Source organism: Heteronotia binoei, chromosome 13 (assembly GCF_032191835.1).
Source record: "Heteronotia binoei isolate CCM8104 ecotype False Entrance Well chromosome 13, APGP_CSIRO_Hbin_v1, whole genome shotgun sequence".
Taxonomy (NCBI): Eukaryota; Metazoa; Chordata; class Lepidosauria; order Squamata; family Gekkonidae; genus Heteronotia; species Heteronotia binoei.
The window spans coordinates 33,391,002-33,679,359 of record NC_083235.1 but is presented as its reverse complement, the minus strand read 5'-3'; the positions used below and the strand labels follow the sequence as shown (position 1 = coordinate 33,679,359).

Here is a 288,358-nt window from a genome sequence, read left to right as displayed (position 1 = left end):
CCCCTCCCCGCTACTCGTGGAGTGGATGCCAACCCGAGCCCGTGACCCAAAGACTTTTAAAGAACTCAAATCTGGGGTCTTGTTCAACAGTAACCTGTAAGGCACATTTTTCACAGTATTACACCAAACCCTATTTTGCAAAAAAACAGCTGCATGTATGGTTTCTGCCCAATAGGTCATTGGCAGTTGTGCATCCTCTAACATGCAATACATCACATTCTGCAATACAGCCCCATGCCCATTTTCTCGGGGCGTTGCCGGGTTCGTCAGACGGTGGGCAATGCCCTTGTTCTCCAGCCAACGTTTCACCTGGTTAGATAAGAATTCCCCCCCTCTGTCGGTTTGTACAGCCAGGAGATTAACCCCTAATTGTCTCTCCACTGCTTTGACCCACTTGGTGAATGTCTTATACACCTCAGACTTATGCACCATGGTGAAAACCCACGCGTACCTCGTGTGGTCGTCGGTGGCCACCAAGCAGTATCTCCTCCCCGACAGACTCTTTGGCAATGGGCCAATAACGTCTAAATGGACTAGTTCCAGGGCTCGTGTGCTTTCCCTTGAGCTTTCTTTAGCAACAGCACACGCCTTGCTTTTGGTCTTCTTGCAGACCTGGCAATCCAAGTAACATTTGCAAGGATTTACTTTCAAACTAGGCACAAGCTCCAGGGTTTTCTTTAACGCCCTAAATCCGCAGTGCCCAAGTCTCCTATGGAGCAAATGTATACAATTATTGTGCACAGGCTCATTCGACACCTGAGCCACCTGGGCACAATCACTCTGGACCACATACAGTTTACCTTCCCTCTTTCCTGTCACAAGCAACTTTCCCCCACCTCCCAGGATTTTGCAGCAGGTTTTCTCAAATCTCACCTGGTATCCCTGGTCAAACAGTGTGCTAACACTCAACAGGTTAGACTGCAGTGAGGGTACATACAACACATTTTGCAACATACATTTCAGTGCAGGAAATTCCACATTGCCTGAGCAAACAGAATTGGCAGTGGTCCCATCAGCCAATCTCACATACTTATGCTCAGGACTGTCAATGTTTTTCAACAACTCCTTCTCGCAGCAGAGATGGCTCGTTGCCCCGGAGTCTAAAATCCAAGCAGACCCTGTGCTCTCTACTGCAGACGTGACCAGCCGGGTTGCTTCCTCACACGGGCTGGCGGTCCTCCGCTCTCGCCGCACACGCCCCCGCCTCTTCTCCCTCTCAGGGCAAGCTCGGAGCAGGTGCTGCGACGACCCGCATCCATAGCAGCGACGGACTGCAAACGCAGTCGGCTCCACTTCCTCCACCTTCGGACGCCTGCCAGCAGCAGAAGCTGGCTCATTCTTGGCTGTCTTCCCGGACACACCGATAACAGCACGCTGCCCGGCCGACACCCCCGGACAGCTCACGGCCGCAATTCTCTCTTGGAAGTCAAGCAGGTGGGCACAGACGTATTCCATGGTCAGGGTCGCTACGTCCACCGTCTCCAGAGAAGTTATCAGGGGAGTGTACTCAGGTGGCAACGACGACAGCAAAATGTACACTCTGTCGTCTGGAGCTACAGTCTTGCCTCTTGCCTCCAGCTCAACGAAACAGTCCGTTAGCCGTTTGATGTGATCTTTCACACACCCTCCAGCCGGCATAACGGTGCGGAACATCCTCCTTGTCAAGGCCATGAGGGAACCAGCAGTGGTGCTAACATGCACCGCACTCAACGCGTCCCAGGCAGCCTTGGGAGTGTCCTTCCCTCGCACATAAACCAGCTGGTCATCTCCTATAGATAGCACTATGTTGGCCAGTGCCTTATCCGACAACACAGTCTCGGCAGGAGATAAGTCAGCAGGGGGGTTACTCACGAACAGCCATTGCCCTTCACGCTTGAGGTAGTGTTGCATTCTCAGGCTCCACACCGCGTAGTTGGCTGAGGTGAGCTTCTCAACGGCTACTCCAAGCTGTTGCTGAGCCATCGTGCCGACTCCTCCTCACAGCTGGCTGCCGACGTCCCTCTGGCTCTCAAACAGAGAACGGTGGTGCTTCTGTGTCCTTCACCGGCGTTCCTCGCCTCCGGCTCTTTCCAAACTCACAGTCAGCTCAACTCTCAACTCTCTCCTCCGCGCAGCGGAAGCGTGCTGGGCCCATAACCCTGTCGGAGCGGGAGTAGCAGAGTGAGGGAGATGACTTGCCCGACACAGGGCTTCAGGAAAGAAAATCAGGCAGACACGTGCAACTAGTGCCAAAAGGTGTATTAACATATATACACAACAAGTGCTCTCTTGTGCAGTCTATACAATATCACCTCCACGGACAAAGTGCTTCGCCTAACCACCATCTCACAGGGAGAGACCTGTGTGATGCACACACAGATCATATATAGTCCAAGCAGCCAATCCTGGCCGTGCTGACTCAGCAGATTGCATCACTTGGCTTCTGCCGGCTCAAGCCGGTCTGCTGATCAGGTCACTGTGACCTAGCCTGGCAGCTAGATCACCAGCTGTCATACTGTAGCTGTCAGACTGGGTTTATGTAGATTCTTGCTCCAACAAAAACATGCAGTCAAAGAAAGCAAGCTGTTATGATGCTGTGTACCTGATGCAAGTCAGGTAAAGGAGACATTTTTCAGGGCGAGCCAGTGAGGGAAAATGCTCAAATATGGGGGAAAGGGTACTCAATAGAGGTGAGACACATATACCCAGGGCTTTTTTTGTAGAAAAGGCCCAGCAGGAACTTATTTGCATATTAGGCCATACCCCTGCTTTCCTGTGCATTCCTGCTCAAAAAAAGCCCTGCATATACCAGGTATGACTCTCACGTGCGGTGTGGTGGGTCAGGTATGTATTCATAAAGGGATTTCTCAGCCCCCTTGAAGCTGCTGAAGTGCTGCAATGCTTCAGAGCATGTACAAAAAAAAAAGCAGAAAACTAATACATAACATGATTATGAACAGATGGAACACTGATGGGATAAAACAAAGAAAACCTGTGGTGTGCAATGATAGCACCAATAGCGTAATCATCGGAACCACCACGATGCTGACAAAAATCCAGAAGGAGCTGAAGTTTGGAAGAACTTTGGTATACATTAAAAGATCAGTTTCTGGGAACTCACTTCTGAGGTACCATGATGTCTACATTATGTATTTATGTGCAGTTTTCTTATATCTTGGCAGCTCTCTGATGACGTATCCCCGGGTGAGGCACTGGTGGTAGAAATAATCCTGACTTTCTTTGTGGTCATGTGCATCTTCTCCTCCACTGATAAACGCAGAACTGATAATCAGGACAATCCTGCTTTGGCTATTGGCCTAGCTGTCACCATGGCTCACCTTACTGGGGTGAGTGCTTGAACTGTTATTGTTGACTGTTTTCTGAACAAAAGGGTTCTTGGAGCAGGCCAAAAGAAGCAACTCCTAGATGAACTATCTTGAACATTGATAGTAGAAAAGTTTTCTTGCATTAAAAAATTACTGATATTGGGGAAATTAGTTAAAAAACCCAAATGCACTATTTACTAGATTTTCAGTGTTTCAGATGTGGTCAAAGTATTGCATAATTAGAAGATAACAACTTCTAATTGAAAGGGGGCAAAATAATTTTGATAAGATTAGTGCCTTGGGCACTGGGAAGAGAAAGGTGTTGTATACATACTGATATCATCACCAGATTCCTCCTGAAGTCAAATTTCAAGCACATTTAAAGGAAATGTTTTAACCTCCTACTTTTCCTTTCTCTCTCCCCAGGGGAAAAAAATAACCTGAGGGATTTCCAGAGAAACCAAAAGAATTCTGATAACTTCAGTGAAATTTCTCATAGGATTGCTTTGCATTTTTAAGCTAAAGCAAACATAGTTTATTACCTTTTGGCTCAAAAATCACAGATGAAATAGGCCTGCTCTAATTTGGCAACAATTCAGTGCAATATTCCAATAAAAGACTTGTTCTTTTGGGGAAAGCCAGTGAAAGAGAATTATTGGATCCAATATTGATTCTCTCTTTCCTGATGTTTTTATATTACTTTTCAGCATGTTCACATGTCTTTTGTCTCTATTCTGCTTTTAAAATATGAAGTACTTGGTTTTGCCCCTTTGCCTTCTTTTGTTCTTATACATAGTCTAATAATTGCCCCAAAAGGAGACATGAGTTCTCCTTACTTTTCCAGATGAAAGTTGAGACCAAATCCCAAATGAGGTACAAAATATAAAATGCATTTATCATATTTTGAATGTCAGATTTTGCAACTGGCTTGTTTTTTGATTTCTTGACATCTCTTGATTGCTTTGGGATTTTTTTTGGCAGATATCAAACATCAGATTTTATAAACTGTTAATTACTGCCTGATATTATGTCAGAAAATATTAAATACTGAATCCTGCTGCATACAAATTATCATTGCATACAACTATTGTATAAGCCATCAAACTGTTCAATATCAATTACTAAAATACGAGAATTTTAAAATTCAGATGTAGACATCTAGGGCACCAAAAATTATGCTGAAATATTTGGTAACTGCGTTTGGTGTCACCATTTACAGTAAACAATTGGCAGAAGCAAATTTTTTCATCTGTACTCCAGACCAATACTCCCTCAAAGCTGTGGACTCTTGTGAGCAAAAATTCTACTTTGTTAAAAAAAGGTAAAGGTAGTCCCCTATGCAAGCACCAGTTGTTTTCAACTCTGGGGTGACATTGCTTTCACAACATTTTCACGGCCGACTTTTTACAGGGTGACTTGCCATTGCCTTCCCCAGTCATCTACACTTTCCCCCCAACAAGCTGGGTACTCATTTTACCGACCTCGGAAGGATGACTTTGTTAGCTACTGTCAATAAAGTTTTGAGCTACTGCATAAATTAGTTTGCTCTTGGGCCTCTTTTCCAGGGTTAAGACAAAAATGTGTGAGCTGGAGGCTCACACTAACTCAGAGGGAACACTGCTCCAGACCATACCACTTCCACTGAGAGTGAGGCTGAAGCATTTTAGTGGGCTGGTGCTGGTCCTAGCTATGTGCTGCGTTTCCCAGCAGAGGATATTAAGGAATGATGCAGAAAATAGTGGGTTTTGAGGGGAATTCACATGTGCCATTGAGTGGAAGTAATTAGAAACAGATTAATTGGTTACTCTGAAGAACTGATTGTGATCCTGAGTACCAGATGGCAAGAATTCCTGAAGAAACTGAGACAGGAACATCGTAAATCTAAACCATTCTCCTTATGCCTTTTACAGATTAATTACACGGGATGCTCTATAAATCCAGCAAGATCATTTGGACCCGCCATTGTATTGGGGAAATTCAGCTGTAATCACTGGGTAAGGCTGTCTTTACTTTTTCTTCATGAGAGACTGTCTAAACTGGTTATGCCTAAGGATTTAGGTTTGTGGGATTTGGATCAAGGAGTAGATTTTGTGAGGGGCTGGTATAGAGTTGCCAACCTCCAAGTTAGGCCTGTAGACCTTCCAGAATTATATCTGCTTTCCAGCCTACAGTGGCCAGGTCCCCTGGAGAAAATGGTCCAAAGCTGTCATCTCCTCCAGGGAAAATGATCTCCATCATTTGCAGATCTGTTGTAACTCTGGAAGAACTCCAAGCCCCACCTTTAAGTTGATAATCCTACTGGGGAGACAGCCAAAAAAGAACTGACTGAGGAGGACACAAGTAATTTGTAGTGCAATTCTAAGCAGAGTTACACCCTGCTAAGTTCATTGGACTCAATGGCCTTAGAAGGGTGTACTTCTACTTAGAATTGCATCATTGAGGATTCAGATGTGGCACTACAGCAATAATGAAAAGATGCACATTCAGAATATGGAGTTTGAGGGAAATCCTCATTATTGACTGGACTGAGACAACTCCAAAGTCTGGCTCAGCTCGTAATAGATCTTGTCCCTACTGCCAGCCCACGCTGCCAGTGTCCTCCTTGTTTTCAGTGGTAATCAGTAATAATCAGAGAACACTACAAATCTCATGTTCCAAAAAGAAAGTTACATCTCAGAGCTTGCTCAAGAATGCCACATTCATTTATGGATCTCTACCTCTTCAATTCAAACTTTGACAATGCAAAGTCAGTAGAGGGGCTGTGGCTCAATGGTAGAGCATCTGTGGGGCATGCGGAAAGTCCCAAATTCAATCCCTAGTATCTCCAGTTAAAAGATCTGGCAGTAGGTGATGTGAAAGACCTCTGCCTGAGATCTTGGAGAGCAGCTGCCAGTCTGAGTATACAATGTTGACTTAGATGAACCAAGGGCCAGATTCAGTATAAGGCAGTTTCATGTGTTCAAACCAACTTACACCCTTCTAGGCTCATTGACTTTAATGGACTTAGAAGGGTGTAACTTTCTACTTAGTGTTCCACAGTTAATTTTTGAAAGAAAGAGGGAAAAAAAGCTTGGAGAAATCTTGTTCATGTGTGTTCACCCATCAGTTATTGAGCAAAATTCAAGATGTTGGCTATCATTTACAAAGCTGTTATTGGCCTTGAACTGTCATGCCTGCAAGACCACCTCTCCACCTATGACCCACCACTAGAGCTTTTTTTGTAGCAGGAACTCCTTTGCATATTAGGCCACACACCCCTGATGTAGCCAATCCTCCAAGATCTTACAGGGCCTACTGTAAGCTCCAGGAGGATTGGCTACATCAGGAGGGGGTAGCCTAATATGCAAAGGAGTTCCTGCTACAAAAAATAAGCCCTGCCCATCATGATAACTTTGCTCATCTGAGTAGGGCCTTCTGCAGGTGCCACACTGCAAATGGACATCAACCCGCAAATGGACAATATCAACCACTGCCCACTCCTTCTCTGTACTCTCCCCCACCCTTGGGAACAGCCTGTCTGAGGAGGTCAGGAAGGCTCCTGTGCTCCTGGCATTTTGCAAGCCATGTTAAAGGAAACAAGACTACATCATGACAGATTGGCCCAGGAAAATGCACTGTGCTTCTACTAATGTAATAACATGCTGTGCATCGTTTAACATGTCGTGCTTGATCTGTTCAGATGGCAGCTCTGTTTCAAATTTCTGCATTTCCTAGACCCATTACATTACTTTTTATACATTGGTTTGCCAGCCTACAGACCTTGAGATCAGGAATTATAACATCTCCAGGCTTCAGGGATTACTTTCTCTGGAAAAAATGGCTGCTTTGTAGGGTGGAATACATGGTTTACACCCAGCAAAGGTGCTCCTCTCCTTAAACCCTACCATCCCTAAGTTCCAGTCCCAAATCTCCAGGAATTTTCCAACCTGGAGTTGATAACCCAATGAATAGTCCACCTTGAGTCATAGTAAGAAAGGTGAACTATACATAAATACACACATACATATTAATTTAAGGCATTTAAAACCTCCTCAAAGGTAAAACTGGGGAAATTATAGGCAGTGATTTGCCATTACCAAAAAAAAAAGAGTTATGTAAACAGTCTAGCTGGCTTTGTTGGCAGAATGCCGGTGCATCAGTTAGGACACTGATTATGAGTAACAAAAGCTTTATTCATAGAACTAATAATCTGGATAGGAAAAAGAAGAGACAAACCTACCTGCCTTTCCAGCTAGAAGGCGGAGAGAGAGGCAGAGAGTTATAGACCCTTAAGACTAGCATTCTGCAGACAGCCAAGGAAAAGCCCCCTTTGGAAAGAAGGTACTTGGTCCTGTTTAAGTAGAATCTGCTGTCCCCTGCAGGATCTTCTTTCCTCTTCTTTGTACACAAGACATTGCTATATTCCAACATGATTATGGTCTTTCCCTAGGTCTTCTGGATGGGACCCATCACTGGTGCGACCTTGGCCTCTGTAATATATAACTACGTTCTTTACCCTCACAAGCTGACCATGGATGAGAGAATGGCTATTATTCAAGGTGTCTTCAATCCAGGACATGAACGAAGAACTTCATCAGAAGTTAGCATCAGCTCAGGGCCAGATCTACATTTCTGGGGCCCTGAAGCTTGAACTGTTATGGGGGCCCCTTTGCAACCAGCAACAATAGGGCAAGATCCAACAAGGTCCAAAGGGCCTTGTTGCCTTTGCAAGGACTTCAAGGCCCAAATGGCAGAGAATGGGGTGGTGGGTGGAACCCTTGAAAATGAGCCATACAGTGAGCCCCTTCACACCAGCAGTTAAGTCTCGGTAACCATTGTTATCTTCTTCAATGGGGTTGTTCCATAGCAGATCACCACAAATTAGGGTTGCCAATCCCCAGGTGGGGGCAGGGGATCCCCTGGTTTGGAGGCCCTCCCCCCACTTCAGGGTCATCAGAAAGCAAGGGGGGATGTCTGCTGGGCACTCCATTATTCCCTACGGAGACCAATTCCCATAGGGTATAATGGAGAATTGATCCATAGGTAACTGGGGCTCTGGAGGGGCAATTTATTGAGATAGAGACACCACATTTTCAGCATAGCATCCAGTGCCTTTCCTCAAAACACCCTCCAAGTTTCAAAAAGATTGGACCAGGGGGTCCGATTCTATGAGCCCCAAAAGAAGGTGACCCATCCTTCATTATTCCCAATGGAGGCAAGGCATTTAAAAAGTGTGTGGTCTCTTTAAATGTGATGGCCAGAACTCCTTTTGGAGTTCAGTTGTGCTTGTCACACCCTTGCTCCTGGCTCCAACCCCAAAGTCCCCAGATATTTCTTGAATTGGACTTGGCAATCCTACCACAAATCTTTTTAAAAATTTAACCACTACATCTCATATTTTGATTAAAATTGCTCTACTGCATTATCTCACATGTCAAAATCATTTGCGTGAATAAAAATTTCCTAGGTTATGCCTATGTTTCTGAGATACAGGGGATGAAAATTAGGGAAATGCTGTATACATGCATGATGCATCATAGAATGATTAAATAAAACACAGCAAAGACCACAGCTGATATAATCATTTATTTTTATAAGAATACATACTATATGAAGTACATTTTACAAAATACTCTTCTTTTTTTTCTAGCAATACATTTTTGTCATACAAGAGCTTCCTTACAATGTCACTTTCTACAGACAATATGCAGGTAGAATTTAAGCGCTCTTCAATCATGGTAGACAGAAATTTGTTCTTTATAAAGGAAAGCTTTGAGAAATTCCTTTCTGCTTCACAGTTTATGATAGGGATTGTCAAGTACAGCTTAAACGCAGTAGTAATATTAGGGAACACTTCAATCAGGCGTTGCTCACAAATAAGCTGAAGAACTTCTGCGCATTGCATTTTAGATGTTGTGTTTTCTTCTGGGATTTCCTAGGGTGTAAATATTCTTTGAACTGATAACACTTGTTTACTGATTTGTGGTCAATACCATCTTTGTAATGCAATATTAACCTCATCAGGGCTTTTTATGCAGAAAAAGTCCAGCAGGAACTCATTTACATATTAGGCCACACCTCTGATGTCACCATTGTTTCACACAGGAGCTCATTGGCATATTAGGCCACACCCATATTAAGCCAGCCGGAGCTGCATTCCTATGTGTTCCTGCTTAAAAAAAAAGCCCTGATCCTCATCAATTTCAGAATTGTTCACCAATTTTGAGAGGAACTTGAAACTTTTTGCAGTCGGCTCATATGGGTCAATCTTTTTGCCTAGTTGGATTACCAAGCAGTCATAGAGCTGATTTAGACCTTCTATCCTGAATTTGTCAGTTCCTTTCAAAGAAGCCCTACCACTTGTTCCATCTGAAAATTTCTTTGCAACAATGCATTTGGAAGCATCAGAATAACTTGAGGTGATATCTTCACACAAAGCTTTTGCTTCTGATTCATGGTGTACAATCCGGTTGGCTGAATTTTTTCAGAGCTCTTTAACAAACAAAAATAAAAATAATAGCAGAAAATAACCTTCACATACATCAAAACCAGGGGTTTGGAGTTTCTTGCTTGTTTTATTAAAACACTCAAGAACTTCTTCCCCAACAACTGCTAAAATAGCATATTGTAACTTTACCAACTTGTGGTATAAATTCTTTGCATCTCATTTACATTCAGGCTTCTCTTCTGAGTCTTCAAAAATCTGTGTTGAGAGTTTGAAAAATACCTGTATATCCATTTTTAATTGCCTGGACTGCCTAATATTGTGCAGACCATCAAGTTATGCTTAAGCTCATTAGTGAAAAATCTAGACTGCCCTGTGTGTTTAAACTTCCCCGTCTTCATGGAGATCCAGAAAAGAAAACATACAGCTCCCACAAAATGCCAAAACAGTCAACAGCTTCAGGCACAGTAGACACTACCTTTACTCCAACAAGGTTGAGTGAATGGGCTGCACATGGTACATAGTCCACATACCTGTTAATGTTTTTAAAGAGTGCTTGCAGCCCTTTCTCTGAGCCCTTCATGTTAGATGCATTATCATAGGACTGACCACGGATATTTTCAAGTGAAAGCTTATGTTCACTTGGGACTTCTTGTATTTTGTTGAACAAGGTTATGGATTAATGGTTTTCTATAGGTATAAATCTAAAAAACTCTCACAGGGTTTTCCATTATAGCAGTATCGAACCACAATTACCAGCTCATCAACATGTATCGGGTCAGGCATGGAGTCAACAATAATAGAGCAGTATCCGATGTCTAGGTTGTTGATTTGATTCACAATTTCATCTTGCGCAAGTTTCCCCATGACTTCTATCAGTTCTTCATACATGGTTTTGGTTAGGTAAGTCATTTTTCATTTTTACATTTATTGAGATGTTCATGTAAAAATGGGTTGAAATCTGCAATGTTCAATGACCCCCATGAAATTTCCATTATTTGATGAGCCCTAGTTCTCTCATGACCTCTAAATGCCAAACTTCTTTCATTTAAAAACTTTATAAGAGCTTCAACTCTTTTCAGTACTTCAAAATAGTACTTTATGTTTTTTCCCATCTGTTCCTCAAGTTGCAGGTCCACAGTGTTTTTATCTGACTTTCTTGTTATCCAACACAACATTCCCCTCTTATGTTCCATGCTATCTTCATGATTCTCCAGAGTTCTGAGTACATTCATCCAGTCAGAAAACCCAGCTGTTTTAAGTAATGTTTGGCATTTAGAAAAGAGCTTGCAAGCAGAACAGTATATCTAGCCTTTGCTCTTTGAATAAACTAACAGGATCTCATCACCATCTGACCATTTTCCAATCTTTATTTAAAGTATTTGTTTGAGAAACTTCTGTTTTCCTCTTTGTAAAACCTGTTGGATTTGGTATATACATCGTCTGTTTTTTTTTACTTTGAAAAAAAAAACCAATGTCTTGTATTAAACAATTCTGTATGAAATCATTATCCACTGTTATGGGCCAGTTTGCAAGGTCACTGTATTCTTTGAAATCACTGAGTTTGCTTCCTGTTTCCTGTTTCTGCTCTGTCTCTTCTTGTTCCACGGTACTTTCATGTTGACCACTATGATCATCATCTGTTTCAAAAGTGTCAACAGTAGATTGAGTATTGCTTGAAAGAGCTCCCACAGTTTGTGTACGATCACTGGCTTCATCGGCGCTTGTTTGGCTTTTTTCAGCTGTGGGTGTTGTCAAAGTTTGGCTTGACAAAAGCAAGGAGGTTTTCATAGGAATCCTCATCCACTCCAGTCCAGTTGCTATTACTTCAGAGTAAGGCTCTTTAGGGTATCAATGGCTACAAATATCTTCAGTATCCACAAAGATACACAGTACAAAAAGACTAAATACATAAGTGATACTAGGGTTGCCAATCCCCAGGTGGGGGCAGGGGATCCTCCAGTTTAGAGGCCCTCCCCCCACTTCGGGGTCATCAGAAAGCATTCCATTATTCCCTATGGAAACCGATTCCCATAAGGTTTAATGAAGAATTGATCTGTGGGTATCTGGAGGTCTGTGGGGCCTGTATTTTTTAGGTAGAGCCACCAAATTTGCAGCATAGCATCCAGTGCCTCTCCTCAAAACACCCTCCAAGTTTCAAAAAGATTGGACCAGGGGGTCAGCCCCAAATCAAGCTGAATAGGAGAATTATTCCACATCAGATTGGGTACAAACAGCACCCATGCATATTTGGTACACTTAGTGAAGAACACAATGAGATAATGTCCAGCCACCACAAGGAAACCACTTGTCTGGTCACGCCACTTCAGAATCAACTCACTTCACTTCAAAATTAACTCAGTATGCTGTGAAGGATGTGATCCCAGATCAAGCTGACAGAGAGCCAATGAACTGATAATAAAGCCGGATTGTCTGGCAAATAATCAATAGCTTCTATCAGTTTTACATGAGAACAGGTGAGGTGTGGTGTTTGTGCATGTCTATACTTCTAGCCAAAATTCAGGCTTGTCTGGCAGAGTAGCTTATAATTGCCACTCCAGGATAGTCAAGCTTGTTTAATGGCCCTAGGGCCCACCCATTGTCTGTCTCTGACTCACGGGGCTTCCTTCTGGTTACTGGGGAAGAAAGGGGGAAATGAGGTTATGAGACCTTTAAATGTACATCTCCTAACTCTGTGTGGGAGCAGTCTTGTAGTGATACTATACAAGTGCAATCTTGTAGTGATGTTCAGGGGTAAATGTGGGGGAGGAGATGAAGGCAACTTTTAAATTTGATCCTTTTGAGCATGGATAAACAGAAAGAGAAAACACCAAGAAAGGAAAGTCGATTGAGAGGCAATAGAAATGAGGACATACCATAATCAAGAGAATGACTGAGAAAGCATAGCCACAGATATGGGAGGGGACAGATTGACAGAATGGGTGAGAGAGGAGAGGATGAGAACTAAGGAGAAAGAGGCCCATACATTGCCTAATTAAAAGCTCAAGTAGTCAAGACTCCTTTGAAGGTCCAGTGGTGGAAGACAGTCAGGAAATGGGGGGTGGGGGCAGGGCTGCTAGCTCTGGCTTGCGAGACACCTGGAGATTTAGGTGGTGAAACCTGAGGAAGATGGGGTTAGGGGGAAGGGAGGGACTTTGGCAGGGTATTATTCTATAGAATCCTCCTTCCAAAGTGGCCATTTTCTCCTGGTGAACTGATCTCTGTCACCTGGAGATCAGTTGTAATAGTGGGTGATCTCTTGGAGGTTAAGCAAAACTACTGTATATAAAGAAATAAACAATTAATTAGTGAGTACCGTGTCCAAATTATTTATAAAGATACCACAAATATACAGGACGTTTCTTTGAGGGGATGGATTCCACAATTCAAAAAGGGCTTCCCCTGGAAAATTGAAACGCAGTCAGTTCCATAAACCGTGGTTGATCCAATCTCCCAAAACAAAGGCTCCAAAGGTACTGTGTTCCCTTTACGTGTTCGTCGACTTGGTATACCACATTTCGCAAATGAGCTTCATCCAAGAGCCATCCTGTAATCACACATCAATGATGTCAAACTAAGACATATTCAGTTTCCAAAAGGCACAAGCTTTCCAAGTTTCCAAAAGGCACAAGCTCATGGAAATTGAATATGTCTTAGTTTGACATCATTGATGTGTGATTACAAGATGGCTCTTGGATGAAGCTCATTTGCAAAACATGGTATATGAAGTCGACGAACACGTAATGGGAACACAGTACCTTTGAAGCCTTTGTTTTGGGAGATTGGATCAACCACGGTTTATGGAATTGACTGTGTTTGAATTTTCCAGGGGAAGCCCTTTTTGAATGGACTCTTTGCATTCTCCTTGGAACCTTTCTGAAAATCATTGTGGAATCCATCCCCTCATAGAAACTTCCTGTATATTTGTGGTATCTTTATAAATAATTTGGACACTGTACTCACTAATTGGTTAGATTTTACTGTGTAGCCACTTTGTTTTCTTTACTACCTGGAGGCTGGCAACCCTAGGTGGAGGGGGGAGTTAGCTGAGCCAGCTGAACCTGTCTTATAACATCTAGGTGTGGCTATGGGGGGGGAACAGTCATGTAGGTTTTATAGCATTTCAAAAATGTGTCAAACCCATTAGACCTAACAAAAACATGTTTGTACCACTTGAGGCGGGGGTGGGGGGAGACTTCCAATTTTTAAAATTTGGGACTACTCAGAATTTGGGACTTCTCAGGGAGTTTTTTTTTTAAAAAAAATACCAATTCCAGCTGCTTATGTACAACAACACAGCACTGGAAGCACAAGGTTTGAAAATTCTTTTTGCTGTACAATATCTGCACAAATGCATGTCAATAAAGTATAATCGCCTTTTAATTAGGGGGTATTGACTCTCAAAAACAGGCTATTAAAATTCCTTTAACTCTGCAATTATAAAATTAAGCATGAATGTACTTTACTACCCTACCAGAGGATCTTAACTACAAAACCTCTCATGCAGAATCCATTGACTCTAATTAACTTAAAAAGGTGCGATGCTTTTTAGGATTGCACTAGAAGTCTGTTGATTTTTATGGCTTATAGTGGTGTAGTTTTGTTGAGGATTGCAGTATGACTATTCAATAGTATGAACATCAGCTCATAACAATGGGGATGAAAAAGAGCATGCAATATCCTTCCCAGAAAAAAAATGGCACCAAAGCAGCAGTAGCAGGTAGGAGGAATGATGACTGTGAAGAAGTGTGGGGAAAAAATGTGAATCCAAAGTGGGGGAGAGAGGGATGGTGATCTTTTTGCACTCTTCAAAACAGATTTTTTTTTTTTTTGCATTTAAAGAAGTCAAACATAATGAACATTTAGTGCATTCCCTAAAAACAACAGTGGGAGCAGCAGTAATAAAGGAGTTCACCAGGGTCCCACTAAAACCTTTCCTCGTGCTTGTTGTGTGTTTTCAGAAAGCAGGTGGGGCCAGGTGGGACTTTTGCCCAGGAAGGTTTCTGACTGGCCACTCGAGATTTGATTGGCTGTGCAATTTTTTAAGGATGTTGCTTCAGCAGCATCTGCCACCACAATGTAAGGATCTTTACTGTGTGACTGAAATAGGGGTACCATCACCCAGGTCCTGGCAGAGGTTCCCCCAGTTTTGGGGGCTCCAACTTGCTGGCAGCCAGCTGGCCAGTAGGGGTGTAATGTACTGAGTGACGAGCCGTGTTGAAGGCAACATGCTTTATTAGCGAGTACAGCCTGCTAAGGCTGCCAGTACGTGGCTGACCACCAGAACGAGGTATGGGTTGTCCTGAATTGCCTTATTTATTGTGCACTTGTAATCACCACATATGCGCACATCTCCATTCGGCTTCACTGGAGTGACTATGGGTGTTTCCCATGCAGCATAGGATACTGGTTCTAGCACTCCCTGGGCTGTGAGGCGGTCCAGCTCTGCTTCTATTTTTGATTTAAGAGCGAACGGAACTCGCCTGGCCTTCAGCCTTATCGGTCTCATGTGGGGATCGAGGGGTAAGGTGATGGGAGGCCCCTTGTAGCACCCCAGGGACCCATCAAACACTTCTGGAAATTCCCAGCACACGTGCTCGAAATTTTGCGTTCGCACCCGCTGCACCCCCACTATTTGAATACCCAGCAGTAGAAACCAGGCCAGCCCCAGTAATGTGGTAGCTGGCGTTTGACCACGAGAATGTCCAGCTTGCCCTTAAAGTTCTTAAACTCTACCCTTACAGTGACCCAACCCAAAATCTGTACAGGGTTTTTTTGGAAGTCCCGCAGTATGAAGTCCGCCGGTCGCAGCCGGGGCCGGCCATGGGGACAAAGTTTTCTTAGAGACTCCTCCGAAATTACGGAGATGGAGGAGCCCAAGTCCAGCTCCATTAGGCATAGAGCACCCTCGATTAAGACCAACACCCTGACCTTATCCGGGGTGATGAGGGGCAAGTTCATTACCTGCAGGCTAGTCGATGCGGTCAAGTAGGCATCGGTCAAGTCGTGGTTGGTAGACTGGCATCTGCTGGTGGCCTTGGCCTGGCAAGCCCGCGCTATGTGGCCCACTCTTCCGCAGTTCCTGCAGTCCACATTGTGATAGGGGCAGTCCCGGAGCTCATGTGGAACCCCACAGCTGGCGCACCTGGTGTTGGCTGATCTTTCTGTTGCTCGTGGATGAGTGGGTGCTCTCGGCCCCATTCCTGGTTGGTGATGTATCTGGTTTGCCTCCTCCTCCTCTGGGTTGCCCAGTGCCATCTCCTCCTGGTGGACAGCTTCCGCTCGCGGGTTGTTGTAAGCTTTTGTTGCTCTCTCGAATGCGGTGGCTTCATTGAAGGCAAGTTGGAGGGTGAGCTCTTCCTTTGCGAAGAGCTTTTGCTGCAGTCTTTCATCTCGGAGTGATCCCTCCAGGCTTCAGCCAGACAAAGCAATCCCAGACAAAGTGATCCCTCAGGGCTTCATCCAGCTTGTCGAAGCTGCAGTCCCCCGCGATTTGGTGGAGGGCGGCCAGGTAGACGGCGGCTGTCTCTCCCGCCCCTTGATCCCTCTTGTGGAAGAGGAATCGGCAGGCGATGATGGAAGGCTGGGGCAAGAAGTGCCCGGTCAGGAGTCTGACTATCTCCTCATACGTTTTCTCCATGATCTTTGCGGGGGCCGAGAGATCCTTTGCGATCTTGAATGTGGCCTCCCTGCAGACACTCAGGAGCACGTCTTTCTTATGGCTGTCGTCTGTAATCATGTTCACTCGTAGGTAGCAATCGACCTGCTCTGTGTAGGTCTCCCACCTATCGGGGTTGGCGGGGTCGAACTCTGCAATGTGGCCCGTCGTCCCACTTGGGTTCACCATGGCAGCGGCGGGAGCTTCCGTCTCCCTTGAATGCGTGCCTTCCTCATCTCTGGCCAGGTCAGCGAAGTCCCACTTGGGGAGTTACCTGGCTAGGATCCCACCTTCGTCGCCACTGTAATGTACTGAGTGACGAGCCATGTTGAAGGCAACATGCTTTATTAGCGATTAAATCACAAGGCAAGGCAACGCGGGCCGGGTCCCAATTATATACATACCCTGGAACAACCCTCAGTCTGGCCAGGTCCAATCCTGGCCAGTTAAACTTCCCACCACAGATCTTGATTGGTGGAGCGTATTTGCGGAGCTACATTCAGGGACCAGTGGACTTCCACTGGTCACCTCCGTAGCGTCTGCTGTATTGTAATTTCAGGACTGAAATGCAAGACACAACAGGGTGTGTGTGGAAAGCCCTGTTCCCAAGCCCCACAGCTGGTGGCCGCCCGTCTCCTTCCCCTCCTGCAAGATTTAAAAGGACCTTCAGCTGATTGTCAGAGAGCACCTGGCCCCCAATTAGCTGGAAGGTCCTTTAGATCTTGAATGAGGGAGGGAGAGGGATGGGTTCCACCACCGCCCCCGTTTCTTCCTCAAAGCATTTAAAGGATTCTTCCTAAAGCCTTCTTTGCCTTGAGCCTGTATGAGCATAGTGCCTGTCTTTAACCTTTGGTAACATTGTTGTGCCTTTGTGGATGTATTAATGTTATTTGCAGTCATAATAAGCGGTGGAAATATCGATGTTAGTTGTTTGAAGTGGGAACTTTTTATATAATTATTATGAAATGATCACCTCATGCTTGAAGAACGATCGAAGCAGGATGTTTCAAGTCGACTCCCTGCACATTGGGACTCCAAATTGTTTATGATTTCATTGGGACTCTGTGCGATTTATGACTTTTGTACCTTAATATTATTTCTCTATTGGGTCACTATAACCTGCGTGGTCGTGTTTGTTCTAATCTCTAAGTGACTTCTCTCTTGTTTTTTACTTCCCACCTGGAGGCTGGCAACCCTGTCTAGTTCATCAGGTTATATCAAAATTAATACTGATATAATTATGGTGGGAGGGGCCCATGAAAGCCATGTGGCCCTGATTGTGTTGTGCAGCATTAATAAATTGGTTTTACCTTTGGGCAGTTGCTATCTGAATCAATTCTATTCTGTTCATAATGCTGGAGGATTGCTCGTTTAAATGGCTTGAAATGAGGAAATACTGTTTTGTACAGTGCATCCAAAGCAGGACAGACTTTTTGTTTTTTTAAACTTTTCCCAAAAGCCTTGGGAGCCGCCAGTCACAGAATGGCAGTTTATTGGGTGGAGGCAGTAAGGCGGCGTGTACAAAAACTACAGAGTAGGTCCGCAGTAGTCACATGAGGAAACCTTTCCTCTGTTTTTCCAAAACAAACCAGTACCTCAAAATGCAACTCCCCACCAAGGGGGAAAGATCCAGCTAAATCCAAGTATTCCCCCGGAAGAGGCAAATGGCAGCTTTGTGCATGTGTGTGTGTGCACACGCATGCTCATGTGTATGTGACATGCCTGGAAGTCATGGCTGACTTCTGGCAATCCCTAGTGGGTCTGGGAAACACGGACATTCAGAGTAGGGTGGCCAGACCGTCCCGGTCTCCCGGGACTTTCCCGGATCTGGCCCCCAATTCCCGGCTCCCGGGCTGGGTATACCGGGACCATTTTGAGGTCCCGGTTTAGCCAGCCAGAGAGCCGGGGGCCGCGCGCCCGGGCGGGGAAGGCGGCGAGTGAGGGAGGGAGCGACCCTGCGCGTGCGCAGATCGCCCTGCGCACGCGCAGGGACGCTCCCTCCCTCCCTCACTCGCCGCCTTCCCCGCCCGCGCACGGGGCCCGGCGGTGGCGGCGGAGGCCCGGGAGGGCGTCGGAAAGGCCCGCGGGGGTCGCTGGAGGGCCTCCAGCGACCCCCGCGGGCCTTTCCGACGCTTCCCGGGGCTCGCAACCCCCACCCCCCGTCCTCCTCCGCCCGGGAGGGCGTCGGAAAGGCCCGCGGGGGTCGCTGGAGGGCCTCCAGCGACCCCCGCGGGCCTTTCCGACGCTTCCCGGGGCTCGCAACCCCCACCCCCCGTCCTCCTCCCCCCGGGAGGGCGTCGGAAAGGCCCGCGGGGGTCGCTGGAGGGCCTCCAGCGACCCCCGCGGGCCTTTCCGACGCTTCCCGGGGCTCGCAACCCCCACCCCCCGTCCTCCTCCGCCCGGGAGGGCGTCGGAAAGGCCCGCGGGGGTCGCTGGAGGGCCTCCAGCGACCCCCGCGGGCCTTTCCGACGCTTCCCGGGGCTCGCAACCCCCACCCCCCGTCCTCCTCCCCCCGGGAGGGCGTCGGAAAGGCCCGCGGGGGTCGCTGGAGGGCCTCCAGCGACCCCCGCGGGCCTTTCCGACGCTTCCCGGGGCTCGCAACCCCCACCCCCGTCCTCCTCCGCCCGGGAGGGCGTCGGAAAGGCCCGCGGGGGTCGCTGGAGGGCCTCCAGCGACCCCCGCGGGCCTTTCCGACGCTTCCCGGGGCTCGCAACCCCCACCCCCCGTCCTCCTCCCCCCGGGAGGGCGTCGGAAAGGCCCGCGGGGGTCGCTGGAGGGCCTCCAGCGACCCCCGCGGGCTTTTCCGACGGTTCCCGGGGCTCGCAACCCCCACCCCCCCATCCTCCTCCGCCCGGGAGGGCGTCGGAAAGGCCCGCGGGGGTCGCTGGAGGGCCTCCAGCGACCCCCGCGGGCCTTTCCGACGCTTCCCGGGGCTCGCAACCCCCACCCCCCGTCCTCCTCCCCCCGGGAGGGCGTCGGAAAGGCCCGCGGGGGTCACTGGAGGCCCTCCAGCGACCACCGCGGGCCTTTCCGACGCTTCCCCGGCCTCTACCACCCCCCCCCCGTGCTGGCGGAGGCCCGGGAGGGCATCGGAAAGGCCTCTCCGCCGCCGCCGCCGGACTCGCCGCCGCTGCCGCCGCCGCTGGACTCGCCGCCGCCGTAGGTAAGGGGGCCGAAAGCGGGGGGGGGCTGGCGGTTGGGGGTGGCCTTCCTTTCTTCCCTCCCTCCTTCCTTCCTTCCTTCCTTCCTTCCTTTCTTCCTTCCTTCCTTCCCTCCTTCCTTCCTTCCTCCCTCCTTCCTTCCTTCCTTCCTTCCTTCCTTCCTTCCTTCCTTCCTTCCTTCCCTCCTTCCTTTCTTTCTTCCCTTCTTCCCTCCCTCCCTTTCTCCCTCCCTTTCTCCCTTTCTCCCTTTCTCCCTCCCTCCCTCCCTCCCTCCCTTCCTTCCTTCCTTCCTTCCTTCCTTCCTTCCTTCCTTCCTTCCTTCCTTCCTTCCTTCCTTATGTTCTTATGTGACACAGAGTGTTGGACTGGATGGGCCACTGGCCTGATCCAACAGGGCTTCTCTTATGTTCTTATGTGACGCAGAGTGTTGGACTGGATGGGCCACTGGCCTGATCCAACAGGGCTTCTCTTATGTTCTTAAGTGTGACACAGAGTGTTGGACTGGATGGGCCACTGGCCTGATCCAACAGGGCTTCTCCTATGTTCTTATGTGACGCAGAGTGTTGGACTGGATGGGCCACTGGCCTGATCCAACAGGGCTTCTCTTATGTTCTTATGTGACGCAGAGAGTTGGACTGGATGGGCCACTGGCCTGATCCAACAGGGCTTCTCTTATGTTCTTATGTGACGCAGAGTGTTGGACTGGATGGGCCACTGGCCTGATCCAACAGGGCTTCTCTTATGTTCTTAAGTGTGACACAGAGTGTTGGACTGGATGGGCCACTGGCCTGATCCAACAGGGCTTCTCCTATGTTCTTATGTGACGCAGAGTGTTGGACTGGATGGGCCACTGGCCTGATCCAACAGGGCTTCTCTTATGTTCTTATGTGACGCAGAGAGTTGGACTGGATGGGCCACTGGCCTGATCCAACAGGGCTTCTGTTATGTTCTTATGTGACGCAGAGTGTTGGACTGGATGGGCCACTGGCCTGATCCAACAGGGCTTCTCTTATGTTCTTAAGTGTGACGCAGAGTGTTGGACTGGATGGGCCACTGGCCTGATCCAACAGGGCTTCTCTTATGTTCTTAAGTGTGACACAGAGTGTTGGACTGGATGGGCCACTGGCCTGATCCAACAGGGCTTCTCTTATGTTCTTATGTGACGCAGAGTGTTGGACTGGATGGGCCACTGGCCTGATCCAACAGGGCTTCTCTTATGTTCTTAAGTGTGACGCAGAGTGTTGGACTGGATGGGCCACTGGCCTGATCCAACAGGGCTTCTCTTATGTTCTTAAGTGTGACACAGAGTGTTGGACTGGATGGGCCACTGGCCTGATCCAACAGGGCTTCTCTTATGTTCTTATGTGACGCAGAGTGTTGGACTGGATGGGCCACTGGCCTGATCCAACAGGGCTTCTCTTATGTTCTTATGTGACATAGAGTGTTGGACTGGATGGGCCACTGGCCTGATCCAACAGGGCTTCTCTTATGTTCTTATGTGACGCAGAGTGTTGGACTGGATGGGCCACTGGCCTGATCCAACAGGGCTTCTCTTATGTTCTTATGTGACATAGAGTGTTGGACTGGATGGGCCACTGGCCTGATCCAACAGGGCTTCTCTTATGTTCTTATGTGACGCAGAGTGTTGGACTGGATGGGCCACTGGCCTGATCCAACAGGGCTTCTCTTATGTTCTTAAGTGTGACACAGAGTGTTGGACTGGATGGGCCACTGGCCTGATCCAACAGGGCTTCTCCTATGTTCTTATGTGACGCAGAGTGTTGGACTGGATGGGCCACTGGCCTGATCCAACAGGGCTTCTCTTATGTTCTTATGTGACGCAGAGAGTTGGACTGGATGGGCCACTGGCCTGATCCAACAGGGCTTCTGTTATGTTCTTATGTGACGCAGAGTGTTGGACTGGATGGGCCACTGGCCTGATCCAACAGGGCTTCTCTTATGTTCTTAAGTGTGACGCAGAGTGTTGGACTGGATGGGCCACTGGCCTGATCCAACAGGGCTTCTCTTATGTTCTTAAGTGTGACACAGAGTGTTGGACTGGATGGGCCACTGGCCTGATCCAACAGGGCTTCTCTTATGTTCTTATGTGACGCAGAGTGTTGGACTGGATGGGCCACTGGCCTGATCCAACAGGGCTTCTCTTATGTTCTTAAGTGTGACGCAGAGTGTTGGACTGGATGGGCCACTGGCCTGATCCAACAGGGCTTCTCTTATGTTCTTAAGTGTGACACAGAGTGTTGGACTGGATGGGCCACTGGCCTGATCCAACAGGGCTTCTCTTATGTTCTTATGTGACGCAGAGTGTTGGACTGGATGGGCCACTGGCCTGATCCAACAGGGCTTCTCTTATGTTCTTATGTGACATAGAGTGTTGGACTGGATGGGCCACTGGCCTGATCCAACAGGGCTTCTCTTATGTTCTTATGTGACGCAGAGTGTTGGACTGGATGGGCCACTGGCCTGATCCAACAGGGCTTCTCTTATGTGACAATACTGACTTTGGTGGACCCAAGCACTGATTCAGTGTAAGGGAGCTTTGTGTTTGTGTCTTCTAGTGCAATTTTGTTCTCAGATCCTGTATTTACTTCATCAGTATATGGGATAAGGCACTTTCTCAACTGTGCTGCATAAATCAGCCTATTTATTTTGTCCTGTTGGCTCTGTTGGCTCTATCTGCGCCACCTTCATCACTTTCGGGGTGTGGATCCCCCAGTGGAGTGGTCTCCCGACTCCCTCCGCCGGCTGTTTCTGATAGCCCTGCGCCCCCTCTTTCATTTGATATGTGTCCCGTGCGGGTGCCACCCTCCCGCCGGGAGATGCCGCAAAATGAGCCCCCTTGAGGCTTATGGCGGCAGGGCTCGGGGGAAGCGAGCTAGACTGCTGTTCTTTTGAGGGGTTATAGAGTGTTTCGAGCCCGTCCCTGTGGCATCGGTCCCATCATTGTGGGGCCCAGGGGGCCGGCGCAGCGGCACGCTGAAGCAGCCTGTCGGTCACTTCCAGGTTCCTGTCCTGCATCTCGACCTGTGTTATTAGTGACAGGCTGCTTCGGCGTGCCGCTGCGCCGGCCCCCTGGGTCCCACAACGATGGGACCGATGCCACAGGGACGGGCTCGAAACACTCTATAACCCCTCAAAAGAACAGCAGTCTAGCTCGCTTCCCCCGAGCCCTGCCACCATAAGCCTCAAGGGGGCTCATTTTGCGGCATCTCCCGGCGGGAGGGTGGCACCCGCACGGGACACATATCAAATGAAAGAGGGGGCGCAGGGCTATCAGAAACAGCCGGCGGAGGGAGTCGGGAGACCACTCCACTGGGGGATCCACACCCCGAAAGTGATGAAGGTGGCGCAGATAGAGCCAACAGAGCCAACAGGACAAAATAAATAGGCTGATTTATGCAGCACAGTTGAGAAAGTGCCTTATCCCATATACTGATGAAGTATATACAGGATTTAAGAACAAAATTGTTTCCGGCGGTGATATTTGGGGGATTTTTGGGGACGTCACAGGAAGTGCTGTGAAGTCACTTCCTGTTTCCGGCAGTGGCATTTGGGGAAAATGATGTCATTTGGGGGAAATGATGTCACAGGAAGTGATGTCACTTCCCATTTCCGGCAGGTGACGCGGGGAAAATGATGTCACAGGAAGTGATGCCACTTCCTGTTTCCGGTGGTGGCATGACGTCACCGGAAGTGACGTCACTTCCTGTTTCCGGCGGCGCGCACGCACCCCTGCCTCCCCCCCCCCCCTTGTCCCTGGCTGGCCTTCAGACATTATGGTCACCCTAATTCAGAGAGGTGCCTTGCTGCCTGCCTCTCCATCCCAGCCCTGGTGTTCCTTGAAGGTTTCTCATCCAAGTACTTGGAAGCAAATGGCAGCTTTGATGCAAGGGAACAAGACAATAGCATGTTTCTTCCTAGTCTGGATCAATGATGCATATGCCTCCATCAGTTTGCCGCCTCCTCATTAAAGCGAGAGGACTGAATTTTCTGCAGTAGCTTTAAAGAGAAGGATAAGATTGCAGCAGCAATGGAGGAGGAGTGGAGAACTAATTTTAACTGACTTGAAGAATGACTGGGCATGCTCTGCATAGACTGTATACAAGCCCAGTCCTTTGCAGAATTCAGTGCATTCAGCCCTGTTGATTGCAATAGATAAGTGACACTACCTAACACAGTGTATAATTGAATTGCTGGCATTTGTTACTAAAAGGCTGCTAGCCTGGGTGTCTTTCATTTATTTACTGAATATATTTCTACCGCATTATATCATTAGGTCTGAAATGACACCCAATATAGAAATTATATCATGTTTAAGCACACTAAAAGTCTAGAAAACAAAGTGTCCAGTAATTTGAACAGCAGCAATAAAATGCCTAAAAGACCATAAGCAATTCAAAACCAGTCTAAAATCATGACCAGTAAGGGAGGGAAAAATGAAAAACACTACAGGGAATCTAAACAAGTACTTAAAACATCTCTGCCCTGCTTTTCCAGAGATAGCTGACAGTCATTAAACTCACAAAAAACTAATCTTACATGACTATGCTTTTTTGGAATGTTCATATACTATCAAATTCTAAATAGATAACCATATCAGAACCTAGCTTCCTGGACTCTCTGAGTCACCCTAGCTCTTCCTGGGTTTCCTTGGCCTTCTTGACCCAGAGAACTAAAGAGAAAGGGTTGAGCTCTGTTGTGTACATCACCATATGTCAAATGTTCGTCACCAGAGTTGATTGGCAGCAGTTACATTGGCTCCTATACGTGGAGAAAGGTACTTAAGGTGTGAATATATTATTGTTTGGGGTTGTTCTTGCCAGCAACCCATTTTCTCTGGGTCTTATTGAGAGCATGCGAGGATATCCTTTATAAAATTACTGTGCGCAATGTTTAAGCATTGAATTTTGATTAATGGTGTATGATTCTTATATGTTTTAATGAATTTATATTTGGGATTGAAGTTAAATAAATAAGAAGGGTTTTTTTAGAACAACAGTCTCTCTTTCTTGATGCAATTGGGAAAGCAGCTTTTCTCCCCAAATGAACGCAATGGAAATGGGACTGCATCACTCATTTCCTCAACAGCATGCATTGTGATCTTGTTAACAAACAGGGTTGCCAGCTTCTAGGTGGGACCTGGAGATCTCTTGGAATTACATTTGATTTCTAGACTACAGAAATCAGTTTCCCTGGATAAAATGGCTGCTTAGAGAATGGTTTCTATGGTATTCATGGCTAAGGTCCCTCCCATCCCCAAATCCCATCCTTGCCAGGCTCCACCCACAGATCTACAGGAATTTCCCTAACTGGAGTTGGCAACTCTATTAACAAGATCACTGAAGGGAACAGGAAGTTGGACCAAGAGGTAGGATTGCCAGTTCTGGTTTAGGACATTCCTGGGGATTTGGAGCTGAGCCTGGGGAGGGCAGTTTGGGGAAGGGAGCTCACTGTCAGGGTTGTGATATAGTCCACCCTGTGCAGCTGCTGTTTTCTGTAGGGGAATGGATCTCTGCAGCCTGGAGATCACTCTTGTAATTCCAGGAGGACTCCAGGCCCCACCAGGAGGTTGGCAACCCAAGCCAGAAGATGGAAGAAGGCTGCCAATGAAGAAACAGAGATGAGGATATACCATAATAAAAACTAACTAATGGAGCCCTGACATGGATAGCCCAGGCAAGCCTGATCTCATCAGATCTTAAAAACTAAGCAAGGTAGATTCTGGCAAGTACTTGGATGGGAGACCTCCTTGGAATACCAGCAGTTGGGAGGCGAGGGCAGGCTTTATTCAGCCACCTCCAATGTCCCCAAAAGAGGTCAATCACTAGAAGTTGCCATGACTTCCAGGTGCACAAACACACACACACATGCACATAAAAATACAAAAAAAATACCCCCACCAAAAAAAAAAGACTAACTGATGGTAAGGTTAAGCAACCATAAATTCAGGATAACTGACAATCAAGTGGAATGGCATGTTGGCCAAGCAGTTTAATTAATTGAGAGGTTATCCATTGATGCAGTTTTCCTAACTTGCAGGTGTGTGAGTCACTCACCAGCACAACTGGCTTTAATTCCATTTCTTCTCCCGCACTGTGGCCAGGATACAAAGCAATGGCTGGAGGAGAAAACTGTTTAAACTGCTTGACGTCTGCACACAAGCTGATGGCTTCCCTGTTTTTGATGTGCCCTCAAAGTCTCTGAATTCTAGTGCAAAACCAGCTGGCTGGCCACATTAGATTCTTTTAATGGTTGTGTAGAAGAGGAAATGTAGCATCGCTATAGTACTGGATGCCCTTTGTCTGTTCTGTGGGCCCACAAATGTTCATGGGTATGATTTCTTGCTTGTACTGTCAGTTCACTCATCTTAGAAGAATCTGAGAACAATGTGCCTGAGGTTTGCAGGCAGTGTCTCATCTAGGAACTGATTTGCAGATTAATCAATGCAACAACATAGGGTTGGATCCAGCCAGCTTTCTTCACTCAGTCTTCTTACAGACTTGGTGTCATGTGGTGTTTGCTTATATAGACCCCATGACCTCCAGCATAGCCTTTTGGGTGATCAAAGAGGGCCTCCTTCCTCTTTCACCTGTAGAAATCTGGTTGATCCAACCCATAATCTGCTGTCAGACTATTCTCTGGGTTCTGCACAGGGCTTTTTTTTTCTGGAAAATGAGATATAAGCCAAAATGCCCTCCAAAGAGGTTGGGGAATTGACAGGTAGGCAACTTTGGCTCAAAAGGATCTAGAATCTATGTATACAGGATTCGACTTCCAGAAATTCTTGCTAAATTTACAGGGGACACTAACAAGCTATCAGACTTATTTATATGTGACAATAGAGAGTCAAATTGATACCTAAGGTGACACATGATTTATACAATAACTATGGGTCTGAGTGAAGCTGTTCTTCCTCTTCTTTACTTCTCTGCTGGCACCAGCCTTTGTCTTGGGTTCCGTTGGATAAAAGCTTAGGCAGTCTGGCAGGATCCACGCCTAAGATAAGCTTGATTGCCTTATGCAGAAGTTGAAGCAGCTGTTGGATACGTGAGTCTCTTGCTTTGCTGTAATGGAGTCAGGAAAACAAGATGGATTCTGGTGGTGTTAGCCTTTGGTTCATGGAAACAGGCTGGAAACTGTTTGCCTGTACAGTTCATGGCGGCGTGACTTCTTCCACTGCAACGGTCGAGATTGTGCATGCAAGGAGCGGCTGGAGGCTCGTCTGTAGTTCTGGCTAACACCCATCCAGAGATGAAGAATGCTGCTGCAAAGCTGAGGCTTATAGTATCCACATAAGCCTTAGAAACCGTGGGCAAAGTCCACTTCTTAGAGCAGATGTGTGCGAGTCAAAACTCCAGGCACCCTGGCAACCATACTGGTGATCACAATGTCCATGTGTATGAAAAGTAGGGGGGGGGGGTTCTTACAGAAGTGACAGAACTCTCAAGAGGGAAATGAAGAAGAAACACACTGGTGCTCCTCATTAACTATTCAAAATTTTTGGAGAATTTTGTTTCCACAAAGAGGTTCTGGAACTCCATTCTGCTGCATTCCCCAGGGTGGAAAGCCCTGGTTCTGCAGAAAGAATATGACCATCACCTCGGAGAGGGGAGCGATCCCAGCGCTTGCTTTAAGCATCAGAGGTGGAGCCAGGCAGACAGACAAGGAGGAAGCACGCTGCCCTCTCCACAGCCGGCGCTCGCGAGGTGCTGGGTTTGCGGAGGGGGCGGGTGCTTCCTCCTTGCCTGAGTGCCTGGCTTCATCTGTGATGCTTAAAGCAAGCGCTGGGATCGGAGGGCGGAGGGAGCGATCCCAGCGCTTGCTTTAAGCATCAGAGGTGGAGCCAGGCACACAGGCAAGGAGGAAACACGCTGCCCCCTCCGCAGCCGGCGCTCGTGAAGCGCTGGGTTTGCGGTGGGGCCACGTGGAGCGATCCCAGCGCTTGCTGCAAGAAGATGGAGCCAGGCAGGGAGGCACGGGGGAAGCGCCGGATCGGAGGCAGAGGCAGCGGATCGCCCCCCCAGGAAGGTATGTACCTTCGCTCCATAAGACGCACACACTTCCCCCCCACTTTTTTGGGGGGGGGAAGTGCGTCTTATGGTCCAAAAAATACGGTACCTACATTTGGTGTTGTTCAGTCATCTGAGGGTTCATGTGACAAAGGTTATGAGTTACCCTGACCACCCAGACTAGTCCTTGTATATTGTTTCATAGCACAGTTTGGTTTTAAACCACCTACATGGTTGCAAGATACACTACTCTTGGACAGGCATCTCAGTCTCAGACCAAGGCAATCTACGCCAAAACACCCCCAGGAACCAGATATTAGGACATAGGGCAGTGTCTCCGTTGCCCCTTGCAGGGAGCTGGTCCTTCAAGCCCAACGCAAAGCTCCCAGCCTTTCCCTTTTGCCACTTAGACTTCACCCTCACCCCCTTCATTGGTTAAGACCAAAGAACTCCAAATCTATGGGCTCCCCCAGAGAGAAGGTCTCCAGAAGCAAGCCCCCTTCCTCTGGCCAGCTTGCCACCTCAGAAGAAGTCCCCGTCAGCCATGTGATGCCCCTCCGGAAGATCCATGCTTCCCAATTCCTGGGCCATGATGGGACAGAAGGAGGAAGGGAATAACATGCCATGACAGGCTACAATTCATTTCCTTGGAACTGACCTCAAGTGGGATGCCAACAGAGAGACTCCCATCTGCCTATTAAGCCAATATCGGCAGGCACTACCAGCAGGCATGAAGAAGGTGGCCACAAAACCCATTAATATGTGTGAGGTAGCAGAAGTCCTCCAGAAACCAGATGCCTTTTGGAGCGCCTATGTGAAGCCCACCGAATCTATTCACCCACCAACCACGAAGTCACAGGTGCTCAGCAGATGGTGGATGGTGCCTTTGCGGCTCAGTCAGCTCCAGGTATCAGGCGAAGGTGGCAGGAGGCTGAGTTGAGCCTGAAGGAGATTAGAGAGGTGCTGTTCAGCTAGTCAGCTGGAAGGCTATAGGCATCAAGCCAAGCAGCTGGCCCAAGAAATGGAAACTGTGGGCTGAAGTGCTTCCCTCAATAGCATTTTCCTGCCCCAGTTGCTGCAGGAGATAAGAGAGAATACCCTGGCAGAGGTGCAGAGGGTCATCGACCTGGAGGTCCCAATGTATGAGGTGTCTGAGCTCCTGGGCGTCAATGAAAAGGCCAAGCAGCCGGCAAAGGGAAAGGGAAAGCTGCCCAGCAGCAAGCAGAAGACCGAGCAGATCCTCAAAGGGAAACTGGCTGCCATCAATAAAGCCTCGTGCCTGAAGGCTGAAGCCGAAATTGCACCAGAGAGAGATGGCCAAGGAAACGGTAGAGGCACAGAAACAGCAGCTGGCCCAGTGCCAGAATGTGGTGTGCGCCAACAGGAGCCTCCCCGAGGAAAAGAAAGCTCCAATTGCCAAACCCTTGTGTGAAGTTACAAAGGGGGGGGTGAGCGAACACCCTTTAAAGTGAGACACTAAGTAACATCAGACCTTAAAGAGGTTAAAAGGCTGTTGTTAAAAGCTCCGGCCCTAGGGCTACCTGATGTCAGCAAGGCTGCCACCCTTCTCATTCCTGAAAGATATGGGACTACAGCTGGAGTCTGTACCCAGATGTTGGGTTTATGGCATCGGCCAGTACCATACTTGTCTGAACAGCTGGATGTAATAGCTAAGATGCCTCAGAGCCATTGCCCTCAAGTAGATTCAAGCTGCCCAGATTTGACCACTGTGCCCCTGCCTAACTTAGAAGCAGAATATTATACTGATGGCAGCAATTCTGTACCAGATGGAGTGCGCCAGGCAGAACATGCTGTGGTCACCCTGCGAAGGCAGAGCCAATTGCCCTGACCAGAACACTTGAATTAGCAGCTGGAGCCAGAGCAAGCATCTGCACCAATTTAACATATATATTTTGACCCTCTATGCCTATGAAGCCCTATCTAATGAGAAGGAATTAATTCACACAGCAGAAGAGATTACTGAACATAACCCCAGGATCCTGAGACTTTTGGAAGCTGTACTGTACAGCACATCAAAGCCATTTAGCAGCAGCAGAAAACTTGTCTGCCCAGTGTTTCAAGTCAAGCTATCTGAGTGGTTTCACCATTATACCCTGGAGGAGGAAGAAAGGAAATCCAGGGAGCATCTACCGATCATGATCAATAACAGCTATCTGATAACACTCTTATTTGTCCCCGAAGCTATAGCTTGGCCGTAGTGCAGCAAACTTATGAGAGAATGCATTATAGAAGACTCTGCCATAGCAAGGCTACTAGGTAGACAGGTGCTGTGGACTGCAACCGGATGTGTGTCCTGTGCCAAAAATAATCCAAGACAGGGCCTAAATTAGCCCCAGGGGTGCAGCATGTAGAAACTACCCCATTTAAATTTATGATAGTCAATTTCACTGAGCTGCCCAGATCACTAAATACTCACTAGTCTTTGTGTGCTTACTCCAATTGGAATAAGGCCTTTCCCATCAAAACCAAGAAGGCCTTTAAGATATCGGCCCCAGAGGAAGGTGAGAGAACACACCGGTCCATTGGAAGAATTAAGTAGCTGAAATGTGTCAGAGGACTAGCTTTAAGTAACCTGACACATTGCCCATTGCCTTGTTCAAACTGAGATGCTTACGCAGAAAGGGCTGGAAATTAAGTTCTTTAAGAGATTATTCATGGAAGGCCCCTCCTAGTGCAACAGGGAGTAAGGAAGACCCGGCCCAAATAGGGACTCTTGTGTGGTTTCAAAAGATTCAGTCGTTAGGAAGAGCTATGAATGATGTGTCTGAATATGTGTTAGAAACTCTCCCTCTCCAGGTGCACCATCCCATGCATGAATTCCAACCTGAACTCATCTTAAACGAGCTTCCCCAGATACAGTCTGTTCCTGGGCCTAAAACTTACCTGACCACCGATCTCTGGGCCCCACTTACTGGCAACGATGGGGTTCACAGGCAACTAGATGACCCCTAGCTGCTGTCACGCTAGCTGATGTGCTCCACGCTCAGGAGGAAAAAGCCATCAAAGGAGCAACTAGCTGATCAAGCTGAAGACCTATAATAAGCCCTAGTCAATGTTTTGTGGGCTTTTTATTCTTTACTTGTGTTTAGGCAGATACTGGAGCTGGATTCTGCGATTTGGCCACACTTAAGTAAAAGCTAAGAGTTTTGGGAAAACAGAGGATTTTCCTGTAAATATTGCTGTCCCAAATTCGAATTGTTGGGATTGTGGTTAGAGGTTAAGGAAAAGTATTTTAGCTATCAGGATTTGGAAAGCCCATTGACTGAGTTAGACCCCCGTGAACTGGAGTGAATGGGAAATGTCATTGTCTTACTAACATTTCATAAAGATTATGGGGAATGGGATCATGAAACCCGATTCAATCCTCTAAGTAGGCCTTGGCTAAATACACTTAGGGCCTTGCCAAACACAGGAACAACTTTGTCCCCATTATTGTGCGCAGGTTTGGGGTTATAAAGCACCTGCCATAGCTGTGCTTCTGTTATATAGCCAAAAGTATCCACGATAAAGGTACAAGAAGCAAGTGGAAACTCTAAGGCAAAGGGAAGGTTGCCCTGCCCAGACGTGGATAATGTGTGGAAGGCCCCCTCAATGGAATAACTTGTGCTGGAGGTGTAGAATTAACAAATAAATGTCTGCTGTAGGTATTGTTGTGTATGTGGCTGGCTGGAGGAGCAATCGGTTGTTTGATATTTGCTATACTACTATGTGTGGGAGACTGTATAAGAGAGAGAGAAGAAGAATCAAGGTTATAAAAAGTTCTCAGAGTTTATTAGCCAATCCCCTTATATTCCTGAAATATATAAGTGCATAGCTCACAGGATGGCACAAGGAGTTTCAAAGGCAGCAAGAGAAACCATAGATTAAAAATGTTGAGAAGGTGGGTGTCAAGCATGCTATTTTTAAATACTGATTTTATATGTACCTAGTAAACAGGCCAGAGTTAAATCAAAGTATCACCTTTGTCTTTTCCCCTTTCTTCTTCTCCCCCCTTCTTTCTCCCTCCCCCCTTGGATGCATAATAAATTCATCTGGACCCAGGATGTTTAGAGTAACCTTGTATTAACGGTGTAGAATGCCTCTCCCCCCAGATTCACACAGCCGTGCCTTATCAGCTCGCAGAGAATGTGTGAGAAATGGAGATGTTGCCATTAGCTAACATTCCTTGGCCATAAAAGAGATAATAGTGAGTAGCCTTTGAACCCTCAACTCAATTTGCATCTTTATGTTATTCTTTTGACGTTATCTGTAACTCTGCCTTTTGAAGTTTGCCTATAAGGTACTATTCAATACTATGTATGCCATTACTTCTAAGGAATCTGTCCTTGGAGCAAGCTATGGAGTTTTACAATAAAGCAAGTTTTGATTAAAGAACAAACACTTGATTATTGCGAAATATCGATGCTTGACAGGGAGCTGAGATGTTGCTGCATTCATGGAACATCTTGGATCCCTCAGGACCTTAAAGGAAGAACCGGTGGCCCAAGACCCTGTGTATGAGGTGATGCTAGCCGACCGGCAAAGGTATATGAAAAGCCAAGCTGCGCAGTAAGTACTTATGCGAGCTTGGAAGGGAGGATTGAAGCAGGGCTGAAATAAAAAGATATTAAAGTAAATTGAAAGTCATTAATTAGGCACAAGGGCAAGAAAACAAAAGGTCAAAGAGATTTTGAAAGTGCTTGCTAGACGCTAGTGAAATAATCTGAAGGAAAGGGCAACGGTCTGGCAAACCAACCTTGTTTCGATTTTATCTATAGACTTAGAAGGCAGGCTTAAGCCTTCCTGTACTTTGCCCTATGCAAGAATGCTGAGGGCCTCGGAATATTCTGCCCTTCCACCTCCTTCCTGGAATACACATTTGGGGTAGACAGCTAAGGTAAACATCTGATTATGTAGAGCAGAATGTATAAAATAAAATGACCACCACCATAAAAGGAGAAGGCAGCAGAGACAGACTGGTGTGAGAACATCAACCCTGAGTCGTGTGACATTCCTACAATAATCCTTCTAGATTGCGAAAGTAAGGAAAGAGGAAGTTAATCCTTCACCCATTGGCTTGGCCGCAACTGCCAAAAAGGGGAGCTAGAAACTGGTTGGAATAAGTATTGAGCAAATATACTTTGGAAAATGTCTTGGGAGCAGGTCAAAGGTGCAAATGTGTTTTTTATGAAGGATATTGCTGCAAGAGTGTTAGGAACATTAATGCCATGCATGGAAAGACCCTCCCTGTCTCCTCCTTGTTCCTTTAGTAATATGACACGTAATGATGTATGGGATATGGGGTGGTCCTTTCCTGTAATTGTGCGATTGTTTACTGGAAATGATTGTCTGTGACTATAAAACTGTAGACCTTCCAGATTCATTTAGACATAAGTCTGATCTGGGGTCCATGTACACGTTAAATAAACGGCTGTTTCTTCCTGATTTCCAGAAATATAAAGGAAGGAGACAGAGACAAAATGAAGCTCGGCCACCTTCCAGACTACTTCCCATCCCAATGGTGGCAGGTAGTGGGACCAAGAGGAATTGCTCGCATCTGTCATTGGTGTTATGCAACGCCAGGTCCATAAATAATAAAACCGCGACCCTCAGGGAGTTCCTGCTTCAGCAGGACATGGACCTGGCTTGCGTGACCGAGACCTGGGTGAGGGACGGGGAGACAGTAGCTCTCTCCCAGATGTCCCCCCCGGGATACTCGGTCTTCCACCAATCACGGATTAGCGGGCGGGGGGAGGGGTGGCATTACTCATACGGGAGGGTTACTCCTTTCGGGCTCTCCCGGACCCAAAGATTGATGGTGTCGAATGCTCTGGCCTGGCGTGGGATGTTGGAGATGGGTTGGCAGTCTGGCTGGTGTACCATCCGTCTAACGCACCAGCCAACGCCTTACCATCACTATTGGAGGCAGTGGCGGGCTGGGCGTTGGAGTTCCCGAGACTTATGGTCCTGGGCGACTTCAACGTCCATGTTGACGACACGGCCTCCACTCAGGCGATGGACCTAGTGTCTTCCATGGAGACACTGGGGCTCTCTCAATTTGTCACGACTCCCACGCATCAGGCCGGGCACACGTTAGACCTGATCTTTGCGTCTGGGATTCTGGTGAACGATATCGCTACTGAGGCGATTCCATGGTCGGATCACCTAGCCCTTAAGGCCCGTGTGGGGATGCTGCCCCAACCCTGTATGAGCGGAGAGCCTATTTTGGCTCGCCCTCGGAGCCTGATGGACCCGGAACGGTTCCAAATGGCCCTGAGGGATCCCTGGCCCACTAGCAATTCCCTCGATGGCCTGGTGGAGACCTGGCATGGCCGGCTATCCAGGGCCATCGGCGAAATTGCACCCCGGCGTCCTCTGCGCCCCCGGAAGAGACTGGCCCCATGGTACACCTCGGAGCTGTGCCAGCTGAAACAGGGGCTCAGATGACTAGAGAGGCAGTGGAGACATACTCGGGACGAAGCAACGAGAGCATCCTACAGAACGTTTATGAAGTCGTATGAGATGGCAGTCAAGGCTGCAAAGAGGAATTACTTTGCAACCAAGATTGCATCTGCAAGTTCGCGCCCAGCACAATTGTTTAGAATAATTGGAGATCTTATAACATTGCCACAAGGCAAACCAAACGTTAGAGAATTGGAGATTGGCTGTGAGGCATTTGCGAAATATTTTGCAGATAAAATCTCGTTGCTCCGCCAAGACCTGCCTACCACTTTGGAAGCAGTGAGTGAAACTGAGGCTCCGTGCCTGTCTTTGGGCTTAGGGCTAGATCACTGACCCACTCACCCTAGAGGAGGTCGATGGAATCCTCTCAGCTGCTTGCCCAACAACATGCGATTTGGACCCTTGCCCCTCTTGGCTGATTAAATCTTGCCAGAGGGAGCTCAGATGTCCTTTACGGGACATCATAAATAGATCCCTCGCAGAGGGGCATTTTCTAACACCTCTCAAAGAGGCATTGGTCCGCCCTCTCTTGAAAAAATGTACAGCAGACCCGGCCGAATTGGCGAATTACCGTCCGGTGTCTAATTTACCGTTTTTAGGTAAAATTATTGAGAGGGCAGTGGCGTTGCAGCTACAGAGGTTTCTAGATGACGCCTCCGTACTTGACCCGTGCCAGTCTGGGTTTCGTCCTGGCCATGGGACGGAGACGGTGCTGGTCGCCCTGGTGGATGACCCCCGGCAGCAACTGGACCGAGGCGGCGTTGCGGTACTGATGTTATTAGACCTGTCGGCGGCATTTGATACAGTCGACCATCAGCTGCTGACGCGCCTTCTCGCCGACATCGAGGTTGGAGGGTTGGCCTTGCGTTGGCTTTCCTCCTTCCTCTCAGGTCGGGGACAAAGGGTGGCTATTGGGGGTGAGCAGTCCCGGAGGCACACACTAGACTGTGGGGTGCCTCAGGGAGCAGTTCTTTCCCCAATGTTGTTCAACGTTTATATGCGCCCCCTTGCTCAGATTGCCCGGAGTTTTTGGCTGGGTTGCCATCAATATGCAGATGACACCCAGCTCTATCTACTAATGGACGGCCGGCCCGACTCCGCCCCAGGGAGATTGGACCAGGCTTTACAGGCTGTTGCAACATGGCTCAGGCTGAGTGGGCTGAAGTTGAACCTAGCGAAGACAGAGGTCCTTTGTGTGGGTCGTGGCGCTCTGGTGAGGGAAATAGCTCTCCCGGCCTTCGATGGCGCGTCATTGAAATCAGCGCGCCAAGTAAAGAGCCTGGGTGTTTTACCGGAGCCTTCATTATCAATGGAGGCCCAAAAAGCTACAGCAGACCCGGCCGAATTGGCGAATTACCGTCCGGTGTCTAATTTACCGTTTCTAGGTAAAATTATTGAGAGGGCCGTGGCGTTGCAGCTACAGGGGTTTCTGGATGACGCTTCTGTCCTAGACCCATGTCAGTCTGGCTTCCGGCCGGGCCATGGGACAGAGACGGTGTTGGTCGCCTTGGTGGATGACCTCCAACGGCAACTGGATCGAGGCGGCATTGCGGTGCTGATGCTGTTAGATCTGTCGGTTGCATTTGATACAGTCGACCATCGGCTACTGACGCGCCGCCTCGCCAACATTGGGGTTGAGGGGTCGGCCTTGCAATGGCTTTCCTCCTTTCTCCTAGGTCGGGGACAGAGGGTGGCTATTGGGAGTGAACGGTCCCGAAGGCGCACACTGGATTGTGGGGTGCCTTGGGGAGCAGTGCTCTCCTCGATGTTGTTTAACATCTATATGCGCCCCCTTGCCCAGATTGCCCGGCGGTTTGGGCTGGGTTGCCATCAATATGCAAATGACACCCAGCTCTATCTACTAATGGATGGATGGCCCGACCTCGCTCCAGGGAACCTCGACCGGGCCTTACAGGCTGTTGCGACATGGCTCAGGCTGAGCGGGCTGAAGTTGAACCCAGCAAAGACAGAGGTCCTGTGTGTGGGTCGCGGCGCTCCAGGAAGGGAAATAGCTCTCCCGGCCTTCGATGGTGCACCATTGAAAGCCGCGCACCGGGTAAAGAGCCTGGGTGTTTTACTGGAGCCTTCATTATCAATGGAGGCCCAGATAGCAGCCACTGCCAAGTCAGCATTCTTCCATCTGAAGCAGGCAAGGCAGTTGGCCCCTTTCCTTGAGCGCCGGGACCTCGCAACAGTGATCCATGCAACGGTCACCTCAAGACTAGATTACTGTAATGCCCTCTACTTGGGGCTACCTCTGTGCCGGACCCAGAGACTGCAGCTAGTGCAGAACGCGGCGGCCAGGCTGTTGTTAGGACTCCCAAAACGGGAACATATACGGCCGGGGCTACGTGAACTGCACTGGCTGCCGATTATATACCAGGTCCAGTACAAAGTGTTGGTCATTACCTTTAAAGCCTTATATGGCCGAGGACCTGCCTACCTGAGGGACCGTCTTTCCCCATATGAACCCCAGAGAGCACTGAGGTCAACTGGGAAAAACCTAATGACTATCCCTGGGCCGAAGGAGATTAAATATCAGAACACTAGAGCACGGGCCTTTTTGATCGCGGCCCCTACCCTATGGAACCGACTCCCCGAGGAGGTGCGGGCCCTGCGGAACCTCGATCAGTTCCGCAGGGCCTGCAAGACCACCCTTTTTAAACTTGCACACTCGGACTGCTAAGAAGATTGGCAATTAAGGATCCGCCAATGCGGTCTAAAGATCTATACCGCTGTATAACTGCATTTATTGGACTGGTTTTAATTTTAAGTTTAATGTTTTAATGTTTTATATTGTAAATCTAAAGGTTTTATTTACTACTGTATGTTTTATAGAATGTTGTTAGCCGCCCTGAGCCTGCCAAGGTGGGGGAGGGCAGGATATAAATGAAATAAACAAATAAATAAATAAATAAATAGCGGCCACTGCCAAGTCAGCTTTCTTCAATCTGAGGCGGGCAAGGCAGTTGGCCCCTCTCCTAGAGCGTCGCGACCTCGCAACAGTGATCCATGCAACAGTCACCTTAAGATTGGACTACTGCAATGCCCTCTACTTGGGGCTACCTATGTGCCGGACCCGCAGGTTGCAGCTGGTGCAGAACGCAGCAGCCAGGTTGCTGTTGAGGCTCCCGAGATGGGAGCACATACGGCCGGGGCTGCGCGAACTGCACTGGCTGCCAATTACCTACCGGATCCGGTACAAAGCGTTGGTTATTACCTTTAAAGCCCTATATGGCCGAGGACCGGCCTACCTGAGGGACCGTCTCTCCCCATATGAACCCCAGAGAGCACTAAGGACAGTTGGTAAAAATAAAATGACTATCCCCGGGCCAAAAGAGATCAGGCTTCAGAGCACCCGAGTACGGGCCTTTTCAACAGCGGCCCCCGCCCTATGGAATCAGCTTCCTGAGGAGGTGCGGGCCCTGAGGAACCTTGACCAGTTCCTCAGGGCCTGCAAGACTGCCCTCTTTAAACAAGTATACATCGACTGCTGCTGTTAATTAAGGATCCGCCAATATGGTCCTGTCCAAGGACCTATGTTAACATTGAACTAATCACACTGGCAGAAATTAGCGTCAGAATGTCACCATCGCTGCCAGATCAAATTAAACTATGAATTTTAAAATGCATTAACGGGTTTTTATTATGTTAGTTTAAGTTTTATTGTTAAATTCAAAGTTTTTATATTTATTACTGTACATGTATAAGATGTTGTTAGCCGCCCTGAGCCCGCTTAGGCGGGGAGGGCGGGATACAAATAAAATTTTAACTTACCTTACCATTTCACCTGTGGCCTCATTTCTACCTGACCTTCAGCAGCTAAGGTTGCTGCTACAATATCACACCACTGTAGAAATCACTGGAAATCCTATGATAAAAAACTTAGTGTTTCTACAACTCCTAGATAGGCATGACATCACTTCCAGGTTTCACCCCCCCATGTGATATAAGGGTGTGTGTGTGGCAAGCAGGAACGTAGTTCCAGCTGCCTTGGCATTAGGGGGGGTGGCCCAATATGCAAATGAATTCCTGCTGAGGTTTTTTTTTTTTTAGAAAAAAGCCCTATGTTTAACAATGGTGATATCAGGGGGTGTGACCTAATATGCAAATGAGTTCCTGCTGGGCTTTTTCTACCCAAAAAACCTTGGATATAATGCCATCCCAACAACGGTAACAGGCAGCAGGGGTTGCAGGTGGGAGGTCCTCCAACTTGTAGAAACCTCTCATGCTCTAAAGGAGTACGGTCCATTCTGTCATTTTAGTATTCTACCACTAGGCCTTCCTGTGGAGCCAGGACAACAAAGCAAAGCACACACACCTGCTTCAAATTTAACTTCTAGACACCTATGGAGAAGGAGGCTGAAACCTGAGTAACGTGCACAGTTGCCAATTCTCATGCTATGACGGAACACCTCCTGGAGACAACTTTTCCCACCACCGCTCCATTGGGTGGCAGGGGAAAAAATCAGGAGCATCATGCCCAGAGTAGTGTCTTTTTTCAAAGAAAGACTAGACTAGATTTCCTGCATTGTTCAGGGAGTTGGACTAGATTACCCTTGAGGTCCCTTCCAACTCTATGATTCTGTGATGTCTCCTCACTTAGGAATCATTTGAAACTCTATGGTCTAGTATGGACAAAGAACCAGGTGTGAATTGATGATCGTATCCTGGGGAAACAATAGGTTTAAGATAGGGATTATTGCTGACTTGACCCTTTCATGCCTTAAGGGTGTATTATTATTGCTAAACATTGTTTTCATTTTTGAGTGGGGAAAAGACTACAGGTAGACATATTCAGACTGCTTCCATTTTGTTATGGTAGAAAGTGCTTTTAGGCTAAATGAAATTTTAGTGGAGCCCCATCTTTACTGAAATAGGAATGTTTATATGTGAATGTCGACTCTATAAACTCTGGTATCAAGAGAATCCCAGGAACAGCTGGGGGAATTGGAAGTCTGATGTTGGAGTGGGGAGTGGGCAAAAATTGCCTCCTCCCCACAGAAATCCTCCATGGGTTCCAACCCCAAACCTGGTAAAAGCCTGAGGTTCTCACACACACATTCACATAACTTTGCTAATCAACACTCTTTTTACCTTTTCCTGGCATTCCATGGATAGTTCATCTGAAGAGGAACATGTAATTGTTCCTAATATAATTCCACAGGTAGAAATTTCAGTAGCAACTCTATTATTTCCATGTTGGAGATAATTGTGTCTCCAAAAGGCAGCATAGAGACAGTGTCATCATTCACAAAAAGAAGTGTTTTGTCCTGCCATGAAGCATTACTGCACAGTATAGCTAGCATGCACGTGCAAGGCAATTTATCCAGTGTACAAAACACTTAATCCAATTATGCCTGTGATGCATTATACCATGGAAAGAGACATCTGTTTTTGAACAGGGAATGTGATGCTTGATTAAGCTGCTTGCAGATAATGAAATGCATGAGAAAAATCACAACAATGACCAGGGCTGCCTCCACACTGAGAGTTCTCCGTTCACATTGGCAACAGAGCAGGCACATGGGAGCTTTCCTCCAACAGCTATCCTTTCCTCCACATTTCTCCACCACCACAATTACCAACTCAGGGCTTTTTAAAAATGGCAATTGCTATTATGTTATAGCACCTGATGCTGGAACAATCTATTGTCACAATACTTGTTCTTCTGAACTCCCAGCTTTCATTTTAGAAATAAGCAGATCTCTAGCCCTTTTCATTCAATGGACTAGAGTAGGGGTGGCCAACGGTAGCTCTCCAGATGTTTTTGCCTACAACTCCCATCAGCCCCAGCCAGCATGGCCAATGGCTGGAGTTGATGGGAATTGTAGGCAAAAAACATCTGGAGAGTTACCATTGGCCACCCCTGGACTAGAGACATAGGGATTTTCTGGTTTTGTCAGAAAACTTTTCCAGTTTTGTCACTGCTTCAAGTTGCTTATCCCCCCCACCCCATATGTGGGTTGCTACCTATAGGGTTCATTCCAATTTTTCACTGCTTTTCCTCCAGTTTTTTGGGAGCACTTTTGTGCAGATTTTTTCCCCAAGACAATTCTAAGTTGGCTTCACTCCATGTATGTAATGCTCCATGTGGACTTTTTTTTTGAGGGGGGGTGCAGACCACTGACTCCCATCTGCACCCACACCCAACCTCCCATCCAACCTCTATACCCCTTCCTTTCCCACCTTCCCCCTCTCCTCCACCTGCACTGACTCTTTAAAAAAAAGTTAATATAACTAGCAATAGAATGCTAACAGGAATGCAATCAGCCTCACCCCTTTTTTTCTAAAGTTTAAAAAGTCGCTTCAGAAGCCAGACCACTCTTTCTTCCCCCAAGAAGTTAAGCGCTCAAGTATTCATGCGCTCAAGCGCTCCCGCCAGTTTTTAATTGGAAAAAGGGCAGAAGCAGCTTGGGGTGGCTTGGTGCTTTCACACAGTCGCCTCTCATCTGCCCTGCCATTTCCAGACTGCAAGGAGGTGACTGGCAATCAGCTCAAAGATTTGCTACCACTTTAAAAGTGGTAACTTTTTGAACTGCTCTGAGGAGCCTGGAGGACCAGGTGAACATGGGATGGGCAGCAAATGTTGCCATCTGGAGGGATTTTTTGGGTCAATTTCAGAGGCGTCTCTGAGTTGGCCCAAAGTGCCGGTCTGTAATCACCCCTCTTCTCTCTCTTGCCTGGGTTTGTTGAAATTAATCTGTTCACAATAAATTAAATATACCTATGTGAATATGCCATGTAAGATGTGCTTCCATTTTTTGTTCACTAAATATTTCTTTCTCTTGTTACCAGTGGAGTCAGATCATCTTTGTAATTTATTTGAATAGCATTTTCCGTTAACCAGGAAACATGGAGGATTGAAAGTACTATGTAAAGCTTCAGTGACGTCAAGGCAATTTAAGAAGAAGAAGAAGATAATGGATTTATATCCCACCCTCCACTCCGCAGAGTCTCAGAGCGGCTCACAATCTCCTTTATCTTCCTCCCCCACAACAGACACCCTGTGAGGTGGGTGGGGCTGGAGAGGGCTCTCACAGCAGCTGCCCTTTCAAGGACAACCTCTGCCAGAGCTATGGCTGACCCAAGGCCATGCCAGCAGTTGCAAGTGGAGGAGTGGGGAATCAAACCCAGTTCTCCCAGATAAGAGTCCGCACACTTAACCACTACACCAAACTGTTTTTTTACATTCAATCCAATACCTCTCCTTCCCATACTACCTCTTTCTTTTTTTAATTGTTGAATTAATAAGACTTGCTAATAGGAACCCCATCAGCAGTACTCCAATTTCTCAAAAGTTTAAAAGAATGCTGCTGCTCAGTGTAGATAGATCCAAGAGGGCAGCCATGTTGGTCTGAAGCAGTTGAACAAAGCAAGAGTCAAGTGCAACTTTAAGACCAACCAAGTTTTATTGAGAACATAAGCTTTCATATGCTCTCTAAGTACACTTAATCAGACAAGGGGATCAGGTAATATTAAATGCCAACAATGCCCTTCAGTTCTCTACATAGGGCAAACAGGACAAACCCTGCGCCAAAGGATAAATGGACACAAATCTGACAGAATTACAGAACTGAGAAATCTGTGGGAGAACACTTTAACCTTCCAAAGCATTCAAGGGGTGACCTCAAGGTAGCTGCTTTACTGCAAAGGAACTTCAAGAACAAAATGGAGAAATTGCTGAATTACAAGTTATTATGAAACTTGGAACAAACACCTCCCCAGGACTGAACAGGGATATTGGTTTTTTTCTCATTACATGTGCTAAACCCACTCAAAGGGTGTTTTCGCACTCACGTTTTCTGGCGCCACGACCCTCCTGACGCCGGCGAATCTGCCTGGATTTCGCAACAGAAGCGCCGGCGCTCCCAGAAGCGCCGGCGCTTTCCGTCGCTAAGCCAGCGCAAACGTTTTCCTGCATCTTTGCGATTTCCGTTTGCGCTGGCTTAGCGACGGAAGTAGCCGGCGCTTCTGGGAGCGCCGGAGCTTCTGATGCGAAATCCAGGCAGATTCGCCGGCGTCAGGATGGTCGTGGCGCCAGTAAAACGTGAGTGCGAAAACGGCCTCAGTGAGTATAGCTATACATCCACAGTATTCCAATGTATTTCTCTTTTATAATAGTGTATCAGAATAATGTTTTATATTGACATACTCAAATAAGGAATATTGGCTATTCATCTCATTACATATACCTGACCCATTTTCATTTTATGCATTCTTGTTTTCTAATGGCAGACTAGAATGATGTTCATAATGTACAGACTGATGCTGATAAGTAAATCAGGTAGCCTACAACTAGGAAATACATGTCCTTCTGTGATTTGCCAAAGCACCAATTGGCAGGGAACTTTATTACCTTTTATGGCTATCCAGACCAAATGGCCAAGCCACAGTTTTATCATGTGACCACAGCCAGTTTGCACTCCTAAACAACAAGCTGCATGTATTTCAGCCCTGATCCCATCATCTGATGAAGTGTGTTTAGAGAGCACATGAAAGCTTACGTTCTCAATAAAGCTTGGATGGTCTTAAAGGTAGACTTGACTCCTGCTTTGTTCAGCTGCTCAGTGTGGTTTTATTACTGGTCTATTCACATACATAAACTGAGATGGTTTTTTTGAAGGAGGTCTGAAGGATAGCCAGTTTCATGCTCCCCCCGCCCCCTTCTGTTGGATTATCGCATTCCACATAATACTGTGTGTCAGGGGTCATTTCATAGACAAAGAAGTGCCAGAGCTCATTAGTACAACTCATTTGCATAACTCATTTACATATGCCACATACCCCTGGCATCACCAGAATGTGAGCCGCCCTGAGCCTGCCTTCGATGGGTAGGGTGGGATATAAATTAAATTTAAAAAAATTTAAAAAATAAATTATATCAGCTCAGCATCTACCTTAAAATGCTTCTTGAATTATAATTGTCATAATAAAACCTTACACTCATCATACTTTTTAAATTTCTCCTATGGGGCCACAGTGGCATGATGATGATTTCCATTTGTCTGCTTTATATGTTTTAATTATTTTTCCCAATCTTTGTGGGGGGAAAATATTGGAAAGTTTGTCAAATCGTAGAGTTCAGCAAAATTCTTACAGAGGGTTTGAACAATGGAGCCCAGAAGTAAGTAAATTCTTAGCACCAAATTATTTTAAACTGTTTAATGCTGTTAATGTAAATGTTTCTGTGGTAAGTTATATGTTGTGAGCTGCCCTGAGCCTGCTTCGGTGGGGAGGGCAGGATATAAATCCAATAAAACAAAATAAATAAAATAAAGTATGGGGTGGGGGGTAAGAAAGAAAAAGCACAATAAAATTTAGAGGTTCCGGAGCTCCGCTCCTGTGAGCTCCTGCTCAAAATGAGGCCTGCTGTGTGTATACTGAGCACCTTTCTGCCATGGGCTGCTTCTGCTTATTGCTGCTACTAATTTAAATGGCTTTCCTTCACATGTCATTTAAAATGGCACTGGTTGATGCATGTTTGGAGCCATTTTGTTTATATTCTGTTCTCTCATGAAGCATTACTGCACAGTATATAGCTAGGGTGCATGTAAACAAATAGATTTTAAAAGTGGGTTGGTGCTGTGATGCCGCTGGTTGCATCATTGGTGATGTCCAGCACCCTCACTTGATATTCCTGATTATTTAGAAGAAATAAGCTGCCTCCACAGCAGAAATAATACAGAAAAAAGGCAGACATGCAGAATGACCATACTCCAGCTGATTCCAGTGCCTGCAGATCAACTGCCAAGAAAACCAGGAGTGAGGTGAGCATGCGGAAGGGTTCTGATTCTCCCCCTGCCACCCACATTACCTTCATGTTCCATATTGCACCTGTTTCAACTCATTGTTCTCTTGATTCGAGTGCTTCCATTTTGCTGCCTATCAGAATCTTGGCTCTCTTCATGTGCCCTCATTCTTCTGGTTTCCTGCTGTTCACCAAAGCACGATCTCTTTTTCTGTCTTCAGTCTGCTTATTGCTGATACATTCTATTTAAGGCTGGAATATGATGACAAAGGCAGATTGTTTCTGAAAATTGCAAACCCACATTAAGCCCCTCCTCCCACAATATGGTATCCCTGTAATGTGGCATTATGGAAATACATAAGAAGACATCAATGTCAACATGTTGTGTATTTTTCCCAGCACATTCTACGTTATTGGTTGCCTCAGGGGAGGGCAAGGAAATAAAGTTCATATCAAACCTTTCCAAAGCTAATACACACTCCTGGCAATATAATCCCAGCTGAGTAGCCAGCATTGCAGTTTCGGTAATACGTCTTATACTGCCTCTCTGTGCTATGTTTGCTTTTCAGGTGATCCAGACATCCTCGTATTAAATGGCTTGATTGTGTTAAACTAGGGGAAGTACTTTTGCTGGTTAATCTCAGGGCTGTAATAAAAATTGTGAAATCGCTGCTTTGTTTTTTGTTATTTTGACTGCTCAGATCCGTCTGTTTTTTTAGGCCTGACCAGTGAACAAACACCTGCTTACGTTTGCGGTCCTGCCATGAAATCTGTACTGAATAGGAGCAGGCAACCCAGAGGTGGAAAAGGTAGGTGGAGTCTGAAGACTGAAATGGTCCTAATGCCATCAGAATGATTAATGGGCATTACCTGAGTAACATTACCCTTGGACACAGAGGTACACCCTGCTAATTCCACTGAACCCAACGGACCTTAGAAGGGCGTAACTCAGCTAAGGCATGCATTGTGAGAAAGAATCCCTAACAAGGCCTATTATGCATGAACATCTTACTGCAGATTTTCAGAGCAGTAAACCTTTAATCTTGAATTTGGTTTCTGTGCCCACCTTACATGGCAACATGTGTGCATGTGAAGCATGCATGCACCTCTGCAAAGTCAGCTGCAACTCCACTATGCTTTGCAAAGGGCTGCAGTTTGTAGTGGGGGAGGAGTTCTCTGGGAGAAGCTCTGAAGAACTTTTTTAGTCTTGTTCCACTTAAACTGGAAAAGGGGGGGTATTTTTGCTGATGTCTTAGCACAGCTGCATAGTGATGCTAATTTCCTGCCTTTCCTTGCAAATTCATGTGGTTTTCTCTTTGTGATTCTCTAATTTGATCTACACACTGGTCTTGATCTTGGCAGTTTTTAAAAGCCCGTACTGTTGGATTGCACTCTTCCTCGAAATGGATCACTTCCAAGAGATTCTTAAGTTCGGTGGTTACCAGAAGGTCCATGTGCCTCAGTTGCCATTTTACTGTTAGGCTTGCAGAGACCACCAAAATGCCCCCCCCCCCAAAAAAAAATGTTCATTAAAGCATTAAAGGGGAAAATATTTTCAAAGCTTTAGACTTCCACACTGAAAATCCTCCCCTTTATTTTGTTTGCATGCAGCATTTAAATCCTTTCTCTCCCTCTCCCACACTGGGGATGCTACCATTTGCCTCCCCTCCAATCTTCCTTTCAAGACAATGCCAGCAGGCAGCTAAACGTCATGCAGCTCCTTTTAAACTCTCCCCCATTGTTTTTATATTTTTATTCAGTGATCTGAGACTAGCGACAGTCTTACATTGCTAGACTCATGCCACATGGATGGAGTCCAAACTGGCAGGGGTAGAATTCTAGTAGGAGCTCCTTTGCATATTAGGCCACACACCCCTGATGTAGCCAATCCTCCAAGAGCTGACAAAAAAGAGCCTTGTAAGCTCTTGGGGGATTGGCTACATCAGGGAGTGTGACCTAATATGCAAAGGAACTCCTGCTAGAATCCCACCCCTGCAAACTGGTTATGACTGACCAGGAGAAAGATCTTGGAGCTGTGGAAGATAACTCACTGAAAATGTCAACCCTTGTACAATGGCAATAAAAAAGGCAAATGTTATGCTGGGGATTATTAGGAAAGGAATTGAAAACAAATTAGCCACTATCATAATGTCCCTGAGTAAATTGATGGTGTGGCCTCGTTTGGAATACTGTGTGCAGTTCTGGTCACCACGCCTCAAAAAAAAATAAAGTGCAGAAAAGGGCAACTAAAATTATTAAGGAGATGGGACACTTTCCCTATGAAGAAAGGTTAAAGTGGTTAAACTTTCTAGCTTAGAGAAATGATGACTGAGGGGTGACATGATATTTTCAAAATTATGCATATGACAGAGAAGGCAGAGAAAGAAATACTTTTCTTCCATTCTCACAAAACAAGAACTCATGAGCACTCAATGAAATTAAGGACCAGTAGGTTTAGAACAGATAAAAGGAAGTACTTCTTCATCCAAAGAGTAATTAATACATGGAATTCACTGCCACAGGAAATAGTGATGGCTACAAGAATAGACAGTTTCAAGAGGAGATTAGATAAATATATGGAACAAAGGTCCATCAGTGGCTATTAATCATAAGGTACAGATGGAACACTATGTCAAGCATTAGATCTCAAAGTAACCAGTCCTTGAATTTTGAAACAAAGTTCGGTTTATTGATGATCCATGTGGCTCAGCCGAGCTAGGTATTGGAACTGATACAGTGTAACAGTAAAATGCATACTTAAAGATGGCACATCAAAGGTTCTATAAACAACTCCACATTCTCTAAACAATTCTACACTCATGTGTGAAACTTCTCACTGTAACTTCCTTATCTCTACTGCGGTCGGCTCATCCTGGGTTCCAGCCTTGCTGGCATGGGAATTATCCCAGGAAGTTTTATCTTCAAAGAGTACATTCCTGCATTTGTTAGTAAAAGCAAAAGGAACAAAAGGGGGGTTCTCTACTTTGATGTGCATAGGCTCAATTCATAGTTAGTAACATTTCTATACTTTGGTGACTATAATAATAAGGAAATAAACAATGCTTGACAGAACACTATATCTGGAGCAGTGATGCTCTGTATTCTTGGTATTTGGGGGGTAACAGTGGGAGGGCTTCTGGAGCCTGGACCCACTAGTGGACCTCCTGATGACACCTGGTTTCTGGCCACTGTGTTACACCGAGTGTTGGACTGGATGGGCCATTGGCCTGGTCTAACATGGCTTCTCTTATGTTCTTAATCCCAAATTTGCTTCACTTTAGCTGAAATCTCCTTAGTGAGCCTAGCACTGATATTTTGATTTTAACATTTGGCCATTTGACTTGTATGAGTCTAGTTTGAAAGACAGATGTCATGTTCTGATATCTCATTGCAAAACATCAAGTGTAAAATTTTGAAGCCTGTCATTCCTTAATATCTAATTTCATAAAGATTTTGGCGCTATTTGGTTAGATCTGTTTGACTGAGATGACTTATATTGACCTCTAACGTGTATAGCGTACGCAGCCTGCAATTCTAAGAGCACTTCCCTGGAAGTAAACTCTGTGGAATAAAACAGGACTTCTGAGTATCTCTGCTTAGGCTTGCTCTCATAACTCTTGATTGATGACGCTGATTGTTTTTATTACTGGCAGTTTTGAGCATGAATCCTGAATTGCTGTTTTATTGGGCATTGGGTTAAATTAAATTGAGTGGTGCTTTAACACTTCAAGACTTGGTGATACAGCAGTTGCTCAGTGGTGCTACTGCAAAACAAATAAACAGTCCTTTGTAACAAATACTCCACTGTCTAATACTTTTGTGACACAGCAAAGGGAGATGCCTAAAACAAAGACACTTAGAGGAGCTTTAAACTGTTAGGACACATGATTCCTGATGCTGTTCTATACAAAGAGCAGCATTCTACTTGGAAGATTTCCATCCTGCCTTAATGAACTGAGACAATGGGCTTGATTCTGGGTTCAGATCACAGCTCAGTCATTAAATTCAATGGGTAACTTTGGCAGGGTCACTACAAGGACCAGGGCTTTTTTTGAGCATGAATGGAGTCCCGGCTGGTTTGGCATCGTGGGTGTGGCCTAATATTTATTTATTTATTTGGTTGATTTATATTCTGCCCTTTCCCACACGGGCTCAGGGTGGATCACAGACACAACAAAACAGTTAAAATACAGCAATGACTCAATGATATACAAATAAAACAAAGCTCAAAAATATACACAGGTGGGCAGGCACATATTTCAGATAAAAAACAAATATTTCGGCTCATTGTAGTTTTATAGCCCATTGTGGGGGAGGGCAAAAGATGGTATAAACAGTAGAATGAAAGGATGTCCGCCTGCCTCAACCAAAGGCCTGAAAATGAGTTCCTTTGCAAATGAGTTCCTGCTGGACTTTTTCTACAAAAAAAGCCCTGAGAAGGACTTTGGGTGCCTTTGGTGGCACGGTTTCACCACACCGCCCTTTGACCCCAAAGAAGTAACCACTCACCCTACCCTCATCACCCTAAAGCAGGGGTTGCCAAGGGTAGCTCTCCAGATGTTTTTTGCTTACAACTCCCATCAGCCCCAGCCAGCATGGCCAACGGCTGGGGCTGATGGGAGTTGTAAGCAAAAAACATCTGGAGAGCTACCCTTGGCAACCCCTGCCCTAAAGCATGACAAGCCACTGCCCATCCCCTTGCCCCTTGTACTATACCAGGAAGCCATGCTCACCCTCCCGATCTGTCCACACTGTGGCAAGGTAAAAAGCCACTGTCTCACCCCACCCCCTGTACCAAGGCAGGAAGTTGTTGCCACCTTCCTTGCGCCCCACAGTGAGGCGAGGCAAGGTGTGACACAGGGAAGTCATTGATTACCTCCTTGCCCCCAACACTGAAGTGAGGAGGAGGAGGAAAGTTGGTTTTATGCCCCATCCTCCATTACCCAAAGGAGTAATGTTTTTATGCCCCACCCTTCCCTCCCTCTCCCCACAATTGACACCCTATGAGACAGGTGGGGCTGAGAGAGCAGTGACTGACTGAAGGTTACCCAGCTGGCTTTATGTGGAGGAGAGGGGGATCAAACCCGGTTCTCCAGATTACAGTCCATGCTCTTAACCACTACACCAAGCAGGCTCTCAGACGTGAGTGGAGGCAGGAAGCCACCACCTGTCCTCTTCATTGTGAGGTGACAAGGTGGAGGGAAAGAGGAAGAGGGCCATGCTGGGCTGTTCCCATCCCACCACCCTGACAGAGGCCAGGAGAAAGCAGGCTCCTCCCACTCCCAGGGCTGTTCTTTGCCATGGCAGACCCTGGAGGGGAGAGGGCAGGAGGGGACGCAACATGGCTGGTTGGCAACGCTCTACCTCTAGTGCCCAGGTCATCAACTAGAGCTGCTGAGTGGATGGGCCTTGGTTCAATCACAGCCTCTTACTCCATCTTTAAATTGGAAATGATTTATACTGCAGTTACAGGAAGAAGTAAGATGTGGGCTGGTATCTGCTATATGCTCTAAAAGGGACACATAAATGTATTCATGTCATAAACGACAGATCAGCATGGTAATCATTAATGTACGAGTATGGCACCTTGACAAAGTCATCTTGTATATTGTGTTCATGTGTTCCCAGAGAAAGTGTAGGAAAAGTAGATTTGAGTTCTCCAACCTTTTTGAGCCTGTGGGATCTTTTGCAATTCTGACACAGAGGGTTGAGTACAACAATAACATGGCTGCTGCAGGAGGCAGGGCCAGTCACAAAATGGATGCCACAGAAGATGAAGTCACACACACACACGGGAAGCTCAAATGCAGGGGGGAGGAGAGGTAATTTTTTAAAAAAATACAAAGAGGAAGAATAACAGAATAAAACCATCTCTGTGGGGGCAGGTGCTGCTGAAACAATGTTATTTTAATCTGCTTTGAAAATCAAATATCCAGCGACCAGTTAGAAGCTCTTCTGGGTAAAAGCCCCACAAAGCCTCACCTACTTTGTAAAAACATTTGGCAGGTGCCAGGAAAGGTGTTGATGGTCACCATGGTGCCTTGTTGGAAACCCTTGAGCTGGAGGATAAGCCCAGCTTCTTCTTAGTCTTTTTGAACCAAAGGCTACTCTGATCTCATAGGTGTAGCCTCAGAAGTACACAGTAGTGCCCTTGCATGACCACGTTCATTGCACACATCATCAATTGGCGCTGGCTCAACCCACCAGATGTGCACATTTTGTGGGGAGGAGAGATGTTTTGGTTAGTCCTACACAGTAGGCACATCAGGCAGACAGATGAATTTCCAGCATCAAACTGCAAACCAAGGGGCATGTATTACTCTAGTGTTTCTATCTCCATGTTCATTCTCACACTCTCTATCCAGGCATCTCTCACTGGTGGTCAGTATTGTTGGTAGACAAGTCACTGGCATCTTCTCCTAAGGAAATATACGTTACATTTTGGGTTTTTTTGTAGCAAGAAACTGGCACCACCAACTTAAGCAGTCCTCTGAACCCATGGTCAGAGCATAAATTTGTCTCCAGCAAACAGCTTTTTCTAAGCTATTCCTTGTTTATTGGTTTACTTTGGTAATTGGTTTGCTTTGGTTTATTGGTTTACTTTGAGTTTCTTTAGTAATTAGGTGCTGTACATAAATCAAAATAGACAGAGTAGGAAAGTAAGGCTATGGTTTTGCCCTTTGGCAGTCACTTCCATACTTCCCTTGTGAAACGTTTTTAGGAAGGGCTCCTAGGCTATTTTATTTGCTAAAAAAATTAATTGGCTTTGAGTTGCAGGCATCTTTATGGGAAACATATGTTTCTTGGAGGGGGGTATTGTATTAGGGTATTGTATTGTGGTATTGTATTGTGGTATTGTATTGTGGTATTGTATTGTGGTATTGTAAGTTACCTTAGCCCCAGTGATGGTTTTAACCTAGAACTATAAGCTACCTTGAGCCATGAAGAAAGGCAGGGTATGAATATTGTAATTAATAAACAAGCATTTCCCTCTGCATTGTTCTTTCCCAGTAAACTGCCAGGCAGACTATGACGTTGCTCCCTTGGCCCTTCTTAAACATACACTGAAAGAGGGAACAGAGACTCCTCTTGACCTCTAATGTTGGGAATCATGGGGACTGTGACAAACAAAAATCAGGCAGAATGGGGGCTGCAGTGAGAAAGGAAATCAGAGGAGAGCAAGGGAGAAAACTGATAGGATCCAACCTGCAATGTCCATAGGGTTGCCAGGCTGCAACTCTATGGAATTTATGGGACATGGACCAGTATGAAAAGTAGAAATGACATCATGGGACATTCTAGGATTTACCACAGCTCTGTGGTAAAACCACTGCAAACCCTGTGACAACACTTCCTTTTCCACCAGAAGTGAAATTAGTGTGCTGTCATGAAGCCAATGCATACTCCCACCCCCACCATTTCCTCCCACTGTTGCTTCAGGTGCCAACTGACTACAAAGAAGCCAGGTTGCCAGGAGGTCTCCCACTATACCAGAAGACCTGGCAATCCTTCCATTGCAAGGGTTGCCAACCTCCAGGGAGCACCTGGAGATCTCTCACTATGACATGATCTCCAGACAACCAAGATCAGTTTCGCTGGAAAAAATGGCTGCTCTGGAGGGTTGACTCTGTGGAATTATACCCTGATGAGGTCTCTCTTCTCCCAAAGTCCCATCCTGCCCAGGCTCCACCCCCAAAATCTTCAGGTATTTCCCAACCTAAAGCTGGCAACTTTATCCATTGTCCTTCACTTTCCTGGAATGAAGACATCTGAAAACAATGACACTCCAGTGGGCAAACTATGAAGACTTCCTGCAGTCTAAGGAGCTTTCCTGCAGGGGAAGAGCCACTTAAATTGAAGGAATACTCCTCAGTCTTAAGATGGTTCCCTTAGGGTGGAGAACTTCCTACAACCTAAGAAACATCCTCCAGCCTAAGACTAGAACACGCCAGTTAATGGGTTGCCTTTGGAGACCACAAGATTATTATCTTGACATGTTCAATCAAACTCTCAGTGACTCGATAATATTTCCTACCAAGATGAAAACTGAGATGCTGCCATTCATCACCCCACCTCCAAGCACCAGACCAGTGGCAGATCCTTTTTATTCTTCACTGCCCACACATCCCACAAGGCCTTGTCAGTATCATCAACTCCACCATTGGTAAGCCTCACGGTCAATACAACCATCAAGAGCCAGGCGGGAGAGCTGAAGAAGAGCTGTTGGGGATGGAGATTTTCTAGCTGGCCACTTGATGAAAGTGGAGTGCACCAACCTCAGACTGTCTCCTCAAAATGGGTTCATAAATCTAGTCACTCAGTGAAGGTTTAAAATAGAATGCAGCTATCACAGTCTGCAAGAGTTCACAGAGGAAATCTTGGGCAGACTTGTAACTGTCAGAAACTGTTAGGGATTCTCTTAAAGAGTTGTACAAAGGGAAACAAAATTAAAGCAGCCAGCCACACATGTATTAGCTTAAAAGTAATTTTTACTCATCTTGTGAGGAAAAGGTTAACTGAGAAGTCTACAAATACAAGAAAGGATTGATATCCTATCTGACTTCAAGAAACTACATGTTGTCTCTCTAAAGGCTAAATGTCATGTGAGGAGAACTAGAGATTCAGAAAACAAAGAGCAATAAAGTTGAAATCCAGTCCTTCTCCCTAGTCCACCTCCAATGTATTGGTTACCCAATTAGAGCATGCCAATACCAGCTAATTAGCATATTGACACCTAGCTCTGGCGGCAAATACATGCAGGCTATTCCACAAGTCTCTAACTGGTGAAGGCATTAGCATGCATAAACAGCCAGTTAATTATCTCATGACTTCAGGGAGGGAAATTGCCAAAACCCAACAGAAACAGGAAATGTCTGGTGTACAAAGAAGAAGAGAAGACCCTGAAGAGGGCAACAAGAAGACAATTAGGATAGTGAGTTCAACACCTTTCCTGTTATGTGTCATTCCTTGTCTGTTTAGGGCAATATCCTTCTTCTTCTCCAAGTTCTGCACACAATTACTGCCTCTCTGCCTGTCAGTTAAGTTAGGACACTGTCTTTGGGTGTGATCAGACAGGTGTTTTGGCCCGCCATAGCCACCCCCCAGATTTAATGTGAGCAATCATATGCACACATCTGCCCCACATGGCCACCCCATCCTTACCTCATCATAGGATGGGCTGGGAACAGAATAAATAGCCACCAGGAACTTCCCAGTAGGAAATGCCTTGTCGCTCCTCCATGGTGCATTTCAGGCCGTCTGAATGGCCAGGGTGCACCATGCACCCACCGTGTATGTGGAAGAGTGGTGTAAACACTCTTCTTAACACATGCATGACCCATGCCTGTGTCAGGTACAGTCTGATTGTAGCAGCACACCTCAAACTGCACCGGCTTCTTTAAAGCTGGGAGACGGCTGCAGCAGCTTCCTAATGTGATCCCACCTTTTGTCCCTCCTCTTTGTTATCAAGTATATTAGTTCCTGAATCAGCTTTTATCTACACTTTAATTAGGTTGTGCACTTTTACAGTGTTAATTACTCTGCCAACAGTAACTCCCCATTTTCACACCAAAGATTAATGTCTGCGTCTCTCGCTTTAATATTTATGGGTCTGCAGAAAAAGGCCACCAGACTGAGGAGTGACGCAAAACAACTTTAACATGAACAACAAATAACATAGGCCGTTTTCGCACTCACGTTTTACTGGTGCCACGAACCTCCTGACGCCGGCGAATCTGCATGGATTTCGCACCAGAAGCGCCGGCGCTCCCAGAAGCGCCGGCTACTTCCGTCGCTAAGCCAGCGCAAACGGAAATCGCAAAGATGCAGGAAAACGTTTGCGCTGGCTTAGCGACGGAAGTAGCCGGCGCTTCTGGGAGCGCCGGCGCTTCTGGTGCGAAATCCATGCAGATTCGCCGGCGTCAGGATGGTCGTGGCGCCAGTAAAACGTGAGTGCGAAAACACCCATAGTTTGTGCAGCAGTCTCTAAGCCTTGTTCTAGAACAATACAAAGCCATGTAGTCTGAGGCAAGTTCATAAATTAACACTTCCTTCACATGGTAAAATATAAGGGAACATCTTTAAATTCTAAAACCCCATCACTATGTTCAGTATTACACAATGTTGTATTATACAATGCATCGCCTGCTGTATTAGTTGGCTCTGCTTGCTCCACAATTGCATTTGGGGCTTTTTTTGGTAGAAAAAGCCCAGCAGAAACTCATTTGCATATTAGGCCATGCCCTCTGACATCACCGGAAGTGACATCACCCTTTCAATAGGTTATTTTCTGCATATTAATGGAGAACAGTACAGTGCCATCAGCTGCATTTCATGGATGTGTGTTCTCACAGCCCAATGAGAGCCCAATTGTTTCACTCCCCTCAAAAAATATGGCTGGAGAGAGAGAGCCATGCGCAGTGGAGCAGGCAGTGGCAGACCCAGCTTCTCCCAGGAGGGGGCGCTCAAGGGTGGCTCTGCATCTCGTGCTTTCCTCGCAAGCCTGCACTTAATAACTCTGGAGGCGGCAGAGAGGACAGAGCGCGCAGTCTAGGAGTGCATGGCTACCTAGTGCCTTCCCTCTGCCAGAGACCTTTTTTGAGCTGCAGCCCTGGCCATGCCAGATGGAACTGTGTCCTTGTGCATTCAAGAAAAATCCTATTGCATTTATCCTATCTTAGGTTGGAGGAACTTCCTTCTACAAGAAGCCTTTCTTTAATTCAAGTGGCTCTTCTGTTGGAGGAAAAGCCATTAAAGGGAAAGGAAGGCTCCTTTGGTTGGAATGAGGCTTCAGACTTTGACACATGGAGTGATAAGATACTTGTCAGTAGTTTCTCCATTGGTTAAAGATATATTACAATAGCATATTGTCTAACGCTATGCTATCACAGTTCAAAACAGACTTAAGCATCTGTAGCACGGGAAATGCTAAGCTGTGTACTGCATGCCATCTTAGTGTACAAACACAGGTACACTGCACCTTAGACAATGACATTACTAAGTTACAATAAGAAAAAATAAACAAGGTGTCCCCAAGAGGGAAAAACAGGCAAAAAATAGTGACAGTGGATTGGATCCAGCAAAAAAAATTTGCTAGCTGAGGGGAAAGTGATTTTATCCCAACCCCCAACCCCTAGTGCAGCTTCCCTCATGCTGTTCCTGGCAATCTCTCGCCCCCCTAGAGTAGCATTTCAGGAAGCATTTGTGGCTGCAGTGGGAAGTAGGGGCATCAAGCTTATACTGCACTCCCGAGGAGTTGTTTGGAATGGGAAAGTGTCGTTGACCCTTTGGCGTCACTTCTGGGCAAAGGCCCAGATGTGACGCTGCAACCACGTTCTGTGATGTTCTAGGAATCTCCAAAACTCTGTGGTGTCATTAATGGGTGACATTAAATTGGAAAGCACCATAAAATTAATATTGGAATTTCACAAATACTAAGGCATCAAAAATAGATATAAATAATTGTATTAATTATCTGTATAGAATATGATGCATGTATTAATTTAATATTTTAATTAATTACAGTAAAAATATTCAGGATTAATTTCCATGAACATTGAGGTCCAGAATAATTCATTTAAAGTCAGCCTGTTGGCCTTAATAAAATTAAAGGCTTTCATTTTTGAAAATTTTGTTAATAAATATATCTTTGTTATACATTGTAGCTCATTCCACCGTTGAAGATGTTGTAAAATTGAAACAGAGATAATAAATCCTGGGGCTTCGTCTGGAACGGACCTTGAGCTGAACCACTGCGTGGCATCTTTATTCATAATTGCCTAGTGTCAGGTTGCTGTTTGAATTTATTAAATTGTCTTCCCAGGGCTTTTTTTTGTAGAAAAAGCCCAGCAGGAATTAGGCCACACCCCCTGACATCACCATTGTTCCACACAGGGCTCTTTTGTAGAAAAAGCCAAGCAGGAACTCATTTGCATATCGGGCCACACCCCTGATGCCAAGACAGCCAGAACTGTTCCTGTGTATTCCTGCTCAAAAAAAGCCCTGGTTCTCCCATTGTTCACTGGCACAAGGACAGGCAACAGAAGGCAGGGAAGGGCACCTGGCAACCCTAGGCCATTCATCTGATCAAAACTCCCCTTGTCAGGAGAGATTATCCAAGCCAGTGATTTACCTGTGGCAGCTAGCCAACAAAAAAAACGTTCTCCCTGGTAAATAGAGTTGGAAAGCGTATTATCTCCATAGTGTTCTGCTTCTTGTGCTATTTTCAGCTTTGTGTTATTCTCCTCCTTGAATTTTGCAAGGCATTGCACTGTTCTCAGTGAAGGAAAATGGCAAAGCTCCCAAGATCTCTTTTCTGCGTGGTGACAGATTAATAACTCCAGAAGGCCCTTGTTCTCTACCGATCTGGGCTTGCTTAAGACGAAGTATGCATTTACCTTTTAAAATCGCCTCTCTCCACCTGTGCTGTGGAGCAATGCATTGCTGCAAAAACATCTCAGACAAGCCTCTGTTTACTTTTCATGCTTGTCTAGTTAATTGGTTTTTATTGCTCAGGAAATGGAGCTGGGATTCTCACCTGTGGGGAATGAAGATCTGACATATAAAAGAAACATCACCTGGATGTTAATTTCTGACATCAATGGTGGTGACATGCAGGGTCAAGCTAAGGCCACTTGTATGGCAGCTTAGCAAGTTTAGCCTACCTGGGTGTTAGGGCTAGGCCACAGGCACCCAAGCACATTGAGCCCAGATGTTTGTTCTAGCAGGATAGGGACTAAGGCTGGAATGAATGAACTAGCAAGCCTACCGAGCAGGATTTTACAAGGCCAGCAATCTAACAACACCAAACTTGGCTGTTCCAAATGTAATATTTCTGCATCCACAGATAAAAATTTAACAGAATGAAGAACAGCTTAAAACAACACCTATATGAACAGCATCTAAATTCTCGTACAACAGACTCTAAGCCCAGTTCCTGAACAAACTAAGGTCATTGGCTGTTGTAGGTTTTCTGGGCTGTGTGGCTGTGGTCTTGTCATTGTGAGACCTGAGGTTTCGCCAGCAACTGTGACTGGCATCCTCAGAGATGTAACCCAGAAAGCTGGAGTTCTCTCTGGGTCAAATTCACTCCAGTTTTCTGGGTTACACCTCTGAGGATGCCAGTCACAGTTGCTGGTGAAACCTCAGGTCTCACAATGCCAAGACCACAGCCACACAGCCCAGAAAACCTACAACAGCCAATGACCTTAGTTTGTTCAGGAACTGGGCTTAGAGTCTGTTGTACAAGATTTTAGATGCTGTTCATATAGGTGTTATTTTAAGCTGTTCTTCATTCTGTTAAATTTTTATCTGTGGATGCAGAAATATTACATTTGGAACAGCCAAGTTTGGTGTTGTTAGATTGCTGGCTTTGTAAAATCCTGCTCGGTAGGCTTGCTAGTTTTTCACTGATGGTGGGTAAACTCCCACCTCTGCTTTGTCCCTTCCGCGTTGAAGTGGTAGGGGGAAATGGGGGGGGGGGGCAATGGCATTGTGTGACACAGTGACATCAGTTCTGGGTGAAGACCTGAAAGTGATGTCACTACACTGAGCCATCCTCTAGGAATTCCCCAAATCTCTGTGGTGAAGACCATAAAGATTGAGGCAATTCCTATAGATGTGGTGATGTCCTTTCCGGGCCTTGAACCATCAGCCTTGGCCTTATTTTGTATTCCTCCCAGATCTTTACCTGGACATGACATCACTGTTGCATTTTACTTTCCACATGCCTGCCTTGCCTCCAAAGTTCCTGGTGTCACCAGTCACAAGTCTGGTAACTCTGCTACTTAGCCATGGAACACACTCTGTAACCTAGCCAGTCACTCTTCCCATTAGCTTCATTGGATGCCCTGTTCACAGCCATTTTCAAAGTCAGTGCCATGGGAAATGGCTACCATATATGAAGTTTTTGATGAAATTCAAGAGCCATCTATGAATACATAACTAAATGTTCTTTTAATATACAAGCATATAGTTAACTCTTTTGCCTTGTTTTCATCATGGAACACCCATTGTTATTATGAAGTCACCATCATTACCCTGAATAGCTTGAGACATATTTGAGATTGAAATGAATGGATTGGTGTGGAAAAAACATATGCGATTCTGTTTCTCCTATCCAATAATTTACTATCACCATCACTGAATCTAAACATATGACCTTTTCTGGCAGCTGGCTAAAACCTCTGCACTGTGCCCACCCTAAAGTTCAGGGCGTTTCTGCCCTTAGGCCTTGCTTGTTGTATGATTCCTTTGTTTAACTTCCACGTAAATGCTTTGGAAATAATATCTGGCTGGAACAAAACAGGTCTTTAATAAGGAGGTGTAGAGTGTGAGCCAGTGATGAGGAAAACTTCCTGGACATCACAGAAAAACTGGCATGGTTTCCACAACAAATTTGAGTCCATATGGTATCATGTGATTTCCTGTCTCATGTAGGCTTGCCACTCCCCAGGTCCCAGCAGGGGTTCTTCCGCTTTCCCAGGCTTCTTCCCGCCCCCAGTCAGCTGGCCAGTGCAGGGAAGCCCCACCCCCAAAGCCACCATGTGACTTTCCCCCTCCAGAAGCTCCAGTCTCTGATTGGAAAGGCTTCCTCTTGGGATGGGATGTCTGTGTTACTTGGAAGAAGTTGGCTGCAACTTGTGAGTAGAGAGGCCAGTCCCTCACTTCAGAGTCGCCAGGACGGGGGCAGGAACGTCTGCTGAGCACTTCATTATTCCCTATGTGGAGATCGATTCTCATAGGGTATAATGGGAAATTGATTTGGAGGTTTTGGGGGCTCTGGGGGAGCTGTTTTTTGAGATAGATGCACCAAATTTTCAGTATAGTATCTATACTCCCCAAAGTACCCCCCAAGTTTCAAAACGATTGGACCAGGAGGTCCAATTCTATGAGCCCCAAAAGAAGGTGCCCCCATTCTTCATTATTTCCTATGGAAGGAAGACATTTAAAAAGGTGTGCCGTCCCTTTAAATGTGATGGCCAGAACTCCCTTTGGAATTCAATTATGCTTGTCACAGCCTTGATCTTGGCTCCACCCCCAAAGTCCCCAGATATTTCTTGAATTGGACTTGGCAACCCTAGCACAGGTCATGCATCAAATCAGATGCTGTGGTGCATGTGTACATTCACATAGCCTTCTTTTTAAAGAAAGTTGAAACATTGAACAACATTTATTCAAGATATTGAGAGCTGGCTCCTTTGGTCAGCCCAATGATTAATTGTATAGCCACACATCCCCATGCTCGGGACACTGTCCCCTTCAAGAAGACATGCAGTGCTGCCCAGTCCAAACATTGCTTCCAGCGCCACAAGCTTCCAATTGGGTGCCACCTATTAGCCTGTATTTCAAAGGAGATTTGAATAAGGAACTATTTTGATTGCTTGTCCTCTGCACCCCAAAATGCACTTTGGACCACCACATGCCATACACCTCCACATTCAGGGAACTCTGCCCTTCGAGAAGACATGTGCTGCTTCATGGTCCAATGAGCGGTTCTCATGTCAGCTGCTCCAGAGCAAGGTGCCCCCAGGACACTCAAAGAGGCAGACACTGGGGCCAGGCTGCACCCCAAAAAATGTTTGGACCACCCCAAGTGCATTTGGTTTGGCCGAACCGAATACACTCATGAAAAACAGCTGACTCAGCTGTATTAAAGCAGTATAGAGCCGAATCAGATTCACCGATCTGATTCGCAGCCGTATACTGCAACTGCGAATTACTGCCAAAATTCGGCAGCCATTCAGCCCCATTATACCCTAAGAGCCATTGAAATCAATGGCAAAATAGGGTATAATGAAGTGCAGCTGGGGGGAAGAGAGTTTGAGGTAAAAGCTTCATATTCTCAGGGAAGCTTCAGTAGATGCTCTCCTACAGAACCCCAAAGTTTCAAATAGATTGGACCAAAGGGTCCAATTCTGTGGGCACCCAAAGAGGTGCCCCTATCTCTTCATTATTTCCTATGGGCCACTGAAACCAATAGCAAAATAGGATATAATAAAGTGCGCCTGGAGGGGAGGGGGTTTGAGGTAGAGGCCCCAAATTTGCAGGGCAGCTGCAAGGGCATTTTCCCTACATAACCCCCAAGTTTCAAAAGGATTTGACAAGAGGTTCACATTCTAGAGGAACATACAAAGGCTCATTTCTCCCAATGGTGGGGAAAGAGCAATCAGTCAGTTTTCACACTGTAATAACTGTAAAAAATGATTGTTGTTTTATGAATGGAAGACTCCCTCAAAAAGCAGGATCAAACCTGATCACTGAGCAACCCCTCCCCCACTTTTTGCAAAAGAAAACCACCCCTCAGAAGGAGGAGGAGAAGTGTGAGGAGAGGAGAGATCCATTCTCATTGGAACTTCAGAGGGTCCAACCGGTTCCACTCGGATGTCCTCAATTCTAGTCTGAGCGGATTTTGAAGCCAAAGGCCAGTGTTTCAAAGGAACTAATTGCTAAAGAACTCAGGAATCCCAAAAGTATCTTTGGAATTGAACCCCAAATTTAGCCCAGTCAGAGAAGGGCACAAGGACACAGGATGGCATCTGATCAGAAGGAAATAGCCAAAGAAGAGACTCCTGGAGGCTGGCAACCCTAAATACAACATAAATTTTAGTTTACAGTAAAAATACTGGAACTTCTATTATATTTCCAAGCTACTAAAAGGACATTAAGATTTTTAACTTATAGCCTAATGTTCAAAGGGACCCACTTCATCAGGGGCCCACAGGCTGCTTTGGAGGGTAGACACTAAGGCATTGTACCCCACTGTGCTCCATCTCCTCCCCAAACTCTGCCCTCCCCAAACTCCAGCCCTAAAATCTCCAGGTATTTCCCAACCCAAAGCTGGCAACCCTAGTTATGGGTACTAGTATCTATTGGCTAGCATCCATGCCAACATTGACAAATTAAAAAACCAAAACCCACCATGCAAAGCAAAACAAAGCATTATATGGTTGTGTGATGATTTTTTAGATTTTTATAATTTTGTATATAATAACTGTACTATAGAAAAATATCTTTCCTACAAATATAGCCCAAGAGTATAGAAATGGCCTTTTTCAAAACCACACTGCTATTATATACAACCATGACTCCAAACAAATCCAAAAGCACATACTGTTCTAGTCCTGGTACGCAATGTTCATATATTGCTCATATATTGATCTTAGTCACCTAGGATTGCCAGGTCGGTGTTGGAAAATACCTGGAGACTTTGGGGTGGATCTGGGAAATGGTGGGGTTTGGGGAGGGGAGGGTCCTCAGCATGGTACAGTGCTACTGAGTCCACCCTTCAAAGCAGCCATTTTCTCCAGGGGAGCTGATCTCTGCCAGATGGAGATCAGTTGTCAAAGCCCCCACCTGAAGGCTGGCAACCCTAATTTTCTCACTTCTTCATGGCTTCTGTTCCTAGTCTGTCTCCTTCTGATTTCTGGGTTGCAGTCTCCCCTTTGGTTGATGATTGAACCAGAAAGAAATAATCTCAAACAATTTCATTTTCTTCATTATCAACCTTAAGGTTGTATGATTCCTCAGCAGTGTCCCCTCTAAACTGAGTTAGTGTGAGCTAGCTCACAATTTTTTAGCCTGCATCTCACACATTTTTGTCTTAGCTCAGGAATCATGGCCCCAGAACAAACTAATTTATGCAGTAGCCAAACTCTTTGTTCACAACTTTAATGCCGTTAGTTCACAAAGTAGAATTTTTGCTCTCAAGACTCCGCAGCTTAGAGGGAGCATTGTTTCCCTAGTAGTTATTACTTTTGTCTTCTTGATGTTCTAGTTCCTACTTTGGCATTTTCTCCTTTAGTCTTCATCAGTAGTCATTTCAAGTCTTCACTATTTTATGTCAGGAATGTGATGTCATCTGCATATCTCATATTGTCAGGCTTCGTTTTGGCCAGGAGCTCACAGGAGTGGAGCTCCAGAACCTCTAAAGTTTATTGTGCTCTTTCTTTCTTTCCTGTGGCACAGAGTGGTAAAGCAGCAGTACTGCAGTACTGTGCTCTGAACTCTCTGCTCATGACCTGAGTTCGATTCCAGCGGAAGCTGGATTCAGGTAGCCGGCCCAAGGTTGACTCAGCCTTCCATCCTTCCGAAGTTGGTAAAATGAATATCCAGCTTGCTGGGGGGGGGGGGAGTGTAAAAGGCTGGTGTAAGGAAAGCCCCCTACTTTTCATACATATGGACATCGTGATCACCAGTATGGTTGCCAGGCTGCCTGGAGTTTTGACTCTCACACATCTGCTCTAAGAAGTGGACTTTGCTTACAGTTTCTAAGGCTTAGGTGGATACTATAAGCCTCAGCTTTGCAGCAGCATTCTACAAATGAGCTGCCAGCTACTCCTTGTGTGCCCAGTCTTGGCCACTGCAGTGGCAGAAGCCACACCACCATGAACTGTACAGGCAAGCAGTTTCTAGCCTGTTTTCCATGAACCAAGGGCTAACACCACTCGTAGCCATCTTCCTGCCAGACTGGACTTCATTCCTTCATAGTGGAAGGCTCACATACACACCCTGTGTCACCCTTGGCTCGCAAGCAACCCATCTGCCCCATGAATGGATTAACAGCTCAACTAATGTTCCTGATTGCCGGGCAATACCCTAAACAATAACTCCTGCCCAGAAGATGATGAGAAAAGAGGAAGAACATCTCCTCCATCAACCAAGTCTTTTGTCTTACCCGGGTGATATCTAGGTCAATATTTGATTCCCTATTGTCACCTTCCCAGATAAGCCCACTTAACCTTAAGTATCCAGCCATTCCCATTCTTACCCCAGTCTACCCATTCTTACCCCTTGGAGCCGCCTTAGGCCATATTGCAACTTGGAAATTTCCAGGTTCACAGGACTAAGGTGAAGTTCATTGGTTAAAGCTGACACCCAATTGGATGTCACCAAAGGACTCACCATTGGCTCTGCTAATGTCCAGCCTTCATGGTCATCACAGAGCCTCCCATCTCTCCTCCCCGTCACCTCCCATCCCCTAAGGGGCCTAAGGGAGCCTATTTAACCTCTGACCCAACTCCACTCATGTGTGCATCTAACAGTATCCCAGTTCCGCTGTCTAGATCCATCCCCAATTCTGGCCACAGTTTTGGGTCCATTTCCCCTGTCCTCTTATGTTGCCATTGGAACCTTCCTCGAAGACTACGATGGTAAATATTACCCTGTCTGTTTACCCTTATATGTTCCCCTATCAATCTATCTGTGTTTCTTAGACCTGTGTGAATGTGTGATAGTTTTGTATTTTTATCTTGTGTGCAAGAACTATTATTCTAAATAAATTACAATTGGTTTTCATTAAATTAGAGTCCTTTTATTGAGCATTACCCTTTGGATGGTTGAGCCTGGTATATATTGGTAAAAAAGATTCCTAGTGAGCCAGGTGCCCACCTAATTCCCCAACTTCGATTTGAGGGCATTTTGGCTAACACTGGGGAAGGCAATGGGAAACCACCCCGTAAAAAAAAAAGTCTGCCATGAAGATGTCGTGAAAGCAACGTCACCCCAGAGTCGGAAACGACTGGTGCTTGCACAGGGGACATTTCCTTTTCCTCTTTCTTAACCCGCCCCCCCCCCAAAAAAAAACAACCCTGCTTCTGGGCTCCATTGTTCAAACCCCCTGAGAGAATTTTGCTAAACTCTAAAATGTGACAAACTTTCTAATATTTTCCCCCACAAATAAAATGGGAAACTAACCAACACATATAGAGCAGACAGATGGAAATCTTCATCATGCCACTGGGGCCACATAGGAGAAAGTAATTTAAAAAGTATGATGGGAGTCAGGTTTAATTAGGACAATTATAATTCAAGAAGCACTTTAGATGCTGAGCTGATTGAATTTAGTCCACCTTCCAGTGATTTCAGGGATGTGTGGCATATGTAAATGAATTGTGCTAATGAGCTCCAACAGCTCTTTTTCTACAAAATGACCCCTGCATATTGTTAATATCCCCTATACCAATTTTCACTCCATTTTCATCTAAATCTAATCCAGCTTTCCTTAATGATATGTTCTGAACATAGATTGAACCAATAGGGAGATTAAATATTTCCTTGTCGGACACCTTAGCCAATTGAAAAGCTGTTTCTCCATATTCTGTCTTAACATAACTTTTCCGGAGCACAGGTTAGGGTTGCCAATCCCCAGGTGGGGGCAGGGGATTCCCCGTTTTGGAGACCCTCCCCCCCCTGCTTCAGGGTCATCAGAAAGCGGGGGGAGGGGAGGGAAATGTCTGCTGGGAACTCTGTTATTCCCTATGGGGGTTTTTCCCATAGAAAATCATGAAGAATTGATCCGCGGGGCTCTGGGGGGGCTGTTTTCTGGGGTAGAGACACCAAATTTTCAGTATAGCATCTAGTGCCTCTCCCCAAAATACTCCCCAAGTTTCAAAAAGATTGGACCAGGAGGTCCAATTCTATGAGCCCCAAAAGAAAGTGCCCCTATCCGTCATTATTTCCTATGGAAGGAAGGCATTGAAAAGGTGTGCCGTCCCTTTAAATGTGATGGCCAGAACTCCCTTTGGAGTTCAATTATGCTTGTCACAGCCTTGATCTTGGCTCCACCCCTAATGTCAAGTGGCTCCACCCCCAAAGTCTCCTGGCTCCACCCCTCAAGTCCCCAGATATTTCTTGAATTGGACTTAGCAACCCTAGCACAGGTCATGCATCAAATCAGATGCTGTGGTGCATGTGTACATTCACATACCCTTCTTTTTAGAGAAAGTTGAAAAACTGAACAACATTTATTCAAGATATTGAGAGCTGGCTCCTTTGGTCAGCCCAATGATTAATCCTGTAGCATGTTGCCACCAGTTCCAAACCAGGCTTGTTGGTTTGCTTATACTACTTATTGTCTGCCTTTCTTGCTGAGACTCAAAGGAAATTACACATTTTGCACCAATACATAACAACAAGCGACCATCAGTGACTAAAGCAGGGTTACAGATTAGAGAGCCATGCACTAAAAGCTATATAGTATGCATCAGGGGTGACCAAATTGCAGCTTGGGAGCCACATGGGGCTTTCATACATATTGTGTGACTCTTGAAGCACCCCCACCAGGTTGGTTGGCTTGGAAAAGGCACATCTCTCTTTAAATCGCTTTTTCAATCCTTCCACTTCTCTCTCCCTCTTCTCCCCTAGAAATACAGGCTTCTAGGTGGCACCCCAATTGGAAGCTTTGGAGCGAATGTTTGGACCAGGCACCTCTGCATGTCTTCTTGAAGAGGACAGTGCCCCGAGTGTGGGGATGTGTCACTAGGGATGGTCCAAACATTTTTTTTTTTGGGGGGGGGGGTACAGCCTGTCCCCAATGTCTGTCTGTTTGTGTGTCCTGGGAGCACCTTGTTTTGGAGCAGCTGGCATGAGAACTGCTCATTGGACCATTAAGCAGCACATGTCTTCTCAAAGGGCAGAGTCCCCTGAATAAGGGGGTGTATGATATGTGGGAGTCCAGGCCTTATTTTGGGGTTCAAGCTTTCAAACTCTGTTCAGTGTTTTTGGTTGAATTCACAAATAAGGAATGAATAAGAATCTGCGAATAAGGAACCAACTTCAGCCTCCTCAACTTCTCTCAGGTTGCTTCTGGAAAAAAGAGCTGACTGCTGCTTGTAAATGCTGCAGTGGTATAGTTTCTAAGCTAATTATCTCTTTCTTGCCTAGTGCCTGCATGGGCGTACATGGATATTTGGAGGATAATTTAAATTATAACTGGTTTCAGGAGGACTGCCAGTCTTCAGTTGCTCCAGAGAGAATTTGTCAGGGTCAGGTCAAAATACTTTGACTCACTCCTTTCTAAACAGTAGTAGATCTCAGCTTTATGAGAAAGTATCTTAAGAAAACAGTCCTCCCACCCACCCACCCCTCACCACACATTATAACAAATATGGCTATCTTCAGACATGGATAGTTCAGGTTTTAAAAGACCTTTTATTTACTGACCATAACAAGGAAAAACACTGAGACATTAGGGGCAGATTGAACAGTTTCAGAAAATTCCAGTATGATCATTAGAAAATCTTTTAATAATGTCTGTGGCTGCAAATATAATTTGTTGAGGTGACTGAAGCAAAGCTATGAGCTGGATTTTTTTTTAAATAGTATATTTCCAAACATGAATCAGGGTTGCCAATCCCCAGTTGGGGGCAGGGGACCCCCCCCCCCCATTTGAAGGCTCTCCCCCTGCTTCAGGGTCATCAGAAAGCAGAAAGGGGGAGGGAAATGTCTGCTGGGCACTCCATTATAACCTATGGAGACCAGTTCCCATAGCGTATAATGGAGAATCAATCCATGGGTATCGGCAGTTCTGGGAGGCTGTTTTTTGAGGTAGAGGCATGACATTTTCAGCACAACATCTGGTGCCTCCTCAAAACAACTCCCAAGTTTTAAAAGGATTGGACCAGGAGGTCCAATTCTATGAGGCCCCAAAGAAGGTGCCCCTATCCTTCATTATTTCCAAATGAAGGGAAGACATTTAAAAGGAACACAGTCTCTTTAAATGTGATGGCTAGAACTCCCTTCAGAGTTCAATCATGCTTGTTACAACCTATAGCAGTAATGCAAACATCATACCAAGATTCAGCTGGGTACATGTTTTGGTGCTGCCAAAACTCATATCCAGTGAGTGATGGTATCGAGCACACAATTATCACACCTTAAAGGAAGCAATGTAGAAGATCAGTTGTAAAAGCAGGTGATCTCCAGGCCCCACCTGGAGGCTGACAACCCTAGCACAATACAGTCATTTTATATAAATTCAGGCCTCATTTTAGGCAGGAGCTTACAGGAATGGAGGTCTGAAACCTCTAAATTTTATTGTGCTTTTTTTCTTACCTTCCTGCCCATTAATTGCTTCTGGGCTCCATTGTTCAAACTCCCTGTGGGAATTTTGCTGAGCTTTAAGATTTGACAAACTTTCTAATGTTTTTCCCCACAAAAAAATGGGGAAATAACTAAAACATATAAAACAGACAGATGGAAATCATCATGCCACTGTGGCCACAGAGGAGAAAGCAGTTTTAAAAGTATGTTGAAAGTCAGGTTTTATGATGACAATTCTAATCCAAGAAGCATTTGAAGGCAGATGCTAAACTTATATCATTTAGCAACACCTTCCCATGATGTCAGGGGTGTATGGCATAGGCAAATGAGTTACTCAAATGAGTTGGGCCAATGAGCTCCGGCACCTCTTTTCCTATAAATTACCCCTGTAATTTAATCTGACCCTCCGCTACAACTTTGCTTACTTCTTTCATTCGGGCAGCACCATTGTCGTTGATGAGATCTGGCTATACCTTGCTGCTTTCCTCACCAATACAAGAATGTTTCACCAATGCAATAATAACAATAATAACAACAACCCATAGATGGACAGATTCCCCTCCCCCCCAATTTGGAAAGTACATACAGGACCAGTGTTTCTCCCAGGGTCAATTCATAAAAACTGCCTAGTGGCAGACTATGTGTGTAGTGCTGGTTTATTCGTGTCCACCAGTCACATTGTATGGGGCCAGAGCAGCTAATGGGTGTCATACACATACACAGTCCATCAAATAACAAGGTGCTTTAATTGCCTTTTAAACAATTGTTTGCAGCTGCCACACTACACTACATTTAAAGATATGCTTGACATTCCATATCATAAATAACATGAAAAATCAATGTTTGTATTCAGGGGTCGTTTTGTAGAAAAATAGGTGGTGGAGCTCATCCAGGGATTGTTATGCAGCTGCACATACTATTCAATGGACAAGGGGGTGGAACTCTCAGAAAGGTTCAGGAGCTGTGTTCCTGTGAGCTCCCACTGAATCTGAGGCCTGTTTGTATTCAGACCCTTGGGGGACAAAGAATCCAACTTGAACGTCCAGAAGGATTCCTCTCTGAATAGAATCCAATGAACATCTCCATTTTTCATGTTATTTATGATATGGAATGTCAAGCATATCTTTAAATGTAGTGTAGTGTGGCAGCTGCAAACAATTAAGTTTCCTGGAAGGTCAGATGCTGAAGCTGAAGCTCAAATACTTTGACCACCAAATGAGAAGGGAGAACTCACTGGAGAAGACCCTGATGCTGGGAAAGTCAGAAGGCAAAAGAAGAAGGAGATGGCAAAAGATGAGATGGCTGGACAGCATTACTGATGTAACTAACACGAATTTGAGCAGACTTCAGAGGATGGTGGAAGACAGAAGGGCCTGGCGTGACTTTGTCCATGGAGTCTCAAAGAATTGGACTCGACTGTGCGACTGAACAACAACAAAATTGTTATGCCATTACAGCCCTTGTATGTGTAAATGGGATTTGAAGTTCTGTATTTGTGTTCATATTCAAGAGACAGCACATAAGAATTATACATCTTTATTTTGCACTATTCAGTTTTCTTAACAATCTGATCGTGAGTTTGTCTTATCTTGTTCCATGTCACTTGTACAAGTTGTAAGGACAGAACAAAACCAGGGATGTCTGTGGATCTTTAACGTCACAATGAATTTCTGATAGCCACTCTGGATTATTGCTGTGCTGTACTGACACCCTGTGGAGAAAGAACAAAGCACACCCATTGTCACACAAACATCTGTACTACACTTGCTCTCGGACATTCTCAGTCCGTTTGCTAACTAATTTGGAGAAAAATATCATATCCCTTCAGCAGAGTCCTAACCTGTGGAAATGGGAAATTGAAAGTTGTCATGATACAGAGTTAAATAGCATCACCTGGTAAACAACATCCTGCTAAGCTTCTATTAAAGTGACATGACATCCCCCCCCCCCCCCCGGCCGGGCCAGTTGGCAGCCCTAATGCCTACACACTGGAACACCCTCTTACATCATCATTAATAACTTGCTGGAGGGCAGCAAGCAAGCAGCAATGAAGATTACTGAAATGATTGCATAAGTTCATATGGGAACAGGGGTTCCTTAAAGTATGCTGATCTCAAAAATCAGTACCAGCACTTTGAGATGGGCCTGGAAGAAATTTGCAAGCCAATACAAATGGAACAAGCCTGGAATGATATAGTCCATTACTAAGAATGTGTGATCAGATGTATCCAATCTGAATATATTTATGTACCTGGAGCAGTATTCGGGATTCTTAGAAATACCAGTCTCTGATCCTATATATTTCCAGAAGTATTCAGAAATATTTGGGGCCAATGTTTTATAGTTTCCAGGTCTGTTTTCCCTCCTTTAAAAGGATGCAGGAGCAACAAGATGGCAGGGCTGGGGGGGGGGGGGGGGGGACCTCTCCTTGCCTAAGAATGGAGGCTTCTGGATGCTGTGAGTTTTGCCTGACCTGGGGAAGGTTGATTCCAGCTGAAGCCTAGCAGATCTGTAAATCTGATAGGCTCATTTTCCCTCTCTCTTTTGTGCAGGCTTGGCCTTTTCCAGGGCTATCTTTCATCTCATTCCACACTTCTGCAAGTAAAGTGTTGACTTGTTCACAGGCCAAGGGGGCCAATTCTCTTGAAACCCAAAGGTCTGTTTGACTGCCACCAGGACAAGGGCCTTTCCCACTTTGGCCCCATCCTGATGGAATGCCTTGCCAGATGAGGATAAAGCCCTGCAGGTAGGGCTGCCAAGCCCCCGGTCTGGGTGGGGGTTCCCCCACCTGGGAGGTTCCCAACCCGCCGGCCCACATTGGCGAGGGGAACATCCCCCTGCGTTGCCAGCACAATGATGTCATCCCTCTAGGTGCTTCTGGGAAAACTCTATGGTTTTCCCGGGTGCTCTAGCCATTTGGGAGGGAAAACTCTATTGTACAATAGAATGCAGGGGACTTGGCAACCCTTCTTGCAGGACTATTTGAGCTTCAGCAGGGCTTGCAAGTCAGTCTTCTTCAGGGAGGCCTTCTTCTGATCTTGTTGGCCCTCCTGAAACTCATCCAGCCACTCACTTCTCTACATTTTATTTAAATAATAAAAATGTATTATTATTATAATTATAAATTATTATAATTATAAAATTATTATTATTATTTAAATAATAAAATGTCTGATTTTATTATCTTATATATTCTGCATTTTTACATGCAGTTGTTTTATTATTGTATTGTTGAGCCTTCAGGAAATGGTGGAATAGAAATACAATTAATACAGTTTAAAAATAAAAAAAAACTTGGGCATAGAATTTAGTGTTCAGGCAGCACTTGTCCCCTGCAATTTTGTGCCATCATTAGGCTGAAAACCAGCCACTTCCAAATCTCCATACCTCCTCCAAAGTCCCTCACAGGGAGTAGTGTGTGTGTGTGTGTGTGTGTGTGCGTGCCATCAAGTTGCAGCTGACCTCTGGTGATCCCATAGGGCTTTGAAGGCAGGAGACTGACAGAAGTGGTTTGCCAGTGCCTTTGTCTACATAGGAACTTTGGAATTCCTTGGCGGTCTCTCATCCAAAAACTAACTCCCATCCAAATACTGACCCTGCTTAGTTGACAAGATGGGCTAGCCTGGACCATCCAGGACAGGACATAGGGAATAATGGAACCCAGAGCTTTTTTTGTAGCAGGAACTCCTTTGCATATTAGGCCACACACCCCTGATGTAGCCAATCCTCCAAGAGCTTACAGAACTCTTCTTACAGGGCCTACTGTAAGCTCATGGAGGATTGGCTATATCAGGGGTGTGTTGCCTAATATGCAAAGGAGTTCCTGCTAAAAAAAAATAAGCCCTGATATAATCCAAATAATTCCAGAATCCTGGAAAAACTCAACTCCTTAAACAGCATTAGGGGACCATCTGAACACCATCCAATATTAATATTGCCCTCCCCAAAATCTGAATCCAAAAAAATACTCTGTGTGTGTGCCTGTGTGTGTTTTCAGGTGCACATCCCCAGTCCTTACAACCCACTCCAGTCAGCATTCTGTACTAACTGCAGTTTCTGGACACTCTTTGGGACAGCGCCACAGAGAGTGCACTGTAGTCATCTAATCTAGATGTTACCAGCGCTTGTGCTCCAGTGGCAAGATTTATTCACTCAGCAAAAGTCTTAACCGAATCACCAGCTAAAGCTCGTGAGAGGCACTCCTATCCACTGCTGCCACCTTTTTTTTCCAGCTGGTGTCCAGCAGCACCCCAAACTACGAACCTCTGCCTTCAGAGGGAGTGTAACCCATTCAGAACAGGAAACACAACAATGCCCAGTTCATTCTCTCCACCAGTAACATCTCCATCTTGTTGGCATGAAGCTTCAGTTTACTGAACCTCATGCATCCCAAAACTGCATCCAGCCACCAGTTCATGATCAGTCCCCCTGGGATGTGCTGGAAGCATGAAATAGAGAGGGGGGGCAAACTGTGGCTCTTTCATGCATATTGTGTGGCTCTCAAAGCCCCCACCACCCCGTTGGCCAACTTGGAGAAGGCATTTGTCTCTTTAAATCACTTCTCCAAGCCAAGGCAACTGGCAGCTTGGAGAATTCATTTAAATTTGCTTTCTTTCCACCTTTCCTCCCCCATCTATTTTCCTTCCTTCCTTCCTTCCTTCCTTCCTTCCTTCCTTCCTTCCTTCCTTCCTTCCTTCCTTCCTTCCTTCCTTCCTCCCTCCCTTCCTCCCTTCCTCCCTCCCTCCCTCCCTTCCTCCCTTCCTTCCTTCCTTCCTTCCTTCCTTCCTTCCTTCCTTCCTCCCTTCCTTCCTTCCTTCCTTCCTTCCTCCCTCCCTTCCTTCCTTCCTTCCTTCCTCCCTTCCTTCCTTCCTTCCTTCCTCCCTCCCTCCCTCCCTTCCTTCCTTCCTCCCTTCCTTCCTCCCTCCCTTCCTCCCTTCCTCCCTCCCTCCCTTCCTTCCTTCCTTCCTTCCTCCCTCCCTCCCTTCCTTCCTTCCTTCCTTCCTCCCTCCCTTCCTTCCTTCCTCCCTCCCTTCCTTCCTTCCTTCCTTCCTTCCTCCCTCCCTTCCTTCCTTCCTTCCTTCCTTCCTCCCTCCCTCCCTTCCTTCCTTCCTTCCTTCCTCCCTCCCTCCCTCCCTTCCTTCCTTCCTTCCTTCCTCCCTCCCTTCCTTCCTTCCTTCCTTCCTTCCTCCCTCCCTTCCTTCCTTCCTCCCTCCCTTCCTTCCTTCCTTCCTTCCTCCCTCCCTCCCTCCCTCCCTTCCTTCCTTCCTTCCTTCCTTCCTCCCTCCCTCCCTTCCTTCCTTCCTTCCTTCCTTCCTTCCTTCCTTCCTCCCTCCCTCCCTCCCTTCCTTCCTTCCTTCCTCCCTCCCTTCCTCCCTCCCTTCCTTCCTTCCTTCCTTCCTTCCTCCCTCCCTTCCTTCCTTCCTTCCTTCCTTCCTGTCTTGCAGCTCAAACATCTGAGGTTCATGTTTCAGATCTCAGAAGCTCAGCAGGGTCACTACTCAGATGGCGGACCACCAAAGAAGACTCTGCAGAGGAAGACAATGGCATGGCCAGCCACCTCTGCTTCTCAGTTGCCTTGAAAGCCCCTTTCTGGGGTCACTATAAGTCAGTTGTGACTTGACAGAACATACGTACATAATCAGTACAGCATTCCCAACAAGTTCCATTATGCCTCATCCCTACAATGACTCAGGATTAACGTCCCAGATTAAAACAAGGTAAATGTAACATAATTTGGCAGTATAAACAGAGAAATTGAATGATGCACTAAAAGATCAAATGGGAGACCCAGTTCACCAAAGGTGGTGCTAATGAACCTATTACGCAAGCACTGTGATGGCCTGTTCGCTTGCACCACAGAGGGACACCTAATTAGCAAAACGTTTCTTCTGCTCCACCTCTACAGTGATATTTTGAAAATGGTGGTTGAAAGAAGTCTAATTGCTTCGTTAGAAAGCGAGTGTGTCCAGAATGAAAAGTGCACACAGTGAGTGTCAGAGAAGTTCAAAATCGGAGCAGCTGCCTCTGCACTCGGACCAAGACTGTCAGAATGCAAGAGGGAGTATCTAGCCAAAATGGAGAAGGAACCAAATCACAACTTACACTTGGTTTTAATTAGCAGCATCATGAGGATTGGTAATGAGCAGTCATCCAAAAGGTCCCTGGTTCAAATCTCTGTTCTGTCCCTGACAAGTTAAGAAAGCCAGCAATATGGAAACTGTAATAATACTGACCCACCTTACAGGGCTGTTCTGACAATCTTTCCCATCTGTCTTCTTTATTGCAACCACCTAAAACATTTTTGTTCCTGAGTGCTGGGGGACTCTCAGCTATAGAAAGGGCAGGCTACACCCCTCTGTTGTGTGAACAGCACTTGATCATCATTGGAGGCAGGGCTTTTTGCAGCAGGTACTCCTTTGCATATCAGGCCACACCCCCTGATGTAGCCAATCCTCCAAGAACTTACAGGGCTCTTAGTATAGGGCCTACTATAAGCTCCAGGAGGATTGGCTACATGAGGAGTGTATGGCCTAATATGCAAAGGAGTTCCTGCTACAAAAAAAACCCTGATCAGAGGCCTTGTTTCAGGTGATCCCACCATTTACAGCTAGGCATGTGGCAACCTGAGAAAGGGCCTTCTTGGTCCTGGAACTGAAACTTTGGGACACCCTTCCCAAGAAGATTCACTGGTCTCTCTCAAGCATTGGGTTCCACCAGCGGGTGAAGACTGTTTTGTTTAGCGTACCCCCAATAAACTTTTATTGGCCATACTCCCTGGTTGTGATGTATGTGTTATTTGTACAGAACATAATTTGTTTATGTATTAAAAACATATTTGTTGTAACTGGTAGATGATCTCTTTCCAGAAAGTATAACAGACACTATCAATGAAAACATTAAAGTGAAACGAATGTAAATGTAAATATAAAAACACACTTGACAGTTTAAACACTAGCAAATGAATTTTGGCACTTCTATAGATCAGAGCCCACTTCATCAGATGTATGACTTGATACTGTTGTCAGGTCCCTGTATAGAGGTGTACAGGGAGAAAAGAAAGTTTGTGAAGGCCATAATGTCATGAAATTCAAGGGACAGCTGTAGGTCAGTCATATTTCTATAAAGAGCCTACATATATACAGGATAAAAACAGTGATCCATTCCCACCAGCAACAATGCTATTTGTCTTGCTAGCTATCCTAATTTAACACACAAAGAGGGGCAATTTCTCTCTTTAATATCAAGACCGAATCCCAATTCATTGAAATCGCTAAAGATTTCTAGCTTGGCAGCTTCATCCTAGACTAGAGCATCCTTTTGGAAGTCTTTTTTTGTTGAAGTGTGGTTGAGTTAAAGGTTTGAAGAGAAATTTCCAGGTTGCTACTGTTTTGTGAGTCTCTCCTCTGTTTCAAAAGGTATTTGAAACAGCAGTCTGGAAGGTAATGAAAAAAATGAAAGAGAGTGTGTAAGAGAGATTCCGCCGGCAAGAAAGAATCCCAGAGTTGACTTGATCCATTTGAGCACCAAGGAGAAAATGTTGCTGGAGGCAATACTGAAGAGTCTTGCCATGGCTACATTCTCTCTCTGGACCCACTTTTTCTGAAAAAACAGAAAGATCCGGAAATGATTCATAAATGACCCATCCCACTAAAAACAGGAACACCAGTGACCTACCTGTCATCTTCGACCATTTCACTAACAAGCTTAAAAGCACTGGAAAGGAATAGCGTGAAAGCCACAAAAGAGCCCAAACGAAGAAAAAAGGACATAAGATTTAAAGAGAAACTTGCATCCTTGGGAAGGTAAGTAATATTTTCCTCAGCATCTACCCCTTCCATAATAATCAGTCATAATGTCACTGAGGAAGATAGTCTATCTGACATCTGCAGTTCATGGAGAAAACTTCATTTTTCAGGATTTCCCTCACCTGAGAATTTGTGATTTTTTTTCAATTTAGAAGTCAGATATTGTCCTTGAAAGAAACAGCAATTCTGTTGAAGGCAAGATCAAGAACAAATGAGACATTTTTGTGATGTTCTTTTGGCATTTGGAGCTAGGAATCTTTAGCAAAAACTACTCACTAGCAAAAGCTACTCTCTAAAAAAGTATATTTAAGAATAAGAATCTTGTTCTGTGAAACTGCCTGGAAAGACAGGCGGTAACTTTTAAGAGACTTAAAGACTGTATAAGAGATGAATGGCTTGTTTCGGACAATGTACATCTTAACTTCAGACCATGTACATCTTAATTAATATGTATTTATATTTGCTGGGCACCTTTCAGAAGAAACTGAGGAAGCAGGCTGAGAAAATAGACGACTGCACAATAAAATAATCATATTAATCAGCAATAAGGGAGGAATTTCTTTCTTTCTCTCTCTCTTCCCCCCCCCCCCAAAATCAAGATAGTTTTGCAGGTTTTGATGCATTATTAAAACCTTTGTGGACAGAGATGAGTTTCGGATGAATATGCACAGCAATATTGCCTTTATATCATTGTCCTCTCAGTTCTGAATTTTTTCAAGCCATAGAGCCACTGAAATGAATTTAGGACAATGGTGTCTAATTGAACTGAAAGGAATAAAATCAGCTTCAAAGCAGTTATTCTGACCAGTTTATTTCGGCTGGTGTGGGCTATGGGGAATAAGGATCCACAGTATTCAAAACTGGAATTATCGAGTTTGATCGCACCGGTTTATTGGTGGAAAAGGAAGGATGGGTCCCCTTTGATGGTCCAAAAAGAGGTTATTGTGGGGATCAGGGGATCTGCATGGACAAAATCCGCATTGGTTGGGACTACAGTATGGAGGGGAAACAGGTGAGACTGGGTGAAAAATCTGGCTGGATTAAACTCATTACCTAGGTGACTCCAGATACTGGAATTTGATCCTTGCTTTTGCAAAGAACGGAACTCCAAGAAATGTAGCATCATGTCTTGTTCTAAATTGGTGATAAAATCTCACTCGGAAGGTTACTCTTCAGATCTATATTTTGTGCAGATGAAGAACACATGGTGGCTTTGTGTTTGTGGACTGCTGACTGCAATTTTACTTCCCATTAGTTGGCAAATGGTCCTGAAAGATTCCACTAATGAGTCAAGGTAAGGAGCAATTGTGAATGATAAATGCCATTGAGTTCTGCTGGACAAGGGTGGGTGAATCACGAGGGCTGAGACTTGCAATCATTGGCCACAGAAATTTGTAAGAAGGTAGATAGATAGATAGATAGATAGATAGATAGATAGATAGATAGATAGATAGATAGATAGATAGATAGATAGATAGATAGATAGATAGATAGATAGATAGATAGATAGATATAGCACAGTTTGCCCATTCATAGAGGCATGATTCTGAGTGCAGTAAATAAATCTCCCAAGAAGTATATTGCAAAAAAGGTAAACAAGCATTTATTCAAGTAGATTCAGTTCACATTCAGCTTGCAGTCAAAGCAGGAGAAAGAAGCCTAATCTAAAGAGTACTTTCCCCATAATGGCCAGTTAATCTGGTATCACGTTTATGGGAGTATGAGGGCATTATATCTATAGCAGACCTGCAGAGACAAGTTTCTCCATGGAAGGTCATGCACACATGGTGAGAGGGCAAAGGAGGGGGTGGAGTTCAGAGGGCAGCTCCCGGGTTAAGACAAAGAGAGGCATCCCATTCAAGGGGATAACACACTTAGAGGGATGTAGCACCCTGCAATGTCCAGGCATGCTGAATTGCTCACTCCAACAATATTTTCAAATCTGGCTCTCTAAAATCTGAAAACTTGCCCTGTGTTAGAAGCAACTAGTTGAAGAAAATGTTGGGAGATGCCTAGTATACTACTTGCCCAAATAAAGCAAGACAAATTATCTACACAAATTGAAATATGTATTATTGAAGCAAGAAGCAAACTGGAGATTCACACTGATTACAGGAGATTCATAAAGGGCTTAGGTAAAACTGGGTTGGAGTCCTTGTACGTTGCTGCAAGAATCAGAGCTGTGGAGTAGGGAAATGGGATTCCTTTCCATGCTTTAAATTCAAGGAGGAAAAGACTTCTAAGCACCCAGATTGTACCTCTCTTCCCACCCCCCACCCCCCTCCTGGGACTTAAAGTAACCTGAATTAAATTTTGCTGGAAGATGTCCTCTTCCTTCTGTAGGCATCTATAGGCTTCTGTGCATCTCAAAATAGTGCTTCTGTTAGTCAAAGCACCTCCAGAAACAGTGCAGATGGCAATATGTCACATGAATCATTGGGGTACTCACCTGCCAAAGTACCTCTTGCTCCATCTTCTCTCTTCCCTCCTGTACCATTTGCCCCTACAGGAAACAACTTTGAGGGAGGGGCAGCTAGCCTACTTCTCTGGCTCCATGTGTCACGTAGGCAAACAAGCCCCCTGTGGCTGTTTCCGCTTGAGAAAATGGTGCAAGAGAGAAGCCTGAAACCCCTCTTCCTCTCTTCCAGTGCTCTTGAAGATAACCCCCTTCTAGTAAGTACCTGCCCTCTCGATGGTCACCCTAGTTATGAAGCTAGCTTCTAGCTGAAAAATAAATAAACAAATGATCTTGTTCCCTTAATTATGGTTTCTGACACATTGCTGTGGAAATATTCAATACTGACCACACAAATAGAGGCACAGCTTCAGTTTAATTTAGAACATCATGGGTTATAAAGATATCCTCACGATGCTTTGGCTGATCTCTCTGACTTCTCTCAAACAGGTGGAAGTCTTATGCAACAGAAAGTGCCCATAGCTTTTCCTCCAACGTCAAGCGACATTCTGAAGGTACTTTTACCAGTGACTTTACTCAGTATCTGGACAAGATGAAAGCCAAAGATTTTGTTCACTGGCTCATAAATACCAAACGCTACAGGTATACAGCATTCACTTTTCCTTTAAACTTAATGGCAACACATTAGGATTGCTAAGACGGATTCAAGAAATATCTAGGGACTTTGGGGGTGGAGCCAGGAGACTTCGGGGATGGGGTTAGGAGAGATTGGGGGTGGAGCTAGGAGCAAGGGTGTGACAAGCATAATTGAACTCCAAAGGGATTCTGGCCATCACATTTAAAGGGACAGCATATCTTTTAAATGCCTTCCCTCCATTGGAAAGAATGAAGGATAAGGGCACCTTCTTTTGGGGCTCATAGGATTGAACCCCCTAGTCCAATCTTTTTGAAACTTGGAGAGTGCTTTGAAGACAGGTGCCAGATGGTATACTGAAAAATTTAGTGCCTCTATCTCAAAAAACAACCCCCCCAGCCCCAGATCAATTCTCCATTATACCCTATGGGGATCATTCTCCATAGGGAATAATGAAGTGCCTAGCAGACACCCCCCACACACACTTTCTGATGACCCTGAAGTGGGGGAGGGCCTCCAAACCAGGGGATTCCCTGCCCCCACTTGGGGATTAGTAAAACCAGAAAAATACTGTGTAACTATATGTTGTAAATAAATGCCAAACACATTTCTTACATGCAATTCTCATCTGTTATTCATATCAGTTTTATAAAGCAATGTCTATTGTCCAGAAATCCAACATAAATAAAGGACCAACATCAGATACTATGAAAAGTACCACAATCTGCTGTCTTTTACATCCCTCCTGGTGGCAGACGCAGACAGTACCAATTGATGTGATTCTGATGTGATTCTTCCTAGGGTAGCAGTCCTCAATCCTACAGGTGTGGCGACATGAGTCCTAGGTTCAAGTTGTGTTTCATTTGCCACTTCCATTGGCCACGTTTCTTAAAATCTGGAACCCATGCTAAGGCAACAGCTCACATAGGCTTTGTTACATCTCAGTAGTTTGCACGAATGGTTCAAACAATAAATTATTATTGTTATGGTTATTCCATTGATTAATTGTTTGGGTTGATTAATCAGCTACCTCCGAAATTCAAAATACCAATATGGTTTCTGTTAGAGATAATAAAAAGGCATAAGAACTTATATTTTAATACACAAAAGCGTCATTATCTTTTCATGCCCATTGATCATAATAACAAACCAGAATCAGATCATTTTCATCTTCTGTATTTAAAATTTCCCATTAATGACTAGGCCCCAGTAAAGTAAGATTTAATGGAGCTATTATTACAACCATGATGCCCTCCCCAACAAATAAAAACAGCCCAGGTGATAATCAAAAACTCCCTCTAAGCTGTGGAGTTTTGTGATCAAAAATTCTACTTTGTGAGTTGCCTACTGGTATTAAAATTGTGAGCTACTGTATAAATTAGCTTGTTCTGGGGCCATTTTTCCTGGGCTAAGACAGAAGTGTGTAAGTCAGAGGCTAAAAAACTGTGAGCTAGCTCACACTAACTCAGCTTAGAGGGGACACTGGTGATAACATATATTCACAATTCAGGGAGATGTCTAATATGGTTTAGATCTGGTGGATGAGGGCTGCTTTTGCACTTTTACTAGTGAGGTATTTCATTTCTATCCTGCCCTTCTTTTACAGAGTTCAAGATAGTGTACATGATTCTCACCACCAGAACCACAACTCTGTGAGAAAGGTTAGGCTGATGCAAGAGAGGGACTGGTCCGAGATCACTCATGGAGCTGTACGGCAGAGTAGAGGATTTGAACCAAAGCCTGCCTGGTCCTAGCCTGACATCTTCTGAACCACATCAGCTTTCACATTTAGCATTTTAATTTTTGTTAACAACCACTGTTTTCCTTCTTATCCACAGCTCTACAAAAAGATTCATTAAAGAAAAACCCAACATCATACGTTTCCTGCCTAGCTTCTTTTGGTAAGCACAGCTGCATGTGAAAATACAACATTTGTCCTTCCCATACGTTGTCATAGCTGTTTCAATCCAGTTTGGTGAGAGCCAGTTTGGTGTAGTGCAGGGGTGTTGAACTAATTTGTTATGAGGGCCAGATTTGACATAAATGAGGCCTTGTTGGGCTACGCCATGCCGGGTTTGGCTGAGGTATGTGTACCTATTTAAGATTAGGTAGCAGAGATATAAATTTTATAAAGAACACAAACAAACACAAATATATTTTTTAAAAAACTTAAAACATGCTTAAAACCAGACCTTAAATTCATTGGGAGCTCACAGAAGCACAGCTCCTGAACCTTTCTGAGACTTCCGCCTCCTTCTTCTGAGAGTTCCTTGTACATTGAATAGTATGTGCAGCTGCATAACAATCCCTGGATGAGCTCCACCACCTATTTTTATACAAAATAACCTCTGCTTAAAACGTTAGCACTCATTGGTCTTAAAGATGTTTTCTTTGTATTTCTCCCAGGGGATCCAGGTAGGCTTCCCAAATCCCCCACCTTGCCTGGTGACCCCCAATTTGGAGCCTTCTTCCCCCGCTAGCCAAAAATCTGGAAAGCGGGGGGGAATGGTGGCCCTTCCCACCCAGCCCCGATCTCAGCAGCTTTTCCTTGCCCTGTCCTTCCCACCCAGCCCCGATCACAGCAGCCTTTCTTCAGTTTTCCCAGGCTGCTTCCGGTCCCAATCTGCTGGCTGGCGGGGGAGGGGGGGAGAGAGGGAGCCCCGCCCGCAAAGGACCATGTGCCTTTGCACCTCCAGAGGCTTGACTTGAAAGGCTTCCATTTAGGATGGTGTGTCTGTGTGTTTTTCTGTGAAGAAGCTGGCAGCAAATGGTGAGTAGAGAGGCTGATCCGCTGCTTCAGACTGGCCAGAAAGAGGGGGGGGGGGGGGAGAGGGAAACGTCTTCATTATTTCCTATGTGATTGATTCTCATAGGGTATAATGGGGAATTGTTCTGGAGGTTTGGGGGGCTCTGGGGGAGCTGTTTTTTGAGGTAGAGGCACCAAATTTTCAATATAGTATCTAGTGCCTCTTCCCAAAGTACCCACCAAGTTTCAAAACGATTGGACCAGGGGGTCCAATTCTATGAGCCCCAAAAGAAGGTGCCCCAATCCTTCATTATTTCCTAAGGAAGGAAGACATTTAAAATGGTGTGCTGTCCCTTTAAATGTGATGGCCAGAACTCTCTTGGAGTTCAATTATGCTTGTCACACCCTTGTTCCTGGCTCCGCCCCCAGTGTCTCCTGGCTCCATCCCCAAAGTCCCAAGATATTTCTTGAATTGGACTTGGCAACCCTATATCCAGGGAACTGGGCAAAAGAAGCTCTGGCTCTTTTCTTCTTTCCCCAGGGGATGGGGGGGAGCCTCAGCCAATAGAGAAGAGAGAGGCTTGGCTCAGTAGCTCTGCTGTGCAATTATGAGACCCTGGAAAAATAAGCTCTGCCCTCCCCACTTCTTACCCAAGGGAGAAGGCTCAGCCAATGGAGAAACAGGTTTTGGTCTGTATCTCCTGTGTGATTGAGCAAGCTGTTATGCAGAAGGAAGCAAGAAAGAGGGAGAAGGAAGCAAATGACAGCCAGTTGCTTGACGGCCTGATGGGAGCCCTCCAGGGCCTGATTCGACTCCCAAACTGCATGTTTGACACCCCCTGAACGGTTAAGTGTGCAGACTCTTATCTGGGAGACCTGGGTTTGATTCCCCACTCCTCCACTTACAGCTGCTGGAATGGCCTTGGGTTAGCCACAGCTATTGCAGGAGTTGTCCTTGAAAGGGCAGCTGCTGTGGGAGCCCTCTCAGCCCCACCCACCTCACAGGGTGTCTGTTGTCAGGGGAGAAGATATAGGAGATTGTAAGCTGCTTTGAGTCTCTGATTCAGAGAGAAGGGCAGGGTATAAATCTGCAGTCTCCTTGGAGAAGGGCAGGCTAAAAATATATTGAATAAACCACAAACCTACAAGCTAGTGAAATTTAATAGCATAATTGCTCATCTCTTTGCCACTCCCACTTTAGAAGGTCCACATTTGCAACTCGGATTGTTCTAGGGTTCATGATAACGAAAGCCAAAGTACTCCCTAAGATGGCCTGCCTCCTTCTGGGTAGAAATTCAGACTCTTCCCAAATCCTTCCCCCTAATGTTTGATACTGGTTTTATTGAGCCTGTAAGAACAGTACCAACCTGCCCCATATTGCTGCCCCCAACCAACTCATTACAATTATTATATAGTCCAGGCTATAAGACTGCCTACTTGAGACACAAATTCATGCCTCTGCTGATCCTTTGATAGTCCTCATAGTAGTAGGTAACAAGAGGACTATGGAGACTACACACAGAAGAATGCATAACTCTTGTACAGTGATTCTTTCTTTTTTTGTGATTTTCCCCCCCACAAATACACTAATCACTTGATCCAAAATTAATATGTATCACAATATATGATCCTGAAAGTAATACAGCAGTAATAACTAAACAAAAGAAATAAATATCTGCATAAAAGTAGCCCTTTCCCATAAAATCTTACATCAGTAGTCTGTTTTATATTCAGACCCACAAATAAAAGCCCTAGTTTATTCTCTCTCTTTTTAATGTGTGTGTGAAGGGGTATGTGCTTGCATGCCTGGAAGCCATGGTGATTTCTGGTGACCCTTAATAGGGCTAGGGTGTTTTTCAGAGAGGTGGCTTATATTGCCTGCCTCTGTGTCCAGGCCTGGTATTCCTTGGAGGTCTACCTTCCAAGTACTTGCCAGGGTCAGCTCTGCTTAGCTTCCAAGATCTAATGAGATCGGGCTTGCCTGGGCTACCCAGGTTAAGGTAATATTCTTAACTTCAAACATCTAACAACATATATTGCTATCTTTTAACTTAAAGAACTTCTTTTTATATGGGAATTATTTAAACATCTGGTTTACATAGGTTATTACTTATGTTATTAGTGTTTATCCAACTGATTGGTTTATCCAACATATTTTTATACAACTGCTTTTTAAATCAAAGGTGTCTTGCATGCAGCAATGCTTCTCAGACGTTGTGCTGTTGATTCAGCATAGTGCAGCAGCAATGGGACTTCCATGGTGGGTTGCCCCCCAATTCCCCTCCCCAGTTCCCTATGCTGGCCATTTCTGCCCACACAACCAAGGGGCCTTTTAAGGGTTTTTTAAAAAAAAATTAACAAATTGCTAAAACATTATAACACTACAGTCATTTGTCAGTTACTTATTCTTAAAAGACTGGGGGGGGGGGGTGTGGCATAAGGTAGAAATGCCAGAAAAGAGAAAGGGAAGAGGTTCTTGTGGCGAGGAAAAAAGAGACACTAATTCAGGACCTCCAACAAGCAATATTTAAGGAGAGTGTATATGAATTATACAAGTATTCACATGTCCAACATAGGATAATCCTTGTGCCCCCACCTGCACACATATTAGTACACAAAGAACACTTGCCACTATAATTCAGAAGGTAAACATGTATTGCATATAGCAGAAATCATACAATCTATCCAAAAGCACAAGTGCTCTTTCACAGGAGAAGAAAAAATAACAGCAATGCATGTTGCATTTGGCAATAATCTATCCAGGATTGTACAATCTCATACAAAAGGTATCAATGCCAAAAAAATTAGAAGGTAAGATGAGCTCCAACTCGTTTCAATATGAGTTAAGGTATCTTCTTTATTATACATGACCAAATATCAAGCTTTTAAAATGCTGGAAACAATGAAAACAGCCCATATGTTGTCACATGAATAGTTGTGCCTTATAGTAAGCCTGAGATTCAGGGTCCATTATTACCATGCAGTTTATCCTATTTGGGGGGTGGGGGGGAATGAGTACCAGTATGGGTGGTATCAGGAACAATCTGGATTTTCCCATCCACATCACTCTTCCCTTGCTTTGTTGCTATCTACTTAAAAAACATAGTGTAGTAAAGCAGGCCTAGGAAAGCTGGCACGAAACCCCACCCTTGACAAAATCCAAAAGATGCACAAAATCACCGTGATGCTATGTAGAAGCATGCACTTAAAATAATTCATTTTAACTTCAGTTTGGGTGCTTATTTTTAATTCATAATATTCATTATGCTTTTTTCCAGATTTCCCCCCTCCCCAGAGAATCCAGAAATAGGAATCACCATATTTTGATGCCTGGCCTCATCTTACATGGGAATCTTTACTTTTAAAATGGTCCACCGTCACTTTTTCACCCATCATTGTTGCCAGATGGCTGAGCTACGGATGCTTCTTTAACTTGTTATTAATAATGTCTATGATATACAATGTCATATTAAAACAAATTGCTTTTTAGCCTTCACCTCTCTTATTTTTCCAATATTTCTTGCAAGGTTTCTAAAATCTAAAGGAAAAGGTTAAAGGGGCAAAAAGAATGTTCAGGAGGTTCTAATTTTAGTAGGATACAGATGCCAAACAGTACAGCAGCAAATGCTTTTAGCAGCATCTCTTTCTTTTAAATTTCAGATCAAGGAAATATTTAAATGAACAAATCTACACATGATAACTCAAAAACATTAAAAAAAAAAGTACAGGTAGCCTGTTTCATACATGTGGTCTGGAGGAAGTTAATTTTCTAGGATGCACATTTGTGATTTAGGTTGCAGAGCTAAGTAGAAGCCAGGCTTCTATCATGATGAAGTGACCTGGTGTCATTTTATACCCTATCTGTCTTCATCCTCTGGGGAAACCCTAGTATATAGGCACATGGGTCAGCTGGATTTCTTTGGAACTCTATAAACAAGTCTTTTCCAGCTCTGCCTGGCTTTTTTTGGAAGAGCAGGCACCTCCTTTCAGCATTGTCTTGACTAAAGGGCTTCATGAAAAAACAAGCTTGAGCTGGATCAGGGCATGTAAGAGATACCATGACTGCAAATGAAAAGCAAGAAGTAACCTCAGCCTGAAAGGGAAGGGGGTGTTGATGATGGAAATGGATGTTGATGGGTCAGCCTGGCCTGTAGCAGCTCTTTAATATCTTTGCCTCAGACTGTTCTCTGTTATACACAGTATCTGGCCTATGGTGGTTCTTGACAAGTCTCTGACTCCTGAAGCTAATTTCTAGGGTTCTGACCATTATCACCAATAGCAAAGACCTCGGTTTTCTGTTCATTTCATATTGGCTCACAACAGAATTCATGGGCTATATATACATGCAACTCACAAAAATACATGCACATAATCACCCCTTTCTTCTCTGTTATAATTAACATAGTGGAACCAGCTTGCACTTACTCATGGATGACCATATCCCAAAGACTTTTCCCATTCCACCATATTTCTGAAACACCCGCTATATCTAAATTGTTATTTAGCACCTAGCACTATTCCTCCCACATCTTTGCATGCAAGTTTCTAGCACTGGCATAGAGACATTTATAACATGTTTCCCCTGCCAGCAACCTTCGCTTCCCTCAGCCCTTCTGTCTCCACACATGGCCCTCCTTTGGCATCCTACTCACACTAAGTCCCAAGTTCTACTGTGCTCCTGTCAATAACACACTGTCACCCATTTGAATCAAGTTGTCTTGAATCAGAGGTTTCTCAACTTTTGTCAGCTTCACCCTTGAATTAGTTGAAAAGCTGCTCTGCCACCTTTTTGATATGAAGGGCCAGCAGTTTGGTTCCCCTTTGGTTCAAGTGAAGCCCATTTCTTTTGTGCAGGTCTATCTTGTCCGAGAAACTTCCCCCACACCTAACAAATCTAAACCATTCCTCCTGGCACCACATTCCATGCATTAAGACTCTTCATCTGTGCCTGTCTAGCTGAAACTGCACATGGAACCTGTAACAATTCTGACAATGCTACCTATTTATTATCTATTTATTTATGGAATTTATATCACCCCCCAATCCCACCAAGGCAGACTCAGGGCAAGTAACAACATAAAACATATACATCAATCAAAATCCTAACAGCATTATACCAATAAGTTACAATACACAGCAAGATGGCCACAGTATGTAGAACTGACAATAGTTGATATAACAGATGTCCTACACAATAAACGGTAAAAGGCAGATCTGGCCAATATACAGCCAGTATACAGCAGGAGGGGCAGATCAAGACAGATGTCTGGAGCTCACCGGAAAGCCTGACAAAAGAGCTCCGTTTTACAGGCCCTGTGGAACTTTTGAGGTCTCAGCATTTACCTCTCTTCCTAATCACCTACAGGAATGCAGAGCTACATTTCCCCATGTCATTGGTGGCAATACACACCGCACCTATCAGTTCCTCCCTAGCACTCTCTATCAACCCGTCTATAAAGCATGTGATGTCTGAAGGCCTTCACACAGATCAGGCAAGTCACCATGATCTCAAAATGCCCATGACAGACCCTGCTTTCTATATTCGTAACAACTGAATCTCCCATTACTAATATCTCATCTCCCCCCAACCTCAGAGAAATATCCTCAGTACAAGAGAATACTGGTTCATCATCCAAGGATAGGGCCCCTTTTAGGGGATGCTGTCGTTCATCCACAGCCTGACACCATCCAACGTTGAGACCATCTGATTTCCCACTGGTTTGGCTACTAAATTTTTCCTTTCTCTTGAAGAAACATGCGAAAATGCTCCAGAGGGGACACCCCCAGAGCTGGCCCAGGTGCCCCCTGAACTGTGGGCTCAGCATTCAAAAGATGTGGAGCAAACCAGGTACAAATTGCCAGCAAAGGAACAAGCCCTTCCAAATATCCCCTTTCCAGGGTTATATGGGGCACCTTTGAGAATTAATCTCCTCGAAGCTCTTCCTCTCCCATCTCACGAGTTCAAAGCAGGCTCCGGAAAGAACTTTCAGAGCGAAGACATGAGGCACGCCGATGCTTCAGATTTCTCAGCCCTGAGTTTTAGCAGAGTCGCTGCCACCCAGGCAGCAGGCTGATTGAGGCTCCCATATAACTCCCACCAAGGACCTGATAACCTTGTGGAAGAAACAAGTCTATTCTCTGGCTTGCATCCATGCTCCTTACTGATCTGCTTGGTACCCTGACCTTTTGGCTTTTGGACACTGACTTCTGATTTGCAATTTTGCTTTGGTGATTTGGTTCCTGCTTGACTTCCTGGACTTTGACCTTTGACTGGCTTTGGACTCCCACCTGCCTGCGCCCTGAGAATGTGACACATCACCCCTGTCACCGCCTTCCTCTTGGATCAAGGAGCAACAGAAAAGTGTGCCAGTCCTTGATGCACAAGAGAACCAGGTTTTCAATTATACCCAGTCCTGCCACAATATTCGCCTCCATTCCCCCAGAATCTTTTCAGTGTGGTAGATGTCTGCCATTCATTCTTCCCTATCCTGGTTAATGAAGATTCCAGATTTTTTTTTGCCTTCACCTACCTTTGCCTGCCAGTGAGGTGCATGGAAAGCTCTTCTGTTTTCTATCAAGTATTAAAAGCTGATCTTCACATTTTTGTGTCACTCTCCGCAAGAGTTCTGCAAGAGTTCAATATTTTGATAACGTTGCTCCTCCAAATGAGGATGCCTGATGTTCTGATTCTCTTGCTCTCCTGTCTCATTTAGCTCAGCAGAGACACAAGGTTTCATCGTCAGAACTCCAGTGGATTCTCCCTCCTGTCGAATATTTGGGTCCTATGCTTTCTTGCAATCACAATAAACTCATTCAAAGGACTCTGTCTGTCTCCTTGCTGTCAGCCTCCCAGCAGATGAGCCCCATCAGCTATAGGCCAGTTCCTGGACAGCCCCATCCTTGACTTTTACCAGGGACTCCAGAATCAATAACCCACTCATATCTGGCAGGGCCGTTGCCTGCCAATGTTGGTCCTCTCATTAGACATTTTTGGAGGGTAATTTTTCAGCTTATCAGGATAACTGGTATAACATTACCTGAAACCTGGGAACAGCGTTACTCTCATTTAGGACTATTCATATAGGTGATAAAATCAAAATACGACTAATAGCAATATTTAATTACAGTAGCTAGTGTAGCAGGAGACCCCACAATTGGTGGTTGGTCAGCAGACAGTGGACAGAATTCTCAGTAAAAAAATGCCAAGACTCTTCAACTCCTACTTTGAATATCTGGCATACCAAAGTATGGGGATTTATTGTATTTAATAAAATTACCAGCTGTGCTATTTTCCCTAATACAGAGTCCTACCAGGAAAACTTTCAAAGGCTTTGATATCCTGTAACATTACCTAGCTAAATGCGAAACTCTTCCAAGCAACCCAGTGTATTGCTAATTATTATACTTTTAATTTGTATGGCATTGAAGGCTACCTTTTTCTTACCCTTCCATCTATATGATACCAGACTGATATAACATGTTGCCTTTATCGCTGTTAAGATTATGTCTTTTAATGTACCTGTATTTTCACAATAATAAATTGTTTTTGGAGGAAAAAAAACAACTGGACTGCTTAAATACTCCACCTCACTAGTTTTCTAACAGGGTTAGCTGGCAAGCCAGTTGGGATATAAATCTTTTAATAATGGGGACATGACAGACCATTAATCATTCTGAGTCATGATGTCTGTGGGCTGAACTCTTCTATCTACCTATCTGGTGCGTTTTTATCCACCCTTCCTCCTAGTCTGACACACTGACCAGTACACCACACTGACTTTCCTTCCTATCAGAAGAAAAAAATGTTTTTCCAGATTCCAAGACAAGTGTGACACAATGCACATTTCTTCAGAAGACCTACCTGAAGGATGATAAGAGCACATTGCTAAATTCATCATGGCTTGGGGAACAGTTTGTGGTATTTCCAAGACTAGAGGTGTAGCAATGATTTTAGCACAACATCTGTCATTGGCGAAACATGTTCGGAGTGACAAGGAAGGAGGATAAGTTACAATAAAGGACCTTCTACATTATTTAATTGACATTCTGTTCAGTGGATTCACTAGACACCAGAAAAGAACTCCTTTTTTAAAAACAACAGCTCTTCAGAGTCATAGGAGAGTTCCTAAGGGATAGTTGGTCACTGGCATGGAATTTTAAAACAACTCAACAAGATAAGCCAGGAAAAAAATTCCAGAAGTTTCTCTACAAGTTGGAGCACTGAAGAGTCTGGGGCTTTTCAATTTAGAGAGACAACTAAAGGGGGAGTATGATAGAGGTTATAAAAGTATGCATGGGGTGGAGGAAATTGACAAAGAGACATTTTTCTCCCTCACCCAAAATACTAGAACTCTAGGGCAGGGTTGGCCAACGGTAGCTCTCCATATGTTTTTTGCCTACAACTCCCATCAGTCCCAGCCAGCATGGCCAATGGCTGGGGCTGATGGGAGTTGTAGGCAAAAAACATCTGGAGAGCTACCGTTGGCCAACCCTGCTCTAGGGCATCCAATGAAACTGGAGGGCTGTAGGCTCAGGACAAACAAAGGATATACTACTTTACACAGAGAGTGATTACAATGTGGAATTTGCTACCAGATGTAGTGATGGCCACAGGAATAAACAGCTTCAGAAGGGGATTAGATAGAACCATGGAAGATAAGTCTGTCAATCACTACTAGCCATGGTGACTGAGGGGAACCTTCGCATTCAGAGGCACTAAACCTTTGAATTCCAGAGCCAGGAGGCAACATCAGGGGAAGCCCTTGGCCTCTATGACCTGTTGTTGGCCATCCATAGGAACTGGTTGGCCACTGTGTGAGACAAGATGCTGGGCTAGATGGACCACTGGTCTGATCCAGCATGGCTCTTCTTATGTTCTTAAGAGCACATACACCAATTAGATCTGCTTGACATGTGAAATTAATGTCCAAACGAGACACTAATTCTTCTTTTTTACCATTTTTAACTTAATCAGATGAGTAGTTCGGCCTTCCATAGCCACCCCTCTTCTCCGGATTAAAAGAGTGTGATCACATGCACATATCTGCCCCCCATGTCCCACTCATCCTTACTTACAGGTTTAATAGCCACCAGTAAATTTGGGTGGCTTCCCCAGCGAAGTGTTTTCATGACAGGTTTCCAACTGTGTGATCGCCATAGTATGTCATGGAAATACATGAGCTTTGTGATCATTCCACTCCATTTTTAGCACATAATTTCCCCCCCACCCCGCTCCAAGGTGCACTTCAGCACCCCCATTGAACCGGCCAGGAGTTCATGGGCTCTTGTCTGCTTCTGTGCACACACAGCAGAAATTTGGGAAGGGAAACATCCTAGTCGTGAGTCTGTGGTTGTGGTGTGTTAGTGATGTGAATGGCCACCCATGGGCCCATGCCACTTTGATGCCAGCTTAGTGGCTATCATCTGATCAACCCAAAGTGGCGTAAAATCAAGCTGCTTTTTAAAAGCTGAGATACTGCCATGGCAACCTCCCCATCTGATCACACTCCAGGTTAGATGTGGTTTTGGTTTCCTGTCTTTAATCTACAATGGAAGAACATCAGGTCTTAGTCAGACAGTTTGGTCAGATCATGCCTGAGTCAAAGGGATGCTAAGTATTTATTATTCAAATTTATATTTCACCCTCCCCACAAGGGCAGATAAGGAAGAAGGGTTGGTTCTTGTTCCCCACTTTTCTTTACCGATAGGAGTATCAAAGCACATTACAATCACCTTCCTCTCCTCTCCCCACAACAAGCACCCTGTGAGGTAGGTGGGGCTGAGGGAATGTGACTGATCCGAGATCACCCAGCAGATTTCATGGGTGGGAGCGGGGAATCAAACCTGGTTCCATCAGATCAGAGTCCACTGCTCTTAACCACTATGCCATGCTGGCTCTCCATATAGTATAAAAAATAAGACAGAGACTGAAGTGGTTCTACCTTGCTCCTTGACCTTTCCGGGCACACCCGACTGGTTAATAAGAAGCAGGGTACCTCTGAACTTTGTGTATGCTCATGGGAAAATGCTAATCTCAGTAAACATGATTAGCTGGTCTCTGCTCCCAGGCACATACCTTGCTCTGATCAAAGAGTTTTGTATAACTCAGCTATTTCACTTCAGACAAGTCTTGTGACTATCTTGTATGACTCAATAAAAGGCTGGACAAGACTCCAGTAAGGCAGCTCATGCCGCGACCTGAAGACTCACTGCTTGACTCGTTCTCTGCTTCAAGAGACGTTAGACCATAATATTTATAATTTTATATACTTTATTTATAGTCAGCCTTTCTCACAGAATGGATTACAGAGTGTAAGTCAAAGCAAAAAATATTAGACCTGATATGTTACACAATTCACCTCAGTATAAATCAATGCAGTGAGAGAAAGATAGTGCAGAAAGCAAGCAGATAATATATAATATATGCAGTGATATATTTCACACTGTTTCCCTTTATAAAAGTGCCTTCCTGAACCATTTTGTTATAATATAGCCTTCGTACTATTATAAAAAAATGCCCTCCTGAACAATTCTATTTTACATAGATTATGAAATGCCAGGAGCATGGGAGCCTTCCTGATCTCTTCAGTCAGGCCATTCCACAAGGTGGGGCCACCACAGAGAAGGCACATATAGACAGTTGTTGATCTTACCCATTTACAGAGTAGCACCTGCCAGAAGTCCTGCTCAGATGAGGAAAGCTATGGAACATAGCAGCAGAGGCAGTCCTGCACATAAGAGGGTCCAAGGCCATGCAAGGCTTTGTATATGATAGTCAGTACATTACAGAATGGCTGTAATTTGCATGTCCCTCCACCTAGTTCCTGATAATAACAGAGCTGAAGCATTCTGTACGAACCAGAGTCTCCAAGTTGACTTCAATGGCAGACCCATGTAGAGTTCATTATAATAGTCTAGTTCTGATGTTACTGTGGCATGGATCCCGGTAGCAAGATCAGCCAAGTCAAGGTAAGGTGCCATATTCCAGACTAAATGAAGTTGAGAGGAAGTGTTTTTGCAGCTGCATGAACTTACTTCTCCAACTGTAATGCCGAATCCAATATAACCCTGAGATCCGTGACTGATTCAGCAAGAATCTGCTAAACTGCTTCAAAGGTGGGAAGCACAATGTCCTTCATGACCTAGCCTTTCCAATCAGCACTCCTACCTATCTCCATCTTGTCAGGGTTCAAATTATTTCCTCTTTACCGTTTAAGCACAGTAGTCAGGCTGTGGCTCAGAACCTCTACTGCATCACTAGGAGATTTGAACAGAGAGAAAGAGAGCTGGGTGTCTTCAGTATATTGATGATAAAGGTAAAGGTAGCCCCCTGTGCAAGCACCAAGTCATTACCAACCCATGGGGTGACATCACATCATAACGTTTTCTTAACGTGGTTTGCCATTGCCTTCCCCAGATACCCAACTGTAAAATGACATCTAATTGACAGCTAATTGACAGATGTCAGGGGTGTTGAACCCATTTGCTATGCGGACCAGATCTTACATAAATGAGACCCTGTCAGGACGGACCATGTGTGTCATACAATGCAATGCCAGGTAGCTGAGATATAAGCTTTATTAAAGACACAGACAAACACAATTAAAGATTTAAAAAAAACCACTTAAAATAAACATGCTGAAAAGATTAGCATTCTTGCAATATTTTGTTTATTTTACAGTCTCTAATTACTCTTGCTCTGAATTATTGCAACAGCATCTGGAGACAATGTCTGTGCTGTAGCAATCTTGAGTATGCTGTTCAGGTATGTATCTGTAAGTTGCAAACCTACTTTTGATTTATTGTTGGAAATTGTGAGCTTTTGTACATAAATGGCTTCATATGTTGGTCAGCCAATGGAGAAAATAGAGGCTTTGCTCTGTAGCTCCTGTGCATTTAAGCAAGCCTGGAAAAAGCAACCTGTGATGCAGAAGGAAGCAAAAGAGAAGGAAGCAGATGTGAGTTGCTCGCAGGCCTGATAGGAGTCCTCCAGGGGCCTGATGCAGCCTTTGGGCCACACATTTGACACTCCTGGCTTAGATTGTATGGCTGTTCAGCTGACAAATTGAGACAGTCTCACCTGATTTACATCATTGTTGTAGGACTCAACCTGTGTGGCCTTCAGAGCTTGACCCCTCCCCCCAAAGATTCCCAAGAGGTTCAATACCTCCCCAGGCTGCTAAGCATCACACCCACTTTCTCTTGGCTTGGTCTACTTTAGAGCAAACTGTATGGGATCAGAACAGAGATATCAGTATCCTTGGCTTCTTTAAGAGGTGAGAAGGTAAAAGTGGATGTGTAAACCACTCCTGGTAGTTGGTTTTTGAAGCCCCATGGTGCAGAGTGGTAAAGCTGCAGTACTGCAGTCTGAGCTCTCTGCTCACAACCTGAGTTCAATCCCAGTGGAAGCTGGGTTCAGGTAGCCGGTTCAGCCTTCCATCCTTCTGAGGTTGGTAAAATGAGAACCCAGCTTGTAGATGACTGGGGAAGGCAATGGCAAACCACCCCATAAAAAGTCTGCGTAAAAGCAACATCACCCCAGAGTCAGAAACGACTGGTGCTTACACAGGGGACTACCTTTACCTTTTTTTAAAGGGAAGAAGAAAAAACCTGCTTTGCATCACCACCTTTTCCCTAGTATTTATGGCAAGTGAGGAGGAAGAAAAGGGGGGAGACACCAACTCCACTTTCCTTTTTCCTCATACTGCTCCCCCCCTCCCCGCCCCACAGTCACCCCAATCAGTGCCTCAGCCAGTCTCTCTACATTTCAACACTAACTGCAATTCCATTTAAATAAAATTCAACTACCTAAGTAGCCAAGGATGAGAATATCTCTAGAAGAATCGACTTGTTGACAGTCAGAGTAGACAAAAAAAAAAAAGGTAAAGGTAGTCCCCTGTGCAGGCACCAGTCATTTCCAACTCTGGGGTGACATTGCTTTCACAATGTTTTCATGGCAGACTTTTTACAGGGTGGTTTGCCATTGCCTTCCCCAGTCATCTACACTTCCCCCCCCCCCCCCCCCAGCAAGCTGGGTACTCATTTTACTAACCTCGGAAGGATGGAAGGCTGAGTCAACCTTGGGCCGGCTACCTGAATCCAGCTTCCGCCGGAATCAAACTCAGGTCGTGAGCAGAGAGTTCAGACCAGGGGACACCAGAGCTCACTTTCTCACTCGGTCACGCTGCTCACTCAGTTGCCTTCAGCTTCAGCTTCTCTTCCAAATGTATCCCAAACTTTGAAAGTGGCATTTAGGCTCCACCACACTATCTGATATCTAGGACTGGCTGAGCTGGATAGGCTGCTATGTGGCATTGCACTGTGCCAAGGTGTTAATTTCCACCTTGTACCTGTGCATGCAGAAAACCTGCCCCCTGCCCCAGTGCAACAATAGACAAGGAATGCCTGTACAGCCACACAGATGCAGCTCATTGTGCAACTATACAAATCCAACAACAATGATTGAAATCTCCCTTTTCCTGGCATTTCTAGCATTATCATCATTTCCATAAAATGTGGATGTATGGAGATGTAAATAACATTGTGCCATGATTTTATTTTATTTATCAAGCCTATATCCTGCACCCTCTCCTTTGAATGGGACTCAAGATGGCTAACAATACATAAAATATATCCGATTAAAACAGTAGTAAAAATACAATAAATAAACATTTAAAATATAAAATGATTAAAAAGCCATCCCAGTTAAAATCTATTCGCTATCAAGCAAGGTAGGATGAAGACACAGATGCAGCATAATTTACCAGTTACCTGCTGGATCACAGTCACCCACAGGCTACCTGAAAATGTCCTGTGGAACCTAGGGAGGTACTGCAAGGCATGTACCTCTTCAGTCCACTGCCAAGAAAGCCCTAGTCCTTGTTGACACAAGGCAGACTATTCAGCGACCTTCAGTAAATTCCAAGATTAAAATTGGAGAAGATAGGGAGGATCGTGGCAGGAGAAACAGTCATTTTGTATGGTTTTTTTCTTGTATGTTAAGTATGTATTTTCTTCCTTGTCCCACTCTAGTTATTATTTGAAAATCACTTACAATACAATCCTAAACAGAGCTACAACCCCTGAAGTCCATTGTAGCTTCTGGTCTTCTTTGTAAGTGTAAAGTGCTGTCAAGTCAGAGCTGATTTATGACAGCTGCAGCAGGGAGATTTTGAGCCAAGTGAGAAGTAGAGTTGCTTTGCCATGCTGGGTTCCTTTTCATTAGCCCTTCTAATGGACTTTTTTTTTTAAGGTAAAGGTAGTCCCCTGTGCAAGCACCAGTCATTTTCAACTTTGGGGTGACGTTGCTTTCACAATGTTTTCACAGCAGATTTTTTACGGGGTGATTTGCCATTGCCTTCCCCAGTCATCTACACTTTCCCCCCAGCAAGCTGAGTACTCATTTTACCGACCTCAGAAGGATGGAAGGCTGAGTCAGCCTGGAGCCAGCTACCTGAACCAGCTTCTGCTGGGATTGAACTCAGGTTGTGAGCAAAGAGCTCCAACTGCAGTACTGCAGCTTTACCACTCTGCGCCACAAGGCTCTTTTTTCTAATGGACTTAGAAGCAGGTAATTCTGCTTAGGATTGCACTATTATGCTGTTTTCCAAACATAACCTGGATCATTTCTCTAATTATAATTTTAAAAAATTGATGTAACTAATCAGTTAATTATTTGCCTTCTTCCTTATTATGTCCTCAAACTCAGTTGTTTTCATCATCACCCTATCTCATTAATTTAATTTCTCTCATCAAAACTGTATAGCTTTGAAAATGTTCAAATAAGGATGACTATATTTCCCATATTACTTCTGAACACTGAGCATTTGTGTCACCACTGTTATAATCCAGCCAATATAGTAGTGTAATTCTGCAGCCTTTCCGCACTTTAAAATATCCAATATACCCACATTCAGGGAGTAATCTTAAACATTTCTGCTCAAGATCCTACTCAGGTCTATTCAGTGGGGCTCACACCCAGGGAAGGAGTGCTCTGCCTATGAAATATGTGGCAAAAGTAACTGAAGAGGTGAGGGATCTTTCTGGCATAAATTTGTCTCCAACATTCATAGGCATGGAAGAAAGTCTGAGTCCAGTGGAACCTTTAAGACGGACAAAGTTTTATTCTGGGCATAAGCTTTCTTGTGTACCCACAGTTCTTCAGAAGACAGATTGGTGCTGGTGGAAAGTGGCATTAAGTCACAGCTGACTTTGGGTGACTCCCAAAGACTCTATGGGTGACTCCCCATAGAGTTTTCAAATTAAGGGACTTTCAGAGGTGGTTTGCCATTGCCACAACCCTGGTATTCCTTGGAGGTCTCCCATCCAAATGCTAGCAAGGTCTGACCCTGCTTAACTTCCAAGATCTGACAAGATCAGACAAACATGGGCTATCCAGGTCAAGAGCTCTAACATTAGTTTTTTTGAGCAGGAATGCACATGAACGCAGTTCCAGCTGCCTTGGTGTCAGGGGTGTGGCCTAATATGCAAATGAGTTCCTGCTGGGCTTTTTCTACCAAAAAAGCCCTGTTCAACACTGTTCCACTCTAACATTTAGGAATCATTCCTAATCTTTGGTGGTCGTGGTAAATTTCAATTGGAAAAAACCAGGCATGATGGAAGAGTTATCAAACCTCTTTCTTTCCCCCACACGACAACATAACCTTGATCCAAATCACAGCCTCACACAGCATAATTTCAGTTTAACAGGCTTGTTCAAGTGAAACTGAAGATGTTCTTAATGCACAGTCATACTGTTTCAATAACCAGTTTTATTTTTAAAAAATTGCCTGAGGCCCAGACTGGAGGTTACCACTGATATGAATGGGGTTTTCCCATGACTCACTGTGTTCCTTTTGCTGTCAGACACAATGTCAGGGAACTAATGTTCCCAAGGGCATAAGGGCCCTCTCTCCCACTCCATTTTCCCAAGTTGAAATGACCATGGGGGCAATGCTATCATAGAGGAATATACATAGGAGGAATGCCAAACTTCCTATGTATAATCCACTCTAGCTTCTTGTTGTTTCCCAGCATAGACATGTTTACTGTTGGTTGTGAGACTCTGATTTCTGTGCAATGCTGGTTATAACTTGGAAACAAAAGTTAATTTGGGATAAACCATTAATTTTAATTAACACATCTCTTCCAACAAAATGAAGAAAAAAATCAGACTATGATTTCTTATGTCATTGTATGTATGCCTGTGTGGGGAGGATGTTTGTGGTGTTTGTCTTATGGAACTGTGGACTGATATTAGCCTTAACATAAGAACATAAGAGAAGCCATGTTAGATCAGGCCAATGGCCCATCCAGTCCAACATTCTGTGTCACACAGCGGCCAAATATATATATATATATATATATATATATATATATATATATATATATATATATATATATATATATACACACACACACACACTGTGGCTAATAGCCACTGATGGACCTCTGCTCCATATTTTTATCTAACCCCTTCTTGAAGGTGGCTATGCTTGTGGACGCCACCACCTCCTGTAGCAGTGAATTCCACATGTTAATCACCCTTTGGGTGAAGAAGTACTTCCTTTTATCCGTTTTAACCTGTCTGCTCAGCAATTTCATCGAATGCCCACGAGTTCTTGTATTGTGAGAAAGGGAGAAAAGTACTTCTTTCTCTACTTTCTCCATCCCATGCATTATCTTGTAAACTTCTATCATGTCACCCCTCAGTCGACGTTTCTCCAAGCTAAAGAGCCCTAAGCGTTTCAACCTTTCTTCATAGGGAAGGTGTTCCAGCCCTTTAATCATTTTAGTTGCCCTTTTCTGAACTTTCTCCAATGCTATAATATCCTTTTTGAGGTGCGGCGAGTTTGTAATGTAACTAGAAGGTGCTAAAAACTCCAAATTCCAGACTCCCAGGGTCATCCCTGTCAGTAGGCAAACTAGGTGACCTTCTGGGGGCACCAAATTTGGGGGGCATGTGACTCAGTGACATTATCAGTGGGGGGGGGGGGCAGAAGTTAGCCTTACCTAAGGTACCAGGCTGTCTAGAGCCAGCCTGATTATGCCACTGCTCCATGGTGGGGGGACAAGAAACAGTGTGCCAGGCAAGGTGGAAACTGTTGCTGTCCTTAACCAAAAGCCTGGTGAAAAATAGAAAAAGCAATTCTGACCACAGGCTTTTTAACATTATGCCCCCCCCCCTCAACTTACAGCTATCAAGACAATCACCAATCAGTTGTGTGGTTCAAAAGGAATTCCCCCCACTCTTTGTTACTTATTCCTAGGCATAAATGATTTCAGGTACAATGCTTATGTGTTGATGGTTTGAAATTGCCTTGAACTGTGTCAGGCCACTGCTCCCTCTAGTCCACTTCTGTCTTCTCTATTGGTCAGTTATTCTCTTCTGCTATCAGGAAATGCTAAGGAGTGGGCCATAAGCAAACCACAGCACAACAGCCTCCTTCCCCCCCCCCTTTGGTCGGAAGAAATTGGCCACAATTCCAATGCAGAATTTAAGGGCACTTGAATCCTACTTGAAATCAGCAAGCTGCAGCATGTATGATCCTGCTGCTCTGAAGACTAACATTTGGCACAGAGCTGGGCTCAGTCAGATTTCTGAGTGCCAAGTGTACATATTGGCAATCATTCAAATCTTTCTACAAAAGACAGGCTCATGCCAGTGTTCCAGGACAATACTGTGGTGAGATTGCAATCTCATCAATGTGAATGGGTGATTGGTACGTGTGCTAGGATCTGGAATTGCTCCTTAATGACTATGAATACTTTCTCAGTAAATGCTACTGTATTTACTCAAAAGGAAGTCTAGGTTCCACACACACACACTCAAGCAGTGAGGGAGTTAGCTTACACTTACACAGGGCTTTTTCTGAGCAGGAATGCACAGGAACACAGTTCTGGCTGGCATGGTGTCAGGGGGTGTGGCCTAATATGCAAATGAGTTCCTTCTGAGCTTTTTCTACAAAAAAGGTCCTGGACTTACATACAAGGTACAAGTATGTACAGTCATTTAAGAAAAAACCTTTCTGGGTGTAACATTTGGGGGATGGTGTCATGGAGGAGGCAATCAGTCTCCCCTAAAAGGAAAGGGGCAGATGAAAGTGGGAAAGAAGCAGTTCAGAAGAAACATAGATAGAAACAGACAGACTGTTGGGATTTGGAAAGTGCACAGAGAAAGGGCTGTACTTGCTTGTGTTACTGTTCATTCAACCAATACCATCAACAGGAAACACAACTAAAATACTAGCAGAATTTAGAGGTCAGATGACCTATCACTACTCTTAATTACTTTGTGACCTGCAAAGCCATTTTTTTATTCTTTGTCACTGAGCAACTGCAAAATGTTGGCCACTACAGAAACAAAATGTTTTCCAGTCAGCAGAAATATCAGCTCATTTCTAGCTTCTGAAAACCAAGGGCCATCAAGAAGAATATGATCATGGTATCAGTTGTCTCTAATCCATGGGCGCATTATCTACCAAAGTATTATATACCAAAGTACCTTCCTGTCACAACTCCTGAAGGAAAGGAGTTCAGAAGGAGCCAGCATAAGAGCCCTTCTGTATCTCAGTACAATCCCAAAAATACTTTGGGAAGGGGATCTTCAGTCGGGGACCAGGTGCTGCTAAGGAGCTTCTGCATCCCCCAGAACAACCAATAAAAGATTTTTTAAAATATGCTCTAGTCTTTTTTAAAAAGAGTTTTTACTTCATAGGATTTTTCTTTGGGTAGTTCAGTTGATAGCTTCATTTCTGGAGCTCTTTCTAGTCTGTGATCTGTTTCCACAACAGAAAAAACATTGCTTGGAGGGGAGGGGGGAGCAGCTCAAGCTATTTTTCATTATGCAGAACTAGTTCTCATTAAACAAAAGGTTGGCAACCCCTACTAATTTAAAGTATTTCCTACCTTGTTCAGCCTTTCTGCCTCCCCACCCTTTCCTGCCACAACAAGAGCTGATAAGAAATGCGCAGAAACCAAAGTGAGACAAGAACTGATAGCGTTTGCATGATTTGACTTTATTGAATGTGCTCAGTTGTAGCCTACTAACTTGGAAACATGGTAGAGTGAGAGGAACTGCTGGAATCTTTTGTTAGAAAGTGTCCTCCAATGTCAGATAGGGCTTGTTCCACAGGACATCAGCTTTCATTTTGTCTATTGCTGCAAAAACAACAGACCAAGAAACAAGACATTGAGATGAGATGGAGTAGTTCCCTGACTCAATAAGGAAGTTCATGTTGAATGGGGCCACATACATAGAATATTTTAATAGAATTTTTTAAAAAGCTGGACACTGCAGGCACTGGGGCTATAAGATAGTATACCAGTACTGTCAGTGCGCCCAGAATAAGTAAGCTTTCCCTCACTGAAAATAAAAGTAGCTTTTAAGGCAAGGGCTACGGGTCCTTCTTCAACCACCCTACTGGTTTTCCCCAGACAGTTACACTGCTGAGCTTGAGGAAATGATCCATGCACTTACAAAGATAAGTCAGACTCAGAATTCGTCAGATTACCCATCAGACACAATTTGGCATAGAAGCCAAGTCCCTGAACTGTCCAAGGGAGCGGAGCCCCTGTTTTGATGGTGCTGTCTTATCTAATCCAATTTTCCAGTCATCTCTAAAGAGCTCCAGTTAATCACAGAGTGTTGCTATTGTTGGACAACCAGTGGGGATATTCTGGCTTTTTCTTCAAGGCTAACAGCACCCTTCCTCCTCCAGTTGGATGCAAACAACATCTAAAGTTGATCAAATGCTCCCAATAATCAGCAGGAACTCCTTTGCATATTAGGTTACACCCCCTTGATGTAGCCAGTCCTCCAAGAGTTTACAGGACTCTTCTTACAGGGAGGGCCTACTGTAAGCTCTTGGAAGATTGGCTACATCGGGGGGAGTGGTGTAGCCTAATATGCAAAGGAGTTCCGGCTACAGAAAAAGCCCTGCTGCGGAGGGTCAAGGATGTCTATCAGTAAGATCTAATTTGGATGGCCCACAGAAACTGTTTTGGCTGGGTTAATCTCCGACTGCTGTTCTGAGCTGCAATCAAGGAGAGGAGGAGGAAAGATGTGCCCAGTCATGTCACTGAGCAGCCTGGCAGTCAGCACGATTCCACCTTTTGCCTCCCCCACCAAAAGCTAATTTTTGGGTTGTGAGAGGAGTATGTGGGTGGAAGTGGTTCATCAGAGATATACAAGGATGCTTGGCAGGCCACCCTGGAAGCATCTCTTATTGTTTTGGTTTCTCCCAGAAATGCTCTTTCCTTTCCTTGGGAAAGATCTGAATCGTTTTGCTTTTCTCTCACTTTCCCCCCCCTCTCCTAGCTCAGAGAGATGCAACATTGACATATGGATGCTAGATATTTACTCCACACATACACACACACCAGCTACAAGAATCTTACTAGGTGCCAACAATCTCTCATCCTCAAAATTACTTTCTGGTTACACTGTTCTGATTTCCTTTTGGACTACTCTCTTTGCTGTGCCAAGATGTATATCCACTGTGTATCCGTAAGGAATAAAGGAAGATCATAGCTTTATACCTCAATTTTCCATTCATAGCATCCTGCAAAAACTCCATTGCTAAATCTTGATCCAGAGCTTTTGAAAGGTCACTGGTATATGTGCCATCGCTATGTCGCTTAATCCTGGAATTCAAGTCATGGACATTTTTGTAGACATCAGCCTCCAGCCTGAAATTAGAGATGAACAAAATAAAGATCTTCATAGGCTGGGTTTCATGACCTAAGACTACACTACATTAGTTCAGGCTAGTGTCACATTTCTGAGCACCATTAGGAGAGTATTCTGATTCACCAGAAGGAGAGTACTGGAAGCTTTCTGTACCCCGTTCCCTTCCCTTCCCTTCCCAAAGTAGTGTACTGGGTTAAAACTCACCAGCTAATAGTTTGTCCTAACCTATGGATTGGCGAATGAAGTTGTCAAAGGCAGAATCTGGCCTCTGGAAAGCAGGTTCCCACATATATCCAGGAAGGAACTGCATGTGACACTCCTGTTTCCCCGCCACTTTAAGATAAAGTGGGAATGGCCATAGAGGAATAGTTTTCCATCTTTGTTCATGCTGCCTGGGGTAGTAAGGGTTAAGATAAAGACAGAGGTCAACTGCTTGAGTAGGGTGACTGATGGGCAAACCAGACCAGGAGATGTTTCCAGGGTGGTCTGCCAAGCACCCATGTGTGATTCTTCCTATATCCTCATCTCTCATCTTTCTAGCTTATTTCTTATCAAAACAATTTGCTTGACTGCCATTGTGAAGTTACATGGTGGCCACCAGGGCTTTTTTTGTAGCAGGAACTCCTTTGCATATTAGGCCACACACCCCTGATGTAGCCAATTTTCCAAGAGCTTACAGTGCTCTTAGTACAGGGCCTACTGTAAGCTCCAGGAGGATTGGCTACATCAGGGATGCATGTCCTAATATGCAAAGGAGTTCCTGCTACAGAAAAAGCCCTGGTGGCCACCATGCCTTAATGTAAAGTTTGCAGGCAAGAAAGAACATTACCTCCGACTTCCTAACGTGGGTAGACATTATGGCTAGGCTGGAATGAAAGGAGACGAAATACTGTATGGAGGAAGTGTTCTGTTGCAGCACTGGTTGGCTTAGGGTTGGCCCGCTGTCCAGAAGCATTGCTGATCCATGTCCTAGCCTTTCTACAATATATCCCATTCCCTGACTGGGAAAACAAGCCATGTTGTTTCACTAGAGCAGGAAAGACTCCTGTATCACTGAGGCTCTGCCTATTTCTGGCAGAGCTGGCTTTGAGGTTGGGTGTTTGCCAGAGCCCTATGACTGGCAGAGAGCCCTCCACTCCAAAAGCATCAACATTGTCAGTTTGCACGGAACACCCAAACAAGTCAGTGCTTCTCTCTTCCCTCTGGGAATCCCATCGTCTGACTCTGCAGTTAGTAGTTCTCGCTCAGATTCAATCTATTCAAATTCCTGGACTTCCTTATCCGTGCTGCTGCTGCTGCCACACGCCATTCAAGAGATTTCCCACAAGGGCAGGCAGCTACGTCTTCACACACACACCAAAGCATTCCAACAACATCAGAATTCTACTGTGTGCTTCAGCGTCAGTTACTAATCCAAACTTTTGCACTATGATATTTCACTGTTTACCCAGTACATTTTTATCCCCAACCTTCCCAAGGAGCTCAGAGCAATGTAGCTGGTTTTCTCTCCATTAGGCCAGGAGAGAGTGACTGGCCCATGGCTGCTCAGTGAACTTCTATGGCAGAGTGGAGATTCCAGTCTAGTCTCTCCGGTCTTAGTCCAGCACTCTAATCTCTATTCTACACAGGCTTGACATTTTGCATCCACGACCTCTGTCACACTTGTCTATGACAAGCAGGGCAAATAATTAAATGTAGCATCAGCAACATTTTGGACGGAATGGATTTGGCTTAAATCCAGTTTTGCCGAATTGTAGATTGTACTCCTCACTGAACAGGTGTCCTAATAAGATAAGGAACAGCCCTACTGCAGCAGTGCAAAGATGAACCAACTGTGGTCACATGGATACACACATACACAAAGTTGCCTTTACCCTTTATCACAATCATTACAGTCTATTCTGAGTGTCAACAGCTGACCAGGATCTCATATAGAGATCTTTTACATCACCTGAACTGTTTTAACTTGAGATGCCAGGAATGCTGGGGGCTGGGACTTTCTGCATACAAAGAAAGTGCTCTACCACTGAACCATGGTCCATCCTCAAAGCCGGCTGTGGTACATGAAATAGTCCCCTCTATTATTTCTCCCCACGGCTGGAATATTAGACCTATGTGTTTACTAAGAGGTAAGCAACTTGGCATGAATTCCTATACTGTTTTAGACTACTGAAATTATCATAGTATATTACCTCACTGGAAAGCTATTGCAAAATCTTAAAGGACAGACCCACACAGTGCTGACTCTATCACACATCTTGATTCATTCCCAGCTATTCTATATATCAACTGCAAATTCTCCTTACCCAGCTTCATCAGCCGTTTGCTGGCTAACAGGAAGCAAAGTTGCAATGACCAATCCCAAAATGCAAAGCCATGTTATCTTGTTCATTTCCGCTTCTAGACAGACGCACAACTGGCAAATCCAATCCAAACAGCTACGTCTTGAGAGGCAAGCTACACACTTGTCTAGAAAGGTAACTCGCAAAACAGCATTGGCAGAAGCCCTGAAATAGGGAGACGGCTGACAGCTCCGCCCCTGCTCCGCCCCCTTACATGCACCAGCCCCTCCCACTTACCCTACCCTGAGGGAGGTTAGATTTAGAGCGACTGGCTGTCATACTGGGGGATCTATATGTGCACCAAAAGAGCCAATCCAAAAACCTGTTTTCTAGCGTTTAATAAGAGACTTGGTAGTGTTATAGATCAGAGAATTGGTCAATTACAGATTTCATTTGCTGCAGTCTTCTTCTAACTATGGACATAAAGAGAGAGATTCTAATGCTGTAATATTAAAGCCTATGTGTCTAGTACCACCAGCCTTCATTTCTCTGTGAGCTAAGTAGGATGGTTGTTGTGGAAGGCAGAAGAAGATAGCCTATGCATTCTTACCAATAGATATCGTCACAGAAACAAGATTCTCCTTAAATTTGAGGTCTGTTTCTTTTGTACATATTCATAGTGGCTTCACACTGTTGTGTGATCTTGCTTTTAAGTTTTCTAACAGAATACCAAAAAGTCGCTGAAATGCAAGGCAGGTTTGTTAGATTTCAGAGTTGTTTATAGGATTCCATTCTCACCAGGTCCCTGAGAGGATACAGCTGTTCTTGTGTCCTTTAGCAATATTTTCTTCATGTATCTGAGGAAGTGTGAGTGCATGCAAAAGTTTATACCCAGAATAAAACTTGGTTGGTCTTAAAGGTGCCACTGGACTCAAACTTTGCTGTACTGTTTCAGACCAACATGGCTGCACAACTGGATCTTTTCCCATGGCTGTTATAGAAATAAGCCCTTTTGTTCCACCCCACCCCCAGCAACCCCAAATTGAGGGGGAGGAATTATTTGAACACATCCACAGAGCTATTGCATTCCAAAGTAACCATACTGGGTTGTTCTGAGAATAAAGTGGGGTGAGGAAAGAACTGTGGATACCATCTGAATATGTTTATTCTTGCAAAGCTACCTTTTTGTCTAATAATATGTTTGTGCTTTTTAGGGCATCACAAGCTACAATCAATGTATCATATTCAAATGGTTTTCCAGTGGAGAACTGCCAGTACATGAATACATCTTAAGTCTTGGGTGAAGCAAAACCACTAATTTCAGATGTAGTACAGTTCAAAGGAGGTTGTATTAGGAGGAAAGAAAGAAGTAGTTGGTATATTGTCCTATCAGTCAATTGTGAAGCCGAAATATGTGAACATATTCTGTTACTGTTATACTGAGAGCCAGCATGATGTAGTGGACGTGTTCGAGTGTCAGATTAGGATCTGGAAGAGCCAGGTTCGAATCCCCACTCTGTCATCGGAGTTTGCTAGGTGACCTTGGGCCAGTCACATACTCTCAGCCTACCCTACCTCACAAGGTTGTTATATGGAGGAGAGGGAAATGATGCAAGCTGATTTGGGTCTCTATTGGGGAGAAAAGCCGGGTATAATGAAATAAATGTATCAATGATAATAGTGAGACAGCTCACTAGTTCATCTAGCACAGTATTATCTTCTCAGACAGGTAGAAAATGGGGTTTTTTTCCCTAACAGCTGCTTTAGGAGGAGAGGCCAGGGACTGGACCTGCAAAGTAAGTGCTCTACCACTGAACCACAGAGCCTCTCCCTTGTACACATATCTCCCAAGTGCCACTCATCAGAAAAAATCACAGATTGTGACTAGGGCTTAATTTGAGGAAGGGATCGTCAGATTTCGGAACCCGTTTCTGAGCCTGTCTTGCTAGATGAAGGCAGGCCTTGGCAAACCACCTGACTGTCATTGCCTTGAAAACCATACAGGGTTGCCATGGGTCGTTTGAGACTCGTTGGCATTTTACAACATGTTCAGATAGACGCCTATGGGTGCTGCTTTGTCTTCAGTGTGGTGCAGTGGTTAAGAGTGGCAGACTCCAATCTGGAGAACCGGGTTTGATTTCCTACTCCTGCTGGGCAATTTTGGGTCAGTCACAGTTCTCTCAGCCCCATCTGCCTCACAAGGTGCCTGTTGTAGAGAGAGGACAGAAATTGTAAACCACTTTGAGACTCCTCAAGGTATAGGAAAGCAGGGTATAAAGACCAACTCCTACTCCCTCCTCTTTGGCCTCTTACATCATCTCTTGAATGTATATTACCAGGGCTTTTTTTGTAGAAAAAGTATAGCAGGAACTTATTTGCATATTGGGCCACACCCCCTGATGCCAAGTCAGCCGGAACTGCATTCTTGTGCATTCTGCTCAAAAAAAAAAAAGCCCTGTATATTGCAGTTTCTTTGATCACTTTAAATATTTGGCTCTTACCATTGATTTCTGATGTTGTATTCTACTGAATGCTTCATATTCTTTTGACCAGCTGAGTTTGTTCATTCTCCAGAACAGCTTTTTGTATTATTCCCCTTGATAAATTCTATTTCTGATTTCACTTTATCCAGTTTTTAAATATTCATTCCAAACATGCAGAGGCACCTCACTTTTTCAAAGCTCCCTTATAGCTGTTTATATGAGTCACTGCACAGATTAGGGGCATTTCCTTCAGTCAGGTGTCAAATCTAAGCCAGCAGCTCCTTTAGCGTAGGCGTGAGAGACAACAGAAGGAGGGTTTTCTTCCTTATGCTCAAGTTATTATAATGTGGATTTGGGCCCAACTGGAAAGTGAGTCACATTCCCACTGAAACAAGTCTAATATGCATGTGTCTCCCTGACCACACATGGTTAAAACAGATATGCTGATAGATGAGATAATTTCCACTGATGGAAGGGATTTCCAACAACACAGAGGATTTTCTTTTTCTTCCCCTTCCTGGGAGCCAGTTTGGTGTAGTCTCTGACTTGGAAAACTGAGTTTGAGTCTCCACTCCACATAAAGCCAGCTGAGTAACCTTGGGCCAGTCACAGTTCTCTCAGAGCTCTCTCAGAGTCCACCTATCTCACAGGGTGTCTGTTGTGGAGAGAGGAAGGGAAGGTGATTGCAAGCTGCTCTGAGACTCCTTCAGGTAGTGAAGGGTGGGGTATAAAACCAACTCTTCTTCAGTCCAAAATTATCCCTCTGACTGATTGAAACATTGATGAATTTTCATACAATTCATCTCAGCAACATGCCAAGCACTTTTATGCTTCCATACTAACCACTTGTGCTACAGGATCAGAGAAGCACTAATTTCCTTAGTCACATTCATGTCATTTAAGTGACTTGTCAGATGTGCTCACTGCTGAAGATGGATAGATTCTTTAAATGACTGGTATTGAATACACTGTATTGCCTGCTTTTTGCACCTGCAGTCAAGCAGCATCTATTTTTGAACTGAATCAAGAAGAGACCAAAACTTCATGGTCAGATACCAAGGGCACGCAGAGAAATCATAGTAAGTCTCAACTCAAAAACCTCAAATGATTCCCGCACCCCCTTTTAACGATGTATTTTTAAATAATTGGAAGAGACAACAGATGGGGGAAGATGCAACAAAACAGTCTAATCAGTTTTATTATACAAATAGATACAACCAAATTTGTTTTAATATATGTAAACAGCTCGTGGGGGGGGGATGACTCATGTTCAGCAAGCAGGACACTAGTTGAACAAACATGTACTCAAGTTTAATGAACATGTGCATAAAAGTAGAATCCATCTTCCCATTCAGTAATTTTTTAAAAAAAAATCTACTTCTGGTTTTGCATTATGTGATTTTCTGTTGCTGATTATAATTCTTTGACTACTGGAATTGTGCCTGTTGCTTCTAAGGTCCTTAATGCTCTGTTTTGTTGGGCACAGACTCTATGCTTGTCTCCATTCTTCAGCTTCTCGCCAACTATATTCAGGGTCTGGTTCATTCGCAAATTAATCAGAGGTGAGTTGGCAGAAGAATAGGTAGGAATGGAAGACATAAGAAGCAAAACAGTCAGCTTCTATGGTGTACCACAAACTCAGAGAGAAGATCCCTGGAACAGTGGATATCCCAAGAGGAAACTCACTTGGACATGTGGTGAAGGTTCAAGGTATTCAATTAACAATCTCCTAGGCATAATACTCTGTTGTCTTGCTGCATTCTTTTTCTAACAAAAGAGATCCCATTGATATCAATCTGTAATGTATCTGCTCCATATAACAGCTGCCTTGGCTTCCTCAAAAATGTGCTCAGTAATTGGATGTTGAGGTTTCCTGCTGTGCTGAATACTCTTAAATCCAATTTCTCTCCCTGTACTCAGCCATCATGTGTCTCCTTCCACACGCTCCTCTTTGGACACTTGCCAAAATCTTTCACTTTGGATTTTACAGGAACTCTGACTTGGGTCTCCATGTGGTTCCTGGATGGCTGCTGTGTTTTTGTTGTTTTCTGGAGGGGGCTCCTTAATTCTAAGAATCCCAGTCTATTGAAATAGAGTCAGCTTGTCTTTTGGGATATTTCTCTCAGTCCCCTCATAAATCCCTAATCTACTATTTCCCTAAAATAACACAGGGTACTTGCTCTATTTCTGCCTCTTTATTGGCCCTAGAGCCCTATGTACCTCTACTATAAATATATGAGAGGGGTGGGTTCCCTTACTGGGCAAAGCCCAACTATTCTTCTGGTAGTTTCCCCTCTTTTCCTGTTGCTTTCCCAAACCCAGTCTGAGGCAATGAGAAACTTTCCCTCCACTTTACTCTCCACCCACTTTACTCTCTGCCCTCAGAGGTTCCACAGCCTCTCATTGGCTGATGCCATTTGGGTCTGCCTACTCCTCTGTAGGCAGTGATTTGTTGGCATACCTGGAGGGTGGAACAAGAAGCTGTCTGTCACAACATCTAAGCATTGAGCAGCAAAATTTTGTGACCTTCCAGTTGGACAATGGGTGTTTATAGCCCAGTAGGCATGGCAGCCAATGGAATATTTTGCCTAACTGTACAAGCTCAGCCCCATTCCTGCCCCTCCAGTCTGGTGCAAGCAGCATCTAAAACCAGTGGAAAGCTCCCACAGATAAGAAATACTGGGTGCGGTCACATGTACCATTAGTGACAACACAGCTCCGTCTGGCTGACGGATTAAATGTGTTCATTCAGACATCCACATCTGGCAATCGAGCGTCATATGGGGTCATCCAGGCTTGCTACGCCTGAATGGTGCATTAATTTGACAACACAGAAAGTCCGGTCCTTTTTCAAAACAGCGGCACAAGATTGGCTTTTTGTTGTTTGGACAGCTCACGTACGATACTGCCTCCCACCTTTAAAAAAAAAAAGCCCCAGCAGACATGCGCATTGCCAGATCATCCGGGAATCTGAGGTGACGCTTCTGCTTCTCCAATCAACACAGGATCGGAAGGGGGGGGGGACGTTATCCCACTATTTAGAACAGGAAAAAAAATCTCTTTTTTTCAATGTGGAGGATTTCTGGAAACTCCCCCCCCCCCCTGAAGTAACATTTGATTTCAATGGACCCCCCCCCCTCCAGAAATCACCACCTGATCACGCATGCTCCAAGAAAAGAGCGTGATAGTATTGGATGTCTGAACGCTCAACAACAGAATGAGTCGCATTCTTGGTTGCTCGTCTGAATGGCCCTGCCTCGAATCAATATTCATCTGTTCAAATTTGAGCGCTACACACACGCTTTTAATATGACGTGTGACCGCTAAAAGTGAAAGATAAGCTGGAATCAGGGATGGAAGGTCTGCTCTGTCAGGTTACTGTGCAGCATGGCAGACAACGCTGCTCCACCCTAGTGAGGCCTACAGGCTCCTGGAAAGCCTATGTTAGAGTGCTTACAGGGCCTACATTTCCCAGGATTCCTTCTGTCCCTCTAACTGGATAGGCAGAAGTTCTGGAGGGAAAACTTAAGGCTCTTGGGGCAGGATCTGTAAGGAAGGAAATAAAAGCCCAGCTAGAGAGGGAGAGTTATCTCTGGAAAGGCTGAGCTGGAGAAAGGACTTCAGCTGTGAAAGAGATCCCTCATTCAAAGTGAGTGATCTGGAATTAGAGGATGTATAATAAGTTGCATCAGGACTTTTATTTTCTTTCCACCACTTTTTTCTGTTTTTCCATTTTCATTGTTGCATTAATAATTAAAACACTTGGTTGTTTTTGAACACTACACAATGAACTTATCCTTGTTATACTGCCTGGGTCCTCACGTCTCTTTGGTCACGGATAGAAGGTGTTTTGTTAAGAAGGAAGACGGATCTAATGAGTTCTCTGGGCCTCCCAGACAGGCCCTGGCTAGAGTGGTGGCAGCCGGTAGAAAACTCTCTCGTCCTCTGCTTGTGACACACCCTCAGTTTCCCCAACCAAACGTTAATTTGGGAATCGTGAGAGGAGTATGTGGAAAGAAGTTGCACATCAGATATACTTACCTTTTCCCTGGAAATTGTGATATGGATGGGGGCAAACCATTTGTAATCTAATACATTTGAACACCAACTCACATGCATAATTAGCAGCTATTCTAAGAGCTCAGTTCTCTCATCCAACTTCCAAGCTCTCCTTTTAGTAGAACAGATCACACCACAGTCCTAAAACTTCAGCTTATGGCAATTACCTGTACCACCCGTGTACAAACTTAGGTCTCTGATCATCATTCTTACCTTTTCTGGCTTATTCTTACCCTGGCCTTTTCCGCACTGGTCTGTTTGCTTCTCATGTACCACGGGTTTATTTTCCCCCAGTTCAAATTTTGTTTCCGCACTACTGCCTCAACTTTGGTGTGTTATCCAGAGCAAATGGTTCCACATTGACTAATCCTTCTCAAATTTTGTTCCTTTCCCCTTTTTCCAGGCAGCGGCAGCCGGTAGAAAACTCTCCTTTTCTTTTTTTGCTTCCATGCGTGGTTACGTTATAGCGTAACCAATAGGCACTTCGATCTCTGTCTGCATTCTGATTAGTCATCAGTATTTAGCCGCCACTGCTTGATTTTTTTTTGGGGGGGGGAGGGATTTTTGAAGAAACCAAGCTCAGGGAACGCCGTATTTTATTTAACTTTTATCTCAAGCATGCTCACAAACAGATGTCAGAAGGTGCTTGGAGCAGAAGGCACACTTTTTGGAATAACGGCAATTACGTACTTGCGTCAGCCATCCGCTAAGAGTTGTAAAAACAAAGGAGAGAAAAGATGGCGTGATTGCTAATGAACTGGCGGGGGCAGAATGCAGAGAAACATTAACAAAGCACGACACACCAAAATGTTTAGAGCCCAATAAAAAGGAGGAATTTTGAGGGTGAAGCAAGAAGCTGGACAGCAACGTATGTGCTCCATGCACAGCAGAATGAGTCAAAACATAAAAATAAGCAAGATTTAAATTTTTAAAAAACATTCCCAGGGCGATGCAGAGGCTCAGCAGCAAAGAGCAGGAACCGATTTCAAAATTGCATATATCAGAATGATACTACAGAAATGGTAGGCGATGACCCGAAATTACGTTGCAATGCAAAAGGTTTGTAATCTTTTTAAAAAGTAGTGAAGCGCCATTGTGGCTCAGCAGCAATGAGCAGCAAGCAATTTCTCAATAACATGGCATTTGATCGGAATGATACTTCAGAAATGGCCCGAAATTACGTTGTAATGCAAATGGTATGCAGGTTTTTTTTAAAAAGACGCCCAAGGCGCCATTGCAGGCAGTAGCAAGAAAAGCATTCGCAGCGTCACCATATGTGTCATTGGAAGGGAGAATGGTGGGCGTGAATATCTGCCAAGGGGCGGGCAATCTTTCCCTGAATGTGTGATTTCCGCACACACAGCCACAGTTTTAAAGAAGGAGCAAAAAGGTGACACTGCAAAAATTGGAAGTCCAGAAAACCCGTATTAAGAGGCAGAAAAGAAGGAGCAAAAATTTGATCAGGAGCAAAATGCGGAACTCTTCACTAAATCCGGCACACAATCCTGACCTGATACAGAGTAGGAGACTGTGCGGAAAAGGCCCCTTTCTAGCTTATTCTGTCTTCTTATTCTTTTCTTTAGCTCCTTCTGCTCCTAAAACTGTTGGAATAGCCTCTAGTCATTAGGGTCTCTGTTCTGATTGGTCAGTCCTAAATTAGATTAGGAGCCCCGTGGTGCAGAGTGATAAGCTGCAGTACTGCAGTCCAAGCTCTGCTCACGACCTGAGTTCAATCCCAGCAAAGCCAGGTTCAGGTAGCTGACTCAAGGTTGACTTAGCCTTCCATCCTTCAGAGGTCAGTAAAATACGTACCCAGCTTACTGTGGGTAAAGTGACTGGGGAAGGCAATGGCAAACCACCCTGTAACAAAAAGTCTGCCAGGAAAATGTTGCGATGTGATGTCACCCCATGGGTCAGTAATGACTCAGTGCTTGCACAGGGGACTGCCTTTAAATTGGGCTACTCCTGACGAGGCATCACCTAAGCATTTTGTCTTCTGATAAGGCTACTGTCTTCCACAGATAAGGCTCTGATTCAAAAGGCATCTTGTATATTACAAACAAAGGAGAAGGGGGAAACAAATACTACCCAGAATAAACTGAGAATGCTTCAAGGATCAAGCTATAACAAATAAAATTATTATTTATTTGGCATCTAGCTCACAAGTAGGCTTAGGGCAGGTTGCAACAATATATAAACAACATGATACATTAAAAGAAAGATATTTATTTTATGGTGTATGTACACAATAAAATAATTTTAAAAAACAGGGCCTGATTATCAGGCTATATTAAGAGTCATCTATACAATGTTGATGAAAATATCAAATGACCAACACAGGACCATGTGCATTTCAGCCTTGACATTTTATATCAGATTATAATATCAATGGATGAATTATGTGAGAGTACAGTTACCATGTGAAATGATCCATGGTCAGCTTTATAAACTAACATCCAACCACACAATCACACATCAAACCTGATTTCTTTTTTTGAGAAAGTAACTACCTTGCTGAATCTCAGGAATGCTGTAGACATAGTTTATCTTGATTTCAATAAGGCTTTTGATAAGGTTCCACATACTATCCTTGTTGACAAGTTGGTAAAATGTAGTTTTAATCCTGTTACCATTAGGTGGATCTGTAACTGGTTGACAGATCGCACCCAAAGAGTGCTTGTGAATGGTTCCTCATTCTCTTGGAGAGGAGTGACAAGTGGAGTGCCTCAAGGATCTGTCCTGGGACCTGTTTTGTTCAACATCTTTATAAATGATTTGGATGAAGGAATAGAGGGAATGCTTATTAAGTCTGCAGATGATACTAAATTGGGAGGGGTTGCAAATACAGTAGAAGACAGAAAAAAGATACAGGATGATCTTGACAGGCTGGCAAACTGGGCTAAAATAAAATTAATTTTAACAGGGATAAATGTAAAGTTCTGCATTTAGGTGGGAAAAATCCAATGCACGGTTATAGGAGACTTGTCTTAGCAGTAGTATGTGCGAAAAGGATCTAGGAGTCAAAGGGGACCATACGCTGAACATGAGTCAACAGTGCGATGCGGTGGCTAAAAAGGCAAATGGAAAATCAGACCCTATGTTTTAAGTATTTTATTGTGTACACTTTATATTTCTTTTCAGACAAAATTTATTTGCTATAGCTTACCTCTTAAAGCATTCCCATCTTGTATACCAGGGGTGGCCAATGGTAGCTCTCCAGATGTTTTTTTGCCTACAACTCCCATCAGCCCCAGCCATTGGCCATGCTGGCTGGGGCTGATGGGAGTTGTAGGCAAAAAACATCTGGAGAGCTACCGTTGGTCACCCCTGTTGTATACTATGTCATAATAGCCTTAGCTAACCACAGTCTTTCAATAGGAGAAAAGGGTTGATAAGAACAGGAGGGGGTGTCTTTTGTGAAGGCTAATAACATGTTTGAGCTTCTTAAGTGGAAGGTATGCCACTGCCGCCAGAATGTTTGTCATGTGCTTTATTTAAAGGGGCAAGCACAAAGGGAATTCAGTCTTTTTTTAAAAAAATCGCGAGGCACCATTGCAGCCCAGCAGCAATGAGCATCAAGTAATTTCTCAATAACATGGCATTTAATCGGATGCTTCAGAGATGGCCTGCAATTGCGTTGTAATGCAAATAGTATGCATGTTTTTTAAAAAAGAGTCCCAAGGCACCATTGCCGGCGGTAGCGAGAAAAGCGTTCACAGCGTCACCATATGCATCATTACAAGGGAGAATGGTGGGCATAAATATCTGCCAAGGGGCGGGCAATCTTCCCCCGAATCTGTGATTTCCGCACACACAGCTGTGGTTTTAAAGAAGGAGCAAACAAGTTGACGCAGCAAAAATCAGGTAACCGAAAAATCCACGGTAGAGGCAGAAAAGAAGGAGCAAATATTTGATCAGGGGCAAAATGTGCGGAACTCTTCACTAAATCCGGCCACAATTCTGACCTGATATGGAGGAGTCTGTGCGGAAAAGGCCAAAGAGAAAACCACACAAATTTGCAAGGAGGGACAGGAAATTAGCATTACAATGCAGCTGCTCTAGGGCATTCACAAAAATAGCCCCATTTTTTCAATTTAGTGGCAGACTAAAAAGCTCTCCAGAGCTTCTGCCACAGGACTCCTCCCCCATAAAAATTGCAGCCCTGTGCAAAGCATGGTGAAGTTGCAGCTGACTTTTTGCAGGCACACACATGCATGTGCACATGCACACACATTGTCAATGATCACAGGTTGCAATACAGTGTCAGTGGGGTCTACCATGCATTCTGTACACTAATGTTCCTCTGTATTATGAGATCATGTGACTCTCCCATTTTTCACACTAGAGAATCCCCAGGTGCTTGGCAATACGGAAAAGGGTTTCACAGCTGCTTGTCAGAAAAAGTCTGGCCAGTTTTAACAGTAGGTTTTCCTCCTCTGCCCAAGTTTCTTTCTGTTCCCTTTAGTTCAAGGAACTAATGCTAAAATGCATGTGCAAAACCTGAACCACAATGTTTTAAATGGAAGGTGCTTCCTGGATCCTACTGTGCAGCTGCAATAGGGCAATTGAGTAATTTTTTTAAAACTTTGGATGCCACCATCCCCCCACAAATCACAAGTTACATTCCACCCCAATTTAGAAAAGTGCATTTTATTTTATTGTAGCTGCAAAATGAATACATTGGAGAAAAAAGAATGGTGTGTAAGGTGAGCACAGAATCCCAAATCAAGATTATAGGCTTACTGCTCTGAAAATCTGTAGTAAAATGTGCATGCGTAATGGGCCTAAATTTCACCCACAGGACAATCTTAAAGCTTCAGTGGATTTACAAGGGTGTCATTCTGTTTATGATTACACTGCAACTTGCACGATTGTGCAAGCAGACACTCAAGTAACGTGATTCCAAATTATTTTCTTAAACTCCACTAAGAGACTTCCATATACATTGATGCAACAATCTGTTGACTGAGATCTTGGGCTGAAGCGCAGATCAGGGCAGTCTCTACATCACCCTGTTGCTTGCTTAATCCGTTTACAATCTGTTTATGATCTTTTGCCTGTACTTGTTCTCCCACCGATAGGATCTTAGCTATTACCTTTTGACCAGAGGCCAAGTGTGCAAGAGAGAATTTAATAGGAGTGCCCAATCATTGCCTTGTGGGCACTGACATAACTTAATGTCTTGGCCAAGACTTCAGTATCAATGCAGTTGAATATATCCTTCCCAGGTTCTCTTTTTTAAAAAATTATTTATTTAATTTATACCCTGCACTATCACACAAGTGGGCTCAGGGCAGCTTACCACAGAAACCCATCAAAACAGTAAAACAATGAATGGCACAATAAAACAGTAACATAGGGCCCCTGTGTAATATATCCAGTGACTATGACTTTCCGAGGATGTTTAACTCACCATAACTCATCATAGCCAGGGTGGCTAATCTGCTCAAACTGGAAAGAGCTTGTGATAAACTGAGCTCCCTGCTCTCAAATCAAGACTGTTATTTCAGAAGTCTAAGGGGCGAGGTCAGCATTACTTTTGTTCACTTTGATTTTATTATGTGCCTTCCCACAAATAAGCCATCTGGGGCTTGTGTATACTAAAACACAAGTGATTCTTGGGCTGCTGAAGAAAATAAAATCTGCAGAGAGAAGTTTGTGCTTGGGGAATCTCCCCTATCAACTACTTGCCTTTATGGAGGCAATTTTGTTCTTCATTCATGGCTGGCATGGCTCCTTAGAACACCAAGAATTTTTCTCCCTGAGGCTATTTCCTCCCCCCACCCCCGGCTATTCCCAAGGTAACCCAGAGACTGTATTGTCTTGGGCAAATTATTTAAAACCAATGCTTCTTTTGGTGTGCATGATCAGACAGCTGTCACTTTTGCTCCTAGAACCTGGGAAAAGACATAAGAGTGCCTGAGAGTAGTCTGTCATTCCTTGCCTGAGCCCCATTATCTGGGAACATTAAAACTGCTGCCGCCAAGGTGAAAGATTTGATTTTTAAAATGTAAAATATTTATTAGCTGTCATTCTAGCTTCTAGAACCCAAGGTAGCTTACAATAAATAATAAAATGAAAAGCATACAGCAAAATACATTAAAACCTCTGAATTAAAATCACAGTTTACAATTAAAAAACTAAACTAATCAAATGCCATCCTGAATAAAATTGTCTTCAGCTGCCTCCTAAAGACTGAAAGTGAGGAGACGCACCTCGCTGAGGAAGTTATTCCATTATCAAGGGGCCACCACAAAAAAGAATAGTTTATGCACAGTATTGGAAGAAGAATATCATTCCTAATATAGCAGAGTGGATAATTAAATATAAAGATATTTATATGGTTATTAGCTTGACTTCTGGGGGCGGGGAGCGATGCCCCAATTGGATAGAACTAGGCAATGTTTTTTTTCAAAAATTTATAGCCATGTTTAGGAACTTTTATGTATGCATTAGTGTTTTCATTTGATAGTTACAATATGTTTATTGTAATTAATTGTGTAGTTGCAATGTATGAGTTAAAATGTTAATTTAGAATAATTAATAAAAGAGAAACCCAGGGGAAATTGTTTCATACTGGAACAAAGAAAATGGAAAAAATCCAGGGACTTATGACCAAGCCTCTTAGATCTCATATTATGAATGGTGCTACAATCTAGTGGTGTTAAACTTTTGTTAGGGAATTTTTGGAGTATAGAGACTTTTCTAGGACTCCCATTCCCACCAGGTTCAGTAAGGGTGTTGGGGTGACTGGCAAGAACCCCACAAATTGAGAGAGAGAGAAAGTAACCTGTTCCAAAATTAAAACCATTTATTGAAATTAAAACCATGTTGCAGTTATTGTTAATCGTATAGCATTCTAGTACATAAGAAGTCATGTTGGATCAAGCCAATGGCCCATCCAGTCCAACACTCTGTGTAGTATACAGCATACAAAATTTACTACATTAAGCAAATACTCAATTAAAGTGCACTATTATTTCTTAAACAATGCATCCTGATTACTCTGCCCAAAGACTTATTACATAGGAGCTATGTAATTGTCAGCTGGGTCTGTGATGAACATCTGACGTATCTGATAAAGCCCAACCCCTATCATACAGTAAGGCATGAACTTTGACTTAGTCAAAACAATATTGTGAGAGTCAAACTATTCTGGCATTTCAAGTATATTATCTATACTGGTGGATTAAGAAGCTCTTAGACAAATACTACATCCTAATGTAATGTTTAGGCTTTGAAGCTAACACCATTGATACTGAAAATATAAATTATACTCTAGGACATGAGTCACTTGCAAAGAGACAGTACAGCTGTGCTCTAGAGAATAATGGGAGAGAACCAGAGTTTCTAACAGTGAACAAATGTGAACAAAATGAATGTATACATGGTTTTTTAGTCTCACTAAAATTCTGCCACAACATTTGAGGGGAAAATGGGTTGGGAATGAGAAGTGACTGCATTCCCTTGTCGAAGTACAATTCCAAATAGGTAGCTATGCTTGCCTGTAGCAGCAGAACACAACAGGAGTCCAGTGGCAACTTAATGACTAATAGCAGTTCTTTTACAATGAGCTTTTGTGAGTCAGAGCTCATTTAAACAGTCTAGCTTGACATCAGCTTTGAGGCCAGAAACCACCATCACTAATCCATCCTGTAATATATTCTACCACACAGTAACAGGGGCATGATGGGCATGTAAACATTCTCCTACATGGGAGCCTGTGACAGAGTCCACTGGGCAGTCTGTTATATGTTATGGAGACCAGTCCCTATAGGGTATAATGGAGAATTGATCCGTGGGTATCTGGGGCTCGGGGGTGGGGCTGTTTTTTGAGGTAGAGGCACCAAGTTTTCAGCATAGCATCCAGTGCCTCTCCTCAAAAAACCCTCCAAGTTTCAAAAAAGATTGTACCTTCTGTGAGCCCCCAAAGAAGGTGCTCCTATCCTTTATTATTTCCTATGGAAGGAAGGAATTGAAAAGGTGTGCTGTCCCTTTAAATGTGATGGCCAGAACTCCCTTTGGAGTTCAGTCGTGCTTGTCAGAGCCTTGTCCTGGCCCCACCTCCAAAGTCTCCAAATATTTCCTGAGTCGGACCTGGCAACCCTACCCAATTTATTGGGAAGGCAGACTTGCCGTAAGTAACAGAAAAACACGAAAGGCTGGGGAAAAAGGGATGGCGACTTAATCACCCAGACTTTCTCAGATATTGATCCTTCCACCTTTGAACTCAAAAGTGCACACCACACCTAAATTTAGAGTGGTGACAACATAGACCTTAAGTGCAACCTAGTGGCCAATAGGCAAGATAATCTGGCCATCATTTAAAATCCTTTTTGGTGGGTTTCAGCCTTCTTCCACTGAAATATGTAAGCTTATTCAGACCCATGTCAAACTGTAAATGATGCTGGGGACTACAAAGCACCCTTTCCTTCTCAGTTGTTCGAACAGGGTCCTTGCCAAAAACACATTGATGTTGAGGAGATAAAATGGCAGAGCACAGAATGATGCTATGGGCCCCCATTGGGGTGAATAGTGCAGTATAAATATAAATAAATAAACAAACCATACCGTATCTTCTGCAAGGAAATGGTTTATTAAGTGCTTGGAAGTTGGACAAAAATGAAATGAATTTACACATTTTTCTTCAATCTCATATAACATTGCTGTCATTTATTGAGCTAAGGATTATGTATTATAACGATATAACACCGGAAATGTCTATAGTTTTATACAGAATAGAATAGGTCAATGCTTCCACTGTTCTTGAGCAGGGCTGGCCCTAGACCAGGGGTCCCCATCCCCAACCCCTGCGCCACGGGCCGGTCCTGGTCCTTGGCCTGTTAGCGTCTGGGCCGCAGAGTAAGGCAGAGATACCGCACTGCCCCTTTCACCTACCCGAGTCCCAGGTGGATGAAAGAGGCAGTGCAGCTGCACTCTGAAGCTCTACCTCTTTCATTCACCCAGATCCCAGGCAGGTGGAAGGGGCAGCACAGCAGTGACCTTTGCCTGCCCCTAATTTAAAGACCCCTTTGGGGATGCAGGAACAGAGTGTGGGGGCAGCCTGGGACAGCAAAAACCCCAGCACCCTCACCACCACCAGTCCATGGAAAAATTGTCTTACACAAAACCAGTCCCTGGTGCCAAAAAGGTTGGGGGCCACTGTCCTAGACTGTCTGGCAAGGCTACCTTCTGATATCCTCCTCTGCACTGATAACATCACCAAGTCCTGTCAGGGCCCCCCAGTTTGGTGTCCCCAGAAGGCCAGTGCCCTAGACAATTGCCTCGTTTGCCTAGCGGTAGGGCCAGCCCTATTCTTGAAGTATTGTTGAGGCTTGGCCTCTGTTGAACAGAACCCTTTCCCCAGCCTGACAAGCCAGGTTTTCACCATGACATTGTTTCCCCCAGGTATGTGAGAACTATATGTGAGGAAAGGAGTAGACTCCAGGGCTGAAGAAAGGACTTGCTCTCTGTGTCTGGGCTTAGCTTCTGTTCAATTTTTCATAGTGATCACATTAATCAAAACTGTGCCTAATTAACTATTACCCTGCCTGAGAAGCACTCTTTTGTGCTATGTGGGGGGTTTTTTGTTTACAAAATCTATATTCCACATTTCTGCTTGTACAAAGGTCCCCAACCCCTGTTTTTGGTGCCAAGTTCCCAGTAAGATATTTTAAGCATATCAGAAGGGCCTGAAAATCCACTCAGCATATTTCCAAACACTTTTCAAGGGCAGCCCCATATTGATATTTCAGAATTCCAAATTCCACGAGCCAGATAAAAAAAGCCAGTTTATACAGTCCCAAATTACTTAAGAGCATAAGAGAAGCCATGTTGGATGAGGCCAATGGCCCATCCAGTCCAACAATCTGTGTCACACAGTGGCCAAATACACACACACACACACATATGAACATATGAAGCTGCCTTATACTGAATCAGACCCTCAAAGTCGGTCCATCAAAGTCAGTATTGTCGTCTCAGACTGGCAGAGGCTCTCCAGGGTCTCAAGCTGAGGTTTTTCACGCCTATTTGCCTGGACCCTTTTTAGGAGATGCCAGGGATTGAACCTGGGACCTTCTGCTTGCCAAACAGATGCTCTACCACTGAGCCACCGTCCCTCCCCACACACACACACACACACACACTGTGGCTAATAGCCACTGATGGACCTCTGCTCCATATTTTTATCCAATCCCCTCTTGAAGCTGTCCCGGATTCGCGGATCGCCATGCTCCTGGCCTGCCTCGCCCTCCCCTTCTCTGGTTCTGCCTGCGCTGCTCTTGGCTGCTCCTCCAAGATGGGCTCAGCCTGGGCCCATCTCGGAGGAGCAGCTGCGGTGGGCGGGGAGGGGGCAGCAGCGGCGCGGCGGCCTCGCCCACTCCAGGATCGGGCGGCTCGCCGTGCTCCCTGGCGCCGTTTCCCACCCTCCCCCCGCTTCCATTTTTTTGGGGAGCGGGGGAAGAGGGTGGAAATCCTGGGGTCCCCCGCCAGGGCGGGAGGGCTGGGAAGCCTACACCACCACCTCCTGTGGCAGTGAATTCCACATGTTAATCACCCTTTGGATGAAGAAGTACTTCCTTTTATCCATTTTAACCTGACTGCTCAGCAATTTCATTGAATGCCCACGAGTTCTTGTATTGTGAGAAAGGGAGAAAAATACTTCTTTCTCTACTTTCTCCATCCCATGCATTATCTTGTAAACCTCTATCATGTCACCCCACAGTCAACGTTTCTCCAAGCTAAAGAGCCCCAAGCATTTTAACCTTTCTTCATAGGGAAAGTGTTCCAAACCTTTAATCATTCTAGTTGCCCTTTTCTGGGCTTTTTCCAGTGCTATAATATACTTTTTGAGGTGCGGTGACCAGAATTGTACACAGTATTCCAAATGAGACTGCACTATCGATTTATACAGGGGCATTATGATACTGGCTGATTTGTTTTCAATTCCCTTCCTAATAATTCCCAACATGGTGTTGGCCTTTTTTAAGGAATCGCACACTGTCTTGACATTTTCAGTGAGTTATCTACCACAACCCCAAGATCTCTCTCTTGGTCAGTCTCTGCCAGTTCACAATCCATCAACTTGTATTTGTAGCTGGGATTCTTGGCCTCAATGTCCATTACTTTGCACTTGGCCACATTGAACCTCATCTGCAACGTTGACGCCTAACCCTTGAATCTCAGTGAGAAAGGCGGACTATAAATAATGGAAGGAAGGAAGGAAGGAAGGAAGGAAGGAAGGAAGGAAGGAAGGAAGGAAGGAAGGAAGGAAGGAAGGAAGGAAGGAAGGAAGGAAGGAAGGAAGGAAGGAAGGAAACAGAGTGGTGGGCAGTGGTGCAGTTTGCAGTATTCAGGTGTAAACAGCAGTATGTTGAAATCTCAGAGAATGAAGTTAGACTCATGGACAGAACCAAGCATCTGGGTTAACTGGGAGGGGAAATGCAGACAGTCAGCCAGGGTCAAAAAAGGCACACCTGACATGGTAGGAGAACACAGGTCAGCTCTATTCACACTGCAAAATATTCATTTCCCACATACACTGACCATTATGTTGTGCGCCTACTAGATAGGGGTATGCCTGACTCTCTCCATGGAAATAAGCATTCCAATGTGTGTCCAGTGGGACTTTTAACAGACAACAGAAAGTATCATATGCAAAAAACATGGTACATGTTTCATCATACAACAATTTTACAAGAACAGGGGCCTGAAGGTCTCGTGGTTCCTCACATTGAGAAATTAGACTACTTTTGTGAGTCACAGAATACTTTTCTGGTTCCATTATATCTGCGTACCAAGTACACTGCATCACCCGCATAGGTTCTTCTATGCTAGTTCTTATCTGGTAAGGTTTTCTTCCTTCTGTATCCTCCCTCTTGTTGATCAGATCTTTTCCATCTGTTTTGTCCATGCTAACATGACTCTCAACAGCATGGCTGTGGTGGCCAAAAATTCCATAATACAGCAGCAGTGTCTTCCACATTGGCAAGAAGTCCCCACTATGAAAACCATGCACAAAAAAGGGGAAAGGAGAGAGAGAGAAAATGCAACAGTAATCTTCTTTGTGTTTTTTTCCCATCTACATCCTTCATCTTTTTTCATTACTCATTCAAACCCATACCATAACAGGCAATGATTCTATCTCAGGGTCTGAACCATTAGCATTTGGTGGTTTTCACATTTCTGGTCCACCACAGTGTGAGCCTTGTATTAGCAGTCAGACCTGTCCTCTCTCTGAGGGGCAGTTTATAGAAAGAAAACCCATACATGCACAAGAACACCCCCCTACACACACACAGCTGACCCACTGATGACCTCCTCCCCACTCTAAAGAGAAGTATAGTTCAGGACAATAAGTCTCCCAAGATAGATCTCCTCACCTGGGATTAACCTCATCCATACCAGCTTCCCTTCCCCTCACCTATCTACCTTAATTCTGCAACACTTAACACTATTCACCAAACTTGGTAGCTTTTCCCATTCGGTACTTAGAGGGTTATCAAGCACAATTAACACCTATAGTTCACCTCAGGTAAACCCATCAAATTTCTCCCAAATCATTGTTCATCTCTAAAAAACTCATCAAGCCATTGTTTTTTTTTTGTCAGACTGCCCCAAGGAGCATTTTCCCCAATAATTGTGGCATGCTGCATCATAAGCCTTCTCTTCTTCCTTCTATGAAATGTTGGTCCTTTCACTGCTGCCTCCAGACCTTGCTCTTTGAAACTGGCAACTATGACCTTCTCCAAAATCACTTTCTCTCACCAACTTCCTGATTTCCTTTTAAGTAGTTTGTGCATTTTATGTGTGTTTCTATATGTGTGTGTTGCCTTTTTAGTCCTATTTCAATAAAACCCCTTTCAGCTGAATATCTGAGTGGTTTATTTCTAGAGTTCTCTAAGGGAAAGAGCCCCGTATACATAGGTGGAGAATCCCAGATAGGTGGGATTCCCCATATATATATAGATGGAGAGGGAGAATCCCTTTCACTTTGTCCCCTTTAAAGCTAATATCCCCCAACTAATTAGGAGACTGTATTTTGGGTAACATCTGCTACAATATACCAGCTTCTGCTGCCCAGTAATTGTATTGACTGCATGCAAAAAGAGATGTTGAGGTGTGAGTTACTAAAATCATCAAGACAAACAAGACAAACTAAAATCATCAAGATACCTGCTCATGTCAGCACCATTTTCTTTGTCCTAGTTACCCAAAGCCACCATTTCTCCCCTGTGCTACTGGTGGTCTTTCAGTGATATAGGTGGAAAGAAATGGTCACTACAGGAAGTTTGGGCAGGGAAAGTGGGGAAACCCACCATGGGGAGATTCCATAGCCACAGCAAAAATGAGAGACCTTTTGCCATGTGAAGGAAGACTGTGTCTATCACTAGTCTGGCAAACTCCTTCCTTGGAGTCTCCTTTCTTGGACGTTTTTAAACAGAGGCTAGATGGCCATCTGACAGCAATGAAGATCCTGTGAATGTAGGGGGAGGTATTTGTGAGTTTCCTGCATTGTGCAGCGGGTTGGGCTAGATGACCCTGGAGGTCCTTCCAACACTATGATTCTATGAAACTGTATCAAAATCTTCAGGGCCAGATTAATATGGTATGCAGCATCCAGTTCCTCTATTCCAGTATCAATTCTCTAGAATTTACAGTCTCTTTTCTCATACATGTCAATGATAAATGCTCCTTACCCAAATACATCAACCATGATCTGCTGGCTAACAGGGACTAAAGTTGCAACAAGCAGTCCCAGAACAGAAAGCCATGTGATGGGTTTCATCTCTTCTTCCGTAGCTACACGCACAACTCAAACAGTAGCTCTTCAAGACACAGCTTTCCCACTGGTTTCAGCTGCTGCCCTAAAATAGTGAAGCTGCTGACGGCTCCACCTTGGTTTTGCCCCCCTTTCCTGCATTAGCCCCTCCCTCTTTCCCCACCCCAGTTCTGCCCACCACAGCCTCATGCCAATGCATTCTTGCAAGGAGAAGGTTTCTTGCTGCAAACAGCACACTATAAAATGTTCATTATTGTTCCCTTATTCCAAGGAACTTAGAGCAGCACACATGGGCTTGGTTCTACAAGAGAGTTTCCATGGATGGGAGGATTTAAACTCACTTTCCCCTCTAGCTGCAGCCCCAAATGGTTATAAAAGGCTGTTCCTGGGGGACAGAAGGCTAGGGATGCCAGGGTCCCCTGTATCATCAGGAGACCTCCCACTCCTCTCTCCCCACTAGCCATTTCCATCACTGCTTACCTGGGTAGTGGGAGAAAAATGGGGAGGGGCTGACCACTGTTGCTGGCTACTCACTTCTGGTCATGCTAGCAGTGACATCATCATGTCGCTAGCAGCATCACTGTGTTGCCAGCAAGGCCCTGTGAATCTCCCACTGGTTGTCACCCTTGTGCTGGCAATGTTATAGCAGGTCCAAAAGAACAGCATATCACGGAGCACTGAGACTGCTGTGTTCCACAGGCAGAAATCCTGCCATTCACAAAAACATTCTGGTGGATCCCCTATTTGTCCTTATGCATGTCTAGATCCTACAGCAGCTCCATCTCCCAGGTAAAAATAAGAACACTTTCATGCATTAGATAGGGTACCTATAACCAGTATACATGATCTGAAGAATTCATGGCTTCCATGGGGGTCCAGTAGCTGATTGCCTACAAACACCTGACCATACATTGGGAGCATAACTACTACATGATTTAGCTATTCCAAACAGAGTTACTACAGCCAGGCTGGAAAATTCCTGGAGATTTGAGTGTGCAACATAGGGTTGCCAGGTCTGACTCTGGAAATATTTGGGGACTTTGGGGCTGGAGACAGGAGACTTTGGAGGTGGAGCCAGGAGCAAGGTTGGGAAAAGCTTGGGACAAGGTTGGGACAAGGGAGTTCTGGCCATCACATCCTTTTAAATGGCTTCCCTTCACTGGAAATAATGGAAGATGGGGGCACCTTCTTTGGGGGCTTGTAGAATTGGACCCTCTGGTCCAACCTTTTTGAAACTTGGGGAGTTTTTTGAGGAGGGGCTCCAGATGCTATCCTGAAAATTTCATGCCTCCACCTCAAAAAACATCCCCCCTCAGAGCCCCAGATACCCACAGATCAATTCTCCATTATAGGGTATAATAGAGTGCCCAGCAGATATTCAAATCCTCCCCCTTCACACACACTTTCTGATAGCCCTGAAGCAGGGGGAGGGCCTCCAAACCAGGGGATCCCCTGCCGCCAACTGGGGATTAGCAGCCCTAGTACAACCTGGTGATGGCAGGTTTCAGAAGGGGTATAATGCCATAGAGGCCACCCTCCAAAACAGCCTCCAGTGAAATTGATCTCTGTAATCTTTTTTTCCTTTCCTTTCCTTCCCTTCCCTTCCCTACCCTACCCTTAGAAGCTTGTTGATTCACAAATACTGAGCAGCAAAAGACACTTGTTTCTTTTCTTTTCTTTTCTTTTCTTTTCTTTTCTTTTCTTTTCTTTTCTTTTCTTTTCTTTTCTTTTCTTTTCTTTTCTTTTCTTTTCTTCTCTTCTCTTCTCTTCTCTTCTCTTCTCTTCTCTTCTCTTTTGATGCAAGGGCTAAAGTGACTGAGACAAATGTTGCAATTGCTAGAGTGATCTTAGGATCCTTGTCACTGAGCAAAAGAGCCAGAGTTTTCAGGGTATTGGCGGGAGGGGGGGGGGCCGGGGGCACGGATTTCTGTCAGATCAGTTATAATTCTGGGAGATCTCCAGGTTCCACCTGGAGGCTGGCAGCCCTGTCAGTTATTAATAACTTGTATAACTTGTCAATTTCTATATGATATTTGATCTTCAAGCAAAACTCATAAGGAAATAGAAGCTCAGCTGATCCAAAAAGGATATGCACTGCTCATTAAGAATATTAAGAAAATCAGGTATACATCATTAAGTAGGACAAAGACTGCAAGAGCAGGAACTCTGAGCAGGGACTGTATCTATTAAATTGGTACAATTAGGGAGGTTATAATAGCAGGAAATATTGCCTTTCCACAGGGCATGTAAAGCAGAGATGTTCCGCCAGGCATTTGGTTGAGGGCAGTGACAGAAGAGCACATGATGTGGCACTCTCACCCTCCCCATCCCCCCCGTAGCCCGCCCCCCATGGCTCCTGGATACAATTTTCCCGCCATCTTAGAATATGCATTGTTTTATTCTTGTATATTACCATTATTAGAATTTCTGGTTTTAACTTGTATTTATTTTGTTGTTAGCGGCCATGAGCTCTGCCTGCAGGGAAGGACGACCTGTGAAGTCTAACTTATAAACAAATATAAAAAAATAAAATCAACTGGTTAAAATGGCAATGCTAATCCCAAATGCCACGCATTCGTATGTCAAAACCAGGCTCTTATCTGCTACAGAGGAATGAATTAAAGGGAACATGAAAAATGGCAATATTTTAGATAGTTTGCAAATGCATGACTAGTACATGAAGCTCTGGATGAATCCAAGCCACTAATCTCTTAACCAGTGGAGGAACTTTAGGTTGTAACCAAGCCAGGGACATAGCCAGAAATTTTTCATTTGTGGAGCAGATGAATTCAGTCAACCCATCATTATTTATTTCCTTTGTTATTTATATTTTATTATTTATTTACTAGTTTTCTACTCCAAATTCAAGGTAGATTAGAGGGCATAAAACAATGTGATTGAATAGCATCACAGACTTAAAAAAACAATTGTAAAAGGACTAGGACTACAAAAATTAGAAAAGTGAAGAAAGTAACATACATGCTATGTCAAATAATACAGAAAATTGAATTCCAGAAAAAAAAATGAAAACGATGGTGTAAGAAGTTCTGAGTCTGCCACAATGCCACTTTTACCCTTTCATTCCCCTCTCTCTCTCTCTCTCTCTGCTTTAAACCAATGTGATGTTATTCTCCCCCATCCATACACCCCTCACAGGCTGCTAATTCTGTTCTAGCCAATTACATAGAGAATTCACTGTTGGAAAATTTATGACAGGATTCACATCTTTTTAGTTCAGCTCCTCCCCCTTTTTTTCCCCTAGAGAATTTACACTTGAAAGATTTGTGACCTATTTCACACCAACCAAATGGAGATAGTTTGCTGTTGCCTGCCTCTGCATAGAAACCCTGGACTTCCATCCAAGTACTAACCAGGGGCCCAGCCAGCCCTGCTTAGCATCAGGCATTTCACAAGTCCAGGATAGCCTAGCCCATTCAGGTCACGAAATTATTAGGAGTTTGCGTCTAGATTTACCTGAATGGAAATTATGTTGGAAATTAAACGTTTGGGGTGGGCTCAGAATACTCTTTAATTTCCAGATGTAATGAAAATTTACCTCCTGGAATTTGGGGAGGGTTTGAGGGTGAGGGGGTTAGGGAGGCACAGGCGTGGGGAGAGGAAGGCAACCTGAGAAACAGAAACCTGGGAAGGCAGACACTAACAGTAGATGGTCAGATAGCCATTGTGACCCTTTACATTTCAAAAATGGAAAGAAACAAAGTGCCCTCAGACTTGGTGATGTCCTTGCTGGAAACTTCTTCCTGCCACAGGCATTGGAGGCACCAGATCCCATCCCCTCAGCTGGGAAATGGTAGGAAAGTGGGTAGGGTCTTGGACTCCCAGATGTATTTGTTACAGCGGCCATTTTCTCCCCATGCACTGGGGAGGATCAATTTTTTTAAAAAAAACTATTACATTTGTAATTTTGATAATTGGATGAAATGCAGATTAGTCTTTTCCCCATAGCAAGCTATGACTGTGAAAGTTGGACCATGAAGAAGCAAGACAGGAAGGAAATCAACTCATTTGAGCTGCAGTGCTGGAGGAGGCTCCTGTGCATTCTGTGGACAGCAAAGATGACAAACAAGCAAGTATTGGGGTGCATAAAACTAAACGTGCCATTGGAAGGGAAAATCACAACCCTGTGATTGACTTATTTCAGCCATGTCATATGGAAGAATTCACTAGAAAAAGCAGTTATGCTTGAATTTGTTAGCGCAAAAAGAAACCAGGCTGCCAAAGAACACAGTGGCTAGGACTTCCAGGATCTGTCATCTTGGCTTCAGAGTTGCCTGCAGATTTTCTCCCTGCGGCAACTCTGAGTCTGGTCATTAGAGGGGTGTCACAGAAGTGATGCCCCCATAGGGAAGGCCTGGAGGGCTTTCTCTTCGACATGGGAACTTCACAGGGAGTGGGGAGGGGGTCAGCAGCAACTGCCCTCTGTGCTCGTCGTGTGTCCTGAAGCTCCGCGGCTATGAAAGCTGCCATATCAGCAGAAAAAGAACTCCCAATCGCTTTTATGCTTTCACTTTCTCCAGTACATCTTTAAAGCAACATTTCTCCACTTCTAAAGCGACGACTCTACTTAACAAGTAGGTGTTTTTTCTAACTTTACCCCCCCCCCCCGATGGATCACTCTGCATATCAACAAAAGATTAGCTCAAGGATTACTTAAAAGGCCTCGAAACGTCATGAGCAGTCTTAACTATTTAAACTGGATTGAATATAATTATTAAAATTGACCCGGACTTTAATTGGATATATATTACAGAGATTACCAATAATTTGTAATATGATCTGAACACAAAGAAGATATACAGAAAAGAGCTCTGTCTCTATTACCTGACTGTAACTGAAAGAATGCCTCTTAAAACTTCAGTTGAAGCTGTTGTAGAACGGGGACTAACAGGAGAGAAGTGAAAATACAATCTGATCTAAGAGACTGAGTTTTGAATGCACAATCTGAGTCTTAATAAGGCACCCTTTAATGAAATGGCACATGGAAAAGATATTTGTGCAAATCTTTGAAGGAAGATTTTATCTCATTTACACAGCTTCTTAAGAGATTATTTTATGCTCACAGCTAATGATTTGAGCAAAGAAGATGCGACAGCTAATTAAATGGTAAATCTACAGGGGTCCAGCATTAAAGAAAGTGAATCAGTGGCAGTGAAAGCAGAAGGGGAAACTGTAACTATGCAAAACAAACAAAGGAAAAATAAGATGGTCTGTTCTGACGCACTTTCAAAACTACACCGAAAGTTAAGCTGTAACAAAATCAAGTGGAGAAGGGAAAATGGCGGTGAATTCTGTGATTGAGAAGGCAGGCCATGTTGAGAAGAGAAAAACTGCACTTCAATCAACAAATTTGGATTTGGAAGGCTATTCGAAAAAAGGATTTTGGATTTTTTGTTTCTGCTTTGGTGAATGGCTAAACAAGGAACTCTGACCAAGATGTGTAAAGTGACACCAAAAGATAAACTGCAGACAAATGGGCTGCCTCGGATACAATTTGGATGCAGAAACTAAAGGAACTTAAAAGTCTTTAATCTTTGGGAAGAATGACTCTGGAATCTGGGTTTTTTTCCCCTCTTTTCTTTTCTTCTTCTCCTGGTGAATAAGTAAACATGTAACTATTAATAATGAACAGATGTTAAACTTTAAAAGAATAAGAGAGATCTTGAAGAAGTGATGTTAATGAGTCTATTTAACATAACTCTCTATATACTGATACTAAATTTCACCCACCAAAGCTGGCTCTTCGCCATCTTTCAGTACTGCTATATGCAGACGATGTGGTACTGTTATCTAGAACACCTATTGGGTTGCGGAGAGCATTAGACAGCTTTGTTAAGTACTGCGAAAATGAACGGTTGGTAATAAACTTTGAAAAAACAAAAGTGATGGCATTTGGCAAAAAAGCCAAGAAGAGGTATTGGACTATGAAAGGGAAGAAAATAGAACAAGTAACAAAATTTACTTATTTGGGAATGGTAATTCAGAATACAGGTGCCTATACTGAACATTGTAATATGAGGGTGGAGAAAGCTGAGAAAACAATGTACGCTATCCTGAGATTTTTTCGCTCTAAGGGGGCCTTCTATGTTCCGGCAGCACTGAAACTGTTCCAATACAAAGTGTTAACACAATTGCTCTATGGTATTAACCTGGGCATTTCGGCTAAAAAACTGAAGGCTCTCGAGAAAGTGCAATCTAAATTTCTTCGTAACGTTTTGCAGCTTCCGCCAGGTGTGTCAAATGCCCTTTTGCGTTTAGAAACTGGGCAAATGAGAATTGAGGCCAGAATTATGTTATCTTCGGCTAAGGATCCATAAAAACAAAAAAGGCCTCTTCCCTTTAATAACTCAGGACCCCTATAGGCCAAGGTGGCTGCAATTGGTCAGAAGCAACTTAGAAAGTATAGGATTCTCACTTGAAAACCTCTTGGCGCAGAGCTATGCCAAAGCAAAAAGTATTATCAAACAAAGAATCTGCGATATAGAGAGACAAAGGGATCTAGAACAGGCCCCCTCTTTTTTAGCAGCTACTGAGACCAAATATGTTATGAGGACGGCCAAGTACTTTTTTTATTTGGAGGTACCAGCCCACAGAAGAGCCTTTACGTTGGCTCGATGCGCAGCCATGCCCTCAAAGGTGCTAGAAGGGAAATATAGAAAAGTCCCGTATGAAGACCGACGCTGTCCTTGTGCTATGGGAGAGGTGGAGTCGATGACTCATATGTTTTTTCGATGCCCTTTCCACCAAGTACAGAGGGATAGGTTAGTTTCCCCGTTTGTAGTTAAACCAATGGCAGACGCGGACGAGGCATGTTTGGAGAAACTTTTGGTGGATGCAAGTCCAACTATCTCTAGACAGATAGCCAAATTTTGCCATTATCTTGTGAAGTTCCATACTAAGAAACAAGAAACTGCATGTCTTGTATGATCTCTTGGAATTTTAGTTTATAAATGTTTTTATATACTCTGATTTAAAGGATTTAAATAAATTGGAACTGACTTGAATTTTAAAATTGGTTAAATTATATTTTCGTTATCTTGGATTGTATAGGTGGGGAAATGTTTATGTATTTTATTATATTTTATGTTTTTTTAGGAGGGTATTTTATACTATCTTAGGTATTTTAGGAGGGTTTTATATGATGTGTTATAGTTTTTATATTGGTCTATGACTGTAATAAAGTTCATTCATTCACAAGGTCTAGCTTATGTCACGAAATCATGGGTGCAATTAACTATTCTAGTGGGAATAATGGGGCCGTTTTCCCAGGCTGTCAGTGTACCAGCAATGACCACCACTGTGGATAGCCTGGCTAGTGAGAGCAGGCTGTATCCCAGGGATTCATCCCTTTAAGACCCAGGCTTTTTTCTATCACCAGGAGCCTTCTGTGAAAGTGGCTGTACTTGTCTGGAGCGAGCAGCACCTGCCGCCAGGTAGTAACAAACTCTGCCAGAAATTTGTTTGAAGAGAGTGTTGCCTATGTCAGCTAATTTTATTACCACTTTGATGGATGTACAAGTTTTATATTGTTACGTTATATTTCAACTAACTCTCTATATAGTAGATGCACCGACAGTTTGCCTTTTTAGTGAGACTGCTTCTAATGATGTGAAAATAGGATCAAGGCTGAAAAGGCAGATAGCATAACTGCTGCAGAATTTGATAGACTTGGTAACTTGGCAGACTTGCTTTTAATACATTAGCAGGAGAAATGGTTTAGACGGAGATAGACAAAGTACTCAGTTGTATTTGATGTATCTTATGTAATTTGCTATGAACAAAGGATTTTCATGTGCTTCTTTCAATAAGGATTTTGCTAAATCAACAACTTAATTTGTGCTTGCTATAGGCATAAATTAAATTAGAAAAATTTGATGTTGAGACAGTTTTGTAAGATAATTTTTTTTTACTATCTGGCTATATTCAATTTATGTTTAAGAAGAACTGCTTAGTTGTATATTGCTTTACTAGTTTATTAAAAGAATTATTCTTTTTTATCCTGGTAAAGAAGAAAGGAAGGTAACATTTAAGATTTTTATACTTGTAGGTAGGAAGATTTGAGTATTATATTGGGAGGTGGAATTATAACTGATATATTCGACAGAGCCACATGCATACAGAGAGGAAGTCGAAGTGCAGGGGAGTAGAGAGGTAATTGAAAAAGTCTACCAGGAAAGAGGAGTGAAAAAGAGAATAAAACAAACACTGTGGTGGCAGCTGCCCCCAAAGCAACATAATTTAAATGTGCACAGCCAATCAGCTCTCCACCAGCCAATCAAGGGGATGTAGGGCAAGGGGGGGCCGGGCTCCACCCATTTTCTGAAAACACTTGGTAGGTGTCAGTGGGTGCCATGGTGCCTCTCTGCACCATAAGCTCGATGACCCCTGATTTACCAGATTAAAAAGAATTGTTTCCATCTATCCTCAGCATTATTTTGGTTTTTTGAAAAAATGCTACCAATTTTTCTGAAAGGAAGACTGGGACCTCTTTTAAAATCACATATAAGTTATATAGTTTCGTACTGGTTTCTTTCTAATCTGGTAAAGTGAAGTCAATTGCAAAATGGCTGCTTCGGGAGACAGAGCCACATGCATACAGAGAGGAAGTCGAAGTGCAGGGGAGTAGAGAGGTAATTGAAAAAGTCTACCAGGAAAGAGGAGTGAGAAAGAGAATAAAACAAACACTGTGGTGGCAGCCATTTTGTGGTTGTGCTAACCACCCTGCGTGTCAGAATTCCCAAGATGCCCACAGGCTCAAAAAAATTGGGGATCTTTTTTTCCCCCCTCCATTTTTAAGATGGACCAGATTTTATTTTCATACACACAATTTTTTATTTTCAATTTAAAGATGATATTATAGCTCTACATTAACATTATAACATTACTCGTAATAAGGCCCATTGCGGGGAGAAATACAATTAGTGCTAGAAATTTGCTGTGGATGGGTGTCATGGCCTTGGTGAGAGGGCTGGGGAGGGAAGGGAAAAATAGATGGAGGCAAAGGAGCTGTTGGGAAGGGAGAAAGTGGGGAAATGTGTTAGTTAAATCATTTCAGTCAGGTGCCATCAAGTCACTCAGAGGGTTCTACCACGCCAAGGAATGCCGTTTTTTTTTTTTGTCTATGTCTCACTGGCTGTTTAGTTCCTCAGAGGAAGAGAAGGAGGAGCCCTCAGCCAACTGAGGAAAGCTTTCTGTGGCTGTTTCCCTCCTCCACCCTCCCTCAGCCACCTCTACAAAGCAGTGCCAATTGAGGAAAGGCTTTGTATGGCATTTTCCACCTCCCTCCATCAGTCAATTGAGGGGAGGCTTTCTTTCCTCTGTGAAGCAGTGTTTCAATCCTCAGCCAGTAGAATGCAACAGACCTTGAGTGGTGTTTGATGGGCCAATGGTTGATGGAGTACACCCCTAAGCCAATTGGAGACCTGGATTTGGCCTCACCATAAAGTTTTTATTATATAAAGGATATTACACAAAATAAAAGTTTATATTAGCATTATGTGTCTTCATATGATAAATCAATGCTTATGCATTGTATGAAATTTAACTAATTATTGACACAGTCTAGGAAGACTTAAATGAAAATTATGATAAATTATAATTCTATTCACAATTTCTACATATCATAAAGTTACTAATTATAACAAAAGTCAATCAAATTGGGAGAAATCTGGAAGAAAATTATCATATTGTGTCATAGACGCCAAAATCGCAAACCATCAAGTTACAGAATAAGATTATCTGTTTTTCTGGTTGTATCTCCTTATCTATCAGTTTTTCCATCCAATAGCAATCCTATAGTTTGGCAAACCAGAAATTAATCGTAGGACCACTTTTGTCTTTCAATTTTGACACTATTGCCAGTTTAACAACTGTTAACATTGTATTAATCAAATCTTTGCAAGATACTGATGAATCTTCCCAAAGGTCAAGTAAAGCAGAGTCTGGGCTTAATGGGGTTAAATGCTCTGTGATCTGATTTATGTAAGCAATGACTTCTTGCCAGAATTTAAATACAAGTTTACAGCTCCACCAACAGTGTATATTATCACTAGTCTCTCCACATTGTTTCTAGCCTGTCAGAATTCGCTGAGTTGTTTCGATGTCATTTTAAGGGGGTAAAATACCAACTTGCTATCATTTTCGAATTAGTAAGTGGAGATCCTGCTTGTAGAGAATTAAATACTCAAAACATTTTTTTTACTTTTTTATTTAGAAAAAATCAAAATATAATGCTACAGAGATCTTTCAGTTACATACAATAAATAACATAAATACAATACCCATGTGAATATAAGACATTTTATCTGCTGCTTACACATCTATCATCTCTCTTTCTGTATAGTACAACATCATCTACCAGCTAACTTCCCATGATTTAACCATTTTACATTGTTTCAATTCAGTTAATTTCACCATTCTAATTACATCCCACACTCTTTTTTAACCAGCCTTATTTACTAGTAATATATTTAGAGTTTCAATATCATGCTAGCATTATTATGTAATTATGTCAATTGTTAAATTTAAAATCACTCTCCGAAGGGGGGGGGGGATGTAATTGAAAAGGTTAGTTAATTCCTAATATTAAAAATACCACACCAGTTGCCATTTCCCACAGATTTCAAGAACCTGGGAAATCTTAAATAGAGATGGACAAACACAATGTGGTGTCCGATTTGCTGTGGGCACATGTTGAGGATGCGCTGATGAAGAAGCATCATTTTCAAACATATCCTTGCTATCATTCTTAGACAGGGAAGTCAGGCACAAATATGGTCCTAAGTAGCTGTGTCAAAGGGTATCATAAAACCACACAAAGTATGTCAAGGCCACACTAGATATGAGGAGGCAAGAGAAAACTGTATCCTCTGTTAACACTGCATAAGATTCTGTTCCCAAATACATTCATCCTTCTGTTTCTCTTGCATGCCTATTAGAAAGGGATACACATGACTTCTCCCATACAAAAAAGCATGCCAATACTTCCCTTTTGGAACTTCTAAAGAACAAGACATAGTCTGGTATTCCAAAAACATAGTACATGACCCATCATAAGACAATTTTATATGAATGGGGTGGCCAAGGTCTTCTCCTGGCTCATCACACTCATAATGAATTCTCACAACTGCAGAGAAAAGTTGTGGTTGCATTACATCTGTGTTCCAAGTACATTCCAATTCCTGTGGAAGGTCTTCTATTTTAGCTTTTATCTTGTGGCTCTTTTCCCCTGCAAACCTTCTGTCCCTACCCACTCTCATGTTGATTAGAAATTTTCCATCCATGTTAACTGCACGATGACAGTGTAAAAATGTTGTTTCCCACCGACACCCTGCAGGGTCAATATCTAAAACTCCAAGGAAACGTGGGCCTCCTCCCACAAATGCATACATGGTTTCCCCTTCAGGGAAACTAACATGACACAGGGCATCCTTTGCTTTCCAAACAACTGAACATGTGCTGGTAGATATAAAAAAGAGTTCCATCTGCTGAGGAAGATAATTCCACGGTACTTTACCATGTTTTCCACAGTCAAAAGGGTCAGTCAACTGAAGAGAACTATGTTCCTCATAGCCCTCTTCGGTCCATTGGCAGATCCATGGGTCTGATACGCATTGTTGTGGGAGAAATAAAACTTGTTCCTTTTCTTCATTCTGTTCCTCTAGCGGGCAGTATTTCAGATTACCTAGGACAATGCCTGGAAGGTTTGCAATGCTTATTTTATCTTGTAAGGAAAGATGACCCCCAGCAAGATGACGGTGGTCTAAAAGTCCGAAATATAGCAGCAGTATTTTCCACATTGGCAATACGTTCTCACTGTGAAAGCCAGGCACAAAAGTGAGGGAGTACAATAATAACCATCTGTAATTTTCATCTAAATCCTACATCTTTTCCCCCATTACTCACATTATTGCCTGACAATATAGCAGGCAATCCTCTGGTTCTGAAGCACTAACCTCTGGCGGTCTTCACATATCTGGTCCAAAGTAAGCCCTGCTACTATACATTGGTTCTGCCCATCCGTTAATTTTTCTTCATCTATCTCAGTACCCAGCCTTTCCTCTGTGGCTGGCTGCTACTACAAGCAGAATTCAATTCCTGTACAGACTGTGGAGCATTAGGTGGCCTCATTCCCATTCTAATGGCTTGTAGGTTTAGCAGGAACCTAAGACTCTGAACATTCCTCCAAGTGGTTCATAATATCCTCTGCCTCACACAAACAAAAAAAATTGCTAGGGATTCAGCTCTCTTGGCTGTTCTTGAACATAGTCCCAACTATGACAGTTTGTGTGGGATTAGGTTATCATTATGGGTGGTAAGTAGTATTTCAGGCTGACTTGAACTTAAATCTCAGGGGCCTAGAAAACTCTTCTCCCAGCATAATATCGTTCCCAGAGAATCCTAATTATATTGACTGGTCCAATTTGCCTGTTCATTCCTTCAGCATCTGTTCTTTCCTTAAGACACTGGCCAAAGCACTAATATCTATTAGCAGCTGAAGACATTTCCCCCTTTTCCTGAGATCTGCCTTGATGATGGGTCACCCCCAGAGTCATAATACAAAGTAGGGGCTTTTCTGTGGAATCCCTGGGGAACTAACCATGACAGCACCTATGGCTACAGAAACAAGAGGCCTTTTGCCATGTGGAAGAAGTCTATATCTATTACTGGTCTGGAAAACTGTATTGAAATCTTCAAGGCTAGATCAATAATATTTGCAACGATCAGTTCCTCTATTAGAAAACCAAATCCTCTAGGATTTTTAGCCTTTTTGTTTGTTAAATGATCGATGATAAATGCTCCTTGCCCGAATTCCTCAACAATTTGCCAGCTAACAGAGACTAAAATTGCAACAAGGAGACCCAAAACAGAAAGCTGTGTTATATATTGCACACAACTTACAGCACCAGTCCAAATGGTAGTTTTTCAAGATGCAGAACTGCCACCAGTGTCAGCTGTTCTTCCAAAATAGTGAAACTACTGATGGTTCCACCTTGGCTTGGCCCCCTCTCCTGCACTAGCCCTTCCCCTCCTTCCCCACCACTATTCTCTTTGTAAGGAGAACGTTTCCTTCTGCACCCAGCGAACCATAAAATGTTCAGTATTGCTCCTTCATTCCAAGGAACTTAGAGTAGCACACATGGGCTTGGATCCAATACAGTTTCCATAGATAAGAGGATTTTAGTGCACCACCCTGACTGCCACCCCAGAGAACATTTAGAGCATAACTATTGTGTATAGTTAATCTACAAATTTCTATTATTTGATGTATCACATACAAAGAATATCAATGTCTGTCTATTTGATATCCAAGCAAAACCAACAAGGAAGCAGGAGCTGAAACCCATCCCAAAGGAGGATATGCGCTCATTATAGGTACAGATGAGGCATAAATGCATCTTCAAGCAGCACAAAAACTGCAAGAACATGAGATGTACCTATTAAATGGGTACAGTTCAAAAGCATTCAGTGGCATGAGTACACACCAGTTTCTGCATAAAAACTTTGACCTTTATCTGTCACAGGAGAATTTAGTAACAGGAATAGGGGGGGAATGGAATGGACAATTTGCAAGTTTGGGGGGGGGGATACATGAAGGCTTGGATGAGGCAAAACCTCAAATCTAGTTGAGAAACTTTGTCATAATCAGGCCCTTTATCAGGAGGAAACGAGAAAGGAAATGGTGGGCTATGACCAGGAGACCCAAACTGCTGAAGCAGACATATACCTCTCTGTGTTATGAGGAATATCTGTGGGTGATAGGCTTGCCAACCCCCCCGCCCTGGCGGGGGACTCCAGAATTTATAGCCTCCTCCCCCGGTCTCCAAAAGTCCAGAAGCGGGGGGGGGGGAGGGGGGGAGGGGGGGAACTTCATGTCACTCTCCGGAGAGAGCCTGCCTGATTCCCTGCACCCACCGAAGGCTCAGCACTGGAGTCCAGTCCTCACCCAGGCATGCTAAGCAAGAGCCGAAAAAGAAGGGAAGGGAGGGTGTGTGTGTGTGTGTCCTGTCCTGTTAGTAAAGAAGATTTGTAGAGGTGGTTGGTGTGTAAATAAACATTCCTTCCAGGCACAGAGAGAGGGAGATCTAGCAAACATTTTCTCGTCACACAAACCTGCTCTGTGCCTTCACTGCAGAACAGAAAGGCATGAGGTGCTCTTGATGAGATTTTGAATGATGCATGAACTGATAAACTGCCTTGCCCTCAACCTGTCAGCAGCAACTTCTGCAGAACTTTGCATTAGAATACTTATTGAGAACTTTTGGGGTTGTTTTGCCTTTAAGAAGAAAAGCCTCTCTTCCAGAACAGGAAGTGCAGGCAAGGAGTAGTCTTCTGATGCTGTTTTGCTCTGCGACTAAGGTGCTTTCTAAAGCTTGATTTTAAATGATTTAAGGTATCCGTTTAGAGTGCTTAAGTTTTCGTTTTATGTGCTTCTCAGCCGGGCTGGGCTAAGCGCAGTCCCAGCCTTGTGTTCTTGTGGAGACTGTTTATTTTTTCATTGTCTTATCTGATTTATTGCCTCCTCTGCTTTTATTGCCTTTGGCTACCCCATGTTCAGCTTAACTTTGGTATATGCTGGCCCGGGTGTCTGGAACATTCTGAAGAAATTTGTCTTAATTTTTAAAACCTTGCTAAAACTTTGAACCAAGTGGCACCTTTAAGACCAACAAAGTTTAATTCAAGGTATATTTTTTCATATGCAAGCATATTTATTCAACTGATTTGCAGTTTACAGAAGTCATTTTCACTTGAGAAAATGGGTGTTAAAACTAACCTATTTTTATTTGCTAGCATTGTTTTGCTGAGTTAATTATCCTGCTCTCCTTCCCCCCCCTTAAGATATAGCAGGTTTTTTATCACAACAAACACACCAAACAAACCAATCCTATAACGACTGGGGGGAGGGATTTTCCAGGTAAAGATCAGATAGTTTGACAGGAATTGTATTTTTTGTGAAAAGGAAGCAATATAGTTTATTGCATTATGAATATGTTGGTTCTAGATGACTTTTAAACATATTTTTGAGCAATGTTTCCTCTAAGCTGAGTTAGTGTGAGCTAGTTCAGTTTTTAGTCTCCAGCTCACACATTTTGGTCTTAGCTCAGGAAAAATGGCCCCACATGAAACTAATTTATGCAGGAGCTCATGACTTCAATGCCAATAGCTCACAAAGTAGATTTTTTGCTCACATGACCCCACAGTTTAGAGGGAACATTGCTTCTGAGTCTCAGGTGTTCTAAATGCAGTACTGCAGATATTGTTTTGATATTGTGTTCTTTTCTAATCCCACTAAATGAAAAGATGAATAACTGATACTTGAAAGTATTTCCTGGAATTATGGCATATCTCCAGATTACAAAGTCAATTTCTGCTGGAGAAAATGGATGCTTTGGAGGGTGGACTTTGGGAGCATTGTAATCCACTGAGTTCCGTGTCCTCCCCAGGCTCCACCTCCAAGTCTCCAGGAATACCCCAACCTGGAGCTGGCAACCCTACTCCTGCCTCTGGTCAGTGACAGGTCCTGGCAACCCTAGAGCTATTCTATTACATGATGGTAACCAGAGCTGCTTATTAGGATTTTTGGTAGGGGTGATATATGCAAACCTCCACTCCCAATTGCTAGACATAGAGGAGGACATAATATGCTCTAGTGTGCATATAAGAATTTTCTCTGGTGTGAATTATCTTAAGCTTCCAAATTGCCAAGCATAAAGAGCTACAAATTCTTTTTTGTGGCAAAGAGAATGCAACTGAGAAATACCTGACCACAGAATTACCAGAGGTATGATAGAGCTACTTAGGCTTGTAATTGTGTTTGACCTGAGAAGACAGCAGTAACTAAGTCTTACTAGGTTGGGAATGGCCTCCACTGTTTAAGAGGGAAGCCCATATCTGTTTTGAATTAAGTGACATTATTTAGCAAGCTTTCATCCAAATTTGTCAATTAGAATCTTATCATTTGAATTGAGTCTAGCACTAAAGTCTCTCCCCCCCCCCCTTTAGAATCAGGTGTGCTGGAGTATCTAATAAAAGTTCTTCAATAAAAAATTCAGATTAATTACAGCACCTTGCTATATCTGATCATTTTTGCTGGGGAGGGATATATACATTTAGTATTAGAAGAGACCCCATTTTGAAGTGTAGGAGGATAGCCATTGCCCATGGGTTTGAATTTTTTAGATGGACACATTCAATTTAAGTGATGTAGAAATTAGGATTCCTAAACCCCCATGAAGGGTTTTAGAGGTGGGGTTTGATGCAGTGTGCTGGAAGTGATATAGAGGAGTGAAGTTCAGGAAGTGACATCACTTGACCTTTGACTTGGAAGTGATGTCACTTCCTTGCTCCTGGCTCCACCCCCAAAGTCTCCTGGCTCCACCCCCAAAGTCCCCAGATATTTCTTAAATTGGACTTGGCAACCCTAGTGGGTGAGAAGAGGGTGTGTCACTAGGTTTTTGAGTCAGAATCTGAGCATGTTTTCAGTGGTAGAATTTAGATGAGGAATGTATAAAGAGGAGGACCTCTGAGCATGGAATACTGAGGGACTACAACTCATCCTCATATAACTGGAAATAAGTGCTGTATTGTAATTGTAACGCTACAATGGATTGTAATGCTACAATGTCTTCGCTAATAGTCATTGGCCAATAGTAATTGCTAGCAAAGGTAAAATTGAATGGTATTATCAAGAGCAAAGCTGAACTGACAAATAGACTTTGACTGTTGAAGATTGTGTTTATTTTGTGCAACTCCATTTCAAGTCCTCAAAAAGCCCACTTGTGGTGCAACATGGGAAAAGCCAACTGCAAAAGGATGACAGGAGGAAAATGGTGCAACTCCATTTCATCCTCATAACTTCCAACATTGGCTTAACTGGGGAAAGAAAGTGTGCACACAGAACACAAAGGCAAAGGGTGGATTTTGGAGGACCACAGCAGGCTGCAGCAGAGGGCAGGAAAATCCATGTCCATGAGTCATATCCTGTTTGCAGTAGAGAGGACCCACCCTGCGGCATTTTTCCATGCCATCCTGCCTTTTTTACTTAATGTGGCTGCAAAAACTGATGAGATCCTAGAAAACAGAAGTCTGACAAAGACTGCCACTTTTGACATTTATTGCAGGCACAACTAAATGCATGTTCAAAAAGGGTTCGCAAGAAGTGTGAAACACTGCTGGAATCCTTTTTCTCAAATGGGCAATCGGCATCAGACAGGGGCTTGTTCTGAAGCAGGGAGAAATTGAAGTTGGGGCAGTTCTGTATCACCTTCAAAACAAAAGCAGATCCAGAAACAAACAAGTGAATTAAACAGGGGTCATTTTGTATAAAAATAGGTGGTGGAGGAGCTCATCCAGGGATTGTTATGCAGCTGCACATACTATTCAATGGACAAGGAGGTGGCACTCTCAGAAGGAGGAGGTAGAACTCTCAGAAAGGTTCAGGAGCTGCACTCCTGTGAGCTCCCACTGAATCTGAGGCCTGGAATATCAGTTGGATAGGAGTTCAAGATTATCCTGCTTCCATGGTAGAATGAGGATTCAGGGCTTTTTTGTAGCAGGAACTCCTTTGCACACCTCCCTGATGTAGCCAATCCTTCAAGAGCTTACTGTAGGCTCTGTAATAAGAGCCCTGTAAGCTCTTAGAGGATTGGCTACATTGGGAAAATGTGGCCTAATATGCAGAGGAGTTCCTGCTACAAAAAAAGCCCTGGGTCTCACTGATCATAGGCTGATGCTAATTGTTATGCCTTGCTGCCTATTTTATGTGGACCAAACTTTGCCAGTTCTCAGTAAGACAACAGACAGAGGAGAGGGAGGGCGAGAAAGGGAAGGAAGGCACAGAAGCCCCCCAGGGGAATCTGTTTCAATGTATTTGGGCTTACATTTGGGGGAAGGTGGCTTTTAGATTTTTCTAGTCCTCCCTCCCGTGTATATTTTTCATATGAAGTTTTGATTCAATGAAACATTCAGGAAGACAAACAGAAAATTCCTTTTGAAGGGTGCCAATAAGACTTTCAGGTAATAATGTAATTGACTTACCTTCACAATAATGGCTTTAGGCACCTTTCATATGACTACACAGTACCCATGTTTCTCCGTTACAGCTGGGGTTTCCACTGAAGCATAGTGGCAATGGAGCTTTCATACAGCATCCATTATTCCATAGTTTTCCTCATTTGTGAAGAGTTCGATTCTTTACACACAACATCACATTTTCCAGTGAGGCAAGAAGAGAGACTGCTACTGAAGATGGTGAGAAAATGTGGGTAGCCCCTTTCAAAGTGCAGCATATCTTTCACACAAAGGTGAAAGCAATTCTGCAGTCTACCAGGAGGAAACACTGGGTCAAAGGTGGTTTTAGAGACCACAGAGAAAGCAAAAGAAAACCGCAAAAGGAAAGTAAGCAGACTACAAAGGTCAGTGAATGCTAAATAATCCACTGTGGTTCTGATCCTAATGTGGAACAAAAAGACTGTGTAAAAAGCCTCTCAGCTCTCATCTGCAGGTCTTGGATCAGATAGAGCAGGGGTGTCAAACGTGCAGTCCAGGGACCAAATCAGCCCCTGGAGGGCTCACATCAGACCCCCGAGCAGCTGGCTGCCATCGGCTTCCTTCTCCCTCTCTCTTGCTTCCTTCTGAATCACAGCTTGCTTTGACGAGCTTTCTCAACAACACAGAAGCTACAGAGCAAAACCTCTATTTTCTCCATTGGCTGAGGCTCCTCCCTTGGGGAGAAAGGGAGGGGAGATATAGCTTGCTTTGCCAGGCTGTCTCAATCACAAAGCATAAGAACATAAGAGAAGCCATGTTGGATCAGGCCAATGGCCCATCCAGTCCAACACTCTGTGTCACACAGTGGCCAAGAAAACCAAGTGCCCTCAGAAGGCCCACCAGTGGGGCTAGAAGCCCTCCCACTGTGCCCCCCACAAGCATCAAGAATACAGAGCATCACTGCCCCAGACAGAGAGTTCCAACAATACGCTGTGGCTAATAGCTACTGATGGACCTCTGCTACATATGCTTATCCAATACCCTCTTAAAGCTGTCTATGCTTGTAGCCGCCACCACCTCCTGTGGCAGTGAATTCCACATGTTAATCACCCTTTGGGTGAAGAAGCACTTCTTTTTATCAGTTCTAACCCGACTGCTCAGCAATTTCATTGAATGCCCACGAGTTCTCATATTGTGGGAAAGGGAGAAAAGTACTTCTTTCTCCACCTTCTCTATAAGAACATAAGAACATAAGAGAAGCCATGTTGGATCAGGCCAACGGCCCATCCAGTCCAACACTCTGTGTCACACAGTGGCAAAAAAATTTATATATACATACACACTGTGGCTAATAGCCACTGATGGACCTCTGCTCCATATTTTTATCTAAACCCCTCTTGAAGGTGGCTATACTTGTGGCCACCACCACCTCCTGTGGCAGTGAATTCCACATGTTAATCACCCTTTGGGTGAAGAAGTATTTCTTTTTATCTGTTTTAACCTGTCTGCTCAACAATTTCATCGAATGCCCACGAGTTCTTGTATTGTGAGAAAGGGAGAAAAGTACCTCTTTCTCTACTTTCTCCATCCCATGCATTATCTTGTAAACCTCTATCATGTCACCCCGCAGTCGACGTTTCTCCAAGCTAAAGAGTCCTAAGCGTTTCAAGCTTTCTTCATAGGGAAAGTGCTCCAGCCCTTTAATCATTCTAGTTGCCCTTCTCTGGACTTTCTCCAATGCTATAATATCCTTTTTGAGGTGCGGCAACCAGAACTGCACACAGTACTCCAAATGAGACCGCACCATCAATTTATACAGGGGCATTATGATACTGGCTGATTTGTTTTCAATTCCCTTCCTAATAATTCCTAGCATGGCGTTGGCCTTTTTTACTGCAAACGCACACTGTCTTGACATTTTCAGTGAGTTATCTACCACGACCCCAAGATCTCTCTCTTGGTCAGTCTCTGCCAGTTCACACCCCATCAACTTGTATTTGTAGCTGGGATTCTAGGCCCCAATGTGCATTGCTTTGCACTTGGCCACATTGAACCGCATCTGCCACGTTGATGCCCACTCACCCAGCCTCAACAGATCCCTTTGGAGTTCCTCACAATCCTCTCTGGTTCTCACCACCCTGAACAATTTAGTGTCATCCGCAAACTTGGCCACTTCACTGCTCACTCCCAACTCTAAATCATTTATGAACAAGTTAAAGAGCATGGGACCCAGTACCGAGCCCTGCAGCACCCCACTGCTTACCGTCCTCCACTGCGAAGACTGCCCATTTATACTCACTCTCTGCTTCCTATTACTCAGCCAGTTTTTGATCCACAAGAGGACCTGTCCTTTTACTCCATGACTCTCAAGCTTTCGAAGGAGCCTTTGATGAGGAACTTTATCAAAAGCTTTCTGGAAGTTAAGGTAAACAACATCTATCGGGTCTCCTTTGTCCACATGTTTGTTCACCCCCTCAAAGAAATGTAACAGGTTAGTGAGGCAAAATCTTCCCTTGCAGAACCCATGCTGAGTCTTCCTCAATAACCCGTGTTCATCAATGTGCCTACTCATTCTGTCCTTGATAATGCTTTCTACCAACTTTCCCGGTATTGAAGTCAGACTGACTGGCCTGTAATTTCCCGGATCTCCTCTGGAACCCTTTTTAAAGATGGGGGTGACATTTGCTAACTTCCAGTCCTCAGGAACGGAGGCAGATTTCAATGAAAGATTACAGATTTTTGTTAGAAGATCCACAAGTTCAACTTTGAGTTCTTTCAGAACTCTCGGATGTATGCCATCCAGACCCGGTGACTTATTAGTTTTTAATTTGTCTATCAGTTGTAGGACCTCCTCTTTTGTCACCTCAATCTGACTCAGGTCTTTCAACCCCCCTTCCAAAATTTGTGGTTCTGGGGCGGGCAAAAAGTTCTCGTCTTCCACAGTGAAGACAGAGGCAAAAAATTCATTTAGCTTCTCAGCCATTTCCCTATCCTCCTTCAGTAATCCTTTTACCCCATGGTCATCCAAGGGCCTCACTGCCTCCCTGGCTGGTTTCCTACTTCTAATATATTCCTACTTCTAATATATCTAATATAATATATTATCCCATGCATAATCTTGTAGAGCAGAGCTACTGAGCCAAACCTCTTTTTCTTCTATTGGCGGAGGCTCCTCCCCTTCCTATTTCCCTGGGGAAGAAAGAAAAGAGCCAGAGTTTTCTTTGCCCAGTTCCCTGGATCACATGGCAGAGATACAAAGAAAGCACCTTTAAGACCAACAGTGCTAATGTTTTAAGCATGTTTTAAGCTTTTTCTTCACAAAAAATTTTACTTGCATCTGTGTCTTTTATAAAGTTTATATCTCGCTAACTAATCTTAAATAGGTACACATATGGCCCAGCCTGACATTGCCTGGCCCAACAAGTTCTCATTTATGTCAGATCTGTCCCTCATAACAAATGAGTTTGATACCCCTGAGATAGAGGGTTCTGATAGGGGGATACAGTTGAAAGGCCATAAACCTGTGTACAGTCAGGGCTGCTACCAAGGAGTAGGTGAAGTAGGGTGCTGCCTAGAGTGGCCTCTGGCCACAAGGGCAGGCTCCCGCCTCCTGCAGCACTCCTTGGACTGGGAACAGGGAAGCCAAAGTGTCACTCCAGACTGATGCTGCCACAGTCCACTCTGCCCCTCCTCCTGATATGGCACTCCATTCGTCTCTCACCAACTCCCCCACCCCAGGCTGGGTTGAGCGCTCAGATTACCACCCCCATCCCCAGCACTCATGTGTACCAGACACCTCTTCCCCACTTCCTCTCAGCCAACCGACAGGAAGACCACTTGTGTGGGGAGTGTGTATGCAAGGGAGGACAGAGCACCTTCAAGTGCACACACCTCCATACCGCCCTCGCTCAGTCTATGCTTCTGCCGGGAGAACAGACTCAGGAAGGCTAAGCGGGGGCATTGAGGCGGCATGTGTGCTCGGAGCCTTCCCTCCCTTTCCGTGCAGCCCTGCTGCTGCTGCACTTGCCGCCACCAACCACTCTGCCACCCAGCCTGGCTAGGAGTACTATGGCAGTGGTGGGGAAGGGGCAGAGGGGGGGCAGCAGGGCAGGTGGGGAGGGTTAGGGCACCAAAAACCCTGGCACCGGCCCTGTGTACAGTGGATTTTATTTAAAGTGTGCAAGAAAGGTATTATTCCAGATGTGGTGGTACTAGAAGGGTGGGGTTGGTTTCCTTGGATGAGACTGTGTGTAAAGTGCTGTCATCACATCACTCAGGGTTATTGTGAGGACAAAACAGAGCTCCTTGCAGAACAGATGGGATACACATCAAATAGATAGTAAGTGGATATGGAACAGCCAATTTCCAATTCCACAACCCTGTACCAAAGTTTTCTAAGTGGTCTCCCACTGTACAGCTCTATCTGTGGTATTTCTCTACAGTATTATATCCCATTTCTGGCGTGATCCCATTGTCCTCTAATCTGGGAGACATGTTCCTTATTTCCCAGGTACATGGGGATGAGCTGTAGTCTCTCAGTAGCATGGGTTCACCGGCCCTCTGCTGTAAATATTGTACATATAAACCCTACTCATATCCTGGCTATGAAATCTGATGATCCTGTCATCAAATTTAACCCTAGTTGCCCTCACAAGTGTTCCTGGCAATGCAGGACATCTGGCAGAGGCCTCATAGTCTAGCCATTTTATCCACCACCTCTTTCCTCTGTAGGGGTGCTTGGACATTGCACTTGAAAGAAGCCATTTCATCTTCATCCAACAGTTGATGTACTCTCGTGCCATTGCAAATCCTCTGTACCATTTAATAGGTTCAGTTCTGTACATCAATTGGTGATATGAGCCTAACATGAACCTTTTATTCGAGCATAGCCTCTATATTTGATTGACTGAATACTTATTTCTTTGTTTTGCTTCAGTATCAAATTTGGCATATCTGCCAAGAAGCTATTTGCTTATGATAAACTGGGCAGGGGGGTAGCTCATTACATAAATATTTGTTCCAAATATATGGATAGATTGCGGGGGGGGGGGGTCAGCTACTGCATTCCATGGAAATAACTACAGTTGTGTGATCACCCATCTGTTTAAATTCCATATATAGTCCATTGATGCACTGATTGATTTAGCAAGTTATCAGACATCAAATACATTTATACGCATTACATTTCAGGGAGAATTCTCCAGATATAAAATCCATTCAGAGTAAACAGAATCAAAATAAAACAAACTCTGCTGTGTAAAGACAACTTCAGTGTAACCTTAAATGGAGCAGGCAATATAGTACATATTTAGGTATGCCTATCACAAAAAAAGTTGTGATCTGAACACACATAGTTTTGAATGGTAAAGTGAATGGTCTGCACTGAAATGTCTCAGGAAGATTGTTACATAGGTACATATGTATCATCAAGTCACAATTGACTTATGGCAAACCCAGCAAGGGGTTTTCAAGGCAAGTAAGAAGCAGACGTGGTTGGCCATTTGCCTTCCTCTGCAGAGCTTTCCTTGGTAGTCTCCTGTCCAAATACTGACCCTGTCTAGCTTCCAAGATCTGAAAAGATCAGGTTTCATGCCATCTTCCCTCTGGTAGATAATCTATTTTTCCCAGTTACATTATTTGTTTAGTAATATTCCCATACTTATGGGAAGACTGAATACTGCAGTCAACATGTAATATATAAAAGGCATCTCAACATATGTATGACATTTTCTACCAAAGGAAAATGACAAGGAATGGCTATTCAATCAGTCAAAATGCTCCAATGATGTGTACAACTTAGGCACATGTCACAAACTAGTATAGGCACTGTGCTGGTTAAACAGGAACATATGGGACATTTTATACATGAGTATACTCAAAGTCCTGTATGAAGCAGAACCATTGATTTCAAATGTACTGTAGTGCATAGGATGGAAGGTATTGGGAAGGGGAAGCTGAAACACCAACAGGTAGAGGAAAAGAGTTTATTCCTGTAGTCGCAGAACTTATGAGTAATGGACTAACATAAATTTCCTAGAGAGAGACCAGCCATTTCTATCAGTTAGGTTTTCAGATGCTGCTAATTTCACATCAGATATGTTTAATAGTCAAACAATTTATGTCTGGTTAGGTTAAATGTTTAATCCTGCACAGGTTCGCCAGAATTTATGAATATCCTGTAGTCAGATCCAGTCTGCCTTTGCCTTTTAGGTAAGATCAATAAATCTTTCCAGAGACCCAGTTTGGTGTAGTGGTTAAGTGCATGGACTCTTATCTGGGAGAACCGGGTTTGATTCCCCACTCCTCCACTTGCACCTGTTGGAATGGCCTTGGTTAGCCATAGCTCTGGCAGAGGTTGTCCTTGAAAGGGTAGCTGCTATGAGAGCCCTCTCAGCCCCACCCACCTCACAGGGTGTCTGTTGTGGGGGGGAGAAGATATAGGAGATTGTAAGCTGCTCTGAATCTCTGAAGGGCGGGGTATAAATCTGCAATTCTTCTTCTTTATATTGTTCTCAGGCATCCACTTTATGAGGATCCCAGAGTTCTTTTTGTTGCCTCTTTTTTAGCCTGTCATTCTGAATGTTCAATTCTGGCCACTTTACATTTTTGCTTTGTAATAAACCCCCCAAATTCCTTTCCCCTCCACCCCAGTACTTTCATCCTTTAAGTTATTACTATTTCTGCTGCTCAAGAGCATTGTCTCACAGAACTTTGATAGGAGAAAGGAACGAATGTCAACCACCTCTGTGTGTCTGAGTGCTTTGTCTTCTTTAAAGAAAGATTATAGTGTCATGTTTAAGAAGAGAACACACCGTAGTGTCTGAGTTAGGGCAAATGATCTGTTTCTCACCAAGATTCTGTCTACCAAAAATATACACTTGTAGAGCATATAATATGCTATTTATTTTGTTGGAAAGTCCTTGGAAAAGCCAATACTGCATTGTTTGTAATTCCCTCTATCCAACATGCAGAATAACCACCTGAAAAGACACAACAGAGAGCACCCTTAGATAAATATGGGCTGCTTTTATTTTGGTGAACAACATGATGCAGATAGATCCACGAGAGACACAATTCAGATTGTCAGATTATCATAATCACCAACAGACATTTCACAGACGCAAACAATGAGGCAGGGCTGACAATGTCCGTTACTATGAAATGAAGTAAAACCATACATATCTTTGACAGCCCATTGCTGTTAAGTTAAGCGATGTTACTTGAATTTGTACATGACGAGTAGGTAAGAGTCCTTCCCATTGTTATATCTATTTACAACATTGAGTGTTTTTCGAAATTACATCTCTTTACGACAAAATAAATATTTTCTTCTGTTATTTCTAAAAAGAAAATAATCTATTTCTACATGTAGCAGTTGTTGGAGGAAGAAAATACACTAGAAAAAATGTGCCAGCACCTTTTCTTTATTTTATTCCCTTCTTCCTCCATTACAGTTATGAAGCTCCATTTGGATCAAGAGTTTCAGAAAAGACTGAAATGCTTTAAACATTTACACAGGTTCTATTATGTAAAGCTTCTCAGAAACTGGGCCCCTAAAAAAAACATTCTGGCCCCTTAAGTTGACTTTACAGCACTCCCCCACAAACACACAATAGTGGTCCCTCGACCATGGCTAGATAATTGTGGTGTGGTCCTTATGTCTTTTCTACCAAATAGTCCTAATGAACCCATTAACTCCTCAAATCATTCCAGCTTTATTCTCAGCTGCTGTGAGCTTGGACTGTCTTCAGCTCACCAGCACTCTTTGAATTGAAAAATGGAAGGCCCTAAATATGTATTCTAGCAACTTCCCAGAACTTTGGAGGGGAAAAGGGTGAGGAGGGGAAGCATTGCTGATGCAGTGGTATCACTTCCGGCCAATCATCTGGAAGTGAAGTAACTGCATCAGCGACAATGCTCTAGGAACTCCTCCAATCTGTACAGTGAAAACCACAGAAACTGGGGAAATTTCTAGAGTGTTAGGGAGACAGGAAGTTATGTTGCCACATCTACAATATTAGCCTCCCTTTTCCTGCTGCTCAGTTGTCCTAAAGCAGGTGAGTTGGAAGGTTGCCTCTCAGAAACCATTCCTAAAGAGACATTCTGGGCCCTGGAATCAACTTTACATCCATTTTTTCCCTCTAACAATACTGGTCCCTCAACCACAAAATAATTACCGTGTGTGCCCATTTATTCTCCTGTCAAATAGCCCTGATCAGCCCATTAACTATGGTCATGAGACAAGATCATCTGCTGATCCAGTACTGCATTTGAAGTGAGAGACTATGCAAGTCCACTTAGGCAAAATGTTCTGCTCCTCCTAGACCCCTGAGCTGGACTTCCTGTTTGCCCCACAGATTCATTGTGCAACACCTTAATATGGCTAGATAAGGGGAAAAAGAGATTTGACTACCTCCTTCTTCTTTCACTATCTTCACTCCATTATTCACTCCAGGAAGATTTGCGCAATGTATGTCCCTCCATATGTTAATCATCAGTGTTCCTAGACCAACAAATATACTCACTCCCAGGCCTCTTGCTGGTCACCAGGTGCAGCCTGACAGCTGTACCCCCAGGTCCTCTTCTTTTTAATAACAAAAAAAGGAAATCCTATAGCCAATGTTTTCACACAGGAATTTATCTGAAGCAACCAATATGACCCCTTTTGCTTTGGACTGTGTGCAAATGTATGACGTCAGGCAGGGCTTTTTTTGTAGTAGGAACTCCTTTGTGGATTAGGCTACCCCCCACCCCACACACACACCCCATGCAGCCTGTTCTCCTGGAGCTTACAGTAGGCCCTGTAAGGAGAACCCTGTAAGCTCCAGGAGGGTTGGCTACATCAGGGGGCTGTGGCCTAACATGCAAAGGAGTTCCTCCTACAAAAAAAGCCCTGACGTCAGGTAAATTATTTGGGCCTAGTCTAACAAAACTCACTTCAGGTTACGGTGCCCTAAAGCAGTGGTATCTGAGCTTAAGCTTCCTCCCACCAGTAACCACCTCTGCTTTTCTTCAAAAGATCCTAGTGCTGTGCCCTTAACAGCTATGGGGTTCTCCCCTCCCACATTCTTTTCCTGCTTCCTCTTATTACTCCTTTCCCCCTCCTCAGTAAGAGTAGTGAAGAGATATTGGGAAGAGAAATTCAATGGCTAAACTTCGCTATTTACTTAAGAATGGCTTCACGTGACCCCTACCAGTGGTCACAAATGTGTTTCCTTTTTAGCTGGCAAGGACTACTCACATATGGTGAAAAAGCTCCATATGCGGTAACTAACAGAATGTGATAAAAATCGAGGTTTGTGTGTGTCATATTTCAGGCTTTGCAAATGTTTCTTATCCATTTTGCTGCACTGGAGGGAAGGAAGAGGTAAAAAGAACATTTGGTTTTCATATTCAACCAGAATTATACCACCAGCTTCTTGTGTTGTTTATAATCTTGCTGGTCTTGAAAACTGCCAAACTGCATCTGTGCAGGAACACCATTACCCATTTCTTAGCGAGACTCTGGTTATGAACCTACAAATACAGCCTTTGACTTATTTTTGCTTTGCATTGCAGTTTTTGGTGCTTCTTGGATACCTTATCTCCATTAAATGTTTATATAGAATCCAGTATTCTAACAGCACTTGTCCTTCCTTGTGAGGCAGGAGTATGTGTGAATCACAGGCCCTCTGGTTCCCTCATGCTAGGATGCAGCATAGGATCACATGAACAATATTGTAATAATGTGAAAGTGTAAAGAAATCTCTGTTCCTAGGAAACTTTTCCTTTTCTCTGTCCTGACAGGCAGACAAAAAAGCATAGCTTAATAGATCTTACTCCCCCTTATTTTATTGTATTTTAGATAGCACAATAATGCAACCCATTCTGAGCCCCCGGGGATTGTGGTGCTTGGCCCAATGATGAGATGCCCCTTTGAGCTCCTTCCAGTCTCAAAGCTGACTGATGGGTATGAAGGAAGAATGGACCTCCACTGTTTGACATCTCATCCTATATGTGGCCCGGTATAGGCTTTGTATGTATTTCAAAGTAGTCCCCTGAACTGTATCCCAGTGGCCTCAAATTGATTTGAAATGTGCTGAGAGGCATCTGAGGCTGCTTGAATCACAGTCCAAAATAGCTGGTTTCTTAGACTAAATGTGGTGATATTAGGTAACTTCAACAGATAGTGCAAAAGCAGTCCCTCTGTTCCACGGGAGAAATAGGTTCACAAATCTCCTATCTTCAGATTTTTCTACTTAGCAGGCCATTTTAGGTAAAGCATGTTTCAGGTTTCGAGTCAGCAAGTGCATGATTCAGTTCCCCCTTCCTGTGTCTGTGTGCCTATCTATATCTATCTGTATATCTATATGAGGCATGCAGTTCCATTTCACATCAGTTTCGGAGGAGGGATTCATCTTTGAGGGTTGCCCTTTTAATTCACGTAATTGAGGGCTAAGGTATATGGTGTCTGATATGAATCTCTGCTCCAAGCTTAAATGCATACTGCCTGTATTAATGGGAACTCTCAGACAAGTGATTATTTCAACATTATGTGGATTTGAATTTCATGTACGGCAATTTGACCACAACCAGTGAACTCTGCAGTGAAGATAATCTCTTTCCAGGTTTAAAAAACTTGGAATCCCTTATAATTGTGCTACTGTTTCCAGAAAGACAGATCAACCTTTAGGGAGGACAGAGAAATATCAGCTGTTTACCACCACCTGGCACTTGCATTCCCTCAAGCCTCTCAACTGTCTTAATGAACTACCTTCTTGCTGACATTCATTCAGATCCAGATGCAACTCCTACTGTTCTAATAGTGATGTGGGGTTTTTTTGCAGTAGAGTAACATCTTATGCATTGAGCCAAGGTATGGATGGAAGGAATGCAAGGCAGACATATTACTAAGCAAGGTTGGCTCTGGTCAAGGACCAGAGCGCCTATTTTACCACTACTTCTTTCAGGAGTTACAAGTCCATATCTCTGTCTTGAGACATAGAAGCAACCACTATCTTGACCATTAGAGGATTTGTAAGATTCTCTCTTTTATCCAGGACCAAAAGACTTTTCACCTGTTTGCTAGACAACATGCATGTTTAATGGGGGAGATGGGGGAGGGAGATAATCACTTGAAAACTGCCAAACTGCATCTGTGCAGGAACACCATTACCCATTTCTTAGCGAGACTGGTTATGAACCTACAAATACAGCCTTTGACTTATTTTTGCTTTGCATTGATCCAAGGTCAAGTTCTCAAAAGAGCATTACATTTCTGGTAAAACTGCATATAATGTGTATTTAAGCCATTCTTTTTAGAAATAGTACCTGTTTTCCCCACAAGGTAAAATTAGTTTGGCAGAGGTAGTTTTTGGTGGGAAACCATCCTTCATGAGAAAGAATGAACAAGCCTTTCTCTCTCCACAGTTTTAAAAAAAAAAACACTAAAAGGAAAATGGTGCCAAAAAAAAAGAATCACATGTATGAACAGTACCACCTTTAACACTGCTGATTCAAGAAGAAAAAAGAAAAGAGACTGTAAACAAACAAATCCTCTCTATTCCAAATCAAGAAAATTAAGAACAACATATAGTGCAGAAATGAACTTCAGCTGCATTCTTGCACCTGATCAGGTTTATGTGCCAAATAATTGAGGGGAAGTTTTTTAGAAATGAAAGATGAATTAATGGATAAGAATGAAGCAATCATATCTTTCAATGAATTTCAATTCTAATTGCCTTGAGGCAAAGACTCACAAAAAAACCCAAGTCTTTTCACTTAGCTAACATTATTTGTTTCATTAATGATACAATAGAGATCAGAATAACCTTACTGAGCAAGGTTCTGACAGGTTTTCAGTTGTGGACCCTTCCACCCCCACTTCTTCCTCCTCTTCCCCCCTCATGCCAATTCATCCTTTCCTATCAGCCATGGCACAAACATGGTAGCATTTTCTTATTCAATACTCCTATTGAGCAAAAAGACAAATAATGTCTCACCCTATGGATGAGGCAGACCTTGGTCTTTCATAAGTAACAAACACTAGATCAATGCTGAAGGAGGAGGAGGAGAAGCAACTGTTTTTAAAGGATAAAAGAGAATTCCAAAGAAACCACTTGCTTGTTCACTTTATGAACCATTGGTAGAAGAAGAATTACAGAAAGAATTGATGTGGCTTGACCTGACCTGGAGAATGTCTGACAGATAATACTGCAACTTTAGTCCAGTCTAAATGCAAAGTTAGTCCAGTCTAAACCCAGTGAAATCAACTTATACTGGAATAAGTCTGCAAAGGATTGTGCTGTCAGATATGTGCCGGGAGAAAACAGAATGGATGAGCAAATGAAAACGGAGACTTGATGAGTTCAAACGTTTTTTGTGGTTGTTGTTGGATAATGGGCACAGTTTTTAATGCAAAAGAAAAGGGTAAGCAAAAACATATGACAAGTAGGACATGTGAGGACTCAAGGGACAGAGGAAACCCCATCCTTCTCTTGCTGGTCCCAGCATCCTCTTCTCTTGCTCTGTACTTCCCCTGAACACACTCCAGCCCTCCTGATCATGTGCTCCCCCAGCCATAAACCTTTTCTGCACAGGGTCTTTAAAAATATATATATATGCATTATTGGGGGGGGGGGGATTAACTCACGATATTGTCAAATATTTCTGAATCTGTCCTGTCCTTAGATGACCCTATTGTGCTGATTTTTTTAAAAAACAGGCAGTCTTCAGAATTAGGTATATGATTGTGTGTAAGAACAGGTCTTCGGAGCTGAGGTGGTTTCCTGAGTACAGATGTGAAATAATAGGCCACCTTATGAGTAAGACTTTAAAAAAAGAGTAGTGGAGTCTATTCCTATGCTCATTCCCAGAAAAGTTCCTATGTAAACCATTCTGACATCTTTTTTCTACAAAGTGTTTTTAAAAAAAACAAAAAACAATTCCCTAGGCATCAAACTTTACATCACATTGCCAAGCCTAGACTGTCTACTGCTGCCCCCAGTATGACATTGGTTGTAGGCATACCCATTTTAGGATGATGCCAAGTGTGACATCAGACAGCCATTGGACCAATCCCCCTCCTCTCTCCTACTAGCTGCTCATTTCCATGGCCAGTGTTTTGATTTTGTTGGATTCAACTTGTCGCTGAACATATACTGACAATGCAATGCACAGATGTTTGATCCAGTCTATACTGTGATAGAAATAATTTTACATGTTTTGGTTTATTAAAGTCTTGTCTTCAGAACAGTTGCAAAACCATAAATAAAATTAAGGCGCTGAACAGAATTTAAACAACGTTTTTGTTTAAAAAATAGATTAAAACGAGACATTCAGAGAGGACCACCGTCCAAGAGGAGCTTGTTCCCAGCCCTGCTTGAAAACATTTACATTTTGTTATTCGTTAAGAATTCATTTGCTCCTCTGATACCCAGCCAAAATCCTTCACTGAACCCATAGCAAATCAGTACGGAGATTACAAAAAACAAATCCTAAAATATTTCTTGTTATTACTGTTGTTATACATTCAAAGGTTATATTGGAAAGAAACTGTTAACTTTAAAAATAAAGTACGCAGCAGTAGCAGTCCCTCTACAACTAAGAAACTGCAACACAGCAAATGCATACACACACATACGGAGGCTTTTAACACTGAACTTTCAACAACTGCGTGTGCGTCTTGATTTGCTGGTCTGAAGATATTTAGAATGCCCACTGAAGCACACAATAAAAAAAACTTCTAAATGGCTTTTAATATGAACCCCAGTTACTTGTATGAAGAAAGCACCCGGGGCAGTTTGTTAGCTTGTGCCTTTCTCCATTCTGAAAGTTATTTTTCCACCTTTGTCCACACATTTTGCTCTTCCCTGAGTCATCTCTTCATGTGCTGCTGCTCCTCCTTCTTGCCCAAAGCCGAGAGGCCTGAATAAGCAAAACTGTGGATCAAGAAAATAGTGATGTAATTTTAGTTCTGAATATTAGCCCAAAATTCATTGCCTCACCATTACTGATATCCCACTGTTCCTCAGAATGTTGTTAAGGGTGTGGGTGCGAAGCATTCTCTCATTTTTAAGGGTGTGTGTGTGAAGCATTGCACTGAGCAGGTTTAAGATCCAGGCTCCCACAAATGGTGGGAATTCATGAAATAAATGGATCTGGGCCTACCTCCCCCCTTTTGCCAACCCTCCTCCACATGCCTTCCAGTAAGGTGGCTGCTGATGATCTAGCAACCTTCCTGAACAGTACACGACCAGAACAAAAAATGGGACCCTGATAAAACGGTTCCACATCACTCTCAGATGGGTGGGAAAAGCTCTGTGAGCAAAGCAAAACTTGCACCAGGATTAAAGTGGGTGGGGATTCCAGGTGACTCTAGAATGTCCCCTTCTGCAATATTTCATTAGAGAGTTCAAACAGAATCTAAGTATCTCATTAAAAACTTTCCTCACAGCTGCAAGAATAATTTTAGCGCAGCGGTGGAAATAAGCTCTGTTACCTAACAGAGAGTTTTGGATACCCAGAGGGTAGTTTTATTATGCTTACAGACAGAATTGCTGTATACATAGCTATGTAGGGAAATAAACTATTTAAAGAAGATTTCTTTAGAATTAGCAACCTTTCATTTTGCACTTGGTTAAGATCAAACTGGATGAAAATTTAAGGGACAAAATCTTGCAGTTTTATAGAACCGACATAGCATAATGGTCTGATTTAGGTACTACTGAAATTATACATATTTTTATTTTGTGTGTATATAACAAGTTTTGGGTATATATATATTCAGTTTTGCAGGACTTGCATATACATATATATATGTATATGCAAAACTGAATTGTTTAGATTTGCCTTTGGAGGTTAACCACTGTTTAACAGAGGTAATGTGAGAGTTTTTTAATCTTTCAATAATGTTTTATATTGTTATTTGTTTTTATCTTATTGGTTTTAAAGTTGCAAGTTGCCATGAGACCCTTTAGGTGAGCAGCAACTTTTAAAAGTCTCATAAATAAATGGCTTTTCGAGGAGGCAGGACACTGCTAGCCACAGGCAAAGCAGGAAAGATCCATGTGAATGAACTTCCACAATTTGTGGAAGTTTAGTTCCATTCCCACGTTTGTATGTCAGAGGTTGCCAAACAGTTATGTAGTAAATGTATCAGCTGAGAAATAATATATAACTATATATTATTTATATAGTTATATAACTAAATATAATATATGAAGGACTGATTTAAGGAATAGTAGCATAGTGTATATCGATGTGAGTTTTATGTATTTTTAGGCTTTTATGTATTTTATTGTATAATTTTAATTGTATTTAAATCGACCTTTGTTAGCTTTTATTGTTGTAAGCCGCCCTGAGCCCACCTCGGTGGGGTAGGGCGGGATATAAATCGAATAAAGTAAAGTAAAGTAAAGTAACTAGACCATAATCATGCAGAAGAAAACTTTTGTGTTTTGGAAAGAAACAATTAAAAATGGCTTCACCGTGAAAGCACGGCTGATGGGAATAAACCAAGATCTTCAAGTGATCACAACGAGACTGGTCGTTTTTTCTGGCCCTGTCTGCCACCACAAAGCATACATATGGGATTTAAAAATGGTAGCCACGGGTGCATCCACCTCATGTCAGTAGAGCACTCTTAAAAATCATCTGTAGCTTTGTGCCTGCTTCCACTTTCATGAGCATCTAAAATAATCAAATCTAAAGGGTTGATGGGGGGATTCAGGTGCATATGGAAACGCAAATCTGGGGCTCTCCCATTAAGAATTGCCATACCTCTTCTCTTTGGATTTAGAGTTTTTCTGTATTCATGGTGATAGTCTTCCACACAGTTGTTTTGGACATTTCATCTGAGATGTTAATGTCTGCCGGGTCTGTCCTGAAATAAACATTTTAGTTCAAAAACCAGTACAGTGAAAGCTTCAAAAGGACAGTAATGTGCTATGCAGTGAGATCCCCCACCTCAAGATATCTTTTAAAAATATTTCTGATAATTACATTTAAAGGATTTTCTGGAATTTTAACTAAACACCACTAATGAAATTATGATGAAGTATCAGTTAATCTCAAAGGATGCCATGCTGAGTGGATACATGGAATAATTCCATGTAGACAGCTCTGAGCTCCCCTCAGAGAAGGCTAAGGATACAGTTGTGGAAGACAGTTTCACAGGGTAGCCATGTTGGTCTGCAGTACACCAGCTAGATTTAAATCCAATAGCACCTTAAGAGACCAGGAAGATTTGGGGTGCAATTGCTTTGGAGAGTCAGATCCCTCTGGGATTTGATGAAGGGAGCTTTGACTCTCAAAAGCTTAAGAACATAAGAGAAGCCATGTTGGATCAGGCCAATGGCCCATCCAGTCCAACACTCTGTGTCACACAGTGCCAAAAAAAATTATATATATATATATATATATATATATATATATATATATATATACACACACACACACACTGTGGGTAATAGCCACTGATGGACCTCTGCTCCATATTTTTATCTAAACCCCTCTTGAAGGTAGCCATGCTTGTGGCCGCCACCACCTCCTGTGGCAGTGAATTCCACATGTTAATCACCCTTTGGGTGAAGAAGTACTTCCTTTTATCCATTTTAACCTGTCTGCTCAGCAATTTCATCGAATGCCCATGAGTTCTTGTATTGTGAGAAAGGGAGAAAAGTACCTCTTTCTCTACTTTCTCCATCCCATGCATTATCTTGTAAACCTCTATCATGTCACCCCGCAGTCGACGTTTCTCCAAGCTAAAGAGTCCCAAGCGTTTCAACCTTTCTTCATAGGGAAAGTGTTCCAGCCCTTTAATCATTCTAGTTGCCCTTTTCTAGACTTTCTCCAATGCTATAATATCCTTTTTGAGGTGCGGCGACCAGAACTGCACACAGTACTCCAAAGAGACCGCACTATCGATTTATACAAGGGCATTATGATACTGGCTGATTTGTTTTCAATTCCCTTCCTAATAATTCCCAGCATGGCGTTGGCCTTTTTTATTGCAAACGCACAATGTCTTGACATTTTTAGTGAGTTATCTACCACGACCCCAAGATCTCTCTCTTGGTCAGTCTCTGCCAGTTCACACCCCATCAACTTGTATTTGTAGCTGGGATTCTTGGCCCCAATGTGCATTACTTTCCACTTGGCCACATTGAACCGCATCTGCCACGTTGACGCCCACTCACCCAGCCTCAACAGATCCCTTTGGAGTTCCTCACAATCCTCTCTGGTTCTCACCACCCTGAACAATTTAGTGTCATCCGCAAACTTGGCCACTTCACTGCTCACTCCCAACTCTAAATCATTTATGAACAAGTTAAAGAGCATGGGACCCAGTACCGAGCCCTGCGGCACCCCACTGCTTACCGTCCTCCACTGCGAAGACTGCCCATTTATACTCACTCTCTGCTTCCTATTACTCAGCCAGTTTTTGATCCACAAGAGGACCTGTCCTTTTACTCCATGACTCTCAAGCTTTCTAAGGAGCCTTTGATGAGGAACTTTATCAAAAGCTTTCTGGAAGTCAAGGTAAACAACATCTATCGGGTCTCCTTTGTCCACATGTTTGTTCACCCCCTCAAAGAAATGTAACAGGTTAGTGAGGCAAGATCTTCCCTTGCAGAACCCATGCTGAGTCTTCCTCAATAACCCATGTCCATCAATGTGCCTACTCATTCTGTCCTTGATAATGCTTTCTACCAACTTTCCCGGTATTGAAGTCAGACTGACTGGCCTATAATTTCCCGGATCGCCTCTGGAACCCTTTTTAAAGATGGGGGTGACATTTGCTACCTTCCAGTCCTCGGGAACAGAGGCAGATTTCAATGAAAGATTACAGATTTTTGTTAGAAGATCCACAAGTTCAACTTTGAGTTCTTTCAGAACTCTCGGATGTATGCCATCCGGACCCGGTGACATTAGTTTTTAATTTGTCTATCAGTTGTAGGACCTCCTCTTTTGTCACCTCAATCTGACTCAGGTCTTTCAACCCCCCTTCCAAAATTAGTGGTTCTGGGGCGGGCAAAAAGTTCTCATCTTCCACAGTGAAGACGGAGGCAAAAAATGTATTCAGCTTCTCAGCCATTTCCCTATCCTCCTTCAGTAATCCTTTTACCCCATTGTCATTCAAGGGCCCCACTGCCTCCCTGGCTGGTTTCCTACTTCTAATATATTTGAAGAAATTTTTATTGTTGGTCTTTATGTTTTTTGCAATATTCTCCTCATATTGCACCCCAAATACTCAGCTTACACCCCCAAAATCTTTTTGGTCTCTAAGGCACTGCTGGATTCCAGTTGTGAAAGAGGAGAATAACATTTCCAAGCTCAGCATTTTTGCTACTGTAGACAGAGAGCTCTTCAAAAGCACAGTGCCAGGAGGAGGTTGGTTGGGCAGAAGGGGATCACACTGCCACACCCAGGGTGTATGCTGGGAGGGCACAAATGGAATCAAGGCAAAAGAAACAGAAACCGAATTTTCAGAAATGCCTGAATTTTCAGCCTGGTCATAAAGTTTTCACAGTGGTCTTCCTCACAACAGATCAGGAATTCTATAACAGCACTGGCCAAATCTCACTAATGTGAGCCATGAGTGTCTACACCAGCATAAAGGGAAGCAGTGGACTGGAAATGCAAAACCATGGCTTATTTTAACTAAGGTCAGTTTGTGAAATCAGGATTCAGCTTGCGAATGATCACTCAGAACCTGGTTCAGAGAACCCAAATTCATTCCGGGAAGAAACTTATTGTGTATTTTGGCGCTCAGTTGTAATGATACTTCTGCATAATGTGTGAATACAGACATCCTGGCTTAAAGCTGGCTTGTTTCCCAGCACCACCTTCTCCAGAGACAGAGGGAAGGTGTTGAAACTAGCATTTGTTGAGGTAAACTAGCTTTCAGTCAGAATGTCTGCATTCACACGTTATGTGAAACTACAGCTAAGACTAAAGACTGAAATGTTCACTAGAATACTCAGCTTCCCGGATGCAGTTCAAGCCAAAATACATTCTCTCTGATCTTTAAAATGACTTCCCTGCAGCTAACATGTGACGGAAGAGAAAACACATTAGATTAGGAAACCCAGATCTTCTAGTGAACAAACATGTATTTTGATCAAAACTATGGACAATAAACTACAAATTATGGTTTCCAGTTCTGGTTTTATATCCCCCAATTAACCACAGTTAATGCCACAGCCTCAAACAACCATAGTTTGAATTACAGCAAGTTTCTCATGTCTGAACTTGGACATGAAGTTTACAGCCCTATCACCCACCAAAAATTTACACCAGTCCTTGATCAGCAGCATGTCTAAATTGTGAAGGCTGAAGGGTTCTTTGGAAGCACTACTGTTGTTTTTTACCTGTTGTTATTTCTTGATGAAATATTGCGTGTCATTGCTTCAGTCCCTGGCACCGCCAGATAATTTGTATTCACTACCGGTATTTCAATCACAGTTTGACCGTTTTCCATCATCTTTTCAGATTCCTATTTGACATTTAACAAGCAATTCTTACTGACTCTTGTTGAAATAAGCTGAAAGTTGTATACCATACTCCTATTCTCCGCACAAATTCAGCAAAAGATAGTCCCATTCAACCCCCTTGACATCAGTGAAACGTGACACAGTTGGACACATTTTCTCACAAAGTTCATTGAGGCTTGGTAATGGCTAACCATTGCAAGATTGTACTCATTATATTTACTAAAAGTTACAGTCTTCAGCAGGTTTCCTGCTTATGAAGAAAGGGGTAAATAAACACATCCTGAACTTTATGAGCTATCTAACTGTCATTCAGACACCAGAAATTCTATTATTACTGCAATTATTTCATCTTATTATTTAGCATCAACTTGGTCCCATCCAAACGAGGTCAGTCTATATAATAGAAAGCCAGTATGGTGTAGTAGTTAGAATGTCTGACTAACGATCTGGGAGATTCAGGTTTGAATCCCCACTCTTCAAGGGAAGCTTGTTGGGTAACCTTGAGCCAGTCACTCTCTCTCAACCTAGGTCACAGTCATATGAGCACTTTGATCCATTGTCGTTGCTTCTCCCTATGGATTTAAAGTGCTCATCCAGACAGCCACTTCTGTCTTCTGTTCCCCACTCACTGGCTCCTTATCTTCACCCCCAACTTTCATGACACTGGATAAAGTCCAGTGTTTTTCAATTGAGCCAGTCTCACTGCACACTTCCGATGTCTGATCTCTCTGTAGCACACTTAAGCCATTTGGGAGGTCTGAGACTTCTGCTCCCTGGCTGCTTCCCCCCCCACACACACACACTGTTAACAACATGCACAAAACTGTATATTCGCCCAATGGCAAATAAGTGGTTATGCGCATACGCAAAGCAGACATTTTTAAAAAACAAAAATGCCAGCCCACCACTCTATGGTGACCATGCAGTGGTAGTCTGATCACTTGAGGCGGGATTAGGGTAGCATGTATGATCAAATTTCTCTGAAACAAATAGTTATGGAGAAATCAGAGGAGTGACCAAGTCTGTCATCTGACTGCAACCCTAATCTGTATCACACAGTTGTTGTGAAGATAGCAGAATAATGTAAGCGGCTTTCGGTCCCTCAGTGAGGAACAAGGCTAAGTATAAATGAAGTAAATAAATAAATAATAGGTAAGGCGGGATGGGCCCTGACCTGGATGGCCCAGGCTAGCCCAGTCTTGACAGATCTTGGAAGCTAAGCAAAGTCATTTCCGGCTAGCATCAGGATGGGAGCCCTCCAAGGAATACCAGGGACATGACATGGAGGCAGGCAATGGCAAACCGTCTCTTGCCTTGAAAAATCTACTAGGTTGCCATAAGTCTGCTATGACTTGATAGCTCTTTCCACCGCCAAGACAGAGTGGGGGAAAATCAGGGACTGGTAAATTAGTAAAAGGCAGTCCTTCTTTGTAGCAGGAACTCCTTTGCATATTAGGCCACACCTCCTGATGTAGCCAATTCTCCAAGAGCTTACAGGGCCTACTGTAAGGTCCAGGAGGATTGGCTACATTAGGGGTGTGTGGCTTAATATGCAAAGGAGTTCCTGCTACAAAAAAAGCCCTGGTAAAAGGGAGATGCAGAGAGATTCACTTAGCAGTGTCACGACAAGGAAGTCACCCCTTTGACAGTCTACCTGAAGTAGATGGGCCATTATAGTACAAGGCAACCACCTTATAAAGAAAAAAAATCCCTTCTTTGCAGAAAGATGGAACAGCACAGCAGAAGCTAATTTCCTGAGACTACTATGAAATTGGACTAGGACACAACATCAGGAAATGGCTCTAGTGTGTTACAGGAAGCCATAATACATACAGTCTCTCATAATATGCCCATAGCATCCTTTCCAGAAGCTACCCTAGATTAGGAAATTCCTTTGCAACTTGATTATACAAATTCCTTTGTTAGCCGCTGCCCTGAGAGGAAAATCCATGGTGGGTTGGTAGCCCTCCTCCTAAACACATCACATGTGTAAATGTTACATTAGCAAGATTTTGTGTTCATCCATATGATATTGGCAAAGATGCCTCAGAGGCCATGAACATCTGCAGGCTGGTTCTCATGGCTGTCTCCTATTGCCTTCGCTGGTGTATAACAAGCGATACCTAGAAGTTTCCATCAGCAGGTCTCACTGCTGATACCTTTATGAACTATTCTCTCAACAGGCCTAGATCTTAGCTTAACAACCTGCTGCTGTGCACTTAATTGCTCCTCTCCTTCTCACACATGATCTGGGGAATTCAAAGCAAAGATGTGAATGAGGAGAAGCGAGTCTTGGGTTGATAAATACAACACAAAAGGATTTGAGGGATTGCTCTTAAGTCTACTGAAGCATGGATCTTTGTATACTTGTAAGATATTTTGACACGAGCTGTTTGTTTTGTATACAAACTATTACAATTTTTGTTTTGGTGTGATATATGCGTCAATATTTTTTGTTCTGTTCTGCTCTTTATTGGTAACTTGTAGTATAATCAATGAAATGTTTAAAATTTAAGAAGTCTACTGAAGCATCTTCAAGTTCTTACAAATATGTAAGTGTGCATATATACATTTACCTCTTCAGCGTTTGCTTTGTTTTTGGCATCCTCCAGATTTTTCTTCTTGCTCTCTGGCATGAGGTCATCGAGCCAGCTTAGTTCCCTCTTTGAAAAACAGAAATCCATAACCTTCCGGACGAAGACCAATGCCAAAACCTGGTATGTGTTTGGGGGAGGAGAGAATAAGGGGAGGGGGAAGAAAAGCTCACATTATCATGAGAGCACTCACCAGCAGAGACTGTCACAGCCGGGTTTGAGTATTTCTCTTTCATGGAGCTATAAAACCAGAATCAATACTGCAACAATGAGTCTATTGATTACACTAAAAGCCTTCTGAAATCTCTAGGGAAAGAAGAAGTAGAAAGCTTAGCAGCAGCACTGGAGGTAAGAAAAAGATGAATTCAGACCACCTGGAACCCCCAGCAAAGTGGTTTAAAACCTTTATCAAATGGTCTAATTCTGAACTGCTTGGGGAATGATTTCAACATAACAGAGCAGAAAGTTTCCTACTTTTCCTTAAAAGTCAGACATTCTTTAACAGGGAGTAGGAAAGTCTGGGTACCCTCAATGCTGCTTTCTACTTTTACCTCCCGCATGATAGACTATTCTGGGGACTGCTGAAGAAAGGATATAAGGAGGCAAAACAAGATCTGGTAGGCTTTTAAAATTCTCTTCTTCTTGTTCTTTGTGAAACACAGCCACCTTTATCCAGCTAGGCAATTCACCTGTTTGGAAGTAGGCACGTGTTCACCTACTGGGTATGATTACTAAGAGCCAGCATGGGTTTCTCAAGAACAAGTCATGTCAGACTAACTTGATCTCTTTTTTTGAGAAAGTGCTGCATCAGGGGGAATGCTCTAGACATCGTTTATCTTGATTTCAGTAAGGCTTTTGATAAGGTTCCAGATACTATCCTTGTTGACAAGTTGGTAAAATGTGGTTTGGATCCTGTTACCATTAGGTGGATCTGTAACTGGTTGACAGATCGCACCCAAAGTGTACTTGTGAATGGTTCCTCATCCTCTTGGAGAGGAGTAACAAGTGGAGTGCCTCAAGGATCTGTCCTGGGACCTGTTTTGTTCAACATCTTTATCAATGATTTGGATGAAGGAATAGAGGGAAAGCTTATTAAATTTGCAGATGATACTCAATTGGGAGGGGTTGCAAACACAGAAGAAGACAGAAACAGGATACAGGATGACCCTGACAGGCTGGAAAACTGGACTAAAATCAATTTTAAATTAATTTTAACAGGGATAAATGTAAAGTTCTGCATTTAGGTAGAAAAAATCCAATACATGGTTATAGGATGGGGGAGATTTATCTTAGTAGTATGTGCAAAAAGGATCTAGGGGTCTTAGTGGATCATACGCTGAATATGAATCAACAGTGTGACATGTTGGCTAAAAAGGCAAATGCAATTTTGGGCTGTATCAACAGAAGTATAGTGTCCAAATCACGGGATGTGATGGTATCGCTTTACTCTGCTCTGGTAAGACCTCACCTGGAGTATTGTGTACAGTTTTGGGCACCACATTTTAAGAAGGATACAGACAAGCTGGAATGGGTCCAGAAGAGGGCAATGAAGATGGTGAGGGGTCTGGAGACCAAGTCCTATGAGGAAAGGTTGAAGGAGCTGGGCATGTTCAGCCTGGAGAGGAGGCGGCTGAGAGGTGATATGATCACCATCTTCAAGTACTTGAAGGACTGTCATATAGAGGATGGTGTGGAATTATTTTCTGTGGCCCCAGAAGATAGGACCAGAACAAATGGGCTGAAATTAAATCAAAAGAGTTTCCGGCTCAACATTAGGAAGAACTTCCTGACCATTAGAGCGATTCCTCAGTGGAACAGGCTTCCTTGGGAGGTGGTGGGCTCTCCTTCCTTGGAGGTTTTAAATAGAGGCTAGATAGCCATCTGACAGCAATGAAAATCCTGTGAATTTTGGGGGAGGTGTTTGTGAGTTTCCTGCATTGTGCAGGGGGTTGGACTAGATGACTCTAGAGGTCCCTTCCAACTCTATGATTCTATGATTCTACTCTGGGATGGATAAAGAACTGCATCTGTACACAGATTAATAAATACAACAAAAGATAACCCAGGTATGCTATATGCTATACGCATAGCTCTGTTTTGCAGACTGGTAACAGTGTCAATCAGCTGATCAGCAGGGAGAGTGAGAATGTATATTCTCTACCCACCCCTGCACCATCTTCTCGCCACACAGCTGACTGGTGTCATTGCCTATTATCTGACCTATGCTACCATCACGCTAGAGCAGGGTCCATGCTTATATTTCTGCTGAGGTTGCTGCTGTAGTTGTTCTGCTGTTATTTAGCCCCTTTCCCACATCCCCCAATAAATAACAAACTTTTGGAGAACAACTCTGGTATGATTATACAACTGCTCCTGATATAAAGGGTTTGACCTGTTTAGTGTTGTTTCTTTTTTTCATTTTTTTTTTACCATCATAGGAAAGATGATAGCTGCAGGAGTTGCTTTGATAATCCAGAGCAGGACGAGGCAGGTCAGCTGGATCGCAGTGAAGAGATGTACTTTTCGCAAGGGGACGTGCCGCAGATAGATGAAGTCCGGTTGATGTTTAGGAGGCATGCCAAACAGTTTCAGGCGATCAAAGAACTGGGAATGGTATTTGACACGAGAGAGCATGCATTTGAAATAAGGCACTAATTATGGAGGACAACTTCATAAATAAATAGCCCCTACAAATCCCTATAATTTAGCTGCAGAGCATTTCAATATGAATATATCATACAAAGGTAACTGGCAGAGGACTGGGGGGGGGGGGTTGTGTGTGCGTGTGGTTTTTTTTGCATTTCCTGTACTTGTAACTCGATCTCGATGTTTATGTTGGCTAGAATGTGATTTTTTTTAAATGGGTCTCTTCCACTTCCTGTCCAACATTAACAACAATCAAAACCTTTCCATACATTGCAATAGGGAGTTGCAGCCAATCCTGGCTCTCTGATGTGTGCTTGTACAATATGCATTTCTAAACATGGGTTTGGCATGCAGTTCATTTCCAGGCAAACACTTAAAACACAGGTGTACACCTGCAAAACACTGGGCTGGATTCAGCCCAGCATTTCCATGATCCCATGGATTATTCCCATGGCTCTCCTCTCCCACAGCACCCCCCCCATGCCCTTGAAGTCCTGCTCCTGGGGGAGAGGGAACCCTGAGGAACAGGATTTTAGGGGGCGTTTCAGGCTACCATAATAGTGGGGAAGCTGAGAAAGCTGTACTCCCTGTGCAGAAGTCATTGCAAGTGCAGAAATGCTGTGCAGACCCCGTTATATGCTTTCAAGGTGTTATGTGTGCTATTAATACCATGCATGCAAGTAAAAGCATTTGGTATGTAAATACTGTTTTTCTAAAATGCTCTCATACATTCCCTCATACAATCAAAGAACTCCCGTCATGATGGTACTTTTCTAAGGAACTGCATCCTACAGCTGGACATTCTTTGATCTAAGTTTCTCTGACCTAAGTTTACACTCCCTGCCCCAAAGCCTATATGAATGCATACCTGAATTCCTCTCAGGGAAGAAACACCCATGTACAGGAAGACTCCATAAAGGACAGGCATGGGTATAAACTGAAACGAAACAGAACATATTGCAAGAGATGTAAAGCTTATAATTTATACGCAGCAACAATACCTATAATTAATATTGTTTTAAAATGTTGTCCTTCTTTTTGCCAGGTTTGTGTGCTACACATTTGCATTGGCCTTATTTTCCCTGATGGTCTGTGCTGTAGGACAAAGATTAATTTTTTCCCATTTGTAAGAACTGGCCAGCATCCTGTGCATTATAATCAAACTTGAACAAAGGCCTTGAGAAAGTATGATAGCACAAAGGATGTGTGGGCTACTCAATAGAAGTCATGGGTGCATGAATCACACAAAGACTGTTGCACATTGCTTGCTCCAGTATTATCAGCACACAAAAACCTGCAGACAGGTATTCAGGAAAGGGCTTGGGATGTTGTCTTCATTCTAGGGAGGAGGCCAGGGTATGGTTTGAAGGTACATGATTCAGCAATACTGCTGAAGCTAAACAGGGATTGACTAATGATGCTGTGAATTCTATGTCAAATATGTTTGACAATCAGACTTCCCTTGCTCAGCTGTGATAAACAGACATAAGTCAATCACCAAGTCTGTTCAGTTACAGTACCGACTGACCTCAAAGCCTGAACAAGTTTATGCCAGGGTTTTTTCAAAACTGCACATCTGCAAAAACGATGCTCATCCAAGTAGTTTGGCAGCCATTAAGTTGACTTAGGCTACTCAAATGAACTCTGAACTGTAGGATTATTCCATTTTATTTAGGGCTTCCAATTCCCAGTTGGGAATATGGACAAACACTGTGATATGCTGGCTAACACTTTTAGTAAAACTTTTTAAAGAGTCATATAAATCTTTTGTACACATTATAAAGAAGTACAACTTCACAATATTACAAAGAAAAGTACATCCAATGAGCACACAGATACAGGCTCACTTAGTCAAAAGTCTCCCGCAGGAGTATGCCTATTTTCTTCAAAGTTATCCACCTCTTGTTACAATCGATGTTGATACTGGGAGTAAGCCAAACCTTAACGTCTTCTCTAAACAGACGCAAAAGCCTTCTGGATTTGGCTGGCAAAATGCTCTCTGCAAAATTCAGAAGACTGGTTAGAGAAGAGGTTGGTTTGCTCCTAGATTAAACACCTAAGTGATATTGAGAGCTTTTTGCCATCAAAATTCAGAAGGGTTTTGCATCTTGTTAGAGAAGAGGTTCAGGAATGGCTTGCTCCTAATATAAATACTTAAGTGGTATTGAGAGGGTGGTAAATTTTGAAGAAAATAAAGAGGTTGCAGAGAGCATTTTGCTCTGAATCTGAATCTGCACTCACAATGAATTGACCTGAAGAAGGTCACATAAATCCAGAAAAGAAGCTGAGGACTGTAACTGGCTGTGAGAGCATGCCTAAACAGCACAATGGCTAAGGCTGAACTATGAATCAAGAATACTTTTTATTTATGATCTCACTAAATTACCTTTGGGAAACCACCATCTCTCTCACCCACCTGTAATAAAAGGATCATAATAACACTGATCTGGGCATGTGCATCTCCAAAGTTAAGCAAACAATTCGTCTCCTGAATTCCTTAACCTGGAAATACCAGGAAGTGAAGCTGGGACCCTCTGCATGCAAAACATGTGTTCCTGCCCCTGAGCTATGGCCAATCTCTGAAAAATGTCAACATCATGTTGGAAAACATGCACTGTTCTATGCCTACTCGAAGAGGAGACTCTGTGAAGCACTGGACCCTCTCCCTGTCTCTGCCAATACCTGGGTAATGCTATAAACTCATGGAAGGAAAGACGTGCTAGGATTTACTGATGCAGACTATCATTCCAAAAGCAAGGACACATTACTGAACCCAGAATGACAAAGGGGAATAGCAAAGGTAATAAAAATTATTCTATAACTGTAAAGTGGATGGCCTGCCTGATAATCTTGGAACTGATCAAGAAAATAGATGTTTATCATTTGAACATAAGACAATTCATTACTTCTGCTGAATACAAGAAGACTTATAACCCAGAGTGGGGGAAAGCTGTGCTCCAGGTATCAAAAATTAGGAAACACTATTATAAAGGTCTGGGGGGAAATGCCTCTCTTATTTAAAAAGCCCCATTACTTTTCCTCCACCATTACATGAGAGCATATTTTGCAAATATAACCTTGTAAGGGCACTTTTGCAACAGAGTCTTCTTGTTAATTTCTGTAACCAAGTCTAGTCCCTACTAACACCACTCTACCTAGTGACAAACTTGTCCCAATTACAAAGCAGTTACGGTCCTCATGTATCCCTAAATGCTCATTAATCCAACCAAACTAGTTCAGTAGGACAGTCTTGGGAGCTTATCAGTATTCTGCTTGGTCACAGTGGCTTTTATTCATTCCAGTTGTTGCTGACAAAGAATGTGGACAAGTGGCTTGGAGGAGGCCAACGCCAACGCCCAGGAGTGTCTGACCCATGCACTTTGTGACCAGTGACAAGGAGCAAAAGAGGATTACCCAACTGGATCCACAGGGAGTAGCAAATGCTTTATGGAAGGAGGAGGAGTGATGACTGCACTGAAGAAGATGATCATAAAAACCCTTTTGAAGAGGCCTTTATCAATGTGTGTAGTAGTCAAAGTAGGGTCTGGGAGACCCAGGTTCAAATCCTTATTCTACTATGCTGGTTGACTTGGGGCCAATCACACACTATAAGTTTAACCTACCACCTGAGGTTGTGAGGATAAAATGGAGGACAGAATGGGTTAAGCCACTTTGGGTTCCATTTGAGGGGAAGAAAGAGTAAATGAAGTAAAATAAATAAATAAATAAATACCCTCTTTTGGTGTTGTCGCCAGGCAACTCCAAACTTTATTGGATGAGACAGAAAATCTGGAACTATCTCAATCCAGTTTTTGGATTGGGTTTTAGAACTGAAATTGCCTGGTTACTATAATATTTCGGGGTTCATAAGTGAAGACTACCAGAGCAATGAATGGCTTGAAAAATAAACTATAATACAAAGAGCAACTTTAAAAATCTTGTTCAGCAGTCCTTAAGCCTTGTTGTAGATGTTGTTTGTATGATTTTTTGGGCAGGTCCACAAATTAACAATTCCTTAACACTGTTTAAATACACCAGATATCTCTAAATTAGAAATTCCATCACTATAGTTGCCTTGATGGACAACCTTTGCTAGGAGAGGGAGGGAGGGAGGGAGGGAGAGAGAGAGATGAAGGGAATGTGACCTTGCTGATTCCCCTGGATGTGTCAGCAGCTTTTGATACCATGTACTATGATATTCTCCTGACCCAGTTGGCTGAGATGAGTATCGAGGGTACTGTACTCCAGCCGTTCCAGTCCTATCCATCTGAACACTATCAAAACATGTTGCTTGGAAACAATCATTCTGCCCTGTAGCACTTGTGCTATGGAGTCCCACAGAGTTCCATCCTATCTCCCACACCGTGTATTAACACCTACATGAAACTACTGGGAGAGGGTGTTTGGAAGTTTAGAACAAAGTGTGATCAGTGTGTTGGTGATATCCAACTCTATTTCCACTTTTCATCTCAATCAGATGAGACAGAGGATGTCCTCAATAAATATCTGGAGGAGGAAATGGGCTGGATGAAGGCCAGCGACCTGAAGTTCAATCCACATAAGATGGGAGTGCTGTTAGTCAATAACAAAGCTAACCAGAAACTGAGGAGATGGCCTGATGTGGCACTCCGTACTGTTGGCTCTCTCATTATTTACTGCTGTTACTGTCCTACTTGTTTAATAGCAATATTATTTTAATGTTTTATTACTGTGTTGCTCAACTGATTGCTGCAATTCTTGATTTAGTGTAAACACTGCAGATCACCTCAGGAGCAAATCTGTCCGAAAACACAGAATACACACATTTCAAATGAATATAAAATACATGGCCCCATCCCCCATGCATTTACCTGTAATACGCCGGTCATAAAAACAGAGAGACCCATCAGCACAAAGATCATGAGGCCTGTGACTCTTTGCTCCCGTATGCCCAGGAATTTAGGTTGTTCTCCAGGTGCTGCTGATGTGGATTCCAGCTTGAGGCTATTCACATGACTGATAGAAAGGACAGTGGCAGCAACAAACCAAGGCAGTCCCATAACTGAGCACACCCCAAGCATGGCGCCCACCATGAGAAGATCCAAGTGGTAACCGCATCCTTTCTGTAGAAACACAACTGATTAGCAGAGATAAGCCATGGATGGAAAATTGTACCTCCCAAAAGCCATGAAACACTATCAAATTCTGGAGAGGATACTGTTGGCATGCTTCAAGAAGCATCTTTCATCTTCCTCCCAGGCACACTGATTTCTCTTCAGAGTACATTTGCACCAGGTTTTGTTGTGTTTGCTTTTTCTTTCACTTATTCCTGCACTGTCAGCCTTGTGCTGATTCTTCTGCACTGATCTTTACACATTTGTGGTAGATGCCTTGAACATGAACATATGAAAATATATGAACATATGAAGCTGCCTTCTACTGAATCAGACCCTCAGTCCATCAAAGTCAGTACTGTCTACTTAGACTGGCAGTGGATCTCCAGGGTCTCAAGCTGAGGTTTTTCATGCCTATTTGCCGGGACCCTTTTTAGTTGGAGATGCCAGGGATTGAACCTGGGACCTTCTGCTTACCAAACAGATGCTCAACCTCTGATCCACCGTCCCTGCCTTTAAAGAGCAGCAGAAAAGCAAAGCATAATGAAAGAGACTAACAGCTGTAAACCAAAGTATGAGCTGGAGCATCACCTAGCTACCACTCTGGCATGCTTACACCCATGAATATTTCCTCAATGATGAGCACTTCGGCTTCGTGCTTGAATTGAAAAGCTGGTGATGGCTGTTGGTAAATAAATTCATTCATGGATTGATGGATATAAGTCTTTGCTTGAAATTGAAAGCAGAAGAACAAAGTTTTTAGTCCAGCAGCACTGGAGAGCCTGTTTGGTGTAGTGGTTAAGTGTGTGGACTCTTATCTGGGAGAACCAGGTTTGATTCCCCACTTCTCCACTTGCACATACTGGAATGGCCTTGGGTCAGCCATAGCTCTGGCAGAGGTTGTCCTTGAAAGGGCAGCTGCTATGAGAGCCACCCACCTCACAGGGTGTCTGTTGTGGGGGAGGAAGATAAAGGAGATTGTGAGCTGCTCTGAGACTCAGATTCAGAGTGGAGGGCGAGATATAAATCCAATATCTTCATCTTCTTCTTCAAGACCAACAAAGTTTTATTCAGGGTATAAGTTTTTGTGTGCATGCACGCTTCTTCAGATACCCATAAAGTGAGTCCAGTGGCACCTTAAGACCAACAAAAGTTTTATTCTGCACATAAAAGCTTATACCCAGATCAAAACTTGTTCTGTTGCTTCAGACCAACAGGGCTACCCACTTGAATGGAAAGCAAAAGTTACAGGACTGATGGGATTAAGTTTGTTCTGAAATCCCGAGAACAATGGCAGGAAAATAACTCAGAATGGAATGTTAAGTTCCACAGGATGAAACTCCAGAATTGTAGCCCTAATTTTTGGACACCTCCAAGGAGTAGGTGCCCACTGCATTAGATGTTCCCATAATTCCAGGTGATGCCTTGGAACACATTTGCGTGGGGGAGCGACCTGCTGCAGGCAATTTTTACTAATAGTTTCTATTAAGCTTCCAGTGGATTTATATTTTAGTATGTTTTCTGATGTCCAACATTAGTCCTATGATATAACAGTGCCCTGCTGGATCAGACTAGTGGTCCATCTAGTCCAGAATCCTATTTCAGACAGTGGTCAATCAGTTGCCCTAGAGGATCAGCAAACAGGATACAGAGGCCAAGACCTTTTGCTAACGTTGCCTCCTAGTGTGGTATTCAGAGGTTTATTGCTTTTGTAACTTCATTCAGTCACCACATCTAGTAACCAATGATGGACCTGTCCTCCATGAATCTCCCTTTTAAAACCCTCTATGTTAGTAGACATCACCATTTCAATTGGCAGTGAATTCCACAATTACACACTGAGTAAAGAACTATTTCCTTTCATCTGTTACAAATCGTCGTCCATCAACTTCATCAGGTGCCCCCAAATTCTAGTATTTGGGGAGAAGGAGGGGGGGGAACTTGTCCTAAAAACAGAAATAGGATAGCAAGACTAGGTTCTGGCTTATGTGTTTCAACTCTGTTTCAAATCATTTGCTTCAATTTTCTGCTTTAAGGACTTTAATAGAGGATTAATTTGTGAACATGAACATATGAAGCTGCCTTGTACTGAATCAGACCCCCCTCGGTCCATCAAAGTCAGTATTGTCTTCTCAGACTGGCAGTGGCTCTCCAGGGTCTCAAGCTGAGGTTTTTCACACCTATTTGCCTGGACCCTTTTTTGGAGATGCCAGGGATTGAACCTGGGACCTTCTGCTTCCCAAGCAGATGCTCTACCACCGTATTGTATTTAATACTATTATCCACCTTGGGTCCTCACACTGTTGAAAGAAAAAGGGATATGCAAACACTCTTAAGTTAATTAATTAATATCTGTTTAAAGACTCAGCAATATATAAATCTCAGCCTATGTTTATCTATTAAAAACATAAATACACCTGCAAAGACTATCAGACTATTGTAATCCAGGCAAGTGACAGCTGCTGCCATTCCAGGTAATGGCATAACTTCATTGTACTTCTCATGTCATAATCATGGAAATAATAACACAAAAAAACCCACATGTCTCAGCATGCGTTACCTTCAGCTTATGTTCCTTTCTGTTCACAATAACTGCAGTGATTTGTTGATCCATAAATACCAGTATGGTACAGAGCAAAGCAGGGATGATAGCTGCTAACACTGTCCACCAGGGGTTGGGACCTACTGGGCTAATGAGCCATCCTCGGTCATCTCTTGTTGGCTGCAGACAAATACACAGACAGTATCAAATTTTAACTTTGCCTTTAACTTCCCCTCATCCCGAATGTAAATATATCCCTCTGTACTAGGCATCTAACATTTCTTGCATGACCTTAATAATTCACTGTGCTGAAGCACTAATATCAGGCATGCAGGTCTCAGAATTTACAAGACAGTTCAAACCCAAAGCTCATTTTCTCTGTGGAATACAGCAAACAAGCTTCAGTGAAGGATGAAGTCCTGGGCACAGAGAAGGCAACAACAATGCCCTGATGCTGTAACCCATGGACCAGTAACCCAGGAACTATCCAGTTGTAAGGTTACTTTAGGACTGCATTCAAACATTATTCTTTGCAGCCTGGGATTTCTCAGAATCTTACCAGAGGTTCTTCAAAGGATGTTAATGGTGGGCAAGCTGCCTAAAAGGCTGCTAAGTTTACTATTATTGATCTTTCCTTGCGATGCCTAGCTGAAAGTGAGTTTTGGCAGCCCACAAAAATGGAAAGGTTTACTCTGAAATATGGAGTAGCAGCCATCACCAGCTAAGTCTCAAAAGCACCATTTTACCGTATCTTGAACAGAGGAGGGGTTTTTTGGCCAAGTACTGAAGGTCACTTGCCCAAGTATAGAAGGGAGCTTTGGTCCTCAAAAGGCAAATAGCTATGTACAATGAAAAAAATCATTCTCTCAAATCCATTCATGGGGGGAGATATTATCACACGCAAGCAGCTTTCAACCATTCAACTTACCACATGATAACTGTTATCACTGCAAGGAAGTGATTTGCTAATTTTAGGGTGTTCCTTTTGCGCAACCAGCCACCACCTACAGTTGCCGTTAAAGCTTCCTTTATTTCCAGGATGAGTGCTGTTTTCCTTTGTTTCCCAACACCCCGATACCTGCTTTCAGCCTTTCTTTTCCGTACTCTTCTAGCTGCCTCCAGCCACAAATTCCTATCACCTCCCATACTCTGCTTTGCTCATCCTTTGTCTCCTATACTCATTACTGACCGCAGATAAGGAAACTAGCTCCTCTTTCATTTACGCATACTTGACCATTAAACATTACACTAACCCTCATATTAGGAAAATAACCTTTCTTCTGCAGGAACAGAGTTGTATGTTGCGTTGTTGGGTGTGAGGAAAAGAAGGAAGAAATCAGCAGAAACCCAGCGCACACGTATCTCTTGTACAAGCGTATTCTCCATTTTGCAAAAGACTTTTTGGAAGAGGGGATGACAGGTCTTCCAATTCCCTCTCAAGTGACAGCCCCCTGCACTGCTTTCCATTTTGCTCCCAATACCAACTTCAAGGTATCGTGCTGCCCCAAGCAGGGTAGGAGGTGATACAGCCTCCTAGCAGATGGGAGGAGACAAGCTGCCAGTGCCTCTGGAACTCACCTCACACCCATGTGGTGGCAAGAAGACAGATCCCAGCAGGCCTCAGATTCAGCAGGAGCTCACAGGAGCACAGCTCCTGAACTTTTCTGAGGGTTCCCCCTCTTCCTCTCCACCTACCATGTTCATTGAATAGTAGGTGCAGCTGCATAACAATCCCTGGATGAGGAGAGCGGGCAGCCAGCCAACCACCAGGAGCTTTGCTACACCCCCAGCAGCCCTCATTAATCCCTGGAGAAGCCCACACCACCCATTCTCCACTTCTTATGTGATTTTGGGTGGTGGGTGGTTTGCTGGCCTTTTGATTGGGGCAGGGGCCCAGGAGATCCCCAGGATCTCTAGCCAGCCCAAACAGGCCTCGCTTGCCCGGGGCTCTCCTTTCTTGCATCGGGTTGCTTTTGGCTGGGGAGGAGTGGCATATGCTAGTGAGCTCCACCACCTATGGATCCCAGCAGTGCTACCAGTGCTTCTGGCATTTACTTTGCACCTGAGCAGTGACGAGGCAGACCTGGGAGGTAATGCGCCTTCCAAACTGTCCCACCACTGGATGGGAAAAAACAAACCCAGCAACACTCTGGAGTGGTAGAAAATGCTGTCATGCTGACTTATGGTGACCCCATAAGGTTTTTCAAGGTAAGAAACAGAGGTGGTTTGCCATTGCCTGGCTCCATAAAGTGATCCTGGACTTCCTTGATGGTCTCCTATCCAAGTACTAACCAAGGCCCACCCAGCTCAGTTTCTGAGATCTGCTGAGATCAAGATAGCCTGAGCCATCTAGGCAGTGGTGCTCTAAACAAAATATGGGGTCCCAAGTGGCCACTGGGGTTACTTGAGCACAGGGCTTTTTTTGTAGCAGGAGCTCCTTTACATATTAGGCCACACACCCGATGTAGCCAATCCTCCAAGAGATTACAGAGCTCTTCTTACAGGGCCTACTGTAAGCTCTTGGAGGACTGCATACATCAAAGGTGTGTGGCCTAATAAGCAAAGGGGTTCCTGCTACAAAAAAAGCTCTGCTTGAGCATTTCACTGGCTCTGACAGACCCTCTGGAGGAGCTGGGAGGGGGCTACTGCAAGCACGAAAGTGGAAAGATCCATTCGCTGAACTCCATCCATTCAGGATTTCCATGCCCCCATGCTAGCTGGTGGTATTAATTCATATTAAATACAATTTTTAAAAAAGAAAAAGATGAACCTACCCTGAAGACACCGGGGACTTTCAACTTTGGTGATGGGACTCCAATTAAATAGTCGATCGATGCCATAATTAAGATGGTAATGAATACCGCAAAATCGCTTATCATGGCTCGTACCTAGAGCAAAAGACCAAGAGGGGCTCAGCAGGGTGGGTATCAGTTACCAGAACACACAGAGAGGTCCTTGATAGTTGTCAGAGTGGCAGATAATGTTAATGGATGGACAAGGATCCAGAATGGAAAGGAGCTACAAAGCCATCGGTCTTTACCCACCCACTTCAAATGCAGGCTTTTTATTTTATTTGCAAATGAACAAATTAACCTCCATCAAGTGGGCAACTACATGGTATTAACCAAGGACAGCTATACAACAGGGGCACTGTACATTTGGTGCATTGGGAGCAAGCTGAATTGGGCCAAGTCACACAGCTGGGAATGGAAAGGAAAGCAGAAATCTAGTAATCAAGAAAAGTAATATTTAAGGGTGGGAAGGAGAGGGAACCCAGCCAGGCAGTCATTATTGAGATGGGCACAAACAAGGAAAATGCCATTTGGTTTCTGGCTGAACTTTACCCCTTCCATTTAAACAGAGTCCCAAACTGGGAGGCTCGTTTACAAACTGAACGGGTTTGTGCAGCTCATGGCCCTGCAAAACCCACTGAAAGGGCTCTAAAGGGACTGCAAAACAGCACTAAGAACTGTGCATCAGCGAAGCGCTCCCTGCTGTGCAACTGTTTTGGACTTCAGAAGACAGTCCAAAAAACAGTGGCCAGAAGAAATGGTTGGGGGGAGGGAGAGAGATCTCCTGGGAAGGGACTTCCCTGCAACCTTCTGCTGACTGCAGTGCCTCCTGGCCAGCACACTAGTGGTAAGGTCCCCTGAAAAGGGACTTCCCTCTCTCCTTCCTGGTGGCTGCAGCAAATCATGGTCAACAGAAAGGTGGGGGTGAAGTACCACTGGAAAGGTACTCTACCCCTTCCATTTAAACCCTCCTTTCTGTTCCCCACAGCTTTTTGCAGGAAGTAGAGAGCAGAGCTATTTAAATGTCCCTGCTTTCTGCTCCCCATGAAAAACTGCAGGGAGCAGAAAGCAGCAGTGGTTTAATTGCTATAGCCATTTTCTGATCCCCCTGAAATGCTGCAGGGAACAGAAAGTGGTGGTTTAAATGACTCCAATCCATTTAAACTCTATTTTCTGCTCCTGCAAAAAACTGTAGGGAGCTGAAAGCAGAGTTTTTAAGGCTCTGAGACATTTAAACCAAACAGCTGAGCAGTAGGGAGCTCCCAGCCACTCAGCTGTTTCTTGAGAAGAACAGACCTGCTTCCTGCTCTTCACGAACCATCAGAAGCCACCATGAATTATGCCAAAATCTGTGGTAGTTGATCCCAGTTCTTCAGTTCACAAACCAAACAGGCCAAAATTTGGGACAAACTTTAGTTTGTCAGCCAGTGTGTGCCCATCCGTAGTTATTATTATGCAAATTACACAATGCACTCTAGTTAAGCATTAAAACTTGCTGCATAGACTTGCTGACATTTTACGTACACTTTTTGCGAAGTAGCGACTGGTTTTGAATTGCTTCAGTGTGCTTGACATGATAAAGGTGGTGAAAAACAAGATGCAGCACCAGAAAAGAACATCAGGAGTAAAAGGGCCATCGTATCCACATTCAGGTCCTGTAAATTCTCCATGCATCATCTTACATTTCTGATCAAAACAAATATAAATCAAAATACACTGAAAGGTCTACAGTAGCAACATGAAAGGTTGTATCAAGCCTGATTAAATGCAGTGACAACAACTAACCTCAGTAAGTATTTGAATATGTTTACTGCAAATGACTTCTGGTACACAAGGATGGACAAAAACAAACAAACTTACACTGCCAGAGTGTTTCACCCAGAGCACACCTAGAACGGCTCTCTATCTGATAAATGCTGCCTGTCGATCCAGCTCTAGAGAATTATTCTTCTCAGCATCAAAAAGAAGCATTTGGGTTGGACTACGGCTGCCATCTGGCTTGAAGAACATCCTGGACCCTTTCACAAAGGCTCAATACAGCTGAACCTTGCCATGGCATGGAGGTAAGATCACACCACCTGGTAAATAAGCCTTTAGTAAAAGGGTGAGACATGTTTTCTCTCCAGGGACTTGGCAACCCTAGCTTGGATCCAACCAGCTTTTACACTCATCTGATTTCTCTCCTTACTACAGCTCCCAGGCAGTATTCCCTCTAAGTTGAATTAGTGTGAGCTAGCTCACAATTTTTTAGCCTCCAGCTCACACAGTTTTGTCTCAGCTCCAGAGCAGACTAGTTTATGCAGTAGCTCACAACTTTAATGCCAGTAGATCACAAAATAGAATTTTTGCTCACAAGACTCCACAGCTTAAAGGGAACATTGATCCCAGCCCATGTGACTTTGTTCATGTATGTCCCATGAGCCCAGAACAGCCTTTTTGGTAATCAAAGGGGACCACCTCTTCCTTTTATCACCAGCAGAAAAGCTGCTTGGATCCAACTTGCCGGTCTGGGCTCCCCCAACTGTTCCAAGATTGTATTTTGGAACCAGTATGCTGTAGTGGTTAAGTGTGCGGACTCTTATCTGGGAGAACCGGGTTTGATTCCCCACTCCTCCACTTGCATCTGCTAGCATGGCCTTGGGACAGCCATAGCTCTGGCAGAGGTTGTCCTTGAAAGGGCAGCTGCTGTGAGTGCCCTCTCCAGCCCCACCCACCTCACAAGGTGTCTGTTGTGGGGGAGGAAGATAAAGGAGATTGTGAGCCGCTCTGAGACTCTTCGGAATGGAGGGCGGGATATAAATCCAATATCTTCTTCTTCTTCTTCTTCTTCTTCTTCTTTTATGGAGAATAGCAATCATTTTCCCAACCCTTGAATAGATTGAAGTTCCCAACTCTTTAGTAACCTTACTCCTGTGTCTTTACTTCAGTGTCTAGAACAAGGTCCCTGCATCACAGCAGGACAGTGAATGTGTGAAGGCCTTGTCTTGAAGTTATAGAGAAGGCAGCTGGGCCTGCTGTGTTTCTCTTTAATCCCAAGCTCTTTAAAGAATCAAGAGGTCTGTGAGGTGGCAGTCCACAAACCCAAAAGAAGAGCAACTGCCATAGTGGTTCTCAGATAAACTAATTCTGGTGGCCAATGAGAACATAGAACGAGCCCTGCTGGATCAGACCATTGGTCCATCTAGTCCAGTGGCCAACCAGTTACTCTGGAAGAACAACAACAGAGCAGACAGACTGAGACTTTCCCCCGATGTTGCCTCTTGGAACCAGTATTCAGAGGTTTACTGCCTAATAGCCACTAAGAGACCTTCCCTCCATGAATCTAATCCCCTTTTAAAGCAGTCTGTCCTTATAGCCCTCATTACATCCTCTGGCAGTGAGAATTCCACATTTTAATCACTCATTGTGTAAAGAAGAGAACATTGCTGTTAACAGACGGGCATTTGGGGGTGGATGGGAGGCATCCCGAAGCCTCCACACGTTCCAGTGCATGGTGACCCCATCCCGTCCGAAAGGTGGCTTGGCGCTATCAGGGGGCGCCTCAGAGGCCAGACTGCTCTTTTTCTCCCCCAAGGAGTCAAGCGCTCATGTGCTCATGCACTCAAACAGTCTGCGTAATTTTTACCCCCAAAAAAGCCGGATGCAGCTTGGGGCGGCTTGGAAATTTCACACCAGCAAGGTGCCTTGCTTGCACCCTTCCACTTCCAGATGACAAGGAGGTGACTGGCGTGCGGCTCAAAACTTTGAGCCACCCTCTGACAGCTGGAGGACAAGGTAAGTACAGGATGGGGAAAGGAGGCAGATGTTGCCATTTGGAAGGATTTTTCTAGTCGATTTCTGAGGAGTCTCTGAGTCGGCCCAAAGTGCCAGTCTGTAATCACCCAAAGTGTTTCTATTTGGTTTCTTTTGTTTGGGCTGGCAGGAAGCTGATTGAAGAAAACAACAAGGCAATGCAAGATGTCTACCTTTTTATCAGCCCTTTCCTCACAGGAGAACAGGACAACAAACATGGTTCTCACTTCACCCTTCCCTGCCCACCCCCTGCCTTAATAACAAAAACATAAGGCAGCTGAAGCTGGCAGGGCCAAGATCACCACACAAGATTCATGGCTCAGGGCCAAAACACTTGATATATATGATGCAAGTTTGATGCCCGACTCAACTTGTAGTCACACGTATGTTTGGGAGAACAACACCTTCAAAGCATTCTGTAGATCCATTTTGCCTACGGCACACTGCAAGAGGGAAGGAAAGACTTCAAGATTCCCTCTCACACCATTTTCAAGCCTGAGGAAGGTGTAAACAGGTTCCCACCACTGGCCATTTCTGCTGTCAATAATGAGGCAGGAGGGAAGCCTGCAGTCCATCCTCCCCCCTCACTGTGCCCACACGCCAAACAGAGCAACAGAATGTTTTGAAGATGAGTTTTGCCTGGTCATACATGTAACCAGGGCTTTTTTTGTAGCAGGAACTAATTTGCATATTAGGCCACACGCACCGATGTAGCCAATCCTCCTGGAGCTTACAGGGCTCTTAGTACAGGGCCTACAGTAAGCTCTTGTAGGATTGGCTACATCAGGGGTGTGTGGCCTAATATGCAAAGGGGTTCCTGCTACAAAAAAAGCCCTGCATGTAACTACAGTTAGATTGGGCACCTGTGACCCAACTTATGTCAAATATATCATGTGTTTTGGGCCTCATTGAGAATTTGAACCAGGTTCTCCCGTCTTACTCTGACAGATCGATCATTGTACCACACTGGCTTATTTTTGTCAACACAGAGCATTCTGGATAACCCAGTTCAAAGTGAGTTTAAAAAGCAGCATTTGGAACACCAGGGGAGAGTTCTGCAGGAGGAAATTGAATCCCTTCTTAGTGGCCATTTGAAGTGGCAGCTGTGAAGAGAGGTTACTAAGTGCTAAAAACCATGTTCAAAATGGTTACCCATTTAATGGAAAATGCTGGACCCCAGACCTCATCTCCTACAAGATGGGGGCAGGGGTGGGGAGACAGCAGGGCAAACACTTACAGAGACTGTGAGATTAGCCCATGGGACTGCAGAAGGAATGATGTTGTTGGTATTCCAGTAGATCAGAGTGGAATTGCTGGGATTCTCAGGGGCTGCGCATTTGCAGCTAATAAGTACAGGGGAAAAAACAATTAATAACCAGTCTGAAACCTCAAAAAACGCAAATTTGTTTGCACAATGAAAAAAACAACTTTACACTTATGTATTGTATTGTTGTGGGTTGGGGGAAATTGTATCATGTCTGTAATAACATCCCTTATGGCAAACACATTGACTTCGGAATGTACACATGTGAGGTAGCTGAATTGTTATACAGATATATACATCCACTGTAGTAATACTTTTGTGTGCTACCACAGAAATCACTGAATGAATCCAAATACAATTAAATAAATCAACAGATGTGGGCACTTTTTAAGAGGAAAGGAAAAAAACAGTAACTCACTAATACAAGCTCAGCTGGTCCAAGTCACTGTTCATATTAAATGGGTAGATGTGCCCCAGACTGATCAATTTTTCTAAAGACTCAAAGATGAAAATGATACAGATCAAGGAGGCAAAAGCTTCTTCCGTAAAGCGAGTGATGTAGCAGACCAAAGAGCTGGCATCCGTTGCCACAAGAAGGATGCACATGAAAGTACTCCACAAGCCAATGCAGCTTCGTAGGGAAAGATAAGAAAGCCCGTAGTCTCTGCAAAGAAGGCCATGGTTAAAAATAAATAAATAGAACACATAAAAAGAGGGAAATAAGTTCTTGAATGCAGAGTAACAAAATCATAGATTTAAAAAGCCATCTAGTCCCAACTCCTGCATATTTGATTCTCCAGCACCTTCATTCTGCAAAGTATTGTGCAGACACAGGAAACATTTAAAATGGATTCCTGACATCTGGGTTCTCTAAGAAAGACAGTTGACCACAAGGGGCCTTTATACTTTTGATGGGCATTACTCTTGGGAGATGATGTTACTACTTTTAAGAGCAAGATTCCTTCAGGGCGCTTTGACTCTTGAAAACTTATACCCTGGAAATCTTCTTTGTCTTTAAGACACTACCGGACCTGAAGCTTGCTCCTCTGCCGCAGATCAACACAGCTACCCACCTGATGCTATTTTAAGAGCAAGTCAGCACGAACAGGACATTTTATACAGATATCATTGTCATGGAATCACTGCAAGAATAATACAGTTGGAATTCAGCCATCCTCCCACCATTGCTAGTGCCAAGGCCTTTTTTGTAGCAGGAACTTCTTTGCATATTAGGCTAAACACCCCTGATGCAGCCAATCCTCCAAGAGCTTACTGTAAGCACTGTACTAAGAGCCCTGTAAGCTCTTGGAGGATTGGCTACATCAGGGGTGTGTGGCCTAATATGCAAAGAAGTTCCTGCTACAAAAAAAGCCTATGTAGGGCTATGTAACCCCATGAGGGAGTAGCAGCTATGTCCCTCCCCTGATGCAAGAACTGTTTTGCAAAGCTCTGTTGTGTCCCTATGTACACACGCAGTCACCATAAAACATTTGTGGCTTGCGTTGGAAATCTACATACAGCCAAAAGATCTCTTCCTCATTTAAAGCTAAGCACACATATTTGAACAAAGAAAAAAATCCTGAATATGTATCTTGAAGAAAAATAACACCACCCATATAGCAATATGCAGAAAAGTGACAACAAAAACAAACAAAAAATTTAAAATAGAATCCAGTTGGAGACAGTTGAGACTACTGAAATCAAATGGGCTTATATGTTCTTAATTCCATGTTGGATTCTAGTTACAATAAGAAACAGGGTTGATTTTTTTTCATCTGCCATTTTTATTTTGCCAAATCACCATTATATTTTTAGGCCCTTAGAAAGTGCACCACCTTACTTGCAGAATGTGAACAAAATTTTCTCAAAGACCAATACTGGCCCAGTACTCCCCAAGATAGTGAGCGGCTGGCCAGCAAAGAGGGAATACACCACACCCGTCATAGAAGCACCAAATAAGGATTCCATGGCACTCTGCAGATATAAACACAGACATGAGAATAAAAGAAGCAGTGTATTAGATCAGCCAAATGGTCAATGAAGCTCATTATCCTAACCATAGCTAATCCCACATTGTACAACAGCAATTAAGTTTAGACATATCTCAGGAGGGGCTGTTTCATCTGGAATAGCCCCCATGTGAAAGGCTACTTTAAATTCTGTAATTCATATGGCAATTCAGACACATGGGATCAACAGGTTTTCTTAATGAAACTACCTTTTAAATTTGGGATTTGGGAAGAAAAAAAATACCTTTCATTTTAAGTTTCTAAAATGGCAACTTCCTCAAACAGCATTTTTATTGTGCATTCCAGATTTTTATCACCCCTAAGTTCCATATTCACAATTACTTCCATCTAATTTTGTTATGGGAAGTGGAATTTTTTTCCCAAAATTTATTCTATTTTATTTATTTTTATCTTATCATATTTTATCCTGCCCTCCCATCCCCCAAATTAACTTTTTACTAATTCTCTTTTTTTCATTTCTCATTGAAGAAAAATCAATGCACCCTTTTGTAACTTCAACCATTACAAAATGTTTGATTTCACAGGTTAGTGCTCCAACAGAAGGACAAAGAGGTTTGGGAAGACATGAAACCAAGCTGTCATGAAATGCAAATGGAAAATGCTATTCACCATTAATCGCTAATATTGTTGTTTTGGGGGGTTATTTTTCTGCCCAACAACAGTGGCCTCCATAAGAGAAAGTACCTGAAGGCCTGTATTCCTTGGGAAATGTGAAATTACAAAGCTGCAAAAACTGGGATGTTGGCCGCGCAAGCAGAGCTAAAGATAAAAGATCCATTCGTCTCAAGTAGCACACATACCTCAATGTAAAAAAGTGACAGCAAAGTCAGAAACCCATTGGTCTCTGTAATACCATTCTATTCTTCTGAAGTCTCACTTCACAATAACTCACAATTCACAAAAGGAGGGAGATATCCTTACTATTTGCCCCTCTGTTGCTTCTCCAAGCAACCCCCCAAAGGTGATCACAGGAGACATGCAGGCACAGTACAGGAAGAGGAAGGAAGCTAAACACTGCAAATTTATAGCATCTTTGTAGTCACTCCAGTACCAAGGAGCTTTCCGTTTCACATCCATGATCAAACCACCAAACAGCCTGGAAAAAAAAATCAGGGGGATGAGATTGCTAGAAGATAGTCTAATTGTTCAATTCCTACAAAGGAGTTACCAGAAAAGGCATGAAGGCACACAATAAAATCTAGTGGGGTTTTTTTCCTTTTTAGAGAGAAGAAAGCGGTATCACTGCTGGTTGTCATCTCTGTTCACTGTTTTTGGCAGGTTTTGTACTGTTCCAAAAGCTTGCAAAACATGGATCACCTAGCAATGGTGATCCATGCTACGGTCACCTCGAGACTGGACTACTGCAACGCCCTCTACATGGGGCTGCCCTTGTGCCGAACTTGGCGGCTGCAGCTGGTGCAGAATGCGGCGGCTAGGCTGTTGTTGGGGCTCCCAAGGTGGGAGCACATACAGCCAGGGCTGCGTGGGCTGCACTGGCTGCCAGTGGCATACCGAGTTCGCTACAAAGTGCTGGTTATTACCTTTAAAGCCCTATATGGCCGAGGACTACCTACCTGAGGGACCGTCTCTCCCCATATGAGCCCCAGAGGGCACTGAGGTCATCTGGGAAAAACCAGTTGAATGTCCCTGGGCCAAGGGAGGCCAGACTGAAGGCCACCCGGGATCGGGCCTTCTCTGTCACCGCTCCACTACTGTGGAATCAACTCCCTGAGGAGGTGAGGGCCCTAAAATGTTTAGATCGATTTCGTAGGGCCTGTAAGACCCACCTTTTCAAGATGGCCTTCGACTAGTGATAAAACTAGTGATAAAGCTAGGTATGCTGCTGGAAATGCTCTTATGCTCTGAATTTTACTAAAAATCTAATGTTTATAACGCCATATTGTCATGTTAATTTTAATAATTTATAACTGTTTTAACTATGTTTTTATAAGTATAATGGATGTAACGTGTATTTTATGTTGTGAGCCGCCCTGAGCCTGCTTCGGCGGGGAGGGCGGGATAGAAATAAAAATTATTATTATTATTATTATTATTATTATTATTATTATTATTATTATTATTATTATTATTATTATGTTGGCAAGAAATGGATGAGTCTGGGTCCTACAGGAACTGATGGCTCCACCTTAACCACTTCACTTGCAAATTATGTCTCCAGTCAACACATCTGTATTTGCCATTCCAGTCCTCTATAACGGGTTCAGAAATGGCCAGTTTACACTACCCTGGCAAGCAGGATCACTATGATCAGAAGGCACAATACCAGTGGTCAGTCTGATTCAGTCCCACTGAGAAAGTTCACTGCTGTTATGCAAGTTTGCTCCTGAATTTTTGCAGTGAGCTGAACTTTTGATGAAAGCAAGTAAAAATAATAATTCAATCTGAAACTGAATGCCATTATATATTTCTTTAAAAACTCACTGCCTGAATCACGAAAGCTTCTTTAACCCTAACATAGAGCCACTATATATGCAACCTGCAAGAGATCTAGTGGAGAGAACTAGTGTGTTCAAATCTCCACTCAACCATGCAATGCACTGGGTGACCTTGAACTAGTAATATAACTTGCAGTCTGGTCTACCTCACAGGGTTGTCATGAGGATAAACAGAAGAATGTACACTGCTCTGAGGTTGTCAGAAAAAGAGTGGGATAAAAATGTGACAGAGAAGCTGCTGCCAGGAGCTCTCTCTGCTTCCCAACAGTCATCTACATGAGCATGGTCACATATTTCTCTCCACACCATCCATGTAAAATACTACCGGGAAGCATTCCTATATTACACTTCCCTCATTTAACTTAGACCGTACACCAGAGAGGGGCTGCGGCTCAGTGGCAGAGCATCTGCTTGGCATGCAAAAGGTCCTAGGTACAGTCCCTGAGCATCTTCAGTTTAAAATGTGATTGTGTGACCCTTAATTTGTGAACAACCCTGAGCCTGCCTTCGGCGGGAAGGGTGGGATATAAATAAAATAAATAAATATAAACAAACAAACAAAGAAAAGAAAACTAGCAGGAATTACACAACTTTAAGGTTGACAATGAAGAAACTGATATTGTTACAGAATTTCTATTCCTTGGCTCAGTGATCAACAAAAATAGAGATTGTAGCCAAGATACCAGGAGAAGCCACAAAGGAATTAGAAAAGAAAAACCATAAAGACACCAAGATCAAAATGATTCATACAATAATATTCCCCATTGCTATGTATGGGTGTGAAAGTTGGACACTGAAGAAAGGAAGGAAGTTGATTCCTTTGAAATGTGGTATGGGAAGAGAGTTTTATGGATACTATGGACTGCCAAAAAGACAAATAAGTGGATTCTAGATCAAATCAAGCCTAAACTCTTCTTAGAAGCTAAAATGCCCAAACTGAGGCTATAGTACTTTGGTTACATTACAAGAAGATAGCAGTCAGTGGAAAATACAATAATGCCAGGAAAAGAAGAAGACCCGAGATGGATTGACTCAATCAAGAAAGCCATGGCCTTTGTTTTGCAAGGCTGAAGCAAGGCTGTTAATGATAGAATGTTTTTGAGGTTATTAATTCACAAGGTCACCATAAGTCAGTTGTGACTTAATGAACCTTTACACAGGCACAGACACAGTAGACAGTACTGACTTTTGATAGATCAATGGTCTCATTCAATGTATGTATTCATCTGCTCTAATTTTTTGCATGGCAGCCAGACTCAGGATTCACATGGACTTCACTGCTAGTTGAAAAAGCAGTGCTATTAGAAAACATTTTGCCTTTTAGAGAAAGCATTTTGAGGCACACAGAACTTACCTTCCTGTTCTCTCAAGTTCTGGCCCACTATGATCTTCTGGTTCAACATGGCAAGCAGTTCCATTGGGGACTCCTGGCGTTCCAGGCATCTTTCTCTTTTCCTAATAATACAGAAATATTATGTAGGAAGAATCTAATTGATTCTGATTGCTTCTAAGCCAGGAATCAAGAAACTGTTAGATCAATGGGCACAAATAAATGAGATAAAATCCATACATGGGACAGAAGCAAAAATGGGCAAAGAAAGGGAGGAAGAGGATAAGGAAAGAATGATATCATGCTCATTCAGACACTGCTAAGTTACCATACAGTGGTAAAATAAGTATGTGCTGTGGCTCTACTTACAAGGGCATGTGAAATTCATGTGGAGCTTACATCTGGCCAATGCACAGAGGCAAAGAACTATTCAACTGTAACTACTATATTTTTAGCCCAACTCTCCTCTGAAGATCTTCAACTGGCACCCATGGCTCTCCAGTTTGAGAGCTAGTCAAATCAAGCTGAAAAAAATACCTGAAAAATATCTTATCAGTATTTTTCTAGTAGTATTTAAGCCAGATTCACATCAGAAAATCTGATCAGCTACCAGTATAGCTGAGTCTGAATAAAAGCTGAATTTTTCAGCTTTTATTCATGTAAATTCATCTATACTCAATGGCTTGTGGGCTCCTCTTGCAGCTTGGTTTAAACTGAGCTGCAAGAGGAGCCTGCTCAGGATTAACTGGGGTGGCAGGAACAGAGAGCCCCATGCCACCTCATCTGGAGCTGGTTCCTCCTGTAGCTTGGTTTAAACTGAACTGCAAGAGGAGTCAGCCCCAGCCAAGGCAGAGCTCACAGATCCTGGGTCCAGCTTCTTCTGAAGCACGATGTAAACTGCACCACAGGAAAAGTCCTCCTGTGTGTAGCAGAGAGAGACCCCTGTTGCACACAGATCTTGGGGCCAGCTTCTCCTGGCGCATGGTTTAAGCCCTCTGGTATTTTTCTTCTTGGGTCTATTGGACCTGAAAGAATTTGAGATTTCCAAAAAAATCCTGAATCCAAATACCATACCGGTATTGGAATCTGGACTTTTTTGAAATACTGAAATATATAGTAGAGTCTAATGGATTCTAACGGAAAAGTGCTTTTTTTCACACCTCTAAAACAGATTTCAGTTTTCAGCACAAATATATGTGCACAGTTTGAGAGCCAGTTTGGTGTAGTGGTTAAGTGTGCAGACTCTTATCTGGGAGAACTGGATTTGATTCCCAACTCCTGCACTTGTAACTGCTGGAATGGCCTTGGGTCAGCCATAGCTATTGCAGTTGTTGTCCTTGAAAGAGCAGCTGCTGTAAGAGCTCTCTCAGCCCCACCTACCTCACAGGGTGTCTGTTGTGGGGCGTGGTGGGGGGAGGTAAAAGGAGATTGGTACCGCTCTCAGATTCAGAATATAGGACAAGATATAAATCCAATATCATTATCATCAAATCCAATATCATTATCACGGCAACATGGCAAAACCCAAAATCTGTGCTTGGTATTGTAAGTGTGTATAGATAGCTGTAGCATCTCATTTTTTTCTTCATGGTGGTCATATTTATTCATTGTTAGTGTAATGTTTTAATGTTGTAAGCTGCCCTGAGCCTGCTTTGCAGAATAGGACGGGGTATAAATCGCAAATTAAATTAAGTTTGTGGAGCCTTAGGCTGAGATGAGGAGTTACAGATTTTAATGAGTACTGTCCTTGGGAATTCACATTCCCTGCATTCACATGAGCTATGAGGAACTGACTTTTAAAGACCCACAGGGACCTGATTCTACTTAGGACCATGGACTAGGGGTCAGTGGGGCTCTTGCTATTTTTCCAATCTAGCTTGAGCTGCTGTCACAGGCAAAGAGCTTTAAAATGTAGTATTATCTTGATTATGCTATAATACTGCCCATAATTTACACATCTACTTCTTCTGTGTGCATTTTACTGTTCTGACATTGCAGCCATTCTGTTTTGTCATGCTAGAGAAAAAATCCATGATTTACCTGGGAAGGGAGATTTTTAGGTGGTTCAATTCTAATTGATGGATCCCATTCTCCAGGTGGAAGCACTGTTACCTGGTCTAGAAACTCATCAATCCCAGCTAAAATGTCAGTTCGGTCCTTTGCTTTGTAAGCAACATCATGAAAAATCTATAGATGGAAGAGAAAGAAAAAACTCAGTTGTTACTTTAATCTCGAAATGACAAGAGTTAACAAAAAGTAATTTCAAATCTGCACTTATGAAATTGGTTCAGTGATGTTTTCCACCAGGTACACTGTAATTTCCTAGGAAGTATAACTATTCCATATATTACAACCAAGGCTTTTTTGGCAGAAAAAGCCCAGCAGGAACTAATTTGAATACTAGGACACACCCCCTGACATCACCATTATTTCATATAGGGCTTTTGGGTAGGAAAAGCCCAGCAGGAACTCATATACATATTAAGCCATACCCCCTGACAACAAGCCAGCTGGATCTGTGTTCCTGTGCATTCCTGCTCAAAAAAAGCCCTGATCATAACAAGCACATTATTGAATGTGCATTGGCTCAAAGAATCAAAATAAAACAAAAGTCTACACAAAGACAAACATTTATTTCAATAGAAACTTTCTTAAGAAGGTGTTCACATCATTAGATATGCATGGGAAATCAAACTGAGAATCCTTAAGGGGCAGGTTATAAGGGGGAAAGAGGAGTTAAGGCAGACAGTAAATGTAGGAATCAGGCTATTCAATGGCTTGAACCCTGCTGAAAATATCCACTGATGGAAGGATTTTTGTCTGTGGAGTGTGACTTTCTCACTCTCCTTCCCTTCTGAAGCCCAAATGTCATCTAAACTATTTTTCTTGGGGGGCAAAAGCTCCCAGGAATAGCATGAAGAGTAAACAGGAGGTCTGTCACAGGAGCTGGGAAAGCAATGCTCTATCTGTGGAATTCCAGGGGATCCAACCTAATGCTTTTATCCTGGATATGTCTGCATCAATTTTCTCATCATTTCTTCTACGGTGTATTTGTAGTAGCATTCATGTTTCACTCTTAGGAAGAAGCTGTTGCTATTTTGCTTGCTTTTTAAAATAAGAAAATGAAACATAATCTCTCTTATTTCTAGCAATATTTTTTTCAGATCCGTCACCTCTCTCACTACAATACATCTCTTCCTCAATCTTTATTGCATTTTTGTGTCTTTCTTTTTGCCCCATCATATCTCCCATAAACACCTAAATGAATTTGCACAAGTCTCATAATATAGCACATAGAACTCTTTTCATAGCTCCCCAGGAAACAATAAAACCTCAACTCTAATCACATGTGGGCTCAATCACACAAGATAATTTCATCACAAGGACATAACTAGGAAAATTCACCAAATGGTGGCCACTTTCCTATTAAAAGTGATCATGCACTTCCCCTTGGAATGACTTACAGTGCAACACTAGGCAGAGTTACACCATTCTAAAACCACAGGCTGTTAGGGAGGGACTAAGATGTAGGGCTGGAAAATGGCAGGTCTGTGGCAAGTTTTCCCTACCATCTTCTTGCAGCATCCTGGTATAGTTAACCTGTGTTGTGACATCACCCCACGATGCATTTCCTGGTCGCTGATGTGAAGTAGGGTAGGAGAAATAAATGAAATGGTTATCAGCAGCTGCTCCATGTTGAGCATAGCTTCTAGTTCAGGTCCCAGTTTAAGGAAGCTTCCATGCCACACTTTGAAAATCTGTGGTCAGAAATGAAGCAGGGAATGGAATAGATTGCCCTTTCTTACAAGAGTTAGGGGAAGGTGTCACATAGTTTTTCTAGGACTATATCCACTGTTGTATGAACACTGCTTAGACACATGGGACCATAAATGATCCTAACATTACTAAAAATCTTCCTGGTTTATAAATCTCCCTGGTTTATTATCTAAAGAACACACTGGGTCACAAAGCTGCATTTATTTATTTGAAACCATTTAAATTCTGCCTTCTCTGCACCACCACTACCACTCAAAAAAATCAAAGAAATGTTTCTGGTTTTACTATACCTCATCCGTCATGAGGGTCGCCATTGATCTTCCAATCTCGTGGTACTGTTGGGCTTTTCCTACTGGGCCCAGCAAAAAAAACAGAAACCTAGTCCAAAAAAGGGAGGAGAAAGAGACAAGGGAGGAGGAACACAAAACCTTTATTGTATAACAGGCTAGGCAGTTTTAAAGAGTTTGTAAACTTAGTTTTAAACATACTCAGTCCCACAAAATATATCTGTTCCACATCAATATTGCCTCAGAATATATGGATGTGTACTTGGCATGTTTAAATATCTGTTGACAAATTTCTGGGGACCATGGCCCAATCAGGGCTCCTGGATATGCATATACAGGGCTTTTTTTGAGCAGGAATGCACAGGAACGCAGTTCCGGCTGGCTTGATGACAAAAGGTGTGGCCTAATATGCAAATAAGTTCTTGCTGGGTTTTCTCTACAAAAAGCCCTATGTGAAACAATGGTGATGTCAGGTGGTGTGGCCTAATATGCAAATGAGTTCCTGCTGGGCTTTTTCTACAACTAAAGACCTGCACATATACACATATTTAAAAATACATGTGTATGTGTATATGGCCTCCACGATTATAATTCTGCCACCGGAAACAGTGCCAACTTAAGCCATGGAACCACCCCAGAATCTTGGCCAGCATGTGGAAATGCCTGACAGAAATGGTGTGACATTGTCTAGGTTATTGGATGTTACCAGTACATTCAATGCAAAGATAGTGGTTTGAATCCACTGGAGATTTCTATCTGGGGAGTGGCACTTCTCCACCTCTCACTGCAGCCCCAAATGCCCCCCCCCCCAGAAACCAGGGAGATTTATGCAGGATGGAAGCTACCCAGGAGCAGAACACATATGAACATATGAAGCTTCCTTATACTGAATCAGACCCTCGGTCCATCAAAGTCAGTATTGTCTACTCAGACTGGAAGCGTCTCAAGCTGAGGTTTTTCAAGCCTACTTGCCTTGGACCCTTTTTAGTTGGAGATGCTGGGGATTGAACCTGGGATCTTCTGCTTACCAAGCAGATGCTCTACTACTGAGCCACCTTCCCTCCCAACAGAGTGTGGGGGCAGTGGGGGAGTCAGCAATAATTGCCTCCCACTTCCATTCTCAGACATTCATTTGCTGCAACCAAAACAACTAGCAATTCCTGCTAAAAAATAAAGAGCAGCTTGGGCAACTTGATCTCTTGGTCAGGAGAATGAGATTTTTCTCCAACCCATATAAGCTAATGGTCCTCATCTGAGTCTGCCTGCCATCCTACAGTTCTCCTTAATTCCCCACCAAACTTTCTTTCCCAAATAACAGAATTACTAGACACAACATCTCAAGGTCTGCAAAAGCCACAACAAAATCCTAAACTACAAATAAAAAATCTCATTACAACAGAGGTGTGTTTTCCCATTGTTATATAATTCCCACTTCCCACCTTCTGCAGTCCTCATCACCATAACCTCTTACCTGGTAGGGAGTGGAACCTCTGTCATTCCTGACAACAGAACTGCTGGTGTTAAGCGCACAAAGGCAACAATGGGCCGCGTAAGACAATCCAGCTCTCCCACAAGAACGTTGGAGGCTTCCGCTCCGATAGGAATCTTCTTCATGAAATGAAGCTCTGCCTAATTAAAAAAAAAAGGGCTTCATTTCTAGGACTGAGTTGAAAATGTACATGTGTGTGTGTGCGTGCGTGCATGAGTATATGTGCCAATTTCCTTAACATTTCTTTCCCAGCTGCATTTACCCTTTCTTTTTAAAAGATCTTGGGGGGAGGGGAGGATTCTGTGGCAATTTTGGCAGGGAGGAACCAATGCACAGTATAAAAGTAAAGTAAGCCATCAAGTTGTAACCAACATGGCAACCCCATAGGTGGTTTTAATGGCAAGAAATGAGCAGAGGTGGTTTGCCATTGTCTAACTCTTCATTGTGACCCTTGAATTCCTTTGTGGTCTCCTGTCCAAATACTAACCACAGCCAACCCTGCTTAGCCTCTGAGCTCTTATGAAATCAGGCTAATGTGGGCTATTTAGGGCGCTAATGCACAATGTACCCCCCCAAAAAAACGCTTTATGCAAATCACCCTTGCTTTTTACCTGGCATTTAGACAATGGGCCTTCACACTTCTGGATCTCATCTTTTTTTGAAAACAGAGACATTTTGAGGATATTGCTTGTTACAGTTTACCTGAAGCCTAATTTAGTGACCTCAAGCTGCTTGAAACCAAGTTAGAGGTACCTCTGGCTTCTTATTTCTGTGGTTGCTTTATGTCTGAACTTAATTCTATTGCAATTTCTATGTATACTGTTAACCAACTTCAGTGCACTGAAGGATAAAAAGTGGCATATAAAAATGAATGAATGGACGAGGTACCACCTTGCTAAGGTCTGTTGGAGTAGTATCGTGGCTTGGTCCATTTCTCACTTCTAGGTTAGTGGAAGGAGGCTGGAGAGTCAGTGTGTTCATTCCTACCAAAGAAACAAGGAAGAATTTTAGATGAAAAGGACACATTCATGGCGACTTACCTTCAGTTTAGGGATTCTTCTACACCAAATGCAGATTTGTGTGTGTGAACTTACGCTTGCTTCTTTGGGTCTTTTCACCTAGAAATTCTCCCAGTTTAGGTACTGACCTGCAGTGGCTCCCCACCCACCCACAAGCGTTCTCACATCCTCAGTTTCCATTTGCTGACTTTCCATGGTTTGTTCATCACTGACAAATTATGGGGGAACAACAAACAAAATATGGAAAACATGGAAAAAGAACAAATGGAAATCAAAGATGTGATGAAACCCCCAAACCACAGGAAAGCCTCTGTATGAAAAAGACTCATTTCTTAGCACAAAAATACATGGCATTCCAACATTAGTCCACATCTGGATAAATGGCTTTGGCACATGAAAACAAGATATGGATGAGGAGTGGGGGCAAGAAAGGGACATGACAAACTCAGAGGCCACCATCACACAGAACTACTTCATATCAATAAGCGCTTAATTTGTACTATCCTCCCTTTGGAATAAAAAAAGAAGCAGAAGCTCCTTACACATGACATTGTAGGTATAGGACAATGTTTGCTCCCAGTGAGGGAACACTGGTCCAGATCTATGCTTTGCCCATTGGATCATGCCATCTTTGAGTGTACTAAGAGCTCCATAATTATTTATTTCCCCCAGATGTCTGATTCATATACCAGCAAAGGGAAGTCTCAGCAACTTCTATTCCGCAATCAGAAGAAGCCAAGTGCTGCTGACATTGAGAAGGCTGGAAGAGTGCTTTGGGTGAGTGCTTGTGATTTCAGCTGCTACAGGCATGCAGAGACCTCTGAATACAAAGTAGATGGTTTGTAAGCTACCATGTGATCTCAACTAGAATGTCCAGAGCCCAAGAATCCTCACCTGTCTTGTCCATTGAGTGAGGATCTGACTTTTTCTGGCCAGCCTCCGCAAAAGAGCGAACAATTGGGAGCAGGTTGTTTTTCTTCTTCTCGTTCTGATGATGATGCTTTTTCAAAAGAGCTTCCCAGACCTTCTTACGAGTGACTTCGTCCAGATCACTGGAAGGTTCATGCTGATCCAGTACCATGTCTGAAAATGGAGAAATCTTTAGTCGCACAAATTAAACATCATCCCTGGCTGCAGCTTTAAATGCTGAAATGGCCATGGCCTACTAACTTCCTCCTCCCGCCCCCTTTCTAGGTAATGAACAGGTCTTTGGATACAGGACTTGATTAACCACTGTGCTACATAAACTAAAGAGCAGGACAGTCAAATTAGTAACCATTCTGTAGTGAAGCACTCCAGCAGCCATTCTGTAGTGAAGCACTCCGGCAACCATTCTGTAGTGAAGTACTCCGGGTTTCTGATTTTCTGAAGAACGCTATTATTCATAGTAGGCTTCTTTTTAAGCCCCTTCTCCAGTTATCTGTTTGATTTGTGCTAGCTTTTGATAATCAAATTTATATAAAACCAAGCACTGCCCAGTAATGTAGAGACTATAGCTGACACCTGATTAGAGAAACAGTACTGAATTAATCATAGGTATTTTCATGAATTAACTGTTAGTTAGAAGATTGTAAGCCACTCTGAGATTCAGTGTGAAGGGTGGGGTATAAATCCAATGTTGTCTTCTTCTTCTTTTTATCCTTAGAAAAACTCTCTGAGGTAGGTTTAGCTGAGAGAGTATGGCTGGCCCAAGATCACCGAACAAACTTCCATGACAGAGCTGGGAACCTGGATCTCCCTGACTGACACTCTGACCCACTATACCACACTTTTGTAACCTTCTTAATGAAGCTGCTTAAATGTTCCTAACCCAGCTTCCAAGAAACACCTCCCAAGAAACACCTCAATTGTAAATGAATGCTTGCCAAAAAATGGGACTTCATAGCCTCCTTGATAACTGGAGTGGCTGTCCCAGAATATTCTGGTCTCTATACATATACTGGGGCATCCTCTTAACTTCTAAGGCTAAAAAGAAAAAGAACCACCTTGCATTCATCTAACCACATCTTCATATATCCAGTACTTATCAGCCCGTGCCAGCAGTAGCTCTCCATGGTCCTAGACAGAGATCTTAATTCTGTTTGAGAATGTCTGCGGGACAAATAACATGGGATTGTTTTTCTCTTTAATTCTTCCCATGATGCATACTTCTAAATTGAGAGTACCCTTCTCCCAAGTGCTTTAAGCCTTACTAGACAAAAGACATGAGTACTTCTGTATTGCCAGGCTTTCTAAAAAAACCTACTATGGTCATTTTATCATGGTCCTGGAACAGACACAAATTTAAAACTGCCCCTTCTCCAGAGACATAGCCCTGGTCCTTATTTCTCTTCCCCTGTGGCTGATTTTTTTAGAGCCATATAACTCATCTGGCAATCCAGTCATGAAACACCTATGGAGATAACAGTCAGGGCAACTTTTAAAAATTCCTGCCGCTTAGCTGCCGAACCTCTTAAGAACTAGTTATGTGAGAGTTCCAACTGAGTGGAGAAACTCCCATCTTTACCCACCCAGTCATACAGCAAGTTTAATATTACTGTGCCCTTGCCTGAATTTCCAGGAGTGTGGTAACATACTGGTTTAGCTCATGGCCAGATTCTACAGAGGAATATACGTCTACTCCACAACTGCTTAAGCAGGGACTGTCTGATTATCCATTTTCACCATCTAAGGGTAGCAAACAAGCAGCCCACTCTCCTCTACCCTACAAAATGCTATAGGGAGAAAATACCCATACCAACAAACCCAGAGAATCAGTTACTGACTCATGGTTTGTCCCACGTTAGCCTAAACATAAGGCACTGCATTTGATTCAGCAACTGTGGCATGGCAAAAGCAACAGTGGCATGGCAGCAGCCATGAAAACCAACACTGAGCAAGTCTGTATTGCAAAAGACCATAATGTAAACAATCCCTCTGTTCCAGCAAAGCAGACGCTGGCCTCACTGAAATGATTAAACAACGTGTCTGCAACCTCATTCCAGATAATGCAGTTTGCTTCCACGACCTTGAGTCAGTTTTATTTCTATGCACATCTAATCAAATTTATAAGCAATCTGCAGCACAATATCTCACTGAAAAGTCTTGGGTAATTGACTGTCACTGGCAACCCTTGCAGGAAAGAAATGTGCTAAGAATGGGACTGACATTATCAGATATCCAAAGGCTGGAATAGAATCTTGCCAATCAAGAACCCTTTTCTATGAGCTGCTTTCCTGCAAAGGGTGGTGGGGGGAGCAAGCTCCATTATCTCTGATACAGAAATGCATTAGTTTGGTTATCAGGAAAAAGAAATTACCTGCCCCTGAAAAGTAGCAGCATAAAAATAGCCCATTCCAATTAGACTTCATGCTTGCTCAATTAGCTTTTAATCAAGGCAACTGGCAGTTTCTGCTGATCAAACGATGGAGATTTAACACCTCAGGACCTGATTTTCCATTATGTTTGGCTTATAAACATCTCTGGCCAATGCTGTAATGGACTAAGGTGGTGGTTCCCAAAGAGAGGGGTTGGGTCCACTGATACCTTGTTGAACCCATTCATGGGTGGGACTCACAAGGCTGACAATTGCCAGAGGCCAGTTTTTATGTTACTAAAAAAAAGCAAGTTCTTACATAAAAGTAATGTTATGACTTTGCAAATCTCTTAGCTATATTTATGAAAAAACATAAGCCAGGCAAGCCCCTCCCATATGACTGCTGGGGGGGAGCATATCACTTGTTGCATCCATGATAAAAAAAAAGAAAGATAAATCACAATAAGCAGTATGGAAGAAGATGATGATGATATTGGATTTATATCCCGCCCTCCACTCTGAATCTCATCAGAGCAACTCACAATCTCCTTTATCTTCCTCCCCCACAACAGACACCCTGTGAGGTGGGTGGGGCTGGAGAGGGCTCTCACAGCAGCTGCCCTTCCAAGAACAACCTCTGCCAGAGCTATGGCTGACTCAAGGCCATTCCAGCAGCTGCAAGTAGAGGAGTGAGGAATCAAACCCGGTTCTCCCAGATAAGAGTCCGCACACATAACCACTACACCAAACTGGAAGAAGAGGGAGCAATTTTAAAGTAGCATCTTGGCACTGCTCATTAAATATTACATCAGTGATAATCCAGCAATTGATATATCTTTTCTATAAAAATGTTTCAAATGCAAGTTGGGAAACTTAATTTTAAATTGGTATTTAATTTTTAATCAATCAGTTACAAGGCAGGAGAGTAAACCTCACACATGAGCATATATGCTTCACTTTGCAATATTTAGTCAAAACTACTGTGCTGTTCATTCCCAGGACTGGCCGTACTGTTAGACCATGTGAAGTAGCCCGCTTCAGCCAGCAGATTCCATGGCAGAAATAAAGGACAACAAACTATTAATTATTTAATTCATGACTGCACTTTCATACAACACTGCTGAATAAGGATGCCAGCTCTGGGTTGGGAAATACTGGAGATTTGAGGAGCGGAACCTGAGGAAAGCAAAGTTTTGGGAGGGGAAGGACCTCAGCAGGGTACAATGCCATAGATTCCATCTTCCAAACCAGCCATTTCCTCCAGAGAAACTGATCCTAGTCATCTGGAAATCAACTGTAATAGCAGGACATCTTCAGGTGCCATTTGAAGGTTGGCAATACCATTGATAAACAAGGACCATTCAGATTTTCTACATTGCACCAAAATATCTGATCTCTACCATTCCCTTTCTTCCCCCTTTTTCTTTTTAGATTATCCCACGCCAGCACCTGCAATTTCTTCTATGCTGTTTGCACACATATCCAGAAGAACAATCCCGTTGATTATGCAACTCCTCAGTTCAAAGAGACTGTGTAACGAGAGAGTAGCCACATACGGTTTGCTCCAACGCTCCCCTCCATCTTCTACATCTTCTTCAAACTTCAGCCACCTGCAGGGGATGGAGGGCAACATAAAAACAAATCAGCAGGAGTAGAACACTGCAGGACGACCATGATTCATACTTTTCCTGAATGCTTTCAGTGGTCTTACTACACTGCAAGCGTTTCACTTATTTATAACTAGAAAAATTGAGTGACATTTTATGTGAAACATTAACAAGCTGTAGTTGCTATTTAGATAGGGCAAAGAAAAACCAAACACCATATCTGATTACTTTTCATGAGCTTCAATATCTCTGGTTCACTCACTGGTTCTGTATACTGAGTGACAATAAAATGATCCCATGAATTAGCTCTGCATACAAAACCTGTCAACCATTTTGCCTAAAAAAGGGGAAACTGACCTTATTATAACATATCATAACACAGCCAGCATGGCGTAGTGTTTAGGGTGTCAGACTAGGATCTCAGAGAGCAAAGTTCAATTCCCCACTCTGCCATGGTGGTTTGCTGGGTGACTTTGGGTTAGTCACATGCTCTGAGCCTAATGTTCCTCACCAGGTTGTTGTGAGGATAAAATGGAGAAAGGGAGAACATTTCAGTTGACTTTGGGTCTCCATTAGGGAGAAAAAAGGGTTATAAATGAACAAATACTATAGATATTAAGGTATTTTTTTAAAAAAAAAGTCACGGCAAATGCTCCTAAAATGCGCTCATTTGTTTGTTTGCAAAACTAAAATGACAGCTCTAATAAGCAAAACAAAATTTATTGCAACTAATCAAACAATCCTTGCTCTGGCTCAATGCTTGTGTACAGCCTCTGTTACCTGACAAGTGTTTGAATGCTGAGGTGTAAATGGCTACTGCTGAACTGAAAGCAACAAGGCATGTGACAAGCAGCCCTTAAGGGATGCTTTTTGCAGATGAATACAGCACTACCGGGTCCCCTGCTTCAGTCTCTATTCCTTTACATTCTCCCCAGTCATTGAGTAAGGACAAGTTCCTGTTTGTCAGTGGCAAGATGAGAGCACAGGCCAAGAGATACTGCCGCAGGGGACTCTTGCACTCAAGCTTCCTATTCATTGCTCTATGCCAAAACAATTTGCCATGAGCTGCTAAGCTAGAGTTAAATGCTCATGAGCAAGGCTGAAAGAGAAGCCAGGCATAAAACCGAGGAAGGAGATCAGGCAAGCCAGGCTGCTTCAGCAAGACTTTCGTATTGATTGGGAATCTAAATATAAGCAAGGAGAACCAGTCCCAGATCTTACAGTGGAGCTGAACGAAGGTCTGATACCAGGGAGGGAAGCATTCTATAGTTGTCCCTGGAGGGCCACCGTAGCCCCAAGGGATGTACACCTATTGTTTTATCAGGTATGAATGTAAAGTCCTATGCCTCTCGTGGAGGACACTTATGGAAGCTTATGCCAAAACAAATTGTGTTTGTCTTTAAGGTGCCACTAGACTCCTGTTCCATTTGTTACAATAGACTAACACAACCACTTCTGTAGAACATCTATTTCAAAAGCAGCAGGTGTCTCAGTTCAACGCCCCCACCAGGCTTCACACTAAGGGCTTAACTGGAGTCCATGATCATCTGACAGTTCCATTTCATTTAAAAGCAGCCAGTGTCTGGGGGGGGGGGGGGCAGGGATCCAATTCTAATTGGCTTTCAGCTGAGGCAACTGGATGTCCAAATCTCCATCTCTGGCCTCCCCTGCTTTCAGTTCAGCTGACATCCCACAACACCAACCAGAAAGCTTCTACTGGTATGTCATCATAGAGGTAACTTCATTTGTTTTCTATAGAACTTTTCTGTAGAACTTTGTTTTCTGTAGAACTCTGTGAATTTTAAACCTGACTACTGCTTTATCCATTATTTGTGTCCATCATGATATTAAGTGACTTGTAAGCTGCCCTGAGCCCACTTTAAGGGTAGTATATAAATTAAAGTGAGTAAATAAATAATCTGGATGGCCACTAATATATACTGCTGAGACAGACAGGGTTAACCCTTTTCTAGCATGCCTTTTCCTGAACAGAAATATATATACACACACACACCCATAAAAGTAGTTACTAGTTCTAGTACAGAGGAAAAGGTAGGTTGCTGGTCTTTTTTCTGTACTAGGGCTAATGGTTGACAGAAGGCATTTCTATCCAAGAAATGAAGCAGGAGGAAAAGATTAACACAGACACACCCTGCTTGCTGACCCAGTGCTACAATTCTACCATGTCACAGAGGCAACCATCAGCTTTTCATGAGATGATTCTTTAAGATCTCTTGTATTTATTTTACTTATTTAGATACTTACATCCTGCTTTTCTCAACAATGGGGACATCATTCTCTCATCTTGTGTTTTATCCTCACAACCACCACACTGTGCAGGAGGGCTGGGCTGAGAAAGAGAGGGACTGGCCCAAGGTCACTCAAGGAGTTTTCATGGCATGGTCAGGTTTTGAATCTAGGTCTGCAGGTTCCTAGTCCAGGACTAACAGCTACACCACAGTAGTTGTTTGGACAATGCACTGCCAGTCTTAATTTACGCTACTTCCATGAGATAAAGCAACCTGTCCTTTTCTTTTTAGAAGTTCTGTGAAACCCAAGTTTCACAAAATCCTATTCTAAGCGAATAATTAGACAGCCCCACCAGTGTCACAAGCAAAAGGTGATAGAAAGAAATGCCCATGCCTTTACTTGTGCTCTGCAAAAGCCACCACTAATGTGGCAGGTGGCTACCAATGCTGCATTCAGCATTAGTGACCATCAACAACATCTTGCCAGTAGATGGCATCCTTCTACAACAAGGAGAAGCAACAGCAGCAATAAACTAAGCAACTGTGATACTAGCAACTATAAATATGCTCTGGTTTCTGTGCGTAAAGCACTGTCAAGTCACAGCTGTTTGTGGCGATACCAAGGTGGGTTGCCATTGCCTCCCTCTGCAGTCTTCCTTGGAGGTCTCTTATCAGTACTGACCCTGCTTAGCTTCCAAGATCTGACAAGATCATACCACCTTCCCTCCCATACTCTGGTTTGACAGGTGACATTTTCCACTTAGGATACATCTACTCAAATATTGTGAATGCACTTCTAAATTGGAGATGTCATTAACCTCTGCTCCAAGTATGATGAGCACTTCTGCAGACAGCAAACAAATCAGTCTTGGACCTGGAATCCAGAACATTCTACTGCAGGTCTGGAAGCCATCCCTCAGGGTCACAGGCCGGGCTTCAAGTAAGTGTCGAAATGATATAAAGACACTGTTGTATCATGCTGACATGAGAAGCTTATGTACATGCCATGTGGCCTACGACTTGGCTTCTTTTTTTAACCAAAATGTTCTTTTATTACAACCATAAAACACACAAATCTCACTGTCAAGTTATCGACAAATAATTAAAGAATATACAAGCAGAAACAGGAACAAAAATAAGCACAGATCAAGGATTTGAGTACAAAATTCATAAGAAACAAACTGAGTCCTCAGTTCAAAAGCATATATGATTCAATAAAAAAAATAAAGTCTTTATACTTTACAGGCACTTTGCAGTTAGCTATTTTAGAACGTTCAATGTAATCAAAGAAATAAAACCATCTTTCAACAAAATCATTGTTAAATAAGGGAACTTCTTGTTGTGTGATTTGGGAAGCCAGCTTATCTACCACAAAAACATCCCAGATTTTCAAAAACCACTGAGATATAATGATTGTTGTTGAGGTCTTCCAATATGAAGCTATTAAAAGCTTGGCCGCTAAGATGAGCATGCATGCAAATTCCTTTGTAAATTGGCAGAGCAAGAGCCCCATGGCGCAGCGTGGTAAAAGCTGCAGTCCTAAGCTCTACTCACAACCTGAGTTCGATCCTGGCAGAATCTGGGTTCAAGTAGCCGGCTTGAGGTTGACTCAGCCTTCTATCCTTCCGAGGTTGGTAAAATGAGTACCCAGCTTGCTGGTGGGAAAGTGTAGATGACTGGGGAAGGCAATGGCAAACCACCCCGTAAAAAGTCTGCCATGAAAACATTGTGAAAGCAACATCACCTCACCTTTAGGGCAGGGAAAGAGGGAGTGGTTCAATGACGACAACAGTCCAGCCATCCAAGAAAGGGGCTGGAGCTGGGCAGGAGCAGGTGGGACAAAGAAAACAGACGAAACATTATATACAAGGGGGGAAATGACAAAAAAAAAAACCCAGCCTCCAGAAAAAGTGTGATGTAAAAAGTGCTTTCGAAAGGACCAGGGGTGAAATGGGGGGAGGGGACTAAAGCAGGGGTGTCAAACATGTGGCCCAGGGGCTGAATCAGGCCCCTGGAGGGCTCCTATCAGGCCTCTGAGCAACTGGCTGTCATCTGCTTCCTTCTCCCTCTCTCTTGCTTCCTTCTGCGTTACATATAAACTAGAGGATAGACAGTAAGAATGTAGTACAAGTCAAAACCACTGTGTAACACAGTAACAAATCGTTTGTATTAGAGGTATCGGAACAATTTATCAGCGACCGTTAAAGGCACAGTACAGATCAACCAGACAAAGATTCACTGATAACAAAAGTTACTACTCAAGTCCTTGAACATAAGTCTCTAAATTTCCACACGTAATTTTGCAAGGTAGTCCTCACAAAGCGTTAGTCACCAGAGAGAAGTCTCAGATGGAACGGAGACCGGTTTCGGCTGCGCGCCTTTATCAATCATGGATCTCTTAGCAATTCAATGCTTCACGCCTCCTCCTAACGCAACACAAGATCAACGGTGGCTGATAAATTGTTCTGATACCTCTAATACAAACTATTTGTTACTGTCCTTCTGCATTACAGCTTGCTTTGCAAGGCTTGCTCAATCGCACAGGAGCTACAGAGCAAAACTTCTATTTTCTCCATTGGCTGAGGTTCCTCCCTTGGGAAGGAAGTGGGGGAGGGAGGCAGAGCTTGCTTTGCCAGGCTCTCTCAATCGCACAGCAGAGCAACTAAAGTCTCTCTTCCTTCTACTGGCTGAGGCTCCTCTCCCTCCTGGTCCCCTGGGGAAGGAAGGAAAGAGCCAGAGATTCTTTTGCCCAGTTCCCTGGATCCCATGGGAGAAATACAAAGACAGCACCTTTAAGACCAAGTGCTAAAGTTTTAAGCAAGTTTTAAGTTTAAAAAGAAAAAAAACTTTGTGTTTGTATCCTTTATATCTCTACTACCTAATCTTAAATAGGTACACACAAGGCCCGGTCCAATATGACCCAGCCCAAAAAGGTTTCATTTATGTCAGATTTGGCCCTCATAACAAATGAGTTCAACACCCCTGGACTAAAGACACAAACATATGTGGAAATCCAGGGATAAGTCAAAGCAATATGGAACCAGAACCAATGGAAAAACCATGCTGGAAAGCCCTATGTATGCTTATTATGTTTCCAATTTAGTGCTATTGTCTGTCCCCACATGTTCCCCAGAGGATACTAAGATCGGGAACTCAACATCTCTTAGTGATCCCCGGGCCGAGAGAGGTGAGATTGACGACTACTAGGGATCGCGCCTTCTCAGTAGCAGCCCCCTACTGGCGGAATCAGCTGCCGGAAGAGGTTAGGGCCTTGTGGGACCTCACAGTTCCACAAGGCCTGTAAGACCATACTCTTCTGGCTTGCTTTCAGCTGATCTTTAGAGACCTATAACAGCAAGAAGAATCCAGGAAATACTGACGCCAGCGTAACTGAAAAGCACCAAAATGTTATTAGCACCAACTGCTTTAAATTGTTTTATTAATTAACTGATTTTATTATTATGAGGTACCAATGTGTTAGTCTTTTATTGTTATTATGACCAATGTTGTAAGCCACCCTGAGCCTGCCTCAGTGAGGAGGGTGGAGTATAAATTTAATAAACTAAACTAAACTACAGAGGCTAATGGACAAGAAGCATATGTACATCGTTGCTACCTTGCTGCTTTTACCTGGCAGTTTCCTTCCATTCTGCATCCTCACCCTCTTTCATACAGATTTCATCCATTTCTGTGAACAAATCATGGGGAACATGCTCCTCATCCTCCTCCATCCCAAGGATAAATTGAACTCGCTGAGATGGGGTATCTAGCAAAAGCAGAAGAAAGCATTCTAAAAGACAGGAAATCCTGACAACACATACAAAAAATCACTTTAAAAAATGCCCTGCCAAAGCAGTGATGTTTTTAGTCCTGTGATGTTTTTAGACACAGAACAAACTTAAAGGAGCAGCCTTTCACCATAGAAACCCAAGAACAATATGTGACCACAGATAAAGAAGGTGCACCAAGACAGCAACTTTCCTGTAGGCTTGTGCTATTTAACTGGTACGAGGGAGGGGGAGAAACAAAAGTGCTAAGAGAGAAAACCCAGAGTGGCAATAACAACAAAAATTGCAAATGTTGACACTACTTTGCACAATCTATTCTGTGGATTGAACCACGTATGCAATTCATTAAGGTCAAAACAGATCAGACACTGGAATAGCCCTGACTGGATTTTCCCAGTTAAATTTCAGCTGCGTAGGGACCGTGTTTAAGTCTTGGTTAGCCAGGGAAGCCTTCTAGCCACCCCCTCCCTCCAAATGCATGCACACTGTAATAGTCTGGAAGAAAAAAAAGCAGGCAGAATTCAGATTCCTATCTTTTTCTCCATCAAAGGCTAACAGCAGCACTGATGGTGATTTAGAATTTTGAACGGTGAACCCGTTTGGAAGGCTTAAGCCTCCCTTCCCTACATCACTGGGCTGGATTCACACAGGGATCTACACAAATATTAAGTTTTAAAAGATGCTGATAAGATCCAGTCATGAATCTTCCACAGCCACATCTGCTTTGATCGTAATTGCATATTAGGCTGTTTGCCCAAGCAGGCCATGGTCTCTGCACGGCTCTGCATGCCTCAGGGTCAAAACTGCACATCAGTTGGGAGAACTACAACTGGATTCTTGATAAGCAGGGCAGGGCCACAGTGCAGAACCTGGGGAGAAAAGAATAATAGAATCACAGAGTTGGAAGGGACTATACAGGCTATCTATTCCAATTTCCTGCTCTAAGCAGGATCATCCTAGAGCAGGGTGGCCAAACTGCAGCTTGGAAGCCACATGTGACTCTTTCATATATATTGTGTGGCTCTTGAAGCCCCTACTGTCCCATTGGTCAGCTTGAAGAAGGCATTTGTTTCTTTAAATCACTTCTCCAAGCCAAGCCAGCTGATAGCTTGGAGAATGCATTTATAGTTAAAATTGCTTTCTTTCCACCTCTTCTTCCCTCCCCCATCTATTTGCTTTCTTCCCACCTTTCCTTCTTTCCTTGTGGCTCTCAAAATCTGACATTCATGTCTTGTGGCTCTCAAACACCTGACATTTTTTCTATGTGGCTCTTCCGTTAAGCAAGTTTGGCACCCCTGTTCTAAAGCATCCCCGATAAGTGTATAGAATGACAGAATCATCCTTTCAATGCACTGTTTCCCCATCTCCTTGTCCTAAAACTACTCTTAGCACCCAGTAAGGGGGGAAAGGACCAGTAAAATAAAGATGCCAGTACTTTCCTCCCCACTAATGCAACCAGTAGCTCCAGTGTCAGTGATATCGACTGAGAGCCTGGGGTCAGTCTGGAGAAGAAGAGGTTGTTCTCTAAGTGTTTGAAGGGCTGTCAGAGGAGGACAGAGAGCTGTTCTTATTGGCAGCCAAGGAGAGGACTCACAATAATGGGTTTAAATTAAGGGCGACTCACCCGCTGAGTATTAGGAAAAACTTTCTTAGTTGTTCAACAGTGGAATCAGCTACCAAGGGAGGTGGTCTAAGCAGCAGCTCCACTTTAAGCAGCAGCTGGAAAAACAGTTTTCAGGGATGCTCTAGGCCAGGGGTGTCAAACAAGTGGCCCGGGGCCAAATCAGGCCCCCAGAAGGTTCCTATAAGGCCTCCGAGCAATTGGCTGTCATCTGCTTCCTTCTCCCTCTCTCTTGCTTCCTTCTGCATCACAGTTTGCTTTGCCAGGTTTGTTCAATCGTCCAGGAGCTACAGAGCAAAGCCTCTATTTTTTCTATTGGCTGAGGCTCTTTCCTTGGGGGAGGAAGGGGGGAGGGATAGTTTGTTTTGCCAGGCTCTTTCAATCGCACAGCAGAGCTACTGAGCCAGGCCTCTCTTCCTTCTATTGGCTGAGGCGCCTCTCCCTCCTAGTCCCTTGAGGAAGGAAGGAAAGAGCCAGAGCTTCCTTTGCCCAGTTTCCTGGATCCCATGGGAGAGATACAAAGAAAGCACCTTTAAGACCAATTAGTGCTAATGTTTTAAGCATGTTTTAATTGTGTTTGTCCATGTCCTTTATAAAGTATATATCTCTGCTACCTGGCATTACATTTTATGACACACAAGGCTCGGCCTGACAATGTCAGATTCGGTCCTCATAACAAATGAGTTCGACACCCCTGCTCCAGGCTGATCCTGCATTGAGCAAGGGACTGGACAAGATGGCCTGTATGGCCCCTTCCAATTCTATGATTCTACGTGGTTACTGTTGAGATGGTATAAGGCCAGCTGTACAGACCACACTCCCATCAGAGCACCGTGTATTGCATACGCACCATGAGACTCGGTGTCTTCTTGGATGGTCTCCTTCGCCCGTTCTCGTACCCTGTGTTTCCTGCCATGAGTTCTGTGATGTCTGTGGCCCTGCCTCACCAATGGCATCCGCACCCCAACATACAATGTTCTGTGCCCTGGAAAAAAGCAGACATATTTTGTTTTCCTGGCACCATAGCAGAGAATGTCATCATTCAACAACACTTCCCTTGATACATAATCCCTGTTCAACCCTGTTCAACCACAATGCACCCTCCCCCAACCAAAACTGGCCACAGCTGAGTCTTCAGCACCAGATTACCCTTCATCCTAATAGGCTAAAAATATGAAAGGTAAAATGCTTATGCTCCCAGACATGCAATAGACTTTGTTATCCTTGTGTGTATATGTTTTTAAGAGATCTGTGTTTGTGTTTTTAGGAGATCTGTCTCTCTCTATATGAGCCCCATAGGACTTTATGATCTGTTAACCAACATCTCCTTGTGCCCCCCAACCCAAGGGACATCTGACTTGCCTTGACTAGGGTCAGGACTTTTTCGGCTATGCCTCCCGTCTGGTGGAATGAGCTTCCGTTAGAGATCAGGGCCCTGCAGGACCTACTACAGTTTCATAGGGCCTGCAAAACAGAGCTCTTCCACCAGGCCTTTAGTTGAAGCGGTGGGTTCCTCCTTTCTTTCAGGCCTCCCCTCCAGTGACCTCAGACCCAAATGACCATCTGGGTCCCAATGGGTTGTATCTGTTGAGGCACTGATTAGCTGTTCTGAACATTTTAGATGTATATTAATCTGTAAATGTGATTTTAATGTTGTACTCTGTGATGGAACTCACCCTAAAAGCCTGCTTGAAGGAAAGGCAGGATACAAACCCAAATAAATACATAAATATGCTGCTATACTTCTTTGGTTATAAATAATTTATGGGGGTTTTAAGAGAGCCTAAGGCACTGTTGATGCTTTCTGATTTAAAGACTCACCGTTGCTCATTTAATCTGCTCTATTTGTGCCAGGTTTATTTATTTATTTAGCTATACCCAGGTACACAATAAGTTAGAATAATAAAACAGAAAAGACCTCTTGGTATACATTTTCAGATATATGCATCCAGAGAATAACAATAGAAAAAACATTTAATATCATGTAAAATTTAAAAAAATAATAGCTCACGATAAAATGGGTTATTTGGGAGGGTCTCACAAAGTATTCTGTTACTTGTGCCAGGTTTCAACTGGATGTTGTAGACATTTTATAGTGTTTTTAATAGGACTCATTGTTATTGTTTTAATTGCATGTTGTGCATTATTAACTGTAAACTGCTTCAAAAATAAACCCCCTTCACCACTGCCAGCACCAGATACTTATAGATACTTCAGTTCTCCTTCTTAGTCTGGCCAAAGATGCTAAAAACAACAAAAAAGGGTTCTTTTCTTATGTTCAGAGTAAGAAAAAGAGCAAGGACATGGTGGGACCATAGTGAGGGCAAGAAAGTGAAATTGTAACAGGTAATGAAGAGAGGGCGAAACTGCTCAATTCCTACTTTTCCTGAGTTTTCTCTTCTGAGGGAAACGGTGCTCAACATGGCAAAAACAGAACATATAAGGAGGGTATGAAGTTCCAACCTAGGATCAGCATAGGGGTACTACATAAGCACCTAGTTTCTTTGAATGAAACTAAGTCCTCGGGGTCAGATGAATTGCATCCAAGGGTTCTAAAAGAGCTTGCGGATGTAATTTCTGAGACTCTGGCTATTATTTTTGGAAATTCTTGGAGAACAAGAGAGGTGCCAGAAGATTGAAGGCGGGCAGGCGAATGTTGTCCCCATCTTCAAGAAGGGGAAAAAAGACGATCCGGGTAACTACCGACCTGTCAGCTCGACGTCTATACCTGGAAAAGTTTTAGAACAAATCATCAAACAGTCAGTCCTGGAACATTTAGAAAGAATGGATGTGATTATTAAGCGCCAGCATGGGTTTCTCAAGAACAAGTCATGTCAGACTAACCTGATCTCTTTTTTTGAGAAAATGACTACCTCGCTGGATCAGGGGAATGCTGTAGACATCGTTTATCTTGATTTCAGTAAGGCTTTTGATAAGGTTCCACATGCAAGTTGGTAAAATGTGGTTTGGATCCTGTTACCATTAGGTGGATCTGTAACTGGCTGACAGATCATACCCAAAGTGTGCTTGTGAATGGTTCCTCGTCCTCTTGGAGAGGAGTGACAAGTGGAGTGCCTCAAGGATCTGTCCTGGGACCTGTTTTGTTCAACATCTTTATCAATGATTTGGATGTAGGAATAGAGAGAAAGCTTATTAAATTTGCAGATGATACTCAACTGGGAGGGGTTGCAAACACAGAAGAAGACAGAAACAGGATACGGGATGACCTTGACAGGCTGGAAAACTGGGCTAAAATCAATAAAATGAATTTTAACGGGGATAAAGGTAAAGTTCTACATTTAGGTAGGAAAAATCCAATGCTTGGTTATAGGATGGGGGAGACTTGTCTTAGCAGTAGTATGTGCGAAAAGGATCTAGGGGTCTTAGTGGATCATACGCCAAACATGAGTCAACAGTGTGATGTGGTGGCTAAAAAGGCAAATGCAATTTTGGGCTATATCAACAGAAGTATAGTGTCCAGATCACGTGATGTGATGGTATCGCTTTACTCTGCTCTGGTAAGACCTCACATGGAGTATTGTGTTCAGTTTTGTGCACCACATTTTAAGAAGGATATAGACAAGCTAGAAGGAGTCCAGAGGAGGGCAATGAAAATGATGAAGGGTCTGGAGACCAAGTCCTATGAGGAAAGGTTGAAGGAGCTGGGGATGTTTAGCCTGGAGAGGAGACGGCTGAGAGGTGATATGATCACCATCTTCAAGTACTTGAAGGGCTGTCATATAGAAGATGGTGTGGAATTCTTTTCTGTGGTCTCAGAAGGTAGGACCAGAACAAATGGGTTGAAATTAAATCAAAAGAGTTTCCGGCTCAACATCAGGAAGAACTTCCTGAACGTTAGAGCGATTCCTCAGTGGAACATGCTTCCTCAGGAGGTGGTGGGCTCTCCTTCCTTGGAGGTTTTTAAACAGAGGCTAGATAGCCATCTGACAACAATGAAGATCCTGTGAATTTAGGGGGGAGGTGTTTGTGAGTTTCCTGCATTGTGCAGGGGGTTGGACTAGATGACCCTAGAGGTCCCTTCCAACTCTATGATTCTATGATTCTGGAAAATAAGGCATCTCTTTTTGACTTTCCAAATGCTCTTGTTCAAATGAACACCATTAGCTGCCCATCTGAGAGCAAGAAGTGTCTGCAGCAACACAGTTCCAGAATTGCTCCTTGGCAGCCAATGTTCATATCATCTGCTATTCCATACCAGCAGGGAAATAACAACACAGCAATCTAAGCACCACTCTGCTGGATCTCCAGGGTGTTCTAGCTTTATATTACGATGACATGGCCAGGATCGCTTACTGGAATGAAAGCCTGGAGAGAGTTCTCTGAAACCATCTGAGGTAAATATTGCAGGTAATAACATTGTTCCAGGACATCAATAGGTAGGGTCTTGGATTTTCAGGGTTACCATGCAAATAGGACAAAGGTTCTGATAAATCAACCCAAGGTATAATGTGTCAGAGATGTGTAGTGAGGATTTTGTGTCTCCCAAATCTCCACCATCCTTTCACTGCTTGCAAACACAAAGCAAGTTCAGCCTTGATCCTAATATCCTCTAACTGCCCTGTGGAGCCGCTACTGGCTCCATTGTGAAAGTTGAAAGTAACACAGAGCCACATAAGCAAAACAACAGCTCCATGAAAGCCATAAGGTAAAACTATAGATTCCTACAGCTACCCAATGTCACTTCCAGGATTGTACTCAAAAGTGAAGCACCCACAGAGAGGATGCTGGCTCCCCCCCCCTCCCCAGGATTAATTGGCAGGACGCCTCCTGACCAGTTTTCCCTCTAACCTGAATTAGCGTGAGCTACCTCACAGATTTTTAACCTCCAACTCACACATTTTTGTCTTAGCTCAGGAAAAATGGCCCCAGAGCAAACTAATTTATGCAGTAGCTCACAACTTTAATAACAGTAGCTCACAATTTAATGCCAGTAGCTCACAAAGCAGAATTTTTGCTCTTGAGATTCTGCAGCTTAAAGGAAACATTGCTCCTGACACAGCATAAGGCCTAGCAATCTGGTCTTCTGAGGATGAATTACGTGCTTTATAGAGCTGGCCAACTCTCACTTCCACCTTGCTCAGCTTCCTGCGGGCCATGCTTCAGAAACATACTTATGCCGACTATTTCCCTGACTTCCAAAAGGGGCTTTTGATCATGAAAAATAGTAGCTAGCAAATGTGAATACCAGTCTTTGTCAATTATCTGTTTAATATAAAATGAATAAACAACTAAGGAGGGGAGGAATCAAGAAGGTTATTGAAGAAAAGGGAGATGTAACTGTTCTTCAGGAGATCTGTACGGATTTTTTTTTCTTTAAAAATGGTAAATTCATAATAAACAAGATTAGGTCAAGTTTATTTAGTGCATTAAGGTTTATATTTCTTGCTTTATTTATACCCAACTTTTATCCCCCAAGGGGAACCCAAAGTAGCTTACAGTCCTTGGAACAACTACTCTGTGAGGAAGGTTAGGCTGAGAGAGGGTGATCGGCCCAAGGTCACCCAGCAACCTTCCATAGCATAGTGAGGATTCAGAATCAGGCCAGGCAGACACCACAAAAGCTTTAAGATAATTTTTGCACACCATTATTTAATATTAAAATGTTTTTTTAAAAACACCTGATAAACTCACCTTCTGCGCATCTAACGAATTTCCGAAGTGGCTTTTCCAGGCACAGTCAATGTACTTTCATTTCACTAGCACTCACCCTTTCAGTGTGCTACTTCTTAATCCTTTTTGAAGTTGATGTGCTGACATCATATTCAATCTAGAATGCTTTTATACATTAAATTATTGAGAGGGAAATCTGCTGCTATAAAAAGGTTCTTCGATCTCTCTCACTTTCCAAAATTCTTCCTTGGTTGGACAGACAATGATTGTGCAAAGAACTGAGTTTATCACTCAAAATTCTAGAAAATGTAGCTTTCTAGGTTGCTGATTGTTTTTTAAAGCTCTCTCTTCTAACAGTTTCACTTCCAAGAATTTCACAGTTATTCCTTATTTTGGTGCTCCACACTTCCGTAAAATATAGGTCAAGTTATTTAATACAAAAAGGATAACGTACTATTTTTGCAACCTGCCAATTCCTAGCTTCCTGAATCTTCAAATCCTGTCTAACTTCAACAGAAAATGTTACTTAAGGTTTTTAAAAAACATGCTTATTTTGGAAATCTCACAGTTTTTAAATAAAAGAGGATTCTTGAAATGTGCAAAAATTGAGTCTGATAGTATCTTAAAGACCAACAAAATTCTAGAGCATAAGCTTTCACGATTCTAACTGAAACAAACAGAATGTAGGTCCATCAGCCCTAATATTCAGGTCAGAAAGTGGGAGGACTGTTAAAAAAAAGAAGAGCCAATTGGAGTCAGGATGCAGAGGTACAATGTAAAATGCAATCAGATTACCGTAATTACAGCTAGGAGATTATGCACAGAGATGAAGAATCCAGAAAATTAGCATCTGTAATAAGCAAAGGATCGTGTCCCTTTTCAGCCCTGGGAGTCCATTTTCCTGACCTTGTTAAAGAATTTTAGCTTGACAATGTTACGTTGTAATCTGTCTTTGAAGCTTCTCTATAAGAAAACTGTCATTCTTAGATCAGCAACGGAATGTCCAGGATGATTCGCTTACAGGTTTCTGAGTACGGTGACTGAATGCCAGATTTATGTTTATTTATTCTTTTACATAGGAACTGGCCTGTTTGTTCAATGTACAGAGAAGAAGATAACACCTGATGACATATATAATACTGGAAGATCATAGTATCTTTCTGGATCACTTTTTGGGGTTGGAACTGAACAGCACCATTTTGTGGTGGTTTTGGTTCTACCTTCATGGTAGATTTCAGAGTGTGGTACTGGGGAACACTAATGTTTCGTCCGTTGGCCTCTGGTCTTTTTAACTTCTACATGATGATGGGAGAGGGCATCCTGAGACCTGGGGTGAGCTACTACCAAAATGCGGATGACCCAGCTCTATCTACTACATCCAGCAAGTTCCAGAGAGGCTGTGGAAACCATGGGTGTTTGGAGGCAGTTTTGGGATTCATAAGGGTTAACAAGCTGAAATTTAATTCTGACAAAAGGGAGGTGCTGCAGGTGGTAGAAAGGCCTGGAAATGCATTGTACATGAAGCCACTCCTGAAGGCTGTCTGAAAACTACAGTTGGTACAGAATGCTGCAGTCAGAATGTTGACAGGAGTAGGATGCCATGTCACTCTGGTCTTGTTTCATCTATATTGGCCCCCTATTTGCTTCCAGGCCCAATTCAAGGTACTGCTATTAACCTTCAGCATAATTGAAGGACCACCTACTCCCATAAGAACCTGGTCATCTTTGGAGGCCCTGTTTTGAGTACCCTTGCCATCTGAAACTAGATGGGTAGCAATCTGAGAAAGGACCTTCCCACACCAAGGAGATTCATCTGGCTCACTCTATCATTGTCTTCCACCTGTGGGTGAAGACATTTTTGTTCCCTCAGCATTCCCTTATTAGCTCTTAATAGCTCTCCTCCCTGTTTGTGTGACTCAGTGTTTATGTGTTTTTATGTTTTGTTATAAATATTTTAAATTTTGTGCATTTTAAATGCTGTTTTAATGTTTGAAATATTCACTACCTGGAGGACCCTGAGTTGGGTTGAAAGGCAGCTTATAATTGTTTTAAATAAATTAATAAAATAAAGATGATGACGTGAATGAACCTGGTATAGTGTGGCTGGTGTTGTCAGGTCTGGTGACTGTGTTGTTAGAGTACATATGAGGGAAAAACTGGCATCTTGTTAGAGTATGTATGGGAGGAATGTTGGCATCTTGGTCTACTGCAGGCCCTGGTCCCAGCATCCATGCCCACGTTAGAAACTGTTACTGTAAGTAAGAAAATGTTGTCTATGGGCAAGAAAAAGACTGCATCTTGATGCCTGTGTGAGAGGATTATCATTATCCAGCATAGATTATAGGTCACTAATGATGTGCTGAAACAAGTTTGAGCTATGAGCTGTAAATGACGACTAGTGGAGTTGTTTCTTTTGGGCCTATCTTGTAGCAGATTGTCCTAAGTACCATTCTGGCTTTGTCAATCTGTTTTCTGACTATATCAGGTGGGTACCATAATTCCAAAGATGTGTTTGTAAATCCCTCAGGTAAGAAACTCAGAGGGATGGGAACAGACGTGCCTGTAGCATAAGAGCTTGGCTGTGGAAAAGGGATCACCTGGTGTATTTAGGATGGTAACTGGAGACATGTTTATTGATTTGATGATCAGTAAGTTTCAAGTATAAAATGGAATTAATGAGTCAATTGTGAATTTGTCATGGATTCAGCCCTGACCCTGAAAACAGGTTCCAGTTTCATGTGTTTGAGGTCTTCATCCTGTGGCCTTTATTTCTATAAAATTGGGAAGACTGACATTTTGCTGCTCTGCTCTTTATTACTAATTTAAGTACATTGGGTCAGACTGGTTCCAGAAAAAGAGTGAAGAGAACAAAGCAGAGGAAGGAGCTACAAAGAATATTTTTCACCAAGATGGGCTTCCTCTTGAGAATGACTTCCCCTCAGTACAAAAGGAATTATTTATAGCAGTGGATGTCCTGCTTGCTTTGCATGGGATTTGATAAAGACTAGAAGCACATGAGAGACACCACTGATCTCAGAATCCTACTGGGAAGATTACTGCTATAAGTCACCTTGAGGATTAGTGCTGGGCCAGAGTACAAGTTAGAAATTTATATATCAATCCATCATAAATAGATCTTTTTTTTCCTGGACAGTTCTACAGTACTGAGGCTGCAAATACTCATGTCAACTTGTGAAGTGACAGCAAATTCAAAATTTAGCTTTTTCACATTCAGTGCCTCCCCCAATACTGTGATTGAAACCAAAGTTACATCATTGTGGAGTTAATGTCCCTCTCTCATTATTTAACTAGAATTGCTCATATTCTGTGCAACATAAAAATACACAAATTATTTGCTAAGGATTCCATCAAATTGATGATTTTAAGTGCTATGGTTCTTATGGATTTTTTTGTGCCAGCTGTCATAAACCGACATTTTATGACAACAGACAGAAGTTATACATAAAGTTCCCCCAAGAACATCCTATGACTTCCCAGGAAGGTTCAAAGATTCTGGATTGAAAAGTATCTGTTTTCTTGTGCTAAGCACAAACCTGATACATGTTCAGGTCTTCCCCCTCTCCCTCTCCCTTTCTCATCCCTGCACCACAATGCCAAGATCAAAGAATTCCTGCTTTAGGTTCCATAAATCCACATTAACTTTAGCCACACCTTTCCTTCTTCTACCTGAACCACTTATTAAGATCCAAATGTATCTAAATGATCAGGACTTTTTTGTAGAAAAAGACCAGCAGGAACTTATTTGCATATTAAGCCACACCCGACACCACCTTTGTTTCACATTAAGCTTTTTTGTAGAAAAGACCCAACTGGAATTCATTTGCATATTGGACCACACCCCGATGCCAAGGCAGCTGGAATTGTGTTCCTATGTGTTCCTGCTAAAAAAAAACCCCATGCAAATGGTCAAACACACTAATTTGCTGAGTCTGAAATAAAGTTTCAGGAATCATCATGCCCAGTGCTCCAACTTCCAAATTCTGAATGCAAAATTTGAGTTTTCTTAGCAAATAATTAGGGTATTTTTATGTTGCATAGAATATGAGCAGTCCTAGTTAAGTAATGCCCAGAATACCATTAATGGCATCTGGAACCTTCTCCCAGCAGAAGTTTACGTCAGTTCTCATGTAATTAATGATGATAAATGGCCTGCCAGGAAACACAGACAGAGAAAGAAACCAACAGCATGAAACAGTCTCACCTTCCAGTTCTTCTGGCTCATAATGAATATTGACAACATTGCTGGTGCCTCCTTGATCCACAACAGCTTCATCTTCAGGTCTCTGTTGGAAAAATAAATAGGGTAGATTAGACTGATATGGACTGTTACCATCTGCTTGTAGAACCAGATTAAACAACATGAGAATCATAGACTCATAGATGATGATGATATTGGATTTATATCCCGCCCTATACTCTGAATCTCAGAGTCTCAAAGCAGTCAAAATCTCCTTTACCTTCCCCCTCCCCCCACAACAGACACCCTGTGAGGTAGGTGGGGCTGAGAGAGCTCTAATAGCAGCTGCCCTTTCAAGGACAACTCCTACAAGAGTTATGGCTGACCCAAGGCCATTCCAGCAGTTGCAAGTGGAGGAGTGGGGAATCAAACTCAGTTCTCCCAGATAAGAGTCACACTTAACCATTACACCAAACTGGCTCTCAGGGGCCACATGGGCTATCTAGTCCAACCCCCTGCTCAATGCAGGATCAGTCTACATCATCCCCAATAAGTGCTCAATAGAATCACAGAGTTGGAAGAGGCCATGGTAATTAAGACTCTATGCAGAATTATGTTCCAAGGTGTTCTCTGGCACCAGGAAATATGGGATTGGATCTGTACTATGTTTGGCTCAGTCTTACCCAAATACCCTCTTGTTTAATCCACCTCTAGTTCCTACACTTATGCTGGTGAAAATCTGATCAGATTCAAATCATTGTCTTAAACAATCATGAACTGCTCTCATTTCTGTTGCAGTTATTATTTTGGGAAGAGGTTGTATTAATAATGAATTAGTAGAAAAATCAGCTTCCCCATCAGAAAGGACTAAAGGGGAGAAATTCACACTTTCCTACGGCCTGGGCTAGTCTGATTTTGCTGAGCTCTGTCAACTCTGTTCATTTTCTTGCTCGAAAAGTTGCATCCCCAATAAGAAATAAGGACACATCGGTATTTGCACTACAGTTCCATAGAAGTCAATATGGTTTAATTGCATCCTTTGTTTGAACGGAAAGCTGAGATTCTAAAAAAAAAAAATGAACGGCTTGGCAACTGATCACCTTTTCCACTCCAGTTCCCATGATAAAGAACACTGCTGGAGACTCTCAGTGCTATGAGTCATGGTAATCATCACAGTGCACAAAAGGGATACAGGTGAATAAATAGAAACACTGACTACAAAGACACTGTGACCGAGAGAGCCTTTAGCTAGCCACCTTAGGCCTCTTAAGAAGAACACTTCACTGTTCATTTAAAATAAAACCTGTAGCTCTTCCAAATTACAAATGCCAAGTCCCGCGTTGTGGAGGATTAACCCAAGCAATCTGCATTCAGTTTTTAGCACTCAAAGACATACTATTCGTATGCACATCCCTTCTTCCACTAGATGAACAGAAAGACAGCACAGTCTGGTATAGTCAAATAAGAATTTTTGTCACATATGTATAATTGTTTAGGGATGGTATCACTGATGTTGATGTCATTTTTAAAAATCCTCCAGCAAAGGGGAACTGGTGCTAATCCTTTACACAGTTTTTAAGGGGAAGAGGATTTAGGAAGATTTGTCTCAGGTAAAAGGCTGCCATAGTGTATTACTTTCCCATCCATCTCAGTTTTCCATTGAAATAGTTCCTGTCCATACTATGTGAAGCTGTTCAGCAGCAGAAGAGCAAAAGTCAGACTCACAGAGAGATGAAGCATTGTTAGAAAAAACAGAACAGCCCTTTTTGTCCAAATGACTCGCAATCCAAATTTAGAAGGGGGAGACAGCAAATTTAAAACATTCATAAATCAAGTCCTAAAGAAAATTAAGACTATCAAAGCTTTGCTGTGAGAACTGAGAAAGATATACTGTCATGGGTGCTGCTTAGGAAAAAGGATTTTTTTTTTCCTCATCAAAGACATGGATACCGGATGAATTGTAGACTTGAGTTATCAACCGTAGCCTGATAAATCCCCTCCTGGTATAACTCAGTAACTCCCAACACCAACACCTTTCACACCTCATTTCATCTATTAAAATTCTTAATAGTGTTGGGAAAAGACGATGTTTAGCGTACAAAGGAGAAGAGAAGAAGACCCTGCAAGAAGACAGATAGGACAGGGAGATCAGCACTAGGGATGGGCACAAACCTCCTCACAAACTTAAATTCATCATGAAAATCACCCAGTTCATGGTTTGTGAGCCAAGGGTCATGCAACTGTGTCTGCAACAAACCTCCCATCAACCTCCATGGTTTTCATGGAAGTCCATGCATTTAGTGTCAGCAGTTCATGCGCCAAACACACTGGCACTGATCAATTAATCGTCAAAGCAATGGAGGGGATGGACTTCTGCCGCTCCTTCTGCAGGAGTCAAGGTGCACTTTTAAGACCAACCAAGTTTTATTTAGAACGTAAGCTTTCGTGTGCTCTCTAAGCACACTTCATCAGACAAGGGGATCAGCACTTCTGCAGTGCTGGGAAATAGCAGTCTCCAAAACTCAACAGGCAGTGCTGGCTGCCAACAAAAGAGCTCTCTATGAGAGCAGAATGGATATATACCCCCAGCTCACACGCAGCCGTTTTTACTTTAGAACAGGCAGGCAAAGAGAGAGTTAGAGGCAGAGAGGAAAGGGAACTGGATGTCATTCCTCAGTATGAAAAAAGTGGACTTGGGGGCAGTGTTCCCTCTAAACTGAGTTTGCATGAGCTAGTTCACAGATTTTTAGCCTCCAGCTCACACACTTTCATCTTAATTCAGGAAGGATAACCCCAGAGCCCACTAATTTATGCAGTAGCTCACAACTTTAGTGCCAGTAGCGCACAAAATAGAATTTTTGCTCACAAAACTTTGCAGCTTAGAGGGAACACTGGTTGGGGGCATTTGGTGCTTATTCAGGGCTCTGAGGCACCTTCTGCTCAAACTGAGCAGCAGGGCTCAGCCAACGGGTTCCTTAGCTGAGGACCCACACTCATCATTGGGATTTTTGAATCCTCAATTTCTTTCCCCCCTTTTTGCCCTTTGGACCCTCAACTTCTGTGCCTCTGGACACCCCCCTCCCAGGCCTAATATCATCAGCTGTCCTTGCTGTGCCTGCCCTTCTGAGAGGAACAGTCAGGGTCAGCAGGTAAAAAGGGACCACTTTGAATTTTGTCACCTTTACCCAGTAATTATCTCAGGGAACCAAAATTAAACCTTGTCAGAAAATAATGAAGGCACTGATAGTGTTTCGAAGTCAAAAACCAGATATTACGTTTATTAATTTACAGAAGGCAAGGAAGGGAGGAAATAATATCTATCTTGTGTTTATGAAAATCAGTTGGCAGGCAGGAATTCAATTAACAAATGAACTTAGAACACTAAAGATGTTGGCAGACTGAAGTTGTACTATAAAAACAAACAAACAGTGTTTCCTTCACTCTGGATAACACACTTAATTAGCAAAAGATTCATAAAGTAGTTTCAGGCTTTTCATATATAAATCTACACTCTGTCTCACTCACTCAGAGGACTGACTGAACGCGTGACAGATATATCACCTCATAGACCCTTTCCTCTAGCAATCAGGTACACTCCAGACTGTAGAGCAATACCCAGGAACTAACACGCTTGAGGGCTATTCACACCAGCACCTCAATCCCCTTGTGTCAAGTCCCACACAGCTAGGATCCCTGTCTTGACTTCTGGGATTTCCACACAACCACAAGAACCTTTTGTCCCTCTCCCAGAGTGTTTGTGTTCTTTGTTAGAACCAGGAGTCTGTCCTTTGGCACTGACAGAACTCCTCAGAGTAGCCTTAAAGTTTCCCTCTGTCTTGCGACATGGTGTGCCACAGCTTTGAGAGTTTTCCCTCAGAAAGAACTTTGGATTTGCCCCTTCTCACAAATTAAACTCTCTTCCAGACAGAAGTTATAAAAACCACTAGTTCAGTAAACAGGAAGGTTCTTGAAGGACCTCACGAACAACAAACTGGGAAAAACCTCCATTTTCCTCGATTGTGCCCTAGTCAGTACTTTCTCTCACGTGTCATTCCTTGTCTGTCTCCAGATTGCTGCTCTTAGGGCAATTTCCCCCTTCTTCTCAGAAGTGCCACACTCAGTCTTATCCTCTCTCTCAGCTAGAGATGTAGCTAGGAAGTTGGAACATATCTCTGTCTCTCCTCTTTCCTATCAAGTATGTTAATTCCTAAATAAACCTTTATCTACTCTTTAATCAGGCTGTGTACTGTTGCTGTGTTAATTACTCTGCCAACAAATACTCCTTCAAAGAGACGAAAAGACACTTCACTAATAGCAACTACCATCAACCGCAGCCATTTCTTCCTTCTTCCTTCTGCTGTGTAAATTAATTTTTCACAGCTCTTCTGAAAGGAAAAAAAAATTTCCCAAGGAAAGCTAGAAGGGTTTTTTTCTCCCTCCACCAACAAGAAGTTCCAGCCAAGTTACAAGATCAAAAAAAGGAGCCACAGCCAACAATCCATCCATTCACAAGTTGGAAGTTATGGGGCAGATTTTGGCAGATCCTCTGGCAGTGATAAGCATTGCTGAGCTTGTCTAACACGATCTATGTGTCTGCATGACTCTGCTTTGGACAGCACCATTTGAATAATGAATATGTGAAACTGCCTTCTACTGAGTCAGACTATTGGTCTATCAGGGTCAGTATTGTCTACTCTGGCGGTAGCTTTCCTGGGTATCAGGTAGAGGTGTTTGACATCACCAACTACCTGATGCTATTAACAGGAGATGCCAAGGACTGAACCCGGGATGTTCTGCATGCCCAGCAGATGCTTTACCACTGAGCCAGGGACCCTCCTCCAATAAATCAAGCACTTACATCAGGGCTCCCCAATGTGGTGCTTGTGGACACCATGGTGCCTGTTAATACCTTTCCTGATGTTCACCAAGTGTTTTTAGAAAGTGGGAGGGGCCAGGTGGGCTTTTGCCCAGCAAGACTTCTGATTGGCTATGCAGATTTTTAAAAACATTGCTTTGGCAGCAGCTGTCACCACACCATAAGGATCTTTAATAGAGCTTTTTTTGAGCAGGAATGCATAGGAACGCAGTCCTGGCTGGCTTGGTGTAAGGGGGTGTGGCCTAATATGCAAATGAGACAATGGTGGGCTTTTTTTGTAGGAAACTATGTAAAACAATAGTGATGTCAGGTGATGTGGTCTAATATGCAAATGAGTTCCTGCTGGGCTTTTTCTACAAAAAAAGCCCTTATCATTTGGCAGCTGACTCTGCCTCCTGCAGCAACCATTTGGTGGCAATAATTTTGTGACTGCGCCCACCAGTGTCTGAATTCCAAATGTGCCCACTGGTTCAAAAAGTCCGGGGGCTCTAGACCTACAGGTTCTGAGCATAGTACAAATAACTAGTTATAATTCACACCTACAGCCTTGCAAATTAAATCTAACTAATATATAACCCAAGAAGAAATTAAGGCAGGGAAAGTGAGCAAAATTGAGAACAGGAAATAAAGGGCAGAGTACAGGTAGATATGGTAAATAGAGGCATGATGGAATAATGGAGATTATCAAAAAGAAAAGAGGGGGTACTTTTCAGGGAGGGTTTTTAAAAATATACAGACAGATGAAGCAATATAAACAGCAGGAGGAAAGAAACTTTCATAAGAGGCCACAGCAGAATCCTAATGAGTATGGGAAAGAACAGGAGGGTTGAAGACTAGAACCAGCAGAGCAAAGGAAATGAGAAGTGCTGCAGAAAGACAGAATAAGCAGGAAAGTCAGAGAGTTAAAAATTAGAATGAGAAGTTTATAGGGAATGCAAAAGTGGCAAAAACCAATGAAGATGCAAGCGGGGCTGAAAGGGAGTGGTGATGGGAAAGTTTCAGCAGGGTGACTGAATGAAGAACAGAAATAGGACAAAGTAGAGATCATAAACAGGTACACTAATTCAGCTAGGAGAGAAGAAAGAGATGCAGACAACTAGAACAGGAACAAGGTTGGAGTTCAGAGACACAACACAAACGGAGACAACATTGAACAATTGGCTATCTCGGAGAAACAAGAGACATCTGTATTTTATCCAAAGCTTCCCTGGCTTTTTTGCTGGGTTACTTCTTAATTCTTTGTTTCCGCTGAAAACTGTGTGACTCATGAGCCATCTCAAGCAAGTCTCTAGAAAGGAGGCAAAGACATTTTCCAAATAAATGATAAATAAACAAACCAATCCAGACCTGAAAAAAACTTTCTCATCAGTCTTAAGAAGGGGAACTGATAGGGACAAGTTCTCCCAAAATGGCTGGATGTTGAGCTCACTTTCATCCATCTCATTAGATAGCCTGACTGTTACCAACAGAGATAATAAAAAGAAAACCCATGCCTCTAATGATCAAAATGTTGAAGAAGCCTCCAACGAACAATTTACATACTCTCTCTCTCGGCTTGGCTTCACGAACGAAGATTTAAGAAGGGTGCAATAGTCCACGTTTGCTGCAGGCTCGCTGGTGGCTGACAAGACCAATGTGGGACAGGCAGGTCCGGCCACAGCGGCTGCAGGGAAAAGTCTGATTTAGGGTTGGTCCTGTAGCAGTGCGATTCTTCCTCAATCTCCTTTTGTCCTCAAGACCAGCTATGCGTGTGTTCTCAAAGGAAGAGACAGCCTGGTGGATGGTGTGCCTCCATGCTTTGCGATCTGAGGCTAGGTCAGACCACTGGTGATGGTTGATGTGACAGGTGCTAAGGGATTTCTTCAAGGAGTCCTTGTACCTCTTCTTTGGTGCCCCTCTATTTCGATGGCCGGTGGAGAGTTCGCCATACAGGGCAATCTTGGGAAGGCGGTGGTTTTCCATCCTAGAAATATGCCCTGCCCAGCGCAGCTGCGTCTTCAACAGCAGTGCCTCGATGCTGGTAACCTCTGCCCGCTTGAGGACTTCAGTGTTGGTCACAAAGTCACTCCAGTGGATGTTGAGGATGGTGCGAAGGCAGCGCTGATGAAAGCGCTCAAGGAGTCGCAGGTGATGACGGTATAAAACCCACGATTCGGAGCCATAGATGAGGGTTGTCATCACAACCGCTTTGTAAACATTGATCTTTGTGCCTTTTTTCAGATGCTTGTTGCTCCACACTCTTTCGTGCAGTCGGCCAAATGCACGGTTTGCCTTTGCCAGCCTGTTGTCAATCTCCTTGTCGATCTTGGCATCTGAGGAGATGATGCACCCCAGGTAGCTGAACTGCTGGACTGTCTTCAGAACTGATTCACCCACAGTGATGCAGGGAGGGTGATAATCTTCCTGGGGTGCAGGCTGGTGGAGAACTTCTGTCTTCTTCAGACTAACTTCTAGGCCGAATAGCTTGGCAGCCTCTGCAAAGCAGGACGTCATATGCTGCAGAGCTGATACCGAGTGGGAGACGAGTGCAGCATCATCAGCAAACAGTAGCTCTCGGATGAGTTTTTCCATTGTCTTGGAGTGTGCCTTTAGTCGCCTCAGGTTGAACAGGCTGCCATCGGTGCGATAGCAGATGTAGACACCATCGTCCTCATCTAGATCTACTGCGGCTCTTTGAAGCATCATGCTAAAGAAGATCGTAAAGAGAGTTGGCGCGAGAACACAGCCTTGCTTTACACCTGTGCCTATTGGGAAGGGCTCCGAGAGGTCGTTGCAGTGTCTGACTTGGCCTCGCTGGTCTTCGTGTAGCTGGATGATCATGCTGAGGAACCTTGGGGGACATCCTAAACGTTCCAAGATTTGCCACAGGCCTTTCCTGCTAACGGTATCGAAGGCTTTGGTAAGGTCGACAAAAGTCACATACAGAGCCTTGTTCTGTTCCCTGCATTTCTCTTGGAGCTGCCTGAGAACAAATACCATGTCGGTGGTGCTCCTGTTAGCTCTGAAGCCGCACTGGCTCTCTGGGAGGAGTTCTTCTGCAATGGTGGGCACCAGTCTGTTCAGGAGTATTCTGGCAAGGATTTTGCCTGCGATGGAGAGCAGGGTTATCCCCCGGTAGTTGGAGCAGTCTGACTTTTCCCCTTTGTTCTTGTATAGGGTGATGATGATTGCATCGCGAAAGTCCTGTGGTAATTTGCCTTGTTCCCAGCAGGTGACAAGTACTTTGTGAAGTGAGCTATGTAGTACTGTGCCCCCATGCTTCCAGATCTCTGGTGGAATTCCATCAACTCCTGCTGCCTTGCCACTTTTCAGTTGCTTGATGGCTTTAACAGTCTCTTCTAGGGTGGGGATCTTATCCAACTCTGTTTTCACCGGTTGAAGTGGGGTGAGGTGGATTGCTGAATCTTGAACTACGCGGTTGGCACTGAAGAGAACCTGAAAATACTCCGACCACCGTTTCAGTATGGATGCCTTGTCTGTGAGGAGCACTTGGCCGTCTGCACTATGCAAGGGACTCTGAGCCTGATATGATGGACCATATACTGCCTTCAGGGCTTCGTAGAACCCTCTTAAATCACCAGTGTCTGCACACAGCTGGGTTCTCTCTGCAAGCTTGGTCCACCACTTGTTCTGAATGTCTCGAAGCTTGCGCTGGAGGTTGCTACATGCAGCGCGAAAGGTTGCTTTTTTCCCAGGACAGGAGGGCTGAGCAAGATGTGCTTGGTAGGCAGATCTCTTTTTTGCCAGTAATTCTTGGATCTCTTGATTGTTCTCATCAAACCAGTCCTTGTTCTTCCTTGTGGAGAACCCGAGGACTTCTTCAGAGATCTGCAGGACGGTAGTTTTTAGGTGTTCCCAGAGTGCTTCTGGAAAAGGGTCTGTGGGGCAACTGAGGTCCTCAATTCTTGACTGGAGTTTTGCCTGGAAGGCAGCTTTAACTTCGGCTGACTGGAGGCTGCCAACCTGAAACTTCCTCCGAGGGATACCTCCTCTCCTGGGTGTGGGTTTAAAGTGAAGACGGAGATTGCAGCGTACAAGACGATGATCCGTATGACATTCTGCGCTGGGCATTACTCGGGTGTGTAAGACATCTCGAAGATCTCTCTGGCGCACCAGAATGTAGTCGATAAGGTGCCAATGCTTGGACCGTGGGTGCATCCAGGTTGTCTTCAGACTGTTCTTCTGCTGGAAGATAGTGTTGGTGATGGTGAGCTGGTGCTCCATGCAGAATTCTAGCAGGAGGCGCCCGTTGTCATTGCAGTTGCCAATGCCGTGTTTGCCAAGTACTCCTTTCCAGGCTTCCGAGTCTTTACCTACTCTGGCATTGAAGTCGCCAAGGATGATCACCTTGTCCTCTGTAGGGGTCTTCCGTACGAGGTTGCGTAGATCAGCATAGAACTTGTTCTTTTCTGCAGGTTCTGCTTGAAGGGTTGGGGCATACACACTGAAGAGTGTTGCATGCTGCTTGTTTTGAAGTGGGAGGCGCATGGACATGATGCGATCTGAGTGACCTGTTGGAAGGTTTTCGAGTTTGGAGGCAATGGAGTTCCTGACCATGAAGCCAACGCCAGAAAGGCGGCTCTCAGCCTTTGACTTACCCGACCAGTAGAGGGTATAGCCAGCACCGTGTTCTTGAAGACTACCTTCCTCAGGGAAACGGACCTCACTGAGAGCTGCTATGTCGATATTCAACCTGAGAAGTTCGTGGGCAACTAGAGCAGAGCGTCGTTCAGGGCGACCACTGCCTACTGTGTCAAGCATGGTTCTGATGTTCCAACACGCAAGCTTTAGTCTTTGCACACTTTGTGAGGCAGGTGCATGCCTTTTCTTTGTTGTTATTTTTCGACCGCAAGTAAGGATGCCCGTTGACCGCGGCTAGCCAACTGGGGTGGGGGAGACGAGCTTTGTTTAGGCCACCTTTTCTAGGCCCCTCTCCGTGTGGAGCAAGCAGTGCTGTCCCTAGATAAGGCTGCTTGGTCGTTCAGGGTGCTGCCGAAAGATGCTTTCGTCTCCGGGTTAGCATCAGGCGACCAATATCCTGAACCGCCTACATGCAGGATCGGGACTGCGGCTTCCAGTGGCACCTTCCACCTGCCGTTTCGCCCCTTGCCTATCGCTGCAGGACTTGATGCGTTGTGGGTTGTGTGTGTGGATATGCCCTTCAGGCCTGCGCAGAGGAATTTTTTAGGTGAAGCGCAGTGTGCGCGGTACTGGCTCCACCCTTTCACCTGGGGGTCATCTGCCATGGCCCAGTAAGCCGGGACGCCGGCAGTGAGTCCTCCAGGTGGTAGGTGTTACATTAACGAGCTCTATCTGCCCGGGTTTGATGTTAGAGTTTTCCTTCTCTTAGGCTGACGAAGTTGGTGGGCCCAGCCTGCCCATCCGGTTATACCGCCGGACAATTCGGTCGCACCATGACGTAGCAAACTCTGTGAAAACGGGGGGGACCAGCGAGAAGGTGTTGCTACGGATGCAGTAATGCAGGAGAGGCCCTTGCAGTGACCATCTGCCAGGCATAGCCAGACAGTGACCACGCGGCGTTCACTACACCGGGAGAGGAGAGGCTATGTATTGCGCATGCACTTTCCCTGGGGGGGGGGGTAGGATTCCCAGAGGGAGCCCACCCCCCCACCCCCAATTTACATACAATGCAATCCTAAACAGCAATTCAGTCACATGGAATCAAAAGGCTTTCTAAGGGCTTTTTTTGTAACAGGAACGCCTTTGCATATTAGGCCACACACCCCTGATGTAGCCAATCCAATTACAGGGCTCTTAGTACAGGGCCTATTGTAAGCTCCAGGAGGACTGACTACATCAGGGATGTGTAGCCTAATATGCAAAAGAGTTCCTGCTACAAAAAAAGCCCTGGATAACTTAGCCCAAGGGGCAAATATGCTCAATTGTAAATTAACTCCAGCTTGAGTGTTCCCTTTCGGTCCCTCTGGGGGATGAGCTCAGACTCAAAAGTTACAACAGCAAAGGCCTGCTTGACCCTGAAACCTCTTTTATAGCAGTCATAAAGCGTTGCTGAATTGGCATCCAATAGATCTCCTTTTATTTAGAAGGAGAGATAGGATTTATACCCCACCCTTCACTTGGGAATCTCAGCACAGTTTGCAATCTCCTTCCCTTTCTCTCCCCACAACAGACACCCTGTGAGGTAGGTGAAGCTGAGAGAGTTCTGACCCAAGGTCACCCAGCTGCTGCATGCGAAGGAGTGGGGAATCAAACCTATGGGCATAATCAAAGGGTTTGAGAAATAACTTTACCTTCTGGCTCCATAAATTCTGCTCTCAGGGCAAATACATCACTAATTTGCTGCTAAACAGAAATCTGAACTTACTGCATACATTACCTAGGATCAAGGAGGTTTTTATTATTACAACCTGGTAACTTTCCATTCAATAATTACATCTGCGACAGACTTTCTTAACAACAACTTCCCAGAGACTGGCTTGACAAGGTTTATAGGGAGGACTGAAAGCTGCTTCAGAAAGTGATTTCATTTATAGAGACAGCACACCTTCCATTAATGTGTCTTGCAAGTATGTCTAAAGACCGATAGCAACAGGGTGAGCCAACACAAAGAAGGCCATGGTTCCTGTGGGGTTTTTTACAAAGTGGAAGAGGAATTGGCAGGTGCAGCTTGGCATGGATGACTCACTTTGTGTAATCCATCTTGAGAAAGAAAGGCAGACTATAAATAACATAAATAAATAAATAGGTAAGAAGCTGTACCTGCTGAAATTCCTTCTTGTTGAAGGATAGGAATATTTTGTGCACAAAAAAGAAAGAACCTGCAGGGGGCAACAAACTCTAGCTAGACAGGATTGTAGGCTGTACCATCTTTCTAAAAGGGCTTCTTCCTGTCTGTCTACAGAATGCTACTCTTAGGCTTTTCTTGGACAATAGTCTAGAACAAGGATGGCCAAACCTGCTTAACTTAAGAGCCACATAGAATAAATGTCATATTTGAGAGCCACAAGACATGAACATAAGATGTTTGAGAGCCGCGAAGGAAGGAGGGAAGGGAAGGAAGGAAAGGAAACTTTAAATGCATTCTCCAAGCCACTGGCTGGCTTGGCGAAGTTATTTAAAGAGACAAATGCTTTCTCTAAGCCAGCCAATGTGGCGGGAGGGGGGCTTCAAGAGCCACACAATATATGTGAAACAGCCACATGTGATTCCTGAGCCACAGTTTAGCCACCCCTGGTCTAGAAGTCTCTCTTACCTAGTTCAGCAATTAGGTTAATCTTTTCTATTTCCTATCCAGTTCCTGAACAAAACTTTCTTTACTCAATTCAGTATCCAGACTGCTGCATAGGCACTCTGCCAACACTTCTATCTATCTGCGAAAGGCAGAAAAGACTTGTGTCTCCTTTGTGTATGGCTGTTATAGGCAGCATAACAAAAGCAAATAGCCTGGAATGCCGAAGAAAACAGGCTATGACCAGGGCAAATGAACAGACCTAAACCTAACCTTTGCCCCCCTATAGCCAAGGACAACAACTGGAGGATAGGCAATATTAGACAACCCCTCACTGACTTTACTTCCTGTTCATGTGTCAATGTGTTTTTCTGTTAATATTTAAACTTATTTTAATCTTTTTCTTGCTTGCCGCCTTGTGGGCCTAAGTTGGTAGCTTTAGAATACTTTAAATAATCAAAAAGTAATTTGTTAACTATGGAAATCATTGTTCTCCTGACCAGTCCAGAATGCTGCAGAAGCACTGATGCCAGCCACGGAATAAGACGACCATTTCAAATCATTGCAATGCATTACTTAAATACTCAATGGTCTGCAGTGCAACCACCACAATTTTTACTACAGAATGTCAATTTAATGGGAGAGCAAGATTCAAAACCAATAGCACCTTAAATGCCAACAAGATTTCCAGGGTATAACCTTCCAAATCATACCTTGGAAATCTTGTGGGTCTTTAAGGAACCACTGGACTCAAATTTTAGTTCTGTTGTAGACTAACACCACTACCCACATGAAACTAACTTAATTGGAGGAGTTAAAATGGTCGGTTTTTCATTACTCTAGAAGGGAAGCATGCAATACAAAACATAACAATTTTTGACCACTGAGCAATGACCATAACATTTACATGGCTTACAGCTCTCTAAGCCAGACAAGGATTTGGGATTTTTGCTACCATGTTCATTTGCTCAATGCTTTGCTCATTAGCACACAGGCTGCAATGAACAGTCCCCATGGTGACATCACAATAATTTTTTAAAAAAATAATTCTTTCATGTATGCCTGGTAACCAGTGCAGTATAAACCAAACTGACGTGTTGACACCATTGATCTTTCACTATAAAATAAGCATTAAGCACACAACCTGTGTCACTTGGGGACAGGTTTATATATTTCAAAATGTTTTCCTGATGCTATGGCAAAAGATCAAGCTTTTAGAGTCTGAGTGGACTGAAAAGAAAGGTTGAAAATAGATTTGTCATACTGCATTTGTTTCCTGTAGATAAGCCTTGGATGAGATGGTAAAGACATAGGAATATCTTTTAGGGGATTAGGATTTTAGGTTGTTGCCCTTTCGGGGTACAGACTGTAGATCTTTAGCATACATTTAGGCTTGTCAACTTCTCACAGGGAAAATAACAATGTGATCTGCTCCTTTTACTTTAAAAGCAGCTTGATGTGCAGAAATCAACAAGGGAAGCTTTCTCACAGTACAGGGATTATCACCTGCAGAGCAACCAAATATAAAAGGTACAGATGCAAGTAAAAAAAAATCAGAGACCCTAGTTCAGTTGCTCATGAATATCAAATCCAGCTGTTGACCCTCAAATAGCTGATAGTAACCTTTACTTGAAAGTTACAGCTGTACTACTTACACTGTTACTCAGAATTAGCATGGGCTTTTTACAGGTGATGAGTAAGCACTTCCTCTATGGTACCATTCCCTCTTCACAACAGTAAAGCCCTAAAATGATGCTTAAATTGTTTTAGCCAATGCTCTAGGTAGCTATGGTTACTTAAACTCCCAGGTTTTTGTTGTTTAAATCAATACAAAATGCCAGCACAGGCGCTAACAATTTAACTATTTCTGGGCTTCTAATGATGACTCATCTACTCAAGCATGATGTTAAATGTGCAAGAACGCAGAAAGGAAGCCTATTCCCCACCCCTTTTTAGGCATTTAACAACATTAAATTCTCACACCAAAATTAGGTGATAAGACAAAGCAAAGAACTGCAGCTTTTTTTTTTTTAAGCTTTAAAGTCACTAAATGGAAATTATATTTTGGTGATGGGGAATCAGCACAAAAATTAAACTAAACAGGGTGCAGCAATATCTATTCTAAAATAAGCACATGCTGTTTCTGAATCCAGTGTCAAGAACTGGCATTATGCGACTACAGCCTCAAATAATTTTGCTCGCGATAACTTATTTTGATAAAATTAATCAGTTTTGCTGCAGATTTCCAACTTGAGGTATTGTTGTTTTTTTAGGCAACTGTCAAAATGACAAAATAAAACAAAAAGTAATTATCGCATTTGTAACCTCTACACATGTATCACAATCTTTCAATACAGTCAATGGACACTGAATCCCAATACACGAATATAATTCTTTTCTGCTATTTTGATCTTGTCCAGATATCAAAGCCACAAAAATTCCAATATTTAGTCCTGCACAATCTTTAAAGAAACAAACAATAGCTCAATAGCACATTGTTCCGAAGATCTACCCTGTCTGTAGTCGTACAAAATCCATAGAAATTAGTACCCTCTTGCCAGTGAAGCAGTTTTAAAAAGAGAGAGACCTTGGCTTGTTTCCTTCAACAAACTCTTATGAATGCAGAGATACATAAACCGAGCCAAATCTGACTTGTTATCACTATGCCAAGAACATGAATGTACAAAGCTTCTCACACCAGGATTTTTTATTGCTGGATAAAGAGGTGCTGGAACTCTTAAGATGGAAATGAAGGAGAAACACATAGGTGCCCCTCATGAACATTTAAACATTTTTTCTGAAAATGTTATTTCCCCAAAGAGGTTCCAGAATTCTGCTCCACCATGTTTTCCCCGCCCCCCAGGAGAAAAAAGCCCTGCGTCTCACTATTTATTATGGCATTTAATTGCCTCAAACCATGCTAAATTTTTAAAACACTTGACTGCTTTTTTTGCTGCATGGGTTCTCAGAACTGTCTCTCTGATTTCGCAAAACTTCAGACACCTTGTAGGGGGAAAAAGTCAAAGACACAGTTCCTAACAACCTTGCTTCTCTTAAACCATCATTCTTTATTTAATTTTTTTTCTTCTTAACTCCTGTAGAGCAGCTAGCATGTTTTGAATATTTAAGGCAATAACAAAAGCGCCTTTACATATTGTATTGTTATTCCCAGTAATTTTTAAAAAGAAAGAAATTGGCCTTTTCAGAAACAACTCAGAATGCTTGTTACCAGTGAGGTCCTGAACCGTGACATGGTTGTGTCTTCGGCAGCACCGCAGAGCTAGAAAGGAGGAGCTTTTCTTCCAGATCTTGGGTTAAGGTCTCTTCCGATGTAAGTCAGTACAAACAAACAGCATTCGGAGTCTGTTCCACGCACCCATTCTATAGCTACCCCAACAGAAACCAACATTAGACCTCACTTGTTCTTAAGCATATCTTTTAGAAAATGTAAAAGATGGTAGGGTTAAAGGGGGGGGGGGGGTCATTTAAGATGCTACTACAGCTACAATCCTTCACTAAGGCCTGTCAAGAGCTTCATGACTGCCATTACTATGGCAGCACAGAACACACCAGAAAGGGAATGATGTCATTAGAGCCCAGATCCACACGAACATTCCAAACAGACTGGAAAAGGTACCCATCCATTCTTCTGTCAGGGTTTGTTTTTAATTTAACAAAGCTGGAAAAAAAATTCTGAGGCTTTCAGGCAACTTTCTTGATACTGCTAAATTTGAGACCAGTAGCACCTTAGAGATCAAGATTTTTGAGGTGTAATCTTGTTGATCTCTAAGGTGCTACTGGACTCAAATTTAGCTGTTCCGCTGAAGACCAACATGACTGCTTTCTGAAACTTTCTTGCTGCTGCAATTTGCTGGCTCCAATATTCAATTAAATTGAGATTTTTAAAGCCATAATGGAATTATGGGAAAACTGGGGAGGTTAGGCTGGGGTTAGAGGTTTGTTTTTGTTGTGGTGAAAGCACCCGGGGTTACTCCTGTATTTGCATATATATTACAACACTTGTCTTAATTTTAATAAAATTACAAGAAACTGTGCAGGGATTAGGCTTTGTAGAAGCAAAAATCAGAAAATACGGTCATTAAAATACAAAATCTGAAATGCTGAAAAGCTACTCTGGCTCTTAAATTTTTGGGCTGGCCAAAGTACATAAGAAGAACCCTGCTGGATCAGACCAGTGGTCCATCTTGTCCAGCATTCTGGTTCACAGTGGCCAACCAGTTCTTCTGAAGGTCCAACAGTAGGGCACAGAGGCTGAGGCCATCTCCAGATGTTGCCTCCTGGCACTGGGATTTAGAGTGTGACTGCCTCTGAACATGGAGGTTCTCTTAGTCGCTATGGCTCATAGCCACTTATAGACCTATCCTCCATGAATCTATCAAATCCCCTTTTAAAGCTGTCTATGCCTGTGGCTATCATTAGCTGGGCCACCCCCAAACCGTCTGACACCCTAGGCAAGGCTAACTTCTGGTGCCCTCCCTGCACTGATAACATCACCGAGTCTCATGGAGGGGTGCCCAATTCAGAGTCCCTAGAAGACTGGTGCCCTAGACCAGGGGTCTCCAACGCCTGGGCCATGGACCAGTACCAGTCCATGGCCTGTAAGCATATATATATTACAATGCAGTAATAACATGACATTGGATTTATATCCTGCCCTCCACTCTGAATCTCAGAGTGGCTCATAATCTCCTTTATCTTCCTCCCACAAAACAGACACCTTGTGAGGTGGGTGGGGCTGAGAGAGCTCTCCCAGAAGCTACCCATTCAAGGACAACTCTGCCAGAGCTGTGGCTGACCCAAGACCATTCCAGCAGCTGCAAGTGGAGGAGTGGGGAATTAAACCCAGTTCTCCCAGATAAGAGGCAACAAACTTAACCACCACACCAAAATAAAGTGTATAATTGTATCATCCTGAAACCATCACCCCTCCCCCCCCTCTCTGGGTCCATGGAAAAATTGTCTTCCACAAAATCGGTCCCTGGTGCCAAAAAGGTTGGGGACCACTGCCCTAGACAATTGCCTAGTTTGCCTAGGGGCAGGGGTGGCCCTAATGACCTGCTTAGCAGCACATTCCACATGTTAATCACTCTCTGTATAAAGAAGTATTTCCTTCTGTCTGTTTGAACCTACTGCTCATCAGCCTCATTTGGATGCCCTCATGTTCTAGTATTTTGGGAGAGGGAGGGAAAGTTCTCTGTTAACTCTCTAGGAAACTCACTATTTCACTATTCACTATTTCCCTAGACCACTATTTCTTTTATGTTCCAAAATAGGATTATTGTATATCTTCAAAAGGCATAACTACTGTCACATCACTCAGTAAAAGGCCTAAGTGAATCTTCGGCTTTCTACTTCCCATTTCCTGTCCTACCAGACTGCATCTCCCAACAAACAGCACTTCTACCTTCTTTTTTTTAATAACCAGGGCCTTTTTGCTAATGGTACCAATAAAGAGTACCAGCACCTGGGGGAAGGGAGTCTCCCAAGTCCTGATCCTTGTTTGCCAACCTGCACCGCTCAGCCAGAGAAAAAAGAGCAGACTCTTGGGAACAGCCTAGCAGTGATGGGGGGGGGGCGGGAATTGGTGGAAATCAATAGGGTTGCCACCACCAGCTGGCTGGCAAGGGAAGCCCCCTCCCACATCAGCGTCATCAGTGCAATGATGTCATGTGGAAGTGACATCATCATGCCGGGCATGTTGTGCAGCAATCTTCTAACATTTTGGACAAAACTCTAGAGTTTTGACCAAAATGCTACAATGCCCATGACATGCCAGCATGATGTCACCGTGTGATGTCATTAAGCTGACAATGTGTGTGCAGCAACATCGCCCTGCCCTCCCCACTCCCAGAAGTTTCTTCCCACCCTCTAGCCAGGTACGTACACCTGGCAACCCTAAGAAATCGGCACAACCTTATGAGTACTGGCATTTCCCCCCCAAAAAATAGTAGTAACTGACAATATATCTAAAAACTGACTACTATATCTAAAAGTAGAAACTGACTACTATATCTAAGAACACCATATACACCACATTTCTGGAATGCATATGCCTCATTAGTCCCTACCTTTGCTCCAATTCCCGCCCCCCCCCCTTTGGTTGGTGACCACCTGCAACCTTTACATTGACATCAAAGCATCTGTTTTAAGATTTACACTGCATCTGTAAACAGAGCTACACTCCTCTGAACCCATTAACTTGAATGGGCTCATTGGGGTACAACTGTTTAGTCTCTAAGGCACTGTTAATCTCATATTGCCCACCTTGCTAGTTTACTTTTCTCTCAAAACTACTATACAAGCCCAGATTACATTTATACAACAGACTTTGGTCTGTCTGATAACAAATTCGTCTAACACATAAGTAGTATCAACCTGGCTCTCTTGCCTAATGTATTGTAGGCAAATATTACTGCTTTCCCCCACTATACAACCTTGAAACAGATGAACACTGTAAAGACTTCCTTAGAGGAGTCCTAACCTCCTTCTTGAGCCCTTAGAAGGCCAGTATTAACAAATAATTTATCCAGTTGATGGCTTTTTAAATAAAGATGACTGGCTCATAGCTAAAAACTTTCTTCTGCAATAGTGGAACAATTCACCTTTGAACATCTACTCCTTTTGATTATACCTTCTCAACATCAGTTTTTAGAAGTATCTCACCTATTTGTTACTCCTATTTGTTACTTTTAGTGGTATCTCTCCTGCTTACTTTTTGTCAGAAAACTTGATTCACTTATACAATAAAGGTTGCTTTCTCTTTCTTAATTGAAAAACACACTCTGGTTTCTGCTACATCTTGTTCAATTAATTTTACAGGGGTTGTAACAAATTTGTTTACTGATAAAGCCTCCCCACTTAAGGTGGTTAGAACAGGAAGAAAACAACTTTCCTAAAACAAGAACGTTCCAAGAAACAAGCAGTCTTCGCTGTTTGATTGCAATATTGTTTTCTAGCACAGCAATCTTAAGGTTTACTGAGATCTGAACTCTCTGCTCACAACCTGAGTTCGATTCCAGCGGATGCTGGATTCTGGTAGCCGGCCCAAGTTTGACTCAGCCTTCCATCCTTCCGAGGTCAGTAAAATGAGTACCCAGCTTGCTGGGGGGGAAGTATAAAAGACTGGGAAAGCAATGGCAAACCATTCTGTAAAAAGTCTGCCGTGAAAACGTTGTGAAAGCAACGTCACCCCAGAGTCGGAAACGACTGGTGCTTGCACAGGGGGCCTTTCCTTTCCTTACAGAAGAGGAGCCTTATACATTTTTAAAAGACAGTATGTAAAAAGAAAGTTTTAAAAAACCTTTTAAAAGAAAAAGTAATGGGAACGGAGAAACATTAAAAGTGTACTAAATCCCCCCACACATATCAAAAGCCACTAACAAACATCAGTGCATTCATTCCAGAAACCTGGGACAAGGGAGGTAAAGCCCTTGCAACGTGGAGTCACAAAATGAACTGAATTACAGTATATGTCTGTCAGCATGACTAATGTTGCAACTGACATTTGACACTCTGCACCTGTGTGGTGTCCTGGTTAAGAGCAGCAGACCCGGGTTCCTCCTTCACATGCAGTCCCCATTCCTCCTTCACATGCAGTCAGCTGAGTGACCTCCTTCACATGCAGTCAGCCCCACCTACCTCACAGTGTGCCGGTTGTGGGGAAAGGAAGAGAAAGAGATTGTAAACCGCCCTGAGATTCCGTTGGGTAGTGAAATGTGGAGTGTAAAAACCAACTCATCTTCTTCATTTTCCTAGAGACCAAAATGGTGGCAGCTCCTCTGTGGACTGCCTCCCCCTTGAGGCTCACCTGCCATTTTTGGGCTCTACTTTTTAGTCTAGAATTTTTTAAAATATATATATTTTAAGCAGCTTGAACTTATGGTTTTTAACACTGGATTTTAACAAACAACTTTCATGACATATGTGAAGGAACAGGCTTGCAAACCCCTCCTTTCTGATTGAACCCTCAGAAGGTTAGAATAACCCTGTGGCCGGCCCCAAGTCTCCACTTCTCAAAGGAGCCAATTATAACCTGAATAACTACTAACCAGTGTTCCCTCTAAGCCAAGTTGGTGTGAGCTAGCTCACAGATTTTTAGCCTCCAGCTCACACATTTTTGTCTTAGGTCAGGAAGGATGACCCCAGCGCACACTAATTTATGCAGTAGCTCACAACTTTAATGCCAGTAGCTCACAAAGTAGAATTTTTGCTCACAAGACTCTGCAGCTTAGAGGGAACATTGCTACTAACTCACCAGTTACTCTTAGGAGTATCTCCTGATGGATGAAGTCCTACATACATTCTGCATCCGTACTCCCTCTGAGTTGCTATGCCTCCTGCTACCCTTCTACACGCAAGCACAATGGTGCTCCATCACAACTTTGAACTTTTGATCTATCTTGCTCCAGGGATGCACAGCTTCTCTGCTGTCCCCCCATGCTACACTACAGATAGCAAAATTGGATAAATGTGATGAATTTCCAGAGATCAGACTTTGAGAGTTCAAAATATAGGAAAGTTTAAGATGCAAACAAAAGAATATACGTTGTCACCAATATGTCACTTCCAGGAAAAACCCAGAGGAGACACTGGGTGGCTCTCAGAATCCAGGAATCCAGCTATGCCTATAGCTACCCAGCATCACTTACAGGAAGTGACACTGTGACATGCACAATGCTGAGCCCCTCACCACCACACACAATGAACCTACTCCTGAAGTTCCCTATTAGCAAAAGAACAAATAAATGGTGAAAACACACAGGCATCTTTTCCATCTCTAGGTACTTCCCAAATGATGGCTGATTTGGACAGGTAACCTTTACTCCAAGTTGGAACTCCTCTCCATTGGCCTCTGCCTTGCAGACAAGTTGGAGTGCCTTGGCTTAGTCCACCACAGCTTGCGCATCTAAAGACTTGCCCAAAAATTACAACATTCTCCCTCATATCCAGAGGTTTTACAACCTCTCCCCCCCCCCTTGGGATTGTCTTCCTAGCTCAACAAACAGGCTCTTGGTGTGACTTACTAGCAGGGGGTGAGGAAGTAAGGCATTGGCACAACTAAGTGCCTGTGTGCTCCATGTAGGGAGCTTGAGGGCTACTCCAACCCCCCTCCCTTCTCTCAACTATTATTCTGTAGCTGGGCTCCTGTTCATGGATAGAGAGCAGTCACAATAATTGAATAGCTCTCCTCCTTCCCTCTCCACAATGAGTTGTGCAGAAAAAAATGTTGAGAGAGTGGTTTACAACATCAACCCGCTCCCCCACACACACATATGCACACCCATTTTACCCTCATAATAATCCTCAGAGGGAGATTAGGTTGAAAGAGAATGACCAGCTCAAAAGACAACCCAGCAAGCTTTCAGGTTACCAACAATCTGGAGGGTAAAAAAATAAGTCCTGACCCTTTAACAGGTGGAAATGGGTGGCAGCTGCTGCTTTTTGTTATAGAGATAGATAACATCCCATTAAGCTTCTATTAAAGGGACATCATTTTTTTCCTCCAGTTTGTTGGCAAATCTAGTAAACTTCAAAGTAAAGTGGAGATTTGAACTGGGCTTTCCCAAATTTTAGCCTGACTCCCTCCCTGACAACCATACTATGATGTCGCTCAGCTAAATTAACCAGCTAAATCTTGTGAAATCAAAATAATGGAATGCATTATACATTGCAACAATGACATTCTAGAACAGGGGTGGCCAAACTTGCTTTAATGTAAGAGCCACATGGAATAAACATCAAATGTGTAAGAGCCACAAGACAGAAATGTCAGATATTGGAGGGAGGGAGGAAAATAGATGGGGAGAGGTGGAAAGAAAGCAACTTTAAATGCATTCTCTAAGCTGCTGGGTGGCTTGGCTAGCAAAAGCAATTTAAAGAAACAAATGCCTTCTCCAAGCCAGACAGTAGGGTGGTGGGGACTTTGAGAGCCACATAATATGTGTGAAAGAGTGACATGTGGCTCCTGAGCAACAGTTTGGCCACCCCTGTTCTAGAACCATGCACACATGTGTACCTAACAGCCATATGCAATGCTGGCAAGAGTAAGGAGAACTGAACTTCATTCTCCTCCATTTGTTGTTCTGATCCCTCTACAGGTAATATATTGTTTGCAATTTGCAAATTCCCACTCAGCTGGTCAGGGTTTTCTTTTCCTTCCTGAATGAACTCTATGTTGAAAATTCCCTCTCTTGTAACAGATCAGCTTTCATAACAATAACACCAGTTAACAAGCAAGCTTTACATGAAATGTGACTCTTGGTGTAATATGATATCCAAGAGGAAAATTAGCCTCACTGATGATTAATCTGTTACAATGAGGTAGTGATCTTAACTCTGCAACCCTATGACTTTTTCATTTTTTCACAAAGCTAACAGCTGGAGAAACAGAATACTGGTTCCAAAAGAAGATGCAAAAAATAAAAAAATGGGTTGCATATCTGACATTCAACTGATATACCTGTTCAGAGCAAGCAAACAATACAACCTACCCAGAATGCATCACTGTAGAACAGATGTGGAAGATCATGTTTGAATATTCCCCCACATTAAAGGAAACCCTCCCTGCACATAAAAAAATAATTCAACCATGTGATCCCTTGCCTATATCCTGAAGCAATACAGCCTGTAGAGAGGATGCACTATGAGAAATTGTGGGGCTGTTATTTGGTTCTAAATCAGTGTGTTCATTCTAGACCACTGATCTTCAACAAGTGGGTGAGGCCCCAGAACTGTGTCACAGCTCAAGGTTAGATAGGTCTTTCCAGGTGCCTCACCAGCCTTTGTTATTGGTGCTGCCAGGAGAAGCAGAAAAATAACAAGATAATTTGGTGAAGAGACAGAAGGCGAAAACAGAAGAACACATTCAACAGAAATCAAAGGTATCCCATGCTGCAGGCTTCAGTTAAAAATGGCTACTGGCAGTGATACTAATTAACTCATTAGATTACTTATTATTATATATTTGGACTGGATTACATAAATATCTTTAGCAAATTGATTTGAATTAATGAGGGAGTTTAAAATTGATTGCTATTGGAATTAATTTCATCAAATATATATAGGAATTGGGTGGGGGTTCTCGGGTTGATTAGAATTTAGGGTCTAGTGGGACGGAGCGGGGTGAGAACAACTTAGATAACAGCCTGATAGTGGTCAACACAGCAGCTGCTACCATCGAGAAATGGCCAGCTCAGGGATTCCAGTGCTCCTGGGGAGGGGGAGGTATGGCGGTGGGAACAGATGTTATAAGGGAGGAGGACAGAGACATGTCAGTGCTCGGCCCCCCTCCAATCTGCGTCCCATCCCGAGGGTGACAGGTAGTAGGGCCAGGTGTAACCCGCCTCCATCATTGGTGTTATGCAACGCCAGGACCATCAATAACAAAACCTCAATTCTTCGAGAGTTTATGCTCGAACAGAATATGGACCTGGCTTGCGTGACTGAGACCTGGATCCGGGAGGGTGACACAGTGGCCCTCACGCAAACAGCTCCCCCAGGTAACTCAGTCTTCCACCAATCACGGACTAGCGGGCGGGGGGGAGGAGTGGCATTATTTGCACGGGAGGCTTACTCCTTCAGGGCGCTCCCAGCCCCAAAGATTGAGGGTATTGAATGTGCCGGTCTGGCGTGGGAGGCTGGAGAGGGGTTGGCGATTTGGCTGGTGTACCGTACGCCTAACGCACCAGCCAACGCCTTACCGTCCCTGCTTGAGGCGACGACAGGCTGGGCGCTGGAGCACCCAAGATTGATAATCCTGGGTGACTTCAACGTCCATGCTGATGACCCGTCCTCCAGTCAGGCGACGGACCTAGTGTCTTCCATGGCGACACTGGGACTCTCTCAATTTGTTGTAACCCCCACTCACCAGGCCGGACACATGTTAGACCTGATCTTTGCGGCTGGGGTTACAGTGAGCGATATAACCGCAGAGGCGGTGCCATGGTCGGATCACTTCGCCCTCAAGGCCCATGTAGATATGCCTCCCCAAACCTGTTTAGGCGAGGAGCCGATTATGGCTCGCCCGCGGAGCCAAATGGACCCGGAACGGTTCCAGATGGCTCTTCGGGACCCCTGGCCTTCTGGCGATTCCCTCAATAGCCTGATTGAGACCTGGAATAGCCGGCTCTCTAGGGCCATCGAGGAGATCGCACCTCGGCGCCCTCTGCGACCTCGGACTAAGCTGGCTCCGTGGTATACCCCGGAATTACGCCAGCTGAAACAAGGCCTTAGACGGCTAGAGAGGCAATGGCGGCGTACTCGTGATGAAGCGACTAGAACATCTTATAGGAAGTTTATGAAGTCCTATGAGATGGCAATCAAGACCGCAAAGAAAACATACTTTGCGGCTAAGATTGCATCTGCAAATTCGCGCCCGGCCCAATTATTTAGAATAATTCGGAACCTTACTACGTTGCCACAGGGCGACTCAAAAGCTAAGGAATTGGAGATTGGCTGCGAGGCTTTTGCGAAATTTTTTGCTGATAAGGTCCAATCGCTCCGCCACGACTGCCCTGCCAATTTAGATGCAGTAAGTGAACTCGAGGCCCAATGCGTGTCTTCTGATTTAACCCTGGACTGCTTCGACCCGCTCAGCTTGGAGGAGGTCGACAGAATTCTTGGCACTGCACGATCCACAACTTGTGATCTGGACCCATGCCCCTCCTGGCTAATTAAGGCCTGCCAGGAGGAATTACGATATCCTGTACGGGATATTATAAATCGATCCCTTTCAGAGGGTGCTTTTCCAACACCCCTGAAAGAGGCATTGGTCCGCCCTCTCCTGAAAAAAGCTTCATCAGACCCGGCCGAATTGGCACACTATTGACCGGTCTCAAATTTGCCCTTTTTGGGCAAAATTATTGAGAGGGCTGTGGCGTTGCAGTTACAGGACTTTTTGGAGGACGCTTCCACCTTAGACCCATGCCAGTCCGGCTTTCGCCCGGGCCATGGGACGGAGACAGTCTTGGTCGCCCTCATGGATGACCTCCGACGACAACTGGATCGAGGCGGCTCGGCAGTATTGCTGCTGCTAGACCTATCGGCTGCGTTCGATATGGTCGACCATCGGCTGCTGACCCGCCGCCTCACCGACGCAGGAATTCGGGGGCTAGCCTTACAGTGGCTCTCCTCCTTTCTTGAAGGTCGGGGACAAAGGGTGGCAATTGGGGGGGAGCTGTCTTAGAGACACCCACTTCACTGTGGGGTACCTCAGGGAGCAGTCCTCTCCCCTATGTTGTTTAACATCTTCATGCGCCCCCTTGCCCAGATTGCACGGAGGTATGGGCTGGGTTGTCATCAGTATGCAGATGACACCCAGCTCTATCTACTGATGGACGGCCGGGCTGGCGATGTCCCTATAAACCTGGACCGGGCGTTGCAAGCCGTGGCTGACTGGCTCAGGCTGAGCGGGCTGAAGTTGAATCCAGTGAAGACTGAGGTCCTTTGCGTGGGCCGCGGCGGACCGGGAGGGGAGATTACCCTACCGGCTTTTGACGGTGCGTCACTGATACCAGTGCGCAAAGTCAAGAGCCTGGGAGTGCTACTGGAATCCTCCTTATCAATGGAGGCCCAGATAGCTGCCACTGCTAGATCCGCCTTCTTTCATCTCAAGAGGGCGAGGCAGTTGGCTCCCTTCTTGGAGCGCAGCGACCTAGCAACTGTGATCCACGCAACGGTCACCTCGAGACTAGACTACTGCAATGCCCTCTACATGGGGCTGCCCTTATACCGAACACGGAAACTTCAGGTAATCCAGAATGCGGCGGCCAGGCTGCTATTGGGACTACCACGGTGGGAACATGTGCGGCCTGGGCTGCGGGATCTGCATTGGCTGCCGGTTGTGTACCGTGTTCGCTATAAAGTGCTGGTCATTACCTTTAAAGCCCTATATGGCCAAGGACCTGCCTACCTAAGGGACCGCCTCTCCCCATATGTTCCCCAGAGAGCACTGAGATCCAGCTCTCAAAATCTTTTAACAATCCCTGGGCCAAGAGAGGCTAGATTGAAGACAACCAGGGAACAAGCCTTCTCAGCAATGGCCCCTCGATGGTGGAATCATCTTCCAGAGATGGTACGAGCCCTGCGGGACCTGAATCAATTCCGCAGGGCTTGCAAAACATTTCTTTTCCAGCTTGCCTTTGAAACAGAACCTGGCTAAACTGATGTGTAGCCACCCAGCCATCTTGTGGATATTATGACTCATAGTAATTTAGCACCTATTTTATCTATTTTAACTAATTTATTATGTAATTGATTATTTAAAATTGTTGTTTGTACTGTATTGTTTTATTGAATCATGGAATTCCATGCCTGTGAGCCGCCCTGAGCCCGCCTTTGGCAGGGGAGGGCGGGATATAAGAATAAATTTATTATTATTATTATTAGTTACTCTTCTATTTCAATCATAATTTGCAATAATTTGCAAAAAAACAAACAAGTCCACCTCCTGCCAACACTTGAAATTGTATTTGCAAGTATTTTATACATTCTCACACAGTTTTCTTTCAGCCAGTCATCTTTGTCCACCCAATCTGACTGCAAAATATCAATCTAAAGGGGGTATTTTTCTTGGTCGTCTCAATCCTGCCAGGGTGAAGGGACAGTTTGTCTCTTTAGTACCACCCATTTTTTGTCTTCTGGACCCCCAAAATTGAGCACGTTCATATTCTACATTGGATTGCACATCTTTTGAATATTTTTGCACTAGGATCTGAGAATTACAGGTAAATCCAATAATTTCTAACCATATGGCAGCTGATGAATGCAACCAACTGCACAGGCTTAAACACAGCAAGTACCCTCTAAATCAGGGGTGGGGGACCTTTTTTCTGCCAAGGGCCATTTGGATATTTATAATATCATTCGAAGGCCACACAAAAACAAATTAAAAATTAGCCTGCTATATTTGGTCAAACATTTAATTGACTCACCCCTAATGTGATGGCTGGAACTGCTTCCCTTTGGTGAGGCGTGGGGGGGGGAAGTGACATATTGAGTGATCTACCTTTGTGGGGTTCCCTCCACAAACAGAATGGGCATCGATAGGAAAGAACTTTGGGGCAGGAGCATTTCAAAAGGAACATGAAGCAAACAGGAGGGTGAGGAACTCAATCAAACCCACAAACTGACAGGAGTGCTGAACTCCCAGGACACAAAACGTGCTTCAGGGACAGAGCTGAAAGTAAAAATATACTGCTGGACAGACATAGTCCTGCCATTTAGCAGTAATAGAAAGCCAAATTAGAGAAAATAGGATTTTTTAAAATAAACCAGGGTGCCTGGAATATTTGGGGACAGAAGTATGAAGTTGTTTTGAAAAATATGCAAAGCAATAGAACAGAGGGGTGGGGGGCTATTTTTAAATTGGTAAAGCTCTTTTCTACAACTGAATTCTATTTAATGTACAGCTTGCAGCATCACAAATCATCTGCCTATTTGATTGGCTGTGGCCATTAACAAAAGTTTCTGACTTGATCCTATGTATTGCAAATATAGTTCTGGAGAGGAGAGATTACTTCTTCCTGCTGCTGCCTTTCACCTGCACATGCCACAGCTTTTTCTCACTTCTCCCAGCTCTGTGCACTCCAGTCCCCCTCCACTTCCCCACCCACTTCTCCTGACTAGATCACACTGTCTCTCCCCCCCCCCCCAGCACTTCCTGGTTGAAGGCACAGCTGCAGCAACAGAGCCCAGGTGGGAAGGGAGATGGAAATGTCATTCAAGCCTGCCTCCTCCCTCCCCCTCCTTGTGATGGAAAGCCATCTGAAGGGCCCGCTGATCAGCGGGGCCTTCAAACTGCACATGGAGATTGGGGGCTCCGTTTTTGCTTGTTGTCCACTCCCAAACACCTCCCCTCACACACACTCTCTTCCCTCAGGCCGGCTACCCTTCCACTGCTCTCCCCTTCCTCAGTGGCTGCGCCCAGCTGTGGTGAGCAGCTAAATGCCCGATGGCAGGACCTTTCCTTTGGTCCGCGAGCTGCCTCCATCACCCCCGCACTACATGGGCACCCATTTGAGGGGCCCTAGGGGTCAAGCGGGGATTGATTAAATGGGTTTCCCCGCCCACAACTATGGGCCTGGCTGCCTCCCCTTCCTCACTTCTCCCAGCTCTGTAAGCCTCCACTCGTCTTACCCTGGCCCCACCGCCTCCCTCCCACTCCCCCATGGAAGTGAAATCGCCTCAGTCTCGCCAAACCAGCCAACTTCCCCCACATGCCCTGTGGGTGGGCAGGGGGCACGTTCTGCCATTCTTGACTCCTATTGCTGCTTACCAGTGTGCCTCAGCCTGAGAAAAGAGGAGGAAAGTGGCCAGTGCAAAAGGGAGGAGGGGGGTGGAGGCCTCAGCAATAGCAGGCAGGCGGCATGCACATGCTCTTCGTTCGCTGCTTGCTCTGATCTCCTTGGCACACGAGAAAGGAAAGGGGTGAGGCCAGACCAGGAAGTGTGATCGGGACCTGCACAGAGCTTCTTGGTGCGTGCAAAAGGATTGGCATGGATCGGCAAGGAAGCCCTGCACAGGCATATGGAATGTGCTTTTGGGTAGGTGTGAGCGCGTGCACGTGTGCATGCGCCCAGCCTGGGTTGCTCTGGGGGCTGGTCCAAGGGGCCTCGCGGGCCATAAACGGCCCACAGACCGGAGGTTCCCCACCCCTGCTCTAAATCTAGCTGTTTTAAAATTATACATACCTTGCACATAACAGAATTCTATGGGATGCTTGACCCAAGAGAAAACAGACATAATGAGCAGAAAAACTCAGTTTTCTAACATGCAGTGCAACATCATCATAGAAACAGTCATATTTACAAGGAGATGCAATATTTAAAAATTCCAATTCCATCCCCTCCCTCAAAAAGGAGTGTATAAGTATCAAGGCCCTGCCGCAGTGATCATCTCACATGATTATCAAGTGCTTTTTGCAACTGAGCATGGGAGTTGGCCATTATCTTCTCATTTTGATGACTTGGTGATAGAAGGAATGTTCTAAGTTGGAACTCTCCCCAGAGTCTAATGGTTTTTAAAATCTTGTGAAAATCAAGCTCCCTTTGGTGGATTACTGCAGCAAAAGTTTTCCACATCTATTTTCCCTTCTTCTAACTGAAACTTAATTATACACTATTGCAGGGCTTTTTTTGTAGAAAAAGCCCAGCAGGAACTAATTTTATATTAGGTAACACCCCTGATGTCACCATTGTTTCGCATAAGGCTTTTTTGTAGAGAAGGTCCAACAGGAACTCATTTGCATATTAGGCCACACACCCTGATGCCAAGACAGCCAGAACTGCGTTCCTATGCATTCATGCTCATAAAAAGCCCTGCACTATTGGCATTTAGGCTGAATGGAGTATTTCTTAAATGTCTTAACAAGGATCAGCCACATGTTTTGACAGGAAGGGAACTATCACTGTTGGTCGCACATTATTATTATACTTTATCTATGTTTTTTGTTAAAAATGAACGCAGTTTAAAATACAGAACTATTTTAGAAACTGAATTGACATGGTTTACAAAGAACCACACCCTGCTCAAAACTACAGCCGATGGGGGTAAACTAGCAGGGTGAACTGCAGGAGTTATATTGAGCCTAACTATTGGTTGATGAAGTATTGTCTATTCTGACTAACAGCAGCTTTCCAGAGCCATTTCACATTACCTATAACTTGATCCTTTAAAAGGGAGATGCTAGTGATTCAACCTGGGATCTTTCACATGTAAAGCAGCTGCTGATGTGCCACACATACTGCATTCCAAAAAGCAATGGCATTTCTGTGCTGGGTTTGGCCATGAGTGATAATTACAGATCACTAAACTAAAGAAATACTAAAGAAATACTGACCTATTTAAATATTTATGTAAGGAAAAATCTGCGTAAGCTATATCAAGATAACTATGTTCTAGTGTAGATAAAATACTGATTTACAGTGAGGAGGAATTAACTGACTCTATTTTGGTTGAGAAAGATATCTTCAATTAAAAGCCGCCCTGAGACACTTCGGTGAGAAGGGCGGGATATAAGTCCACTAAATAAATAAGTAAATAAATAAAATTAATATGATATCCAACATTTAATTTTAAAAAAAAAATTATCCTTTTCATGGTTTCCACAGCCTCACTATGGCTGCAATTCTAAACAAAATTTCAAGACAATAATTCCCATTGAATTCAGTTAGATTTACACATAGAATCATAGAGTTGGAAGGGACCTATAGGGCCATCTAGTCCAACCCCCTGCACAATGCAGGAAAGGACAGGTTTCTTACCTGTAACTGGTGATCTTCGAGTGGTCATCTGTGCAATCACACATATGGGTAATCCGCAGGATTGGTCCCAACCTCGGAGAATTCAAAGCAATCTTGATCGCAGATCTGGCGCGCCTCCCACTCGTCCTGGGGAGGAGGCAGGCACTGCGCATGCCTGGACGAGGGGGAGGCGCTTAGCCACTCAGTTTCTTCCCGCCGCCGGATAGGTGGAAACGAATGTGCTAGATGAGCGTCCAGCAGCGGGGAAGGCTGGGTGTTTCTGTGTGATTGCACAGATGACCACTCGAAGATCACCAGTTACAGGTAAGAAACCTGTCCATCTTCTTCGTGGTCTCTGTGCATTCACACATATGGGTGATTAGCGAGCTATTTCTTCGGAGGTGGGTGCTGGATCTGTAAGAATATGCATGGTTAGGACAAAAACGTAAAGAGTATAGTACTCACGGTGGCTAGTCGAAGATGGAGCGCAGCACTGCTTGTCCGAAGGAGGCATCACGCCGGGCATGGACGTCAAGAGCGTAGTGCGAGGCGAAGGTAGATGTAGAGGACCAGACGGCTGCAGCGCAGATGTCCTCTATAGGGATGCCCCTCATGAAGGCTGACGAGGTAGCCACGGCTCTGGTCGAGTGGGCTCGTATGTGTTGAGGAACTGGCTGTTTCGCCAGTTGGTAGCAGAGTTCAATAGCGGCAACGAGCCACTTGGAAAGTCTCTGAGTAGATATTTTGCTGCCCTTGTTGTGGGCGGCGTACGCGACAAAGAGTCTAGGGTCTCTACGGAATTGGCGGGTTCTGTCTATGTAAAAGGCTAGGGCCCTACGTGCGTCCAGGTTATGGAGCGCCCTTTGCCCTGCATCCGTGGGGTGCTGAAAGAAGGCTGGTATGGTTGATTGTCTCCCCAGATGAAAGGGAGAGACGACCTTTGGCAGGAATGTCGGGTCGGGTCTGAGGACCACCGTGCTATTGTGAAAGATCGTATATGGTGGGTCCGCCCTGAGTGCACAGATGTCGCTGGCCCTCTTGCCTGTGGTGAGAGCCGTGAGTAAGGCTGTCTTCCATGACAGCAGGTGTAGTGGAATAGAAGCCATGGGCTCAAAAGGTGGTTTCATGAGCTGGCTTAGGACGAGAGAAAGGCTCCAGGTAGGAAGAATTTGTTTGACTGGTGGGTGTAGGCGAATGATGCCCTTGAGGAAGGCTCTGGTAGCATGGTGAGAGAAGACAGTCGTGCCCCCAATGCGGGGGTGGAAGGCTGAGATGGCTGCCAGGTGTACCTTCAGTGAAGAGTATGAGAGCCCCGCCCTGGAGAGCGTTAGGGTATAGGTTAGCACCTGGGATATGGTGGCGCAGCTGGGGTCGAAGTTATGCTGTGAGGCATAGTGAGAGAAACGCTTCCACTTAAGTAGATAGGATTTTCTAGTGGATGGCTTTCTGGAATTCACTAGGACCTGGCGGACCTCAGGGGGAAACTCTAGAAACTGATCCTCCAAGCTGTCAATTTGAGTGATGCTGGGTTGTGATGCAGGACCTTGCCCTCCTGTTGGGAGAGGAGGTCCTGCGCTTGAGGAAGTAGGAGGAATGTATTGTTGGACAGAAGCAGCAAGGTTGTAAACCATGGCTGGCGGGGCCACCATGGGGTTATTAGGATGCAATTCGTGCGGTCTACTTGAATTTTCTGTAGAACTCTGGTGATAAGTGGAACGGGGGGAAAGAGGTAGTGGAGTGCTCCCTTCCACGTTTGGAGGAAGGCGTCCCCCTTGGAGAGATGAGACGGAGGACCCCTCATGTAGAAGTGGATGCATTGGGCATTTGACGGTGAAGCAAATACATCTACTTTCGGGGTCCCGAAGATGCTGAAGATCTGTCGGATGTATTTGCTGTTGATGGACCACTCGTGGTTGTTGGTCGAGTGGCGGCTCAGGGCATCTGCCTGGGTGTTTTCGGTTCCTGGTAGGTGAACAGCCGTGAGGAAGATGCCCTGGCTTATGCTCCAGTGCCACAACGCCAGGGCCCTCTTGCAGTCTGATGGAGGCGGTGCCTCCCTGTCTGTTGATGTAGAAGACCGTGGCGATGTTGTCGGAGGTGACCTGGACGTGCTGGTTCCTCAGCGATGGGAGGAAGGACCGTAAGGCCTTGTGCACTGCGAGGAGCTCTAGGCAGTTTATGTGGAGAGAGCGTTCGTGGTCTGACCACTGGCCCTGTACTGTGAGGGTTCCCAAGTGGGCTCCCCATCCCCACTTGGAGGCGTCTGTGGTGACAATCACCGAGGGGGGTGCCTGTTTGAACGGCATGCCCTTGCGGAGGTGACGTTCTATTGTCCACCACTTGAGGGATGTTATGATGTGTGGCGGTAGGGTGAGTAGCGTGGACTGGTGCTGTGTGTGCGGATGGAAGGTCCTGACGAACCACATCTGCAGGGGTCGCATGTGCAGCTTCGCGAAGCACAAAACTGCGGTGGTTGCTGCCATGAGGCCTAACATTCTCTGGAATGTGAGGGCTGTTTGCGATCGCTGGGCGATGATGGTGGTGGCCAGAGCCTGTATACTGAGTACTCTGTCTTGAGGTAGGGAGGCCGTTTGAGAGACTGTGGAGATGTCTGCTCCTATAAACTGGATTCGCTGGGTAGGAGCCAGTTTGGACTTTGATAGGTTGACTTGGAGGCCTAGGGTGGCCAGGAGAGAGAGGGTAGCGGAGACGTCCAGTTGCAGCTGTTCCTTCGAGTGTGCGACGATCAGCCAGTCGTCTATGTACGGGTAAATTGATATGTGTTGCTGACGTAGTGTGGCTGCTACCACTGCCATACACTTGGTGAAAACCCTCGGGGCTGTGGATAGGCCGAACGGGAGGGAGCAGAACTGGAAGTGCTGTTCCCCGATGGCGAACCTGAGAAACCTTCTGTGACGGTGATTGATTGTGATGTGGAAATAGGCATCCTGAAGGTCTATGAAGGTCTTGTTCTGGGATGAGCGGGAGGATTGCCTGGAGTGTGATCATACGGAATCTCTTGTAGGTTATGTGCAGGTTGAGTTTGCGGAGGTCGAGGATGGGGCGGAGTCCACCGTCCTTCTTTGGCACCAGGAAGTAGCGGGAATAAAATCCGGTGCGATGGTATTGAGGTGGAACTGGTTCTATCGCGCCTTTGTCCAGCAGAGACGCGATTTCCGCTTGCAGGGGAGTGGACGGAGGTGTAGTGAGGAATCTGTGGTGTTTCGGAGTGGATGCGAATTCTATTAGGTAGCCCCTTTGAATGATGGCGAGGACCCAGGAGTCCGAAGTGATGTCTCTCCAGGCAGGGTAGAACGGTTGCAGACGAGTGTGTGTGGAAGGCTGCGGCTGATGGGGGGAAACTGGACGGCTCGGGGCAGGGTGGTCAAAGAGACGGTTTGGAGGTAGCTGCAGGTTTCTTGGCTGTTTGAGGGCGTCGGTGCTGAAAGGGTTTAGATTGTGGTGGTTTGCGTCGCCATGGCTCCTGTTGTCTCGGGGACCTGGTTCCCTTATAATGGCTGGGCCTCCAGTTCCTGTGCTTGCCGAATTGGGCTGGATGTTGCGAGACTCCCAGTCGTTTTGCCCTCTTCCTGCCGTCGTCTACTGATGTGAGAATGTCATCCGTAGTTGCATTGTAGAGAAGGTGAACGTTGAAGATTGCAATGAAGAGTTGGAGATCAGCGAGGAAGGTGCGATCCGGTCGGCGGTAAGGAAGAAACTGAGTGGCTAAGCGCCTCCCCCTCGTCCAGGCATGCGCAGTGCCTGCCTCCTCCCCAGGACGAGTGGGAGGCGCGCCAGATCTGCGATCAAGATTGCTTTGAATTCTCCGAGGTTGGGACCAATCCTGCGGATTACCCATATGTGTGAATGCACAGAGACCACGAAGAAGATCTCACAAACACTTTCCCCTAAATTCGCAGGATCTTCATTGCTGTCAGATGGCCATCTAGCCTCTGTTTAAAAAACCTCCAAGGAAGGAGAGCCCACCACCTCCCAAGGAAGCCTGTTCCACTGAGGAATCGCTCTAACTGTCAGGAAGTTCTTCCTAATGCTGAGCCAGAAACTCTTTTGATTTAGTTTCAACCCATTTGTTCTGGTCCTACCTTCCGGGGCCATCTGAGAATACATATTTTGGAGGGTACTGTAAATTAATTAATTTCATATGGGAGAGACACTATTAGGGGTTGCCAGGTCTTACCTGCTTATCAGTGGGGGGCGGGAAGGAGGTTTCCAGAAAGTTTTTTGGGGGTGATGCAACATCAGTGCACAAAATATCACCAACGTGATGATGCCATGCAGAAGTGATTACCGTATAGTTACCATAGTGTATCGTTCCAAATACCAGAGCATCGCTGCACAATGTCCCCACATGATGATGTCACTTCTGTGTAATGTCATCAAATCGGGAGGGGGCCTCCTCAACACACCAGCTAGCCAGTGGTGGGCAGGAGCCTGCAAAATCAGGGGATCCACCGTTCCCACCTTGGACTAGCAACCCTATAATCTATAGTAAAGAAAAAATTAGTGAAGGAGCTGTGGCTAATATATGATTGTACATTTAGCCTGGATTACAAGAACAGCTTTGCACTGTATAAAGGAAGTCAGTGGCCGGTAGGCAGGAAATTACTCCAACCTAAAAGAAATCTTCCAATTTCAGTGTTTCTTGTGTTGGAGGAAACGCTACTTAAATTAGAGGCTGGGAAAAGGTTTCAAACGTTGCTTAATGAAGTGATAAGGTACAGGCCAGTGGCTTCATCTAGAGCAGAGCAGGATTGTGCTTCCTTTAGACTACATCCCATAGTGCGATGGGATGGTGAGGAACCAAGTAATTCCGTCAATGTTAATACCACAGAAACAGAAATGTCAGAGTGAAATCAGCCCAGATCATGGTACAGATCATTTTAGACTGGCAACTGTATTAGTCTGCAGCAGCAAAAGAAAGCAGGGGACTAGTGGCATCTTATAAATTAGCCAAATTATTTCCATAAAGTGCCATGAACACTGACTCATGCGGGGGGGGGGGGGGGGCAGATTGTGTTAGTCTTTAAAGTGCCATTGGATTCCTGTTTCATTTTTCTGGAACAGAGTCAATAATATACCATATTAAAATTAATCATGGTAGAGTGGATTTACTGTAACTGTTACAGATTTATGGATCTTGTAGTGAACAATAACATTATCTCCTATTAGATATGAGTCCAGGAGCACCTTAGGGACCAGCAAGCTTTTTGAGAGTCCAAGCTCTCTTCTTCTTCACACAGCAGAGTACATATTCAGGCACTACTGAACTCAAATCTAACTGTTCTTCTGCAGACCAGCATGGCTACTCTCTGAAGGCATCTCCTAAGAAGAAGTGATAGTAAGACAGGGTCAGCTGAATCCCACGCTCTTGCAATATTTTTTTAGGTAAGGTATTTCATACAGGCATTTCTTAAAAATCAGAACAATGTTAGTATAGATTTGCAAAAATTGAAAATATATTAATAGGCAAGAATTCAAAAGAAGCTATACAATATTTTGCTGGAACACAATTAGAGAGATCAAGATCTATTTGGTTACAAAATAAGGGGAATGTTGTATAGGAAAACACTAGTGAGAAATGGAGTTTGAACTTTCAGATCACAGATGATTTCTCACTGTTTCAATTTAAGCGAAGCACAGCAGGAAAGTTCTATACAGATGGTATCTTATTCCCTCAGAGATTAAATAGAATTTACAGAATTCTGTCCTATGTTCAACTGCTGGGAATGTGGTCAGATTCTGGCTTCAAGAGTTTGTGGTCCCCTATTACTACATATGAAGTCTCTATTCAAGGGCAGGACAATTTTCTTCATGCCTACTGGCATCTCTATATTCAAGTTTTTAGTCCAACACTCTAAAGACTACACTATATTGACTTTCAAGTTAAATATCTGTTTAAACTGTGTTGAAATAAAGAAAAAATATGGGGCGTAGAGTATGCCCCAATCAGATTTAGTACAATATATGAAAAACTTATTATCAATAGAAAATATCCACACAATAGAAAATATCCAGTACCACTTTTTTCTTGGGAATTTGGTGGATACAAAGATAAAAATGCAATAATCTAGTTCAGAGGTGGCCAACGGTAGCTCTCCAGATGTTTTTTTGCCTACAACTCCCATCAGCCCCAGCCATTGGCCATGCTGGCTGGGGCTGATGGGAGTTATAGGCAAAAAGCATCTGGAGAGCTACCGTTGGCCACCCCTGATCTAGTTTATTCAGTCTGCATATTCACAATTAATTTACATCACATAAAATGTTTGGTGGCTCAAGATCTAAGGTGTTTGGTTAGGCTAACCTTAATCACAACCAGGGCCAGCCCTGCCACTAGGCATTTCAGGCATTTGCCTAAGGCGGAGGGGCACTGAATTGGGCCCTCCCAGCCTAGTGCCGGCTCATAGGTAAATGCCTAAAATGCACAAGTTCGCTACAAGCCACCGTCGCCTTCGGCTGTTCCCTGTGCTGCCTCCTCCTCCTTCTCCTGTCCTTCCCTCCCTTCCGAAGCCTGCAGCAGCAGTCGTTCTCGCCCCGGAGCGCCTTTGCAGGGGACTTCGCTCACTCGCTCATCCTCCCATACCCTGCCCCACTCCTTCCCCCCTCCCCCCATGGCATAGTGCGAAAGTGAAAGCTGGGTGCGGCCCCACCCCTCTCACTGCAGCTGGAGGGAAGCTCACCAGGTGACAGAAGTTCATCAGGCTGCAGCCTGGACGCAGGCCCGTAGCTATGGGGGGGTCCGGGAATGCACTGCCCCTCTATTAAACCTCCCCTTTCCCCTGTAGGGCCCCTCCATTCAGTGCTGTTGAACTTCCACCACCACCACCACCCCCCGCCACCGCCGCTAAGTATTATATTAAACTCCTGGAATACTGTGGTCTCGTTTCACTGTGTGCTTTTTCTAAGCTGAATAATAACAAACATATTATAATCATATATAATATAATATATAACCAGGGAGGATTGTGAGGAACTCCAAAGGGATCTGTTGAGGCTGGGTGAGTGGGCGTCAACGTGGCAGATGCGGTTCAATGTGGCCAAGTGCAAAGTAATGCACATTGGGGCCAAGAATCCCAGCTACAAATACAAGTTGATGGGGTGTGAACTGGCAGAGACAGACCAAGAGAGAGATCTTGGGGTCATGGTAGATAATTCACTGAAAATGTCAAGACAGTGTGCGTTTGCAATAAAAAAGGCCAACGCCATGCTGGGAATTATTAGGAAGGGAATTGAAAACAAATCAGCCAGTATCATAATGCCTCTGTATAAATCGATGGTGCGGTCTCATTTGGAGTACTGTGTGCAGTTCTGGTCGCCGCACCTCAAAAAGGATATTATAGCATTGGAGAAAGTTCAGAAAAGGGCAACTAAAATGATTAAAGGGCTGGAACACCTTCCCTATGAAGAAAGGTTGAAACGCTTAGGGCTCTTTAGCTTGGAGAAACGTCGACTGAGGGGTGACATGATAGAAGTTTACAAGATAATGCATGGGATGGAGAAAGTAGAGAAAGAAGTACTTTTCTCCCTTTCTCACAATACAAGAACTCGTGGGCATTCGATGAAATTGCTGAGCAGACAGGTTAAAACGGATAAAAGGAAGTACTTCTTCACCCAAAGGGTGATTAACATGTGGAATTCACTGCCACAGGAGGTGGTGGCGTCCACAAGCATAGCAACCTTCAAGAAGGGGTTAGATAAAAATATGGTGCAGAGGTCCATCAGTGGCTATTAGCCACAGTGTGTGTGTGTGTGTGTGTGTGTATATATATATATATATATATATATATATATATATATATATATATATATATATATATTTGGCCGCTGTGTGACACAGAATGTTGGACTGGATGGGCCATTGGCCTGATCTAACATGGCTTCTCTTATGTTCTTATGTAATCATGGGAATTTTCAACATAGAGCACATTCAGGAAGGGAAATAAAACCCTGAACAGCTGAGTGAGAATTTGCAAATTGCAAATAATATATTACCTGGGGAGTCATTGAGAGGACAACCTAGAACATAGAAGATCTTATGCTACATTTTTTTTCAAGAGTCTTAGGAGCAGCTGGTCACAAAATAGCAACTCAGTGCATAGATCCAGACACAAAATAGTAGCTCAGTAAATGAAATCAGTCACACTTTTCCTGTATTATTTCCCCAAAGTAAATCCAAATTGTAACTTGCTCTGTAGGGGATGAGTACCCAGCTTGCTGGGGGGAAAGTGTAGATGACTGGGGAAGGCAATGGCAAACCACCCCATAAAAAGTCTGCTGTGAAAACGTTTTGAAAGCAACATCACCTCAGTGTCAAAAATGACTGGTGCTTGCACAGGGGACCTTTCCTTTCCTTTAGGGAATGCTTCCCCTGAAAAAGGCAAATAGCAGCTTGGAATCAAGAGAAATCAATCAATAGCATATTCCTTTTCTGCCCAGACAAAAGGAGTGCATGCACACCTGGAGGAGGAGGGGGATAGGCAGAGAGGAAAAGATGCTGGAGTTGTTGTTTTCCCATGGTATATGCCTCCTCCTCCTGCACATGAAAGGGAAAGAAGGGAGAAGTTGATGTAACAACCTCAAAGAGAAGGATAACAAAGTGATTATAGCAGCATTTGATGAAGGGCAGGGAGCTACTTTTAACTGCTTGGACAGTGATTGGTCATTCTCAAGAGAGAACTTCTACCCACCCCTACCCTAGAATATACTCAACAAACTAAATGACGTTAAAGGAAGCTTATTGTACATTTATGATCTCATTCTGGATTCCCTTGTAAGCTTCCACATAGCCCCAGACTGAAAATCCCAGAGCCCTCTACAACACATTGCTTCTTGGGTTACTGGAGACAATCTTCAGAAAGTTTAAAAGTAACTAATTCTAGTTCTCCAGCCATATAAATATTGACTAGAATCTCAGCCTGGGTCCTAGTTTGGTGTAGTGGTTAAGTCAGTTTGGTGTAGTGGTTAAGCTAGTTTGGTGTAGTGGTTAAGTGCGTGGACTCTTATCTGGGAGAACCGGGTTTGATTCCCCACTCCTCCACTTGCACCTGCTGGAATGGCCTTGGGTCAGCCATAGTTTTCACAGGAGTTGTCCTTGAAAGGGCAGCTGCTGTAAAAAGCTCTCTCAGCCCCACCTACCTCACAGGGTGTCCGTTGTGGCAGGGAAGGTAGAGGAGATTGTGACCGCTCTGAGATTCAGAGTATAGGGCGGGATATAAATCCAATATCTTCTTCTTCTTCTTCTTCTTCTTCAAATATGGCTGGAGGCCATACAATCCAGCCATCTTGCATGAACTAACCAGGTCTGAGTCTGGTTTGCTTCTAAATGAGGGAATCCAAATTTAAGCCACCTTGAGTTCCATGACAGAAGAAAAGCAGGTCAGAAACAGAAGGAATCAATAAGTCTGGGTCATACATGGGGATCAGCCAAATCCTGAGCATAAACAAATTCTACTATTATCTCCCCAACTTGTCCCTTCTTAAAACTATCCCCCACCCCCACTCTCTGGTTCCGCTGCTCCAAAGAGCAATACATAAAGATCAGTTTGTTTGTGTAGGTTTACTTTGATTGGCATCAAGATAAAAGCAAACAGCTTTCTTGACCTTAAGATCAAGATCTTAAGCTAAGTTTGAAGAGCCAGTGTTCCCTGCATTCCAGGTATGTCTCTCTCATTTGTTGTTTGCTTTTATTTTTATGCCTTTTTATACACCACCCCATACACCTCACTTACAAAAGCTTCTACAGTGGATCAAGCCAATACTCCACAATCTTCCTCCATCTGTCTAAGTTCCCAAGATCACTTATTGCAGTGCTTTATGTCTTGCCTTCATATCTCTGAGCAATAGTCATGCCTACTTTCCACAAACCAATTACTTCAAGCAGCAATGAACACAAAGGACAGGCGTCAAGTGTGGGAAAGCCTAAAGCAGAGATGAAGCAAAGACATATGGCTACATATGGTGACAGAACATATATCTCCACAGTGAATAAGCCATTATCCGCCCATTCTTCCTTGTACCAACTTATATTTCACTTTCACTGAATCTGTGTCATTGGAGGTAGTGAAGCTACACAAGCAAGGAATGATTAATTACTGGGAAGAGAAAGCCATCCTCCTCCTTTTTCCTCTGTACAATTCACAAGTCTGAGTTACTGCTACCCAACAACTGTGCATGTCCAAGAGGATACGGATAGGAAAGCCAAACGACCAACAAAAAGAAAATACAATCTGTTCTTGTGCCTCTGTGTAACAGACTGCTATCAGAAATCAGCAGATGAAGTTTTCCATTTGTTTTAGTTTCTTTAAAAAATCAATTACACACTAAAAACTAAACTAATAGAAGGAACAGGGAGACAAACATTACCTCCTACATCATCTTCACATCTGAACTTTTAAAGGCTCAAATGCTCAAAACCTTTGCTGCGAAGTCGTCAAGGATCTGGACCAGAAAACCATGTAAATGTGTGTCATCTGTACAGTTGCCAAACCAAGCCTGGCAAACAGTGGGAGGCAGGGGCATGCAAGGGCAGGGACAGTGATATTGCTATGTCACTTCCACGGAAAACCAGGAAGTGACACAGGATAGAGCTAGGAATCGCCGGAAACTCTATGACACTATCCAACATCACTTCCAGGTTTTCCCTGAAAGTGATTTGGTGATATCACCAACATGTTTCCCCACCACCACCACTGTTTAAAGCGGCAGCAGGAAAAGAGAGCTATCAGCCAGAAACCGCCCACCATGGTAGGAGGCCTGGCAGCCCTATCATCAGTGCAATCCTAAGAACACATCCTGGGAAGCAAATCCCATTAAATAAAATGGAATTTACTTCTAAGTAGCTCTGCTTAGGCTTGCCCTATACAAGGGGAGAACAAGTTTGGGACAGGGGTGAACTAATGTCACATCCCAAAAGGAGAAGGAGCAAGAATGAGGCCTTTTCTGTCAGCATGCCTGACACAACTGCCACTTGGCCCCTCCATTCTTGGATTATACCAACATGTAGCTGCAGCACAAGAAAAAGACAGAGGTACAGAGAAAAGCATTTTTGACTTGCCTCCCTATTCTAACTGCCACCAGGCTATGAATCAGAGGCCAGCCCCTTTCCACAAGAGAACAGCCGAAACCACAAGCCCCTTGCAAACGGCATGCTTTGGCCCATTTTTATTTTTATTTTCTTTTTCTTTTGTTTGTTGTATGAAAAAAGGAGACACACACAAATAAGTATAAGTATTATTTGTTTGGAGGTTTATACTCTGCCTTTCTTCCAAATGGGAACCCAAAGCAGCCTATAATGTCATTCTCTCCTTCATTTTATCCTGGCAACAACCCTGTGGGTAGGTTAGGCTGAGAGAGTGTGATTGGCCCAAGGTCACTCAACTAGCTTCCGTGGCAAAGTGGGGATCTGAATCTGGTTCTGCCAGATCCTAGTTCAACCCATTAGCCACTTGCACTATGCTGGGTCTCTAATTTTTAACATCATCAGCACATAAAATAGAAGACAGTACCCATATATCCATAGCCCTGAGCTCACTGCAGAAAGAGCTGGACATAATTGAAATAATATATATAACACAAAAACATTTACCTTGAATTAAACCTGTAGGTCTTAAAGGTGCCACTGGACTCAAGCTTTGCTCTGCTGCTTCAGACCAACACAACTACCCCACCTGAATCTGTGTGTATGTGTATAAATGTGTATGTATAAAACGAGAATCCATATCCATATCAAGCTGCCTTATACTGAATCAGACACTTGGTCCATCAAAGTCAGTATGGTCTTCTCAGACTGGCAGCAGCTCTCCAGGTTCTCAAGCTGAGGTTTTTCACACCTATTTGCCTGGACCCTTTTTTGGAGATGCCAGGGATTGAACCTGGGACCTTCTGCTTCCCAAGCAGATGCTCTACCACTGAGCCACCGTCCCTCATGTATTATCTGTACACATATTTTCAGTGCATTTGATTCCCTTCATTTGTGTATCCTGTCTCAAAGTTGAAAGAGGGGGGAACCAGTTTGTTAACTGGCCTGGAAAAAAGTATCCTGCCCTTTGAACAGAGACTAAATATATAGAAATGGGCAAATGAAGCTTTTCATTGCATGGAGGTATATAACCCCACCTGGCAAATAACATCTATTAAGCCTTTCTTAAAGGTACAGGGCATTTTACCCCAAGGCCTGTTGGCAACTCTTCAGGCATGTCTCTTATAGCCCACAGTAAGAGTATGCAGTCGTTCATTATGCTGCTTCTCACATACGTAATTTTCTGTCATTATAAGAAGTGTTCTACGCATCCAAGAGGATAGAAGAGGGTCTTGGGAAAAACTATGCCACTGGACTTTATCAAAGGTCTTCTCCACATCCATGGCCCTTACTGAAACAGGGTCTGATATGTACTGCATTAAACTCATTAGATAATAAGTAGACATATATTGTTGGTACTTCTTGTGGTCTATGTCGCAAATCACTTTTTGAAGCTCATCTGTTATGCCTGCTAGTAAGATTTTGGAATCTAAATTAATGAGATATCTGTTTGCAACTCACACATTCCCGTGTGTCCATATTAAGCTTCGGTATTACGAAAATGAATGCATCATACAAAGTAGGAGGCAGTTTATTCATCGGAATAAACAGAGTGAGTGGGAAATACACGATTTGCCAAGTTCTTTTTTGCAATCAATGGGGGAAACCATCTGGAATCAACACTTTTCTCACATTTTATTATTTTAATTATATTTTTTTCTATTTCATTTACATGCAGGCACTCCTGCACGTTAGTGAGTATCGCAAGCTTCAGTTCCTGAGGAAACAGTACTTTATTATGTCCTAAATCAGAGTAAGGCATATTATGTAATTTCAGATTTTAAGAATCATGTTGCTTATTGATATTTTTAAGTGTCAGAAACTTTCTACCATTACCTTTTAGTTACAGAGTACAGTTTCTAGGTTTCAGTAGGCTTAACCTATAAATCAGTTTGGGGTTTCATTGTTTTCTATGAGACACTTCCTTCCTTGCAGTGCGGGTTAGATCCAGCAATCCATGGATGTAAGGAACATGGATCTTTCCCCCACACAATCCCATCTAACCCCAGGAAAGTTTATTTGCAGTGGGACACATAATTACTAAGGCATAAAGGCCATATGTCTGTAATAGAGACACACAATCTTCCTCTTTTAACAGCTGTGCTGATGGCAGAAAAGATTATTCTGTCCCCTTCACTACTTCAGCCTCCTGACTTTCATGGCTATTAGTGCACACAGGTCCCATAATCCTGGGAATAAATTTTTCAACGTTGAGAAGAACTGTGGATTGGGGAAAACGTGGGGAAGATTCATAACCATCAGTATTTTATGTCTTCCACTGGTGGATTGATGGATTCAATGCCATTTCTGAGGGCTAGATTCAACCAAGTCCCCCTGTTACAGCTTTTTGGGGGGTGGGAGGATTCAACTCTAGCTTTAACTGAGGCAGATTTTGGTAGTGCTCAGAAATGTAGAGAGTAAAAAATACTTCAGGATATCTTTACTTTTAATTTCAAACTCAGCTACTTTCTTTATTCTGATGCATTTTTCATGCAAGCAAGGCATAGGTACACAAATATTGTGCAAGACTCCCACAAGATGGCGCTGGAGGAGACCAAAGAGGCATTTCATTTATACCTCATTCAGCCATGTTTTGTCTCACAGGCTCTTTGAAATACTCCTGCTATTAGAATGCAGGTGGTCCGTCTCCAGCAGGGGCCTCCTGCTAGTAAGTGATCCCACAATGGCTATTTTATTATGCTGAGCTTCTTGAAACAGACTACTTGCTTTTAAGCAAATAATAGACCAAGGTAAATATAATCTCTCATTCAGTCATGTGACTGAGACAGGGTTGCCAAGTCCAGGTTGGGAAATTTTTAAAGCTTTGTGGGCAAAGCCTGGGGAGGGGATGGACCTCAGCTGGGTATAATGCCATCAAGTTCTCCCTTCAGAGCAGCCATTTTCTCCAGGGTAATTGATCCAAGTCATTTGGAGATCAGCTGAACTGTTAGATTAAAGAAGTGCTGCTCAACCTTTTTCCGACCGTGGCCCCCTTCCGACCTTGTTTCCTTCCTGTGCCCCCCCCCCAGTCCTACCAGTATAAAGGTAGCTATTTTATATGCCAATAAAGGTGTTGTACTTGAAGGTAGCTATTTCAGTGTTTTGTTTGTAAATAGCCAAGGAACAAATAAGCATAAACAGCCACACAAAATGCACACATGCAGTTCTTATTGGGAAATTGAAATTTTACGTATGTTTGCAGCTACAAATATGGATGATCAGTTCTCAGAAATAAAAGTGTCAGAACAACTGAACCAACACAAATGACAAATTATGTCTGATCTCAATAGATCTTTACAATGAGAAGCAACTGAACATGGCAACCACGAAAGGAATGGCAAACACAATGGCTAAAATACCTGAAGATTACGTGCAGAACTCTTGCATGCAGCAACATATCTCTTTTCACAGTAATACTTGTGTAACCCTAACTTAATTAAAAGAAAACTTTTATTTTCAGTTAAGAACTAAGGGAGGTCAAGTCTTTGACAATGTGATCCCATCCAGATCAACATGTAACAGTTCAGACCTGATGTGTTCAACCAGACCAGGGGCTCAGTCCTTTCTGACTTCTATAGTCCCTTGAAAGTGAACACACTTGCAGCTTTGCACTGTCTTGGTTTGTCTGTTCCCCCTTTCAAGAGTTCCATGTAGCCCTGGCCTATGAATACATGCTTTTATAATAAAACTGGAGAGCAGTTCAGGCCCCTCAATAACTCTCAGAAAGATTCATATAACATCCATTACAAACATTCACAACAATAATCAAAATACAAACTGATAGCCAATTAACATAAATATAAGGAATTCTCATACCTAGAATATCAAATATGTAGGTTTATAACAAAATGGGGATTCCTGAAGGGCTCCCAATAACTCTGGGGACATTGCACTTTTTCTTCCTTATATGGAATACCCCAGCTCTTTAGCTCCCCTAGTGGACTCAGGGTTACACTTGCATAAAAAAAAACCAGCACCACACACATTGTCTTTTCTGTTTTCTTTTCTGTTTTCGTCACTTCTCACTTCCCTCTGTGGGCCCCCTAATCTCATGTCATGGCCCCCCATTTATGCAATTGTTACCTGTGGCCCCCTTGGAATATCCTGGTGCCCCCTGGGTGGCCATATGGCCCCAGGTTGAGAACCACTGGATTAGAGTCCAGGGACACTTTAGAGATCAACAGGATTTTCAGGTTATAAGCTTTTGAAAGTCAAAGCTCCCTTTATCAGATATGGAAGTGAGTCATGTCTGATTAACAGAGCTCTGGCTCTTGAAAGCTTTTACCATGAAAATCTTGTTGGTCTTTAAGTTGCTCTGAAGCTATCTTCTTGGACAGAGGCGTCAAATATCTGGCTCACAGGCCAGAACCAGCCTGCCCAGGGCTTTAATCAGGCTCTCAGCTCTTTTCTCCCCCCCCCCCCCCGCTCCTCCTGTCCTCACCTTTTGACGCTCCCAGACTGCTGAACTTCAGCTCTTTTCTCCCCAACCCCCTCCTCCCCACACCCCTCCTGTCCTCACCTTTTGAAGCTCCTAGACTGCTGAACTTCTCAGCTGCAGCAGGAAGTTCTTCTAGGCTTGCAAAGCTGCAAAAAAAAAAAATGCAGAATAGATTTTCTCAATGGAAAATCCATTCCACGTTTTCCTTATAACTTTTTCTGTGATGCAATATGTTTCAATGGAGTGGAGCTCAGTTTCACTTTATTTTTTAATTTTTTTTGAGAAATTTCAAACTTTATTTGGATATTATAGCTCAAATACAATTAACATTATTCAAGATGAGTTATCCTTTGAGCAAAATTTACATATCAAGATCAATATATGCAAAAACAATAGCAAAGAAAAAAGAAAAGGAGAACATATTTAGCAAAGAACTAAGTTAAAATAGGTATTTCAATTTTACAGAGAATTGCCAAAATAAACCGTTTTTTGTATGTTTGAACCCGCAGAAATTAAAAATATAACATCTTACTGTAGAGCATTCTACATGGCAAGATATTTTGTTCAGATAAATAGTTTATCACTGGGTACCAAAAAGCAACGAAAAAAGTTTCATATTTTTCTGTCATTGGGATTTGGGTTTGTATAGAAATCTTAGACATTATGAAATACTCCCAAATTCTTTGTTGCCACGCTAAGGTAGATGGGGGATTTTTGTCTATCCAATGTGCAGCTAACATAGTGTGTGCAGCTGAAATTAATATATGTATTCTTTCTGTGTTTGTTTTGTTTCTTGTTGAATCAGTCCATCTGCCTAAAAGAAAAACTTCAGGAGCCAAAGGTAAGTAAGTGTTTGTGATAGTTGCGATGTGTTGTATAATATTTTTCCAATAGCTTTGTATATGTGTGCAAGACCACCAACAGTGGAAATAGTCTCCTATTTCCCCACAAAGTTTAATACATTTGGGGCTTATATTGCTGTTTATGTGATGGAGTACTTTTGGTGGTAAGTACCAGCGCATTATCAGTTTGTAGGATTGTAGTCTAATAGGGATAATTTTGGAAGTGTAGGACGGGGATGTCCATATTTCTTTCCAGTCTTTAGTACAGAAATTCTTTTTACAACCTACTTGCCATAATCTTTGTTGTTTCAGGTGTGGGGTATGGTCTAAATTAAGTAGGATTTTATGTACTCTAGTAATAAGTTTGGGTCATCTGTAAATAAGGTGTGCAAAATATGTTCAAACTCTGTTAGAGGTCTGGTTAGGGCTTTCTGTATCGATGGTATGGAGAAAAAGCTTCATATTTGAAAGTAGTGAAGCCATAATAGTTTAAGACCAGTTTTATGTTCCAGGTTATCTTTTTCTAGAAGCTTCCCTTTGTTGAAATAATCTATAATCCTAATAAGCCCAGCTTTATAGCATGTCTTCGGTATGTCTGCAGGATGTTTAAGTGACCACTCTTGGTGCATGTTGGAAGATTGAACGGATAGGTCAAGAGTAATATGGCTCCTATGTTTGGTCCATATTTTAATGGCAGTGTAAAGATAAGTTTTTGCAAGAGAGGCTATAGATTCAGACTTACTGGTTGTCGCTCTCCATATGTACCGGTAATCAAATAAATTTAAAGATAGAATGTCTTGCGTCTCCAGTTGGACCCATGCCAATGTGGGAGAAACTAGAGCTCATAATAGGGAGGCTAGATTACATGCCTCATCGAACCTGGTGAGATTTGGTATTTCATGGCCACCCAGCTGTTTAGAATGATAGAGAGTATTGGTTCGTGGTCTTGTCTTCATCCATAGAAATTGTGAAAGTTCTTTTTGTCAAAGGTATAGCTGGTTTCTAGGTATCTCAATTGGGAGGGTTCAAAATAAATATAAGTATTTAGGGAGAAGAAAATGTTTAATTAGGTCTAGTCTATCGGTCCAATTTAATGTCATGGCATTCCAATTTTTCATTAGATTCCTAATTTCTGTTTGTAGGGTTTCGAAATTAGCAGCGTATAGCTTAGACAAATCCACAGGTATAGTCACTCCTAGATATTTCCAATTTTTGGAGACCCAGTTATAAGGAAAAGATTGTGTAATATTTTGGATAGTTGACATAGTCAGATTAATTGGGTAGATGTCAGATTTCGTTTGGCTAAATGTTAAACCAGAAACTAAACTAAAATTATGCAGTATTGAATGCAGTACATGTATAGACTCTAAGGGCTTAGAAAGAGGACAATATCATCAGCATATAAGGATATTTTGTGGGAGGTAGCACCTTTGTCTATACCTTTAATTAGTGGGTTTGAACAAATTGCCTCAGCAAGTAGTTCAATAGCTAGTGCAAAGAGGAGCGGGGACGGGACATCCCTGCCTCATTCCCCTTTGCAGTGAAATAGTGTCAGTGAAATGACCGTTTATAAGTAATTTAGCTGAGGGGTTCTTATATGGAGCATGTATAGCATTGTTAAACTTTGAGCCGAATCCCTTGTTGTCTAGGACCTTTTTCAGGTAAGGGATCTCCATGCTATCAAAGGCCTTTGTGGCATCCAGTGATAGTAATAATGCTTCAGAGCATTTAGATTTACAGTGAGAAATAATATTCAAAAGGCACCGTATGTTGTCTGCAATGTTCCTCTTATATATAAAGCCAGTTTGGTCTGGCGTTAATCGGGTAATATAATTTGTAATCTGTTTGCCAATATCTTAGTGAAAATTTTATTGTCTACATTAAGGAGTGAGATGGGGCGATATGAGGCTGGATCTTGGCGGTCCTTATTTGGTTTTGGGATTGTGATGATATTGACTTCTGACCAGGTTTTAGGCATGGAGCCTGTTTCTAAAATGTGGTTGCATAATATTGTTACTGGGCCAACAAGCTCAGTTTTGAAAATCTTGTAATATTCAGGGGGGAGGCCATTCCTGCCAGGTGCAGTGTTTGATTTCAGTTGCCGGATAGCTTCCAATACTTCAGTAGTTGTAATATCTTTTTCCAACATTTGTATGCGAGAGGAAGATAACTTAGGTAACAGACCCTTGTTGTTTAAAAAATCTTCGATTTTAGTTGTCTCTGGTTTTGTGGTTGAGTATATCCTTGAGTAAAAGTCCACCATAATTTTGGCTATTTTTTGTGTGTCTATCTCCTTTTGCATCTAGGAGCGAGTATATGTGGGACATTTGTCTCTTTTGTTTGGCCCTCCATGCTAAAAATTTTATTGATTTAAGGGATTTTTTCCAATAGTATATAGTAATTGTCTGTGGATTGTTTCAGTTTCCTTATCTTGCAGAAGTTTCCGTTCTGCTTCTAATTTTTTATAGATATGTGGATTGCCAGTTTGTGAGGCAATTCTAACTGTTTAATTTTTTCCTGTATTTCTAAAATCAGTTGTTGTTTTTGTTTTTTCAGGCATATTGCAAAAGAAGATACCAGACTTCTAACAACAGCTTTGGGCGCATCCCACACTGTGTTTAAAGAGATGTCGTCTGTGCTATTTTCCTTAAAGTAATTCTGTATACCTTTGGCAATTTGTTCTTTTGTAGAGTAATCTAATACAATGTTTTTCTCAAATTTCCATCTTTTCTCTGAGTGTAATTGACAGAATGGTTTTAGTGTGCAGAGTATTGGTGTGTGATCAGATCATATTTTAATTCCAATCTGTATGTCTAAAAGAAGTTTCATTAGGGTCTGGGATAGAATTACATAGTCAATACGTGTGTGTATGTTGAGTAAAAAGTATAGTCTCTCTCGTTGTGATGGAAATGACGCCAGGCATCATAAAGACCTTATTTTTCCAGGAGGCATGAGAGACTTGTCTCTGTATTATGCGATTTCCTATGGATAGGTTGTACATATGTTCTATCTAGAGCTTTATTGGCTATCAAGTTAAAATCCCCTCCCAAAATAACATTTTCATTTTGGAAAGCTTGTAGTTGCATTAAAGGTTGATTCAGGTTTGGAGCATATACTGTAGCCAATGTCAGGGGAAAGTCTTCCAAGCAACCTTTAACATAGAGCAATCTACCTTGAGTGTCAGACATGGTGTCCTACAATTCAAAATGAAGGTGTTTGCAAGTAAGATGGCCACCCCTCTCGACTTTGAATTCCAAAGGACTATCAGTTGGGCAGCAAACCAGGGAGATTTCAGAACAGGGTGATCTTTGGATTTCAGGTGAGTTTCCTGAAGAAACAAAATGTCAGGTTTATCTTTCATAATTTGAGAAAGTACACGTTTGTTTGATTTTATTGTTTAAACCACGTACATTATACGTCATAATTTTTAAAGGGTTCATATTGTTAATCAGGTGTCCTAAAACTTCGTAAAACTTCTATTAGTGTTCTCTCTTACTCTACAGATCCTATAGACTCTAAACACTTAGCTTAACTTTCTATAACAAGCCTACAGCGCTTACATTCGAAATACCTAACTACTTCTTACAGCTACAACTTTAAATTTAACTTTCTATGTTACACTAAACTGTTGTGCAATGTTACTATCTACTTTAGTTAATAACACAGCAAATACAAAACTTTTACTACTGTACTGGAGGCAAGGAAAAAAGAACGTGACACCCTTCCCCAGCCTCCCCTCCCTCATTTATACTCATAAAGTCTATCTTCGGGAAATTTTTTTCCAGCAGTGGGTCTGGCAGCGTTCCATGTTGATTCTTAAAGAGTTCTCTTGTAGTATATGAATCAAAGTTTTAGGTCTTGTCCAGGACAGGGATCTTACTTTGCTTCTCTGGAGTAAGTGAGAGCTTCCTCTTAGCAGTTTTCTTCAGTAATTCTGTAGGAACTTCCAAGTTCAAAGCTTTAAGCAGTCATTCCAGAAATTAGGTCCGTAGCTATGTATTGTTGACCAGAGTGTTTTACTTGTAGTTTGTAGAGCATGATCCATGTTGTAGTTTGGTGGTGATAGGTTTTAAAGTCTTCCTAAGGGACAGCACGTCCTGAGGGAGATCTGGAAAGATGGTAATTTTGCATTCTTGGTATTTTAGATATCCTCTCTCTCTGGCTGTATTCAATAGTAGAGTTTTAAAACGTGGGTCAGGCAATGTGATCAGAATATCTATAGGAAGCTTTCTATTAGAAGATTTAGCATTTCCAATGTGATAGGCTTTGTGTATGATTAAAGGAGAGTCTTCAGTTAGATTTAGCTCCTGAGTCAGCCATGGTGTTAGGAAGTCAATTAAGTCCATGGAAGCTTCCACGTCTTCTATAAAGCCTCGTAATTTAAGGTTATTCTGTCTTACCGTGGCTTCAAACTGAAGAATATGGTCGTTTTGCTGGTGGTTTTCTTCCTGCAGCGCCATGCCCAAGTTCAAGGCTGTGTCTGCAGTTTGTGAGAGTGATTTTGTAATGTCCTGAAGCTGTTCAGTTGTAGGATTCAATAGAATAGCCATTTGTGCAGACAGTTTTTCTAACATTGATGTTTCCATGGCTTGGAGAGATGATTTCAAAGTAGCTTGAAAAAATTCTTCCATGGAAGCTTCGTTGTGGGCTTCATTCCAATCTTCGTCGTCCCGGGAAGCCGACGGTTTTTTTCCATTTGTGCTGCTGACGATACTCCGTGAGGGTTTTCACCCCGAAGAGAAGCTCTAGCCAGCCGTTCTAGGTGCTTGGGAGATGGTGAGCTCTTCCCCTCAGGCTTGCTCATTATTTAGGGCAGTTTTAAAATGGTCCGGCGCTTAAGAAGGAAGGAAACGGGGCTGCGGGAATCGGACCTCTCCCTTCACATGTCCGCCATAGTCCCCGGCGACGCTCCGCCCCCAGTTTCACTTTCCAGCATTCCTATGGCCAGCTAAAGCTATTGCTTCCTGAAGTTGTGTCCTTGCAAATAAAGGCTTGATGCTTTGAGCCAGCTTTTCTCTACTGACTGGAAGTGAGTACTCTAACCAAGGAACCCAAAGCCAAAGGAGGATATTACACTGGAGAGCCATTGCCAAACTGAGTAGACGGGGGGGGGGGGGGAGAGAAGTTTGCAATGCCCAGCCAATTCATGGTTTCCTAGGCTCAGAGCATTTTATACTTTTACTTTCTGCCGTGATCCTTGTACTTTTTCTTGATGTTTTATTTTTAATTGCACTACAAAATCCCACTATCCCCCACCATTCCATTTTAAACAAGTTTTAAGCATTTTGTATTTGAAGTAAAAAAATATGTAATTGTTTTTTTCTGTGTCCTTTATAAAGTTTATATCTCCAATATCTGGCACTACATTTTATGACATGCATGGCCCAGCCACACAAAGTCCCATTTATGTCAGATCTGGCCCCTATAACAAATGAGTTCAATACCCCAGTAAAAATCTTGGAGATCAACTGCAATCCTGGGGAGCTCTCCAGGACCCAGCTGGAGGTTTGCAACCCCACCATACATCCATCAATCCCATTTAAGTCACATGTAATGAAATGGCAAGTACACACTGCAGTGGGCATTTTGGAAGTAGCTGTGCTCCAGTCTAAGAAACCACTGGCATTTCCTCGTATGATAATAACTGATTTGAGAAACTGTTGTGATTTTTTTTCTCCCCCCAAAATTCATGTAATTTATCTGAGAAGCCTATATTGGGACCATAAATGTTTACAAGAATAAATTGGTTATTAGCTAACTGCAGGGCTTTCTTTGTAGAAAAGGCTCAGCAGGACCTCATTTGCATATCAGGCCATGCCCCCCTGGCACCAAGCCAGCCGGAACTGCGTTCCTGTGCGTTCCTGTTCAAAAAAAAAAAAAAAGGCCTGGCTAACTGGATTTTTAAAGATTTTAAAGATTTTAAAAAGCAAAAGGAGAAGAAGCAAAAAAGCAAGGAATTCAAGGTAAGGTGTATTTATTTATTAAAACATTTTTACTGTTTCTATTGTGAACAGCTTTCCTCTCTATAAACGGTAACTCATGCAGCTTACAAAATCAGCCAAAGCTGTCAGCAAGACATTTTTTAAAAATTCAAAAGCATCACAAAATTTTGTAACCAGATGTCATCCCCCAAACCCCACAATGACATAATCTGAACACCCACCAAAGGCCATCTGGAAAGGATGGCCTTATGCAGAATTGGGTCAAAGAAAGGACCCTCCTAATTTCTTAAAGCAAAGTTCCCAAAGAGCAGGAACTGTTGCTGCTGTAGAGTTCCAGTGGTAACCAGGCAGATGGCTGTGGCAGAGGGCTCCTACAGAAGGAGATGCTGAGATGGCAGACAAGTTCATATCAGGAAATGCAGTCCGTCAAGTAGACTTGTCCAAGGTCATTTCCAGCACTTTAAATTGGATTTGGAAGCAATAATGCTCACACCTGAGGTTATCACCAAGTGAAAAGTGGCCATATTCTGTATGAGCTGAAACTTCCAAATTATTTCAGCAGTTACAGAAGCATGGATCAGCACCATCAGATCAACACATCTAAAAAGGAAACCAGTTTCCACACCAAATGCAAGTGGGGGGGAATGCCCTCTACTACTTTTATTTCTTTTTCTAGAAATTGTGCAAGATCTTGTAAAATATCTAAGCTAAGCAAAAGCATCTCATAAATGAGTTTACTTTTTGTTTAGAGATTTATATTATGTCTCTCCGTTTCCAGGAACCTGTCTGAGGAGCAGTGTCCCCTCTAAGCTGAATTAGCGTGAGCTAGCTCACAGTTTTTAGCCTCTAGCTCATATGTTTTGTCTTAGCGCAGGAAAAATGGCTCCAGAGCAAGCTAATTTATGCAGTAGTTCACAACTTTAATGCCAGTAGCTTACAAAGTAGAATTTTTGCTCACTAGACTCCACAGCAGGGGATCAAACTTGCTTAATGTAAGAGCCATATAAAATAAACACTGAGAACCGCAAGATATGAACATCAGAGGTTTGAGAGTCCAAGACAGGCAGGCAAATAGATCAGAGATGGAGGAGGAAGAGAGAGGTGGAAAGAAAGCAACTTTAAATGCATTGTCCAAGCTGCCACCTGGTTTGGCTTGGTGAAGTGATTTAAAGAGACGAATGCCCTCTCCCAACAGGGCAGTGGGGGCTTTGAGAGCCACACAATGTGTGTGAAAGAGCCACATGTGGCTCCTGAGCCACAGTTTGGCCACCCCTGCTCCACAGCTTAGGGGGATCATTGATGACGAGGCTCATAAAGTAACAGTAATACAATAAAATTGTTAAAACAGCAGAAGAATTATCAATAATAAAACAGGTAAAAAAGATGGAACCCCTCAACCAAAAGCCTGAATAAAGAAAAATGTTTTCTCCTGGGCTCTAGGTAACAAGTCAGTAGGTGCCCAACGAGCCTCAAGAGGAAGGGCATTCCAAACACAAGGTGCCACCACTGAGAAAGCCATGTCTGTCATGGCCATGCTTCTCAGAGGCACAAAGAGAGAAGGGATTAGGAAGAAGAATTTAAATTTAACTGCTCCAGTTCAACATCTAGTGTGGGCAAAACAAACCCCCTCCGTGACCTATGCCTTAACAACCAGGACAACCTCCATCTTGTCTGGACTCAGTTTTTGTCAGCCTTCTGACTACAGCATCCAGATTCTGCCCCAGGGAGAATAGAAGGAAGTCAACGCATTCTAATTCACTAGAAACCTTAACCATTAAGAGCTTGACAATGACTTGGGGTCAGCATCTCAAGTGGTACCATGTTAGAAAGGAGCCAGCTGTCAGCCAGGTAAAGAACAGATGCAAGCAGCACAGGTGAAAAAGTCAAGTTCTTGAAGGAGCAGCTAGTGAGCAGACAGGCCTGAAGAAAGCTTTCCAGTCTCCTAGCAGGCAAAATGATCAAGTTTCAGAGACGGCAGATGGCAAACTGAAGCTTAGTCTGGCACTTGCTAAGAGACAAATTCCTCTGGTTAAAGAGCAAGCCTTGGAGCTGCTTTCATTCCTGGAGTCACCAAACCAGGTTTGGAGTCACCTGAAGAAGGTTGCAGTGCTGCACAGATAATAGCATAAGTGTGCAACACAGTTCAACCTGCTGTCTTCCTGTGGTACGCACTATTCAGGCGTCTTTCAATGTTGTAATAAAATGACGTTCTTACCCAGGTTTTGAAAATGCTGTAAAAGCTCGAAGAAGCTTGTGCGAAACAAGGACTCCAGTACGACCTTATTCTTTTCTGGACTGCTGGCTACATATATTAAGAGACATTTATCAATTTCTTCATTATTTCACCTGGATTTTTGTGGATGAACTCAGCTTCGATTTGCTCCAAATACTGGCCTGATTTCCGGTGAACACGTTCCTTTTCTGTATAGAGGACTAATTGTATGGTCTATTGTGAATTAATATATGCTTTTGTATTCATTCTCTATTCATTTTGTCTTTGGAGTACAGAGGCTGGTTTTCACAGAAAGCTTTATGCTTTGGATTTCTCTGCCTATTTTGCCATGATTCTCTGTGTGGGTCGCACGTCTTCCTGTGGTAGACATTCTGCCACAGTGATGCAGAAGGTAATGAGCTGGAGCCTGGCCCACGAGGTTGCAGACTTTACAGAATTCAGATTTCCAGATTCTCAAAACTCAGGAACATCTTTTATTCCCTATAGACAGCCACACCACTAAGACACAATCCTGCTGCTGTTGCAATCTTTCCAGAGTCAACTGATGGTCAGATCATCCTGCATGGGAAGCTTGGCCAACTTCCACCTTCTCCATTGACTTGAGGATAGATCTGGCAAAGCAACAGAAAGGAAACATGGGAAAGCACTGCCGTATGGGTGGAAATATATATATGTATATGTGCATTAAATGTCGTCAAGTTGCTTCTGATGTATGGCAACCGTATGAATTAATGACCTCCATATTATCCTAGTGTTAACAGCCTTGCTCAGGTTTTGCAAACTGGGAGCCATGGCTTCCTTGATTGAGCCCATCCATCTCATGTTGGCTCTTCCTCTTTTCCTGCCGCTTTCAGCTTTTCCTAGCATTGCTGTCTTTTCCAGTGACTTTTACTTTAGTCATTTCTGGTTCTACTGAGAGTTAAGGTTGGATTTGATCTAGAAATCACTTATTCATCTTTTTGGCAGTCAATGGTATCCATAAAACTTTCCTCCAACACATATCAAATGAATCATCTTTCTTCCTGTCACTTTCTTCGTTGTCCAACTTTTACACCCATACATAGTAATGGAGATTATTATGGCATGAATTGTCTTGATTTTGGTCACCAGCAACATATTCTGACACTTAAGAATCTCTTGTGCCTTCATGGTTGCCCTTCCCAGCCTTGATCTCCTTCTGGTTGCTGGGTTGCAGTCTCCCTTTCATTTGATCATGGAGCCAAGGAAGTCTGCATTCAACAGAGAACCACTCCTCCATCTGCAAACATACTCTAATAATCTACTCTGACAAATCCATATCCTTTAACACTCTTCAATCATCACGTGTGAATGGTGCAAGAGGATGTATTAAGGGAATGGCTAATGCCCATTAAGGCTGCAATCCTTTTATCTGTACTGTACATGGGGACCAAAAATCTAAAATGGGAACTTGTTTTTAATCTGGGGTTTTAGTATTATTATTGGGGGGTTTTACTGTGGTTTTAAGTGTTACCCATCTCAGTCTTTCAGGAGAAAAGTGCACTAGAAACAACATCTTGAATCCCACCTAGAATTTCCACACATGTGAGCAATTTTCACCAGTTCTTCCATTCCCTGGTAGCCCAAAATGCCTTCCAAATGCTGCTCCTAAGAGACAGGACTAGGGATGGGCACGAACCAGGAAAATGGAGGTTCATCCCAAACCTTCACAAGCTTCTCCATGTACTAAACTATGTTAAGCCTTGTTATGTGAGGTTCGTTATGCAGTAGGAGGGAAGATCCCTCCCTTCTTTCTGCTTGGGGGTGGCTCCCAGAGACCAGCAGAATAAAAGGAGATGTTCTTTCCATCCTTTCTGCTGGTGCCAGCTCCCCAAAGGCAGCACAACATAACAGGGGAGATTTGAGATCTTTTCTCCCTCCTTTCTCCTGGGGGAAGCTTCCCAATGCCAGCAGAATGGAAGGGGGGAGATTGCACCCATAGCCAGAACATTTTAGGTGAGGGGGGGCCCATGGGGTAAATTTTTAGGTGGGGGGTCCATCCCTTCCAGTTCCCAGCAGTAGCAACTACTTCCCTCCATAATCGTACCAGGCAGCGGGCGGAGAACCAGCCCAGCAGAGGCGCGAAGCAGGGAGAGCCAGGAGAGGAAGGGCCAGGGGGAAATAAACAATAGCGCTGCTTCAGGGTGTGTGTGGAGAGAGAGATGCTTGTTTTGCCAGCAAGAAGTGACCAATCTTGCCTTGACACCATCACCTTGGACTGAACAGCAGCAACTTTGGAGCGGCTGTACTGCAAAAACAGAGGCTTCTTCCTAAGGCTGGAAGATTCCAATGGAGGGGCCATAGAGCGGAAGAGGAGTGAACAGAGGGGTCGGGCCCCTCCCAGCCCCCCCCCCCATTACTATGGGGCTAGATCTTGCCAAAGCCATTTAAAGGGAACTTTCCCCTTAAATGGTTTTTGCAAGCTGCAGTATGAGCAAATGAATTCCAAGTGGCCAGTTCACCTGGAAGTGAGTGAACTTACTGCGTAGACTTCACTCACATGCAATGCAGCTTGCAAAAACCATTTAAAGGGAACACATTCCATTTAAATTGTTTTTACAGACTGCACTGCATGCAAGTGAAATCCAAGCGGTAGGGTTGAATTTGTCACTTGGACTTCACTTGTGCATAAACCGCTGACATGAACTGCATGAACATCCATGAAAAATATGGAGGTTCTTTGGTGGATTGTTGTGAGTGCAATCACCTAATCCTTGGCTCACGAACCACAAACCAGGTGATATTCAATTTGGTTCATGATGAGGTTCATTCCCATCCCTATAGGGGACTCCCAGGAATAACTTGGGAGCAGTGTTCCCTCTAAGCTGAGTTAGTGTGAGCTAGCTCACAGTTTTTAGCCTCTGGCTCACATACTTTTGTCTTAGCTCAGGAAGGATGGTCCCAGAGCAAACTAATTTATGCAGCAGCCAGATTGCTCGCTCACAACTTTAACGCCAGTAGCTCACAAAGTAGAATTTTTGCTCACAAGACTCCACAGCTTAGAGGGAGTATTGCTTGGGAGGGATCAGAGGTCTCCTGTAGGAGGGGGAATCAGCAAAAATCACCCTCCCTCCTTTTGCATGTGGAAATTCTCACCAGGATCTAAGCCAATCTTAAATAAGTAAGATTGAGAGAGAAGCCCCCAATTACCATAGCACAACTTACATGCATAGGATCAAGATGCATATTACTTGGGTTTTCAGAGCTATTCTCCAAGTAGATGACACAGTTATTATTCTAATGGATGACTTACATTACTGTGTTGCCTATAGCATATATAAAAATTTTAATTACATCTTTGGGACTGCTTCAGCATGTAAAGCATCAGCATTTTACCATTAAGCACATTACTGTAAAAGTTATAAAAGACCTCTCAAGCTACTCTGCTCAGGAGAAGGAAGACAGCTATAAATGTTAAGATTCAAAAAGGGGGCAGTACAAATCTCTGGGGAAGGGTTCAACTGAAATATGTATTTAAAAAGTGAAATTAAGATAGAAGAACAAGGACCACAGCTTTTTAGTATTATTATTTATACAGCACCTATCTCTAAACATAATACAAATGCCAATTTAAACAACCAGACAGGCCCTATGAACTGGCTTGAAATTAATTAAATCTTTTAGCATTTGTTTTTCTCATCTTTATGAGTGGCTATACCCAGTCTTGTAAACAGACACTCATTGAGCTACCTGTAGTAAAGAGGAATCATCTGCAACCAAACAGGCAAGAAAACTTTTGCAAATGAGAAAATATTTGCTTCTTTTTAAAAATTCAGGCTACCAATATAGCCCAAACAACTAAATTAAATATTTGTCTATAAACAAGAGAGTCAGTTTGGTGTAGTGGTTAAGTGTGCAGACTCTTATCTGGGAGAACTGAGTTTGATTCCCCACTCCTCCACTTACAGCTGCAGGAATGGCCTTGGGTTAGCCATAGCTCTTGTAGGAGTTGTCCTTGAAAAGGCAGCTTCAGGGAGAGCCCTCTCAGCCCCACCCACCTCAAAGCGTGTCTGTTGTAGGGGAGGAAGATATAGGAGATTGTAAGCTGCTCTGAGTCTCTGATTCAGAGAGAAGGGCAGGGTATAAATCTGCAGTCTTCTTCTTCAAAGTAGCAAAAAAAAATGTGAGCTTAAAAATTTCTTCATAAACCCCAAGTACAATATTTATTCATCTACTGTGGAGTGCTGAGCAACATTCTCACAGTCAACGTTCTTCAATGTACTTAGAAGCCTGTAACTCTGGTTAGGATTGCTCTATTAGTTGTCTAAAATATGTACATGACCTTAGTAAAATCTTCTATGTGGCTTACAACACAAGATAAAATCATTTTTAAAACTCTTAAAATAGCCGTGACCTGGATAGCCCAGGCAAGCCCAATCTTGTCAGATCTCGAAAGCTAAGCAGGGTCAACTGGATGGTAGACCTCCCTGGAATACCAGCAGACAGGAACACAGAAACAGGCTTTAGTCAGCCACCTATTTGAATATCCTCCAGGCCCTCAGTACAGGTCAGTCAGCAGAGGTCCCCATGACATCCAGGTGCACACATGCACTCACACACACACACATAAAAAATATAAAAACACGCCCCCTCCAAAAAAAAATCCCAAAACACAGGGAGAAAGTAAGCAACACTAGAATAAAGAATTATATCCACAATTAAACACTAAAGCCAGAAAAAAATCTTAAAAACTAAAGGGACTGGATTAAAATATATCTGAGGAAGGAATTCTACAGGCAGGAACTACTACCAAAAAAGGGATTGCTTCCATTTAATCTCTTAAGTGAGAAGCAGCAGAGAACAGCTTGCTATTAACTAACTCAAGTTGCCAACAGGGCTGGAGGAAAAAAATGTCCTGACCATTTAATAGAGGTCTGTTTTACCACCATGCTACAAAAAGCTTCAGCTGCCCATTTCTACCCATTAAGCCTCTATTAAAGAGACAGGCTGGCTGGCATCCCTACACAGCAACAAGCTCATTTGGTATACTGCCTATTCATTATTATAGACAACAAGCCTATAATATCAGTCTATGAGGAAGTAAGTGCCATTTCAGTCAATGGGCCCTAATCCCAAGAAAGTGTCTCTGAGGCCTGCAGCCATAATATTCCATAGCAATTTCAGTACAGAACCAGAAATGACAACTGGTTTATGGTGAGTTCTCACCTGGATCTCATAGGCCTGTTTCAGGAACCCAAGATCCAGATTTGCATCTCACCTTACCAACATTTTATTGAAACATTTATAGGCCACCATCCCAAACCACAGCTACTGATGGCAGCTTACAAAGAATCCAGGATAGAGCCCAGCATGCCTCTTACTCAAAAACAGTCTTACCAGAACTACAAAAGTCTTCATCAAAGTTACAGAAGTCTGGATGAGAAGAACCACTTAGTAGGGCTTTTTTTGTAGCAGGAAATCCTTTGCATATTAGGCCACACACCCCTGATGTAGCCAATCTTTCAAGAACTTACAGTAGGCCCTGTAATAAGAGCCCTGTAAGCTCCAGGAGGATTGGCTACATCAGGGGGTTTGGCATAATATGCAAAGAAGATCCTGCTACAAACAAACAAAAAAGCTCTGCAGTTAGGTAAACTCAGAGAGACAGTAAATGTTGTTGGAGAAGAGCATTCTTTAATGATTCATTAACCTGAAATTCTAACGGTGAAATGCAAAACAAAGTTGTATTTTCTAAGGCTACGGAATCAGTGGGCTTCTTAGGGTGACTTGCTTAGGAATGCACTGTAAGTGAAATACAGGATCCAACTAGGGTTGACAATCCCCAGGTGGGGGCAGGGGATCCCCCGGTTTGGAGGCCCTCCCCCCACTTCAGGGTCATCAGAAAGCGGGGGGGGGGGGGGGAATGTCTGCTGGGAACTCTATTATTCCCTATGGAGACTTATTCCCATAGGAAATAATGGAGAATTGATCTGCAAGTATCTGGGGCTCAGGGGAGCTGTTTTTTTAGGTAGAGTCACCAAATTTTCAGTATAGCATCCAGAGCCTCTCCCCAAAATACCCACCATGTTTCAAAAGGATTGGACCAGGGGGCTCAATTCTATGAGCCCCAAAAGAAGATGCCCCTATTCTTCATTATTTCCTATGGAAGGAAGGCATTTAAAAAGGTGTGCGGTCCCTTTAAATGTGATGGCAAGAACTCGCTTTGGAGTTCAATTATGCTTCTCACAGCCCTGCTCCTAGCTCCACCCCCAATGTCTCCTGGCTCTACCCCCAAAGTCCCCAGATATTTCTTGAATTGGACCTGGCAACCCTCGATCCAACAGCCCCCTTTGTTCTTTATCAAAGTGCTTGATGTTCATCCAATTTGAACAGGGAAATTCCTTCCAGAAGGGAAGGCTTCAGATGTATTTACCCTGCCTATACATGAGTCTTCTCTACACAATAACAGGAATATAACATCAGAACAAGCCTTTAGTAAACTACTTGGCTTAATTTAAACATTGCAAATCTAGCTAATTCTTGGTCTCTCCTTCCTTCCACACCCCCTTCCTGTATCCTCAACTTAACTCTAAAGACCTATGACATCCAAACGCTTAATAAAATGACAACACAATCCTAAGAAGTAACTCTCACTGAGTGCAGTAGGACTTACTCCCTAGTAAGTGTGCTTAGAACTGCAGTCAGAGTTTCTTTCCCTATCACTGGAACTCTTAACCCCAAATTAATGCCAGTTTAAAATCCCAGTTAGTTGGAATGAAACAAACGTATATTCACCAAGGTCGCTGCATTCAGACATCATGATTAACTGAAGACAGCCGAGGACTTAAACCTTCAGTTTCAGCACAGCATGCAAAGGGAAGAGGGAATGAACACACAAAACTGGCAACTTACAAGAGAGCCAGTTTTGTGTAGTGGTTAAGTATACGGAGTCTTATCTGATTTAATTTGATTCCCCACTGATTTAATTTGATTCCCCACTTGCAGCTGCTGAAATGGTCTTGGGTCAGCCATAACTCTCCTAGGAGTTGTCCTTGAAAGGACAGCTGCTGTAAGAGCTCTCTCAGCCCCACCTACCTCACAAGGTGTCTGTTGTGGGGGGGGGGAGAGTTTGACTGCTCTGAGACTCTGAGATTTAGAGTATAGGGTAGGATATAAATCCAGTATCATCATCCTCTTCTTCTTCATGCATCACAAACAAACCACTTTTTTAAGACCTCCTTTGGTGAAGGTAGATTGTGTGAGAAAACATACTGAGAGACAGGAGGGGGGTGATGAAAAAAAGTGACAGAAATAAATGAAGTCAAAGGAGAGGAGGGAAGAGAAAGAATGTTCCTAGCAGTGAGACCATAGAAGTCCTGCATGCGGATAAGCTTGAGGAGGAAGAGTTGTTCTAGAGCAGGGGTGGCCAAACTGTGGCTTGGGAGCAACATGTGGCTCTTCCACATATATTGTGTGGCTCTCTAAGCCCCCACCACCCCATCAGCCAGCTTGGAAAAGCATGTGTCTCTTTAAATAACTTCTCCAAGCCAGCCAGCAGCTTGGAGAATGCATTTAAAGTTGCTTTCTTTCCACCTATTCCTCCCTCCCATCAATTTGTTTACCTGCCTTCCTTCCTTACAGCTCTCAAACATCTGATGTTCATGTCCTGGGGCTCTCAAACATCTGACATTTATTCTATGTAGCTCTTACTTTAAGCAAATTTAACCACCCTGTTCTAGAGTACTAAGGCAGAATGGAAAGTTGCCTGAAAGAAAGGGATCTCCCAGAATTGGCAGGAGGGGTCTTTTCCATTATACTTCTAGAAGACTTGCTCCTAAATATACACTAGTTACAGTGCACAGTTATATTGTGTTTAACTGCTGCCTCAAGGTGACTTACAAGAAAATCCTAATGTAAAACCAGCAATTTAAATAACATGAAATCAAAACTGAAACAATAAAAACAACCAATGAGTAATGCCTGCACAGATTCAAAAACACTCAATCACAGATGAAACTCAGCAGATGAAGGGGACTGGTAGGCCTCTCTTGGAAGGGATAAGATGGCTGTTAGCAGAAGATACCACAATGTCTTTTGCAGAGGACCTGCATCCCACGTTCCAAATATTCCTACCAAATGTTGAAAATGTCATTTGAGTACGCCAAGGCAAAGTAGGAAAGTGAACAGTAAATGAAGTCATAAGGACTGTTGACCATATTTTCACATTCTCATGCTATTACTCAATCCACTTTCTGCAGTTTATAGGAGCACAGTGACTGCAGGCTGACTTATCTGTTGGGTGGGTGCCAATGCAATCCCTCAGTGACTTCACTACATAATAAACTCAGCACTGGTCCACTTCAACTCCCAATTTAAGGCCAAATCTAAAATGAGGCATCCATTAATGTGTCCATCTGTCTCTGTGTAAAACCAGGAGACAGAAAGGGTGGTTACAGAAGAAGAAACACATTGGAGAGGGGAGCTAAACTACCTTACCCTCCTGTCTTTCCTTACTATGGTGCATTGTCTAATTTTTTTTTCTCCCAGCTAACCTGAAAAGCTTGGTCCAAGATTTATTTCTGTATTCACCTTTAAATCACAGTGCAACATCTAAAATTTCACATTCTTTCACAAATTTGTCTGAACAAGAAGATCTTGCAACATCAGCAAAATACCAGCAGGACCTGTCCAAGGCAAATGTCAGAAATGACCTGATTCCAGAAGGCAAGAGACTTGACTAAAAAGCCCTTCCACCTGGGCTCCAAATCTCAAGAGAGAGCCTAGTGTTCTCCTAGAATCACAACTGAACTCCAGACAACAGAGATCATCTCCCTGGAGGAAAAGGCAGTTTCAAAAGGCAAATTCTATGGGATATTACAGAGATCACATGTCTGCTGTGCTCCCTCCCTTCTCCAAGCTCTGCCCTCCCCTGGCCCTGCACCCATATCTCCAAGATGTTCTGAAGCAGGAGCGGCAGCTCTAGTTCCAGGCAGCCTAGTAGGTTTGCCCACAATCCCTGGGAATGTTTCAGGGTGGAGCTTGGGGAGGGGGAACATTATGAATGCTGTGACATCACTTCTGGTTTTGCTGCTGGAAGTAGCTGGCAACTTGTGGGAGTCGGGGGTGGGAGGAGCAGAAACATGGGAAGTACCTTGGCACGACGGCATTACATCTCTTCTGGGGAAAATCTGGACATCATGACACTCTAGGAACTGCCAGAAACATTAGAGGTGCCAGTGATTCCTAGAGTGATATAACGTCACTTCCAAGTTTCCCCCAGAAATGACATCAAAGCATCATGTTGATAGCAATTAAAAAAAAATCTCCCACGAGCTGCTACAACAGTGGCCAGCAACCAGTGCTGGGGGCAGGTGTTTTTCCATCCCTAGCAGGTAAAAGGTAAGCCTAGCTGGAAGTGATATCATAGTGTTCATGGCACTCTAGGAATTCCCCTATTCTCTATGGTAAATACTTGGGAATTTCCTAGAGCATTGCCAATGGTGTGACATCACTTTTGGGCACTCAGTCAGAAATAATACTCATGCTTTCATCCCCCACTCCATTTTTTCCTCCCACTGCTCCATCAAGCAAGCATGGGAACAGGTAAGCCTACAGTCTAGCCTCCTAAAAAGTACTCATCAAGGCCACACAGCCAGCTGTTACTGTAGGCAAAAATTAATGTTGCATCCCCTTTGCACCACTGTGTATTGTTGTGTAGCAGAAGAAGCAAGTGGAAGTTGTGTTCCCTCATCAACAGTATTCTTAATTGTAGTGTTTGTTCACTAAGCAAACAAGCAGTAGAAGGGGCTGTAGTTAGAAAAATGGTAGGAGCATAAGAAACACTACTCCCCCATGTGCCATACATGCTGTCTAAAGGGACAAAGTCAACATAGACACAACAATGTTCACCCACTATAGATTTTCTGATTAGCCCAGCACCTCTTCAGTTCTAACTCTGTTCCTGTGACCTTGACACCAATCTAACACAAAGAAACTAACAGTGCAGTCCTAAGCAAAGTAACACCATTCTAAGCCCACTGACCTCAATTGGATCAGAAAGATGTTTAGGATTACACTGTTGGTTTAAAAAAGGTAAAAGTAGTCCCCTGTGCAAGCCCCAGTAGTTTCCGACTCTGGTGTGATGTCGCATCATGTTTTCACAGCACTTTTTACAGGGTGGTTTGCCATTGCCTTCCCCAGTCATCTACACTTTCCCCCCAGCAAGCTTGGTATTCATTTTACTGACCTCAGAAGGATGGAAGGCTGAGTCAACCTTGGGCCAGCTACCTGAACCCAGTTTCCACCAGGATCGAACTCAGGTCATGAGCAGAGAGCTTTGACTGCAGTACTGCAGCTTTACCACTCTGTGCTACGGGGCTCCTGCTCGGTTGCAGGAGTTTTTTTGGCATAGAGGCAAAGTCTTGGGAGGTAATTCCCCTGCTAATTTGTTCATCTCAGGCTCACAGGAGCAATAGCAGAAGGGGATGGGGGGAATTGCAATCCAATAAGTGATTCATACGTCATTGTGGTCAGGGTCATTTTACCAGCTGCTTAATGTTTATGTGTGAATCTGTACTACTGTTCTAAATCTAACAGGTATCTTTCCTATGCCATGGTCTTGATTTTTAAAAAGTTACTGCTTTCACCATAGCTTGCTACTTATTTGGCTTCTTCTCACTAGTCTGCCATAACCTCTGCAAAGAACACCCAATTTTAATAGTAAGTTTTGTAAGACAGTTCCAATCTCATGGCTCATTTTGATTTTTTTTTTTAAAGTTCACTCAATAAGCTGATGTCTTCTCAACATCTGGCCAGACAGAACACAACAGAAGCTCACTGGTGGCTCAGTGCTTTTTTGGAAATCCAGCCTTTAAATGAAGGAGGGGAATTCATCCTGGCTTTGAGTCCTTGCCAAAAGCTTAAAAGCCCAGTTGGCTCAGAACTCCTCGAAAAACCTGGAATTCATGCAGCTATCGCTGAAAGCAAGGAATAGATTCTCAGCTTGCTAAAGCAGAAGCAAGAAGGCTCAAGGCAGAACAAAATACTGCTAAGAGCATTTCAAAATAAATTTTAATGTTAGAAGGAGATAGTGCTTAATTTTAAAAAAGAGAAGTAAACACAGGATGGTCCTAAAAGGAAGTTTGTCGGGGTTGGCTACATTTGCTTAGCAGTCAGGAGAAAGCACTCGGCATGCTTAGAGGTATTCTTCTTACTTATACAGAATTAGCCACACATTTTTTGTTCTTGAAAGGATGGTCACAAATGAAAAGGAACACTGCTAAGTGGACATGATTAAAGCAGAAAGTGGGGAGATACGAGACCACCAGTTCCTACAAGAGTTTTTTCTGCATTTATCCTAATAGATAGGGTTATGGGGAGAACTCTGTAAAGGGAATTCTGATGTAAAAAAGACTGAGGCTCACAGTGCTCCCTGAGCTTCTGTAGCTCCTTCTCAAAAACAAACTGTGAAGTAAAAAGACCCCTCCTCTTTGAGAAGGTGATGTGTGAGGTTGTGGACACCTTCGAGGGGCATTTGTGGATAATTGTGCACATGGTGGGGGAGGGGGGTAAAATACTAGCTAGGGTAATGTGTGTGTGCGCTCACTTGACACCCTACTTTTCTTCCCAATGGAGACCCAAAGAGGCTTACAATGTTCTCCCCTCCTCCATCATTGTGAGGTAAATTAGGCTGAGAAAGTGTGACTGGCCCAAGGTGACTCAGCAAGCTTCCATGGTAGAGTGGGAATCTGAACCTGGATCTCCCAGACCTACTCTAGTCATATCGCCATGTTGGCACTCTATTAGCAACAGAGCAATAGCATAATTTCGTAATCTTCTTCAAATCATAGTGAGAAAGGCAAGCGGTAAATGGCGCTAGCTATTGTTGCTGTTATTGTTGTGGCAGCTGCTTTGTTGTTGTTAATATACATAAATAAATAAATAAATAATCCCTTCTCTAACTGCAACCGAAAGAACTTTCCTTACTTTATTTTATCAAGCATTGTTGTCTTCTGCTGAAACCTGGAAGGTTTAAGTGGTTTTGACATTCATGTGACCTTTAACAGGTCATTTTGCCACCCACTTCCATTTATTCCCATGCCCTTTCTTAAATTTATCCTGGACAATTAATTCCACCTTCCTGATGGTGTAGGGGCTGGTACAACACAGCCCTGAGGCTCTCTCATAGAGCTTTTAGTAACAAGTCTCCTGAGTCTTTATTACTGAAGTGACTCAGTATTGCCTCCTCTTCCTTCTAAAGGAAAGCATAAGAAATCAGACCAATAAACTGAAGCGCTCATGGAAAGTCACATCCACAAACAGCTACAAAACCCAGAACAGCAGTAAACAACAGGCAAGAACTGTCTGGGGAATGGATAATTTGATGGGAGCGGCTTAGGCACGCCCACTTTTTGGAAGCATCTGATAATCCTGCCCATCTTTCAGCCTCACTTCCCCCGTCTCTAAAATTACAGGGATCAGCTTCATAGATTGACCGTGCAGATGAACAAGATAAGAATGCTAAAGCACATGATGCAATGATTCAATATAGTAAATGCTCAATAACAGTAAACATGTTACATAATCCTAGCCATAACACCTTTGATAGCATCCCAGTGGTGAATATAGGGTGCTCCACTCCTAAAAACCAATTTCAGAGGTGGTGATTCTAATGCATTTGAACCCCCTTCCCTTCTTAAGTTATTTGTGCCACATATGAATATTGCATATACGCAGAGGGAAAGTACGAGAAAATGCCATATCTGTGTAAACATTTTATTTATTCATATATCCTCACAACAACCCTGCAAGGTAGGACAAGCTGAGAGAAATCAACTGGCAGAAAGGATCAGACCTCAGATCCCAGTCTAACACTGTAACCACTGCATCCAACTGCCTGTTAAAAATGATTTTTTTAATTGAAGAATTTTCACCCCCTTGTAGGATAGCAGCCAAAATCAAAAGTCAAACATGCATTTTCTGCACCTCAATGGTCACTTAGGAATTTTCCGCTACTTCTGTTAATGTGCATTACTAGTGTTCACAGACTATATTTTTATTCATTTATATAATTTCACTTACAATTCTACATTCTCCCCAATGGGGACCCAAAGTGGCTTACATCATTCTCTCCTCCGTGTTACCTTCACAACAACCCTGTGAGGAAGTTAGACTGGGAGTTTGTGACTGGTCCAAGGTCACCCAGCAAGCTTCCATGGCTGCACAGGGATTCAAATCTGACTCTCTCACTTCTTATTGTCACTGATCATTACACCACATTGGCTGTCTTTTCTTAGGTTTAGTTAGTGCAACAGAAGTCACTCCTTACAGTCCCCTGTTCAAGATGCTGCCTCATACTGTTGGGTCTTGAATGTACCACTGGACTTTTGTTTTATTTTGTATTAACCACACTGCCCTGCAAGTGAACGCTGGTGCTGAGTATCCTTCCAGACTGCCCTACCACTATTTTCTTCAGATCAGAACAAAGTCTTGACATTGTTTAAAATAAAACAAATGATATTGTGCATATCATCCCTGGTGCCCTCCTGAAGTTACCTCCCCCCCTATTACCACTTCTCCCTTTGGATACATGTCATAGAAAAGAGTGGATGGTTGATGTTTTCCCAGCATTCATAAAACTGGCATGGCTTCTCCAAACCTTTTCAGCAGATCTGGAGAGCAGAGAAACACAGAAGAGAAGGAAATCTCCCCTTTGTGAAACAGTCAGTGCTCCCTCTCTTCCCCTGTCCCCTAATATAGTTCTGTACAGAGAGGACAGGTTATAATGTGAATCCATTTCCATATATACACCATGGGGGGTGGGGGGCAGGCGGAATAGCAAGCCAAAGACTAAGATGTGCTTCATATAAAATACAGGCCACAGAGGACATGAGGGGATGGCAGCATGGTGGAAATGTGATATATGTGATATATTGGTGATATATATGATATATTGGTTCAAATCCCCACTCAGACCAGTTCAAATCCCCACTCTGTCATGAAAGCTTGCTGAGTGACCTCAGGCCAGACAGAGAATGTGTTCACACTGGACATCTGGTGGGGCAGTATCCCACATTTGATGTGAGCTGTGGCAATCATACAGCTCCCACCCTGCTGCCAGGAGAGGCATGGACCACACACATGCAAGGGGAATGTTCAGACTGCTCCTGCACATGCAGGGCGCTTGCATCGCACACCCCGGTCGTTCAGACAGACAGCAAACGCACCCTACCTGCGTTTTACAGATTGAATTTAATCCGGTCCCAGTCCATCCTAAAATGAAGTAAGTACGAGACTCAGGGGGCAGATGTGCATGTGTGACCGTGCACATTAAATCCGAAGGGGAGGCGTGGCTAGGTTGGGCCAAATCTCCTGTGTGATCGCACCCAGAGACTCTCAGCCTAACCTACTGGCTGGGGTGAGGATAAAAAAGAGAAAGGAAGAATGATGTAAGCTACTTTGGGGTCCCTACTGGGAAGAAAAGGAGGGTATATATGAAGGGAATAAAACTATCCCGTTCTGCATGGTCCATCTGTCAATTTGAAATTAGATATAAGGACCTTAAAACCACGTTTCTGTCTCATACATGCATCCCAACAGCAGAGGAGAAATTCAAAATTAAGCATCACCTATGAAATCTATGACCTGGGATGCCTCTAGAGGACAACTCTTCTCCAGCATATACTCTGTAGGTAAATAAAGCACTCTGTTTTTCTTTCCACAACAGTTCCCGCCCCCCATCAGCAATATAGAAATAATAATACTGGACTGCCTAACAGAACCATTGGGAGTATGTGAAATGCTTTGAACATCTGGAACATGCAGAATTAACACTATTATAATAAACTGCAGATCTGTAGATCAGAAAGGAAACAAGAAAAATATATACCACAGAACTGATCCAAATAGTGGGTTAAAAAAGCAGTGCCGACTTTTATTTCTAGCACTGAACACAAGCACTCAAATTCCTCTGGGGTTTTCTCCATGTCATAGTGGACACAATGATCTTGTGTTGCAGAATCTCACCTACAGGTCTGTTTTCCAGACAAACAAAACTGTACAAAGACCTTTATTTGGTAAAGCCACTTGTGCGGTGGCACAGGTGGGGGAAAATATCCTAACAGGTAAGTTCTTGTGCCTGGGCTGCAGACTGCAAGAGGCTGGCCCCTCTCTCCCTTGTAAAGCATCATCTGCAATGGTTCCGTCAACACAATACAGTTCTGGGTTACAAAAGGGGGGAGTCTATTTTCCAGATTTAAATTAAACGCTGCATCTGTTCACTTCAAAATATTCTGCAGGGGGCAATGAAAGTACATCAGCCCTAGAATATGAGGCTGCTTCACTGAACATGGCTGGAAACCGCCTTGGTCACGCACTGATCCTAAACCTTGCAAGGGGAAAAAGAAACAGCAGCTAGAACAAGATCGAAAGGTGGAATCTCCAGTCTTGGGCATTACGGATCCCAGACTGCAGGATGATGTGAATCTCGAAGACCCGCAGAAAGGGACGCTCACTCGTTAACCTGGCCCTGCCGGTCCCATCTAAAACAAGCCTCGTCTGAACTATGCGGGATGCGCCCAGGAAAATAACTGGCTCCTTTCCCCTGAGGGCGACTACAGCGAGATCAGCGGGTAAGATGCCCGTTTCTGCCATGGGTAGGTGTTGTGTGCTCCTCCGCAGACACCCACCCAATCGATGCGCCTCCATCCATCCCCAAAGGATGCCGCGCATCCTTCTCTGCAGGCACAAGGCAGCCCCCTTGCTCTTCTCGCTGGGCGCCTGGCGAATGGCTGTGCCGCATTGAGCCGCCGTCTTCCTTCCCCGAGCAGCAGCAGCAGCAGCAGCATCCCGAGCCTCGCCCCCGCCCGGGGCTCAGCCCACGTGAAGGTGACATTGCGGCGGCGGCACCCTCTCCGCCCAGCCGCCCCTGGCCACGAGCCCCGCGTCCCCGCAACGCGCCAGCCCGCCTTCACCGGGACCTGCCCGGCTTTTACCTGGTAGCTGAGGAGGCAGTCGGGCTCGTCGCTGCCCGCAGGCATGGCTGGCGGCCGGCGAGCAGGTGCCTCAGCTCGGCCCGCTGGTTCTCACGGCTCGCCTCCCTTCGCAGCCACCCGACCCGCGGCTCCCCTTTTGGCTTCTCCAACCCGCCCTGGTCGCCGGCGCCTGCAGCCCGCCGCGTGCCAAGCTGTCTCCTCCCGCCCGGCCCAGCAGCCAATCCCTGCCCCGAGATTCAGCCACTGGAGGGGCTGGGGGGGGGTGGAAACAGCCGCCAAGAGATAAGGGGAGGAATGGGTGGCAAGGAGGAGAGGGGGAGCGGGCAGGAAAAGGAGTGAGGGGCGCGCGGGGGATTGGTCTAACGGGAAAGGAGGAGGAGCTCAAGGGGTGGGCTGGAGGGCACAAGGAAGAGGGAAGGAAGGGATGGGGGAGTGGCAGGAGACAGGTGCTGGGAGGGGAGAGAAGAGAAGAGAAGGCGGGAACTGGTGGGAGGGGGAGAGGCTGAGCTGTGAGGGATGGCAAAAGTTAAAGGTGAGGTGGCTGTGAGGAGCCAGACTGCGCTGACCTGCTCCTGTGCTTCCCAGTGCCTGAGTTCATTCTAGGGAGGAGACCTGAGCAGACTTCAGGTGTCTTATTGTGCCTGCTTCTACTCTTGCTTCTGTTTTGGTCTGGGAATCAGAAGACATTGTCTAGGGGGGGGGGGGGGGGGTAGGAATCCAAATGAATATTTAAGGTGAGAGAGAAGGAGTCAGTCTGCTGTGTGAAACAATGGGGGGGGGCAAGTGCCCAATTTTAAGATTTGGAGCATCTTCCAGTAGGGTGGAGGGGAGATAACAGGGGAGAGAATACTATATAACCGGGTTTGATTCCCCACTCCTCCACTTGCACCTGCTGGAATGACCTTGGGTCAGCCATAGCTCTGGCAGAGGTTGTCCTTGAAAGGGCAGCTGCTGTGAAAGTCCTCTCAGCCTCACCCACCTCACAGGGTGTCTGTTGTGGGGTGGGAGATAAAGGAGATTATGAGCCA

General features: G+C 43.8%; 4 protein-coding genes across 7 annotated transcripts in view; 2 read left to right on the top strand and 2 right to left on the bottom strand.

Moving 5' to 3' along the window:
• LOC132581035 (aquaporin-5-like) overlaps window positions 1-7,935 on the top strand; it is a 12,059-nt gene extending 4,124 nt beyond the window's left edge. Inside the window, exons 2-4 of the mRNA XM_060252071.1 lie at window positions 3,162-3,326; window positions 5,216-5,299; window positions 7,735-7,935. Coding sequence (XP_060108054.1) covers window positions 3,162-3,326; window positions 5,216-5,299; window positions 7,735-7,935 — 450 coding nt within the window. The remainder of the gene's footprint in view (window positions 1-3,161; window positions 3,327-5,215; window positions 5,300-7,734) is intronic.
• Window positions 7,936-75,591: 67,656 nt separating this feature from the next.
• On the top strand, window positions 75,592-83,696 carry LOC132581641 (exendin-3-like). 2 transcript variants are annotated; one of them, XM_060252990.1, is made up of 4 exons: window positions 75,592-75,705; window positions 77,317-77,469; window positions 79,300-79,362; window positions 83,503-83,696. In XM_060252990.1, coding segments are annotated over exons 1-4 (318 nt in total). In that variant the 5' UTR covers window positions 75,592-75,604; the 3' UTR covers window positions 83,504-83,696. The 2 variants fall into 2 exon arrangements, with proteins under 2 accessions (XP_060108973.1, XP_060108974.1); XM_060252991.1 differs by having other exon boundaries at window positions 83,486-83,696.
• A 15,506-nt stretch (window positions 83,697-99,202) lies between these two features.
• Window positions 99,203-103,404, bottom strand: LOC132581149 (exendin-3-like). The gene is made up of 3 exons (XM_060252256.1): window positions 103,203-103,404; window positions 100,746-100,895; window positions 99,203-99,365 (listed from the first exon to the last, which is right to left on the bottom strand). Exons 1-3 carry the CDS (start codon window positions 103,286-103,288, stop codon window positions 99,344-99,346), a joined length of 258 nt encoding a protein of 85 aa, XP_060108239.1. The 5' UTR covers window positions 103,289-103,404; the 3' UTR covers window positions 99,203-99,343.
• Window positions 103,405-154,698: 51,294 nt separating this feature from the next.
• Window positions 154,699-287,431, bottom strand: SLC4A8 (solute carrier family 4 member 8). 3 transcript variants are annotated; one of them, XM_060253453.1, is made up of 25 exons: window positions 287,331-287,431; window positions 216,509-216,590; window positions 207,506-207,640; window positions 204,877-205,012; window positions 198,840-199,000; window positions 194,990-195,178; window positions 193,968-194,059; window positions 193,059-193,216; window positions 191,591-191,678; window positions 189,564-189,710; window positions 187,548-187,648; window positions 184,659-184,833; window positions 183,548-183,681; window positions 182,126-182,371; window positions 181,681-181,786; window positions 178,176-178,337; window positions 176,634-176,747; window positions 173,878-174,039; window positions 171,075-171,326; window positions 167,093-167,161; window positions 166,009-166,182; window positions 163,561-163,698; window positions 160,862-160,986; window positions 157,269-157,371; window positions 154,699-155,428 (listed from the first exon to the last, which is right to left on the bottom strand). In XM_060253453.1, the coding sequence occupies exons 1-24, from the start codon at window positions 287,373-287,375 to the stop codon at window positions 157,284-157,286; spliced, it is 3,279 nt and encodes a 1,092-aa protein (XP_060109436.1). In that variant the 5' UTR covers window positions 287,376-287,431; the 3' UTR covers window positions 154,699-155,428; window positions 157,269-157,283. The 3 variants fall into 3 exon arrangements, with proteins under 3 accessions (XP_060109436.1, XP_060109437.1, XP_060109438.1); XM_060253454.1 differs by lacking the exon at window positions 287,331-287,431 and adding an exon at window positions 276,736-276,835; XM_060253455.1 differs by lacking the exon at window positions 287,331-287,431 and adding an exon at window positions 237,881-237,984.
• Between the last annotated feature and the right edge of the window lie 927 nt (window positions 287,432-288,358).

Coding starts and splice junctions, on each gene's coding strand:
- LOC132581641 (XM_060252990.1), top strand. CDS start 75,605: ATGAAGAACACATGGTGGCTTTGTGTTTGTGGACTGCTGACTGCAATT. Junction 75,706..77,316: donor GATTCCACTAATGAGTCAAG/GTAAGGAGCAAT, acceptor TCTCTCAAACAG/GTGGAAGTCTTATGCAACAG. Junction 77,470..79,299: donor ATAAATACCAAACGCTACAG/GTATACAGCATT, acceptor TCTTATCCACAG/CTCTACAAAAAGATTCATTA.
- LOC132581149 (XM_060252256.1), bottom strand. CDS start 103,288: ATGAACAAGATAACATGGCTTTGCATTTTGGGATTGGTCATTGCAACT. Junction 100,896..103,202: donor CAAACGGCTGATGAAGCTGG/GTAAGGAGAATT, acceptor CTCTAATTTCAG/GCTGGAGGCTGATGTCTACA. Junction 99,366..100,745: donor GCTATGAATGGAAAATTGAG/GTATAAAGCTAT, acceptor TTGTTTTTGCAG/CAATAGACAAAATGAAAGCT.
- SLC4A8 (XM_060253453.1), bottom strand. CDS start 287,375: ATGCCTGCGGGCAGCGACGAGCCCGACTGCCTCCTCAGCTACCAG. Junction 171,327..173,877: donor GAAAGGAACATAAGCTGAAG/GTAACGCATGCT, acceptor GTGTTTCTACAG/AAAGGATGCGGTTACCACTT. Junction 166,183..167,092: donor CTTCCCTGAGAGGAATTCAG/GTATGCATTCAT, acceptor TACCATTCCCAG/TTCTTTGATCGCCTGAAACT.